The 232,124-nt window shown below is 39.3% G+C and overlaps 31 protein-coding genes, 1 long non-coding RNA gene, 1 other non-coding gene and 1 pseudogene across 43 annotated transcripts; 17 read left to right on the top strand and 17 right to left on the bottom strand.

Annotated features, from left to right (window-relative positions):
* Positions 1–1,841: 1,841 nt before the first annotated feature.
* On the bottom strand, positions 1,842–3,872 carry LOC137946130 (probable polyamine oxidase 5). The gene has a single exon (XM_068792329.1). The coding sequence runs from the start codon at positions 3,746–3,748 to the stop codon at positions 2,012–2,014; it is 1,737 nt and encodes a 578-aa protein (XP_068648430.1). The 5' UTR covers positions 3,749–3,872; the 3' UTR covers positions 1,842–2,011.
* A 3,409-nt stretch (positions 3,873–7,281) lies between these two features.
* On the top strand, positions 7,282–9,192 carry LOC137946407 (NDR1/HIN1-like protein 6). The gene is made up of 2 exons (XM_068792686.1): positions 7,282–7,527; positions 7,658–9,192. Exon 2 carries the CDS (start codon positions 7,679–7,681, stop codon positions 8,450–8,452), a length of 774 nt encoding a protein of 257 aa, XP_068648787.1. The 5' UTR covers positions 7,282–7,527; positions 7,658–7,678; the 3' UTR covers positions 8,453–9,192.
* A 375-nt stretch (positions 9,193–9,567) lies between these two features.
* Positions 9,568–9,639, top strand: TRNAM-CAU (transfer RNA methionine (anticodon CAU)). The gene has a single exon. It is a non-coding gene; the product is annotated as a tRNA-Met (tRNA).
* A 2,993-nt stretch (positions 9,640–12,632) lies between these two features.
* LOC137946974 (uncharacterized) lies at positions 12,633–15,636 on the bottom strand. Its single transcript, XM_068793263.1, has 4 exons — positions 15,467–15,636; positions 15,209–15,306; positions 12,913–12,991; positions 12,633–12,809 (listed from the first exon to the last, which is right to left on the bottom strand). Exons 1-4 carry the CDS (start codon positions 15,467–15,469, stop codon positions 12,762–12,764), a joined length of 228 nt encoding a protein of 75 aa, XP_068649364.1. The 5' UTR covers positions 15,470–15,636; the 3' UTR covers positions 12,633–12,761.
* A 506-nt stretch (positions 15,637–16,142) lies between these two features.
* Positions 16,143–25,923, bottom strand: LOC137945241 (WD-40 repeat-containing protein MSI4-like). The gene is made up of 15 exons (XM_068791022.1): positions 25,599–25,923; positions 25,090–25,153; positions 24,741–24,827; positions 24,023–24,085; positions 23,605–23,670; positions 23,448–23,522; positions 23,147–23,222; positions 22,711–22,921; positions 21,898–21,979; positions 20,745–20,818; positions 20,547–20,658; positions 20,268–20,342; positions 20,012–20,091; positions 16,952–17,051; positions 16,143–16,526 (listed from the first exon to the last, which is right to left on the bottom strand). The coding sequence occupies exons 1-15, from the start codon at positions 25,724–25,726 to the stop codon at positions 16,425–16,427; spliced, it is 1,395 nt and encodes a 464-aa protein (XP_068647123.1). The 5' UTR covers positions 25,727–25,923; the 3' UTR covers positions 16,143–16,424.
* Positions 25,924–26,055: 132 nt separating this feature from the next.
* Positions 26,056–32,764, bottom strand: LOC137945240 (ATP-dependent zinc metalloprotease FTSH 5, mitochondrial-like). The gene is made up of 7 exons (XM_068791021.1): positions 32,681–32,764; positions 31,154–31,223; positions 28,774–29,034; positions 28,359–28,595; positions 28,107–28,231; positions 27,373–27,849; positions 26,056–27,287 (listed from the first exon to the last, which is right to left on the bottom strand). Exons 1-7 carry the CDS (start codon positions 32,705–32,707, stop codon positions 26,358–26,360), a joined length of 2,127 nt encoding a protein of 708 aa, XP_068647122.1. The 5' UTR covers positions 32,708–32,764; the 3' UTR covers positions 26,056–26,357.
* Positions 32,765–33,493: 729 nt separating this feature from the next.
* LOC137947050 (probable mitochondrial adenine nucleotide transporter BTL3) lies at positions 33,494–35,266 on the top strand. The gene is made up of 4 exons (XM_068793342.1): positions 33,494–33,933; positions 34,169–34,472; positions 34,556–35,002; positions 35,089–35,266. The coding sequence occupies exons 1-4, from the start codon at positions 33,503–33,505 to the stop codon at positions 35,155–35,157; spliced, it is 1,251 nt and encodes a 416-aa protein (XP_068649443.1). The 5' UTR covers positions 33,494–33,502; the 3' UTR covers positions 35,158–35,266.
* Positions 35,267–37,635: 2,369 nt separating this feature from the next.
* Positions 37,636–38,541, bottom strand: LOC137946754 (protein LATERAL ORGAN BOUNDARIES-like). Its single transcript, XM_068793061.1, has one exon. The coding sequence runs from the start codon at positions 38,539–38,541 to the stop codon at positions 37,636–37,638; it is 906 nt and encodes a 301-aa protein (XP_068649162.1).
* An 8,630-nt stretch (positions 38,542–47,171) lies between these two features.
* Positions 47,172–50,105, top strand: LOC137945434 (zinc transporter 4, chloroplastic-like). The gene is made up of 5 exons (XM_068791327.1): positions 47,172–47,479; positions 47,612–47,669; positions 47,823–48,535; positions 48,637–48,786; positions 49,003–50,105. Exons 1-5 carry the CDS (start codon positions 47,465–47,467, stop codon positions 49,306–49,308), a joined length of 1,242 nt encoding a protein of 413 aa, XP_068647428.1. The 5' UTR covers positions 47,172–47,464; the 3' UTR covers positions 49,309–50,105.
* A 1,407-nt stretch (positions 50,106–51,512) lies between these two features.
* On the top strand, positions 51,513–59,623 carry LOC137945469 (receptor-like serine/threonine-protein kinase ALE2). The gene is made up of 14 exons (XM_068791366.1): positions 51,513–52,203; positions 53,335–53,445; positions 53,558–53,740; positions 53,912–53,970; positions 54,878–54,941; positions 55,087–55,308; positions 55,417–55,503; positions 55,598–55,681; positions 55,789–55,896; positions 56,329–56,700; positions 56,786–57,070; positions 57,244–57,636; positions 57,707–57,950; positions 58,436–59,623. The coding sequence occupies exons 1-14, from the start codon at positions 52,134–52,136 to the stop codon at positions 59,154–59,156; spliced, it is 3,003 nt and encodes a 1,000-aa protein (XP_068647467.1). The 5' UTR covers positions 51,513–52,133; the 3' UTR covers positions 59,157–59,623.
* A 2,255-nt stretch (positions 59,624–61,878) lies between these two features.
* On the top strand, positions 61,879–65,064 carry LOC137945967 (uncharacterized). Its single transcript, XM_068792087.1, has 5 exons — positions 61,879–62,181; positions 63,852–63,950; positions 64,050–64,158; positions 64,253–64,328; positions 64,601–65,064. Exons 1-5 carry the CDS (start codon positions 62,000–62,002, stop codon positions 64,735–64,737), a joined length of 603 nt encoding a protein of 200 aa, XP_068648188.1. The 5' UTR covers positions 61,879–61,999; the 3' UTR covers positions 64,738–65,064.
* Positions 65,065–67,441: 2,377 nt separating this feature from the next.
* On the top strand, positions 67,442–68,743 carry LOC137946964 (protein CURLY FLAG LEAF 1-like). 2 transcript variants are annotated; one of them, XM_068793253.1, is made up of 2 exons: positions 67,442–67,742; positions 68,308–68,743. In XM_068793253.1, the coding sequence occupies exons 1-2, from the start codon at positions 67,536–67,538 to the stop codon at positions 68,608–68,610; spliced, it is 510 nt and encodes a 169-aa protein (XP_068649354.1). In that variant the 5' UTR covers positions 67,442–67,535; the 3' UTR covers positions 68,611–68,743. The 2 variants fall into 2 exon arrangements, with proteins under 2 accessions (XP_068649354.1, XP_068649353.1); XM_068793252.1 differs by having other exon boundaries at positions 68,290–68,743.
* A 14,506-nt stretch (positions 68,744–83,249) lies between these two features.
* On the top strand, positions 83,250–87,032 carry LOC137945690 (protein HOTHEAD-like). Its single transcript, XM_068791667.1, has 6 exons — positions 83,250–83,459; positions 84,039–84,378; positions 85,068–85,378; positions 85,457–85,842; positions 85,996–86,564; positions 86,683–87,032. Exons 1-6 carry the CDS (start codon positions 83,402–83,404, stop codon positions 86,729–86,731), a joined length of 1,713 nt encoding a protein of 570 aa, XP_068647768.1. The 5' UTR covers positions 83,250–83,401; the 3' UTR covers positions 86,732–87,032.
* A 1,353-nt stretch (positions 87,033–88,385) lies between these two features.
* Positions 88,386–92,725, bottom strand: LOC137945715 (cysteine desulfurase, mitochondrial-like). Of its 2 annotated transcripts, XM_068791702.1 has the most exons (3): positions 92,530–92,725; positions 91,479–91,647; positions 88,386–90,143 (listed from the first exon to the last, which is right to left on the bottom strand). In XM_068791702.1, the coding sequence occupies exon 3, from the start codon at positions 90,051–90,053 to the stop codon at positions 88,650–88,652; it is 1,404 nt and encodes a 467-aa protein (XP_068647803.1). In that variant the 5' UTR covers positions 90,054–90,143; positions 91,479–91,647; positions 92,530–92,725; the 3' UTR covers positions 88,386–88,649. The 2 variants fall into 2 exon arrangements, with proteins under 2 accessions (XP_068647803.1, XP_068647802.1); XM_068791701.1 differs by lacking the exon at positions 91,479–91,647.
* Positions 92,726–95,874: 3,149 nt separating this feature from the next.
* Positions 95,875–97,720, top strand: LOC137947021 (thioredoxin-like protein YLS8). Its single transcript, XM_068793315.1, has 2 exons — positions 95,875–95,994; positions 97,412–97,720. Exons 1-2 carry the CDS (start codon positions 95,875–95,877, stop codon positions 97,718–97,720), a joined length of 429 nt encoding a protein of 142 aa, XP_068649416.1.
* A 6,895-nt stretch (positions 97,721–104,615) lies between these two features.
* Positions 104,616–110,817, top strand: LOC137946231 (uncharacterized). Its single transcript, XM_068792448.1, has 8 exons — positions 104,616–105,201; positions 105,294–105,387; positions 105,483–105,548; positions 108,763–108,936; positions 109,021–109,117; positions 110,155–110,284; positions 110,378–110,478; positions 110,600–110,817. The coding sequence occupies exons 1-6, from the start codon at positions 104,649–104,651 to the stop codon at positions 110,275–110,277; spliced, it is 1,107 nt and encodes a 368-aa protein (XP_068648549.1). The 5' UTR covers positions 104,616–104,648; the 3' UTR covers positions 110,278–110,284; positions 110,378–110,478; positions 110,600–110,817.
* Positions 110,818–114,350: 3,533 nt separating this feature from the next.
* On the bottom strand, positions 114,351–117,659 carry LOC137945888 (protein indeterminate-domain 7-like). The gene is made up of 3 exons (XM_068791962.1): positions 116,774–117,659; positions 116,224–116,620; positions 114,351–115,808 (listed from the first exon to the last, which is right to left on the bottom strand). Exons 1-3 carry the CDS (start codon positions 116,961–116,963, stop codon positions 114,827–114,829), a joined length of 1,569 nt encoding a protein of 522 aa, XP_068648063.1. The 5' UTR covers positions 116,964–117,659; the 3' UTR covers positions 114,351–114,826.
* A 3,087-nt stretch (positions 117,660–120,746) lies between these two features.
* Positions 120,747–123,084, bottom strand: LOC137947042 (uncharacterized; annotated as a pseudogene).
* An 8,829-nt stretch (positions 123,085–131,913) lies between these two features.
* Positions 131,914–138,326, bottom strand: LOC137945367 (probable phospholipid-transporting ATPase 4). 2 transcript variants are annotated; one of them, XM_068791232.1, is made up of 11 exons: positions 138,142–138,326; positions 135,480–137,448; positions 135,259–135,369; positions 134,869–135,145; positions 134,692–134,780; positions 134,511–134,598; positions 134,184–134,423; positions 133,915–134,040; positions 133,302–133,400; positions 132,946–133,137; positions 131,914–132,819 (listed from the first exon to the last, which is right to left on the bottom strand). In XM_068791232.1, exons 2-11 carry the CDS (start codon positions 137,306–137,308, stop codon positions 132,154–132,156), a joined length of 3,717 nt encoding a protein of 1,238 aa, XP_068647333.1. In that variant the 5' UTR covers positions 137,309–137,448; positions 138,142–138,326; the 3' UTR covers positions 131,914–132,153. The 2 variants fall into 2 exon arrangements, with proteins under 2 accessions (XP_068647333.1, XP_068647334.1); XM_068791233.1 differs by having other exon boundaries at positions 134,184–134,393.
* Positions 138,327–140,829: 2,503 nt separating this feature from the next.
* Positions 140,830–151,753, top strand: LOC137946024 (uncharacterized). Its single transcript, XM_068792171.1, has 10 exons — positions 140,830–141,438; positions 141,543–141,637; positions 141,842–141,909; positions 142,021–142,064; positions 142,211–142,288; positions 142,395–142,548; positions 150,164–150,316; positions 150,409–150,522; positions 151,252–151,317; positions 151,415–151,753. The coding sequence occupies exons 1-10, from the start codon at positions 141,152–141,154 to the stop codon at positions 151,511–151,513; spliced, it is 1,158 nt and encodes a 385-aa protein (XP_068648272.1). The 5' UTR covers positions 140,830–141,151; the 3' UTR covers positions 151,514–151,753.
* A 3,808-nt stretch (positions 151,754–155,561) lies between these two features.
* Positions 155,562–155,903, top strand: LOC137946753 (glutaredoxin-C6-like). Its single transcript, XM_068793060.1, has one exon. It carries the CDS (start codon positions 155,562–155,564, stop codon positions 155,901–155,903), a length of 342 nt encoding a protein of 113 aa, XP_068649161.1.
* Positions 155,904–157,977: 2,074 nt separating this feature from the next.
* LOC137945197 (uncharacterized) lies at positions 157,978–161,785 on the top strand. 2 transcript variants are annotated; one of them, XM_068790974.1, is made up of 3 exons: positions 157,978–158,345; positions 161,010–161,103; positions 161,436–161,785. In XM_068790974.1, the coding sequence occupies exons 1-3, from the start codon at positions 158,093–158,095 to the stop codon at positions 161,506–161,508; spliced, it is 420 nt and encodes a 139-aa protein (XP_068647075.1). In that variant the 5' UTR covers positions 157,978–158,092; the 3' UTR covers positions 161,509–161,785. The 2 variants fall into 2 exon arrangements, with proteins under 2 accessions (XP_068647075.1, XP_068647074.1); XM_068790973.1 differs by having other exon boundaries at positions 161,007–161,103.
* Positions 161,786–162,774: 989 nt separating this feature from the next.
* LOC137945196 (heat shock factor protein HSF30-like) lies at positions 162,775–165,593 on the top strand. 5 transcript variants are annotated; one of them, XR_011110962.1, is made up of 4 exons: positions 162,775–163,521; positions 164,147–165,036; positions 165,129–165,209; positions 165,314–165,593. XR_011110962.1 is itself a non-coding variant. In XM_068790972.1 (2 exons), the coding sequence occupies exons 1-2, from the start codon at positions 163,240–163,242 to the stop codon at positions 164,966–164,968; spliced, it is 1,104 nt and encodes a 367-aa protein (XP_068647073.1). In that variant the 5' UTR covers positions 162,775–163,239; the 3' UTR covers positions 164,969–165,593. The 5 variants fall into 5 exon arrangements, 1 of the variants encoding a protein (XP_068647073.1); XR_011110963.1 differs by lacking the exon at positions 165,129–165,209; XR_011110960.1 differs by having other exon boundaries at positions 165,129–165,593.
* Positions 165,594–165,779: 186 nt separating this feature from the next.
* Positions 165,780–168,631, bottom strand: LOC137945195 (BTB/POZ domain and ankyrin repeat-containing protein NPR1). The gene is made up of 4 exons (XM_068790971.1): positions 167,910–168,631; positions 166,822–167,569; positions 166,312–166,512; positions 165,780–166,202 (listed from the first exon to the last, which is right to left on the bottom strand). Exons 1-4 carry the CDS (start codon positions 168,438–168,440, stop codon positions 165,949–165,951), a joined length of 1,734 nt encoding a protein of 577 aa, XP_068647072.1. The 5' UTR covers positions 168,441–168,631; the 3' UTR covers positions 165,780–165,948.
* An 862-nt stretch (positions 168,632–169,493) lies between these two features.
* Positions 169,494–173,247, top strand: LOC137946987 (uncharacterized). Of its 3 annotated transcripts, none has more exons than XR_011111098.1 (4): positions 169,494–169,621; positions 170,287–170,389; positions 172,630–172,877; positions 172,992–173,247. XR_011111098.1 is itself a non-coding variant. In XM_068793281.1 (3 exons), exons 1-3 carry the CDS (start codon positions 169,544–169,546, stop codon positions 172,803–172,805), a joined length of 357 nt encoding a protein of 118 aa, XP_068649382.1. In that variant the 5' UTR covers positions 169,494–169,543; the 3' UTR covers positions 172,806–173,247. The 3 variants fall into 3 exon arrangements, 1 of the variants encoding a protein (XP_068649382.1); XR_011111097.1 differs by having other exon boundaries at positions 172,630–172,896; XM_068793281.1 differs by having other exon boundaries at positions 172,630–173,247.
* A 1,676-nt stretch (positions 173,248–174,923) lies between these two features.
* Positions 174,924–176,621, bottom strand: LOC137946499 (myb-related protein 308-like). The gene is made up of 3 exons (XM_068792821.1): positions 176,310–176,621; positions 175,947–176,076; positions 174,924–175,860 (listed from the first exon to the last, which is right to left on the bottom strand). Exons 1-3 carry the CDS (start codon positions 176,440–176,442, stop codon positions 175,125–175,127), a joined length of 999 nt encoding a protein of 332 aa, XP_068648922.1. The 5' UTR covers positions 176,443–176,621; the 3' UTR covers positions 174,924–175,124.
* Positions 176,622–180,566: 3,945 nt separating this feature from the next.
* LOC137946979 (uncharacterized) lies at positions 180,567–184,205 on the bottom strand. The gene is made up of 3 exons (XM_068793268.1): positions 184,065–184,205; positions 183,131–183,404; positions 180,567–181,178 (listed from the first exon to the last, which is right to left on the bottom strand). Exons 1-3 carry the CDS (start codon positions 184,102–184,104, stop codon positions 181,121–181,123), a joined length of 372 nt encoding a protein of 123 aa, XP_068649369.1. The 5' UTR covers positions 184,105–184,205; the 3' UTR covers positions 180,567–181,120.
* A 270-nt stretch (positions 184,206–184,475) lies between these two features.
* LOC137946999 (uncharacterized) lies at positions 184,476–186,402 on the bottom strand. Its single transcript, XR_011111100.1, has 3 exons — positions 185,349–186,402; positions 185,090–185,133; positions 184,476–184,972 (listed from the first exon to the last, which is right to left on the bottom strand). It is a non-coding gene; the product is annotated as an uncharacterized lncRNA (long non-coding RNA).
* Positions 186,403–187,101: 699 nt separating this feature from the next.
* LOC137945707 (mitochondrial carrier protein CoAc1-like) lies at positions 187,102–190,986 on the bottom strand. The gene is made up of 7 exons (XM_068791692.1): positions 190,372–190,986; positions 189,057–189,142; positions 188,740–188,947; positions 188,382–188,514; positions 187,790–187,974; positions 187,573–187,707; positions 187,102–187,363 (listed from the first exon to the last, which is right to left on the bottom strand). The coding sequence occupies exons 1-7, from the start codon at positions 190,549–190,551 to the stop codon at positions 187,265–187,267; spliced, it is 1,026 nt and encodes a 341-aa protein (XP_068647793.1). The 5' UTR covers positions 190,552–190,986; the 3' UTR covers positions 187,102–187,264.
* Positions 190,987–195,906: 4,920 nt separating this feature from the next.
* On the top strand, positions 195,907–199,728 carry LOC137945542 (IQ domain-containing protein IQM1-like). The gene is made up of 10 exons (XM_068791477.1): positions 195,907–196,285; positions 196,890–197,417; positions 197,518–197,632; positions 197,804–197,869; positions 197,977–198,065; positions 198,169–198,256; positions 198,355–198,492; positions 198,636–198,728; positions 198,842–198,943; positions 199,077–199,728. Exons 2-10 carry the CDS (start codon positions 196,915–196,917, stop codon positions 199,494–199,496), a joined length of 1,614 nt encoding a protein of 537 aa, XP_068647578.1. The 5' UTR covers positions 195,907–196,285; positions 196,890–196,914; the 3' UTR covers positions 199,497–199,728.
* A 632-nt stretch (positions 199,729–200,360) lies between these two features.
* LOC137945589 (protein IQ-DOMAIN 6) lies at positions 200,361–202,827 on the top strand. Its single transcript, XM_068791529.1, has 5 exons — positions 200,361–200,564; positions 200,665–200,910; positions 201,345–201,572; positions 201,671–201,784; positions 201,925–202,827. Exons 1-5 carry the CDS (start codon positions 200,499–200,501, stop codon positions 202,603–202,605), a joined length of 1,335 nt encoding a protein of 444 aa, XP_068647630.1. The 5' UTR covers positions 200,361–200,498; the 3' UTR covers positions 202,606–202,827.
* Positions 202,784–205,291, bottom strand: LOC137945588 (cytochrome P450 711A1). The gene is made up of 5 exons (XM_068791528.1): positions 205,037–205,291; positions 204,794–204,946; positions 203,857–204,646; positions 203,537–203,632; positions 202,784–203,398 (listed from the first exon to the last, which is right to left on the bottom strand). Exons 1-5 carry the CDS (start codon positions 205,267–205,269, stop codon positions 203,063–203,065), a joined length of 1,608 nt encoding a protein of 535 aa, XP_068647629.1. The 5' UTR covers positions 205,270–205,291; the 3' UTR covers positions 202,784–203,062.
* Positions 205,292–208,401: 3,110 nt separating this feature from the next.
* LOC137945201 (probable cytokinin riboside 5'-monophosphate phosphoribohydrolase LOGL1) lies at positions 208,402–211,043 on the bottom strand. Its single transcript, XM_068790977.1, has 7 exons — positions 210,502–211,043; positions 210,160–210,257; positions 210,010–210,040; positions 209,175–209,274; positions 209,027–209,097; positions 208,788–208,931; positions 208,402–208,686 (listed from the first exon to the last, which is right to left on the bottom strand). The coding sequence occupies exons 1-7, from the start codon at positions 210,610–210,612 to the stop codon at positions 208,597–208,599; spliced, it is 645 nt and encodes a 214-aa protein (XP_068647078.1). The 5' UTR covers positions 210,613–211,043; the 3' UTR covers positions 208,402–208,596.
* An 11,024-nt stretch (positions 211,044–222,067) lies between these two features.
* On the bottom strand, positions 222,068–229,672 carry LOC137947032 (casein kinase 1-like protein 2). The gene is made up of 14 exons (XM_068793323.1): positions 229,226–229,672; positions 229,073–229,113; positions 228,589–228,658; positions 228,327–228,475; positions 228,129–228,224; positions 227,982–228,052; positions 226,045–226,106; positions 225,789–225,852; positions 225,596–225,680; positions 225,381–225,507; positions 224,364–224,446; positions 224,163–224,226; positions 223,806–223,948; positions 222,068–222,837 (listed from the first exon to the last, which is right to left on the bottom strand). The coding sequence occupies exons 1-14, from the start codon at positions 229,299–229,301 to the stop codon at positions 222,532–222,534; spliced, it is 1,437 nt and encodes a 478-aa protein (XP_068649424.1). The 5' UTR covers positions 229,302–229,672; the 3' UTR covers positions 222,068–222,531.
* Positions 229,673–232,124: the final 2,452 nt, after the last annotated feature.

The following is a 232,124-nucleotide window of genomic DNA, read 5'->3' as shown; positions in this document are numbered from 1 at the left end:
GGACGCAGTGGACCATTACATTGCAAGATCTAGAAAGATGTAAATCTTAGGATCCCCAAGGCGAGCGAGTGGACAAATCCGATAGCAACTTGGCTCTGCTTGGACATTTCTGGTCGTCCAAATACCGACACCGCCCATAGCTATGACCTGTTGGCTCACCCGGCCTCATTCTCGCCACCCCATAGACTTGTCACTTTCTTAGTCCCCCTCCCTGCAAACTACAAGCATCATAGCCTGAACTAGAATGGGTCACTGAGAGTTGACTCTGTATTTTACCAACACAGCCGTGAGGTCCCTTATGACTGGTGCGACTAATTACTCCTCTCTCAGTGAGACATTCCATCATCCACTTGCATGACAGGTCTTTGATAAACCCTGTCTTCTTCCCTGGTCTGTTTTCAGTTAGGGTTTGTAGTTTAGTCCCCTTTTGTGGATCTCATTCTTCTTTCTACCATCTCTCTCATATTTTTGGTCACTTTTTAAGTAATTTCATGAGTAAGCAGGATGACTGATGTTCAAGTGATAATGGCCGAGACAAAGAGGGGTAGGCTGGTCCTCCTGGCAAAGGAAAAACCGGGGGGGAGTTCTCATGTCACGTTCAGGATGGGACTGCATGACAACCATTCACCCCAGTGAGCGAGAAGAAATAGGACGGGGTGAAAGTTAAACAAAGAAAGGAAAAGAAAGTACCCCTGTCATCGTCTCTTGATGAGGAAACGAGTGGGTGGGAGAGAAGGAAACGCTCCCTGGGGTTTTCTTTTTCTTTTTTCAATTGCTGAATCGGAACAAAGTAAAAGAACGTGGCGCCAGAGTGGCTTCTGATCTGCTCAATCATCAGAGTGTGATTGGAGGCCCATACCTGGCAGAAAAATTAGCAGAAAGTGGGAAGAAGCAAGAACAATCTATAGTAACTGCTCTCAGAATTCTGATTTAACTCATCATCCATATTGATATAATGAGACGGAACAGTGGATTTTCAGATTCTTTCAAGTTTCACCTCTTTGACTGCTGCTGCTGTCGCTCCTTCGTTTGTCATGGAGTTTCGGTAAGATTATTATTTGCAAATTTGACTCGAGCACCACACCAATGGAACAGCATCGTGATGTATGCAACTTACAAAACACTGGACGATGTTAAAAAGTGTCCCTACCGCAAGGAAAACAACCGCGAGCCGTGATAAGTCTGGTCCATGTCAGGGAGTGACCAAACTAATTTAAACGGGGTAGACAGCCCTGATTATGACACAGAGAGAACTGGAAGGGTTAACCAGATGGGTTGAACTGTTTATGTTTTTGGTAAGAGACTCAGATGAACAGGGCGGGCGCTTGGATTTTGATCATCGGTCCATGAGAAAATAAGTAGACTCGTCAAATAGAATCAACAAAAAAAAAACAGATGTGACATGGGTTTTGTTTCAAACACCTGATGAGTGGTGTTTGGTTTAAGAACAAGTAACGGAGGAAGGAAATCATTAACTATCCAAATGGTTTGAGATGCCAATAACAAGTGTTACTCTTGGAAGAGGAGTTGGAGATATATTCCAGGCTGGAAGAAAAGCCGTAGGTATCGGATTCTGTCAAGCGGCAGCAACAAACGACCATCTTTCGGATTTTGTTTGTCTGTTTTTAAGAGATGGAGATATCCAGAAGTCATCTTGCTCCCTCCCTTTCTCCTTTCTTTTCAATATACAATGCTCGGAACAAATCTCCAGCATTAGCTTTTACGATCCATAGAGAAGAGGGTAGAAAGAAGACAAAAAGAGAGGAACAAGTTAAGCAGAAAACATTAGTTAAGAAGATTTCTCTCACTGCGACTCGTAAAGCGAACCTCCATTTCTCTGTCAAACATGGAGGGGGAGAGAAATGGCGGGGACAGAATGTGTGGAAAAAATTACCTGCTGTGTGATTGGATGACCCAGGAAGAAGAAGTAAAATTGAAGTCTTCATCACAAAGTGGACATTAAAAAAAAAAAAAAAAAAAAGTGAAAAGAAAAACAAAACAAAAAACAAAGTTAACAGCAATAATGTTGGAGAAGCCTATTGGCTTCCCTTAAACCGCTGAGATAAGCTCCATGAGTGGTGGAATAATGCGTCCGGTCGGTCGCTTCACCCGCGAACAGAATCTGGAGTGGTGGGACTTGACCTTCTACTGAAGCTCTCGGCAATGGCTCCGCCAATGAGTCCAGGTCGTCGCTGCTCGATCCGACGGCTACGTAACTGTAAGAACCCAAGAACAAGGGATCCATGCCCCACCCGCTCTTCAGAACCCTGTCGAATTTCAGGCGAGACCCACCATCGATTCCGTTCGAAACCCCGTTACGGTTGTGGTAATTGTGAGAATCGTGGCGGTGGCGGAGCAGCAACCAGTCAGTAGCATCGAAGGCGGCGAGCGTCGTCGACACGCCTTTGCTGACGTCTTCTTCTTTCAGCGACTCCAGCTCGAGGGCTTCTTCTCCCGCGAACCAGGAGAGTAAAACTCTTGACTTCTTGTAGATTGGACACACAGAGACTGTACTTCTCATCCACAAAGGTATCTTTCCCTTTTTTAACGACTTTGAACTTTGATCGAATACTAGTTGCAAGAAGGGGAATTCGGGGGAGCTCGAAGTCTTTCCGTCTACTTCGTCTTTGTCGTCTTCTTCCTTTTCGTCCGCCAAATGTAGAAACAGCTTGTTAACAACCCCAAAGCCCAGCCTGGAAATGGCATCTCTTTTGAAGAAAGGCAGCTGGGGAGTAAACAAGCCGCCACCGGCCGCTTCCTCTCTAATCCCCGCCTTGAGGACTCCCAAGGAGACTGTGACGATCACGTGATCGGCGAAGATGAAGTACCCGTCTTCGAAATGGAGCTTGACGGGGCCGCCATCGGCTTCGACGGGCGGCCACCGTGGTTTCGTTCCGTCCTGCAGCCACTCGATCTTCTTTACCTTTTGTCCCAGTCGGATCACCCCCGGCGGGAGAACGGACGCGAGCGCCTCGATCACGCTGGAATAGCCTTTGGCTATTGTGATCTCTTCGTCAGGGAAGAGTTCGTACTCCCTCTCTGCATTGAAGCTGAGGTGGAATAGATCCCCGGCAGAAGTATAGGTCCTCTCCGTGTTCTCGTCCATAGCGAAGATGGCTTCTTCAAGAGACTCTCGACTCCACGTAGTACTGCTGCCATTGCCGCAAAAATCTGCGTTTCCGGTGTTGCTGCGCGAAGCCCAGTAAGCGTTAAGGCCACGACGGAGAAAAGAACCGACACTAATGTCTTCGACTTCAGTGGCGGCAGCAGCGGCCTCGTTTGCGATATCGTAAAGTTCTTGTCTGCAGCAGCGACCACTGACGTCTCCGTCGTCGTTGTCGGCCTGAAGGGGCTTCCCCTTTGCGAAATCCATCAAATTGAGGTAAAGCTCAGAGATGGATTCGACGAGGGAAGGGTCGAGTAGGACGCCGCCTTCGGCTACGGTGATGGGTTCCTCCGGGAAGCCGTCCATTCTCTCCCATGGCTTCGTAGAATGAAGGGCGCCGATTTCTTGGGCTATCCTGTACACCGGACTGCCACCAATACCGTGGATCCACGTGGCACCCATCTCGATTCGATCTCCCATCAATTCAGATGTGTGAATCCGTCCGCCGATCCGGTTTCCCCCCTCCACCACCACCACCTCGAACAGCTCCCCCGACCTGGCCGACGTGCAGAGCTTGTTCGCCGCCGTCAGCCCCGCCATTCCGGCCCCCACTATCACAATTCTCGCCTTCTTCGCCCCCATCTCTCTGGCGGGAACTCGGATAGTACTGTTCGAAGAAATGTCCACAGACGGAGATGCGAGCACGAGAGCTTGAGCTTTTTCCTTTCTGGGTCGGTGCTATAAACGAAGCATGGCTAGTGACCACTCTTATATACTATTGATCGACCAACAAGCGTAGCTATCAAGAAGGAATGAGGAAAAACAAAGGAGAGAGAGAGAGAGAGAGAGAGAGAGAGAGAAGACCACCAGTGGCGTAGTGTCTCTCCTCCGTGTGAGGTTAATAAGGGAGAGAGAGATGAGTGGAGTCTCGACTGACTCAGCAACCAATCCAAACAGTGCTGAATTGCCAATTGGACCTGGAAGAGGCGGTCAATTTTCGAATAAAGACGAGGCTCTCCTTTTCTTGAACTCTAACGTATAGGTGCCTATAAAATAATACAGCTCTCCTCCGTCTTTCTTCCCCACCAAGACGAAAAACCAGAAAGTGAAGGATTTGGGAACCACCCAGCTGTGCTTTCGATACGTAGTGTGTAGCTCGATAGTACGCTTTTCCTGGCCTTTTTTGGCTACTTGCCGCTTGATATTTAATTAGAACTGGTATAAATCCAAGTGTCGGTCAGCGAGGATCTGAGACAGAATCGTGTGCATTAATTTTTAAAAACTTCTGGCCAGTAAAAAAAGAATCGTGCCACTGCTACTGTAAGTATATCTCACGGTGTGACGCAATGCATCTGATCTGTAGTTATTATGACAAGATCATTGCCAGGACAAGATGAGATCAACCAATAGTTAGCGTATCGCAGCAAATTATTTCTTTAATGGTTGCTGTATCCAATGTGACAAACGGGATTCGATTGAGCATCACCGGTGAAATGCTGTTCTTTCCAGATTTAACCAGCACCAGCAAAAACAGTAGCAGAGGAAATGGTGGATAACCACAACCCCGATGGCGGCTCTGCAGATGCGATCGGGACCGTTTTTCTTTTTTAATCTTCCGAGGCTCTTAGAAAAAGGCCACGAACGATGGATCCGTTTATCTTTCCAGACTCGAAAAAGAAAATCAAATCATGTGCTGCTGTAATTGCGTATGTGATTCGACATCTGCTTTTTAAGTTCAAAGGCGAAAGCAGTCCCCCAATCAGTGAGAGATTTTCTGGGTTGTGTGAGGGGAGGACTGATTCATAGAAAGAAGGGTATGGCAGGGAGGAGGTGACTGCTAAGGTCAAACCCTAGTTCCAAACTTCGCTCCACATCGTCTCCCGAGAAATCTCCTTGAGCTCAGCCCCTTCTGTCTGTAAATTAATTTCAAGCTTTGTCTCTCTATCACCCTGTCTTGAAAGACGAAAGACCCTCCTCTGTCCTCGCTCTTCTCGGAGCGAGCACTGCAGCACCTCCCCCTCTTCCCTAAATCCAAGCTCCGTAGGATCACGTGCATGCATTGCCATCCTCGTCACATCAACATCCACAAAAGCTTCAGTTTCTCACCATTAACATATGGCATCAAATCCCCTCCATAACACCTCTACTTCATCGATCCCAGTAATCCCTGAGAAAGATTTTAAGAATAATTCGTATTGCTGTTATTAATACGTCCTTTCAGTGTTTGTAGGGACAGCTGCTCCTATCAGGTGATGAGCTTATTCTTGTAAAGTGTTTGTAATGAACTTATTTCAGTCTTCCCGCAACCCGGAGGAAGTCGTTTTTGTTTCCTTTCGTTTTCGTCGTAGATGGGTTAACCAGGGTTATGAGGAACTGTAAGGCAGCACCATTGTCGGAAAAGAGGAGATCCAGAAAAGAGGGTAAGTCAGCAATCTCACAGAACTCGATCCTGAATTCTGTAAGTAGCCGGCCACCACCCCCGACTTCAATCTTCACAATTATTGAAGTAAAGATAGCTTCGTAGTTCGAGGCCTGGGCCATGTCCATGTCCATTTACCAGATACTTTTTTCTTCTAACGTTTGCGTTCCTTGTCAAATCTGAAACCGCAGAAGGAATTATAGTGAAATGAGAGAGAGATTAGGTGTTGGGCTGTGATTTCTTTCACTGGTTGGAGATTGATGATTGATCGGATGTGCGAATCTCTTTAGCAGACGCACGGATGGGCAGTGCTGGAGAAAGAACCGGCCGGATTGCCCCATGACAACTCTTTTTCTTGTCTTTTGTGCCGTTCCTCTCCTCGCTGCAACCAGGCTCAAGTCGGGACAAAGTTTACGGCGTCCTCTCTTATTTCCTTTCTGACCTCGATCACCTCCGAACTTTTGTCTGCTTTACTGCCTTCTGGGGGAGACTGAGGCTTTCTACCAGCCCCATCTCTCCATTCGTGTGTGGCTCCAAAGATGCATATACCTAACGTGTTCTTATCAAATTGTTTCCATCTTTCCAACCAACCATTTAAATCTAGGTAAGTGTCTTAGATATACAAGAATCGGAAAATTTGAAGTATTTATAGAGTTTAACCGTAACGATTACAATTCTCTATGTGACATATTGTTGTAGTCTTGGGTTAAGTACATATATCTTCCGTTCGTAACAAATCGGTCTTTGGGCTAATATCAATTAGATACACAATACATATACAATACAAACGTGTTTCAACTTTTTTATTGGACTCTACCACATCGATCTGACCAACTACCACTTGTTTGTACCAGACTCTATGTCATGCCCATTTATATTCCAAAAAAGTCAGCAACATGGGCCTCTAAAGCCTACACTGAAAATAAGACTCATGGATAATAGAGCGCATGGTCGTGTGTGACGGAAGCACCTGGCCGGAGGTTCAACCTTCAAATCTAACCACCCTTGACTCGACCATATACCGGTGACCCTTCAACCGATCGCCCTTATCTCAGGGATCCGTCACGTCTTTCCGGCGACTCATCTTCGATTTGAAGGAGTAAAGAAACATCAAACACGTGGTTCTGGCTTTAAACCATGTGGAGAACCAGAGCATAAGGCATAAAAGGGAAAAAGAAAGAAGGTATGATTGTGCACTCTGTTTGCTTCAATTCTAATCAAAACACCCGCTTTGGTTCCCAATTCCCATTGAATGAGAGTGGATTAAACAGTTTTTATTCCTCAAAAACTTTAGTGGGGAGTGAATGATTTCATTTATGTGACACACCTGTAGCTTGAATTATTGAACAATTCTTCTGCTTAATTCGTTGGCTCCACGTTCTTCTGCAAGATTGCGACCATCGTTTCTTGGTGTTAACACCTCATCAAGAGTTCAAAAAGAGGAAATTATGTTAACGAATCGGCTCACGAACTTAACTGAGTCGGATTCGATTGGGAGCCGATTTGGGTTGGTGCCACACCTAGTTAAGGTATACCACACGCTCACTTGAATGACACCTAGGTTGCAACTACAGACCACTTGGCTGTATTCCACGACCACAACTACCGGCGTTAGGTATTTACCTAGAGCATACTAACAACTTGATTTCCCGCAAAAAGTCTCCTAACACCACGTCCATCTTTCCCGAGGATTCGAGTTTCCGTGCAAGAGCACTTACTTCGATCCCGACTCTTTGAGATAACGACTTTGTCGGCGGAGTTGGTAAAGAGTCTAAAATGGGACGAGTTCATCTGGGCTTCTGGTTTTCTGCTGCTCGACTCTGCTCCACCGCTCCGTCGTTGTTCGAAGGAGAGTCGAAATTCGGAAAGTAAATTTCATTTACTGGCGCGAGACTGCGATCCCCGCAATTAGACGAGTGGGGCTTCGATTTCCGAGGAGGAAGAGTATTCGCAAGCGTTGGAGACTAAAAAATCCGGAGTTCGGTGAAATTGAAACATCCCTGTGAGTTGAAGGGTCTTTCTCTTTCCCACCCTTCTTCCTTCTCCTCGCTCCCTTTTTCTTCTCTTCTCCTCTCCTCTTCTTCCCACGCACCTCTTTCTCTTATTGGTTTTCGTTTCCGTTTTCGCTACAGAGAGGAGAAGAGGGAAGAGGAATGACGGACAGAGTCTACCCGTCTGCCAAGCCCCAAAACATGAACGGCGGAGCCAACCCCACTTTCCCCGCCACCAAGGCTCAAATCTACGGCGCTACCCGTCCGCCTTACCGTCCTCAGCCGAAGCCTCCCCGTCACCGCCGCGGCTGCTGCTGCCGTTTCTGCTGCTGGTCTATTCTCTTCGTCCTGGCACTGATTCTCCTCATCGTTATCGCCGGCGGAATCGTTTGGGTGCTTTACCGTCCGCAGCGTCCGTCCTTCTTTGTCTCCTCGCTCAAGATATCCACTTTCAATGTCAGTTCGTCGCCGTCGTCCCCTCAGATCAATTCCCTCATCAGCCTTACTCTTACAGCCAGGAATCCGAACAAGAAGCTTGTCTACTACTACGATCCAATGTCCATCGCCGTCTCTTCCGCCGGCGTTGACATCGCCGACGGCACCGTGCCGGCGTTCGTCCACGGTACCAAGAACTCGACGACTCTGAGCGTGGCCATAAACAGCGGCGGACCGAGGAAGATCGACTCGGGGTCAGCGGGATCCCTGAGGTCGGATCTGAACAAGAAGGGGGAATTGCCGCTGGAGATAGCGGTGGAGACCAAGGTGAAGGTTAAGATGGGAGCGTTGAAGAGCAACAAGGTCGGGATCAAAGTCACCTGCGATGGCATCAATGCTGCTGTTCCCAAAGGCAAAGAGAAACCCAAGGACGCCGTCTCAGATTCTAATGTTAAATGCAAGGTGAAACTCCGCATAAAGATCTGGAAATGGCAGATTTAGACTGCAATCGATAAGAGACCGGAGCTCCGTCGTCAAGATGAAACTTCTACAATTTCGGTTTGTTTATTTCTTTCACATTTTCTTTTCCTTTTTTTGGTTGAAGAATTGGTAAGTTTGTAAATTTAGATAGAGACTACATATATTTGTTTAGCTTTTGTTTTCCAAAATGGTTTTTGAATCCGATTGTTGTTTCTGCTTCTGCTTCTGAAATCTGAATTCCTCCTTCAGCTTGTTTTTAATAAATTGCGTAATTGATTCCATGCACCTCAATAATCATCTATGAAATAGAAACTAGAATTCATAATTCATTTGATTCTGCTTCTTTTCTGGGTTCTTTGTGTTCGTTCATTTTCAAGAGAGATCTCGAATTCGAAAATCAGTTCTTGAATTTAAGATTTTTTTTTTTTATATAAAAATTGCTGGTGGAGATGAATAATATGCGAGGAAGCGCCGAGCACCGACAGTCACATGTTCTTCGCGTCATCTTATTATTGTAACTGACCTGCGGATTGAGTTATTTAATGTGAGAAGAGGGGAGGGAGAAGAAGTCCGAAGCTTGAGCCTGACGCGTCAATGGCGGTGCCTCCGTGGGTTCAACACGTATTACTTTCTTTTAGTCTGTAATCATTCGTGTGTTTGAGAACTGGACACGACCCAGAACTCTTTAACCCGAACTGAATCCTTGAAAAATATGTTTCAATTATGATCATGTAGACTGCCACAAAGTGGACATTAACCAACTCCACAGGTGTCATAATGGAGGGAGTGTGAGAATTGATTAGCAGAGAAATTAACAAAAAAAGTAGGAGGCATTGAATCGTTATATATATTGCTTAGAAAGTGGTTGATTAATTAATGAAGGTAGGGAGTTTAGTTGTGAAATCACTGTCATGACAGGAGGATGTCACCTTCTCATCTGGGCAGAAAAATCCAGAACCCTAAATTATCTGTTTTAGTAAACAATATCAACTGCCATTAAAATAACAAAAACCAAATGCTGATTTCTTGTGTCTGAACAGGTGAACAAAAGTTAAATCGGTTTTTTTATTCGTTTTCAGAAAGGCAGGGTTATTTTACAATATAAATATATATTTGGTAACTCATAGAGAACAAGAATCAGAGTGGCGCAGCGGAAGCGTGGTGGGCCCATAACCCACAGGTCCCAGGATCGAAACCTGGCTCTGATATTTTTTATTTTTTGCTCTTTTCATCGTTTGAGTAATAGTGAATTTTCTGTTGCAATCTGCTTCGCCGGCTCCTTTCGGATCATTCTGTGGCCTTCCCAACAAATTTCCCTCACTCTGCTTTCGAACCCGTCAAACCCTTCTTCTCGTTGTCTCTGCTCCAACTTGTGTCCCCAAGCCGCTTGAGGGCCATACCATCTCAATTATCTGCCATATCTTCATCTGAAACCAGCACTTGATGTGAAACATTAACAACGTAAATTCTTTAATGGCAGGATTTGAAACTTGCTATGAGTTTGGCTGTGACCAGGACTACTCAGCAGTCATTGAAGCGTCGAGAGCAAAATCGCAGCAGAGATTAGAATTAGCGGAAAGAAAGTGAACAACTTTAAAGCTGCAAACAGCACATAAAACACATAAGAACCCCTGAACAGGACGATGGTGTTAATGAGAAATCCATACACGCCTGTCCTAGTGTACATAATCCTTTTTTTTTTTTTTTAACCAATAATAATCCATTTCTTTCTCTGCGGCTTCTCCAAGGCACAGGCGATAAGACGGCTTGAGAATTCCACGCAGATGAATTCACAAGCAGGTTGCAGGCAAGCGGCAGCTACGATCCAAAATTACTTTATTCCTCATCCCACAATCGTCAGTGGATCAACATGGACTGCTGCAAAAGCAGTGTTGACTCTGTCCTAGCAACTGGCTACCACTACGTTCTGTCTCTTTCTCTCGACTCTCGACTCTCGACCTCTATTGGGTTCCAACCTCCAATGGCCCACCGAATCACCGCTCTTGTCACTGTCTGACATGATGAGGACGAGGAAGATGGTGGCTCGGACCCTTCTGCCTCCGAATGGGTCTCTCCATTCTCCCCTTTCTCCGTAATATCCGCTCATCTTTCTATTCTGATCTTCGCTCTCTAGTGCTCTTCTCCTTTTCGGCTGAACAGACCGGCGACAGCTACCAGGGTCACGGCGAGAGAACGGACAGGTGGGGGCAGCGTACATATTCCACGTTTCTGAAGAAGGGTTGCTGCTCCGACATCCACCAACTTGGCCGCCAAACGATAGCGAGTCTATCCCTCCTCCCGGCGAGAGGCGAATGCTCCTCTTCCTTCTTCCCTATCCCTAACGTGTCCCTCCATTTATCTTAAATGACTAATTTGACACTGTACATGCCATAATCCTACTTTTAGGCTCTCATTAATCTGATAATAATGAGGGTACCCTTGTCCACCCAAAAATAAAAAAAATTGACTTTCTCGAGAAAGCTCTATTTCGCAAAGCAGCCTGCCGACACACAAACGGTCTGTCGCTCTCCACTTGGGTCCGATACGTGTTCCCGCCTTTTCTGCCTCCGTGACGGTCCTCTCTTGCCACGTCGTTCATGTCACCAACTCAGCCGTTTCATTCACTTCACGACACGTGGAAAGCCTCGCGTCCAACGTGGCGAAGCCCCTTAAGAGACCGGACCACGAGGACGCTCCCTCCCTCTATAACTAGCAACCCATTCCCCCTCCCCAGCTGCTTGCTTCTTTGTTCTACGGGCATGGAGGCTCAGGAGAGTAAGAACTCGCCGGAACGTGACGTCGCCACGGCGGCGGCGGGGGGTTACGTCGACGATGACGGTGAGACATTTCTGATAAAGGAAGAAGTGCTGGATGAAGTGATGGGAATACTGGAGATGGAGGAAGACTGTAGCAAAAGCCCTAGCTCCGTACTGTGGGTTTCTCCTTTTGTTACCATAAACGGAAACGAGGAAAGCTGCGGGCCCTCGTTTTCCGACACTTCGACGACTGTGATGGCGAGTTTGGACATTGGAGGATTCAGCATTCCGTATCTGATGGGACTGTTGGCCTCTGACAATGTGTTGCCCGCCGGCGTACTCGCGTCGTCCTCCGTGGCCGCATCTGGCGGTGCCTTCGCTATAGAAGCTGCCACCGCCGAGTCTTCATCCTCTGCGTCGAAGCCTGGATATGAGGGCTCGGTTTCGACGGAGGAGGTTGTAGGATCTACAGATGAGCTGGTCTGCGATGCGGAGAGTGACGAAGGCTGGCTCGCTCGTGTCCTCGGTAGTACCATGTAATGCAACTCCTGACTATACAGTCTTTTTGATAATTTGTTAGGGGAAAGAGAGAGGGGATTACAATGAAATATTATACAGAAGCCAACGCGTTATACGATGTGAATGGTGATTTTCCTTTTTTTGGCGAAATCTCTTCGAAACAAAGTCAGCTAGGTTACATCAAACAATGACACAGAAGCGAACACTGTAGACGACACGAATGGTGGTTTATAGATATAGAAATTGTGAAGTTTCTTTCATTTCAGCTTTCGTTTTCTCTATTTCCTTCCATCTACCTGTGTTTGGCATTAAACGAGAAATCGAAAACAGTTCGTAAATATTAATGGGATGGCAATGGAGATGAGACGAGCCGAAAGTAGACGAAGAAGACGAAACTGCCATTAATCGAGGCAGCTGATCGTACGGGAAATTCGGAATCCGGAAGAAAGTCACACGAGGACGGTTGGCAATTTGGCAGAAAAAAACGCGGTGGGCAATAGTGGAAAGTGATGGGGATGTTTTGGGTAATAAAAATTCCGAGAGGAGAAGAGACTAGAGAGCGCTCTCTGTCGGAACCCGAACGTACTACGGGGTACGGAGACTTGTGATATCTGTCAGTCTTTCTGGTCTGGGGCGGTTGAGCGATTTAAATGGTTCGGGGACATTATTGTAAAAAATATTTGAGGAAGCTATGCCTAAAACGGTCCTTCCCCTGGTCACTGGCGGCGAGGAACCCAAAGGCTCTACAATGATGTGAAATATTAGATAAATTTAGGACAGGCGAAAGATAATAAAATCCAATCACGTACCATTCGTTTCAGCTTTCAGTTAATATGCATTAAAACTAATATCAGATTCGGGTGCAACAATTTCCCAATTAAGGTCTTATTAAGAGAGAGCGTTCCAGATAGTTCTCGAGAGGACGATTGAAGCTAGAAAATTGATCATTCCATTACCAATCCTAAGCTCTACAAATACGTAGTCTCGAAACCGTTGTTCGACTCAGTTAAAATTATAGCTTCTGATTCTTACACCCCAAACACACCGCATAAGGATTAAACATAAACACCACTAGATAGTAGCAAGAATAATGACCCAAAACCCTGCAACAAAAAAAAACCAAAAAAAAAAAAACAAGTTCAGCACCATATTTTTATTTTAGAACCAGATCCATAAAAAAAAATGACATAAACACCCCCCACGTACCAAGAAAATAGAAGCTACAATTGCAGACGAAAACTCAGTAGATAATTTGCGGCTTTTCCTGGTTGAAGTAGCTTCATAACTGCAAATACAAACACCTTGTTATCACTCTCAAAACCAAAACTGGACAACAGCGGAATAAGTGAATACTAATCAATAATAGCACCATTATAATTAAATAAAAATATATAATAAAAGGAGAGACATCAAAAAATGAAAATCTACAGCAAGAACTCGAGCAAAATCCAGAAGAACCAGCACCAAAAAAAAAAAAAAAAAAGTGGCTTCTGAAACAAAGGGTCTGCTACCAGCCACAGAACCAGAAAAGTGCACATCCAGGAGATAACCAAAGATCAGTAAAATTTCAATTGCATCAAATAACTGTTAAGAATCATGTCAAAAACCAATTACATACTACAGAAGATTTTCTATCAAATCAAATTAAATTAAGCTGCAATAGAACTTTTCTGGAATTCACATAATTTTCTTTTCTCTTCAATATTTATCAATGTTAACACATAAAAGACATTTATTAAAGCATTTTTGTGTCACACTTGTTCTGTACATTTACATAAATAACTGTAACAGGTGCTAAAAAACAATGGTAGTGAAACTAATGAAGGGAGAAAAGAAAAAAAGGTAAAAAATAAGAATAATTAAGCATGACCGTTCACATTAACAATTATCACATTGTCCTCTTTTTGCTGCATCATTGCACACTGCTCCTTACTCAGATAATTGCTTTAAGGTCAACATCAAAACTTCCTTCATCAAATTGCATTTTTATCTTCATTTTGGTTTCTACATCTTCAACTGATCTTTTATAGAGTTCTTCTAAACATCCCCTTTGTCTGTTTTAAGATGAGCAGTGAAATCTGACATGCATCAACTGCCTTCAGTTCTATGATCAACAAAAGGCAGAGTCAAGGTATTTCCTAGGAATTATCCAAGAAAACAAACAACTTTCCTTCAAGTAAAAACAATATAGGACATGCTAAAATCCTTGACAACAAAAGACAATTTTCCTCTCCCAACTCTAAATGCCTTGGCAAAAAGAAGACAGTCACTGGGAAGTAGCATGCTATGGTCTCCCAAATACTGAACTAATGCTCCTCCATTTGTCAAACTACAATTTATTACCCCTGATAGCTGATTTAAACTTTCAATTAGAATGGTTTGCACTCTTCTATGCCCACAGTTGCTTTCCAAGATCAAGTGCCTTCTATTCAAGACTTCCATATAAAAGGTAAACTTTGCGGTTCCAGTTATCTCATCAATGTTATCAGAGCATCTCTTTCTTCAAGTTATTGCAACATGCAAAAAGACCACAATATGTAGGACGCTTTTTCCTCTTAGCAATTATACTGAAAGCATCACCATCTTTTTTAATATAAATGTCAAGTCCAATCTGCATGCACTTAAGTCACCTTAATTTCTACTGGGTTGATAGGAGAACACACTAATAATACAAATAATTACCTAGAACTCTGCAGATGCTAATCTGATTCTAGTATAAGTAATGCTTGTTATACATTCTACCAACAGAAAGATGTGCCTTTGAGAATTCTAGTCCACTTGTCCTTTTAAGTAGATTTGTTGGACTCCTTGCCAAATAAAACAAGCTACTACCTTATACAAATAAATCATTATAGAGGTAGAGTCAAACTGTCAACTGAAATGAACAATGTCCCACTCTAAATCCTTTTAGATAACTAGGCCAAAGAAATTAAAGTAAATCCTCTCACATATATTGTCTTGCTACTTGCTAGTAAATACAGTTGCAAATGAAGTTCAACCTTCAAAAAAGTCAGATAGCTTTTAAAATGAAGTTCTTCATCTAATGTAAAAAATAAGTGGTGTTTGTTCAAGGTCCAGTGAATCAGGATATCTCATCTATAAAAAATACAAGAAGGCACATAAATCCTATAACAAAAATTGGTGCGTTTCTCATTTTCAGTTAAACCCATTGCGGGCCACTATGACTCACTGTTGAGAAATAAAAGCAGAACAAAGTGGGGGGAGAAAAAGTACATTACCATGATTGCTAACTTCAGATCATTCAAGCCATTGAAACGTATTTCATGTATGCATCGAAAATTAAGAGGATAGATGAAAGAAAGAACCAAAACATTAAATGGCAAACTACACCTATAGAGATCACCCAAAAACAAGGAACGAAACATTCTTCTTCCCATTACGTCGAGGGTTACAGAACCCACCCCACTCTGATGAGGAACCCAGGATCACATCATAATCCCACGCCGAATGCGAAAATAATTGAAATATTTATAGGTCTTACATGAAGAAGTAAGCGGTGACAGCAAGGCCTAGAGCGATCAGGAAAAATGCATAGACAGGATACCACTCAACGGAGACCGGGCTCGAGATTGCTGTAGCCTGCGAGATAAAAAAACAAAAAATAGAAGTAAAAGAGACAAAAAAACCGAATGGATCACAAAACTTGATTGGCAACGCAGCGGATTTTGCCTGAAACCCTAACGGAAAGTCAAAATCGTCAAATAGAAGGAGAAGATGGGCAAGAATTAAGTATCGGTACCATTTGGAAACAAGATGTTGGAGCCCTTGTAGAAGAGGAGAGCTCTCGCAGCTCCCAGATTTTCTCTCGAAGATCAGTTTTCTCAAAGTGTTTATGAGTAACTTGGAACTTCGTATCAAACACCGGAAGAGCTGAGATGTCAAAAACTCGCCGAGAATTTGGTGAGTCAAGACTTGTGACCTGCACGACTCGCTGACTTTACTGAAAAACCAGTCAATCCGAGTCTAATGACTAGTCCGTTGCAGCTCAGGCCTTACTCAGTGGTGAGTTGCATATAGCACGAGTCAAGTGGTTGGGCAAAGCAACACTTATGAGGAAGGGCACTGCTTCTACCTCCAGCCCGCTATAGGGGAGGTGACAGGAGCGAGGCTCTGTCCGCTTATCTACACCTTGCCTACTAGAGAGACGCCCCCGTTAAAGCTCAAGGCCTTTCTTGATCTCAAATTCTTAATCCGGAAAATCAGTTTCGGTTTTCATATGAATTAGATTTTCAGGAATATGAAATCATTTTATTTGAGGAATGAACAAGGTTGTATTCCTACTGGATCTGCTCACCTTATGACACATCAGAACACAAACAACACAGCTAACATTTCAAGAACTCCCTAGGCCTCGTTTTGCCACATCTATGCCAGCTGCTTCAAAAACTAATACGATATATTGGAACAAAAACACATGATCAATCAACAGATACCTTCGCATCCCAGTCTGTTACTACCTGGTGAGGAGCTCAAACTGAATCTGACAACAATTTCCGCCAAACACATTGGTTAACTGCTATCAAACAATCGCTGGTGAAAAATACAGCAAATCCCTACTCTAATGTTTGACTATGTTAAAAAACATCTAACAGTTACAGATCTCATCAGCAACGTGCACACTACCTTCCTCAAAACTGCTATCAAACAAGCGCTGGCACAAATGTTCACTGTTTATACACTACCCTGTTATACATCGTTCAAGACTTCGACGAGCATGTAAGTATATGTGACTTGAACTTTTCAAGTTCGGCAAGAACCTCTTCTTCTGGACGGTAGATTAAATCACTCATACGCCAAATCTGCAGTGAAAGGTAGCAATACAAACCACTCAGAGAGGCAGATCAGCAGCAAATATATGTGACCATCCAAATAGATTCTATGCTATGCTATGCTACACAAAATGCCGTTGAAAAGACCTTCCAAAATTTGGCCTTAGCAAGAAAACAATGGGCTTTATAATGCTACTGTTCCACACTTGCTCCTAGGGGTGGAAAAACAACCTAACATCGCTTAAAATCCACAACCTCTTGGATTTTGAGTTACACCCCAAAGGTAAATGTGGGCAGTCTGATATGGATGACTCACCACTGCTTGCTCCTACTTGTTGAAATTTTAAGATAATATTAACTTGCATAGAAGAGCTTAAGCAACAAGTAAGGCAACACAAAATCAGCAGAATTGGGTTGAAAGTACAAGATTCTTAGACTAGCTAGTGGCTGTTTACCTGTAAAGTGCCGCCACCACCTGTGCTCTCACAGTCGTCAGATACGCTAACAAGTGTCCATGGATCAGATGCATTCCAATGGAAATCAACAACTTTATCCCTATATGCATCCAAGGGTGTACAAAAAGTATCAGTTATACAGTGTAATACAGCAAATCATATCCCATATAGGCCCAATCACAATTTAAAGCATGAATCCACCACTTGGAAATTGGTAGACAGCATGTCTGAGAGTTTCTGTCCATATCTTTTACTATCAACCATACTACTAATCCCACTTAATAATACCAAAAAGAAATAAAAAGAAGAAACAAACATCAAGCAAAATAATATGTAGAAAACGAAGAGCATAGTTTGACAAGGATTAACAGCAACAACTTATTGCTTCCTCCCCATACAAGCCACAAAAAATAAGTAAAAAAAAAAAAAAGTAAAAACACCTCAGAAATGAAAGTACATAGATCCCAATTAAAGAACATCCTCAACCTCAACACCACTATGATCTCCACTAACTGTATTCACGAAAATAAAGAACTTCTGAATCACATTTTCCATGCATGCTAAGACAACAAAAGGTTCTGTTAGGTAGAGAAAATTACATACAATAGTTCATTTAGACACAGGGATATAACACTAGTTGTTTCGGGAGCCTGCATAAGTTTCAAAGACAAAGACAATAGAAAAGTTTTGCAAGCACGGCAAACCTGCCTATGTTCGAGCCGAAACTCATCTCGAGCCTAAAATTGTTATCAAGCTCGAGCCCAAAAATTTTCACCGAGTTCGAGCCGAACTCGAGCTTCAACATACATTTAAAAATTTTCAAAAAATATATATATAATTATGCATATATTTTACATAAAATTGGGTATAACTTATATATATAATACATGTATAAGATTGGGTATGACCTCTACTTAAAATTGAGTATAATCTATGTATATAATACATATAAAATTTGGTATAACCTCTACTTAAAATTGGGCATAATCTATATACATAATACTTGCATAAACACTCCATAAAATTGTCTATATATTCCATAAACGCTCCATGAAATTATTTATACACTCCATAAAATAGTCTAAATACTCCATACATTGCATAACATTATGAATAAATTTCATACAATAATCAAACACAACAAAATTAAATGAAATATCACTATCAATTTATAATCACCCAAATAAAACTATAAATCATTTAAATAAAATTTTATTACTATTAGAGACTTACTAGAAAATTACAAGAAATATTTTAAATTTTTCTTAGGAAAGTTAAATGGACCTCTTATTGCCTTTTCTAAGGAAATAAATAAAAAGTAATAATTAATCTAATATATTATTATACTTATCGATAAAATTTTAATCAAATAAAATGTTAAACATAAAATTGTTATGAAAATTACCTCATGTTGAAAGTATTATATCATCAACTGTCAGATACTTATTCAAAAATTTTCTAAACGGTTTTCTAGCCCATCTTGGCAAGAAAATCTTACTTAGAAAATTATATGATTTTTTAACAAAAATATATAATTAGAAAAATATTTTCAAAAAACATGAGGCACTAATGGTCCCTATATTTCTACTAAAAATGTATTTTCAACATTTATTAAAAAAACACTAATAGTCTATAGAAACGTATTTCTACTAAAATATATTTTCAACTTCTTCAAGAGTCATGAGGAAGAGACAAAAAGTTTTTTTTTTCCTTGTTTATGATCTCGCACGTAGGGGAGGTTTCGAATAAATTATGCATACATTTAAAAAAAAAAAAAATGATAGGGAAAGTTCAGAATTGAATTTCAATAATGGATTAAAATGCACCAATATTAATCTTTTTTACTCACAATTGTTGTCTAGCTTGTTTTGTAATTTTTGAATCTGGCCATAAACTTACTATGGCCTCCTTAGTGCCCCTAGATGAAAATTTATATTATAGGAAAAACTAGAAATATTTTTCTTATGATACATATTCCCAAAAAAAACTTTAAATAAAATCCTATTACTTTTAGTGACTTATTAGAAAATTACAAAAAATATTTTAAATTTTTCTTAGGAAAGTTAAATGGACCTTTTATTGCATCTTATAGGGAAATAAATAAAAATTAATAATCAATCTAATATATTATTATACTTATCGATAAATTTTTAATCAAATAAAATGTCAAACACAAAATTGCAATGAAAATTGCTTCATGCTAAAAGTATTACAGCATAAATATTTATTCAAAAAGTTTTTATACAGTTTTCTACTCCATCTTGGTAAGAAAATCTTAGTTAGAAAATTATATGATTTTTAATAAGAATTTTTAATTAGAAAAATATTTAAAAACAACATGAGACATTAATAGTTCATAGAAACTTATTTCTATAAAATGTATTTTTAATTTTTTTTCAAAAGCTAAGAGGAAGGAGAGTTTAAGGAATTTTTATTTTATTTTTTTACTTTATGATCTCGCACGTGCGAAATCATTTTTGCACGGGGAGGGGAGATTATTTCTCCCCTGGTTCTAGTTTTCCGCCGAGACGACGAGGAGGGAAGGGGGTTACGGCATCGGGGAGGACCTGTCGTCGGGGATGACGATTGCGACAGAGGCGGCGACGACAAAAACATAGGCGACGGCGAGGAGGAAGAAATAGAACGGACGACCACAGAGGCTGCCGACGAACAGCTGTCGATGGCGGTAGAGGCGGTGACAACAGCCGACGGGAGGGGCTCGACGGTGACCCCCCCGCTCTCGCTCATGCTCCCCAACCCGATACAGATCCCGACTCACCTCGAGCGGGCTGTCGAGCCGACGAACCGAACCTGGCTTCGATCGAGCTCGGCTCGATAGATAACGAATCGAACCGAGCCGAACTCGAGTCGCTCGCTAGCCAGCTCGGTTTGAAGCCACCCCTATCTATATATGTTTTATGGGTAATTCCACATTTTACAGTTTTTGATAAGAAATGAGTAACCAGATGAATAGGCTCACAAAAACTACCAAAATGAAATCTGCATGTTAAACAATTTTATAGCACGTGTCAAATCCAGAAGAAGCACAATGTATCATACCGGTGCCCAGCATGTTGAAAGAACAAGCCTGGAGGAGAGTTTGGCATCCTGGTTCCCACACTATCTTTCTTTTTACCAATCTGAAATAATAATATAATTTATCACTTTCACTAAAAAATGAACTTAAACTGCTTCTTGTTTTGCTCTAATTTCACAAGACAACATTTAAGAGTCCTTGCCATTAAAAAAAAACAAACAAACAAACAGCTACACTTAAGATGCCTCAAATGCTTGGAAAAAGACAGTAATGGCATACCTTTTCATAATCCCAGACATTTAAAAAGCCATCCTCAGCAGAACTACCAAAAACAGATGACTTATCCGGTGACCACTGAAACACAAGCCAAACTAATTATTCATAAGTTCCAGAGAATCAAGAACATAGACACTTTTATATAATTTTCAAAAAGGTAACATTTTTACAAGTAAAAGAAATTAATGCAGCATCCTTACCAAGAAAAAAAATTATTTGTTACAAATAGGATAAAAGGTAACCATTTAAACATAGGTATAAAGATGCTAACACATGACTTACCTGCACACAGAGAACAGCAGCCTTGTGACCTTCAAATTTATGAACAGGGGATCCAACACCACCAGAAATGAGATTCCGCCGGTCAAACATTCGAACAGAGTTATCAGCCGAACTGAAGCGAAAAATAGAGAGATAGGTTAATTACCTTCCAATGAACAAAAATGGAAAAAATAAAAAGAAAACTCAAGAAACACATACCCAGTCAAAATAAGATTTTCATCATTAGGGTTCCAATCAAGACAATGAAGATCTGCATTATGAGCCTTCTCAACCTGAGCACCAAAAAACAAGGCAATATGAGTAATAACACAGTAAAATGCAGAGCCTTTAATGCACAAACAAACCCATGAGCAGTTAAAATCCAACCAACTTTACTTCTCCATAGTACTGACAGGGACAAAACACATAGCCCATGATGAAGCTTCATCAACTTACCCCAATGAAAATTACTCCACAAATTGAAAATTTGTATGTATCATCAAAAGCACCACAGAAGCTCAAACCTGGCCCAGTAACAATAGCACCAGCAGCAGGTAGGGTGCCTGAGTGCAGCTCAACACTAGTGCCAAGGGGGGCACATGCAGGGTGCATGTGCACGGGGGGCCACAACATGGCCAAGCCCACACATGGAGCAGGCCAAACACATGCAGCAGAGTTTGCTGCACCCACCCAGCGATCCAACACCCAGGAGCATGGGTAGGTGTGCACATGGTACAGAGGGCTGGGCTTAGGGCCTAGAGCCAGGCTTGGTAGGCAAGCAGCCCGGCTGCTACCTTCCAACCAAAGGGCCAACAAGGAAGTTTCAAGTATGGGTGAAGGATCACCCACTCCATTTCAGGGGCCATCTCCCACCTTTACATAGGTGAGCTGTTCATGCTCATTTAACAAATTCTGTTTCTAGAGAAGAAAGAATTCTGCATGCCTAGTCTATGTGCATGTGTGTGTGTGTGCTGTTGTGCGCGGAAGTGACCCAAAAGACGTAGGCTGACTAGGGTGACTCGACCAAATGGCAGAGACTAGGGTGCAATTTTAGTAGACCGCATGTGGGTTTCTTGGCCAAGGTAAGAGCTTTGATTATCTGCATGATAATAAGGCTCATAACCATCAATACGCAATAAGAGTATCAAATCCAGGAAACAAAATTTTTATCCAGAAAACCCAAGTTTTTTTTAGCGCTAGCAAAACATTTTTATTAGAAGATGAACAAAAAATGCATAGGTTATGAGCCTAGTTTGCTTTTAAGACAGACAGTAGAGCTAATTACAAAAAAAAGAAAAAAAATCCATAAGAACAATAAAGAAACTATAATCAGCCTTCAACATCGAAAATCCAAGAATGGTAAAAAATTTACCTTCATAGAAGGAGAATTACCAGCACGAGCATCCCAGAGAATAAGGCAAGAGTCATCACCTACGCTACAGAATACCTGTGCACTTCAGCACATTAAAATGTAGGGTTAGTAACAGCAATAATGACATCAGAACCGTGGTTCACCATATTGAGATCAGGTACCCAAAAATCTAAGCTGATGCAAAAAACTGAACCAACTGTATCAGACCATGCCATTTAGTCACAAATGCATTAAACATGAACAGCAGTGTCAATGTCAACAGTTCAGGTAAGAAGCAGTTAACCATTTGAGGGGCTGATTTGACCAGCATTAGTTGCTAAGCCAGCACAACCAATAAAGTTCACCAGTTGTACTCTTTCACATTTACTTCCCCCCAAAAATTCTGAGTCTGTTCACCCTTTCACAAGCAGGTTCAAACAGAACAATTCACAGACTCTATAACCATTTATAATGACATATAGAAGAACAAGACAGCTTAAACATTGTGTAGTTGCATTTCCAGCTTTTACTTAATTATTCTAAAAACATTCCTTCTCCTAAGTTTTCACTTGCATCAAATGATACACTTGAATTCATTAAAGAAGAAAAGCCTCCATATATGTGGCATATGATGACCAAATATCAAAGTAAAGAATCAAATTTATAAGGACCTTATGAAATCGAATTACAGAAAAAACTCTTAAGAATCGTAAAAGAGACATAATTAAAATGAGGGTAGTACATGATGGTTCAAGACTATAAATGTTTCTATATTCTAACATAGCCATTGTTGTTGAGATCATGTATATCAACATGTATTGTAGTACAATTTACCTTGAAGGGCAGAACTGCACATCTTCAACAGTATCCTCATGACCCTGAAATGTACCTCTTGGTGCGATAGTTGGACTTTTAGCTGACTTATCAGACTTTGATGTTTGTTTAACTATTGAGCCCTCAGATGGAGATTTAGTGGATGACGGGTCCGCTGCAGCATTTGATATATGGTCTTGTATGCTCCACAAAACAACTAGCTTGTCTTTCCCTGTTATAACAAACATCAACTTTTTTTTTTTGAGAAAGGCAAATTTTATTGCAAAGCCCGAAGACAAAGAAAAACATAACAAACATCAATTTCACATCACTGTTTCAAGAAAACAAAAACCTACATCTAAAATAGTATAAAAAACAATTACATAAAGGAGAATGGTTCAGTTGGTTAGGAGTAAAGAAACCAACTCAGAAATCCAGTAAGAGAAAAGCTTATAACCTCCAGAGAGTACATATGGTTCAGTGGGGCACATAGCAAGGGCGAATTCTGCATTGTCTTGGTGCCCCGTCAATATCTGCAGATCAATAATTTTGCATTGAGAACATTTAGCCATGTGACTTCAATCAATGCTTCTAACTAGAAATAATATAAAAAGCTCTATGAACCATACTCTTTTTTATGAAGAGTTACTCTGTATAACATGAGTGCATATCTTGAGGCACATAACCTTTCTATAAACTATAGTGCAAAACCAAAGCCAAAATAAAGTAAAAAGTAGAAATTTCTTTAAACAAACAACCAGATCAGGACGTGAGTCCCCTGCTCCCAGCACAGCATGTCGATTAGGTTGTGTTTCAACATCCCAGATGAGAACCTGAAGACCAGAACACCCTCAGCTGCAAAAAGAATTTACAAACAGGAAGGAACTGCAAAAGACAACCTATTGTTCCACTTACGTCTGGACTATCTGTGTGTGTGGCCACTATCTTACTGTTTTGAGGCAACTCCCTTATTCTGTTGACCTGCAAAATTCAAATTCGTAGTGATGTAGACAGTAAAATATGCTAAATTTCTATTCCAGTTGTGTGCTTGGCAAATGAAAAAATCCGACTTTTGCCTTGAAAAAAAAATCACTTTCTCAACAAAAAAAAAAAAAAAAAATGCTTGCTAAATGAAAAATGGCTATAATGGTGAAAGATTATATCAACTGCCATAATTAGCTAAAGTATCCAATTCAAGATAATGGTGAAAGATCATTCACCACTTCTCAGTCCTTGTTGGCAGTCTCAAATACTCAGTTGAATAATAAGTTCTCAAATGTTGATATGCAGCACTTTGTAAAAATAAATGATAGTATAAAACTGTCAGCCAAACCTCTCCAGGATGTATTATGGTTTTGTACTTTTTGACAAAGGGAGAACGTGCTTCTTCATTGAACTGCAAAATCAATTAAGAAAACCCAATCAGTAATAACAACCAACTTTTTTATCCAAGTAAATGCTCAAAATGTTCCAGTCAGGATGACAAACACCATCTTCTTTATCCAAACACAAAAAAGTTCAAACATGGAAGTGCATCCTCAAATGTTCAAGAAAGGGAAACAACTTAAGTATTTGAGAATCATAAAATTCTAAGGGCACTACCATCATTAGTTCCAATAAATACATATATTTTAAAGATCACATTCTGCATGCACCATTTTTTGTTAAATATCACTTTACACAGAAGGCTCCTAGAATGCACTTCCAGGAAGTGAAAAAAACTTCTCAATCAGTCTAAACCATTATAACTAACTTTTAAGTAATTCCACAAAGTCTAAAAATTCAACTCTCAGCTAATTTTCAGAAAATTTCTGTCTGTACGCGGAGATTATTCTTCAGTATAGATGTTATTGACCTTGAAAGGATGACATTTAGGTAACTTTACCATCAGCTCCATCAAGTATGAGAAGTGTGAACTAATTCCTCAGCCATAAGTAATTGTCATTTTAAAACAAATTAACTTACCGTGTTAACTCAATGAACAAAACTTTAAAAAAAAAAAAAAAAAACAATGCCATGCAGCAATGGATAATATGAGACTTATATGTTACCTGTGAAATGTGTTCTGCAGCAGCTACCCTGGGTTTCACAACTTCACAGTTTGCTATCACAAGGGTATTAGGAACACTGCCATCGGTCTGGAAAAATTTGCAAGAAGCTGTCAAATGTAATTCTCTCATTTTATTCATTCGAAGTCTTTCGGCAAGTTGTTTCTAGATAATATAATCCAGGCAATCCTTTTTCAAAAGAGTACAGACATGCATATGGTGCTCATGTTCTCCGCATTAGAACGCATTTCAAGGTTATAGAACTAAAATCATAAACTTAGATAAGCTCAACTAACTAAACCATGGGAGGACATGGAAAGACATGTGCCAAGAGAATGCTGAGACCATTCACCTGTTCAGATAGGTAAAGCCGTTGTCGATTCTTGTAAGTTGCTTGCTCTAGCTGCGGTCCCCACCTGAGATAACAAACAACAGTGTCGAGCCAAAATTCAACCCATAGGCGCTCAGCAAGAGTGGCCTCAAAGAATAAAAAAAAGAAAAGGATAACATGAAACCAAAGTGCTCCCAACTATCAGCTCATTTTCGACTAACGCAAAGCACCAGAAGGCCTAAGTTATGTTCCCAGCTAAACAAGATAGAGAGGTCCTACAGAAGAGAGAGTAGGCAGTAAGAAGACTTGGAATTAAGGGTGTCTCCATACTCCATACAAAAACATGTTATTATTACTTTGTTTTTGGCAAGAATAACTCATTGAAAAACATGTTATCACCAACACCTAAAAGCGGGAGCAAGCAGCAATGATCGAGCGCAAAAGACCAAAAATTACATGAAAGAAAAAAAAAAAAGTAGAACAAAAACTTAAAGAGAAAAACAGAGATGAAGAGAGGAAGAGAGGACGACCGGCAAGAGAGAGACGGCCAGACGAGGTTGTGGTTAGCGAGCCAATCGTAGAGGACAGGAACAAGCGACTTCCACTGAGTGTATCGTTCGTCGACGGTGGGGTGTCCGGCTTTTCCATGGTCCCTCATGCCTTCCTTTGTCCTCTGTTCCCGCTCAATCCGAAGAGAAATCCGTCACAGAGAAACGTGAAATTGAAGTGCAAAGCGCCTGAGCCCTATTTAGTAGAGCCAGTTGGGCTGAGAGTCTGAGAGGACGGTACTTGAGCAAGGCACTTGTGATGTCTGTAGCGTAAGGGCGGGAAAGCGGTCGTTTCGACTTTCGTGCAAGAATGGAAGATTTTTGGGGAAATTTAAAGAAAACTAGATCGTATTAACCCCCTTGAGAGTTGCAATAATTTAGAATTTAAGACATGGAAATTCATTTTTCTCGGAAGAATGATCCAGACGATTTCCTAATGTTAGAAACAAAGTAACCATCACGGTTGCCATTCTTAAGATCATTGTCGTGGACTTTAATAGCAAAATTTCTGCATAAACATTACATGATATAAATTAAACTAATGCCTGTCCTAAATTCTCTACATCCTGGGTTCGACGTTACAAACCCAGGGCATCAACTCTGGGACGTGCTAACATGACCAACGAGGGTCCTCCATCAAAGGGGATTCTGTTTCATTCCCCACCTCAAAGACAACAAGGCAGACCTGTGTAGCAGGATAATTTACTCTATACATCGACCAAATAATGGTGACACTCTCGATCAAGATCCTACGGGTTGAGGTACCCCTTTAGCCTTCGCTGCTGCCGTGGCTGCGGCGGCAGCTGCTGCTGCTGCTGCTGCGGCTGCAGCTGCAGAAGGGCCTGACGGTGCACCTGGAACAGCTGGTGAGCTCACCTGCGATGCAACTGTCTGACTCTGATCCCTTTGTTGCTGTTGTGAGTTCACTTGAGCTAGTAGACTCCTTATTTGAGCACCTGTTAGGGTTTCCTGCTCAAGAAGAGCGTTGGCAAGCGCATGGTGCTCTTTATTGTGGGTGGTCAGAATGGTCTTAGCATTGTTGTAAGCTCGCTCCAAGAAATTCTTCACCTCGTTTTCGATTAACAGCCTTGTCTCAGTGCTCATACTCTTCCCATTATCGTCATAGTCATGGGCAACAAGCCCAACCAGGTCACTCATACCGTACTTGGTTACCATTGCTCTTGCCAAACTAGTGGCCTGCTGGAGATCAGATGACGCACCAGATGTAACCTCGTTCTCTCCAAATATGAGCTCTTCTGCAACACGTCCCCCCATACAAACGTCTAACCGTGCAAGCATCTGTTTCCTAGAGATACTCGTCTCATCCTTGTCAGGTAATTGGGCAACCATGCCTAGAGACATTCCTCGTGGAATGATCGTTGCCTTATGGACCGGGAGCGCCCCCTCAGTATGGATGGCTACCAGGGCATGCCCACCTTCATGAAAAGCTGTTAATCGCCGTGATTCCTCAGATATCACAGCTGATTTTCTCTCACTTCCCATCATGATTTTATCCTTTGCGTACTCCAAATCTGCCATTGTCACTGCCTTGGCACCATCCATGGCAGCCTTCAGAGCAGCAATATTGACCAAGTTTGCAAGATCAGCCCCTGAAAATCCAGGCGTTCCTCTAGCTATGATCATAAGATCCACATCATCAGCCTTTAAAACCTGTAGAAAGGAATTATGAGATGAAATGGTCTTGCTGAGAAATTTGAACAGGCCAAAACAAAAAAGGAATAAGGATGATATTTACCTTCGACATGTGCGACTCCATTATCTGCCTTCGACCTTCAACATCAGGGTTTGGCACAACTATGTGGCGATCAAACCGTCCAGGTCTGACCAAAGCTTTATCCAGTGATTCAGGAAAATTAGTTGCAGCAATGACAATTATACCTTCATTCTGCTTGAAACCATCCAGCTCCACAAGTAACTGATTCAAAGTCATCTTCATATACTGTTGGTCTTTTGGGTTACGGCTTCCTCCAATTGCATCAATCTCATCAATAAAGATAATACAAGGAGAGCGCTTCTTTGCTGCAGTAAACAGGTCTCTCACTCTACGAGCCCCTACACCCACAAACATCTCCTCAAACTCACTACCACTGCATGAAAAGAATGGCACACCAGCTTCTCCAGCTATGGCTCTTGCTAGCATTGTCTTGCCTGTGCCTGGTGGACCCACAAGCAAGACACCTTTGGGGAGCTTTCCTCCCAGACGGGTAAAACGCTGTGACATCCAAAAAAAGGAACTGTCGTCAGATAAACCTGTTAACATAATTCTACAGACTGAATCATTCACTCAATCTTGTCCTTGCCAACTTTAAATTAGTACTTCAGCATATTTATGAGAAATAAAGAAAAATAGATCACAACAGATGCACATCATGCCTAAACTCATTTCCAGCTCAGCAAGATGGCCAAGGAGGTGTTTATTTGAAAGTGAAAGCCTTCTCATCAATAATATAATTCAAACTTCTTTTATACCTTTGGATCTCGAAGATAATGCACAATCTCTTCTAACTCAGCTTTGGCTTCATCAACACCCTTTACATCATTAAATTTGGTGTTAGATTCTATACTAGGCTGCACCTCTTCATTAAAACCAAGCCCTGTGAAGTTAAAAAGAACAGAATGCTTCATTTCAATCAGTTTGAAGACATTACTCTAAATTTTAATACCCCCCCCAACCAACCAAAAAAAGAAAAAAGTCTTCTTCTTCACAACAAAGAAAGCTACCTTTACTGAGAGATCTATCTTCAATGAGCGTCGCAGCACCAGATAGCAGCACAAACCCCAATGCAATAGTACGGAATGTTCGCCAGAGCTGCTCTTTGAAGTGTGCACCTTCAGATGTCACCATATGAATAGGAGCACTGGCAGTTCCTAGGATGCCTTCCTTAGTATGCTTTCCCACATTTCTAAACGCTGAAAGACTAGCAATACTTTCTTCATCCGCTGGTGAATTTGAGACTCCTGCACAAAACTTTCATATTTTTGTAAGCCACAGTAATTGAAGCTTGAACAAAATTTTAAAGCACAAGAGATAGAAGCAGTAAAAAATGCTAACAGCAATAGCAAATATGGTCCAAAGCACAAGAACAATTGATAGTGATTCGATTATCCTGACTATGTAAATTACACAACTTGATACCTCTCTGCAGAGTCTTGAGCAAAGTACTGTCATCCAACCGATCAAGAACCACTAATGCCTTCACATATTCAGCAAGGGCTGAAGGGTGAGAGTGCAGTGAGGGTTGTGTTTCAAAAAGTCTTATGACCCCTTCAGCATCACTCCGATATAGCTCTCTCAGAAGTGACACATCATTTGCTCCATCCATATCACGAACTCTGCGAGAAAGGTTGCCAACATAACTTGACTGGAACCGTTCTTGAAGCCTCATTAGTCTAGCCCCTGCAAAAAACAGTTTTTTCTTGACTAAACAGCTATAGGCACTCAAAACTGAACCTTCTAGAAATACAGAGCAAGCAGATTCAAATGGATGAAACGCACGACATTTTGACTAAGAAATTCACCAGAACAAGCATCACTTGCACTTGTTAAAGTGACATTTGACCTTACTAATTTGAGAATGGTGATGGGGCGAATTGGCTCTAGTGGTACATGATTCTTTTGGTGTTAGATTTTTTTTTTTTTTTTTTTTTTTTTTTTTTTTTTGAGAAAGAGTTTTGGTGTTAGGAGTTACTACCACATTTCACTACTTTCTTCATATCAGAGTGTAAGAAGTGTGCTACAGTAAATACTTTCATCATATAAGATGTGGCATATTAGTGAATCTAATATAATTGAATCAACAGTTTCCCAGGAAGATGCTCAACTAGCTCTAGTCATCTCCTTTTCCTCTTTAAAATCTGCATGCACATTAATCTTCTTGTCACTGAGTGAAATGAAAGAATTTTCCAAACTAGTCCAGATCTTTAGGAGGAATTATTGAGAACATTCTGCATTTCATCTTGCCTGTGAACAGTCTCACCAAGGATTTCAAGGCAACCATGGAACAACCACTTGAAAAAATTCAAGTACTAAAGCAGACAGCACACCAACCTGCACTTCAGTAGCCTATGGGTTGGGAACCCTCTCCACAGGGTAACATCTAGCTTAACTTCAAAGACAGCCATAGAGAGTATCTCACATGGCAGGATTCAGTGGTTTTCTCTGTCATGGAAACCCGAATTTCATGTTGGAGACAATGGTTCTGCTTCATGGGCTACAATGTAAGGCATCCCAGTGACAGACACTTGGTATTGGAGGGTGACTTCAAAAACGTAATTAGCTAACCAAAGATTTTTCATCAGCATCCATAGTGACTTCATCAATCTCAGGAGGAAATTCACGATATAACAAGTTCATAAATATCAATTGGATACTACACACTCTGGTGCTATAACTCAAGGCTACTATTCACCAAAGGGACCGTGCAACTCGTGACAGCAAGAATTTTAAGATCCCAAACCATTGCAGTGGATGCTGCAGCAGTTATAGAATCTCCGCTGCTCCTGAAATTAACATCTTTACTAGAAGGAAGAAACAGCAGCACACATAAATAATGAAGAGATCGTTCAGTCTCTTCCATTTTTCCAATGTCAACAATACATGAGTGCTGTTCATATGACAAAATGATGTTTCTTTATTTCCACCCAAATTATTCTCTGATCTTTTTGTAACACCCTATGTAGCACTTGCGGTTCATGCAATCCGTTCTCCTTTCTGACTTCTTTCCTACAGATTGGTATTAAGCACCAGAGCCTCATTCACAGCTTCGATGTGGGCATAACCAAACTGAAAAAGGGGAAAAGAGAGAACTGCGCAAGGGCTAAAAAGGCCTCTATAACCTATCAAATATTTCTTGTCTATTCTGCTTTTGATCAACTTCATATCTTCTTTAATAGCAGTTCCTTTGTGTTAATTCTCTTTCTCATGGATAATGTTCACAATTCTGGGAAAAAAAAGATCATTTCAGTTATACCAGGAACAACAGAAAGCCACCTCACCAACATATTGTCTTCAAACTAGCTGACTAGGATCAGTAATCCATTGTTAAAGTTAAGCAAGATAATGAGAGACCAACGCATGATATCAAACTCACTTTGCCCACTATTAGACATAGACAACCAAGACAACTCTAGTATCCAGACCAAAATCTAAATTCCAGGTTCCAAACGAGTTTGCAAAAGAGAATCAGTACAGAGATTAGGAACTTTTGTTCAATCATCAAATCTGGCTCCTTTTGCCCTTGGATCTTTCGAAACATCTTAGTCAATTGTGGAAAACATGGATCTAATTAATGCCAGAATTTCCAATCCCATTACTGAGTCAATCACACGTGGATAAATAGAGAAACTATCCAGAGCAGTCCAACTTATAAAATACAAAGCAATAGGCCTTTTCTAAGTATCGATTATAGAGGAGGGGCCACCTCAAAGAAAGTCATACTTAGACACTGACATAGAATAAGAAACTAAGAAGACCTTGTAGAAAACATATATATCAAGATTGTAATAAAGGAACATACCCTTTGTATCTAGGAACTTGCACACAGAAAGCTGTGGTCTGCATGTTGAATCGAGTCCCTGCCTTGCAACCTGTAAGATAGAAAAACAATGCTTGAAAGGATTTCAAAGAAGCAAAGGAATTAAAAAAAGGGAAGCAGGAGAAGAAGAAAAGAGAAAGAGAAGCCAAGTTGAGCCTATAAATAAAATCAAAGGGCTTGAACAACTCAAACTCTACATATCAAAAATAGTTCCACATAGCCCTCATGTCTAGGTTATCTGGTATACTTCATTTTCTTCCCAGCCTAGCCTACAAAGTCAATAATTTTGAGCATATCTATTGCTATACGATTTCAAAAGAAGATGGTGAAAAATTGAAATCTCCTGTCTTGATATATATATCACAATTGAGCCAAACAATAGCCCCTCCCTCAAAATAACCTGGTCACCTGATCAGTAATTTGGTTGGCTGAAAACATTGCAGGGAAGGGGGTTTCAAGTCTTACCAGGACATGCATTTCAGAATTTTCTTTTAGCATGTTTAGACATTGTGTTCCTAGTCAGATAGAGAATCTTTCACTCGTGTCTCATAACATAACCAATCAGGATTATCTTCTGTTGTTCATTCCAGAACAAAAAGAAAATAGTAGCAATGAAATTATCATCCTGGTTTCACCTCACTTTCTCTTGCACTCTTCACCTACATGCCAAACACATTAAGCATATATTTGGCACACTACTTACTTACCTACCAAAAAAATACAATAAAAAATGCCCAAAAAACCAAGGTACATCAACTGAACTAGCCAAATTGGCAAACATGCTTCAGCTAAAAACCATCACCCGTTTCAAAAGCCCCATCCATCTTTATTCTTTCTAACGTCGACAGATAAAGATAACCACAACACTCTTTGTTTCCTTGGCATAAACACGACTGAATGGTAAAGGAAAAGCATCCAACCAGTATAAGTACTTGTAATATAAACTGAATAAGCAACACTGTTTAGCTCTAGAAGCCATCACTGGTTTTAAACCTCTATCCATATTAATTCTTTCCAAGGTCGAACGACAAGGAGAATAACAACACTCTTTGTTTCCTACTGCCCTCTCCTCAAACATTATCCAAGAGGTGAGAATATGTTCTCTTTTTTTTTGGAAGAAGTAAAGATATGGTTTTTAAGCATCCAACGACGAACCCATAATCGAATTAGCTCGCCCCCTCCCAAAACACCAACAAATCACACACTGTATGATAAATACAAGTTCAAAGGGTTCACCGATTAGAGCCACCGCCACAGAGAAGAAAAAATGAGAAGCCGCATTGAAAGGCATACACATAAGAAACAAATCCAAAAATTTCAATAGGAAAAGAATTTCAGAAACCCTACGCGCAAATTGTTCGAATCGGTAAGGATATGAAGCGGAGAAAAAAAAATCAGCACTGAACGTGGACTCGATCAAATCCAAGAAGTTGCCCATTACCACAGACGGTATCAACGAATTCCTAATCCATTAAAACAGGCGGGATGTCAAAAGAAAACCGCACTAACCTGCGTAAGAAGGCGCCTCCAGGCCATCCCACTGTACTCCGACGGGCGAGGGGAAACAGGAAAAAAACACAGAAATCGGCAGGACGGGTATCGGCTTTTAATTTTTCCGTTCCATCGTCAAAAATTATTATATACGCTTGTACGGGTCTCGCCGCCGAGACCCATGAAGTCATTCTATCGAGATCTAGGGACAAATGAGAAAGAAGGGCCCACTGCTAGAACCAATAGGCAAGCGGATTTTCCAGGAGGCAGTGTTAGTGTGGCCAGCGATTTTGGTTGGATCAATCGTCCATTGTGCTGAATCTGATCGTCATTTTGCAATATTAGGCTCGGCATAAAACGGAGGGTGATGATTGTTGCATTGACGAGATTTGAGGAATTTCAGCAATTCGATTATCTTCTGTAGCAAGGCTTCCAAAATCCGATACGTATCGATTGTATCAACTGAAACATTGTCTTGTGTCGGCCTCTAATGGCAGATTCACCCATAGGGTGAATAGAGGCTCTGTGGGGTTTCTCAACTCAAGACTGTTGCCGACTATCGAAATTAAGGGAGACGCACATTTCACAGACTTTCTGGCTCTTATGCGTCCTCTGTTTCACACCGGACATTTCCTTATCTTTCCTCAAATAAAACTGGAGGTCACCATTTCTCGCTTTCCTTCCCTTATTACCTCCGCCACAAAAGAAATCTCCTCTGTGTCACTACCAGACATATAGACTGGGCTAATCACATATAATCATCTCCTTTCATTTTCTCTCTCTCTCTCTCTTTTGATCCAAATCCGTATTTTTTTTCCTTTTTAATCTCAACTGGGTTCCATGACACAATCCTCTTCTTCCTCCACATTGATACAGAAGTATTTCCCGAAGGTTCAGCTGTCATACGAAGCGAGTGATGATTTCCTCTTCACCCCAATCTCGGGTTCTGCTTTCTCGTCAGCGGTTCTCCAGTCTTGCCTTGTCGAGAAATCTCGCAACTCTTTGGCTTTCAATGTGCTATCGGAGCTCCAGAGAATGATTCTCAATGTTGGGTTCATAAAAAGAAATGGCCCTGTACAGGAGAAAACACGGTTGCCATCATCTGCGACCTGTTTAGCCCTTAGAATCAAGGAGGGGGAGGAGGAAGAAGAAAAAAGGAAGAAGTTTGAAGGGAGAGGACCTGCGGTTGCAGGGAATTCAGTTGGAAAGAGCTCTTGGGATGATATGCCCAAGTTCCTTCTCGCTGGTGCCATTTCCACCATTTTTTCAAGGTTCGTCTCCTCCTCATTCCTCAGTCAGTCAATAGTGGGAAGCTCTGACGTTTTCCTCCATTTACCTTTTTCTGTATCTAAAAGCCATTAGACTTTCGTTTTGAATCTCTTGATTAATAAATTCTAGAAACTACATTTTGTTTTAAGAGCCCAAGACGATTACAAAGCAGAGAAATAGTATGAACTTGCTCAGTGACGCATTTGATCGGACACTTTGGTTTTTCTCTGCACACAGGACATGCGTGGCGCCTCTGGAGAGACTGAAGCTGGAATGCATCATCCAAGGATCGAGATTAACATGGCTGAAAACCATCCAGTGGATCTGGGTGTCGGAGGGCATATTGGGGTTCTGGAAGGGTAACCTTCTCAACCTCTTCCGCATGGTACCCTTCAAATCCATCAACTTCGTCTGTTACGACATGTACTGCGATCGCCTCGTACACTCCCGCGGCAGCAAAGAGATCACCAGTCACGACCGGCTCATCGGTGGCGGTATTTCCGGTATTGTCGCCACCGTTGTCTGCCTTCCTCTCGACACGGTGAGGTTCTTCTGTCGCCTCACTCTCTTGTTCTGAAAAAGACGAAGTTTTTACATCGACCGTACCGGCCCGTTGAGTTGCAGATTAGGACGAGGCTTGTGGCACCGGGAGGCGAAGCTCTGGGAGGGGTGGTGGGTTGCTTCATCAACATGGTCCAAAACGAAGGTCTTCTCTCGCTTTACAAGGGCCTGACTCCGGCGTTGATTAGTATGGGACCCGCTAGTGCCGTCTTTTATGCGGTCTACGACGTGCTCAAGGCGTCTTACCTCTCCAAACAAATGAAGAAAATCAGATACGAAAAGGGCGAGAAGAAAACAAAAGAGGGGGAACTGGGAGCGGCGAGGACTCTCATCTACGGTGCCATCGCCGGGGCGATAGCCGAAACTGTAACGTACCCACTGGAAGTTATGCGCAGGCAGCAGCAGCTGCAACGGGTCAGGCGACTTGGCTTGGTCGCTGCATTCGTCAATCTGATTGAGAAACAAGGAGTAGGCTCCCTCTTCGCGGGTCTGGTTCCCAGCGCCCTTCAGGTCTAACACTTCTTCCCTTTCAGTCTTGCTTTCTTCGACGGCAAAGCATTTGTTAGCTCTAACATTGGCATAAATGGGACTTGCAGGTGTTACCATCAGCAGCTCTAAGCTATCTCTTCTATGAGATGATGAAATCAAATATGAAGATTAACTGAATTGTTGTTGACTGTTGAGATATTCTTTGTAGAAGCTAGTCTGCTTGATTTATCATGAAATTTTGAAAGTCGTGTTTGGGATGAAATCTGTAAATAAGTTGAAGGAGCATTGAAGATTAATAAAGGGATTACTCCAGGTTATGGAAATACCAAATCCCAGTCTCTTCTGGGTCTGTACTTGTTTCATTTGCTCAACTTGGGTAGAACACAGCCAAAGCAAAAAGGCATTTCTCTCTCAAATGCAACCATCAGCACAGAGAAAGCAACATTGGAAAGAAAACATAATTTACAACGGGAAAATATTAGAGAGAAAGAGTTCGATGTTAACTTAGACTAGTTGCTCTCTTAAAACCATTTTCCATTCCAACCCCATGAGAGTCCGCACTGTTAACCTCTGATCAGATCCACGGACCAGATGGGTCCAGCAGAAAAGTACTTGTTCAACACCACTGCAACATCATATCTGAACTATCCTTGCCTTCTACCTTGATCTTCAATATATTTTGTGGCCAAGTTTTCAAAATATGGTTTTGGCTAAGAACATTTTTCTTCGTTTTTTACTACATAACATGTATTACAAGGTTCACATGATGGGGAGAAAGGATTGCTTCATAATTTCAATCTCCCTACACTCCCCATATTGGATCAGATACACTATTCAACAGCACAGACTAAAGAAACTTTTGGCATCAGACATCAAATCATACACCAGAATTGTTACAGTTTTGAAGGGTAAATAGAGATGCTGCACCCTTTAAATCATGCTCTTGCACATCGTCAATGTTGGCTGCACTCTCTCCTATGGGAGATCTATTGCTGCTGCTGCTGCTAACACAAAAACATGATTTGGTTTTTATCAAAAGAAATTCAATCCAAGGGAACAATTAAAGTGGCTTTAGAAGACTAATTTATACTTGTTGCTAACATTTTTCTTCTTTGAAGTAAAAAAAAGAAAAGATCTTTTCAATGTAGACAGATAGTTATGGCAGAAGTATATTCAGTGGATGGTATTGTTTGAAGATAAAACAGAACTGAACCTTTACTAGGGTATTTGAACCTTGTGACATAAGAGTGAAGCTTGATTACTATATCTCTATCTATCTATAGTATATGTTTTTATTAATTGAAACACACATATCAGTGGATAAAACAAGGAAATACGGATGATCATAACAACGAAAAAATCGTAGAATATGAGGAGGTTTCTGGTATGAAGTTTTGGTAGAATAAACACAAATGGTAACAGTAAAAGACATCCATAATCTCAGACAGTCATAGTTAACACTACCATAAACAAACAATGACTTCAGTATCTTGTTTAAAAGAAGAAAAAAGAAAGAGAAAGAGAAAGAGAAAGAGAAGAGAAAAGGAAAGGAAAATGGTTTCTTTTCTTTTGTTTGGATGCCCAAGAAAATTGAAAGAGAAATATAGTTTTCTTGTTTGGATACACGTGAAAAAAGGAAAAGAAAAGAAAAGTAGTAATATTTTAATTTTTTTATAATTAAAATTTTCTCTCAAGTTTCTATTTATTTTATTTTCTTTCCAAATTCCATCATTTTGTGAGAGAAAATTTGTTAACTAAGAGAGAAAGTGACTTTCCCTCTTTTTTTTTTTTTTTCTGTCAATGATTTTTTGCTACCAAACAATAGAAAATAGTTTTCTATTCTATTTTATTTTATTTTATTTTCTTTTATGTGGGTTTCAAACCGACCTTTAAGATCATTTTATAATGAAATTAGTGTTTCTAAACAAAAAGTCAGATTAAAGGTCAAAAAGATCACTTATATGGTAGCTTGTTTATACAAGACATTAACATTTCTTACATCATTTAACTCTTCCATTATCCCCATTATATTCTTTAATATGTAAAAATAGAAAATTTAAAATTGGTATCAAAAGATCTAATTTCATTCAGTTTTCCAATATTTTGGATGAAGCTTAAAGTTCAAGAAAGAAGAACAAGGAGTTCCATTGCCTCCTAAACAATTTGATCAAATACACAGAAAGAAGCATGACTTGACATGGCATATCAGAATCTGACTTAAACATATAGAGAAGAACAAGGAGTGCATTGCCTACTGATGGATTGTGAAGATGTTTCATTTTCTAGCAAATCTAAAAGATTTGGATTGAATTTGACAAGTTATTGTTGAAAACTCAGAGCTGCTTAAACAGAAAGAGTTTACAGGGACGGCACTGAATGGATTTTGATTCAATTTTCTTATCTGTACCTACACAGAGCTTATCGTCTTATCTTTTGTTAGAACAGCAAAATCTTCAGCAGAAAAACAAAATAAAGTATTTTACGTTTTTATAGAAGATTAAATTCCAGTTTTTGAATTCGGAGGGTTCTGGGGTATGTTGAGGTTATTATTATACGTTAATTCGAAGGATCGTCAATCGTCTGGCCTCCATTTTGCCGTGGAGAGAGATCAGTTTGAGGAGTTTTTCATTCGTTTTGTTATGTAATTTTATGTGTCAAAGAACAAAGATTAACGGGGGGATTGAAGATCGAAATCCGAACCTGCATGGAAATGATTCGTTCGGATTCCCCAGCAAAGGTGGAGTAGCATCCAACATCCCAAGCAAGTGCGGCTTCACATCGTCGTCGTACTCGTTTTCAAAATTATCTGTTCCTGAATTATCCAAGAAGCTACTGTCTTCGCCATTGACATTGCTGTTATAATCGGCCGTTTGGGTGTTGTTGTTGTCTTCGTTGCTTTGCATGATCTCCTCATGGGTCTGAGTCTCGTCGGCGGGGAAGGGGAAATGGAAATGGTTAGTCTGCAATTGTTGCAGCTGCTGCGGAAGGTAGGAGGAATAATTGGGCAGCTGTTGTTGCGGCGGCAGCATCTGCTGGTTGTTGTAAGGGATCATCGTCGGCGGGGGCGGAGGAGGGGATGCTACCGCTGTCGGCAGCTGTAAAAGCTGAAGCATGGGGTCCACCTGAGGGTTCTGAGCGGGGATGATCGCCGGCGGCGGCAATCCCTGAGTTTGAGCAGTTCGAACGAACTGGTCTCGGTAGACGGCGAGGTAGCGCATAACGCTGTCGAGTTCGGCGGTGTCACGTTGTATCTGGCGCCAGAGATCGATGATGATGGCGTAGCAGCCACCGACAGGATCCCTAGCCCGGGCGTCGGCCTGGAAGATGATGGACCTCATGGCCTCCGATCGCTGGACGGCGTCGAGATTCTTGATGATCTTGAGAATGTTGCTGACCCCAAAGAGGCGGTGAGCGTTGAGAAATTGTGGCTGGTTCTCGGGAGGGAAATAAGGCGCAAGAATGCAGTCGGGTGTACATTTTCTCCGCTGGTACTTACACGCAGCGCAGGCCTGGATGCCGCTGCCGTTGCTCGCCCTAGAAGAAGACGAGGTGGAGCTCATTTCTTGGGGGGAAGAAGAAGGAGGTAAATGTTGTCGGCCGCGGTTCCGGCGGAGGAGCCTGCTCTTTTTTCTCCCCTCTCCGCCTTTTTTTCCCCGGATTTCTCCCAGAAAGATGAGAAGTCACCAACCCAAAAAAAGGAAGAGGGAGAGGTGGGAGTGAAAAGGGAAAGAACTCCAACAGATTCACTCTCAGGGAAGGAAATCTGAACGGATTTTATCGCCTCGGGTATTTCGGGCGTGGAATCCGGGGACTCATGACCCTCACAGAAACAGCTTCGCCTCTGTTTTCGATTCGATTCGCTCCATTCTACCCTTTTTTTTTTCTGTTACTCTTGCATCTCTGCTTCCGCCTGTTGTTTTCATGACATCCCAGAAAGATTAGCGAATTTGCAAGAAAAATGTCTGTGCATGCACCGCCCGGATTTCTCTGTTGGAATGGAATAAATGCTCCACTCTGCTGCAGATAAATTTTGCTGGATTTCTCTTCTGCTAATTAATTACGGGCTTCCATTATGTTCTCATTCATGCAACCGCGTTAAAAGCCTTTTCATGCATGAAGAGATTTTCAATCAATACGTGGGATGAAACATGGTAACCTGTGGCTGCCTCTTCATGCCAGATGCCATTTCGACCTTGCCATTGACTCTTGATATTCTGAGATTTTTTTTTTCTGTCCACTTATATCTCTCTATCATGGATTCACAATCCAATAGCGTGAAAGTTCTTTAAATAAGTTAAATATTAGTATTTTCTTTTTACATATTATAATTTGAGAAAACGGTGAATGAATATTTATAAAGCTAGTTAGGGACTTGAGTTTGGAAAAAAGAAAATTGTAGGAGTGAATTTTTATTTTTGATTATTAGCCTTTCAATATATTTAGGGCTCCCTCTAAACTCCACACTCACACTAATAGTGGACTGAATTTATGATTATGTCTTTGTTTATGAAATGAGATTCGATCTTCTCAACAAAATTCTTGGACTTTGTTTGATTCGATATTGTTTGCGAAATTCTTGGATTGCGTTTGATTCGATCTTATCTACAAAATTCTCTGACTTTGTTTGATTCGATATTGTCTTCGAAATTGTTGGATCACATTTGATTCAATATTGTCTCCAAAATTCTTGGACTTCGATAAAGGACAAAATAATTATGACTCAAAATTAAGTATCAAAAGTCATCGAGCACTAGTAATCTTCTATTAGTCACTAATAAAATTATGTTATAGTAGATTTTATTTATAAATGATTCATGATTTTTTCATTATATGAGGGTTTTAAGAAATAGTCCCATATGGATTAGTGGATACAAAAATTTTGAATTTATTAGCTGGGAAAAAAAGGTTTCCTAAGTGGCTACTCATTTTGGGAGAGAGCCTTCAACCCAATTTAACATTAGAAAAATGGTAAATGAGTCGTGAAAATAGTTTGATTGAAGAAAATGTAAATTATAATTTTCTTGAAATAGTTGGCCTTTAAATATATCAAGAAATATTAAAGAATACATGATTAATTATTATTGGCTCTGACTTGTTCTCAATGAACTTCAAATATTTTGTGAAGCTTCAGGTAATACATGAAGATCCTATATGGAGTCAACTTAATTTAGTGCACAAAGGATTTATAAATACATAAAATATTTTATTTGTATAAACTAAAGTTTTTTTTTTTTTTTCTCACCCAATAGAAGGTGCTAGCTACTTAAGCCAATTTAATATGAAATATAGAAAGCAAGACAATGTTTCCTTAAAGTTTTTGTTGTAATCGATTTATTTTTTTATATAAATTTATTTTATTTGTGAGCAAATGCTAACAGGAAACTAAGAATCCAAATTAACTATTGATTTTATGACCTAATATCAACTAATTCCTTGTTTTTAAAATTCAACATTTTTCTTAATTCTCATTTTTAATAATAACAAGCAACAATGGCTAGAATGTCTTGAAGATAATGAAGTCAAATAAATTTTTGGCTAAGACAAGTACAATACATTAAAACTTAGGTTTTGATTTATTTTATGAATTTATTTTTAAAGAATGTTTGTTTTTTCATGACAAAATAAAATAAAGAAGATATATTATTCCTTTAAACAAATGCAAGAATTGATGTTTCATTAATATTATCAAATATTTTGGCTAGCTATTGTTAAAACAATTGAATTTCTAAATACAACATGAATTTCCTTCTGTCATGGGTGACCAATTTCTAGAATAACAGATATTCGCTCGTCTATTCAGGGATTCCTTGATGGAGAACACATGCTCTATTTTAGACCTGATTTGTAACCCTTAAACTCTTTTTTCCCCATCAAAGTAAGAGAGGTTGTAACTGTTGGCCAATTTACAACTATCTATTACGTCTTACATCCAAGGGAAACCACTTCCTCGATAATGGTTCATATTTGAACGTGTCTAACATTCTCTCACTTGACCCATTCACATACTTAATATGTATCATTAAATATTGATATATCTTCAAAAATGTTTCTCATGAATAAAATGTCCTTATACCCAAACAAAAGAATATTAAATTATATGAATCGTGACGGTAAGTCCTTTAGAGCAAACATTACCTTCCACGTATTAAAATACAATTATCTCCTTTAAATGAGAACCATATGTCGTGCATATCTTTATGAATGAACTTTCCAATGCTCATTCTGGATAACTTATATTGTCATTCTCTAAACTGTATATATACTATTAAATAAGAAAAGACAAATATGAAATTAATGGAGTTTTTTAATTGAAAATTGTGATACAAACATAAAAAGAATCACAATTACTTAAAATTACATAATAAAATTGAGTCTCATATGTTCAACATGTCCCTTATAAGCAATGGGTGGTAGATTTTTTCTCAACAGATCAACAATCATTAATCCAGTAATGATGTGTTCCACAACCACTTTGTTTGTTTTGAAATGTTCTCGAATAATTAAGAAATTTATGTCAATATTTTTACTACGACTTACACTCTTATTGTTTTTAGCCAAAAACACTATTATGAAATTATCACAGTAAATCCTCAATGGCTTAGAAATTGTGTCAAATTTGTTTAACCCTAAAATAAAATTCCTCAACCATATAACGTGTGATGTCATTTTAAAACACGCTACAAATTTTGCTTCTGTGATAGAAATAGCAATCAAGGATTGTTTTGCACTTCTCCAAGAAATAACCTCTCTAGTTAATTAGAAGACGTATCCCGATATCGACTTTCTCGAGTCAAGGCAACCAGCAAAATCAAAGTCTGAAGATCCAATCACTTCCAAATGATCAGATCGATTATACATAAGTTTGTAATCTTTAGTCCCTTGAAGGCATCACATGACTTTCTTTGCAACTTTCCAATTGTCCAAACCGGGGTTACCAACATTCCTACTGCATTTGCTATGTCAGGTTTTTCGTAAACCTTAACATACATTAAACTCCCAACTACAGAAACATATGAAATATTTTTCATTTGTTCCCTCTCTAAATTATTTCGTGGACCTTGTTCCAAACTTAATTTGTCACATTTGACAATAGGTGCAACACCAGATGAGCAATTTTTCATTCAAAATATTTCTAAAATTTTATTGATATAGGTTTCTTGAGATAATCCTAATGTCCCTTGGTATCTATCTCTATCAATCTTTATGCCTATGACATAAGAATCTCCGCCCATCTATTTCATATATAATTTCATCAAGATAAATCGTTTAACCTCATGAAGTAATCCTAATCACTTGAAGCAAGTAGAATATCATTTACATATATGACAACGAAAATTATTTTGCTCTCACTGAACTTATTGTATATACATTGATTAATGATATTTTCCATAAAACCAAATGAAGAAATAAATCATGGAATTTTAAATACCACTGACAGGAGGCTTGTTTCAGTCCACATATAGATTTTTAAGTCTACAAACCAAGTGATCATTCTCCTCACGTTCAGATTATTTCGTGTAAATTTATTTTTCTAAGTCTCCACTAAGGAAAATCGTTTTCACATCCATTTGATATAACTCAATATCAAAATGAGTTACTAATGTCATAATTATCCAAAATGAATTCTTTTTTGAAAGAGGAGATAAGTTATCGTGATAATCAATTCCTTCTTGTTGATTAAATCATTTAGCTACAAATCTAACCTTATACCTTTCAATACTGAGTAAAAAGTTTATTTTGGTTTTAAAAACCCGCTTACACCAATGGCCTTTTCCCTTTTAGGCAATTCAACAAGATCCCATATTTGGTTTTTAGCCATTGAATTCAACTCTTACTTCATGGCATCATTTCATAATGTGGATTTATGTCCACCCATTGTCAGTGAAAACGAAATAGGATCATCTCCAACACCAATATTCATGTCAGATTCTTAAAGGTACACTTCATACTTTAAAGAAATTACAAGTTTCCAACTCTTGAAGATCTTTTTAATTCTTGATGGTACTTCAAAAATTTCAGGTTAAGAATGTTAAGTAATGGATCTATAGGAATATCCTCATGATGAGATGGTTCTTTATGAGTAATTGAATCCTCATGATTTTCCTAAATGACAATTAATCTATGTGAAGTTGTTGGAGCAAGTTGAGAACCCGTATGCTCCTCAAAAACTAAGATTCGAGTTTGGCTATTCCCACAAATCTCATAGTTATTAAGGAACCTTGCATTCTTAGATTCAATAATTCTCGTCGAACGAGATGGACAGTAAAATCTTTATCCATTAAGATTTTTTTTTCGCATAGCCAATGAAATGTCCATTGACAATTCTAGAGTTTAACTTTGTCTCATGTGGATTGTAAATTCAAACTTCATATGGGCAGCCCCAAATATACACATGCCTTAAACTAGGTTTTTAACCTTTCCATCAGTCAAATGATATTTTATGAACCGCATTGGTTGGAACCCTATCAAGTATAGGGTAAAGTTTTGAGAGTTTTACTCCACAAAGACAAAGAGCGATCAGAGTTACTAATCATACTCCTTACCATGTCCATTAATGTTCGATTTATTCTTTTAGCCACTCCATTTTTAGACGGTGAGCCAGGCATTGTGTATTGTGGCACAACAACTTGTTCCTCAAGAAACCTTGCAAAAGGATCAGGCAATTGTCCTCTTTCAGTGTACCTACCATTATAATCACTACCTCTATATGACCTTATGATTTTGATTTGTTTACCTAATTATTCCTCTACTTATGAAACCTTAAAAATATTTATTGTTTCACTTCTATTATAAAGCAGATAGAGATACATATATCGTGTATAGTCATCAATAAAAATAATAAAATATTTTTAACCATTAATACATGGATCATAAGGACATGAAATATCAATGTGTATTATTTCTAAAACATCGGAAGTCCCCTTGACACCTTTCTTGTACTTGTTGATTTGTTTTCGTTTAATGCAATCCACACATGTACTAAAAATCAGTAAAATCAAGAGTCTCAAGGACTCCATCATTAACCAATCTTTTAATTCTATTAATGGATATATGGCCTAATTTCCTATGCCACAATATGGAGGATTTATCGTTTAAAACACTATGCTTAATGCCAACATTAGTACCATACACAGTAATAAGACTGAAATCAAAGGTAGGGTTTAAAAAAAGTTTAAACAATCCTTCATCTAAAATTTTATTTCCAACAAGAACATGGTCTTTATACAATTGAAGGGAATTTCCAAGGAAATTAAGACCAAATCCAAAAGGTGAAACTCTAGAAATTGAGATAAGGTTTCTAAAAAATGATGAAACATAAAAACTCTTTTCAACTTCAAAAACAAAACCAGTGTTGAGGACGAGTTAAGTTCCAACTGCCTCCACATGTGAACCCATTTTGTTTACTAAATAGATGGAACATTCACTTTGAGTTGGTTTTTGTTGGTTCAAAAAACCCTCTATGGTGTTGGCAACATGGATTGTAGTATCAGAATCATTCCACTAAGTGCTATAAGAAATATAAATCTTATTAGAATCAGAACACACTAAGGATATGCGATTACCTTTTCTTTTCAAGCTATGTGCAAATGGGGCATTTTATGCCCCCCCCCCCCCATCGCTAGCGCACCCCGCGCAAGCCAACGCCTCTCTATTCAGCGAAGAGCTATAAAACGTGATGAACGAAGGGAGTCGTCAATCATGTGCTTACCGCCAGCCTTTGTCACAACCTCGACACCGTTGACACATCCCAAACCGACCGGCGCAACCCAACATGTAAATATTGGTGCATCTCATGCCACCCAATGTGTACCCACTGCCGGCCTACACTCACAAATGCCGGTCCGACTTCCTCCGATGAATGCACAACTCTGGTGCAAGAACTAGATGTTGGGCGATGCCATTGCACCTTCTTTGACGCACGGTATTGGGTCATGAACCGCCGACTGACGTGGACAAAGAGCATTATCGATGCTTTAGCGTGCAAACAACACAGTTGAGATTGCTAGATAATGTAAAAATCGATGCTCCCGACCTGGCTTCGCCCTTATGAGAGCCTTCCTAATGCTGGCATTGTCGGCTTCGTAACGTCGACGCGCACAAACACCGATGAGCCTCCAACGAATGCGATTGTGCCATTTTTTTTTCTTAGGCGCAAATGTGTGACATGTGTGTATCTTAAGCGCAACCAGTGGTGCACTGGGCATCTCCTTCTGGCGAGGCCGACTGGTGCGGCAAATAGCCACACACAGTGCCCAAAAGAGTGTCACGCACAGAGAATTTGTGCTCGCTAAAAAAAAAATTAAACTAAAATGAAGTCAGATCAGTGGTATCTAGCTCTGATACCAAATATCCAAACAAAGGAATTTCTAAACACAACATGAAATTCATAATCTATAAACGAAAAGTCTTACCTCCAATCATGGCAATCAATTTCCAGAAGAACAAAGATCAATTTGTTTATTCAGAGATTCCTTGATGGAAAACATAGGGTCCTAGACCAGATCCGTAACTCTTAAACTCCTCTTTTCCCATCAAAAGAGGAGAAATTGTAGCTGTTGGGCAGTTACAATTATCAACTACAGCCTACATCCAAAGAAAATGACTTCCTCAATAATGGGTCATATTTAAACGTGTTTAACCGCTATATCTTTCCACCAATGAGTAACCGAATATTTATATACGTGTATTTATGTGTGTGTGTATATATATATTACTCACTCACACAAGAAAATAGGTGGTTGATCTACTAGCAAATTATATATATATACTTACAAGAAAACTCCGTTTAAGAATTCGCTAACACATTTTTACTACTTTAGCTTCCGCCAGTGAATTCCCTAATTCGCTACTAAATGTTAAAAATATACTAATAAATTTCCATTTCACTAGTATAAAATTTAATACTATACCAACAAAACTCAATTTCGTTGGTGGAGAATTTAAAAACTCTAGTAGTGAATTTTATTAGTGTAGTCCCAACCCTCTTCCAATGAAAAAGATAAAAAATCTTTGGAAGAAGGTTCTAAAAAAAAAATTACGAATAAATCTTCTGACAATGAATCTAAGCTTTGGATGATAAAACCTGTTGAAAACTAAATTTTTAAACGTTCTTCATCGGATTTGTCATTTTCATTAGCAGATGCTCCTATTAAAAATTTTAAATAATTTTTATATGTTTAACTACTTTAAATAAAAATAAAGTAATGATAAAATAAAATTTTAAATATACACAATTAAATTAGTACACATGTGTGTATATATAAAGAATATACACAAAATATAAAAAATATATTTTATAAGTTATATAAAAAAAAATGAAAAATAAATCAGCCTGAGCTAGGGAGGATTCGAAGAATGAGAACTCTGACGTTCTTCTTGCATCTCATCTTGGAGATGGGAACTACGTACTTCGCTCGCAGAAACCACAACCACTTATCGGTTACACTTGGAGACAGCCCACAAATGCTCTCGAGTCAGGTTAAATTGGGCCGTTGTAACCGAGCTGGATAGGTGAGTGAGTCAAAAACTGAATTTGGTCTCTTATTAATGCCATAAACAATGGTAGGAATACCTTAAAAACAGACGCAACACTTACCGGCCGCTGCCCAAACACGTTTCGCCACAATGTCGACATTCCGTGCGCTCTCCCCCACAAGAATCGGATCCCAAACTAGATTGTAGCTAAACTGTTTTCGCCTTGTAGGAGATGCCCAAAATCTATTAAAAAAAGATTACGGAGAAACTGAAAAGCGTAATTAATTAAGCAAATTAAAATATGATTATTAGGTCATCACCTACTAAAATTAGTTATATTACTATTATAACTATAATTTAAATATTAGTTTTAAAGTATGATTAAAATGCATATAATGGATCAGATCTTGAAGTGTAACAGGAGGTAATGGCGGATGTATATCTTCAACCTTGTCGTATTGATGTTGTTTGGACTTCGCCATTCATGGTGGCTTTCTATTCCCAGAAGCGGTGGCGGCGTGCAGAGACAATTTACTAAATTAAGACACGAGATTCCAAAACTTCCCTCTATGCCTTCACGATTGTCTCTGCGATCGACACATGTAATTACTTTTAAAAAAATGGAGTAAAGGTCGACGGAAAAGTACAGTAAGTATAAAAATAGGGGCGAAAATCTCCATCATGTCGACATTCTCCTGCTCGTCCGTTTGGTATGAATCGCTCTTAAAGTCTTTCCTGTAAGTCTCTTGCCTGCCCTAGAGCTCCACCCTTTAAAAATGTCGACATCTTCCTCGCTCTATATTTGCTGCCTCCGAAGAACAGAGTCATAGCCCTGGTGTGTGCGTGGGATAACGCAAACCGTGCCGCACCCGGAACTTGGGTTCTGCTTCTCCTGATTTTCGTCTCTTTTCTGATTTCTCTCTTCCGTTTTGGTTTCCGCCAGGGAGAGTATTAGGATTTGAGAGTTGCGAGTTGCGAGCTCTGGTTTTGAGGAAAAGAAAAACACCGATGTCGTTTTTCGAGGTATATGGAGCAGTAATTATTTCGGGGCTTTTGCGTACGAATGAGGCACAGAGGCTTGAAAAATTGAAACTGTTATTTTTTCGGATTTGGTAGTCTGATTCAATTCCATTTGGTGTTTTTTCGTTGTTGTAGGATTTAGAGCCCTTGGTCTACTTTACAAGCGTGAGGAATAAAACGCAATTTTTTTCAGGTAAGAGATCTCTTTTATAATATACAAAAGATCTTGTCTGAGGTGTTTGAAATTTGGTTTTTTCTTCTTCTTTTTTCCTGTATCAGTATCTGGCTTGGCCTTATATTTTACATGGTGATGCAATTCATTCGAATATGTTTTCTTTTCGCTCAGATGCTTTAACGAATTTAGTATCAGAATCGCTGTCTGCTAAGAGTTGCAGCGGCACGGACATTGACGAATGCCGCGACGATTTCGCCGCGTTTTCCCTCAAGTTAATCGCAATCGCGGCAATTCTTATCGCCGGAGTTGCCGGTGTCGCACTTCCTCTCCTCGGAGGAAAGCAGCGGTTCTTGCAAACCGATGGCAACATTTTCGTCGCAGCTAAGGCTTTCGCGGCCGGCGTGATACTCGCCACCGGCTTCGTTCACATGCTACCCGACGGCGGCGAGGCGCTGACTAGCAAGTGCCTTCCACGAGTGCCTTGGTCGCGATTCCCCTTCTCGCCTTTCATCGCAATGTTGGCGTCGCTCAGCACCCTGTTGGTCGATTTTGTCGCGACCCAGTTTTATGAGCGGAAGCTGGAAAAGCGTCCCCTGCTGCCCTCCGCTCCGGAGGTAGCGATTGAATCCGGAATCGTTCCGGCAGAAATCGGTAGAGATCGGAACGGGAACGTTTTCGCGGAGGAGGCGGGGGGCATGCACATTGTGGGAATGCATGCGCACGCCGCCGCGCATCGGCACAGCCACCCGCACGGGCAACGTTCGTGCGAGGTGGCGCCAGGGAAGCAGGTGGGACACGTGCACGTCGGACACTGTCACGGTGGCGCAGACGACGATGACGACGAGGGACTCTCCGAGCACGGCCGCCATGTCGTCGTATCGCAGGTAACTTCGAAACAGTATTCGCATTTGTCGCTACTGAACCGAAAGCGCGCAGGAACTCGCAATTGTTGTAATATTGGCTTCATTTTGTTGTGGATCTGCAGATACTAGAGCTAGGGATAGTGTCGCATTCGGTGATTATTGGTTTGTCACTGGGAGTATCGCAGAGCCCATGCACAATACGTCCTCTGATTGCTGCTCTCTCTTTTCATCAGTTCTTCGAAGGGTTTGCATTGGGGGGATGTATCTCTCAGGTACTACGGTTTCTTTATCATCTTTACCGCTCCAGAATTACCTGATATGTGAGAGTTCTTGGCGAGACGCTCACTCCTGAAAATGTAATAAAACAATAAGCCATGATTGTGCTCGTGCCATCTTGAACTTTGTTACAGTGGTTTCAGATGAATTTTCAGGGGTTCTCAATTCTGTTTATGACTCTCACATTTTGATATAAAACATGGTGGATGCAGGCCCAGTTTAAGACAGTTTCAGCTACTCTAATGGCATGCTTTTTCGCCATCACAACCCCATTTGGGACGGCTGTAGGAATGGGAATATCGTCCTACTACAACCCAGATAGTCCCAGAGCACTAGTGGTGGAAGGCATATTGGACTCAATATCTGCAGGTATTCTTGTGTACATGGCCTTGGTTGATCTCATAGCTGCTGATTTCCTCAGCAAGCGGATGAGCTGTAATCCTCGGCTCCAGGTAGCCTCATACTTTGCCCTTTTTCTCGGCGCTGGTCTCATGTCTTCTCTGGCCATCTGGGCTTAACAATGGTAGTCCAGTCCTCCCTTCATCCTCTGTAATTTTGCCATGTTCAATTGGGTTGGATGTAGTGAGCTGTGAATTGTATTTATAATTCTTTTGAGAATAGAATCATTTAGTTCAAAATCATCTTTTGTTCTTCTCCATTTTTACACCCATGATCGGTTTTTAGGGTTTTAGATTTACAGGAAATCGATTGTGTTCTTTCCCGTACATTTACAGCTGAAGGTCTTTTTAGAAGCCACTTTTTCCGTGCAACTTAAAGCGCAGTGTTGGGTAGCGAATTCATCATTGATGTGGCATTGGATGGGTAAATGGTTCCAAGTGACAGCGTACTGTAACAATAATCAAATCCATTGAATGTTATTATAGAGATTGCTTGGAAGTGAATGCATGTGAATGGAATAATCGCAGTGCAAGGTTGCAAGGATATCGTCCCCTCAGCCTTACTGAAAGTGGTTTACGGACCCAATATCTGCAAAAAGCCCTTTACTTCCATACAACTGGAGAGGAGGGGTGCCCTTTGCACGTGGCCGAACCAGCCTTTTCTTCTTGCTTTCGTTTTCTCTATTTTAGGGCCAATGAAAAGGAAATGATCCTGGAGAGACGTTGAAGATTGGGAGGTTGATTGGGTTGGAGGGGTTTCTTAGTTGTCATTTTTTTTTTTTTTTTTTTGGAACAAACCATGTGCAGCATTTGGCAAACAAAGAACTCTCAAGAGGGTCGGAATTTCTGTCTATTGTAAGAGTACTGTAAAATTGTAAAACGGATAAATAGTCAAACGCGATACGGTATATCTGAAAGCAGAGCTGTGTGTCTTTTCTGGAACTTGACGCAAATGGCAACGCTCTGAAGGGCGCTGGCAGTAGGCCCCTGCGAGAATGCCACAAGCTGCCTATATCCTTGCAAGATCTGTCCATTCCTATCAATGGTAGTCAAGCTTTGCCAAATCAACAAAACCCAGTTTGTCTGGTCAAATATGAGTGCTTGCCCTGTGCTCGCCCATGTAGATTCACATGAATTACCATCAATTAAAACTTTTATCTTTTCGTCCTTTTGATTCAACTCTTTAAGCAAACTTACCTACTCTACACACGGACTGCTTTCACCCCTTGCGGGCCCCTGCACGACTGGTGTAACTCCCCCTTTAAACCATCATTATTTGCCGGAAAAGGCACTGAAGCAGCAGACACTGGGACCTAGAGTTCTCAACCGGACATGGCCAGCCAAAACTGTCCAAACGGGGGCGGTACCCATCTGAATCCTTTAATCTAAATAGACTGCTTTGGCCGTTACGTCTCCCCCCAAGTGACAAAAATGTGCCCGTAAACCTCCTGACAGTCGGCTAAAGCCAATGTGTCCGCCATTAAAAGAGTTCTGGGGTTGCGGTAGATGTTGGTTCAGAAAGTCACAAAGGCTGTGTAGAGCAGGTGGGCTTCCGTCACCCTCCGTGGTATATCTTTTTGTATTACTGCCGCTTCAGCTGCCGACGCCTTCTGTTACTACCTGACATCTGCAGGTTCTTACTGATGGCTTTTTCGTAATTTAGTTCAAGTCAGGCTAACAAGATGGATTATGAGGCTGATTCTTATGTATGAGAAGTCGATGATATGATGAGAAGCTTCTGAATGCCAAGAATCCGTAATGAAAGCAGGTGTGAGCAAGAATGAGCCATCAGCTTTCCGGCCTTCTGGTTATGGTTTATTTTACTATTTTGTTTGTTTGGAATGTGGAAACCTTTTTACACTGGTAAGAATTGAACTCAAAATCTTACATTAGAAATCTCTACGTGGCCATTGAGTAAATAAGTAGTCCATTTTTTTAACTGAAATTTTATATTGAAATTTTTTAAGGAGCATTGATGGCTCCAAGTTCTACTATTAGGCATCTGGAACTCTCAATTTATAGTATTTTTACAGTCTACAAGAATTGACAAGATCCATATCTAATATCAATACATGACATCTTCAAGGCAGTATCACTGGTTGTTGTAATTATTGTTGTTACTGTTAGAAACATTGCCTACAAGTTAGTTCAATGCAATGAGCGATAGTTCTTATTTGCCTCTCACCATATAGGAGAAGCTTAAATTGTAGAACTTCAGTAATGATGTTCCTTAAAAGGATGCTCGGCTGAATTATCTAGAAGTAATGAGCCTTTACAAAAGGCTAGCCAGTGGAAATGAGATGAAATGCTGTTGACTCTAACCATACTCGGTAGACTTTAATGCAGACAAGGAGAAAACAGTGACAGAGAAGAAGGTCAAGCTATCAGCTTTAACAAACCAGAAGTTTTCAACCGGAGCCTGTAATCACACCCACCATGATTATTTGTTATGGAATTGTGTTAGTAAATATTTTTTCTTTGGACTGAAGAGAATCTTTTTCTCACTGGATCACTGGATCACTTGCTCTCTTTCCTTCTTCCCATCAACATCTCTCCACTTTTATGTTCTCTCTCTCTCTTCTGTTCTCTTTTTAAAGAGCATTCTCTCTCTTTCTCAAAGCCTTGTGTGTTAATTCCCTTTATTCAGTCATGAGGGGAGAAACCGTCGCTTGCATGGGAATCTCAAGCAATTGCTATTACCCGCTCTCAAAAGAAATTTTTAGGGTGCACAAATCCCTATCTGGGTTTATTGTCCTATTATGCCATGTTCGTGGGGTTTCTTTTGTTTAGCTGTAGCTGCTATGTCTGAGAATGGGTTTTGCGAGGAGTGTTTGTGGATACTGCCGCCTTTAGTTCAGATGGGTTACTATAGATTGCTCTTTTCCTGTTCTTGGTGGTTGGTTGGGATCAGAGGCTTGTGTTTTTCAAGGTAGAAATTAAAGAGAATGAGGCGACGAGTTTTTCTTTCGGTGTTCTTCTGGGCTTTCATTGTCTCTGTATTCCATGGATCTCGAGGTAAAAGAATGACTCCAGTATCTATTGTATGGATTCCTTTTGTGCTCGTGCCATCTTTTACTTTCTGAGATTCAGTGACTGACGGCTGTTCGAAATGATGTGATCATCTGTCTGAATCGATTTGTTTCTCTTTCTTCATGTCATTGAGTGTATGCGACTCTTTCTGTTTTTCCATGGTAAAAAAACTATACATACTGGATCCGATCTCCTCTTTATATTTCTCTTGTAATAGTCTTACTCTGATCATTTGCTTAGCAACTAGTGTCGAAACCCGTAATTTTGCTATTCGGTTCTGTTAATCTTTGTTATTCTTACATCAGTTCGTTCAGTAATCTTTTGTAATGGGGCTGAATTGTTTAGAGCAGTGTCTGGTTGTAAATTCTCAAAATCTTGCGAGGTTATAACTTCGTTCTGACTTAACATGCAATATCTGTTGTTTACCTGTATATCATGATCAAATTCATGAGTAATGCCGTGTGAACTCAAAAGTTTCCTAAGTCTGTTTCTGGATAGCCTGTTCTATCCTCATCCATCCCCAATTTTGATTCTTTTCGAGTGATTTGCTCAATTTGGCTGAGCCCTTCCATTAAATAGTTAAAATCATCTAATTCCTTCACTTTTTCCGATGTCCTTCTGTTCCTAACCTCCCAAGAATCTGTTTTTACCGGCTATTCATAAGTCTAAGTTAATTTGTTGTTCAAAAGAAATAAGTAAAAGTCAATTTCGTTAGTAAGATTGAGAAACCAAATGTGTGCCAATTTATAGTTTGCTTTGTACCAAATGAGATACTAGATTAGTTTTTATAGCATCTTTTTACATGGCAAGGAAGTTTGCTTCCAATCTGCCTTACATGTTCCTACTTTCCTAATGAATGATGAACTCAGTTGCATCTGCAGTCACATGCCTTGTGGAATTTCAGTTACTTGTTTCTTAGCTTCAAAATATTGTGAATAGGAAAAACTACATATTTTAAAAAAAAATTGAAAATAGTTGTGCATTCTGTTCACTTTGTTACCTTTTTCTACATTTGTATGAAGTTTTCATTTATGTAACATTTTGTCATTAAGATTGACTTATTCTTGGAGATTATTCTCAGTACTCTTTTTATTTTTGTTTGGAGCTGTCTTGCAGGGTCTTTATCACCGATCGGTGTTTTGATTCTTTCAAGGGAAATAGCACCTACATATCAAGCCAAGTCACCAATGGGCAATGCACCACTATCAATGCCAATACACAAGAGTAGTAATGATTGATTAATATGCTTTTTATGATTGCTTTTGTTTCCTCTTTTTGATTATTTTCACGTCATCCCAGAGGCATAGCTGGATTTAATGTGGTTTTATATTCAACACAGGATCAGTTTTACCGTCTCCTAGAGCATCGCCTCCAACTACAGCTGCTGATCCCCCATTTGTCCAAGGGACAATAAAGCCCTTGCCTGAAAATGCTCCTTTTCATCATTTAACAGGGCATAGGCAATCAAGGCTGATATCTCCTTCTTCTGGAAATCAAGAATCTCGTAGACATGTTGTGACAGGTATATTCCAATATATGTCTATTAACTACTTAATCTGTTGAAGTTTACTACTGCATATCCTTTTTCATGATGGTTAAGTTTGATCTTACAACCTATATAAGAAAGAAAATAAATAGTGATCAATTTCTAATTTGATATGATTTTGACACACTTTTTGTTCTAAAATTACAGCACCATATCCATCTCTGCCAAGAGAACTGCTACACACGCCACCTGTTAAACACCAAGGCCTGTACTTTAAGTCTTCTTCTCTTATCCTTCTCAACTATTGTGCGTCTGTGATGTCAACGTTATAAACTGGCATGCAAATATATCTTTAGATTGGTATATGATATAGAATAGAACTGCTCTTTTACATCCTCGTTGTACGGTGGTATGCTAAAGTTGGTTGCGTGCAGTTTCGTTTTAAATGTCTACTTCATTGTGTAACAGAAGAAGTTTCAATTGGTAGGTATCTGTGTGGGAAATAAATGCAGCTTGGCGAACTTTTGGTGCCTCTTAAATGACATGACCAGTGTGAGGAAATTGATTTTGGCCCACTGGTTTTTGTTTTGTTCCTTTCTGCTCACAAAAGTGGATACTTGTTAGTCAAATCTAATTGAATTCATGACAAAAAAGTTAATATAAGGAGTGAGGAGAAAATGTGAGAAAAGAAAAGTAATCTATCCAGTTGTCAGTTGACAAGCAGACCTCCTTAAATAAATTATTTATTTACAAAAAAAATTGTACAATAAGGAGCACTAAAGCACATAAACAATAAGCTAATATTCTTTGACTTTCTAAATATAAAACTTAAACCTAGAATGAAAACAATATGACATTCTGAATTCTACCCAATAAAAAACTGATTGCAAACAGCTTTCTCTAAACAGACTAAAGCTTCTCTTTCAACTGTAGTTCATGGGCACAACTATTCTGCTATAAATCTAGTAATTTTTTTTTTTTTTGGAGAAAATCTAAGAATATGTTTGACTGTCTGAAACTACTAAACTTACATTTGCTTGAATTATATGCATTTGGATGTGGCTGTCCTAGTGTTGAAGTTCATCTTCCCTAATTCTGACTATTCTTAACTCCTTTTTACTATAGATTATGTTTTGTTTCTGATAATTTTAGCTTTACCTCTTAATTGCAGACCTTTCTTCTCCTCCAATGTTGGAATCCGGACCCTCTTATCACCATGGGCAACATGTTGTACCAGGTGCTGCACCTTCGAAACCAATATTCAACCACTTGTCACCTTCCAAAAGATCCCCGACTCGAGCCCCCCTCTATCCCTCCTTTTTGTTGTTTTGATTTTTTTTCCGCACAAAAGGTTTATAAAAACTTTTTCCTGTCTCTTGCAGGGTTATCACCTGTAGTGACTATTGCACCTGAAACCAATGAACCACATGTTCATGTGTCTGCACCTTCTAGTCAACTTCCTCATCTTCCACATAGGAAAGTGTTTCATCGTCCTGCCTCTGCTCCTACATCATCAGTGCCATTGCACAAGCATCCAAGGATGAGAGCCATAAGTCCTGTTTCAGCACATTCGGACTCCATTCCTCCATCTTACCACACACATGGTTGGTTTTAGCTGAAATAGCTGCTAATCAAATTATATTTTCTAAGTCATACTAATTTGAATGTCCAATTAACATTTTTTTTTCATTTTTTTTTCTTTGATGTTTCAGCAACAACTCCAGTTCATTCACACCCTCAGATGGTTTCACCTAGGAAGCATAGGCAAAGTCCCCAAGGTCCTCCACCAGCAAATGAAGGTGTTTTAATGCTCTGATAGCCCAAAATTAAACAACACTGATTTGAGTTCTGTACTATATTACGTTAACTTTTGATTGAACTGCTGAATTTCAGGTCCTCTCTCACCCATGTGGTCTCCTGTTTCTCCACAGATTGAGAAAAGAATCCCTGCACCTTCACCTGTTCCATCCAGGCTAAGTATACGAGACTGGCTTCTCCTTTTTAAAAAAAAAATTATTACTAGTGTTTTTTTGTCTTTTTGTTCTGCAACTGAAGCGGTTTAACTGCATTTCTTATTTATATAGGACCCCTTAACTCTCGAACAATATCTCCTCCAGGTTCTGACCTGAAGAAGCCAAAAATACCAGTTTCACCACCTGTTCATACATTACCACCACCACCACCTAATGAAGGTAGCCCAATACCTACTTTGTGTTTGTGTTATTAGCGTAGTCACTGGTACTTGAGGAATTCCAGAGTTTCTGTAGTTTCTTTTTTTTTCTTTTCTTATGAAATCTGGAAAGATGAAGTGGCAAAAATACCTCATAATATTCTATTAAGTTGTCTATCATATCTTTGAGCTTTTTTTCATATTCATCTCCATATCTTACAAAAAGTGAAATGAAGAATACATCTATAAAGGCCATCAAGCTTAATATTTTTTTGCCTCTTTTTTTTACTTATAATGATAATCTTGCTTACATATCTGGAGATTGTCTAAATATTGAAAGGTTAGCAAGAATGATTTGAAATAGACACCATGAAATCATCTCCCAAATCCCTCCATTTATGTGATTGGTATCTGTTATTGGTGATTTTAACAGATTGATTCATTTGAGTTGCAGACTGTGCAGCTTTGACATGTTCTGATCCTCTAACGAATACCCTTCCTGGGTCACCCTGTGGCTGTGTATGGCCCATGCAAGTTGGGCTTCGCCTTAGCGTTCCGCTCTACACATTCTTCCCCTTAGTTTCTGAACTTTCCCAGGAGATTGCAGCTGGCGCTTTCATGAAACAGAGTCAGGTTAGAATAATGGGAGCAAATGCTGCTAGTCAACAGCCAGATAAGACCATTGTTCTCATCGATCTGGTTCCTCTTGGACAAATGTTTGATAACACTACAGCATTCTTGACCTATCAGAAATTCTGGCACAAGCAAGTTGCTATCAAAACCAATTTCTTTGGCAACTACGATGTGTTATATGTTCGTTATCCAGGTTAGACTTAATAGATATGTTACACACACACACACACACCCAAAGATGCTGAATCCTCTCATCTTGGTACTTTTATCCTGGACAGGACTTCCTCCTCCTCCTCCTGTGGCACCCTCAAACATTGGTATTGATGACAGTCCATACAGTGACAATGAAAATGGAAGGGCAATAAAGCCTCTAGGAGTTGACGTGAGAAAGCAAAAGAAAGGCAAACTTGCTGGTAGCCTAATTGCGATTATAGTTCTGTCATCTGCTATCATCTTTGTCTTATTCCTTGGGGCTGCTTGGCTTTTGTTTTTAAAACGTGGGCGCTCGAGCAGCCAGCCTTCACCAACTCCACGGAATTTAGTTGCTCCAGGAAAAGCACCAGGTAAGAAATATGGGGATATCTAGTAAAGCATGTAATTGTGGGCTGAGCCTGTGTCTCAGCTGCTGATTGTCCCTTGAAACCATGCACAAGGTCTCTGGTGCATATTTGATATAGCAAATGATTAAATTTTGCATTATTTTAATAATAATTCATTACTGTTTTTTTTACAATAGGTGGGGTTGGATCTACGGTTTTGGGCAGTGGACCTAGTTCTGCATCGTTTTCTTTTGGCTCTAGTATTGCCCCATATACAGGATCAGCTAAAGCATTTAGCCTGGTGGAGATTGAGAGGGCCACAGACAATTTCAATGACTCAAGAATACTTGGTGAAGGTGGTTTTGGTCTTGTTTACAGAGGAATTCTTGAAGATGGAACAAGTGTGGCTGTTAAGGTTCTCAAGAGAGATGATCAGCAGGGTAGCCGAGAGTTCTTGGCTGAGGTTGAGATGCTTGGCCGTTTGCATCATAGGAATTTGGTTAAGTTGATTGGTATTTGCACAGAAGAGCATAGCCGATGTCTGGTCTATGAACTCATCCCAAATGGCAGTGTGGAATCGCATTTGCATGGTACTGTTTTTTTTTCTTCTACTTACTAATTTTTTGTAGGAAGTTAATCTCAGTATAAATTTGTGGTCAGGTGTTGACAAGGAAACTGCACCACTGGATTGGGTGGCTCGAATGAAAATTGCTCTTGGATCAGCTCGTGGTCTGGCATACCTTCATGAGGACTCAAGTCCTCGAGTGATTCATCGGGATTTCAAGTCCAGTAATATCTTGTTAGAGTATGATTTTACTCCAAAAGTTTCTGATTTTGGATTGGCAAGAACAGCTTTGGATGAAGGGCACGAGCACATATCAACTCGTGTTATGGGAACTTTTGGGTATGAAAAGTTACTGCCTTTTTTGTCCTTCTTTAGATCCTTAGGAAAGCCAATGGTTATCTTCTAACCTGGACCACCATGTTTTCTTGAATGATAATCAAATTGTTGTTAAACTTAGGGCAACTTTCTTTGAACTAAATAACTTAGGGCTTGTCACAATGCCAGAAATAAGGTTTTTACATCCAATGGGTTTCATATTGAGAGAGAGTTTATTATTTTTAGCTCTGGATGTTGGAAAACCTTGTTGGTGGTGAAATCTGGTGAACTTTCAATCAAACCTAAATCTAGTTAACTGTTTAGTAACTGTCTACTCGTTGGATATGAAGAGGCCTTGAAGTGGCTGAGTTTTGGGCTTATAAATCCTTCCCATGTTTTCTAGTCATCTCGATTATAAGGATAAAGTCATATTGGTTTCTAGATTTTTACTTCTTTTCTAATCATGTTGGTGATGGAGCATAAAGTCATATTGGTTTCTTGGTTTTCAGCTACGTAGCTCCAGAGTATGCAATGACAGGCCATCTTCTAGTGAAGAGTGATGTTTACAGTTATGGTGTTGTCCTTCTTGAACTCCTAACAGGAAGAAAACCAGTGGACATGTCACAACCTCCAGGTCAAGAGAATCTAGTGACATGGGCCCGCCCTCTTCTCACAAGCAAGGAAGGCTTGGAGGTTATTATAGATCCAGCTCTTGGGACTGCTCTGCCATTTGATAGTGTGGCTAAAGTGGCTGCAATTGCTTCCATGTGTGTCCAACCCGAGGTTTCTCATCGTCCATTTATGGGTGAGGTTGTTCAGGCCTTAAAGCTCGTATGTAATGAGAATGAAGAGAAGAAAGAAGGATTTGACCATAGTAGCCAAGCGGATCTGTCTGGTCAAAGTGCAGAGACTGTTATTAGTAGAGGTCCAGGTCAGATTCCAGAGACTCGTTCATTTATTTTTGCAAATGATGAGTCAAGGCCCGAGGCTGAGAGGGCGCTATCAGCATCAGACATATTTAGCACCTCAACGAAATTAGTGAGACAGGGGTCAGAGTCATTTAGGAGGCATTCTAGCTCTGCCCCGTTGAGAACAGAGAGAAGCAAGCCTTGGTGGAGAAGCTTTCCAAGGGGGAGTGTGAGTGAACATGGGCTTCCCCTCAAGTTGTGGAGGAGAGGGTCAGATGGAGGGCAAAGGTGGCCGTTAGGAGTTTTCTCTTCTGACTCATGAGTTCAAGATCTCAACCATGTCTGTTTTTGGGCATGCAAGATAGGAAAGCAAGTGAACTTTTTGGATCCACAGTGCTCGCGATCGGTAAACACACATTTGTCTGTTTGAGACCAGGGAGCTAATAAAAAGACCACTGATGATATCCAACATGTTTGAGATCTCAGAACTGCCAACTCTATGATCCGGATTTTGTGTGTATAGTAGCTGGAATAACAACAGCAACTGTTGGATCATCTCAAGGCCTCATCCGTAATATTGAAGGAACATTTGGTGGGCGATCAATCAGTCTTCCTTGTTTAGTTGAAGGCAGATTTGCCACTATCAAATTCTGAGTACAGCCCTCGTTTTTTTGGTTCTCTTTTGTTCTTTTTCATTTCTCTGCAGGCATTACTAAGTTGAAGCACATTTGAACTTAATTTACGGAAATGAATCACAGTTTTAATTGAAAATGGCTTCTTTTTGCAGCACTGTTCTATTCTTCAGTGTGACATTGGATCACTAGTGTGGAATAGCTAAATTTTAAGTTATTCATTTCATGTTTAATTAATTGGGTGCAATAAAGCTTAGATGGACTCAGGTTCATATTTAATTTTTCCTATTTTAAAATATAATAAAATTGTAGATAATTAAGTGTTATGTCACATATGTAAGGTATATGCATAATCACGGAGCACGCAAATGGTCCAAACTGAAAACTGTCACAGTTTGCGTGCTCAAAATTGAATTAACATGAACAAGTAATAATAATTGTCCTATGTAATTTCTAAGCGTCAATATGTCCGAGTGGTTAAGGAGACAAGACTCGAAATCTGTTGGGCTCTGCCTGCGCCTGCGCAGGTTCGACGATTAGTAAATCACCTTTTTGGCTTAAACATCCTCGACCTTTCTGCGTCATGATTATGGACGGCAACCTGTGTCTCTCTGCTGCTCGTTCTCAGTTGATTTTAGACTTTTTAGCTTTGTTTACTATTAACTAACTGAACAGTATGAGTAAGCAGGTGACTAAGCTCATGCATCTACTGGTGCTAAGAGTGCTTGTTACATGGATTTTCCTCGTCAAGAGGATGCTAAAAGCAGAAACAGTGAGGGACGCAGGCCGGGATGCGGAGTTGGTGCAGGAGACTAATCCTTGGATTGAGAAGCAATCATTATCTGGTCAGAGCTTGCGCCATGACAAGAGGCCTTCATGGACTTCTGCAAGCAGGTGTGTTGCCCTTCGATGAGTATACCTACGATCACCTTGTATGGGACCAAGGTGGGTGGTACTACCTTCGATAAGAAGGGGCTTCGGAACACTGCTGCCAATCTTCTCTTCTCTGGCAATCCTGCTAACCTCCGTACGTTTTATTCAGGCTTCAGTGGTTCAGTTTGGGACAAGAGGTAAAACTCTTATGGAGTGATCACCAAGTGAGGTGATACTCTCATCAGGTGCAATTGGAACCCCACAGCAGCTGATGCTGAGTGGGATTGGGTCGTTGTCAGAACTCGGCAAAATGAAGATCCCAGTGGTTCTCCAGAACGAATTTGTCGGGAAGGGAATGTCAGATAATCCCATGAACTCCGTCTTCTTCCCTACCAAGAAGCCTATAGTACAGTCGCTCATCCAGGTCGTCGGAGACCAAAGCTAGGGTCCTACTCCGAAGCCTGCAGGATTCGGCCAATCTTCCGACAGCATTCAACGCAACCATGGAATCAAGTCGGCTGAGGTTAATCACTAATTGGCATTAGGACGAGGGATGTGAGGGGGGCAATCAATCAAGAAAATGTTGTCCTTGAGATTTTTTAAAGATAAGGATAGATAACTTTGATTACCCTCCATTACTTTAGTCAATATAACAGGCATTCTGGTCAAGTAATTCAACTGAAATGGCCAAACACTCTTTAACGAGACTCTTGAACTGCAAGGAATAATAAGTTGCAAAAGAGAGAAACAGGATGAATATCGATGCGAGTATCGTTTAGAATTTATTCCTTGTGCGCAAGAGAAGGTCAAAGACTAAAAACATTCCCAAGAGTGGGCACTAATGGCAAATTCCAACCTCTCTTGCTTCTATAAATAGATCTCATTTGTTCAAAGTTTCTCATGGCGGTAACAGTAGCAGCTGCTGCAAGAGCGGAGTATAATGAAAAGGAGAAGAGGGATCTTACGTGAAGAAGAGAGTCGTCACCTTTAGGTAGCCAAGGATGAATTGCCTATACCCTCTGCATGTACTTCTGGCCTGCTCCTTCTTTTTATCTCAAAGAAGTCCTGCTGTGGCTCATAGCAAGTCTCCTTGGCTAATCTAACAGGCTCTTTTCTTTCATGTAAGATCTTCTTTTCTTTTCTAGTTTTAAAATGGCTCCAGAAAATTCCTCCAGAACAAATACGAAAGCTTCTTCTCAGACTTTATCATATTTTGATCATGCCATTTACCTTCATTTAATCACTAAAAATTGATTAAAACAAGAAAGATCTCAAATAAAATTAATATGATATAAGAAGTGATGTTGTAATTTTTAAATTGAGGGCCTGAACATATTCCAAATTACCGGAATACCCTAACAAGATTCCCGAGTCTACCCGAGTCCGCGTACCTTGAATCTTGATGAGCACAGGGTATAGCCCCATAATCCAACGATCGTGAGTGGCAAAATACAGACGGCTAAGATAAATCAACGAAAATCACCACGTGGGGTCCTTTATCTCAACGGAGTTGATCGCCACAATAGGCGTGAGCATGTCTCAGCTTTGATTCATCTCATTCTCGTCTCTGTTCGCCATTGTCTTCCAAACTCTCCCCTATTTAAAACCCTAGCCCTCTTCCCCTCTTCCGTCTCCAGATTCGAATTATCGAAGATCTACCATGGCGACTTTGAAAATGGAGGTTATTTTTAGCATTTTCGTTTTCGGCCTCTATGTTTCCGCAGCCTTTGCGAGCGGCGACGCCCCTTTCATAGTCGCGAACAAGAAAGTCAGTCCCACCAGGCTCAAATCTGGAGCTGAAAAGGTCGAAGTCTCGGTCGATATCTACAATAAAGGATCGGAGTGAGTCCTCTTGAGCCTTAATTTTGTCTGAATTCCATCTAGGCGGTAGTGCTCTGATTCTCTTATGTTTATTAACCCTTGTTCTGCATTCAATTTTGGTAGTTGCTGTCAACTTTTTAATATTTTCGCCGTAAATTATTTTATTTTATACTCTCGGCTTTCTATTTGTTGCCGATAATTTATAGATTTGAATTGTGATGGAGTTGTCATGTTGGTTGCATTTCATACTAGTCTGGGTTCCATTAATCTCCTATCCCTATCTAGCTATGCTTTCAATGAACGGTTTACTCGACTCGTTCTAATTAACTGCCCAACCCGATCCCAATTATATGAGGGGTTATATCGTATTAATGACCGAAGTGAGTTTTTTTTTTTCTAGAACTTAACTCATGAATCAGTGTCAGATGTTTATTCAGTATACTAGCACTCATCCTTGTTAAGAAGTGAACCCTGGCATAAAGCAAATGGGAGAGCTGAATTGAGGATTGTTGTAGCTGTACTTAACGTAGGGGGGATAAGGTCCTGATAATTGTGATGGATCATCTACTTTGGTCGTGCTGAAGACACTTAGAGACTTTCACCTTTTTCAATAAAGGTTATGGACATGCATAATACCCCAGCCCCTTGTCATACTTGGCCCCAAGACCTCATAATAAGAAACCTCATACATGTGACCACTGAGCCAAAGGCTAGTCCTCTTTGATCTTCAAGGATCTGAAGCTGTTCTCTCTCTTTGCATTATCATTTGCTTATCGTAATATTGTTGAAGTTTCTTGTTTTCTAAGCATTTGAATTTTCGTCATTGTTTAGCAGTTTTCGGTTATGTTCTTGCAGTTATGCTCACCAATTGACATATATGTGAGTTCAGAACAATCGGATATCCTGTAGGAATTGCATAGTTGTTTTTAACAGCTTTGCAGGACTCAGTAAAAACACCTATATCACCTTTAGCTCTCATGGTTGTTTCTTCGATAGCTTGCATTGTTAAGACTGCTGACAGCATTTGGTATCTGACCTCATCAAGCTTACATGTATGACTTGAAATCCACACTCTTCCAGAGTAATATTTTTTCTTTTTCCTTATCCATTCCTCCTAGGATGTTCAATGTCCTGACTGGAATCACGAAAGGTTGTCCCTATCTCTGTCTTTTGAGCTGTCAACATCAAGATCAGTTACTTCAGCCCTGGTGGATTTTTTTGTACATGAGAGTAAAATGCTATCCATGTAAAAAAACCCATGAGTTGAGGTAGGATAAGGATAGCATTTGGCGTAGATCATTGTTGCCTTCAGTTGTAAGGACAGTAGCAATGCCAATGAAGCCTTGTACCCAATTTTTGTTGGCACTTCATTATTTTCTTGCTGGCCTGTAACTTGGGTTGTTGAACGGCAGGCCTTTCTCTGGTGACTTGGCTGAGGTAGCTTACTTCTCCAATTGAGAACCTGGTAAATGGTGAAAGGTGAAACTAATCTTTGGCTGGAAGGGTTAAAAGGTCATGTTCTACCATCATTAGGGACTTTCCATGATCTTGCTATTGGGATGCTGGAAGTGACAATGTTATTGGCATTAAAGATTTTTGTCTTGTATTTTGAGATACTTACAGCTTCTTTCTATTCTTGTTGGCACTATCACCAAGTTATGAATGGGCATATCATTGCTATGTTTTTCCAGGACTGCATATGATGTAAGCCTCAGTGATGATAGTTGGGCTCCAGATGTATTTGATGTTCTCAGTGGTAACACTTCTAAATCATGGGAAAGGCTGGATGTGTAAGTGTATCTGTACATTTTCTGTTTAAATTTTCAAAAGAAAATGATGTAGGACATTGATATTATTATTTCTGTTTGAACAATCTGTATGGTCTTCAGGGAGTCAAAGGTATCTCATTCATTCGTTCTGGAGTCAAAAGTGAAAGGTCTGTTCTATGGTGCACCTGCTGTTATCAAGTACCGGGTTCCTTCAAAGGCAGCACTCCAGGTCTCTCGATATTCTTGCTGAAATTCTTTTCCTAATTTTTTCTTTTACAAACTCTTGTTCAGATTTTTAAATCGTTGTGATTTTCATGTTTTAGGAGGCCTATTCAACTCCCATATTGCCATTAGATATCCTGGCAGAGAGATCACCAGAGAAGAAGTTTGAGATTGTAAGTTTCTTTTCTCTTTTTTTTTGAGAATCTGGTAAATCTTCTTTCTTGGTTTCTAGGAAATTTGCTAGTGCTTTTCCTGTTAGATATTTGCCTCCCAGATCTGTTTTTAAGCAATATCTGACTTCAAACTATTTTCTTGTTTCATGGGATTACAATCTGTTGCCCCACCAAACGTCTCTAGGTTAAGGTAAGCATTGCATAAATAACATTTTTTCTCAATCCAGGTTTTCTTTTTACGTCTTTATTGTTTACATGAAAAATACTCATACATAGCACCTTTGTACTTGCAGAGGCTGCTTGCAAAATATGGATCACTTGTCTCTGTGCTTTCAATTGTAACGATGTTTGTTTTCATGATCACAAGGCCACCAAAGTCTGGTGCTTTTAAAGGCAGCAAAAAGAGGCGTTGATTGTTCTACACTCAGGCAGCGACTTGCAGAACACAGGCAAAAAAAATTTTCAGTTTAGGATAGGTTTCATTTGGTAGTTGCTAGGCTCAGCGAGGCTCAATTTTTCCCTTTAATAGCAGAGTGAGTTTCCTTTGTTTTTTAACCCTGACCTCTTGATGACTCACGATGACGAAGATGTCAAAACCCTAAGAGTCACCTATTTGCAGCATCAAATTGCCCTGCCTGTTTTGAGTAATTTAATTGGCTCAATTTGCCTTATAATTCGTGAAGAATGATTGTGGATTAATGCAAGCAACGAGGGATCGGATTGTTTTTTAGTTGTTAAAATTGTCTGTCTTGTTTCTCTTTTGGTTTCCGTCTTCCGCAGGACCTTGTCATTGATATGGCTTTGAAGCGTGGCGTAACTTGCAGCTATTGAATCGAACCAGTATTTCTGAATTTGAATTTGAAGAAGCATTATCAGAATGAAATGATGTATTTGAGAGAACTGAAATGATGAAGCCTTTTTCGAATATTTTGACTAGCAGAGTCGTGTGCATACCAAAAATTTCTTCTCGAGCTCCATCGAAAGTCAATCAAAATTGGTATTGATCCCAGCCGTCCAGTTCCCGGATGGTTAGGCCCGAGGGAATAGCGATCAGTTGGGAAGATATGCCACTTGTTCGGCTAGGAAGTGGGTGCCAGACTGGCGGGTGAAATTTTGAAAAAGCAGAAAAAGGATAATGAAAAGGAGGTGTAAAGGGAATGTTTTGGACACAGAGAAAAGCTGGCAGGAGCAGATTCCTGAGCCTTAGCGCAGAGCGCCCCAAGTCTGGAGTGTGGAGAGAGTCAGGAGTGGAAGAAGCCGAGCCGCATGCGCCGTGGCAGGCTGTGCCTCTCTGTTCACGGAGAAAGGAATATGATCGTGTTCTCTTTCCTCCTTCCCTTTTCCCCAAACATCTCGTGACCACTCCCCACACTCCTCGCGTTTCGCCCGTAACCTCCGACTTGTTCCCACCCCGTCGTGGCCTGAACCATCCTGACCCAACCCACTTGGCGCTTGTCACGGGTTCATGCTCAAGGAAAATAAACAAGGACATACAATAATAGTTGCTCTGTTCATAACCTATAATATGAGGATAATTAAGAAAAAATTTAGCTCAGAAGAATTATTATTCTCTTTATGTAAATAATAAAAAAACCTTCTAAAGGCATTCGGGAAATAATGCCTTCAGGCCATCACAAGGTAACAGAAGGACTATTATATTGAAAACCCTTGATAGAATAGAATAGAACAGAACAGATCGATCTTTCGTTTATTTTGGTGTTATATCAAGTGTGAAACGTATAAAATAGATAATAAAAATAAAATTTGATACGTAATTATATCAATTATCTAATACATAACATTATTAAGAGTCTTCTTTTCCACTCTGTTCCGGTTCGTGGTCCAAGTCGGGCCTCCACATCCATTCTCTTTTTAAATTGCAAATAGGGTCCGGTCCAGTTCGGTTCAGCTACTATGGGTTAATGGGTATATAAAATACCCTTTTTAGTAAGCACAAAGGAAAGTGTTTTGTGGGTCCCATTATGGATAGGCGAAAAAAAATAAAAAATAAAAATAAATTTAAAAGGTACCGGAAAAGAAGAAGTCCTCGCTCTTTGTGGAATGCCACGAACATGTCGGAATGTTCCCCCAGTGGCTCAACCACTCTCTTCCGCCTGTGAGGAAGTTGACAACCCACTTTCCGTTTCCACGTGTAAGGGCATTTTCGTTATTTCCCTACTCTTTATAGGGATCTTTGAGAGGAATTCAAAGTTCTAGACTATCTATTCATTTAAAAGCTTTGTCCACTTCATCGTATAAGTATTACAATGGGTTTTTAGTTTATACATTAGGAGGCAAAGTATTTATTTTTAAAATGAAAAAGAATTTCTTCAATATAATCAATAATATATCCTATAATTAAATAACATATGTATTTTAAAAAATAAGCAAAAAATTCAACCGGCCACTCGCTTTTATAGTTACGAGTAATCGAAAACTAGTATTAATTCTTTCGAAATTAATGGGAGCCAAAACGGATTCAATGTATTAAGAAAATAAAAAAATACGGATTTTTAGCTCTTAAGTATAATTAGTTATTCATGTTAGATGTTTTTAAACTATGATTAACTGAACTGTAATTTTATTTTGCTTTTCAGTGGTAATTTGTCTCTTGATGTGAATTAATCCAAGTGGAGGATGGCCTAACCCCAACAGAGTCCAACTGCTCCACGTTTGTTTATATCAGATGGGTAGTTTAGTTATTTCACTTCACAAAATTTGGGTACTTGACAAAGCATCTCCTTTCACGAAAAGGTACAAGTGCAAGTTTTTCTCCTCGGCCTAAAAAGAAGATATTCATTTGTCATCTTCTCATCAACAGAATCACCCATTTGGACCAAAGTACCCTTCTAAGGATCTCATACTGAAAAATCGGGATAGTATAGTAATTTAACGCCCTTTAAATGGCAGACCAGAAAGATTAAATCCAAGTCTTTCAAACTCTTTGCGTTATCTTCTCTGCGCCTTTACACATTTATTCTCCTTTTTACCCCTGCATTTAGTAATATTCCGTCCGGGTGTCCTAAAAGGGTGCCGGCTTCTCTTCTCAGTGCTTTAAAACCAGAAGTTCTCTCTGTCTCTTTCTCTTTCTCTGTCTCTGTCTCTCTCTCTCTCTCTCTCTCTCTCTCTCTCTCTCTTTCTCTCTGCACCTCTCGGTTCCTTTTGGTTTCCATTTTGTTCGCCGCGGTTTTTCTCATTTGTTTTCTTAAGAATGACAGCGCCGAACATGGATACGATCGCTGCTTCGTTGGAGAGATCCATGCAGAACTGTTCTCTCGGCGGCGGTGACGCCGCGGACGACGAAGGAGACGGACATACCGAAGCTTTTCTGGCGGACCGGCCGAGCGCCGAGTCGACCTTGGAGCTGAATTCTCATGTCTCCCTTCCCTATCAATGGGAGCAATGCCTCGATTTAAAGGTTAACGAAAAAAGCTCTCTTTCTCCATTGCATTCCTTCTTGCAGAAGTAAGCGAAGATGTTTCTTTGGGGATTTTTATGGGTTTTTTCTTTGATTTTTTTCCATGCTTTTATTTCATAACGGTTCTATTTTTGTCTGTTTGATTGCTTGGTCTAAAGAAGGCGAAGGCTTTCATGAAAGATAAGATCTTTGCGATTTTTGGGTAATCTTCTTTTTTCTGAGAAAGTTACGGCTTTCTACAAACCTTTTTTTTTTTTCTCGGTTCCTTTGTTTAGACTCTCTTCTTGCTGGATTCTGAAATATTATAGGCAGCCATTGCTGCTGTTTCCTTTCGACGATTGCGATGATTATTGGTGGCCGCTGAGAACTTTGATCACTTTCCACGACGCCGGCGTAGTTCTTCTTTGCTTTCCTCTATTTTATGTATCGGTCTTTCTTTCCAATCATCTTGTTTTTATTTCCTTGTTTTCATCTTCCGAACTTTTCTGCTTCACTGAGTTTGGTCTCTGGATTTTATCTGATGTTGTGACCTTCTTTTCTCATTCAGAAGGTTTCTTCCTTGCAGACGGGAGAAATTTATTACATAAATTGGAGGACGGGAATCAAAGCGAAAGATGATCCGCGTACAACGGCAAACTTTGATGGCGATTATTTCACAGAAGAAGACAGTTCGGACGAGAGCGAGGACTCTTCCTTCGTTTCATCTCCGTCTTCGAGAGAAGACTACCGCTACGAAGATCAGGTTCTGGTGGTCGCCGGGTGTAAGAGCTGCTTAATGTATTTCATGCTCCCCAAAAGGGTCGAAGACTGCCCGAAATGCAATGGCTTGCTCCTGCATTTCGATCGGCCCGAAAATGGGTATTTATGAAAAGAATTTTCATTTATTCATTATATTTTTCTCTATTTGAAATCCCCCAATGAAAATGATATCATGTGTTTTCGCCATTAAAAAACCAAATGGGTTATCTGTCTTTATACTTTTTCTATCCCATCAACCATTTTCGTCCTCTCTTCCTCTCATTTTCTAAGGACGCCATTACCGCTTCAAACGAAGAGCTGTCCAAGGTCAATGAGACGGAAACCAATAAAATTGATCATGTTTACGACGTGTGTTGCGTCTGTTTAATTCTTTGTGGATTTATGCTGATTTCCACACGCATGTTGGTTTGTTAAACTGCTGGTATCGCAGAAAGAATCGTTGTTTAATCGCGTATATATTTTGTTTAAACTAAGTACACGATTCCTGCGACCAAGCTCTCTTTGACTCATTTATTATTTGCCCTGCTGATCTTTTTTAAGGAAATAAAAATGAAAATTCAAACAAGTAGTTGCAGGCTTGTAGCATGCCTTAGCTCTCAAAGAACATGCATATCAACTTGCCAGTACGTGGTCATGCCTTAGCTCTGGGAAATATCCTATTCCTACCATCGCTCAAATCCATCAACGGGATGGATCACATTATAGGCACGTTTGTGGGATTTGTTTTCGCTTTGGTTTTTATGTTTAAGATCGTGGAGAGTCTCTCTCTGTGAAAGGATTAAAAAATAAAAATTAGCAGCAGTGTGTCAGGGGTAATTTGTCTGCTCCTTCCATGGATGGCAAGCCAAGAAGGGTCTGTGGCATGTGAGGCCTGTGCAGGCCGTTTCTCCACGAGGTTCCGCGCTTTCCACTGATAAAACCAGGGCTTCATTTAGTGAAATGGAGAGCCAATTTGGGGAACAGAAGCATTCGGTATTGATAAGTAACAACCTTTTTTTAAACTACAAACGAGAAACTGAAATGAGAAGGTTTTGCCTTGATTTCAGGTGAAGTGTAAATGAAAAGTTCTCAGTTTGATCTTCTTAGTGTTTACGGTTGAGTAATTAAGGTCTGAATAATAATAAAAAAAACTGGGGGTCTGATGCAATGATTTTTCTGTTCTTTTGTATTTTTTGCTTCTGGAGAAGAAGAATAGAAGAAAGAAATAGCATTTGCTTATATGTGAGAAGGGTTGAAGGAGGAGAAAGGAGAGAAGAAAGAAATACCCTCAACAGAAACAAAAATAGGATTATTTGGATTGGATGGTTAGCAAATAGAGCGAAAAGTTGGAGGAGAGGCAGGAGAAGGCGACGTAAAAAACGAAAGATAAATGGAAAAGCAAGGAAGTCGGGTTCATCTGCTCTGGGCTGGAATATTGGAATAGCAAGAAACAGCCGGGAGAGCTGGAATTTGTGGGTGGACCCCTTAAGCGTCCGGAAATATTCGTTTCGAATTTTATCATCTGGGGGAAGAAGCTGGAAGCTCCGCTCCCGGCTACTGTGACAGGTACAAAAGGTTGCTGCTTGCAGCGGTCCCGCTGTGGGCAACCTGGAGCAGACAAAGGAACCTTTCCTTGATTGGCAGAGAGGAATCTCAGCAGAGTAGCACAGGGACGGGGAGAGAAAGGTAAGTAACACGGAGAACGAGACTCGGTTTTCCTTTCTTTTATTCCATCGCTTCTCTCTCTCTCACGTTCCGGTTTCAGAAATCAGAAATCAGAAATCGATTCTCTCTTGGCTGTTCGTCGGTTGGAGTACTTGCTTTCTGAATAGTCTCAAAGACAGGGCTTTGATCCGCCCATGGCTGACTGCACGCATGTCGAAGCTTTTATATTCCCTCTGAGAGAGAGAGAGAGAGAGAGTCTTATATATTAGTCCTTTGAATTCAAATCCTCATCATCTCCACCGTCTATTTTTTCAAGTTTCATTTTTAATTTTTTTAATTTATAATTATCATATATTCTAATTCAACATAAAACTAGAAACGCCGTAATATAAGACAAGGGTTTTCAATTTCTTTTGGAATCTACCAATGAAGTGAGAATCTTTTTAACTCTATTTTTATTCCTACCCGACCCGAAAATCCTAGGGACAAGTTCCATTTTCCACCCTGTGGGTCGAGGATGGGGTTCGAAAAAACCCCATCAGATTTCGGGTCACGTTCTTATTTTGTCAAACCCGATCCGCAGGGTTTTATTCCCATACAGTCCCTAATTTAAATTTAAACGATATATTGTTAATTAACAAAATGACGTGATTTAATATCTGGGCATTTATAGAAATGTTTTAACATCCGAGAATCCCCTCTCTCTCGCCTTCTTTCTGACAGCCGCATTTACCTTTCGGTTTTGGTTATTCCTCAGGTTTATTATACCTGTAACCGTGAAGCTTTAGCGGTCTAAACTAGCTCTATTTCAATTTGTCTTTTATATGAAAATAAAACACCAATATCCGGCATTTTTGTCTTCTCTTCCATATCGGACTTGAACTGTCGTCTGCCTCAGGTTGGCATGTCTTAGTCTAAGTTGTTGAACTAGCCGTGGTTTTGAATCTGTTATTTTGGTTGGAAAAAATTGTCTCAAAATGTCTCCCGTATGTTTGAAAGCTTCTCTAGTGAATCAGTTGCCTTGTGAAACTTTAAGGATCTTACTCTCGTTGTTTACTGAAATTTATTTATGTTCGTTTCATTTTGATTTGGTTGAAAAAGGGTGAAGAATGTTTATGATTTTTTTTGGGTTTTTGGTGCCTCTATTGAATTACATTTGTCAGTTAGTTTAGAACACTCTTTTACAATGGGAAGAATCTGTTTTTATTCCAGATTTTTTTCTTATGGGCTGTTCCGTGCTCTCTTTCATCTCTGCTACTTGTGGCAATAAGTGTGCATGCTGGGTAGTAATCAACACCGAATGTTCCCAAACCCCTGAAGGTTCAATAGTTGCTGTTTTTGGATGCGACCAGTGGTTCTTGCAGCCAGTTTCCCCTTTCATTTCTTCAATCTGTAACAATTCATATTTCACCCAATTATGGGGGCGACTCTTGTAAAGAGTTTCATGTCCTTTCCGTTTTTTCTTTCCCTGTTCGTTGAAAGACTTTCATGCCAAATTTTAGGCTTATGGGGAAGCAAAGATTGCAGGAGCTTCATGAATTACAGGAGTTGATTTGAACTCTAAACATATTTGAAGCAGGTACACAATGATAACCCACCTACGAGGACAGGGGAGTGTGTTGAATTAGAATTTAATAATTTATCCACCATACATCATCGATTAACTAACTTCATTGGAAATAGTGTCTTATGATCTTTATGTTTCTCTCATTTACATGCATTCATCCAGGAACTTCATTCTACTTCCTTAATATTAATTATTTTCTGAGGTCTTCTATTTGATTATCTCTAATTTTGTCACAAAAAAGGTCTAATGTCCATTTTGCCTCTCCCATTTGATTTTTTGGAACCGGGTTAGTGGGGTTCTTCTCTTTCGTTATTCCTTATATTGATTATCCTTCACCAGTTATACCAGTTATATGCACTTGGAGTGTATGTATGTATATGTATGTATGTATATATGTATGAATGTTTGTGTGTATATAAGTGATGTTTTTATTTTGTTTTCAGATTCTTTTATTAATACTATCCAAGTTTTTTTATAATTTACGAATTGAATTGTAATCTTTCCTGTTTTGACAGCTATACTGGTGTGTTTTTAGTTGTCTACGCTATATTATCTATAGATTGGATGGTAGATACCATCAATAGACTCCTCTTTGAGGAAACACACGAAATTTTATGGATTCAGCATAACAATTTTACTGAAATTCTTCATCTTTATTTTTTTGAATTCCATGTTTTTTTTTTCAATTCTTTGCTTTATCTGGTTAGAACCACACTTAACCATTATAATGTTTAGGGATGATACAATGTCTATGAAGCTTAGAGCTCTTATTTGTTACGCAATGTATCCATTTGGGTTGGTGGAGGGATTGTTGAGAGTAACTGTAAACAAACTCTATGATGCCCTTTTCTGCTGCTCCCATCTCTTTTTGTCTTTGCTATTTTTTTTTAAAGTTAGATTGAATCATTTTATCATTAGAGGAGTATTATAAAACCCCAGACCGGCTGGTTCAACTGGCCCCAATCCCCTGTCCGCCACTGGTAGAAAGGGAGGGGAAGGACGGCAGGCTTTCTCTTATGGTAGAAAGGGAGTAAGCCTGAAAATAAGAGTGCATCCTGTCCAAATCCAGCTGACTCGCTTCCTCTTTTTAGCAGGCTTGAAGATGCTCTGCATTGTCTAGAAAGGGTTTAACCTATTGAAAATTTATCTGGACAGGACCTAGACATTTTTTTTTGACAAGATGTATTTATATTAACAAGAGAAGAATTACAAAGGAGGAGGGAGTAGATCCCTAACAACAAGTGAGTGCAGGGTTGCTCCCTGCTTGGCAAGCACATCTGCTGCCGAATTTGCGGATCTTGGAATGTGAGACCAAATACAAGAAAATAGGGAGGCAATTTCTAGAATTTCCCGAAAGATATCCCAATGGCTCCACGGGGGAGGGGATACACATTCACACTAAACAATGACCACCTTCGAGTCCCCTTCAATGTGAAGGGGACCACTGCACTTGTCTCTGAAAACACGAAGCCTGTTGAGGAGGCCATGTAGCTTCGTTGACCTAGAATCGGAGATGCCTAAAGGGTCAACATACGAGAAATGCTGATAACCGGAAGGATCTGAAATAACACCTCCTAAGCCAGCAATCCCAGGATTACCAAGAGAAGAATCATCAAAGTTCAACTTAAGGTAACCTGGTTCAGGAGGGGTCCATTCTTGCATGACTTGGACCTTTGTCCCAATGTGCATCATTGCCCAAGTTTCTCCAGTTTTCACGGATAGAGGCATCCACAAAGGAGGAGAAGGACTTCTGAAGTCAGAAGCCAAGAGGAGATATGGCCCGCCACTCGGTTCGCGACTCTTACCGCTGATTCACTTTTTGCATCGAAACGCCGTCGGTTGTGTTAATTCCAAAGCCCCCACGGGATGAAACTAGCACAAACGAAGATCATCACTTTTTCGAGACCAGGAAGGGGAGTACCTATGAGCGGCTTGCTGAAAGACATCAGATCAGCCGTCATACAGAATTGTAGCCCCAACATACAAAGAATGGAAGTCCACACATTCCACTAGAAAGTGCATTGTAGCAGAATGTGACTTGTGGTTTCAGCTTTAGTGTTGCAAAAAGGGCACAATGGGTCGATAGAGTGGTGACCTCTTCTTCTAAGCATGTCTGTCGTGAGAATCTTACTTTGACAAGCGCTCCACATGAAGATTGTTATCTTTGGAGGTGCACAGAGACACCATACAAAGTAGACCTCATGCTCCTTTGAGTCGAAACTCAACCATTAATGTATCCGTATGCAGATGATACAGAGAAAGTACCTCGTTTATCCGACTACCAGATGAGCTTGTCAGCCTCCTAAGGTCTAATTCTGATCGAATTTAAAGAATCCATCAACCGGCTGACTTTCAAAGCTTATGTGTCGTAACGATCCCTTCTGGGAAGTAGGCTCAAACTACCCCCTATTAAGCTGTGGAGCCTAATTAACGCCTTACACTGAGTTGGTCGCGGATCGACTTTCTCGGTAAGGTCGCCGTGGAGATTGGAAGGGGGGTGGGAAGTCCCCCTCCTGGGGGTGCGGGGGCGGGTGTTCGATCCATGATATATTGGCTGATGTTTCATTAAGGGCAGTTTGGGAATTTCATTCTTGTAATGCGATTACCCTTGCTTTCTCTTTAAATTGGGGGGCGCCGCTAGTAGGGTTTTTAATGATCTTAATCCGAGGAGCATCTCGAGTTGTAGCCCGAGAGGTTAGAGAGAAAAACCTGTAAGTGTGCGATTTCTCTTGTAAACTATTTCATTTTCATAGTGGATTACTACAGCGTCGGAAGATTGGACATAGTCGTAGTCTCACCTTGAGGCGAACCTGTATAAATCTTGTTATGCTTTTCCGTGCTTGTTTTTGCCTTCTTCTGCTTTTATTATTATTGCTCTCGTTAGTTTGGAATTAGGGTGTCTAATTCCTAACAAGTGGTATCAGAGCTTTGGTTCGTGGTTGAGAGCAATGGCTGTTGGAGAAGGATCGGCACTTGGAATCAACAAGTTCGATGATATGGATTTTACGTTTTGGAGGATGCAGATCGAAGATTATCTGTACAGTAAAAAGTTGCACGCACCACTTCTGGATATGAGACCAGAAGGTATGAATTATGGTGAATTGGATCTCCTCGATAGACAGGTGTTGGGAGTAATCCGGTTAACACTGTCGAAGAACATTACTCACAACGTGGCGTCGGAGAAAACCACAACGGGGATGATGAAGATTCTGTCCAATATGTATGAGAAGCCTTCTGCAAATAATAAGGTACATCTCATGAAAAAACTCTTAAATTTAAAGAAGACAAAAAATACATCAATGTCATCGTATTTGAATGAGTTTAGCACAATTGTCAATCAATTGACCTCCATTTAAATTAAATTTGATGATGAGATTCGTGTTTTAATTCTTTTGGCGTCTCTGCCAAATTATTGGGAGCCGATGAGGGCTGCGGTTAGCAACTTTGTAGGCAACGGGAAATTGATTTTTAATGATATTCGGGATACCATTTTTGCGGAGAAAGTTCGTAGAAAGGACTCTGGAGAATCGTTGACATCTAATTCTGCCCTAAGTGTTGATAGTAGGGGCAAGAATTTCGAGAGGAATTCCAACAAGGGCAATAGTAGAGGGAAGTCAAGGAAATGGTAGAAACAAGTCCAAATTCGGAAGGAATGTGGAGTGCTGGAATTGTGGCAAGTCTGGTCACATAAAGAAGAACTGTAGAGCACCGAAGAAGGATGAAAAGAAAAAAGATGTTGCAAATGCAGTGACTGAAGAGGTACAAGATGCTCTACTCTTATCGGTTGATAGCCCTATTGACTCTTGGGTGTTAGATTCAAGAGTTTCTTTTCACACCACCACACATCGGGAGATCATGGAGAACTATGTTGTTGGAGATCATGGGAAGGTGTATCTTGCTAATGGATAACCTTCGAATATTGTCAGTATTGGTGATGTCAGTTTGAGGATGTCAAACGGGACAATGAGAAAAATTCACAAGGTGAGACATTTACCAAAACTGATCCGTAATCTGATCTCAGTAGGGCGGCTTGATGATGAAGCTCATAATGTGACTTTTAATGGTGCTGCCTGGAAAATCACTAAGGGAGCCATGGTTGTTGCACGAGGAGTTAAAATTGGAACTCTTACATCACTTCCAGTTGCAGAGACGGTTGCAGTTGTTGATGTTGTTACTGATTCTGACTTGTGGCATTATAGGCCTAGTCACATGAGTGAGAAGGGAATGAAAACTGTAAACAACAGTTTGTGGGAAAGCTGTATTTTCGGTAAGTAGAAAAGGGTTAGCTTTTCTAAGGCTGGAAAGGAGCAAAAGACAGCAAAATTGGAGACAGTTCACACAGATGTGTGGGGGCCTTCAACTGTTACTTCCCTTGGTGGTTCAAACTACTATGTGACATTTATTGATGATGCAAGTAGAAAGGTATGGGTTTATTTCTTGAAAAAGAAATCTGATGTCTTTGATACCTTCCAGAGATGGAGATCAATGGTTGAGAATGAGACAGATTTGAAGGTGAAGTGTCTGCGGTTAGATAACGGGGGAGAATACATAGATGATGATTCCAATGAGATGTAACCTAGTAATAATGTGTGGACGGGAGAAAAGGCAATTACAAGAATTGGTAGGGGGGTTTGGGTTGGGAGGATTCCTGGTATTCATGGTTCTCGAGGTGTCGAGACACGGGAGCTGGCACTCTCGGTTGGGCTTCTTCGGGGCATCGAGATGAAAAATGGATGAGGGACTCGCCTCGTGATTTGGGCTGATAGATTTACTTTCTCGAGGCAGTCAAAGCGCTGGAGGCCAGAGTACAATTGCTGTGAATCCCAAGACCTCGGGCCCAATGGAAATGTTTCTTGGGACGAGGGGGAAAAGGGGGAGGTGAATGGACTTTTCTGGACGAGGGGATTAGTCAAAAGGTTTGTGACAAGACTGGGGCTTTTTTAGAAGTTTGAGAAAGAGGAGGACGTTGGAGAGGGTGGGGTTTCGGGATTTGAGGTCTGATCTGGATTTGACCCGATTGTTGGCCTTATGACGATGTCTGCTCACCTTTTTGTTTTATTTAAGTGTTTTATGCTTTCGGGATTTAGGAATACCTTGGTAGTTTTTATAGTCTTGAAGTGCTGGTTGTTTCTAGGGAGCTTGAAAAAATCCTCAGCCCAAGAACTTGGGCAAAGAATCTTCTTAGATAAAGGTTAGAACCCAAGTTAGATCCTAAACTTAGGGAAGAATGTATGACAACTACTTTTCAACTCTCATTCTAAATGTAGTGAAAATCTACCTTTTAACTTGGCTCTTGAACTTTAGCACAGTAGATCACCCAGGGAAAGAGAAAGCGAATATATTCTAAGGTAATCTGCTTTCTCCATTGGATGTGGTTTTTAATTTGTATTTTTTGAGAGCGATGTGAAGATAGAACTCATTCAGAGAGCCCAAACTCAGGGGGCAAATAAGTCCATAAGGGGGTGAATATAAAAGAAAAAGCTTAAGGAGCTAGAACCACAAGAAAAGGAAATGTGGGTTTTTATTTTAGTGTTTGTAAATGGAAAGAGCAATGGTAAGGGTGGTGACTTCTTCTTTTTTTCAAATCCAAGGTTGAAATGAGTGGTGAATTCAAAAGAAAAAACTCAAGGAGCTAGAACCACAAGAAAAGGAAACGTGGATTTTTATTTTAGAACTTGTAAATGGAAAGTGCAATGGTAAGGGTGGCGACTTCTTTTTTTCAAATCCAAGGTTGAAATGAGTGATTGCTACTTCTCCCCTGATTGTTATCTAGGGAAAGTCAGATTCCACCCATTAGGTGGAAACTTCCTTTCTTACATTTTATATCTAAAACATAGTTAAAGTGATTTACTGAGCCAACCTGGATTTTGGGAGGGTCAATGGATTGGACTTGGCCCAAGTCCAACTTCTGGACCTGAGAAAATTTACTTGACTCATGTGGCTCGACATGGATTTCTCTAGGGCTGAAGTCAAGTCGCATAATAATATTTAAATAAGGTGATTTACTTTCTGTAGATAATGTAGATTTCATCTGAATTTTTAATTTACTCTTAACACATTTTGCACACATTCTCTAGAGGTTCATTCTTCCCAATGTTTCATTTTGCACTATTAGCTACCAAAAACTACCTCTTGCCGGACTTTAGTAACTGTAGTGAGATGCGTTCTTAAGTTGAACTGTTGGCTGTGCCCATGAGTCCCTTTGTTCATGCCATTTCATCATTAGAATAGCAGGCAATATTTCTGATTTTCTTTTTTATTCCTTTAATTGTGTTCATTTTTTATTTTTTTAAATGTTGAATTGGTATTTGTTGGGATCTGTCCTTGTTTAATTATTATTTCAAGCCCCATAATTATTTCCTGGTTAATCAACTAATTGAACGTCAAAAGAATGTCTTTTACTCGAATGAATTAAAAAAGGTCATGGAATTGGTTTAGGGTAAACTGGTACACAAATAAAGTAACTACATAACCTTTGGTCTTTCCTTTTTATCTGTTTAGATTGTTAAGTTTAATTCTTCGGTTAGTACAGCTTCAAAAGAGCTATCCTCAATTTCTTTTGCTGTTCCTTTTTTATCTGGTTCTGGTTTTATATTCTCTTTGTACAGCGACTTTCTGGTAGGTTAACTTGCATGGAGCAAAAATTGGCTAATAGCTGGCATATGACAATTAACGAGAAGAAGTTCATTGAGCATGCATTACTTTCTGATCTCAGAGTAGATGGTCAGCGCCCTATTGACTACCACTGCTTGACCATTAACTTTGGAAGGCATGTATGTCTTCACAGAATTTTCTGCAAATTGTCTACTCTAATATTAAGATGTCAAACAGATGCTTTAGAGGCAGTGGGTGTTCTGAAGAATTTTAGCTGCTTAAATGATGTTATGATTGTGGTTTTAAAACGAGCTTATAGCAGTCTTCAGCAATTTAATCTTATAACATTTTGGATTACTTGTTACTTTCTGTAATTATTTACTTATTTATATGGTACACGCTGAGAAGATATTGATTTTTGTCTTGTGTGGTTGCTTGGAGGAACTTGTGGCACATAGAGATATTGATTGGTCATTCTTTTTATTTGCACTAGGAGGTGCAGGTCTAATAATTATTTGTTAGAATTCACTTGCCTTGCACATGGTCATCCTTCGCCTCTTTTGAAGGATGCAACAGTTACCTTGTATCACTAATTGGTGTTCATGATCTACACCAGTGAGTTACATTTTACATCCTTCATGATTTTCAACCAAATCCTGTTGAAGAATGTGTGGATGAAAGGAACCTTTCCAACTGTTTCGTTGCAGGGGATTTAAATATGAAATCCCTGCTAAATTGTCTTGTACTGGATGGACATTACTTGAATAATAGTTATCAGGAAATGTATTGTTTCTTTGATTGTATGCTGGAATGCAATACATTTGAGTTAGACTGTGGAAAGTACATGTGTGTTTTGGTTCCTAGTGTTTGTGCTTGTGAAAGCTGCTGTATTTTGGTGTAGCATAGCTGATATATGCTTAACTGCATGGGAATCGCTTTTGTTGGGTGTAGCAAATGCCTGCTTTACAAGCTTGCCTGCGCTTGAAGCATTTTACCTCCATAAAGCTCTTGATCCAATAGGACTGAACCACCTATTGCTCTATTGGTCGAGTGCAATGTTGTAGTGCGCACAGGAAGCAAGTGACCTAGGACTTGTGTATAGTGCCTATTAGTATGGGCTTATAAGGGCTTTTGTATTCTTTGCCTTTTATTTTATAATTAGAAGCAATGATCTGTGAAGTTCACTTTCTCTTCATTTGCCACATCTTTTGTTTTTGCAATTATCCTGAGCAATGATTTCCATGAAAGAGAACTGGAAAGCTATGGGAAGTATTTAGTTATTCTGGGTGCATGCAGGACTCATTCCATCCAAACCACAAAACCGTGCACTTTGAGCTTGATGAAATTTTTTGAGTTAAATGACCATTTATCACCTAATTGAAAAACCTTGCAAACCAGCTTGACACATGTATCTCATGTTTTAGTTGAATTTACATATATTGAGGCTGATCTCATATATATAATATATATAATATCTATAGCTTCTTTTCACTTTTTAGTTGGAATTTATGAGACTGGGACAGGTTTGCCGTGGCTCCCAAGAAGCTGTTCTTTGCTGGAGGATAATGCCAGCGGCTTACACTTCAGTATTTTCTTCTTACCTTCAAAAGAGGCTCTGGTTTCTCCAATAGAGCAGAATAGAGAGCAGAGTAACAAACCTGCATTAAACTGAAAAAGTATCTTGAATACAGATATAAAGTAGGCAGGCAATACAGATGTTCTTAACCATATAAGCACAATTTAGTAATACTGGTTCATCGAGAGAAAGCAGCTCAGCAAAGTAAGATTATACTCAAATTATAACATTTGAATGTGATTGACTTCAGTCTGTACATTTATTCATTAATCTGTGAATGGTACTAATTGAAATTTTCTGGGTTTTGATATGCTCCTCTTTCTATTATCCTGACAGATTTGGTCATGTTTGCAGTGATTCGTTCTTCGTCGTGTTTGTGGCCGCATTTGGGACTGCCCCTGTAAAATCAGCGCTTTTAAAAGAGACAAGTTAGGAGAAGTGAGGGACATTCAACAACTAACCACTTTAACTGAAAATTTTAATCAATCTCAATCATGAAAGAATGATGCTGACGCATATAGTTAAAAAAACAATTTTTTTACAAGATTTACATTAAAGACAATCAACTGAATCAAGTTAATTAAAAGCTTTTTATAGGTGAACTTCCAACTAAATCTTTTGTTCATTTATATTGTTAGGAAGACAGCTTTAATAATTTGCCTTTGTAGATAGACTAGGTTGACCAAATTAATCATTTGATTGGGTTTGAGTATGATTTGGTGTCCTCATTTATCCTATTTTACTTGCACAAAATAGTATGAACTAACACAAAGTGGTCCAATTCGATATATTTGAATTAGGTGTTTAGAACTCATAGAAAGTGTTGAATTTCTGGAAAAGAGAAAAACTTCACTAACTTAATGTAATCTCAGTACGTGAGTCCTTATTTATAATAGAGGAAAATAATAGAGTTAAATTACAATTAAATTACCCTTATCCTATTTATACTTAAATTTTAACACTTTAAGATAAGTTTTAGCATAATTAAATTACTGAACATAAATAGAAGACTAATATAACTAAAACTCATTAAAACTGAAACTTTTTTGTGATACCTCTTTCTGTGAGACTACGATAAGATTCCACTATATTAATTTTGGCTCTATAAGACTTTTTACTGTGAGAGTCATGTAAGAGTCTTTCATATATTTTATGTTATTTGATAACAAAGAATCATCGAGAGAAGAAAATAAGAGAGAGAAGAGAGAAAACCACTTTCTGTCTTAATTAATAATTTTTCTCACATAAAATGATGAAATATTTTCATCAAAATTTTAAAATATTATTAATTTTCTTTTCTTTTTCATTTTTCACGTGTATCCAAATAAAAAGATCCATATTTTCTCTTTTTTTTTTTTTTTTTTAATGTAGGCGGTGCAATGGCGAGTGAGTTCTTGTTGGTTTTACCATGAAAAAAATGAAGCCAGCCAAGGAAGTAAAAAACGGTTACATACCCACAAAAGAAACCAAAGGGGGCAATTGCATATTTCTTTGATCTGTATTCATTAGTTATAATTAAGTTGTTCACAGCTTCAATAAATATTTTGGAGGTGCAACTTGCAAGAAACCCATTTTCAAAAGGAAACAGAAGGAACGCATTTGCACACTCAGCTCCAGTATTTTCATGTCAGATGCATCGCTGGCCGCCATAGATTGTTCACCAAACCTGGTACCAGAAATTTAAATCTCAGTCGCACCTCTCGATGAATCAATAGGATGATAATTGATAATTCTGTCCCGACACATATTTTGGTATGTTAAAGTTAGGTCTACGCTTATTCAAGTTAGGGCAATTATATAGCTTCTTTATGTTGGGTGCAGGCTCATCTATGGTGCTAGGTGCCTGCTTTGATCCAGAATTTTTCTAATCTTTGCTACTGTTTTTGAGTTCCATTTCATGAATCAGAATCAGTACTTTGAGATCCAATCAAATCTTTGTTAGAACAATGGAGATTTTAGTTTTTGTACACGCTTATCCATCTCCAACGGGTTGTTCTGAAACTCAACCACTTTAACTGCACAACCAACTCAGATTACCGTTCTGGGTTGTACAGAATTCAACTACTCGTTCCAGAGAATTTATGTTCTGCCTGGAATTTATGAGGCCGAATTACTTGCTCCGTGTATTCAACTGAACCACCTGTATTGAGGTATTCTCTCTCTTCCTCTCATCTTCCCCAGTTTGAGCTATTGTCTGTTTTCATGATTTGAAAGACCTGGTTGTGTATTTCTTCTAGCAGACCACATTCCTCTGCGTCGAACCTCGTCCACCAATCCATTGCTGCCTGGAAACGAATCTCAACTGCCCACCAATCTCTTTTTCTCCATTCTCAGTTGCAAGCTCGGATTCCCATGCTTACAGGGATGAGATGACTAATGACAATTGACAATGCCCGTTCAGCTCTGGACAACTCTGATACTTTCACTTAAACAAATCCGAAAAAATAAAGAGACATTATTGCGATTTTGGCTTTTCCCACTCTTTAGTCACCTTCTTGTTTCTTCTGCTCCATGAAATAAAACTCACTGAAAGGCGTTTTGTAGACTGAAATCTGAGTTGACTGAGTTAACACATTCGTCGTATGGTGGGTCTGGAATCATTATTTTCTACTCTTTCTTTGTTTTTATTGCTCCAGTGTAATGGATTCAAAACGGAACAAATGATTTTGAAACAGATTCACGGGACGCCATCCATGTGCACATTGAAAGTGTCATCAGAGAGGTAGGAGAAGCTTTGGTCCCAAGTTGTTATCATATGAGAACTACAGCAACAGATTTCGATTTTTAGCGTTTTTTTTTTCCCTCAAAACCATCTCCATTTACGGTTGTTGTAATTGAAGGCTAATAAATTTTTTATGGAGTCTTCGGATTTTAAAGAGAGGCTTTAAACTGCTATTGAATTTCATACCTGACTATTTTGCTGATAATTGACGCGTTCTCCCGCTTAAAAGGAGTTAAAAGCAGCATTGATAGACCTCGCAATCTGCTTCCATGTCTTTTCTACAGTCATCACAAAAACAGATGAAGCCTTCAAATAAAAAAGGAACAACCATGAGAGCACCATTTACTTCTCGACCTAACAAGACCCAGAAGCAGTCGAAAGCATCTGGGTTTCTCTTGCCATTTCTGCATCTTATATCCACATAAAGCCATTAACGAGTTTTAGTTCTATACCAATAAAATATAGGAAAAGCAGGTCGAGAGGAGAAGGGAAGGCGTTACTAGAATTGCTTGGACTAGTATTTATCTGTCTCAGTCCCTTCGTCATTTACTGGAACTGGGAAACGACTAAAAGGAGATCTGCAGGGTGCATATACGCTAGCAGGATGAGCACCGGTTCCACTCCAACCTTGCATTCATGACCTCAATAAATGATTTACCAGCTGTGTGTTCGTTCGTCCCTTTAATAAGGTGAAGAAGGGTTGATTATTTAAGTTCATTTGCATGTTCTTGTGTTCAAGGTCAAGTGGAGCAGAACAGAGGTGACTTGGGCTGTGACCAAGTTTTCATGTCTGGAAGATGACAAAGCTTTTGCTCAAGATCTTGTTGTGCCTTTGCTTATCGAGAGTAACCCAAGGTTCTTTCTTCTTTACTCTTTTCCTCTTGTGTTTTGGAGAACCGGTTTGGAGAGATTATGTAGGACTAGAGAGGCGATTGAGTCATGTATTCTCGCGGTTGTTTCTGCTGTTCTCGCTTTCCAAGTTTCCCTTGTCGCTTTGGTGACCATTTCCTGCATTTTTCTCCTGGTTATCAATAACAAATTTCCTTTTTGATGGTCTTTGGAATCGGCTATCTAGTCTCCATTTGCAGTACTTGCTTACGACCCATCCCAATGAAGTAAAAAAGAAATGAAGAAAAGATGGAACTTCCTCTTTCAAATTCTTTTATGCTTGCACACTCAATGTCATCTATTGTTCAGAGATTGTGCCAACACTCCGTATCATCCTTTTCATTCAGTGCTGTTCTCTGTGCCATCCTCTGTTTTCCGCGTTGTCGTATTAGTCCAATACAAGACAAAAACAAAGCAGTGAACGAAATTGCAAAAATGGTTTTCTTCCTTTTATTCTTCTGTCGAAAATCATGACCAGGGTTTCTTCTTTTCTCTTTGTCCCTCACAATGCTCTTACTTAGCCAGGTTCATGTGACAATGCTGCAGGGAGAGGTTTCAAGCATCCATTCCTGGAGAGGGCAAGCTCGTTCGGTGGCGATGAAAAGGCGTATGACTACATAATCGTTGGCGGAGGAACTGCCGGGTGTCCTCTGGCAGCCACTCTCTCTCAGAAATTCCGTGTGTTGTTGCTGGAGAGAGGGGGGTCGCCATATGGAAACCGCAACGTCTCGTATATGCAGAACTTCCACATCTCTCTGGCGGACACCGCCGAGCAGTCGCCGGCTCAGACCTTCATTTCCACCGACGGGGTCATAAATGCGAGAGCTCGAGTCTTGGGAGGTGGCACATGTATAAATGCTGGCTTCTACACAAGGGCTAGCTCAAGGTCTGTTCTCTCCTTTGTTTCAATCCATTGGTTACTTTACTTTTTCCTAGAACAAGAATAGGCGGCACATGGTTCAAGATGAAGCGGGTTAGTTCTTGGTGGAGACAAAGTTTGCAATCTGGGAGTTTTGAATTTTGGAGATTCTGCTAGACAAGTTTCTAACGCAGAAGAAAGAAGATTAGGTGGTGAGGAAAAAGCAAGCTTTCACAGGAAAATGCTAATTCTGGTGAAGGATAGGGTAATAAATACCATTAATCAGCTGAATAGACTATCGGCATTTTTCTTTCGTCTCGCTTGATAAACAAATTATTCACGAGTAGATGTTACATCTCATTGATGGCTCATCTAGTTTGCCGTAGATTAAGCCTATTATGGCTGAAAGTTGGTTGTTGTTAGGGGCACCTCGTTTTCTTGTTTCCAGTTGTGGAAAAGCAGAGAGCAGATTGCCAACTACCAGGTTTTAGTGTTTTCTATGTCAGCTTACAATTACATATTCCTTAGATTTGTTTAACAGACAGAGAGCTGCATCAATTTCAGCTTTTTTATTTGGCTGTGGTGAACAGAAATTACTAGATCTGTAATAAGTTCAATATGGGCGCATCCGTAGGACCCAAGAATGGCAGCCATAGAAGTCAAGCTCCAGTAATTTCCATTTCATCTCATCTTGATCTTGTCAAGTGCTCCCGCAGGTACGTAAGGGACGCGGGCTGGAACGCCGAGTTGGTAAACGAGTCTTACCCCTGGGTTGAGAAGCAAATAGTTCATTGGCCTGACCTCGCGCCTTGGCAACAGGCTTTCAAAGATGGCCTTCTCCAAGCAGGGATCTCGCCCTTCAATGGTTACACCTATGATCATTTGTATGGAACTAAGGTCGGGGGCACCATCTTCGGTAAACATGGGTTTCGGAACACTGCCGCCGACCTCCTCTCTGCTGGGAATCCTGCAAATCTTCAAGTCTTACTTCATGCCTCTGTCCAGAAAATCTTGTTTGATAAAAGAGGTAGAATCTGGTTTCCAGTTCATATGGGTGCGGGGTTTTAATCGAGAATTAACCTGATAAAATAAAGTGTATTTGCAGGGAGGAAGCCAGCGGCCATTGGAGTTGTTTTCAAGGACGAAAATGGGAAGTTGCACAAAGTTTTCTTGTCAAATCGGTTTAAGAGTGAGGTGATTCTTTCATCAGGTGCCATTGGAACACCGCAGCTGTTGATGCTAAGTGGCGTCGGGCCTGAGACGGAATTGAGGAGGATGAAGATTCCAGTCGTCCTAGAAAACAATTTTGTGGGGAAGGGGATGTCTGATAATCCCATGAACACCATCTTCATCCCCACTAAGAAACCAGTGGTACAGTCGCTTATCCAGACGGTTGGGATCACAAAATTGGGTTCCTATATAGAAGCCAGCAGCGGATTCGGCCAATCGCCAGACAGCATTCAGCGGAACCATGGGATCATGTCTGCTGAGGTTTGTCTCTATTGCTCTCCTACATGCGTCGAAATGTTCATCATTCATAACTCAAAAAATTCACGAATCCAAGATGGGTTTGTAAGAATGATTCTGTTTCGGCATCTGCTACCATGTTTTTGCCTGATGTGAGAAATAATTTTGATGTATCAGATTGGTCAGCTGTCTACTGTTCCTCCAAAGCAGAGGACCCGAGAAGCCATTGATGCTTACAAGGAACTCAAAAAAGATATTCCATACGAGTTGTTCAGAGGGGGTTTTATCTTGTCAAAAGTAGTTGGTCCGCTTTCAACTGGCCATCTTAGCCTCAACTCCACCAAGGTTGATGACAACCCTTCAGTCACCTTCAACTACTTCAGCCATCCAGAAGATCTGAGACGCTGTGTCAAAGGCATCAAGACAATGGAGAAGGTTGCACAGAGCAAACCCATCAAGGCGCTGATGGAAGACGATGAGTACACGATTTCCATGCTCCTTAACATGAGCGTTAAGGCCAATGTGAACTTCATCCCAAAGCACACCAACGATACTCAATCACTGGAACAGTTCTGCAAAGACACACTGATCACCATATGGCACTACCATGGCGGTTGCCATGTGGGGAAGGTGGTTGACAGCAATTATCGGGTCCTTGGTGTCAATAATCTTCGTGTAGTTGATGGATCGGTCTTTGTTGAATCACCTGGGACAAATCCTCAGGCCACTGTCATGATGTTAGGCAGGTAAGAGCATGCACTCCATTTCTTCTTCCTTGGCTCTGCACTGATGATGCATCTGGAGTTCCCAAATCAAATAAAACAAGTTGGACCTAATCTGAACTGCTGTGATTGGAATTTGCAGGTACATGGGATTGAAGTTGCTGAGAGAAAGACTAGGAAAAGCAGCTTGAGTGTAGTATAAGAAGCTGAATGGTTGTGTTCGTGTCAACTTGTCAGTCGGAGCATTACTAAGCCTTGGGCCAAAGCTTTGCAGAAAATACAAATATAAATAAGCCACTATATTGTCATGATTATTCATTAATTGGACCTTTCCTTTGTCCTCTTAACATTTTCTCTTGTAACAGTCTCTGTAGAGGGGGATCATTATCTTTTTGTCAGTCAAAATCTCGTTGGTTCTGATATTTGTCATGCTGTCTGTAAACCTGTGTAGAGAAATAGAATTATGAATAAGCCATTCTATTCTTCTGTATTTATCACCAACTTTTTGCAATTTGTTTTTCATTTGAACATAGAGGTGGCTGATGCCGGCACAACTGCAAAGCTGGGTACAAAGTTCATCCTCCCTAAATGATTAACCAATTTAGGAAGTTTTTTTTTTCCGACTAATAAATTCAAGATCTTTGTATTGTAACTATAAAAAGAAAGGAGACAAAAAGAAGTGGGTCGGTGGCATTCTTCGAGAGGTCAATATTCACCTCCGACACATCTTCCTGTGCTGTTGGCGAAAATAAAAGGTAACCCATGTTATGATGCTTTCTCTCAACTGCCTCTTTTCATTCAAAATATTAACTCTTACACCAAACTCAAGGTGAACACCGATGGTCAATTGTATCATCTTGCATCATCGTCCTATTAAGTAACTTCAGAATTGAACCGGTGGGAAGTGGGCTATACTTAATGAAGATGTCCGTTTACCGTTTAAACAATTGTCCGGTCCAGTTTCTGTTATACTGTTTGCAGTTTGCACTTGGCTCATTGTTGTGCAGTTGTCTCCATTGTCCCGACGAAAGCTCGCTGATTTCTCACCTTTGATAATTCGCTTCCCAATCTCATCGACTCAGATTTTCCTCAAGCTCGACAGCAGGCTGTTCTTCTATTGTAGAGGCTTCAATACGTGACAATGGAGCGAAACGTCCTCCCATGTACATGACAAGGTAAATCAAATACACGTAAAGAGGGAGAAGCGCGCGAGTTTATCGTAAAAGAGGTAGGGAGGGAGGAGAGGCCTATCCTTCTCTTCCCTTCTTTCTTCAAAGAATGTGTTGCATGGCTCCAATACATTAGAAAAACGATGGAAAGTTGTTAGTGTTTCGAAGTGTTGGACTTGGTGGGTCTTACAAGAATACAAAACACTGCTAGTTGGTAAGCACCTCTTTATATGTTCTGCATATGTTGTTTTCATCTTAAGATCCCTTAATTATCTAGCAAACCCCAAACACTAATTTGATCGTAAAACACCTTCTTTGTAAGGAGAGTTATGAAGTCATGAATCACTGGAAAGAACACCTGCCTGACTTACGGAGATGAGCACCTCTAACGGGATCCTGGTACGGAGAGAGATTCTCAAATCAACTTTCTTGCCTGGAAGAGCCAACCATGCCATTCATAGGATGCTCTTGGCTTCAGAAAATTTCTACAATTCGAAGATGGTGGGAGTTGGGTGGACAGGGTGGAGGGGATCAATCAAACGGAATTATCCAACCCTTTGCAAGTAAAAAACCGGCAGCAGCAATCATGTATCTGAGATTACCCCATGGAATATTGATGCAGACAATGCAAGACCAGCTTTTTAGTTCTCTCCGCTTTGACAGACCATGTTATCACTTCTTTTTGCAGGAACAGGAAGATCGAGTGTAAATAGACTTTTTTACATTAGATGACCGCATAGTTGCCATTTACATATACACCCACATAGAATAGAACAGTATTAAAGCTGCAAGCCTTATCCACAATCTGTTTTACTCTGCAGTCTTCCTCATTTAAAAAGCAAAAGAGATCTAATCAATCACTAAAAAGAAAAAAGAAAAAAAGGTGCATACCAACCACAAACTGGAGAAACCGGCATAAAATATCCCGAGATATCCTCCCTTAGTGCTGTGCCCATTGGATTGTCTTAGGATCAATTCCTTCCTTCACCAACTCATACAATGGGCTCATGTCCCTCAGCCTCTCCACATTCTTCACCGTCAGGTCTACAGCTAGGTCAACCTCACGTTCAGTTGTGAACCGTCCCATCCCGTATCTGATGGACGTGTGGGCCATATCCTCTTCCACACCTAAGGCCCGCAACACATAAGATGGCTCCAAGCTGGCACTAGTACATGCACTTCCACTGGAAACTGCCACCTCTTTCAAGCCCATCAACAAACTCTCCCCCTCCACATAGGCATATGACAAATTCAGATTCCCCGGATACCTGTGTTCCATTGAGCCGTTGACTACAACCCCATCAAGCTTAGAACAGATGCCATTAAGAAGGCGTTCCTGCAACTTGGAAATTCTTCTTGTATCATATTCCATCTCCTCCATTGCCAATTCACATGCAGCTCCCATTCCAACAACCAATGGTGTGGGTACAGTGCCACTTCGAATACCACGCTCCTGCCCACCACCACTCATCTGTGGTTCAACACGCACCCTGGGCCGTCGCCGAATGTAAAGTGCTCCAATCCCTTTGGGACCATAAATTTTGTGACCAGAAAGGGACATTAAGCTTATATTCATCTTCTCTACATCAAGCAGAATTTTCCCCAGAGCTTGTGCTGCATCTGTATGGAAAGGCACATTACGTGCTTTGCAAATTTGACCTATCTCTTCCAACGGCTGAATTACACCAATCTCATTATTAACAGCCATGATAGAAACCAAGCCTGTGTCGGGTCGGAAGGCTGCATTTAGCTGATCAAGATCAATAAGTCCATCTTTCTTGACAGGAAGGTATGTCACGTCAAAGCCCTCTTGTTGGAGTCTGCGGCACGAATCAAGTACACACTTGTGCTCAGTCTGGGATGTGATGACATGCCGTTTTTTGTCCTTGTAGAAGTGCATGACTCCCTTGACTGAGATATTGTTTGACTCGGTTGCACCAGAAGTGAATATAATCTCCTTGGGGGAAGCATTTATGAGGGAGGCAACATGGCTTCGTGCTTCATCTACAGCAAGATCAGATTCCCAACCAAAGAGGTGGTTGCGTGAATGAGGATTACCATAACGGTGGCAGAAGTAGGGGAGCATGGCATCAAAGACACGTGGATCAACAGGAGTTGTAGCCTGCATGTCGAGGTAGATGGGTCGAGCAGAAATCTCCACACCTTTCATGAAGATAGTGGTGCCATCATCAGGAGGTAAAGTGTTGACTTCAGGAGAAAAGGGAGATGGTGGAGTTGGTGAAGGAGTTGCATATGATGCAGCAATGGAGAAAGAACGAAGGAAGCGAGATCGCAGACATGGTGCAATAAGTTTTGATACAAGAAGCTTTGTGGTGGCCATCATGGACTAAGGATTCAAATTTGTATGACGCTGATGTTTCGAAGTCCTACTAAACCAAATTTTTTTTATAAATATAGCCTGGCTTGTTTAATCCTGCCACAGAAAATAGTTGGAACATTATCAAAACATTCAGTGATAGTTTACAGAACAGTTAAGAATCTACATAAATGATGTGCTATCAACAGAATCGCTGACTACATAATTATTACATAGTTTAAGAAATCGAGCAGGAAGAAAAGAACAAACTACATCCCCGGAACACTCCCACCAACATAATCATAAAAAAAAAAAAATACTCACAATAAACAAGCATCACCAAAACAAACTCAACCAATTACTAATTGATTAGCGTTATGTTACCTAATCAATAATCTCCTCACAATTACTCCATTTGATGAAACATACCAAAATCCCCTTACATGTGTATCCAAACACATACCAGCAGTGGCAGCACGAAAAAGATAATTCTCAATCCATACCATTAATATTATGCAAACCTTCATGAATGAGGTTGTGGCTCATTAATTGTTTCATGTTCAACTTCATGTCCTTATGACATTTGTTGTTTTTCCCGGTGCCAAAGAGTCCCAACGATGACCAGAAGCAGACCATATGTCAAACATACTTTGTGGCAGTAAATGACAGCTACTTTGATTTTCCACGAAAAACACATGAACCCAGGAAGGGAAGTTTGTCATAGTTCATGAAGGTTGTGGTTCATTAAACGTTCCATGTTCACTTTCATGCCATATGGAAATTGTTGTTTTTCCCTGTGCCACAAAGTTCCCAAATATGGCTTGAATAGACCATATGTTGGCCATTGAGCCAAGCCAAACTCGAACCTGCATATGTTCAAGTTTGGCTTGATCTAAATACTTCGAACTCGAACTCAGCCTTGAGCCTAAAATTAGAATCGAGCACGAGCCGGGTTCGAACTCCAACCTACATTTAAAACTACAAAAATAAAAAATTATAAAAATAAATAAAGAAAATATTGTAATGAACTTAGTACCATTGAAATGTAAACTATCACAGAGGAGTCCAAGACTTTGCAATGGAGTATACTAATGTATAATAATCAACTTAATAGACCTAGAAGAAAAAACAAATTGAGCCGAGCTCAAGTAAAAACAGAACTGAGCCAAGCTCAAACGGTTTGCGAACCGGTTTGCCTTGGTGTCACCTCTACATATGTTGAACATACATTGGCGGAAATAAATGGCAGCTAGCTTGTTTTTCCATATGAAAACAAGAATAAAGTTGAGTTTTCTATTAATAACTTACATTTTATATTAATATATTACATGTAGAATTCATCCCATTCCATGTCAGTAACAATGACCATTTTGGTATCCAACCCAAACCCCTACTGTCTATACTTTTGAAAACTGTCCTATATTTCCACTTCCATGTTCTCGTATGACTTACCATGTGATCCTTTGTATTAGTTGGAACCCTATTTACTCCAGCCGCCAGAATTTTATTTCCTTTCAGCACTACATCATACAGAAGATCCAACATCACCTAATCTTCCTCATCCATCCTGCATATAACTGCCTTTGACTGTCCAGTTTCAACTCATTTACAATTCAACCATCTGTAATAATTTGTATGCAATATTAAAATTAAAAGGGTTCTCGATAAAGATAAATCATGACATGAACATGGTAGGGCCTTAATAATAATAATCCAGGATCCAACAAAAAAATACTATGATAAGAGGTAATGCGATAAACAGAATCCAACACCTTAACTTACATTTCCTTCTATTAGTCAAAGTTACTACCCACCAGTTCCATGTCAGGGTTTAACCTTCATGGAGGCAAATTGACTTGCATTTCTGCACAAAGACTACTACTACTTTGCTGGGTGGAAAGCCTCATTGCCCGTTTTACAATATAAGTATAAGACTTTTCAGAAAGCATAAAAAAACAGTAAAAGGAAGAAAACAAGTAAGACGGTCTCCATTCTTTTAGAGCAATCTAAGAGCCCGAGAATGGCACGATCCACAGAATGTCAATTCTCGTATTTAGAGGTTACCCAATCATTCAAGTAAAGAAGAAGATCAAAGAGGAATATATTCCACCTGTAAGAATTAAACTTTAGAAACTCAAATAAGTTTTTAAAGTAATCGGCTCTGCCTTGTTTTTAATTCCCATCCATTTGCTACTTTCTTTAGGAAGTTCAACTGAAGAGCCTAAACTCCACAAAGAGCACATAAAAGCTATAGAAGTCTTAATATGAAGCGTCATTTTTATTTGAAAATCTATTGATAATTCCATAGAGACATTAAAATTCCACACAAACATCAAAATTCCAGAAAACATCAAACATCAAACAGAGCCGACAAAAAATATTGCGAATAAAAAAAATAGACTTTTTTTTGTGAGTCCCCCGGCCAGTCATTCATTTCCGAACCAACATAATAATAATAACAAAATAAAAAGAAAGACAGGAACGGGGGTGGAAAGAAGCTTACCTAGAGATGAAGAAGAGACTGCTCAAGGAGAAATTTTAGGGTAGCTTGATACAAGAGACTGATGGTCGATTTTGATGATTTTACGGGTTGAAGGCAGACAGCGCCTGTGAACAGGCCATGTAAGGTTCCTAAAAACTGATCTTTCGAACCTGGAGTCTCTCTTGTGCTCGCAAGGGCACCGCCCTGGATAGGCCAGTTCCACCTTTGCCACGTGTGAATATCTAACAAAACCCTTAGTGGACAGCAATACTTCAGGGAGACGTACCCTGTGAGACTTCTCTACACCAGGAGTTATTTGCCAGCATAGTTTCTACCAGAGAATGCTGTTACGGTGAGACGCACCCGAGCAGCTCCAAACTGTTCTAAAATTCATTAGTTACATATAGATATATAACATTATATTGTTGTTTACTAGCAAAGAAAGCCGGATGGATGGGTAATAAAAATTAATTGAACAATAAACTAATCAAATTGGTAATGAATTTTTTAAATAAAAATAAAACATAAAATTAAATACCATTTTTATAAATTATAATTAAGAAATAAATAAATAAAATTATCGTGCATACAGGTTAAGTATTTAGATGAGTAAATAAAAGGATTAGCTGATTGATCCGTGGATGCTCGAGGAGTAATCATAATCAAATGTAACGTCTATATTTCTTCAAATACTTTTAGTCCTTTACTATCTGGGCAGTCGGAAGGATATTCATTAGTTTGTCTGCTAAAAAATAAGTAATAATAAAATTTAATAATTGAAGAACATATTCAATTTTTAATTTTAATAACCTAGAATTGACATGGGTAGATAATAACTACTAATAATAATAATTTTAGCAGGACGAGCATAATAAATATATAAATAAAATGTGGTGTACATTGCTTGTTAAATATGGGAAGTGGAGAAAAAAGAAGAAGCATATTGACACAATTGATTCCAAAAAGATATTGATGTTAGTACAAGCTTTAGATAAATAGATGAAAAATTAAACGTATTAAATGAAGAGAAAACATTTATGCCCTGTTAGTGGCCTTTATTGGAAATTTATATCCATAAAAAACTATAAATATTTTTCCTAGGATATACATTTTCAATAAACCTTCAAATAAAATTCTATTAGTGCCTTACTATGAAATTACATGAAAATTTTTAAAATTTTCCAAGGAAAATTAAATGGACCGATTAGAGTATTTTTAAGGGAAATAAATAGAAATTAATAATCAGTATTGTCCATTACCATACATATTCAAAAAAACATTAGTAAAATAAAAAGTCAAACACAAAATTTTAATTTTTTTTACCTAAAAACAAATTGATCTCGTTGAACTCAAATCGGATCACTAATAAAAAAAATAGAGTCAATGGAATAGAAAAAGTTAAAGACACATACAACAAAAAAGAGTCCCTACAAAATCAGTATGACTTAGTAGGCATTAACCCAAACAAAATTTGTTCCATACTCTTCTAAAATATAAAATAAAAAATAAAAACTATTGTACTCATATCAAACTAGTAACTCAAAGCATTATTTATGTCAATGTAATCCAATCATACTCATATCAAACATTTATTGGAAGCCGGTAGGAGAATAACACCATTGTAAAAGTAGGGTTGTCTTAGGATAGTGAGTTATTTTTTGTCAATGTTGGTTTAGTTAAGGGTTCACTAAGTCATTATGGGTGTTTCTCCCTATAGTAGTTCATTAACTAACTTAGGGGGGTTAGTCAACTTGATGTAGGAGATGAACTTTAGCTGCATTACTCAGTTCATCTCCTGACGTCGTTAGTGGAGTGCCAGACTTCATGTCATCTCGATGACTAAGATGAAGCAGAACATCATCTCCACGTTATAATTTATGGAATCTAGTTTTCGACCATTTTTGCCAATCATCCAGATGAAGTAAACGCCGGGGTTCGAACTCTCAATGTTTTTTTTTTCCTCTCTCTCCCCGCACCCCCGCACCCCGCACCCCCCTCTCTTGCTCTCTTCTCATTTTCATGTTTTTCTCCCTCTCTCCTGCACCCCCTCTCTCGTCTCCCTGTGCCCCCAACGTCTCTGCTCCCTCTCTTCTCTCATACTCGCTCTCCAGCCTCCATCTCTCGGTCTTCTCCTCTTCATTTTGTTTGCCTTCCCTCCCGCACCCCCTCTCTGGTCTCCGTGCTTCCCTCTCTTCTCTCGAACTCGCTCTCTGGTCTCTGTCTCTCGGTTCTCCCTCTCTCTTATCCCTCTCGGTCTCCATCTCTTCTCTCTCTCTCTTCTCCCTTTCGGTCTCCCACTTCCTTCTCCCTCTCGCTATTATCTTTTCTCCCAAAATACCTTCTGATTTCGTTCTATTTCCCCCATTTCGATTTCCATTTTTTTTTATTTCGACATTTGAGCATCAATTGCTTAATTTCTACTTCGATTAGGCATCGATTTCCCCATTCGGCTTTGATTTCACCTTTCGGCTTCGGTTTTCTCCAAATTTCAGAAGGTATAACTAAACCCTAATTTTTTTCCCGATTAAATTAGTGTTGTATTTGATTTAATTTTAGTTTCAATGCCTAATTTGGGTTATTTGGATGTGCCGACTATGAGAGTGTCACTGATCAGGAAGCATTGGAAGGTAATCTGAAACTAAATGCTCAATTATTGACTATTGATTTCAATTGGTCAGAGAATTTTGAAACAATATCGTTGATGTTGCCTATAGTGAAAGAGAAGGGACAATGAATGGATGGGGAATAGTGAATTTAACGCTTAAATGGACATTTTTTATTATTTTTTTTAAACTGGGTTTGAGAACAGTGAATTTAACAATTGTGTTTTGTTCGTTGCAGTAAGTTCCACTCGGCTATTACGACCACAAATCTAAAAGTTGAAGCAGAACGGCTTACACTAGAGCGAAAGTTGTAATTGCGAAATAAAAACAATTGTAAAAAAAAAAAAATGTTCTGTAAGCGGATCATGTCGACTGTTGGGTGTCAAAAATCTTGTGGAACCAAAACTAAATCTGATGAAACTTAAAATTTCAGTTTTGAAAATATACCTCAATAAAATTAATTATTTGTGTAGTAATAATGTTTGTTTTACCTAATTTAATGTTTAAGTATTATATTTTAATTAAGAATACTATTACAAGTTACTAATTCTCTTATTTTCCATATTTTTCTCATTTGGGGGCACTAACACTGGAAACTGTTTTCAAGTGCACATGAACTCGTCCACACTAACACCCAGTTTGAAGATGAAGTTTATGTCCATGAATGAAATGAAGATGAAGATGAACTTTATATTTTGTGTTTGTTGACTAACCCCCTCAGAGTGCGCTCTAGCGTAAGCCTTTCATGGAAGGTGAGGGAAAGATGTCTTACCTTTTGCCTCATCTGCACACCGGTTGGGCCGTGGACCAGGCCGTCCTCGCCGGGGAAGAACGCCTGGTCATTAATCGCTTCGGTCATGACTGGGATGAAACCTGTATGCAGGTAGTTATTACCATCCTTTTTCTCCATTCCTTTTTTAATGTTTTGGTTTTGAAAGGAGTAAATACCTTGGCAGAGATATTTTTAAAATCTTTCAAATTTCTTAATCCTAGGTTCTTGGTTTCCTATGTATAGTTGTTGTAACCCTGAGCAATTTGTTGACGTAAACCCTTGAAATTCAACGACCAGAACCCCTGATAGATGGTCCTTGATTGTGGTCTTTTAGATAGGTTATTAGACTGGATGTGGAAAACGTTGTGAAATTTCACCGTCAGTTAACGAGTTTACAAGTTATGTATTGCCTTTAATTGATCAATAATTAATGATGTCCAACTTAGTTATTCTTCTTGTTATTATATTTTTGGATTGTTAGTTTTTTTATTTGCTTGAATATGAGGCAAGTTTTGATTCAATATTTGTACCGATGAATTTGACCAGTTGCTGTTGCTAGCTGTTCTCTTTCTCTTCACACTTTAGTTGGTCTCACATTGTTAAAACAAGTAAGGACATTTGGTATTACTGATGCCAGTGTCAATTGAGTGCATGATGCTGTGTAAATCAAAGGCTAACAAATATCTATGGAATGTTCTTTGACCAAATATCTTTGTCAATTTCCTTCTGTTTGAGTCCTATGGCATTTGTCTATGAGAATCCTACATCACAAGAAAGAGCAACATGAATTTTCAGTCAAACTTCTTCTGACCTTTTGACCTTTTTGTGGGTGAGCTATTCCACAGCGGATATGGTAATGTGTGTGTGCTTTGGTAATTCTAGAAAATATATGTCTATAATTTCTAAAATTTAGGCTAGAAATGATTTTGTTGCTTGCTTGCCAATCTAATTGGCATTAATTGTGGGTTTGGGCATCTTTGATTGCGAGTTTGGAACTATCTAACTTGGGTTACCTCTGTAGTAATATGTTTGTCATAGTGAAATTTCTCCTTTCTTCTTCTCGTGTTGATTAGGTTATTTTGCAAAATAGTGTTATAATTTTGTGTTCGTTTTGTTTCCCCCTGTTCCAATTTGATTTTTGCATATATGATGTCGATGGAATTATAATGCCTTTATTGATTTCCATAAGATAGGCACTAGGTTGTAATTTTGTTCTTGGATTTTGTTCATGTGTTCACTTCCAAGGGGCACAAGAACAGGTGTTTCCTGCATCTCTGCTACAACTTTTCATACATTTGTACATTGCCCTTACTTTCCATAAATTATTTCTTGGGTAACAAGTAACTTCTTCATCAATGTAGTCATTATGAAGAGAATGCTTACTCTTGTGCATAACTACTCGGGGGAGTCAACGTGCATGTATATATATATGTCTCATTTTAGTTGATGTTTTGTTACTATTTTGCTTGAAAGTATCTGTTAAGGGTTTTGGTTCAGATGTGATTTCCTTGTTTATTATTTTCTGTAGATGGATGAAGTTTTAGCTTCAGTTGCAGAGACAATCAAGAACTTTGCAGTGATTTATTTAGTTGATATAACCGAGGTACTTGACTTCAACACTATGTATGAGCTGTATGACCCCTCGACAATCATGTTCTTCTTCCGGAACAAGCATATTATGATTGATCTGGGCACCGAAAACAACAATAAAATCAACTGGGCTCTCAAAGATAAGCAAGAGTTCATAGATATTGTTGAGACTGTCTACAGTGGAGCAAGGAAAGGTCATGGTCTGGTCATTGCTCCCAAAGATTACTCAACCAAGTACCGTTACTGATTCTGTTGCTAGGAATCTAGTCCCTCTAATGGCTGAACTAGACCCCAAAACATTTTATGTTCATATATTTCTGAAAGGTTTGAATCACTACTAGACTATTATAGTACGAGATTTCTAGAACTGCACAAACTGAATTTATTATTGACTTGTTACTGTCCTCCGACTCAGAATGTCAATAGTGTGATCGTTTGCTAGCACCGAAATGTGGGATGGCTGCTGGGCTCATTTTACTTAGGTTTAGTTCTCCTGAATTAAGACTGTTGCTAGGCACAAACAAGTGGTATTATTAGGTACTTTGCTTGAGGCTCATAAAACCTCAGATTTCGCAAGAGAGTAGTTTGAAAGCAGACTAACATGCAGAAAACTGGCAAAGCTACGGCTGCATAAGATTTCCTGTTTTTGAAATTTGTAGTCGAGCTGCTATTTCACAGATTTTTAAATTTTTAGAAGATAATGCTAAAAACATCTTAAAAATATATTTTAGAAGATACTTTGCTTGAGGCTCATAAAACCTCGGATCTCGAAAGAGAGTAGTTTGAAAGCATACTAACATGCAGAAAACTGGCAAAGCTACAACTGCATATGATTTCCTACTTTTGAAATTTGTAGTCGAGCTATGATTTCACAAATTTTTAAATTTTTAGAATAAATTACTAAAAACATCTAAAAAATATATTGCCCTAAGCGTTATCAACTATTGAGATATATTGCTTCCTTATGCAACAATTAGTTGTTGGTTTACAAGGAAGTGATTATAAGTTTTCAACGTTCATATGCCTTTGATCCAAAAGCTAGTAAATTGAGGTGGGTTAGTTCAAAATGAATTAGACATGAATTACTCTCGCATTACTTAGTTCATTTGATTAGGTCCTTCGTCCAAGATGATCTCCTCTACATTTGAATAATGTCAGGCAATCTGCCCAGGCAAAAACAGGGGAATTAGGTTTTATACCTATTTTGCGAATCATCCACATGAATCGCGCGTGGGACCCCCCACCCCCCCCCCCCCCCCCCTCCTGTGAAGGAAAAAATTTCCTTTCAATTTTTTTTCCTTTCACTTGGCCTTCCTCTGCCGAATTTTTTCCCTTCTATCTTCTCCCTCTCTTCTCCTTCTTGACCTCCGTCGCAAAGCACAGGAGGCCGAGCCCTATTGCAAAGCCTCTCGGCTTCCCGACCTCTCCTCTCTCTAGGCCTCCCTCTCTTCTCCCTCTCGATGTACCGTTGGAGCGCCACCTCCATCGTCGTTGCCCGCTGGCTCGCAGTAGTCTCCCGCAATTATCGGCGTTGAGGAAGATGACGCACACCGTGAGGAAGACGAAGTGTTCAATTTTTCCTAAGTTAGGAAAAATTAAACCAGTGTCACAAAAAAAATCCATATTTTTTTTATAAAATATTTATTTTTTATTTATTTAGTATATTCATTTATAATTACTGCATTAGATTAATGATTAAATAGTCATAATTAAAATATTTTTAAAATAAATATTCGATAAATTGTTTCGGTTTAATTATCCCATTGCTATAATTAATTAAACCAATGGTTTTAAATTTTTTGACAATATATTATTAATTAATAATATGTAAAAATATATATTATCTTATTGATAAAATAATATATATATATATTTATTATATTAATTAATTTATTACTATATTAAGTTAGTTGTTTTTATGTTAAAATAAAGCTTATGTTATTAAAAAAATTATTTATTTATTATATTCATTTATATTATTTTTTACTTTTATTTATTATTTTATAATTTATTCTTATCACACTTAATTATTATATTAATTTATAATAAACTGTAATCATTAAGTAATATAATATATTTTTATTAGTTTATTAATATATTTTAATACTACACATTTTATCACCTATAAGTATAGTAACCATGCTTATTTTGGTTAATTATCTGTTTATGCATATGTTCTATTTAAGTATATTACAAAAAGTTATTCATTCTCTTGTTTATATCATATTTTTTATTTTGGGGTATTAACACTGTAATTTGTTTTCCAGTGCACTTGAACTTGTTTACACTAACACCCATGGATGAGTTGAAGTTGAATCAATTCATTTAAGATGAATTAAAATCTTCACTTCATTTCAAGTTCATTGTGGACTAACCCCCCCTAAGTAGAGTCATCTCTTTCCAAGAGAGGTTTCAACTTTGTATGCCTGACCCAATTAATCTGCCCAGACATGTAAATGGTCATAAAGGAAGAGATCTGAAAATTTGCCCATTTACCTAAACAAAATTTTGATTTATCTCTTGAGATGCTTTAAATTTCAATAAAATCTAATAAAATCAAGTTATTGACCCTCAGTTCCGTCATGCCAAACATGCAAATTTCTAAAAGGATTTGTAAACAACTTCATGTACACCAAGTTGATCCTCATACCAAAATAGTAGCTCAGACTTCCATTAAAATCTATTAACAAACCTTTTACACTTATCTTATGAAAGTCTCACTAATAGATAATGGAAGAAATATTGGACACCTCTTAAAAACTTAAATTGATATTGGAGATGAGAATAGCAGAAGAAAAATAAACAAATTCCTTACTCACTTTCCCACTTTTTTGTGCATTCCTCGTGTAACAGCAATTTAAAAGGGAGGGAAAGAAAGTGGTAGCAAGTTTTATTGTTTCACCTTAATTATAAACAATTAAACTAGAAAATAGGATACATGACTTTGCTTGAACACAAATCGAGTTGTTCTCCTAACACTGGCCTGCTTTTCTTATATTGTTTATGTCAAGACCCAACTCTATGACACTGTTAATAAAGACATTGTGTACCCAAAAAACAACATTTTTTTGTGTACCCAAAAAGCAACACTGTTAAATACTAAGAAGATATCTCCATGGATGTAGTCATTAACCACCAAGCTAACCAAGAAATAACTTCTTTGCACCTGTTGAAAAGAGTGTTTATTAATGAAATGGCGATAATAGAAAAAAAGAATAAAGATAGTGAACATGGAACAATAGATTAAAGTTCTAAACAAACAAAAAATTTAAACACAAATTCACATAACCAGTTATTGACCTGGAAATAAGCTTAAGTTTCACGACCAGGTTCACAGAAAAGTTCAAAACGTTACATGGTGTACACTTTTTTAGATCCAAATGGAAGAACCTCAAGGATCAGAGAGCTATATCTATAAAAAAAAATCATTTCTCTAACCTTTTGAGAGGCTAACCATTCAGTTCTTATGTTTCTTATATTTATACAAAATTCTGGCAACAACTCTTTTTTTATGAGGATGTCGAGCAGGTGTTAGGCAATAGTAGCAAGAACACCTAGGAAGATTCCACCCTTGGGCCCCTATAACGCAATCTTCCTTCTTATCAATCTCAAAAAGAATAACAACCACTAAGATCTCATCTAGCCAAAACGGCTTTCTTTAGTTTCAAATATTTTTAGAAACTTTTTATCGGACTATTGAACACTTGAAGATTGTTCTTCATCTTCCCGAAGGCCACAAAAGGAGCAAAGAAGTTGTGGAACATAAATATAATGAAATAATAAGAAGTGCACCTCTTCCAATAATTTCATTGAGGGATAATCTTCTGGGTACAACTTTGCCCAACCTCTTGTCCAAAGCTCAAATGCCTCATCCTTCCAAACCACAAAAATTGCATGGTCCACAACAGTTAGCTGAATATCTTTTGACAAGAAAAACACCCCATGTGTCAGGATTAACAACATTTGGGCCAATGTTTGTCATGCATTGGCCTTCTTTATTACAACCATGAAGGTGAGTTATGGTAGAACATTGCATTTATTGACCAACAAATATAACTTATCCCGGTAGCTGAAGAACTCCAAATAGGCCTTCTAATATACATAGCCTCTTGGCCCACCCTATCCTGTAGAAAGTATGTTAAATGAAATGAGTATATTATTGTTTCTTACACTAGTATGATCTCTTGAAAATCAACAAAAATATACAATTCATCTGCATGTTTCAATTACCTAATGTAGGAGAGTCAAATTTCTCCCCATTTTGGCAATTGTTAGTAAGGAAACTTTTTATAATATGTTCTAATTTATCATCAATGATCTTCCTCTCTGGGTGAAACCCATCTAACTCTGACAATGGACTTGTTTTGAGCTTCCCCAAGTGGATGTCATGAATCTCTTGCAAAACATAACTACACACTTTTCAAATATGCACCTCTAATGGTACTACACACTCCCATCCCTTCATAGGGAAGGAAAACACTAAAGGAGCAACAAAACACTAAAGTGTTTATAGACAATAAACACCAAGAATCCAAAATGGAGCAGAACTAGTACAAATCTATCAAATGGTATATGTCAATCTTAGTAGCATTTAATAAAAAAAATATTAAAATCTCAATCACAATCCGCTCAATAAATCTCCCAAAACAGAAAAGTTAAATGGCCTAAGCGACTGAGAAGAGAAGAGAAGAGAAGCAAAGCTAAAATGCTTTTGTTGCTACTATTGCCATGGTTGGACGTTGCTGCTACGAGTAATAATACTCATAACAACAGTAAGTATGCTCTAGAAAATGTGAAATTGCTTAAGTTACAACCAAATGAACTTTAAGAAAACTACACCAATATACGTAAGAAGTTTAGAGCTAACATGTATACTAGTAAACAAAAAGTCAAAAATGGTACCCCAAGAACTCAAAAAGAAATGAATAAATAGCAAACAACTCCTAGGATAATAATACATTAGGAAAACATGGAATAACATAGTAAAAGCAATGGATAAAAATCAACAAAGCATCAAAACGACTGATTCGTTGAAGGCTAAACGACAACAAAACAAATTCACACCAAATTTAGAATACTTATAAACAATGAGGGAGGGAAGGGAGAGGAGAGGGAGAGATTATTACCTATAAAACAAGGACGAGAAGAGAGTTTTGAGAGGAGGAGAGAGCATCATGAGAAGAGGTCGTCCAGGAGAAGAAGATGACATCACAACAAGAAAAATTAGGTCGATCAAGGCCGACCTAATGTTGAAGAGTAGATATGAAGGATTCTTACATAACTCTCACAATAAGAAGTCTCACAAAGCTATAATTATTATGGTGGAGTCTTACAAGAGTCTCACAGAAAAGTCTCAGTTAAATATGTTTTAGTTACATTAGTCTTCTATTTATGTTCAATTTTTTTAATTTCTCTAGGACTTATCTTTTAGTGTTTAAGTTTGGGTGTAAATGGGATAAGGATAATTTAATTGTAATTGGATTCTACTTATTTCCTCTATTAAAAATAGAGGCTCATTGTATTCAAATTACTACAAGTCAATGAAGTATTTCTCTTTTCCAAAAATTAAACATAAAGAAACATCCATAAAAAAATACAAAAACTATACCTTAGAAAGAAAAATTAGTCAATATTTAGAATCCCCTAGAGGCGTGAAATAGACCTACATGAAACATCCCTTATTATCATTCACTGAATGAGAAAAGGAAAAAAATGTTGAGATAATTATTTTGATGAGACTAACCTATAATGCTTTACGATATCACTAACAAATCCCAAACTCCAATCTCTCATTGCAGAACACCAATATTTTTAAGCTAATAAGCTAACTCAAAAAAGTGAATGTGTATAGATAAAATTGTGTTGACAACTTAGAAAAGAAGTTCACATTGATTAAAAAGGACACTTGCTCTTGGGAGCTTGGCACTACCAGCAACATGTTAGCAAATATTGTTCGTGCACATATGAAGTAGTTGTCACAAACACAATCACCTTCAAGTTTTAGTTTGTTTTATTATTCCTTTATTAAATTGCATGGCTAGTGAGAAAGAAAAATGAAAAATGGAATGACATATTCTTCACATACTTGAGGATCTATACAATTCCCTTGTTGTTCTAGGAAGGGCACTCATTAGTCTTCGCAATAAAATGGAAAAGATTTCTCTTAACTAATGTCTCGCAAACACAGAAACAATTAAATAATCTTCTAAGTTAGAAGAGAAAAATCAGTTCCTTTTAAATAAGATCATGATAGGATTAGAAGAACCGAACCAACCAAACATGGAAGCATTGGAGGAAAAAAAATGTCTTCAGAACTCATACCTAGTACAAATGCAAAAAAAAAAAAAAAAAACAAAAGTGACTTGAAAACTCGGAAAAAATATAGCTATGTAAACACACATTATTGTTGAATAAGTGAAAAATATCAAGAAATGAAATCAATACCTTCTAGGTAGTACCTGTTATGGTTTTAGGTTAAGCACCTATGTCTTCCGCAATATTAAGCACCTAGCCTGTTAAGAGCGGAAGACAGAGGTATTTAACCTAGGACCATAACAATACCTTTTCTCATATTTCTGAAGTTAAATACGATAGTCCTCAATTTTAGTCACACAAGCTAGATAAAAAAATTGTACAAATACAAAGGCAAAATAGACTGACATGGAATGAATAAATAAACAAACATGGAAGATTATTTTACATAGTACCCTGCATTGAGTTTGTTAATAACAATCTATAATGGGGATTTACATTATTCAATGAGATTGAAAACCAGAGTATCATGTAGCAAGGAAGAGTCAAAACAACATGCCATGCAAAATCCTTTGAAGATCCAACTCAACCATGTGCAAGCTCAAATTGTATACATAGAAGGCAAAAATGGACAAACGTGGAAATGCTTCAAGTAGACAGACATGCATAGTACCCTTTATTGAGTTTGTTAATGACATTCTATAGTACGGATTACATGCTAAAGGGACTAAAAACCAGAGGACAATATGATGCTTCACCAAAAAAGCATCATATTCCGTCTCCTTCTCCCCATCTGGCCGCGAAACGCAGCCCAAGACACCTTCATTTTCTATAAATTGAATCGATCTTCTTGTCTGCCTCCCCATCTCTCTCTGTATATATATATATTATAGAGCACCGCAGGACGAGCGTGGAGAAGAGACATGGGAAAGGGACCCGCGACCACCATTGCGTACGTTATCCTAGCTATCTTCTTCCTCCTCCTCATCTCCTTCTCCCCCAGGAAGCCCAGGGTTCACCCCCACCGCCGCCTCAGGCTCCGCTCCTCCTTCTCCTTCGACAAACACGAGCGGATCCCCTTCGATCCCCTCGTCGCCGAAATCGAGCGCCGTCGGGAGGACAAGGAATGGGAGAAGCAGTACTTCGCCGATCACCACAATGAGTTCGTGTCCGAGGCGGCCCCCACCGCTGAGTCCCAGTCCGAGTGGGAGGATTTCATGGATGCCGAGGATTACCTCAACGATGAGGATCGCTTCAATGTCACTCAGAGGATTATCATGCTTTTCCCCAAGGTCGATCTGGACCCTACCGACGGTTTCGTTAGCCTTGACGAGCTCACCGAATGGAACTTGATGAATGCTGAAAAAGAGGTGGTGCATAGGACGGAGAGGGACATGGACGCGCATGACAAGAACCACGATATGCTGATCTCCTTTCAGGAGTACGAGGCCCCCAGCTGGTCGCGTCGATCTCACGGTGGGATTCTAGGACCTTTATTCTTTCTTTCTTCCCTCGTACTCGTAGAATCTAAAAACGATTGCAAGTTATGATCCCTTGATGTCTGCCAGGTGATTCGGATGATATGGGATGGTGGAAAGAAGATCATTTCAATGCCTCAGATGTAGACGGGGATGGCTTCTTAAATAAGACAGAATTTAACGAGTAACTTCTTTTTCCTTGTCTTCCGCTCTTCTTTTTATCTGTATTCCCAATGTTTGCATGTTATCACTGACGTCCGGCCGCTGAAACTTTGTCAGCTTTCTGCACCCAGCTGACAGCAAAAACCCCAAGCTACTTAGCTGGTTGTCCAAAGAAGAAGTAAGGTGAGATAGCTAAGATTCCGAATTTCTTATGTTCACTACGCTCAGTTTCTTGCTTCATCTCTTTTTCTCTTTACCTAATTGGTTAAAAAAAAATTCTCTTGAAGTTAAGAGAATTTCTGTTCAAACCCATTGGTTTGCATCTTAGAAGTCTTACGTTTTTATTTTTTATTTTTAATCTTTTATTGGACAATGAATCTTGATTTTAACAGCACAGAAGTAGAGCAAAGAGATGAGAAACAGGATGAATTAATTGAGAGATCGGCTAATCAAGCAATTCTCAATCTCTCAAATCTTACAAGAACAAACTAAAAGGAATAGTAAAAAGGGGGAAAATGAAATCTGATTCTTCTCTATCTTTCTCTTCAAATGTCCACCTTATGTGGTTATAGTTCCCTGTTGATTGTCTGCCACCTATATGATTGATTAATGACTACGGTTGCTGCTAGAATAACCACTCTGACTCATACCTTCCTTCCAGAGAAGTGGTTATGATTTGATTCTAACAGATTCTTAAGAGATTTGGGAGGGTACTATATGTATCATTCCTTCCCTCTTCCAATGCACCATGTCGTCATGGTGCAAGATGTGAATGGAATTGGGAGGGAGCCATGGTGATGGAGGTGGCCAAGTGGGACCGGAAGGGTAGGCTTCTGCCAAACTTAGTGCATGGGAATGGATTTTGTGGGGGAATTGACATGCTACATGGAAGATACGTGTAGCTTGAAATAGGACTTGTAGTTCAATGAATGTTGACATCTTAGAGGCTGCTTCCTTATCCTTGACATGGGGGGTGGGAAAGCAGATGCAACATGTCCATAACTTGTAGAGATCAGCAAGAGTGTGACATTTGTAAGATCATAATTCCCAGGGCAGTATTGTGCAGGATCATGGACAGTTTTTCCTGCTACAGATTGCAAATCTGGTGTATGAAAGTAAGACTATGCATTTGCTGCCCTCTTGTGGAGCCCTGATTTCCAGAAGTTTTTGACGGGTGGGTGCAACAATGAACAGGAGATGGCAAAGAGGCCACTCATGGGAGAGAATGGAATAGGTGTTGATTGGTAGTTGAGAGCTTTTGTATGGCAGAGTGGGCGAAGATGGCTGGAGTTTGTCATTTGGTGGAGAGGAATAAGATCAGAGTTTGATCTCTAATTGCTGTTCTTCCTCTTCAACAACTGAGATGGATACCTGATCTGCAAAATTAGTGAAAAGTTGATGAAATCGATTGCAGGATTTCATGAAGATTGTTGCTTCTTTCTTTACTTTGTGATGACTCTTTTGTAGCTCTTGTACTAAAATTTCAGGGCAATTTTATCTTCTTTCACATCATTGTAGATCTAAGTTGACTAGGCATTGTAGCTCAATGCCAAGTGTGCCGAAAGTACAATTGATGTGATCTTGATTTTAATAGCACAGAAATAGAGCAAAGAGAAAAGAAACAGATAATGAAAAGATGAATCCATTGATTGACATGCTCTGGAATTCTGGAACGGTAAGAAGGGACAAGGATAAACAAAGAGCTTGGCTAATCAAGCTATTCTCATTCACTCAAATCTCTCTTACTAAGAACAAACTAAAAGGAAACATAAAAAGGGGGAAAACGAGATTTGATTCTTCTCTGTCTTTCTGTTCAAGATTTCATCTTATATAGTTGTGGTTCTCTGTTGATTGTCTGCCACCTGTATGCTTGATCAAGGACTGAGATTGCTACTAAAGTAACCACTCTAACTCATGTTTCCTTCCAGAGAAGTGGTTATGATTTGATTTTAACACATTCTTAAAAGACTTGGGAGGGTATTATACATATCGGACAACACCTGGATGAATGCTTGGGCTGTCAAATTAAAAATTAATTTATTTTGTTTCTCTGCAATCTGAATTGAAGTATTCTCTCTTTATGTTAAATGTAATGTGGCTTTTAAGTTTAAGCACCACTTTGCAGAAGAGCTTGTTGATTTCTTCATCGTTAGGAAACTTAAATTATATGCAATACTTATGCTACCTAAATACTGATGATACCTTAAAATTTATGTCTATTGATAAAATTTAAGCATGGGGCTTGGTATTAGAGGGAGTTCCATTCATGCTGCTTACAGGATGTTTTCGGTTCGCTTTATTATCTTCAATTTTGTTGGTTAAGAGGGCTTTTCAGTAAGAAAATTGGTACAATAATTGCAACTATGTCTAACATTGTAGCTGAACCATTGTCGTATGGCACAATTCTAATCTAACACTCATACTTTGTCTCACCTTCTTGAAAAAAAAGAAAATGAAATACATTAATTGTTAGAATAGACCCATGTAGATTCAGGATTAGAAAAATCCTGTGGTTATTACTCATGAAGAGGTTTTCTAATTTCTAGTATTTTAGGAAGGACTGTGACCCAAATTTAACATTATATCAAAGTGGGTGCTAGTATGTGGCCTCCACTCAAAGTTGTCCATGTGTAGGAGCTATAAAGAAGTCCCACACATAAGGAGTGTTAGAATAGTCCTAAATGGATCCAAGATTGGAGAAATCCTGTGCTTAATACTCAGGAAAAAGCTTCCTAATTTTGGCTAGTCATTTGGGATAGACCTACCCAACTTTAATTTTAACTTATTGCCAGTATGTGGAAACACATACTTCAACACTTATATAACGTTGCTGCAAGGCTTTTCTATAGGTCTTACTTCTCATGGACACACTCTTTGTAGAGGGAGCTGTGTAAAGAACATTCCATAAAAAACTGGATTCTCTTAGGTTCTTTTAGAAATCTCAGTTTCCCTCTGTTTTTGCCCAAGTTATCATATTTTTGTCTGATATTCTGTCAGTATCCAATTGACCTGCATGTTTGATCTATTTGCGTTTCTGATCATTTGACCATTTGGAATTGTTTTAGCATTAGGTTTTTGTACTTTGGGTTAGCGTTATAATATCTACACCGACAACATGCAGAATCATCGGCAAAATGAGATTGACTGCTTTTGATATGAACTGTCTTAATTATATATGACCTGCTGTTTTTAGAGACCTATTATATCATGTCTGCTGACCTTGCTTTGAAGCATTTTATAATTTTCATTGAAAAAAATTAAGAAATTTTTTCTGCAGTGAGACTGGTTGCTCACTTTTCATGGATTTCTTATTGTTCAAATAATCGCACAGACTGAATTTCTGTAACTTTATCATTGCATGTTAATTTCTAACCGGATGTTTGCTTTTTGTTCTCAGGGAAAGAGATTCTGACAACGATGGGAAATTGAACTTTCAAGAATTTTTTCATGGAATCTTTGATTTGATAAGCAGCTATGATCAAGAAGGTTATAATGCTTCACATCGATCTAGTGATTCATTGGAGTCACCAGCAAAAAAAATGTTTGCAGATCTTGACCATGACAAGGATGGGTATGTTACAAAATTAAAATTATGGTTATTGAGTTCCTTGTAGTTGTAACCTTTGCTTAGGTACCTTTCATTTTCTTTGATCAGGCATTTATCGCCAGAGGAACTTCTACCAGTTATTGATAAAATTCATCCAACAGAACGATACTATGCAAAACAGCAAGCAGATTATGTCATAATGCAGGTAAGTGTTTGTAGCACAAATTAGTCTATGTTCTCATTAACCTTGCAAGGGTGTTAAAACAGCTTGTGTTCTTTTGCAGAGAAAAGTAGAAGCCATCATCCTTGCATTTGAATGAGTTGTTATTTTTCTTTCACCATGCTCTTTCACTGTGTATATAGCATTTCCTATTCTTTTTTTTTTTTTTTTTTTTTTTTTACTTTCCTATTCTCCTTGGAAACCTATGAAAGGGAAAATGGTCGAAGAAGTATTGTGTGTGAGAGGGATGGTGTTAGCAGTTTAGTAGTATTATGTGTGACTTGGGGGTGGGAGTATCTGTTGAGGAAGTCACTGTTACAGGTGCATGTCCAGACATTCAGAGAATAGACTGATCAGTGGCTTCCCAATTACTCTGGCATGAAACTACTGTAATGTTCAAAAAGATCTACAGGAAGCGCGTGTTCAAGTTGGAGAATAGTTGGCTTATTCTACAATGAGTGAAGATTACATTTGCCATGGAGTGGTCAATGATTGCTTTCTCCATTTCCTTCGAAGTTTTAGGATTATGACTTGTTTTGGTGCTTTTGTGAAATATATTAGCACTGATCACCTTTATTGTGGAGCAGAGGTTAGGTAGTTAAGTATTTCTCTGATAATTTGATAATGTAAATATATGCTGCAGTATTCCTGCATAAATTGAGGCTGGGAAGGACATCTGCTGTACATGATATGATATCTTTGCTATTACACTACTTATTAGCATTTTTATTTCCCTGAATAATCATGGACTGATTTGATCCACTTCTGGCATGGCTTCTCGAAATTATCTAAAAGTGGCTACTTGCTTTAAATGCAAGAAGACACTTCCTATGAGTGGATAAACCGTGTACTCCTTTTAAACTTTTATTGTTATTTTATGGATGGATTATTAAATTGCTCTTTTTTGGACTGATTTTTGGAATTCATCAATTCATGAATTTTATGGCCTGTCGAGCATATCCAGCTTCATTTTCTGGCCGATTTGGTTTCAGATGCTTAATATGCTGTTTTACTATTTGCAGGCTGATGCAGACAAGGATGGGCGTTTAACCCTGGAGGAGATGATTGATCACCCATATGTATTTTATAGTGCTATATTCAACGACGATGAAAATGATGATTATTTTCATGATGAATTTCGTTAATGACAGGGTGCAAAACAGTGATCACCCTATCTATTTTTTTTACTTTTTTATATGTAAAACACCTCACAAATTGACATATCAGTTGCACAATCCCTCGCAGGTTATTGACATACCCATAAAATTTCAAATTCTTTTTAGAGGTAAATTATGTGCCATAGAAATATTTACACAGAGGGGGGTTTCTGCAGTATGATTTCCAAGGTAAGTGTTCACTGTACCATCTTATTAAAATTTTGAAGTGTAGATGTTGATGATCACAAACTGCTTTCTCCAATACAGTTGTGGGGGTAGTTCTGATATCATGATGCTCCTCTTAAAACAGGTTTTCAGTTTCATAAAAAGCCCGGGAGTAAACTTTACGCTGGCGTGGTGGCTGCCTCATCATTCAAGTTTTTGTAGGTTCTTTAGATTTTACCCTTTTGATGAATGATTTTGTTTACATACAACAAGAAGCTCATAAAGCATCAATTTTTGTAGTGTATGTAACAAAGAAAAGTGTCAGCAAGGTCGCCACGCATTTGAAAAATGCCATTATTCTTCTGTTACGTGTTTGTCTTTCTGGTGAGAGACTTCTATTCTGCTATCATTGTTATTCTCCATGCATAAGAACTATCCATGGCTGCAATGCAGTGACGGCTCAAATACAGTCAGATTACCTTGGTGGTACTAAATTTTTATACAAACATTGTCCAATCATTGTCAAGGGAGGACCTACCACCAAGTTGGGTTGTTGGCAGTTTCTTTAAGCTCAGATGTCATCAACCTTCAATTAGTAACCTTACCAGTGGGTTGAAACAAGGTTTTCATGGAACCTTTTCATTTGAACACGGAAAAAGCTTCATTCTGATCAACCAGATTTACGAGTTCCAAGAGTAATTTGAATTTCCATGCAACGGGGCTCTTATTCCTCCATGCAGCTATGGGCTCTCACGCTCGATTAGTTTGGTAAAGATGACGTGGAATAGAGAAGCGGTTAAATTTGGTCGATATGTTGATCTCAACTAGACCTTTCCCCACTCGCGTTTTCCATTCAGCAAGCACACTAGGTGAAAAACACTGAGATAGACTGAGGCGACTCGGACTCAGAATTTGATTTATGACTCGTCAATCAAGTGGTTAGATTTGGGGTAACTCGGCAGAAGGAATTTACATATCACCTGCTCGTTTTAATGGAATCTCGCACGTGATATGAGGGGACGATGAAAGATACTGAGTTGGGTCTAAAGTCAAAAATAAAGGAAACCTAATTCCGAGGCTTTTTGCATCGTGTCAACGGAGGACCCAAAACTGAACTTTACCCATGACTCCGCAGCCAAGCTCTCCTCTTTCTCTCTCTTCTTCCACCTCTGCTCTCTCTCATTTTTGGCAGCTTTTCTGAGATGCTCACAAGTTTTAAAGCTCACGAGACAAAAAGCACTGCAAATTAATAAAGAATGAGAGAGCTGAGTGTGGGACTGAGGGTTGCGCTGGCGTGTTTTGTCCACCAACCTCGTGATGGCTGCCTCCACATTCCACCATGAAAATAACAAAAAACTTTGTAAACTAGTACTCCAATGCCTTCTCTTCCCCGTATCCCGTATCTCTTCTTTCCTTTTCCTTTTCTTGTTTGTTTTTCCTTACGAACGAGTGATAATGAAAATTCTTAAACTCCTCCATTCTCTCTTCTTTTCTTCTTCCCTTTTTGTTTTTTTTATAAAAATTTCTAGTGACGAAGAAATGTCTAATTAATGTGGAGAGAAAAAGATCATCTACGCTGGCTTAGCTCTCATGACTTCCCGTCTCTTTCGCGATTTTCCTCTCCCTAATGCGATAACAGAGAAACGAATAAAGTGCCCGACCAGAGCAGGGTCATTGTCCGAGGGACGTTGACAATATAATTCAAAAAGGAGGAAAACCAGATAAAATAAGGAAACAGCCTTCAAAGTATCTCTCTCGTTTTCCCTTCTCAGAACCCTTAACAAAGACATCAACTCCGTCTTTATCTGTTTCTCTTGAAAAAATTGCTGCAAATTAAATCAAATCTCCCTTGAGATTCTTCTGCCTGGTTACGTACACGTTCATATCCTCTTGGACGGCGTGAATTGTATAACCCTTTGTGTTTCACCTTTCTGCTCTGATGATGATGACGACGATGATGATTTTTCTTGGCGTTTCTCTTTTAGTCATTCAGTTCAGGAATGTCTTTTGCTGCTTCTGTATTGTCTTTCTTCCCCCCGGTAGAAGAAGAAGACATGCACCCACTATCTGAACACAGTAAACTGATTTGAATATGGCCTCGCTCGTTTCTTTGGCTCTTTCCTAGCCAGTTCCAACTGGTTTTGAGTCTAGGCTCTATGCAACAACGCCTTCCTGGTAAAAAGGGCTGTAGCAAATGGACAGCAAAATCTGTCAATAATCCTGTAGATTCAAAAGTTTGGTGAAAATACGGAAGTTTAACAGAGAGGAAGAGACATAAGAACCGGCAGCATTACAAGTTGTCTTCCAGTGTCCAGGTTGCAAGCAAATGGCTTGCTTTTCTCTCATGTACTACACCCAGAAACAGTATAGGCATCTTTCTGTCAGGCTGATTGGACCAAACTGTTTGCGATTATATATAATAACACCATCCATTGAATTTGGCCAGTCACTTGACACTGCAAATTTTTTATTTTTCCTTTTAAGATGTATCTTATATTGCTTTCATGATCGTGCACAGCTTATTGGGGCAGGGGGGTCTCTTATGATTAGGAAGACTGTTCATAAATAGTAAGCTAGCCTGGAGAAAAGACTTGTTGTTCTTGTAGATGATGTGAAGTAAAAACCCAGAGCTAGCCAAATTAAACCCTAATTTACAAAGCAAGTATGAAAGAAGATTGTGGGTCTTCTCTCCATCTCCCCCACCCAAACTGCTGGTAACCTGGCAAGACAGGAGCAAAATCTGTCCAAGCAAGACAACTTATCCTGTCATTTGGTGGGCTCTTTATGGCCAGAACCTTCAACTGATGATGATTGTTTCTTTGGTGCAATCTAATCAGTAGCTGGGTGTATTTCTAAACTGTTTTTTCGAAGAAAATCGCAGATTCCTGACGTGATGGCAAAGTATGCATAATTTTTTAGAGAGTTTTTGTCATCTCTGATTGAGCCGAGAAATAACAAAAAAGAAAAAGAAAAAAAATCACCGGTACCATTATCAGTGCCTTTCAGAGTTAGGTAGAAGAAAAATGGTATATGGTGCGCCATAAAAGGCAGTTAAGTGAATCGGGGATTTCTGAGTCGTGTCTCAGCATAAGGTAGGATTAGGGTTGCGATGAGCAATGAATGTCACTTCAGTGACATTGGTTTTCTTGAGCCTTTTTTCAAATAAGTCATGGGCAATGAATGGCATTCTAACTGAAGAGATTACTTACCTTCAATGGGAGGAGAGGAAGCGTGTTTGAAAGACAGAAAACTCAGCAACAAAAAACGAGTAAATTGAATCTAAAGAATAATCATTTGAAGCATATTATGTCACAAAAAGAAGCCCAAAATAATCTACACCCATCTAATGCTACTTAAAGAGAGATGCTGGTGCAGCAAATAATTGTTTTAGTAGTAGAAGTGATTCGAATTGGCCGTGCAAAATGATGTGCATATCCAAACTTTTCAACTTTACAATGCCCATGGGATGCTTACGTCTCATCTTTCAAGAACAAAAAGTAAAGTCCGAAGCGGAAGACAGGAATATAGTAATATGCTGTTATGCACCTCACTGGTTTTGGGTTTTGACTTACAGCTGCTAAGATCGTGCCTACGAAGGACGATAACGCACTGTAAAAGGTGTTGCCAAACAGTACCCATCCGAAAAGAAAGAACAAAAGACGTTTTGGCTTTGACAATTATAGAGACAATCTGTTATTGAAGACGAGACACAGTCACAGATTGCTTAGAACCATTTCAAGTTTTCAATTCATCACATGCACAGAGTTTCATGTTTCTCTCTCTCTCTCTCTCTCTCTCTCTCTCTCTCTCTCTCCTTTTTCTGATTTTTGCTTTGCCGTCTTTTCCGTTTTCATCGTTTTTCTAACATTTGCAGAAAAGTCCAAAGGAGTGGCTGACGGAAAAATGAAAATTTTATGGGCTTCTCTGGTAACGGAAGGGAGAGATGCTTGCTTCTCCTTTGGCCATGTTCTATTCTGGGTTTCATTTCTTCGCCTTGAATAGTTTTTTGTAAAGAAATTATAACATTGGAAGGATGGGTTTTTGAGGATGAATTCTCAAGAACAGTTTGAGAGAAAATAGTACACTAAGAATATTAATACAAGAAAAAAAAAAAAAAAAAAAAAAGAGGGCATTGGAGCATCGAGTTTCTGAAAGGTAGAGGCAACGAAAAGCCAACCCTCCCTTTGGGAGAGGAAAAACGTCAACAAGCAGACAGTAGAAAAGGAACTTAGAGAGCTCCGCCAACCCTCCGAGAGAAGTAGAAAAGAAACTTAGAGAGCTCCACCAACCCTCCGTGAGAAGTAGAAAAGGAACTTAGCGAGCTCCGCCAACCCTCCGTGAGAAGATGAAGCACATACAGCCTCTCTTGCAGTTAACCCTGCCATGGCTTCTGATTTTGGGTCTGATCATACGAGGAGGACGAGTTCATGCAAGGGTCTAACCCGGCCATGTTGAGAATGTCCCTGTGAGAGAAAGCTCTGAGCCCCAAAAAATCTCTCGTCAACCCATCGTTTCCACCGCCTTCTTCGTTCCTGTAATGGCTCTTTGCGAGGTGTTCTATGGCATTTCCTTCTCTCTTTGACCCTAATATTCCTCCAAAGGCCTCCTGAAAGGCCCCATCAAAACCTGCACCTGAAGGTAGAGAACTAATCATGTTTTGCAGCAGCGAAGGAGCTGCTGCTCCCTGTGCGTGGTCTAGAAGCCCAGCACCTTTATTACCAAAAGTAGTCAGACCTTGAACAAAACCGTTCTCCATTTCTTCACGTGAAGAGAGGTTCAGTCCAAAACCAGTCGTGGAGGCTATAGAAACCGCAGCCGTGCTCATGTGACCTTGCCCCGGTCTTATTACCGGCGACGGTGCTGAAGGCTTGCTCATGGTTGCACCCATCTGAGCTGCTTTCTGAAGCAGAGCAGTTGCAGACATGTGGGGAGAGGCAGCGGAGTGGAAAAGAGCGTTGCTGTCATGGGGAAATTGAGCTGGGGATTGTGGGAATTCTTGGTCTAACCTTGCTGAAAAGATTGAACTTGGCAGATCAAGGTTGTTAACTGAAGTGGGATTTTGTACGGGCGGCCCCGGACCAGCTCCCATCACTGGCGGACATGCTAGCCATGGAGGTATTTCTGTTCTAAAGTTGAATTGCTGCGGCTGCCCTCTTTGGCTGTTGATGTTGTTGCTGCTGCTTTCTGTGCTTCTCAAGATGTGAGGGAACTGGGCTGAGAGATTTATATGGGTGGTCGATGAGCTAACTTGTGAGGACAGAAGAGGGCTCGTCAGAGGATTCACAGTAATGGCCCTCGCGCTCTCTTCCGCCAATGCATCGCAGAAGGCCCTGTGAGTGATAAAACTATCCCTCCTGCACGCACAAACCAGAAAGAAAACAAAACCAAAAAAAAAAAAGAACAAAAAGGAGCTATAATTCAAACTTGTCACAACAATCCAAAAAGAACAGCAATGAGAAGAAAGACTAAAGGGAGACTGGTTCCAATTCCATGAGCTTCGACTCCCAGCAGACATTCATTATGGAGTGCAGTTTACTATTCCCTTATCTTTCTTCTTTGGTGTTTTCCGTCTGGATATACACAGACATACGACATGACTGTGTATACCATAGATGGAATGAATCTGTTCGGAAGAATTTAATGTTTGATGGGAGGAAGCAGTACAGTAATGAATGAAGCTGCTGAGGCCTCCTGAGCAATTCCATTCGTATTCTTAAATGAAGTTGATTTACATTCTGTTTTATTCACTCATGATTTGGATTTGCTTACCGTGAAAAGAGGGTTCCACAATCGCATCTGTACTCCCTTGTGCCGCAAGTTTTGGAGTGAGCCTTCCAATCTGATTGAACTGCGTAACGCTTGGAACACTTGTCGCATTTCCACTTCTTCTCTCCATGCTTCCTGCAGAAGTGCTTCTTGATGCCAGTGAGGTCGCCGAGCGCCCTTGAGGGGTCATGATGCACGCACGAAGGCTCTGGGCATATGTAGACTCTCTTCTTCACCTCCTTGCTGGTTCTTTGCTTTAGCTTCCACGGAAGGTTGTGGCCTCTCCTGTGCAGCTGAAGGTTCTGATCTCTCTGAAATCCTTTGTTGCAGATCTCACAAACAAACCTATTTGTCGCCATGAGCGTCTTCGGAGACAAAGCTACAACCTCTGCATCTGGGTCTGTTACAAAAGTTTGAAAAAAAAAAAAAAAAAAAAAACCAATAACGTCACATTTTGTGAAAGTTTATAAGAGATACAGGAACGAAAGAACGGACTCTAGAGCTCATGGTAAAAAAAAAAGAAAAAAAAAAGAAAAAAGAAAAAAAGTGAGACCTGGATTTCCTGGCAGATTTCTCTTTTTCTTTGCTGGAGGTGGATTAGGAGAAGCGTAGGACTGTTGATAGCTATTGCCGTTTTCAGCTCTGTTACCTGAAGAAACACTTGCTTCGCCTGATGCAGAGGTCAAATTCGACATGTTCTCCTCCATGACCACTTGCTGCTGAATTACCATACCCTTCATCATCTGCAAAGGTGAGGCAGGTCTGAAGCGAGAAATTCTAGGGTTTCGATGAGCTCTCAGAAGAATTGGAGTAGATCAGGATATGGGAGCTACTGGTACAGGCGGTACTGTAATATTTCTGCTTCCACGACTTTAAACAGAAAGGGGAGCTAAAGCACCCACAGATCTAGTTCTCATAGGTTAAAGGAAACCCGTGAGATCAAAAGACATCAGAAGACCATCATTTCACATTATCCCAAGCAGTATAATAGTTTTTTTTCAGGAAAAAAAAAAGAAATACTGCGAAACCGATGATGGAATCAGCACTCGAGTCGCTGTCTCCTGCAACGTCTCTTGCAGTCTGTAATGAAAACCATCTCTCTTCCGAGTTCAGAGATCCATATCAATGATTCTTTCAGCTCTTTTCCACCAAAACAATAGAAGCCGAAGCGGAAAACAAATCAAATTGATTACTGCAAATCGAACCTAGCAGCAACTTGTGCTTCGAAAATACTTTTGCTTGCTTGTAGAAGAGACCGACGAATTAAAAATCCAGAAAACAATCGAAAAATAAACAAATAACGGAAGACCCATCACGTAGTAGATGATTGATTTAACAGAAAAAGGGGGAAAAAAGAGAAGAAAATATTTAAAAGCTGTTACGTTTCATATAAACAAAAAACAATGAGAGCACAAGGAAAAAGATGGGTATGGAGGGGAATTTTCTGCAAAGGCTGTAAGATGTGGAAGAGGAATCCTTTTGTAATCGTCCACCCATTCAATACCCACGCCCAAAAGACTCGTCTGACGTAGCACTTTCTGTCTTTTCCGTTGTTCCCTTCTCAAAGCTAGATTTCTCTCTTCCTCAAGTTTGTTAATTTATTTTTTTGTTATCTGCTGTCATTACTGTTCCATTACTGTAATGACTGATGACAATACCTTTCCCTGAAAGGTTAAAAAGTTTGAGTAAAGAAGTCTTTGATTTCAAGGGAATGATAACCCTGATTTATTTTACTTGGTTACAGTAAAAGCACCCTCTTCAGCTTTCTGCATTTACAGTAACATCATTGCTCCATTGATTGAGTTTCACTACAGACATGCTCATAGAAAACAGTTTTTTTTTTTTTTTTAACTAAAAGTTCCAGCTCTGTTCATTCATAAACCAGTATCAATTAATCTTGGTAATGACTCGGTGACATACAGGAATCGTCTGATGAACTCTGACCCAGTTCAAAATTTTGACAAATAATAAACATAAGCTGATCAGGTTTATCCAATCGTCTAAAACTTTCTTCATTCAATTGAAGAGTTCTGAGTATAGTAACCCTTCTTTCTCTTCAGTTTTCCAAAAGGTTAAAACTTGACTAGGTGAAAAACTGATCAAGAAACTTTTTTTTTTCTTTTATTTCGCCATCAACGAAGAGAACACTTCCTTGGCAAAAATAAATAAATAAATAAAAAGAAAAAAAAAAAAAACTTTTTCCAACATGAGGACCACTCAACCGCTGTTCGGAGTTGGAAAGTTGCTGCAAGTTAGCATATCTCGACGGTCACTGATGGAACTCTTACAGCAGGTGGACCCTTGTTAAGTTCCTCCTGACCAATTCTGTACCTTCGCTGCATCGCCAACAATGGAGAGAATATACATGGTTATGATCCGTCAAAGAATTGTTTTTGGCTGAAAGTAAAGACGGTGGAGTCGCTACTGTCAGCGAGCCCAGCCATCAAACAACCGATTCCGAGCTCGAGCTGAGCTTTGACATGACTCTCCCTTGGAAAAGCTTGATAACTGTACGCAGCAGAGGATGTCCGAGTAAAATAATGGTATGGACACGATTATCGAATTGAGTACTGCAAACGAATTACTATAGGGCAAGAGATTAAAAAGGAAGAGAGATGAGTCCTTGTGGAGGCTACGGCATTTCTGGGCAACAGTGTTTACGATGAATTTGTGATTTCGTGTTCCCTCGCTCAATATAAAAATATCATTAAAAAAGCATTTTTCTTTGTCCTTTTCTGCTACACCTTTTACATTGATTAATTCCTAAAAAGGCTCTGCAAGTATGCGCTCCCAGCTCATCACACTCCCCTCCAAGCCCCGTCAAAAATTACCAACGCAACTGTTTTAAAAATCCAGATTACAGGAAGATAAGTGTCTTCGTATAACCATGTGAAATTCCTGCTACTCCAGCACCGATTTACGAACAAAAATAGATGAAAATTCCATGCTTTTCGTCGGAAACCGGAAATGGGGTTGGTGATGAGAAACAGTAAATACCCATTTCTTATCAGTTTGATGATTCTGTAAGTAGCATCGGAAAAAGCATATCCATGGGAAGTCTTGTTGTCTTATTCTAGAATTCATTTCATGAGAGACGAATGCCTTGTGAAGGGAATAACTCTCACATCGAAATAGAGCGGAGGTTGCTTTCAATCCAACACATTCAAGTAATGAATTCAAGTTTAAGCTATTATTATAGTGTTTATGCAAATTTGTTTTACTCGGTCTTGAAATGGAGAGCTGATGGAGCTTGTTTTTCTGTCGGTGCAGAGGGGAGGGTTCCAAGGGGCAAATCGAGTGCAATTGTCTGACATATTTTACTGACAAATGGCATTGGTAATGGTGTTGGCATTTTTTGTTGATAAAATTGGAGGGAACATCTGTGGCAGAAACAGAAAGTAATTTCGACTGGAAATCAAATATGGGAACAGATGAGTGATCACTGATCGAAACCCCTTCCTCCTATAAATGCCCAAAAAGGTAGGGAAAAAACACTATAATAAAAAAAGCCTCTTTCATACATATATACTGATGCAATTGCTCACCTTTGCCTTGGCTGAAATGGGATTAGAGCTGGTTCTTTTTCAGAATTATTAGAGTTGAGATATCTTCAATTTCATTATTGCCTAATATTGTTAAAATTGGATTGAACTAGCCAAGCGAACTATTAGAGTTGAAATATCTTCAGCTGTGAACTTGACCAAGTTCAACCACCAATTCCCGGGCTACTCTATGGCTCGTGATTCATAACCTTAGATTCTTCTCCATTGCCTTGTCGTGGTAGCCAGGGTCTTTAGTGCCGAATATTCCTATTGTACTCTTCTGGGTCCATTTTGCCCGCAGTCATGGCTGTTTGCAGGGTTCACTGGTTTACAGAACTAAATATAGCAGCTGATACCCTTCTGGCAGATCATGACTTCAGTAGTGATGATAAATTGGCACTGATTATGTCCCTCGAGTTTTCACTTAAGGTATCCGGACCCTTAAAAACTACTATGCATTCCACTTCTATATAAATCGATAATTTCAATACCTCCAATATACGACTGGTATCGAGTGAGGATGATAGTAATAGCAATCCACAAGACATTTCAACATCTTCTATGGGGAAAGGGAAGCCATTCACATGCTTGTCACAGAACCCTGGACCAATCAAGAGGCTTATTCTCACGTTCAGGATTGGCCAAGGGAGCCACGGGCTGGCTGAAAGCTCCACATCAGGCATGCTGAGTTGGTCTTTTGAGCTGGTCATTTTCTCTGACCACAAATGTTTCCTCAGCCAGGGTGGAGTCTTAAGCTTCGAAGCAAAAACTAACAAAACTTACGCATTGTTGTCAGAATTAGCTGTTCTTGTCCTCATGTTTGGTCTATTAAGAACAAAAGAAACAAATCTGAAACAGCTCATTCAGAGGTGAAACCACCAATACCATTACCCTCCAGAGCAGATCAGTTTTTTTGCAACTGCAACCAGCAGTTGCACTGAACAGTACAAAGGATGTTCACTGGTTGACATCATAGCAATCATAAAACAAACAACACGGTACCTCTTCATGTTGGTTTTTTCAAGATTAAATGAGTTTCTCATATGTTAACAGAGAAACCCTAAACATGAAAATATGGAATAAACCCTAGAGATTTACAGATACATGAAGGCCATCATAGCTCGGTTGAACATCAAAGCCTTTCAAGTTTTTCATTAACTTTATCATGGTCCATTAGATGCATCAACCCTACATGCAAAAAAAAAAACTTAATTTTTAAAAGCAAGTAAATTAAATAACTTTAGTCATTGGTTTGGTTCCATGTACAATGATAATACTCAGTCTGGTTATCATGTCGAACAGATGGTCTTAAACATTAATCTTAGCCACTATCAGATATCTTCGATTATGAAAAAAAGATAATTATGATAGTGACAAAAATGAAAGGAATTTACCCATGAAAATTGTTACCCTGGGTTTAATTTTTTCAAACTTCCTCAAGGGCCTGAGAACCATTTGAAGGTGGAAAGATTTTAGAAATTGATAAAAGTTGTAACAAGACTAAAAATGTGAAAAGTATGAATAGTACCCTCGGTAGTCCAATATGTGTAGAAGAAGAATGATCTGGCCTTTGTGCATCCTAACAGAGTCCAATAAGAAACAAGCACAAACAGATATATGATGTATAAATCAGAAAACGACTTGATAAGTGGCGATGTCTTACAGTTTTAAAGAAGAATAAGTAACAGACTTACTAAAATCACAAGTTCACAGTCCTTGAGTAATGAATGAGTCTTTTCAGGTATCTCAAACATAAAGTGGATAAATAGCAGAAACAATGATACTGCTACCATAATAATTAGGAACTCAAGTCCAAATTGGAAGCCTGACAAATTTAACAGCCACCAAGGGAAACAAGTAGTTGAATGTATTGCCTTATGTAGCACCCATTGCTAGAGCGAAAGCCAAGGGAATGGTAACCTCGTCCATGCCATACAGGCAAAGGAATGACCTAAAGCAGTGGATGCCTGCATTTGTTTATATATATTGGTTGAAAGAACAATGAATTCATTTATGGTATCTCAAATGTCTCACAAAGTCTCACCTTTAGAAATCCATTTAACTGGGAATCAAAGAAGTATTTAAACAGTGCCCAATCTGGAACTGTTTAAAAATACTTCCAAGTGTTTCAAAATATCATATTACACTACTGAGTTCAAGTTTATGAACAGGTAAACTGGTGAAAAGCAAAGAAGCTTCCGAAATAGGTCCTAACCAAAGTTCAAAAGTAATTCCTGAAATTCCTTACCTTCAGATCATGAGCAATGAAAGGTTCCTCCTCTATAATATTGAACTGCAGCTCAGAAACAGCAGCCACAGGTGTGACCACACTCATATCCACTAAATAATAATGATTTTTCTTCATCACCTGAAACCATTTCAAATAGACTTAAGAATGAGTTCTCTGCTGGGCCAGGAAAATGGTAATACAAATCCTTGAGTTTCAACCTCGAAATCAGGCTTTGCCACATAAATTGGGATGTTGGGCTGGACATTGTAGGTCCAGTAATGTAGATCATCAAGACCTGGATCATAGACACAACCATGGTTACTCCTATTAATAACTGCTCGAAGCATTGATACTGCTATATCTACTCTTTTTTTATTATTATTGTCCTCTTTCTTGCTGCAAAGAAAGAATAGAAAGTGATATGAGCAACTCGTTTATTATTTTTCAACCAGATCAAATTTTGCTTTCAAGTTTCAAGATATCAGATACAATTTTTAATATCTCTATCCTAATTACAAGGACTCAAGCTACTTTATATTAAAAGAAACTCAGACCCCATAAGCTCCAGATACTTTACCAACCATACGATATCCTCAAAGGGAAAGGTTGGTATCTCCTCCATGTTTAGCTACTAGTTAAATTTGACCCTAAGATGTGTACTTTGTCCAATAAATAAAGAAACAGGCAGCACTGTTCTCTTCACCAATTTTATATCTAGTTATGCTCTTAAATGCAGAATGAGAAGTCCATAGTATAACCCTTCAGAATGCACAGATCACAGAGTCAGGGGACGATATATGCACTGCACTTTGTAAAGCTACTCAAAACAAACATTTTACTTATGATCCAACAAGAAGACATAGCAAAAGGAACAGAAGTTTCCAATCTCCAACATTGGCTTGGAGAGAAAACTGGAACTAGCTTTGACATTTGCAAACTCATGCCTCTGAATTAGCTAAACTGAAATCAACTGCAGTTAGAGTGATAAGGTAGCATGAAGAAGGATGTGATAAATACCTTTAGTGCAAAGGAAGTTATCAGACAATCCATCCGTGATGCAACAGTCAAGCATTTTTATCTAATGCAGAGCTCAGAATCCTTTGCCGAAAATAACCTAAAAGAGTACCATTTAGAAGACATTCTTAAAATAGCATAACCAATTTAAAATGCTAGTTCTTAATCACTATTACTGGTTCCATTACATTTGAATTAGGACTTGCACATTAAAGCACCCCCATAATGAGCTCAGCCCCCCTCTCCCTTCTATCTGCAGGCATGGCCCAACCTAGTCAGCCAGTTTGTTGCACTCACTTGGGTCTTTTAATTTCAACCTGGATAGGAGACCGGCTAGTTGGTCCAGCTAGGTTTGACAGTACTAAGATGTACAATAGATTTTTTCACAAATAGTGTGTTTGTACCAATAAGAAACCATAGGAAAAAAGTGCAAACGGAATAATTCCAGTTTAGGCAATGGAAAAATTTTCATCTCAATCCTTATTGCCCCACAAAAAAGTTATAAGGGATAGACAAATAATGTGTTTGTACCAATAAGAAACCATAGGAAAAAAGTGCAAACGGAATAATTCCAGTTTAGGCAATGGAAAAATTTTCATCTCAATCCTTATTGCCCCACAAAAAAGTTATAAGGGATAGAAAAACGGGTTTCCTAAAACTCCAACACAAAACAATGGGAGATGCAAGAAAGCTAGTCGAAGGAAGTTTACTTTCATAGGAAAATTGGTCAAAGGAAAATAATTTTTCTTTATTTAGTTTTCCTGTGATGGCCCAAACGGTCCCTAAATGTCAATTTTTTTCCTCATGTCTATTAAACAGTGCCTAAATGTGAAAGGTATGTAGAAGTTCATAAGCCTCAGACAAGTCCTTACACTGTTAAAATATATCATTTCAGAAGATTTAATGAAGAAAATACTTATCCAAATAAAGGAAACCATTAAGGACCAGTATGGTAGAAAAACCTACAGAATGCCCATTAGCAAATAAGTTTTTTTCCCACTTCAGGAATTTGATATGGAAGCATTAAAAAGACCAAAATCAAACAACAAAATATGTAACATAAAAAATAAAATGGTCAGATGTTCAAAATTAGTAATTTCTTTGCATAAATATGTAATTACAAGCAAAAACAACTTTCTTTGCCCGAGAAACCATGATTCTGACACTCCACCGAAGAGTACTCAATTCAAAAGGTATGGAACACTAATTAACAATCTCCAGCTTGATTCATATTAAAATCTAAATTTTTTCTTTTGACCATCATTAAAACGAGATTTGGTTAAGGTGGAAGGAAAGTAGAAAGATGAAAGATACAACCCCAGAGGGAGAAAACAATGAATTAAAGGATCACAATCTTGCTAAGCAGCAGGTACATGTGATCAGATTCAACAGAGAATCAAATTTTGGTTTACTCTACTCTTTGGTAGTCCCACTAAGAATACATTTTAGCTTCGACCCCCACCATATACCCACATTTAAGCAGCTGTGCTGTACTTCTAAGTACGAATAACATTTGTTTTTCTCATCAGTAGAGGCTACCATATGTTATAGACTACACTATAAATGAAGTATGATTTTCTTTTTCCTTTCTTGTTCTTTCCTTTGATAATGCACCTTGCATATACTTTATACAGCAGAAACTAAGAAATACAAACGATACTGCATTTCAGCTGATAGGGGAAACACGAAAAAGGCAAAAGAAGATGAAGATGGAGGGAAGACAGCAACTTGGACTATTTGAGACTTTGCAAGTTTAAGGAAGGTGTTAGAAAATCTTTTGAGGGGTAGTTTCATCTTTTCCCATCTGCAGTAGTTTCGAGAGTTTACACTGTCTTGTTCTGCATGTTTAGATAAGTCTCTAGACTTATTTTTATATAATTTGATTATATATATTGGGAAATATAAGGTTTTAAGTTATTTTAAATGTATAGGTGCATTTCTGTAAATTGTCTTATTTTTTACTCAATAAAAGAGAGGGGGTGAATGAGAGTCAATTCTGAACTCTCTTTTCAATTCCTTCTCTCCTCTTCTCCCTCTCAACTCCTCTCTCTCTACTCTTCTATTTGTTTTTTATCATGGTATCAGAGCAATGAATCCTAGTTCGGGAGTCTTCATTATTCATCTTGTCACTCCACAGAAGGCTGAGGCTTCTTAGAAAGGGTTCCTCGAGATTTGTGCCCTACTGGTTGACAAAAAGTTACTTTTTTTCTTGTCTTTTCTGCCATAACCCTAAGGTTGTTGGCTACTACTGCATTTAGTGCAGTTTGTTGATGAGATAAGAGCCCTAGAAGGACTTCTTGATTGGGGAAACTCACCTCTTGCCTAGTGTGCAGCCCAATACTGGGCTCTTTGACTGTGTCATGCTCTGGAAAGGTGACATCAGCCCTTTTTCTTGGTAATCTGGTATTTTTTAGTGTACAATCACTCTCTATCGGTGGAATTAGATTAATTTGGGTTTAAGCGCAGATTGCATAAAGACCCTAATTTTCTGTAAAAGGGCCCTACCTATCTTGCGCACCTATCTTGTTGCCCGAAGTTCTAATTGCTGAATTGTGACTGTTTTGTGATAATTATGGCTGATTCCGGTGAGGTATACACCCCCTCAAAAGAGGTAAGGAATTCTAATGGAAAAGATTCGATTGTGACAACGACTAAGAAATTCAATGGGTAGAATTATCTTAACTAGGCTAAATCAACTCAGATACACTTAAAAGCCAAGCGGAAATCAAAGCATATAAGAGATGAAACTCCAGTACCTATGAATGATGACTAGGAGGTAGAAGACTGTCAGGTTATGACCTGGATAATGAACAACATCGATTCCAAAGTTAAGGAATCAAGTTATGAATTACAAGACTGCAAAAGAAATGTGGATGTCTATGAAATCTCTATGGATGGCTCTGGTAGAGGTCGAGGCCAAGGTGATGGTCAATCAATGAAAAAGTGTATTCATTGTGGTCACTCCAACCACTTCTCTGATAAGTGTTGGGCTAAATATAGAAAGCCAACATGGCAAATTTCTAGTGTTCATGAGCACACTAAGCCTCCCACTGGAGTAGTCTGCAATATTACACCAAGGCTACCTGATGAGATGAGCTAGCTAGCTCAATGTATGGTTCAATTGACTGTTGCTTCTTCCTTAGCATCAACGACTCAGACTTCCATTTTTACAACTACTTTGGCTAGTTCTGGTATGCCCGCTCTTAATGTGCGTCTATCATCTACTTGGGTTCTTGACTCAGGAGCTACTACCTATATGTTAGGCATGTCATCTTTATTATCGGACTTAAAAGAGTCTTCTAATATTAAGCATGTTACCTTAGTTGATGGTTTTGTTTCATCAGTTCAAGGGATTGGTACATTGGTCTCAACCTTATTCATGTCTCCTGTCTGTATTATTTGGTCTCAACTTTCCCCTAAATCTGTCTTTTAGTCAGTTGACTAAGTCTATGAATTGCTCATTAACATTTTTCCAACCCATTGTCCTTTAAGGATCTCATGACGAGGAGGATGATTAGTTTTGCACGTGAGAGAGCCAAATTGTATTATTTGGAGAGTCACTCACCGGACTCTATAGCCTCACCTCTACAGTGGCATTTATGGTTACGTCATTCTTCTCCAGCAAAATAGGTTCAGTTTTTTCCTACATTTCCTTCTAGTTTTAGTGAGAATTGTGCCTGATAGGGAAGCATTAAAAAAATTCTTCTTTTGCACTTGGGGATAAAATACCCATACAGGTTTTGACGCCCTCAGTCACGTTATTTCCATTATCTCCTTGTGTATTTGGATGTGTCTGCTTCGCACATATATTTGGTCCATCCAGAGATAAAATGTCCCCTCGTGCAGTAAAGTGTATTTTCTTGGATTTTCTTGTGCACAAAAGGGATACAAATGCTTTTGTCATTCTACAAAGAAGACATTTGTGTCTACCAATGTGACATTTTTTTAGGACACTCTCTTCTTTGCTTCATTGATTATAGATATATTTCCTTGTACTGCTACAAGTCCAAAGATAGTTGCTCCTACACCTGTAGTGGATGTTCCTGACCCTTCACGTAGTGATACTATTGAGAAACCATTGCATGTATTTCGTAGAAGACAAGTGACTCCGCATCAGGGTTCAATTCCCTCTCTTAAATCGGATTATGACCCTATTGCTTTTTGAAAGAGTGTTCAGATAAGTATTGGTTATCCTTTGTCAAATTTGTTTCCTTTGATTCACTGTCTAACCAATACAAACAATTTGTTTGTCCTTGTCTTCTTGTACTATTCCTCCTTCTGTGCAGGATGATCTCTCCTCTCCTTAATGGAAGCAAGTCATGGATATTGAGATGGAAGCACTACTAAACAAAGACACCTGGCAATTGTGTGATCTGCCACCAGGTGATACAGTTGTTGGATGTAGATGGGTATATACTGTAAAGTATAAGGTTGATGGTGTTGAGTGGTGGAGTCTGGTCCACAACACTCGAGTAGATGGGCCACTGTAAGAGAGGTGGGCCCAAGGGACACGGAGGCTTATTTTGTTTTTCTGTGTTGCGTACGCTGCACTCTATCAAAGAAATGAAGGGGCTTTCATTTCTGTTGATTAATATTTCTCCCTCGGAACTTACATAGACACAGTGGAAAAACAGGGTAAGTCACGGGACTCACAGATAGCGTTCGGAAGAAGCTCGAGACTCTCGGTGCCGGGGGAAAAACAGAGGAAGCTCGGCACCAGGAGAAGAACAGAGGAGCTTGAGGGACTCGGTACCGAGAAGCAGCGAGAAGGCTTGAGAAGCCTTGAGCGATGCCGACGTTGTTGCCGGAGAAGAGAGAGTCGTGGAGGCTCGGGACTTTGGATCTCTACGTCGGTGTGTACGACAAGTGGGAGAAAGCTCGGGACTCAGATACAGAGGAGCTTTCTCGTTGTCGCGAGGTTCGGTGGTGTCACCGGAAGAGATTGGCTCGAGGTCTCGGCGTTGTCGCCAGAAGAGACTGGTTTGGGTCTCGGTGCTGTCTCCGGAAGAGACTGGCTCGGGTTTCGGCGTTGTTGCCGGAAGAGACTGGCTCGGGTCTCGGCATTGTCGCAGGAACAGGGAGGCGTCCCGGTGCTGCTGGTAGAGGCAGCAGGGAGGCGTTCCGGTGCTACTGCTAGTAGAGGCAGCAGGGAGGCGTTCCGGTGCTGCTGGTAGAGGCAGTAGGGAGGCGTTCCAGTGATGCTGCTAGTATAGGCAACAGGGAGGCATTCCGTTGATGCTGCTAGTAAAGGCAGTAGGGAGGCGTTCCGGTGATGCTGCTGGTAGAGGCAGCAGGGAGGCGTTCCGGTGATGCTGTTGGTAGAGGCAACAGGGAGGCATTCCGGTGCTACTGGTAGAGGCAGCAGGAAGAGGTGATTTTGTGTCGTTCTGGAAGAGAGGCTCTCGGCACCCGTCACTACTGTTACAGATAACTCTCTGGGCTTGTTGTAACGGTGAGGTTGTGTACTGTTGTGAGTAACAACCTTATTGAGATTCCTCGAGTAATAAAATCTTCTGCAGCTCCCGTGGACGTAGGCAATTTGCCGAACCACGTAAATCTTTGTGTCGTGTGTGATTACTTGTACCTTTGTTGTCATCGATTTTTCATAACAGATGGATCAATACAAGGCTCAATCGGTAGCCAATGGCTACACATAGGCATATGGAGTAGATGTGTTTGAGACTTTCTCTCTAGTTGTTTGACTATTTTCTGTCCGAATTTTTATATCTGTAGTTGTAAACCAAGTATGGCCATTGTGTTAGCTCGATATTTAAAATGCTCTATTGTACAATGATCTGGAGGAGGAAATCTACATGAAGCAACTTCCTGAGTATGTTGCCCAAAGGGAGATTGATAAATTATGCAGACTCAAGAAAGCTATAAATGGTTTCAAATAAAGCCCACATGCATTGTTTGGGAAATTTAGCCAAGTCATCATGTTTATTGGATTATCCAGAAGTCACTGTGACCATTCACTCTTTGTCAAAATCGTCTAGTATTTCGGTGTTGTTAATATATGTGGATGACATCATCTTATCTGGTAGTGATGTGACAAGTATTGAAGAAGTAAAGGCACATCTGGCCAAACAATTAGACTAAAGACCTTATTTTTATTAAAGTATTTCATGGGCAGGTCTTGTGCCGGCACAGAGGAAGTATGTCACAAATATATTGCAAGCATATGGATTGTTGGGTGCCAAGCCAATTGAAATTTTCATGAAAGTTAGGCATGATATCCATGATGGACAAAGTGTTGAACTCAATGATAAGACATCATCGACTAGTTGGCAAACTCATATATGCTACAATTACTCGTCTTGACATATCTTTTGTTGTTAGTGTAATTAGCCAATTCCTGGAATGCTCTAGCAAAATTCATCTAGAGGTTATACAAAGAATTTTGAGATATTTGAAAGGATTACCTAGAAAGGATCTATTATTTAAACCCCATGATCACCTAAAAATAGAAGCAGTTTCAGTTGCAAACCATTGCAGATTCAAAATTGGACAGGAAGTCTACCACAAGTTATTGTGTGTTCTTAGGAAACAATTTGATAAGCTGGAAGAGCAAAATTCATCTAGAGGTTATACAAAGAATTTTGAGATATTTGAAAGGATTACCTAGAAAGGATCTATTATTTAAACCCCATGATCACCTAAAAATAGAAGCAGTTTCAGTTGCAAACCATTGCAGGTTCAAAATTGGATAGGAAGTCTACCACAAGTTATTGTGTGTTCTTAGGAAACAATTTGATAAGCTGGAAGAGCAAGAAACAAAATGTTGTATAGAGCATTTTGATAAGCTCGGTCTAGTGCTGAAACTGAGTATAGAGTCAAGGCTCATACTTAGTGAATTAATATGGGTAAGTCCTGGTAACATAATGGATCTACAAAGGGTACTAAATATATTGAGGTGGAGTACTACATAATGGATCTACCCATGACTATGTACTACAACAATCAGGCAGCTATACTCATTGCAAGGAATCCAGTATTCCATGAGAGAACTAAATATATTGAGGTGGAGTACTTTATTCGAACCACGGTAATGAGAAAGGAAGTCATCACTCCCTATGTGCGATTTGGTAATCCAACTAGAGATGTGTTTACCAAACCTTTGGGTAAACACGAGTTTGGGATATTCCATAACAAGTTGAGCCTTATGGACATACATGTTTCAACTTGAGGGGATGTGTTAGAAAATCTATTGAGAGGTTGTTTCGTCTTTTCCCATTTGTTGCAGTTTTTGGAGTTTACATTATCTTGTTCTGCATGCTTAGATATATCTCTAGACTTATTTTTATATAACTTTATTATGAATATTGGGAGATATAAGGGTTTAAGTGACTTTAAGTGTATAGGGGCATTTTTGTAAATTGCCTTATTCTCATTTAATAAAATTAGTTGGGGGTCGAGCACGACTCCCAACGATAGTCAATTCTGAAGTCTCGCTTCTCAATTCCTTTCTCTCCTCTTCTCTCTCGACTCCTCTCTCTCTATTCTTCTATTTGCTTTTTATCAGAAGGAATAGAAACGTAAACCATTTTTGCAAGCAATTGATCGACAACCGGTACTTGAAACAAGTATAGACATAAGATGGCATTCCACTGGATAAAAATAACACAAGATGAGAAAGAAAAGGCCGCATTAGATAGAATCGTGAGAACATCATTGCCAGCACAAACCAATTTGGAGAAGGAAATGGCATGAAACGCTCCGATCAAAATACAGAGGAACAAAAAAGAAAAAAAGAAAAAAGAAGAAGCACATGTTAGAACTATTTCGCCTCGAAGAGGAATTCTTGCTGCTTCCTAGCATGCAGGTATGTTCATATATAACAAAAGGAATGTTAAAAGAAAAAGCTAAACAAAGCAAAATACCATGATGGGTACCATCCAAGATTACGTACTAGACTGAAGGCGTGCTTGGAAATTCTGTTTGAAGGGCGAGAAAAAAAAATCTTTTCAAGGCAAAAGCATGAGCAGGTCGAACTGGAGCTTTGCATAGTACGCGGTTTAAAGTACAAAACGCAGGGACAGATAACGCAGCAGGCGACAGCGGCAGCACCATAGAAGCAGAGCATGCAGATTGCAGAAAGTAGAGTCGAACTTGAAGGGATTTTTGTTTCATCGGAAAACGAGCAATTCGCTCCCCGGGACGAGGTCGAGAGGTCCACACCAACCAGAAACAGAAAGGGAAGAAAAGGCCCATCGGACAAGTATACGGTTGATTCTTACGATAGATCACCCTTTCACTCTTAAGATGAAAATAAAATAAAATAAAAACAAAACTTCATTTCGCTCGTAACTGATCGAAGGGTCTTACATTCGGGAAATGGAGAATTTTGGAAGCGATGAATGGAATAAAAAATCGCTTGAAATCCGTCAAATTTCATTTCTTGCATCCCGCTCAGTTTTTACTTCATTGCTCACTGGAAATCCGTTCATGGCCATTTAGACATCCTGCACTATGGCTGTCCAGCATAGATTAAATGAAGGGTTAAATCACTCGCTGTTACCGGGAAGGCAATGTACTGGATACGTAGAGAATATCCAGAAATCCAAAATATATCGTATCTGCAGATAAACTCTGGAGCTCGGGAAAGTTTGTAATGCACTTGAACTCATCGGTGAACCAGATAACATAAGTATATAATTAACTCTCTTTTAATAAAATGTTTTTTTTATTAATGTTGCTCAACCCTAAATGGTACCTACTCTTCAATTGTGGATCATCATCTCGCCTCAACCACAAAAGATTAAACACGTCGCTCTTTCTATTCTGCTTTCTATCTCTCATTTTCTTGATTCTTAGGCGAACATATTAAAAGTTAAAATACTCGGTCCATTAAAATGCCAGGTTCTAATAAAAGTTGTTCAGAGACGTTTTAGCTGCACAAGAGAAAAATGGGTGTGAAATTAATATACATATCAACTATTTCCATTTGCTTCGTCCGAACAAATAATAGTGTACAGACAACAAACCCTCAACACTATGATTGGATAGGAAACCCACCCAACTTAATGCAACGAAAATTGCTGAGGAATGAATAATGTGAAAAGGAAAAGGAAAGAAAGAGAAGAAAAGAATATATATAGACCCTCTACCCAAAAACACAAAGAAGAAGAAGAAGTAAACTAGCCATTTTTATTGTGAACCTGTATGCGTCCCTAATGATGAATATTTCTTGTGCAGCTTCCCTTTAATTTGTCTAATCTTTGCTTCCACTCTGACTGTGAACCCAATCTTTGTTTCCTGCCTTGCCTTAGACCTCTCTCTGGTCCACATGAATCGATCCTCCACATCTTTCCTATAATACTTGATTTCTTGGATGACATGGTGATCCATGGGGTTGAAGGATCTCTGAAACGAGATGTAGGTCAAATAGGGAAGATTGCAAGCGAAGGTTATCAGAAGCGTGACCCACCAATAAATTGGTGCCGGGGCCAGAGCTTCTACAAGGATCTGGAAGGCATTGCCGGATATGATTGGAGAGACCATTCCATAGAGGACTAGGAAGAGATACCAAGTCGCTATGCTGCCCCACACAAAGAGGTGCTGGATCCATGTGAAGTGGCTCATTGTGAGGGCAATTTGACAATTGACGGTCCAGATGATGCAGGTGAACATGGTAGTCCCTACAGATGACATATCTGATGTCTGCCCATCAGCACGGAATGCTTGGTCGTAAAAGATGTTGATGTTCAGGAAGAAAATGATTAGTGATGCATATAGACCATTGGCCATCCAACCCAGGATCCTGTACCAGTCAAAGAATACATTCCTCGGTCCTTGCCGGTACAGAGCTGGAAACTGCAAATGGTAGATTTTTAGTTACAAAATGTAAAGATGAAAGCAATTAAATTATCACTAATACCATTCAATGCCAAATTAAGCACAAGAAAAATAATATTTACAACAGCAATGTCGACAGCTAACCTGTAAGCAGACATCAGAAGAGACATCTTGTTCAAAGACACCCAAAGATATGACCGGCAAGGATGTGAGAATGACATTGAAGAGAAGCATGTACCAGTCGTCATAGACAGATTGCCCAGAAAAGCTAGTGTACGCCTCAAAGTAGAATAGGGTAAGACCAAATGCTATATTCTTGTAAAAGAAATAGCAAACCTGAACACAATTAAACTTCAAGATTAAACATATAACAAGAAAAGACTTCAACAATAGATTGCCTCAATTACATAAAAAAAAATATAAAAAAATAATACATTGCCTCACAAAGATAATGAAAATAAGAAAGACAAAAAAAAAAAAAAAAAAGAGGCATTTCTTACCATCTGGGCAATTCTCCTATAGCACCAGTGCCCATGAACTACAAGAAGTCGCTCCAGAAACCGAAATTGTGCAATGGAGAAGTCACTAGCCATTACAGCCTGCAAGCAGCTGAAAGCTTCTGAGATAGCCAGAATAGATACATAGCATGCTTTGATGGGGTTGAAAGAAATCCAGATGCGAGACCATCTTTCCACAACATTGAATCTAGGCTTTATTTTCAAAACCACTGATGGCACTAAATTTCTCATGTGCTCAAATAAACAGTTAACATTGAAGAAGTAACTCCCGAAGTTCAAAATTACCACAAATTCCTTATCATGCTACTATCAGGAATGCTGTTGCTTCTGCTTCAGAGCAGGAATTGCTAACAAATACAATGGGGACAAGATACCCCACACAAGAGGCAAAAAAATACACTAGAATAGAGAATTCCAACTCAGTTCCATGATATATTGATGTTATAAAATAAGCAGGAATGAAGCAGTAGCTTAACAACAAAAAGTAACCATAATTATAGGTAAAATTTAATTGAACTCCAAGGAATGATCAAATGCATCTGGAAAGCCAAGCAAAGCTTTTGAAGAAATAAGAGTAAAACTGTGCAATACCAACCTGCATTCCTTCCACTCCACTAATACCAACCCCAATGTCAGCCTCTTGAATCATACCAACATCGTTGGCACCATCACCTATTGCCAAAGTGGTCTTCCCAGTCCCCTCTTTAACCAACCTTGTGACCTGGTCAAGGAAATTTATAAGGTAGATGAGACAATAAAAGACAATAGCAATCTTAACAAAAGCTGCTTATATGTGATGACTGCCAAAACTAACAACTCAGTAGAGGTTGAGCAAGATATTAGTAGACAATAAGTTAAACCTACCAAAGCCTTTTGCTTAGGTGAGACCCGACAACATATTACAGATGCACAATCAACTGCCAAAGCCAAAAACAGGTGCTTGATGTCTTCCTCTAATGCATAAGAAAGACTCTTCCCATCAATAATGAGAGCAAATGCAGCATGTGGGTCTTTTTCGAGCTTCACCATTTGGGAGGCATTGGTTATTTGCATCAAAATATTCTCTTTGACAGCCTGACCAGTCATCAAACAGAGCAACAAAGCCTAACATGAAATCAACTTCCTGCAGGTTGTGTAAGGTATTGTGGCAAACTATAACAAGCATGGATGATACAACAAAACAATCCATACCTTCTTGTTATCTTGGGTTAGAAGCTCTGTATTTGGGGTTGTTATGGTTATCTGTTTCATGCCCTGTCGAAGAAGACTGCACGCAAATCTGCAACACAGGTAGCAGAGGTTAAATAACCTAACTGTCTGCCTAATGCCAGTGAGAAGCAGAGACATGGTTTTCAATAGAGAAAGGGCCTACCCTATGTTGATTGCAGTTTCCATCTTGTCACCAGTCAGCACCCAGATCTTAAGACCAGCTTGGGCTAGTTTATCGATGCACTGAGGAACCTTTCATGAGGAAAAAAACGATAGTGGAGAAAAGTCATTGGGGTTAATAAAAATCCTTGTTAGACAGTCACATTAAGCAAAAACTTACCCCCTTCTGTAATTTGTCCTCCACAGCTGTTGCACCCACAAGAACTAAGTCTTTCTCCATCAAGTCAGCAACACGGTCAAGGAATGCCTCTCTTTCAGGGCCTATTGTTGTCTTTGCTTTCAGAAACTCACTGTTCCAAGCAGAGTACTCCAATTCCTCAAGTTTCCTGTATGCGAGTACCAAGGTGCGTAATCCTGCTTCGCCATACTCAGTTAAATGCCGACTGGTTTCTTCCTCATATGCTCTTCCATTTTTTGACAACCGCTCAAATATAATGCTGCATGAGCCAGAGTTGCTTATTGAAATATTGAATGCCAGATGAAGGCTTCAATGAGTTTAATAAATAATTTGAGGATGAGGAAGAAGAAACAGAGAACAAGCAAATCAGACCTGTCTGCACCTTTGCAGAGGAGAAGAATCTGCCCGTCTTCATCACGCACAATTACAGACATTCGCTTACGTTTACTACTGAACTCCAACAAATTGAGAATTTTGAACTCCCTGATGAAGATGTAAATGAATTAGAAAAAAAAAGTGTGAATGTAATTGATTATTAATCCCTTTCTAATGTAGATTTTTTAGGTTATCTAATTCAAACTTTATTATCAAACCTTTCAACTGGCTGTCCAGTGGAAGAATATCTTTCTCGGACGAAGACACTCGACTGCGTCCTCTTACAAAACTCAAACCCAAATTCTCTTGCTGCAACAAGGAAAGCTGCTTCATCAGGTGATTCCGCTTCATAGTTGAAGCTTCCTGTTTCCTCATTAACCTCAGGAATGGCTGTGTGACAAAGTGCAAGAATCCGACAGAATAACAAAATAACCTCCGAGTTGACTTCTCTTAACCACTTTCCGCCCATGAGTCGATCATCCTCAAAGCTGAACCCTTTAATCTGAGGCTTCTGTGACTTCTCTACCTTTGGGCTCAATCCACTATCCAATGCAATCTCTGTAAGATTAGTGCCAGTCCCTGCCCACGAATCCCCATCCCTGGGGCTTTCAACAGGAACAGAAACTTGTTGATTCTGCCCATTAAGATCAGCTGCCATAAGCTTTGCTGCAGCAATTTCAACCTCACTTGAACGCAAACCATATGAAACCCCAGAAATAGAACACTTAAGGAAGTCCATTTGGTTGCATGTCAAAGTGCCAGTTTTGTCTGAAAGAATGGTATCAACCTGGCCAAGCTCCTCATTTAAGTTGGACGTTCGAGCTAGTGCAGTATCCCCAGTTTCCTCATCATACATTTGAATGTCTTGGTTAATGAACATTGCTTGCAAGACCTTCACAACCTCAATAGAGACATAAAGAGAGATTGGTATTAAGTAACCATAAAGTATGAGAGCTGTGACTAGATGAAAAACACCCGATAAAGCGGGCCTCTGTGGATCATATAAATTTGAGGTGTTCTGTGGTTGCAAGTACCACCAATTAGGCATATGAAACTTTGTTTTAACAGCAAAACCAATGGAGCTGATTAAGGAAATCAGTACAAGAAGAGTAAAAAGGATGTATATGATTTGGTCCATTTTCCTCTCAATTGTACTCCTCTTAGACGGAGACTTGGTTGAATTCTGCATGACTTTGCTATCATGACCAGTAAATATCACCACTCCATAAACAAATGAGGTGTTCCTGAGCTTTGAATCTCTGAGGAGTATCTGACTAGGATCAAGAGCATAAACCTGTCTTTCATACTCAAAATTACCCACAAAACTGTAAAGGTGAGGGTTTGGATCTTCACATCTGATTGTTCCAACGAAATCCTTAAAAGTCACATTTTCATCCAGAGGCAGCGTTACTTCCAAGGATCTCTTTACTTTTAAGTTTGTCTCTCCATCCAAATTCATGGTCTCCACGTAGCATATTCCATCATCATAGCTTGAAGACAGCAAAAGCAAATCAGCCGGGAAGAACTGATCCTTTTCCACTTTGACGACATCTCCCACCCTAATCTTTTGCCAAGTTTTGTTAATAAACTGTCCACCCCCTTTATGGATGCTGACTTTTCGACTATTGACCTTCATATCTTGCATAAACCTGCGCCAATCTTCCAAAGCTTCTTTGGCCATACTTAGCCCAACAACAAAAGCCAAAGGAGCAATCACACTAACAGCAGAGAACGGAGCAAGTGGGGTAAGTGAGAGAATAGCCGTCAAGAGGAAGTAAAGATTGGCAACTCGTCGGAACTGTTCAAATATGGCCTTGGGAAGGAAAGTCACTACATTATATTTGGTGGTCGATATGTAGTTGGATGGGTACTTGAGGGGTTTCTTTCGGTGCATTCGAGGCTGATTGCAGTACACTACACGAGAAAATCCAGGTCCTCGAAGGGTATGCCCTCCACCTTCTGACTCTAAGACAGTTGGCCTGATGCAAGAGAAAGTATAGAGATTGCTCCATCGGAGCTTCTCCTTTATCCTCGATGCTCGAGGCATCTTCTTTTATTGTTTCCTCTCAGACAGTATCAAACTTGACATTGAACTATCTTTGGAGTTGGCCCTTGCTAGTTCCTCCCATCAAGAAAGAACTCCATAGGCGTGAGATATTCAAATTATAGGTGACCATGGAGAATCATCTGAAAAATAAAGTAAAAAAAATCACAATTAATGAATGTGAAAGAAAAACCCCTCGAGAGGCACCAATTTAGCCACAGCAGGATTTGTAAACAGAGCTTTCAGGCAGAAAATCAAATAGGTAAAACAGGGACATGGCAGCTTCGATACACTTTTTACGCTTTCAGTCACCTCTAACACCAAATTAATCCTTCATCTTCCATTCAAATATACACAACTAACGGTTCATCGAACATTCCGCTTTAAATGCCTCTAATCATAATTTCTACTGAGCCATAACAAAAAAAAAGTGGTAAATCTGCAAACTCTCACTTTAGATCAACAAACTCCTCCCCATTTCCATGGTGAGAAAAAATAACTCAATAAAGGAAAGGTACAACCAAACTCCGGAACTGGAAACACCAAATGTCTCCACGCATCAGGCTCATGAGCCTACTACATCAATTCTCCCACTAAAAGCAACTAAGTTCACGAAAAGAGAAACCTAACCACGACCAAAGACGATGCGACGAAAATTTAGCTGAATTAGAACCTTCGACCGCCGGCAAACAGGCCGAATTGCAAGAAACCGAAATGCACATTAAGCCTCTCAAACAAAACTTCAATCAAAGGTAAGAAATAGAGAAACAACCTGCATGAGAACCTCCAGCTGAAGAGAAAAGAAACTCGAAACGCAAAAGCAAAAGCGACAGTACCTGGAACCATGAGGAAGAAAAGCAAGAAAACCACGGCCGATGTCCAACAAGTCACGAACAAAACCAGATCGACAAGAATGGCATTCCCCAGCGGTCGACCAGGCGCTGAAGGAGAGGCCGAGATGGCGAGCAGCGACAGAGAAAAAAGAGGGGAAAAAACAAGAAAATGGGGAGCGCTTCCCAGTCTCCTCGTTCGAACCGAAACCAGGAATTTTCGGCCCCGTCGTCGGTTATAATCTTTAGGTATCTATTTTTGTATTTGGCTTAATTAAATCTTAAAATTAAAAGTTAAATCATAATAATAAACAATTAGTTCGTCGTCTTCTTGCTATTTGACCCTCCGATGCTGAACTGGCGACACACCTGGACTAGTCGTTATTTGACAACGTGGTTGCAACTTATCCTACATGGCATTCCTGGACTCTCCTTTCCGAGTCTCAACTTTCAACCGTATCTGTCATTTTTTTACTTAATAATAAAATATTTATAATTATTTTTTAAATTATGATAAAATATTTTTAATTATGACTGATACATCTTCACTAGGTATACGTGGAGAAAAGAACTGGGTTAAGGGTTTAGAGAGGGCTCGCCGGCTCGGGCCGGGCGTGGACCGAGTTAATATCTCTTATCTTTTATCGTACGCAATGAGAGAGGAGGGTCCCACCCTAATGGAACACGCGTAGGCGCCAGGCGGGGAAGGGAATTGACTCACAGAAGGATACTGGGTTTTTCCAACCAACGCGTTGTGAGTTGGTTATCTACTGCAGACCAGCATGAAAGTGGGGGCCCGTCTCTCACCTAAATCAAACCCCCTCCACTTCCCAAAGATTCTTTTTCCTTTTTTTGTTTTCTAGTAACTTAGCTGTTAACAAAATCAAGCCCATATCTCAAATGATTTATTTTTTTAATTAAAATTATTAAAAAACAAATTTCAACAAATAAAAAATAAAAAAATTGACGGCCCTTGTTGAAGAAATCAAAGAAAAGACATTCTCTCTCTAGAAGTGGAAATATGATGAGGATGGAGATTTGTCTAATCAGTTTGACAAACTTCTTTTGACGCGTGGTACCGTGGTCCTTAAGCCAGCTTAAAGCGTAAGGAATTCCTTTGCCTATAATATCCCAATGTGGCAGGGAGGGACTGGAAAAAAAATTAAACCCTGTGAGAGTTGTCTAATCAGCAGCTTTGTATTAACTATATTTACTGTAATGGCTCCAAACACTGAAAACCCTTTGTCCTATCTTGAGACTGTACAAGGATCCTAGATTCCTAAGATTTGTCCAGAATGAGACTAAAGACTGCACGACATTCTAACTTCTCTTACAAAGATTCTGATGCTAAAGAAGGTAGCGGAATCGAGATGACTCCCTACATGGAAGTAATGCTTTGGTTGAAGAAATTTCCAAGAATTTCTTAGCTTGTGTTTGATATTTTCTTTGCTTGAGACTTCTTTAGATGTCTTTGATAGTACTTTTCAATTTCTAGTGGGTTGGTTAAGAGTAATGACTTCAGACATCAGAGAGCTCTCTGAATAGAGTAACAAATGCACCATTAAATGACGCTTAAATGCCACAGCAGAATCTGTTAAATATCCAGAGTACACACTACTCTGCAAGCTTCGTTCTTCATTCTCTCCGCTAACACCCTACTGCAAACGAGATATCATCATTAAAAGACCACGTAAATGGGGGACCCAGATTCACCCAACTACCATCCTCCATTTTTACACAGAGCTTCGAGACCTTAGATGAGAACCACATATGTCCACCCTCTACAGCAATTCGAAATGGAGAAACCAGACGCATAGCTTTTGCAATCGCAGGCCAAAAGCACGTCTACGACGTGGGGAAAGGCTCGTTCGTGGGTCCGCCCCTGCACCCCCTGCTCTGTGTTTCGTTTTTATCCAAACGAAAAATATTCATGAGCGACTTTTTGCATGGAAAGACTAACGCCAGGTTAATCATATGATTTGGGAAGAATCCAGTCAAAATTTCTGGATACAGAGTATGTCTTGAGACTTTTGACATTCTCATCGGCATTTCACCGAACACCTTTGGGGCGCGTTTCTTTTCGACAGGACCCTTGGCTTTTTATCTTTCCGTTTCGAGATTGGAGTATAAACTCTCATGGGAAGAAAAGAAATTCAAACTACGATGTGCTTTCGCCATTTTTAATATCGAGCCAGTTCATTTCAGCACCGAACAAGACATTGGTGCTGCAACTGAGGTTTAGAAATTGGTGGCGGATCCAATCGAGTACTCAGGTGAAGAAGCGGATCCGGATGGGTGATCAGACCAAGAAGCGGATCCAATTTTATTTTAATTTTTTTGTAGTAAACTAATGATAATATTATTATATTTGTTTTTATAATTTTATTTATTTATCTATCGATTATGTTCTATTGTTCGATAAATAATAAAAAAAGACAACTTATTTAATATTATCGATATGCGATAATACTGATTTGTAAGATATATGATAGGTTAATCGGGTCTTAGTCGGGTAGGAATTGGGAAAGTTCGGAACTCGGTTTGTCACAAGTATTGAGATCTAAATGGTCCAGTATTCGGACGAAAACGATGTTAATAATAATAAAGAGAATACGGAAAATGCATCAGCACAATTATATCCCCTCTTTCGCTCTCTTCTAGGCATCGTCTTCTATAAATCCAAACGATTCGTTCTTCATTTCCTCCTTTCCGCCTCTTCGTTGCGCCAGTGCCGCCTGTCTAATCGCTTCTCGGCTACTGTTTGTTTTCCTTTTTCTGCTGATTATTCGAGAGATTTGACTGGGGTGGGTCTCACCGTTTTTCAGCAAGGCCATTCGATTCGGGAGACCTCTCACTTTTCTGGATTTCTCGTTTTTGGGTTTATCTTCTCGCCTCTAGAGTGCAATCTCTCTGTACCTCTGTGATTTTGTGATCTTTAGCCTTTCTGTGTGTCCATCTGGTGTTCAATCAAGAATCTTGGACTCTTTTTTTTTTTTCTGGATTGCTGTATTTGGTGATGACTTCTGTTAAGAACAACTTCTTGCCCCCTTCTCTTGTTTCCAATTTGCAAGAAGCTCTCGTGAGTAGGAAAGGTAATGACGAGGAGGACCGGCCGAAATCCGGAGAATCAGAGCCTTCTTCGTCGGATGCTGGCCCGGCGTCAGCTGAGACAAATGTAGGCAGTTCAAAGCCCGTCGTGCTTGTGACAAACGGGGACGGGATACAGGCACCCGGTCTGACGTTCCTGGTCGATGCTTTGGTCCGTGATGGACAGTGCGATGTTCACGTTTGTGCTCCTGAATCGTACGGTCTCTACTTCTCTGGATAATTCTAATTTTTATTCATTTGCATTGTTGTGTATTTTTCCCTGTTTTTATTTTTATTTGTTTTGTGCTTTTTGAACGAAGAGATAAATCTGTATCTGGACACTCGGTGACAATCCGCGAAACACTTGCCGTTAGCTCTATTGATATCCATGGCGCGACGGCTTTTGAAGTTGCCGGTAAAATCCCTCCTGATTTGATTTTTCTCTAAGATAGAATTTACCGTTTTTAAACTACGAGAGTCACAGTGAGAATATCATACTTGTTTAATCGGTTCTTGAAGATCTCTCCTATAACTGTATCTTTGCGACATTGGAACCTTTAGCCAGATTGTTATTGCTTAAAATCCGGATAGGTGTTTAAAAATGAATTGCTGTTGTTAGGGACTCCTGCCGATTGCGTCTCTTTAGCTTTATCGGGGGCATTGTTTTCATGGTCGAGGCCTGCCCTGGTATGAATAAAATAAGTGAAATTTCTGTAATGCTTGATACCGTCATTCTGGGGAATTGTTTGTGATTTCTTTTTTATTACCATCAATTACACATTTAACTTGACAATTCAGGTAATTAGTGGAGTTAATAAGGGAGCAAGTTGTGGTCACCAAATGTATGTACATGGAATTTATTTCCCCATTTTTATGAATTTGCTTCTATTATTTCATTTATGTTGTAGCCAACCATTCATGAACAAAAACAAAATCTTACTTGAAAGTCTCTTTGTGTTCCATTTCTCTTAACAAAATACCCGTACAGATTCTACTCAGGTGCAGTTGCTGGAGCTAGAGAGGCTTTAATTGCAGGTGTTCCTTCTCTAATAATTTCCTTGAACTGGTAAGTGAGATTGTCTTTTGGTCTCACCAAAGTATTATCTTATGTTATGGTTTTCCATTTATCTTCGTCTTTTGCATGATGAGGTTTTGTTAAATCTTTTTGGTAGGAAGAAGGATGAAAGCAGTGATAATGACTTTAAGGGTGCTGTTGATGTTTGTTTGCCATTAATTTATTCAGCCCTTAGGGATATTGAAAAAGGAGTTTTCCCTAAAAGCTGTTCACTAAACATAGATGTTCCAACAAGCCCTTCTACAAACAAGGTTTGTGATATTGAGTGTTATCATTCTTCTTTCTTTTTAAAGTTCCATCAGAAAATAGAACAAGTTCAGTACGTAAGTACTTATTACTCTGCTTTGCTTCTTGGATCTTATAGTTTAATTCTTGTAATGATGTCTTATGGTTGTTGTATACTGTTCCAATGCATTTAGCAATGAACTTTTTCTAGCTGTAGTTCATTGACTTTGTTTGTGTAAATTCACATGCAATCACTCTTAAATTTATGCTTTCCGTAATATTTCAAACGCTAAAAAAGTAGTCCAATCTATTACAATCAAATAATATACTATCCCTTGTTCATAAAACTTTTCTTAAATGAAAGCCAAAGCTAGTTCTTAATATGTGGTTGACGTTTTGCTCAGTTTTCCTTTATTTGTCATATTGGTTTTGTGATTTGTATCAAAACTGCATCGACTAACTTGTTTTGTTAGAGTATGAAAGAATTCCTTATCTAGTTTGAGGAGGTTTGTCTAAGTGTGGCTAATTTTCTTGTGTTGTTCAGAACCTAGTTATTTTTGTTAGGAATTAGACACCCTAATTCCAAACTAACGACAACAATAATAATAAACGCAAAAGAAGGAAAAAACAAGCACAAAAAAAATAACAAGATTTATATAGGTTTGCCTCAAGGTGAGATTACGTCTCGTTTTTCGCACCAATGCAATAATCCACTAGATGAAATAGTTTACAAGAGAAATCGCCCGATTTACCAGTGTCTTTCTCTAACCTCTTGGGGGCTGTAACTCAAAGTTCTTTTCCGTGATGATAAAACCCTAATAGTGGCGCCCCTCAATTATAAAGGAAAAATTAAGGCAACCCCGATACAAGAGTTAAATTTCCAAACTGTCCTTAATGAAACAGCAATTAATATATCGTGGACCAGGCAGGGGCTTCCTGCCCCCCTTCCAACCCACACGGCTACCATACCACGAAGGTCGATCCGCGTACCGACTCAGCGTAGGGCATTGATTAGGCTCCACAACTTAACAATTTTGTTCCTAATAATGTCATTTTCCCCCAAAAAATTCATTACCCTTTTACTTTTTCTTGTTGGAAAGAGCCTTTCTCTTGATGGATTGGGCCTTTGGCTTTTAGTGTGAGGTCTTGGGTTCAATTCTCACCAGTGTATGGCTGCGGTATGTGTGTATCAACATTCACAAAAATAACATCATAAAGACCCTCCAAATGGTTTATATCTTCCTTAGACCAAATAATAAATTGAACTCTTCAATGCCATACTAGTCAGATCCCATCATTTGAAAGATTTCCAGTACTGTTATGTTTTTTCTGAATTATGGTAATTTATTTAACTAAGTTATTTCGGTTAACAATTGTGAAAACGTTACATTACATATATGGAGGCATACCTTAAATTAAAAACTGAAGAGAGCAGAGTGCTACTATGTGTTTTTTTGTATGATGTGTAACTAATTGATCGAAATTGAGAAAGGCTAAGAGTTAGCCTTCCTAATCCGGAGAGGAGAGGGAAAACTAAAAGGAAGATTACAACAGAAGAGTGCAATAATCAAACAAAAAAAAAGCCATCAAGTTCAACAAACAAGAAGCTCATGTTGCTCTGTTGTACCTGTAGCTGAAAAAATTGCAGCATGATTGGCTAAGGAGGGTCGTCCATACTAGAGCACCAACAAATGATCTCTGTGGAGTCTCCTTACAGTGGAAGGGGCAAGCTGAAATTGCTTTCGAAAAGTTAAACCATGCACCAAGGAGAAGCATGTCTTTGGAGTCTTTGGATTATGCGGCCCACTTGAACATGTCCAGAATTTTTGTCAAAAATTGAGCTTCAAGAAACATGGGGAAGGGGGACCTTGGTAGGAGACAAAATTGCCAGAAAAGCTATATCATTCTAGTTGAAATGAATCATAGTTCTAGGCTAGTCATTAAACTCAGGGAGGAAGACTCAGGCAAGCGTGTGATGGATGGTCTTCGCAGCAACTCCAACTGATTTGGGATTTCTTATGTAATGTATACCTCTTGTTCTGTCTGTATACACCAAAAAAAAGCAGATAGGATAGATATCCTTAACAACTTCCCTTTGACAGGCACCCTTATACATCTTGAAGAATGCAAATCCAAGTCAAATTTTTAGCTTCAAAATGTTTTCAAGTGCTAGACTGCAAAAATTGAAATTCTAACCATTAACCACTTTGATATGTGGGTTAGACATATTAAGCATTGAGATTACAACTTTTTTTATGAGGAAGCAATCTGCTGGCCTGTTGTCTTTACTGATCTAGGGTCCCTTTTTTGGTAATCAGGATTATAACTTCTTCCCTCCCTTCACCTCCTTGAGTGGCTCTTGGCTTCTCCCATGTTAGGTTGGTTTTAATCTTTGACAGCTACCCTTTTGTGGCTATCTCTTTGGTGTGTTTAGAAGGAACACAATACTATGTCTTTGATGGCTAGAGCAAGATGACTGAGGTTCTGCAAAGTTAATGCATCAGGTGAGTAAATATGTTGAAGCTAGGCTAGTTCCTCCCAAATAACAAGCCAAAGTTAGGTGACCTCTTCCCAACTAATACAGGCAAGATTTTTCCAAGCTCACATAGGACAGCTATCCAACTGCTTCATTTACTCTTAGACAACTAGCCTGAGATGTGGTGAGACGTGGTGCACATGAATAGCCACAGAGTGGTGGAATTTTTTACCCACCAACACTCACCTTTATGTCTAAAGCTTGAATAGACAACTTGGCCCCAAGATGTGGAGAACATATACCCAAATGAAAAATCCATACATGGACCACTAGGGGTAGCATCGAGTCGAGTCGAGCTCGAACCTACATATGTTCGAGCTAGGCTTGATTTAAATACTTCGAACTCAAACTCGAGCTCAACCCAGCCTCGAGCCTAAAATTGGAATCAAGTTTGAGCCCAATAATTTTAACCGAGTTCGAGTTTGAGTTGGGGCTCGAGCCTGTTCGAACTCCAACCTACATTTAAAATTTTGCATAAAATACACGTCAAATAAATTGTATATAAAATTATGCATAAGTTTTACTTAAAATTGGATACACTTTTAAAAAGATTCTCCCAAAACAAAAGTCTTTCTTTCGTTGTCTCGATTTTTTTGAAATAATTTATAACTTAATAAATAATAAATTAATAACTTATTTAATAATTTTTCAATTTATTATATTACTTGATTGATATTAAATTATTAAGTACTAGCTTAATTACTAATAATTTTCTCTTGGTCCGCCATTGTCAAACAATATCAAAAGAATCAAAATATGTATTAAACAACTAATTATGCATTAAAAGAAACAACCAAACAACTGACACTAATAAATGCCATAAATTTAATAATAAATATAATTTATTTGTTAATCAAATAATACCTAAGTTTAACTCAAAGAAGATAAAGAAAATAAAAAAAAGCTTCACAAACAAAGAAGAATGAACGGTTAGGGTAGATTGAGGGAAGGGAAGCGAGATCCAATGGAATCTCGACCAGGCGACTATCATCCAACACAAAAACAGTCGAAGAGGGGAAGAAGAGCAAAAATAGCTCTCAAAGGGGAGAAGAAAAGAGCAACGATGAAGGAGATGGGAATTCGTTGGAAATAACATAGAATGGCTCTGAAATGGTGCAAAAACTGTCGAAAATGGGACAAGCACAATAAATGGCGAGAAATTAGGGTTTGGGGGTGGAAGGGTGGGAGGTGACGAATTCAGCATTCGTCTTTCCTCCTTTGGTCACAAGTCTCGAGCCGGTTCCCATACTGATGGCTAATTATATGTTAGGTTTAAGTAAGCGAGCCGGTTTGCGAGCTCATGAACCGTACCGAGCCTCGTTCAAGTTCGACTCGTTTACTTAAACGAGCCGGAAACCCGATCTCGAATATTTCAAACTGAACCAAGCCAGAATTGAGCCGAGCTCAAGCTACTCACGAACCGGCTCGGTTCAATGCCAGCCCTATGGGCCACTACACACAAGCAGGTGGGCTTGGTGTCACTTTGATGCCATGTTGAAGTTGGAATAGTTCCTCTTTTTACTCACCTGATTTGCTGAAAAATCTCCTCCTTATATGGTAAGCACGGTATCTTTCCTAGTCTATGCTAATGTAACCCCTCTTTTTTCGGTATTCTAATATCCTTGGTTACAATCATCTCATAGGGACATTGAGGTTGATTGAGAATTCGTTCATTGTCTTTCTGGGTTAAGATTTCGGAAGAGAAATCTCTCATTTCGAGACATGGATTGTCCTTTGGCAACTATTTCACCTACCTTAGATAGCTAGCTTGGGACATGGAACCCCTTTATAATGATGGAATGGTAAGACCTATTTCCAACCATCAAATTAGAGAAAGGTGGCTTCCTTTATTGAGTTCAGAGGTGGAGGAATCTCCTCCAATAGGCACCTCTGGAGATTAGTTGGTGGTTCATTCTTAACGTCAGCTCTCAAATTAGCATTACATATGTTTCCTTTCAGCCATTTCAACTCTATTGAGCCTGAGTTGCAGTCTCTTCTTTCCAGGCCTAGGCACCCCCCCTGATCCTCTCTTTGCATGGTGCTTCCTCCATGTTTTTTATGAATTTCTGTATCTCCAGGCCCCTCCTTGCGTAACCAATCACCTAGCTGATTTCTTGGGTGGGAGCAGTATTACACTGCATTATATTCTTGAAGGAGACTCATCTGAAGAATTTACTTGTTTCCTTTCTGTTTTGTTGTCTGTGTATCTTTGCCAATCTTTTTTGTTGTATCTTTGCCTTTTCTTCGTTACTTTTTTTTGAGTCTTTAATTAGTTTTGTGTTTTTCTCTCATCAATATAATATCTTTCTGTTTGTCTTCAAAAAAAAGTTGTCTAGCTTTAAAAAGGCAAATTTAAGTCCGATTTGGTACTCCTTGGGCCTTTGTAGACCAAAGACCTTCTTATCTTTCTTTTAAATAGAATTCTTTGATTAGTTAAGTTAACAGTAAAAAAGGATGGGTTGGCTTTCTTGTTCATGATATTTGATGGGAAGGGAGAGATATTGGATGCTTGTGAGCGTTTATGTTGTTCTTATTCTCATTCTTGTTTTTGGTTGCAATTATGGAAAGGTGTTTCTTTTGAAAATGGAAGGTTTTTTTTTTTGGAAAGGGAAGGCATTATTACTCTTGAGGTACTTTGTGATGGTTTCATTCCACACTCATTTCTCAAATTTTCTTCTTTGGATTGCCTCACATCCCTTCAAACATTTTCATCTAAATTTCTTATTCTTTATAAATAGTTAGCATGATTTGTCTATTAGCTGTCATGTAGAACTTACTTTCACTATTTTTGGCATGCGTGTACATCTATTAACCTAGAGGCTAATTCCCACTTCAGCTATGTTACATTTTCCAGGTTCTCTATCAACACTTTTTAATATTCTTTGCTACAGATTTTTCACCTACCACTAAACTTGAGTAGAGTTAAAGGGAGAATTTTCCTAGTGCCTTGAGTAGCTACATGAGAGAAGAAAGTCAACTTTTTGAAGGCTATGTTGATGGGATTAAACAATGTTAGAGAATGCCCCTCATATGTTGGTTGATTATTGTGTGCCTTAGACTTGGCCAAATTAAGTACAACTAAGTGCATTACAATTTTTTGTGTAAAAAATCTTGGAATGCATGACTAATAAGATATTGAGGACCGTGGAAAGTGGTAAAGTGCCGAACTGATGTAGTAGAAAGGAGAAAATGATGGAGGCTGGAGTTTCTTTTTCAAGTTTGAAAAGCATACTAAAAATTTATAAGTTAGAAGCTGATCTTTTAAGACCCTCAAATCTCAAAGTTGGGCATTCTCTACTAAATCGAACAGTTGACAGTTGCCCTATCCCCGTTGCTTCCACTATTGCAATAAGTTTTTCCTTGATTGCTCTTGTATTTGCTCTATGAAAGTAGCCCCCGGTTTCCCTCTTGTTTGGTTACCTCCGTGAAGTCAAAAGTAATACTCTAGTGGCATGTTGTCGACTATTTGGAGTGAGATTGGGTTATTATTAGAGAACTCAAGATCTTTGTACTCACTAATCCTATTAATTATTGAATAATTATGTTATATTTGTGAAGTTGGGTACAAGGCCCATCCCAAAATGACTAACCAACTTAGGAAACCTCTTTCCCAACTAATAAACTTAAGATCTTTGTACTCACTAATCCATGTCGAACTATTCCCTAACACTCCCCCCTCACATGTAGGCCCTCTTTTGTGGCTCTACAAGTGGATAGTTTAGGTGCAAGCCCACATATGAGTACCTGCTCTGATACCATGTGAAGTTGGGTCCAAGGCCCCATCCCAAAATTACTAGCCAACTTAGGAAACCTCTTTCCCAACTAATAAACTCAGGATCTTTGTACTCACTAATCCATGTGGAACTATTCCTTAACAATATTCTTATTAAATATTTGGGGTGAGATTGGGTTATCATTAGAGAAATCAATCCCACAGTTTGTATTAATTGTTAATGATTATGTTATCACGTTATAAAATTTAAAGCTGACTCTAAAATAAATTCTGGAAACACCCCTATTTACTTTCACGACATTTTGTTACTACTGTTTTTTCAGAATAAATAGCAGATCCAAACATCATCTGGATGGGTGTATATAGCTCTGTCAAGTAACATTGCCTGATACTTTCTTACTGTTAGTGCACTATCTGAATATCATCACTCAAAAGCAAAAGATAAAAATATGAATCCTTCCCAGTTGATCTAACCTTTGAATTATACATTGCACAGCCCATCAAGCCCCTGTAATTTGTAATGAGATTGAGGAGTTCTGTTTCCCTAGCTTTGAAGATTTTTTTTTTCAAATGACTTTGAAGAAGTTCATGCTTCTGAATGCAGATCCAGTCTCACTTTCCACCCCCCCCCCCTGTCTCTATTTATATATTTATTTATCTCTCTTGTGTATGCATGAGCAGATAAGCAGCTTAATTTGGGTTGTGTGGATCAGTTTGTGTTTTTAAACTTCTTATGGTTAGAATTCAAAAGATACTCTTCTAATTCTTCTTCACAATTGATTGTGATTAGATGTAATGGAAGTCGATTCATAGAGATTTGTTGGTTTAAGTCTCGAGGGATCTGGAATTTTTTCACTCTTATGTTTTTTTTTCTCTTATCCTTCTTTGTTGCTCTCATTTCCTGTGTATTGCTGCCAAACCATGCTTTCTTTGTGTGTGTGTCTCTCTCTCTCTCTCAGGCACATGTACAGATATATTTCTTCTACTGATACTGGTGACTATCCCTGTTTATTTAAATGTTGATGTTGCATGTCCCAAGTCTTATATCAAGAAAAAGAAAGCTTTGATTTTTCATTATCTCCACCAATGTGTAATAATTGCTCCTTGGGTAGTTCCTTTTACTTTCTCCTCTTCAATCGGTTTCTTGCATGTAAAAATAGAAAAGTGTCTAACAGAATATTTGGCATAGCATTTCATGTTGTGGAGAGGCAGTGACTTGGTAGTCTGGAATTCTTAATTTAAATTGTAAATATTTATTGCTGATGTACATTTAGTCAGCTTTTCAGTTTCATGCTGGTGTTGTAATTTGTTGTACTTTGCTGAAGAGTTTTGTTATAATACTGTGTTCTTGATGGACTTATGATCTTAACAGGGATTCAAAGTAACAAGAAGAAGTTTGTGGAGATCCACACCAAGCTGGCAAGCAGTGTCAGGAACTCGTTATGCAGGTGCTGGTAATTTCATGTCAAAGCAACAGAGTCTTGGCATTCAGCTCGCTCAGCTCAGTCGAGATGCCTCTGCTGCTGTGAGTGCCAATGTTTTTGCAACATTCCGTTGTTTACTCAAGTTTAACCTTTTTAATGATGAGAGGAATCTAAAAAGGAATTTGTGATGCAGGGTGCCGCACGTCGAATCACTGCACAGAAGAAGACAGTGGTGATAGAGTCAGTTGCAGAAGCAGGGAAACCTGAACCGAAGAAAGGAGCAGTTAAGAAGTACTTTCGTCTAGAGGTACATAATTGGAGCTCTTGCAACATTGATATCATCTACTTTAAACCCTATCTTGGAAACTGTGAATTCCTATTTGTTTGAATGAGATATGATTTCCATTTTAATTAGTGCATCAATGGCAATTTGGGTGTTTGCCTATGGAAAGATTTACTGAATTGCTAATGCAAAGTGTTGATCTAACATGATAACATCATACAAGAAGAGAACGTCTGTACTTACAATAACAAAACCATCCAATCATCTAGGAACTACAAGTAAGGTACCCAGATTGGCAAACTTGGATCTGGAAGCACAGTTATCCATTTCTTCATGTGTGCTGTTGCTTGAAAGTGACTGTATCCACACAAACTGCGCCATTGATTATTTATTGAGGATATTTTAGGAGTAAAGTTGAAAGACGAAGAATTGGAAAATCTTTAGGCTTTAGAATAGAGCTGGAATCAACCATCTATACTCTTTCATTGTTGTGGCCCAGTCGATTGACATTTCAGATCAATCTACAGATGCACCATATGTATGGTAAACATCTGTTTGATGGATGAAAAGCCAAAGTATCATGGTGGTTGCAATCACTAGGAGTTTTCTATAATTCTGAAAAACATTGTGGAAGAATAAGAAACAAGAATGTCTCTTCATTGTCAGCAGCCAGTGTTATGCATAACCATTATCTGCAAATATAGTTTCAAACGTGTTCTGAAGTAGTGGAAGCACTGCTTCATTGTATGACAGTTTTTGCACCAAGAGCAAGAAGACACTGATGAGGATCTTGACTGCAGGGCACTAGAGAGTGGCTTTGTGAGTCACCTGTCAATTAATTATTTTTTTCATTCAGCTTCTGGTTCCAATGATAATCGCTAGTTTGTGGCTGATTCTTCTTGTCAATAATTTGCAGGTTACGGTCACGCCTCTGTGTTTGTCTTCGTATACAGAGATAGAAATGCATACTTCTGCATCTGACTGGCTTACAACAGCTCTTGCCATTGAGGAATAAAGCTTCAACACCAGGGGAAAATTTGTATACAATAGGAGGTGGATCTCATTTAATGCTCATTTTTAGAGTGCATTAGATTCTTGTCGACAGTGATATTTATTTCTTTATTTTTTTGGTTCTTCTTCTTTTTGCTTTTTTTTTGCTTCCTTTGTTTCTCTTTGTAATTTAACTCCATTCAAGTATTTCTTCCCTGCTAATGTAATTTTTGAATGTGCAAGTGTTAGAGGATCTATTTGTTCTCATGTTTGGCATTACTGGTTCTGCCTGTCTTGTTGCAGTCCATAGGGGACTAATGTTATTTCATGACTTTTGAATTTTTTTATGATGGGAATACTCAACAGCTTAGAGAGATCTCATGTACCGAGTGGTGTTTGGTTGATTGTCCATTATCCACAATGGGTGGTGCCTTACTGGGCAGTGGTGCAATTGACACGGACAAGGCGTAGCCATGCTTGTTCAGGTGAGAAGCAAGCTGTAGTGAGAATTTGCCAATGGCTTTATATTCTTTTTCTCTAGCTGAGAAGGATGATAATAGAAATGAACAAGGTGAAGACCCAACTTAAAAAGCAGTGTTTGAGACCAGGTTTTAAAATTCAGGCACAGGAAAAGAATATCATCGTGTGCTATCCAGTTGAAACCGTTGGTTAAGCAAGTTTCTGGATCAACTCATGACACAGGTGGGTTAACTCCCCTCTTCCCAGTATTCGACCGAACCAACTTGGGTGGTTGACCTGGATTTCACAGGGTCAAGTCTGGTATTGGTTAAAACCATTGGTTCCTCCACAAGCCCTGGGTCTTGCTCGAGAAGACGAGGGAACCTTGAAACGCATTAGGCTGGTTGAGGACATGAACTCCATTTCCTTCTTACCGACTTGTTAGGCCAATTTACTGAGACGAATAATGTAGTCATATAAGTTGAGGGCTTCGACTAGCTGGCGAAGGTTCGAAAGATCGTAAGGAAGAAGGTTAAAAATTTTAAAACCTAAAATATTGAAATATTTCATGAAATTTTATTTTAGTCAGGACATAAATATATGTTTTTTTATTAGAATATATAAATGACACATAATTTTCAATGCTTTATAATAAACCACTGATATATACACATTAATAACTAACATAGATCAATACGAATTATGTATTTCCAACAATCTTGTGGAAACATAAGTTAGCACTACTGAGACGGGGGGGGGCTTCTTTCGTCATATGGGTCACGAAAACAAAACAAAGCTGAAGGAGAGGCGGATTGAATTCCATCGTCGTGTCCATACATCAATGACCTCATCCCTGACATCTCTATTTCCCCTGCTGTTCTCTCCGCATTGATTCTCTCCTTTCTGATTTTTCTGATTTTTCCCTTTTCTCCCGTCGCGATCCGTGTCCGATCATTTACGAATTACGGTATTATGAATTCAGGAAATGCGAAATCCGCCAGGTTTCGTGTTTGGGATAATGCGAAATCCGGAAATCGGGGCTCTGCCGAAAAATTATCCAAAACGGAGCCGACAAAGATTCAGAGGCTCTCGTCACGTGACGCCCGGCCTCCTGTCCGACTTGTCCTCTCCGTTGCGTCATCGACACGTCATCCCTTCTTTAGTCAACTGAGACGGACGTAAACCCGTCAGCTCCCGAACAACCGACACGTCGTTCTCCCCTTCCCCCGGCTCTCGTGACTCTCTTCCTAGTACGTGCTAAACGCCACGCGATAAAACTCCCCGTCGACTGCTTCTTCTTCTTTACACTAAATTAGTCTCAATTTTGCGCTCTCTCTCACTCTTAAATGAATGCGTTTACTAGAATATAATCATGCATCCAGGGCGGGATTTGAGGTCTGATGACGGGATTAAAGCGAGCAGTTTGTTCTCTTGGGTTTCTGCGGTTTCCTCATTACGTTGCTTGTCTGAGATAGGTTGCTTATTGGCTTTAAATGTGATGAAATGAATAAATATAACTTATTATCATAATTAATTACAGATGACCGAATTGAAGGAGACGCACTGATCATGAACGAGAGAGAAAGCCGGAAAAACAAATTGGAGGGCATTATGTATGTCATCGTTTGTATGGTTTTGGCGATCCAAAGAAGTGGTTGGGTTGTTGATGTTTTGGGAACATCTGCTTGTCTTGGTTGATGTTATAATCGATAAACGACGAAGGTGATCACTCTTGCAGGTTTTCAATGAAAAACAGAAGTCTGGATCGATTTATGTGACAGCCATTCTTGGAAGCATTGAAGCTTTTCCACAAACGAGATCATGATTTGAAACTTCTTACGGGGTTAAAAAAATGAATTCACTTTAGGATTACTGCATGCATGCATTGGATCAGTGTCTATCATTATCTGAGCTGCAGGTATGCTCACGCCCGCGTCATACTAGACTGCTGGTTGAGTGGTTGGTTTCTGCTGAAAGGAGCTATACGAGACTCTGAATAGAAGACAGCAGACAGCGTCCGTATCGAATGACCTTTACGAACACTCAAGTTTCTTCATTAGTCACGAATTTACGAAGAACATTCTTACCACCACAAACTCCTCCGGTGCAGAATGTACGTCTACAATCCACAATCCAGTCACTGTGAAAATTTTACACGATTCAAAACATTTTACCAACTCAGATATATTAATGGCAGTGGAGCTGAGAACAGACACTGCACTTTCTGCCAACTGACAAAGGGAAAAAAAATGAGATAAGACGTTGTACAGCAGCTTTCTGTTTTCTTGTCGTCGTCCGTTCTTCGTTAAAATCAACGTTAGCGATAAGACCAGTAGCAGAGATTAAAATTGCGGGTTCTGAACTGGTTCCATTTCCTGGCTTGAATTCATCATTTCCCATTATCCTAGTGACTTCTCGCTTGGAGTTGGTCACAAGAACTTCAATCAACGAAGCGCCTCCGCAGGGCCAAGATGGTGGGCAGTATGATGAGAAGAGACTTTTTTTTATAGTCAACGGCTTATCGTCCACCGGAGTTCCAACCACTTCCTTCCACTTTCCATCTATTTAGTGACGCACGCCAAAAATCTCCACTCATGGCGAAAACCCATAAATAATATTTTTTCTCCACTCAGACCTTCTCCATCGTTTTCTGTTACGGTTTCCTTAACCCTAGGTAGCTTCTGCAACCAAACTCATTCGTTCTTTCTCTTTGCCCACATTAATCCGTCACGGTGCCATGCTTCTTTACGAGGTAGAAGACGATGAACCCATGTTCGACAGGTGAAAAACATTCAAGAAAAATCTCCGCCTCACAGACAAGTCAAGAAACACCAATCCCACGTCATTCATAGCCTGATGCACCAAATGGGCGGTCGATAACCTGATGGCACCCACCGCTAAGAGCAACTTATCATCATCCACTCATCGGTATATTTCAATGTAATTTTCCTAAAAAAAAAAAGAAGCTTAAAAAAAAAAAAAAAAAAAAAAAAGAAGCGATTTTCACGTAAACTGATTAAAAAAAGGGAGAGAATGGGGGCATTGGCAGACAGGGCTTTCGGCTTTCCCCACTAAAGCGAATTTCTACTTTTAAAAATTGTGATTTATAAAATAAAAAATATACCTAAGCCGTGGTGGATGGGCTGAGTGCACCTCCAGCATGGCAGGCTACCTCTGCAACCAAAGTCGTTGAAGATACGCAACAACGGTGATAGAGATTCATCGTGGTTTTCACGAGTACTCCTCCCATTGGGTACGACGGAATCTCCTCCGGAATCTCTCCTTTACAGGCAAGAGAAGACTGACTTGGAAGGCAGATAAGGCGCCACGTTTAAAGCCTACTTGACTGACGTCACAGGAACTTGCACGTGATGGTAGCTTTTTTGTTGACGTCAAAGGATTGATGGTGGATTTATGACGTGTCGCTGAGGTCATTGTCCCATGTGACCGGCCGGCTTTTATAGGACCCTGGAGCGGCTCCTCTTCATCGGCTTCTCTTGGTAATCGTCGTTCTAAGTTCTGCGTCTGCAGTCCCGACAGCGTGGGTGGATTTTTGTGATTTTTTCTCTGAAATCGCTACCGAGGGAAGAGGAAAGGAGATGCAAGAGGTGCTGATGACGAAATCACCGCTGACCATCGACGCCGGGGAGACGACGGAGCGGAGGATCCAGCGACTAATCTCGGAGAATCCGGTGATTATCTTCAGCCGTTCCTCCTGCTGCATGTGCCACGTCATGAAGCGCTTGCTCACCACGATCGGAGTCCACCCGACGGTGATCGAGCTGGACGAGGTCGAGATGGAGAAGGCAAGGCCAGACCTCGGCGCGGCTGACCCATTCTATCCGGCGGTCTTCTTTGGAGGCGCGCACGTCGGCGGACTGGAGAGTCTCATGGCGCTCCACCTCAGTGGCAAGCTCATCCCCAAACTCAGAGAGGTCGGTGCCACCTGGTTATGAAATTCGCTTTGTGTTACTGTTTTCTCGGTAATGGATCCTGTTTCCTACCTATCCCCTCCATGGATGATAGATTTGCCGCAGCTTGCTTCGAAATTTTAGCCATTTAGACTCTATACATGACGATAAGTATGTATCTATAAATGCAAGTACTCTTGTCTGTCTGGAATCTAAGAGAGTACTGAGAGTAGCTAGACTGAAGAAGAAGAAGAAGAAGAAGAAGATTTAAGAATTAAGATCCTACTGCAATAACAGTTTGCAAAAGATCGATGTAACTGTAGTTACAGAAAACTCAGGTCGGGTTCTGGTGATTTTTCTTCCCATCCTTCTCTGTTTAAGTTTGGGAAGAGAAAGTGTGAGTTATTGGATCGATCACAATAATGCGAGTGGACGTCATGTCATGTTGTTGCGTTTGGAAGATGGAAAGGATAGCCGACGAACCCTACCTCGACAAGTGCGCCTTTTCCTTTTCTTCTTTTTCTTGTAATTATAAATCAAAGTTATATTAATTTCTCGGTGTTTGATTATAATTCACGTCTGCAACTCGGGAGAAACGGGGAAGACGATGAGAGCAGAAAACTAATTTACAATAATTACAGTAAGAAGTAAGAACGTAAGTCCTGTGAAAGAAGAAAGTAAGAATTGATCCACCTACCCCCAACCGTTGGATCTTTGAGATCCGCCTCTCCAGGTATGATGCCGTGGTAAACATTTACTACGAGAGGAACAATAGGACGTCTTAGCATGACAAATACGCTGTGGGTCCAGGGATCCTGGGAGCCCGGAAGAAGCATCACAGTAACATCTGAGCTCCCGGTGGGTCCCTTCTCCTCACTGAGCTCAGATGCTTCCACTTCCCAGGGTGGGTCGTCTCGTCACTTTTCACAGATTAAGCTTTAGTTTAAACTCAATGGCAGAACATAGAACTCTGGAGGAAATTATAATAAAGGGTTAGGTTCAAGTTTGACGAAGCTCCCGGCGAGTTTGGAATGATTTGATGAACTGTTATGATACTTCAGCGCTAAGGATGCGTGTCATCTCTCTCGTCTTCTTTAATCCAAAAGTTGCAGCTTGAATCCAGATTTCTGCTCCCATCTCCTTGTTTTTTGCTCTTTTTCTGCTTTTCTGCTCTTTGTTTGCTCTCTGGGGAGGTAGATCTGTTATTGCTTTTTCTGGGTTGCCCACATCGGATCGCCGGCTTCTGAGGAACCAATAAGGCCGCTGGAGAATTAAATCTGCGCACCCATAAAAGGGAGACTCTAGCTCGACCTTTTTCTGTCTTTAATTTTTTATGACGTGGAGATCATGAACTCCGCTGTTCGTTTTGGCGTCAATTCAAGTGGGAAATGATGATCGGAAAGCAACCAGTGAAAGGGAAAAATACCGAACTGAGAAAAGAAGAAAAGGGAGGAGGATCCTCTGCATGCATAACGTGGGTAGTTGCATCGTAGCAGGCTTGAAAGGGGACAGAAAGAACACTCTTGTTTTTACGTATCAAAGCTTAAGAAGGAATACATACCCGTCGTACCAGTCATTGACCATTACTTCTGGAAAAAGGTTATTGATAGTTCGTTTAGAGTTCTGCCGTGTTATCGTAATAAGTTATTACGACCTTCTGGTGGAAAAAACTGGATCATGATTCTAGGTTTACGAAGATGACTCGTGATCAAGCGGAAGAAATTTTGTTCTCTTGACGCTCTGCTAATCCTTTTCTGGGTGGCATTCGACAGGATTGTGAAAGCAGAATATATCACAGTTGGGTTTGATTTTAACAAATCAAGAACTGTCACAGGTTGAAGGCTTCGCTGTTGTTATTTTTTCTTTTGGTCAGATTCTGCTTAGTAAACTTCAACTGAAAGCGATCGAAATCTGCTAAGACTCACCCAGCTCCGCTGTGATTAGTAAAAAAAAAAAAAAAAGGCTTTTTATACTTGGATGGGCTCCCTAATCACTAGATGGACTATCTTGATGGGCCTCAGTCCTTCCGATGGCATTTTTCGTGTAAAGTGTGCATAATGGATTTCTCTATAAGTGGACTGGTGGATCGTGCGAACCAGATTACGCTGGAAGAGGAAAAACAATCAAACAAAAAATGTCATACAGCCACGACCTGGTGACGTTCCTCTGTCTCGCGTGACAAGGAGTACTGCCGTCTCTCAGAGTAGGGTTTTACACAAATCTCGAAACCGGAAATGGCGTCTAAAACCCTTTTCCGGTCCGGCGCTTCTCTTTTTAATCGCTTTATCAATGCAACTAGTTTCCAGAATGCGAACGCGAATCTCTTCGTAAAAACCTCCGCCCGTCCTCCGCTACCATTTTTTGCGTCGAAGATCGAACCTCGTCGCTCTTCACAGGAAGATGAATCCAAAGCCCTCGAAAGAGCCGCACTCGATGGATTTAATTATCCTTTTGGTCTTCCTTCTTTTCGATTCTTCATCCAAGACGGTGCATACTTGATCTTTAGTCTATTCATTTTTTTATTGAAGATTTTCCATGATTTAGGTTCAATTTTTTTTTTTTGTGAATAATAAGATTTGTATTTTTAGATTTTCTTTTGAATTGGTTTTGATAACTTTTCCGTTAGATTGAGAAGTTTGATCTACTTTCCAAAATCTGAAGGATTAGCTATGGAGATGTGTCTTGGTACTTTTTTAATTGGAAGTTGGAAATTTACTTATGCATTTAAAAAGTGAAAGAGTTTCACTCTGAGCAACTGTTGGATCCTTTCATTGAGAATCTCTGTATTTGAATCAACACAGTGAAGGACATTTAGGGTGCAAACTTTCGCTACCTTACATGTAATTAAACAGTAAGACTCACAGAAGGAATAGACTTTTCCGTTTTCTTTTTTCTTTTTTCTTTTTTCCTATCGTTGTCGTTGAACGCGTTCGTAGTTGAACCTCGTTTAACGCTTCATCTTTGTGGACTCATGGTAGTCTTGTTTGTAAGCACAACTGAATGGCGGAGTCTCTTGTTGATTCATTCATTTTCCATCTCGGATAAAATATATATACCTTTAATTACCTCAACTCACTATCATTAATCACTTTCTGACTCAATGCTTAGTGTTGCGTGGAAAGTCTTGAATGCAAGGTGGTGCATATCTTCAAGTGCTCTTAGATAATTAGATGGATTGTGGATCCCTTTTCTTTATATTGACGAGAGATGAATGTTATCAAGAGAACAGAGAAACTAAAAAGAGGCTCGATGGTGTACAAGTGGATTAGTTCTAGATCGTGCCTCATTATTTTGAAGACATTGAGACTATCCTAATCCGTTTAATATTTTTGCAAGTTACGCAGTTTTTCAGTCTATTTTCTCTGCATAGTATGTCATCCTATGATATTTTTGTCTTCATCTGTTTCTGTTTATGTAGGGGAATGTGTTATACTGTTTCCTAGTTTAACATCCTTCAACCTAGTTCATATCTCTTTTGGGGAATTACCAAATCTCCCTACTTTACTATCTGCTACTTTATAGTTTTGGTGTAGTTACTTCCTGAGTTCGAATTGTCATGGTTCTCTGTTATTTAGAAATCATTGAAAGTGTTATGGTTCTTTATGAGGATGTAGAAAAGTCCTATCATTTTTTTTTTTTTAATGTTTCTGGAAGTGTAACATGTTCCATTAGAAGCTTATCGATGTCTCCACCTGACTGTGATTGACGGAAGTGTTCAGGTTATGTATTTTTATGTGGATGCTTAGAATTTCTTTCATGAGATGAACTGAGAATTGTGAATAGTTATTGGTAGTGATTGAACAGAGTCTAAAACTGTTTTACACATCCAGACTTCTATTAACTTCTTTGAAATGAAAAATAATGAAGATTTTAAATATGAAACTCAAAAGAGAAAAGGTTGGATAATAGAAGCTTCCTTTTTCCAACTATGTATCAGTTTGAAAAGGAACTGATGGAAGCTGAGATCTCAAATTCAATTTTAGGAAATATAGTTTTTGATTAGAGAAACTGACTTTTTTTGTAACTTCAGGAAGCAAATCAGAAGAACCAGTATCAAAATGAATGTTTTTGTAACAGAGAAGCCAAGTTCAAACTCTAGGGAACTCATTTAAATCTCTCTGCTTGACCAGATTAGCTTCAAATTTGATTTCGTTGAGTCTGAACGGTGACTCATGCATGCCTTTTCCGCATGTTCCTGGATCTATATTCTGTTTTGGGCAGTTCTATGTTATTATTTGGCAAAGAGAACATTCAGTGAGCATTCAATCTGTCCTCCTGAAAGAGAACAAGGGACTTTATTTGGCAAAGAAGAACTTGCTAACCATTTGAATATTGTTTTCTGCAGGACTCATAATTAACCCCTGCAAGTAGAAAACTATTCGTGCATCAATATTCCTAATTATACTTAATCTGTCCCTTTAAGAATGTATATAATCTCTCTCCCTTGCTCCTTCTCTCTATCTGTCTATCATGCACACAAACACAGACACCTCTTTACGCGCATGCATTTATGCAGTTTGTAACTCTAAAACCCCAAACCTCATACTATCTTTGTCAGAACCCTATTGATGAACGAAGAAAGCTTATTGAGTCATTGAGGAACTTTAACTGAGATTGGTGAGACGTCTAAACATTGTTCCGTAGCCTTATCATATGGAAAATATGTAGTTGTTAGTGTTGTTTTATAGTTTTTTTATTATTGTTAGTTAAAATTATATATTATAACTAGTCTGTAGTTATAGCTAAAAAAACTTGTTTCTAATTATTTTTAATGCACAGAATAATATCATATGATCTCTGTTTGAATTGGGAATCGAGTTGCATAATTCATAAAAAAATTCTATGGTTATGATGAAACTTTTTTTAAGAACCGAATCTGCTGATTCATTGGTGGACTCAGCACACCAGTAAGATTTCTGCATTAAGACCATGAGGTATTCATAGAAGCATTGTCCAAAATGGATATGAAATTAATTTTTTCCTAAATAAGAAATACTGTCTTTGACACATTTCTCATGATCCCTTTCCAACTGATTATGTTGGGCTTTATGCTTACTGACATGGTTTGTTCAATATGGTGGTTGTTTCTTCTTATTTTGTTTGGTCATGAATGTCCTGCTTTATAACATTTTTTACTTTTTCCTTCAGAAGATAATGTGCCAGAGAATTCAATGCTCTTGCTCCCAAAAAGAACATACCAGCCTAGCGTTATAAGGCGGAAGCGAAACCATGGTTTTTTTGCTCGGTAACTCCTTTTATACTTTACTGAATTTTAGAAAAAAAAAGAAGAAAATGTTTTGTTCCACTTGCTTTTTAGCTGGATTTTATACATGTGCACAGTAAGGACTACTTCTGTGTAGAAACTTTGGTTAGTTTATAGAGGCTTTGTAATCTGCATTTGTGACAAAATCTAAGCAAAGGTCTTGGATTTCTGGAAGATAAGCACTGCCTTTTTGGCTGCTTTTAAATCCGTTGCAAATGTCTGCTTACCATTTCTGCTATTGATTTGGGCATGACATGATGCCTTCTCTTCACTACATTTGTGTGCTAACACTGGTTTCTCCTTGTGCAATGCAGTAAAGAGACCAAAGGTGGGAGAAGGGTGATCGCCAGAAGAGTGGCCAAGGGCCGGTATAGGATAACACCTTAGCAGCGTCAGTTTGCTGCACCAAAGGCAACAACGAGCAGCCTTAGACTGAGATACGATAACATAAACGACCAAATTACTGATGGCATAACCGTTGCTTATATGTGCTCAGTGAGTTCCAATCGTTTGACAAAATCTTTTTCGATGATGAATGGAGATTAGCTTCTCTTGAAGACGCGGTGTACAAGTTATTCTCATATTGCTGATCTGTAATCTGGACTGTAATTTTGGGTCGAATATTTCATTCCTGTCCCAAGGAATTAAGGCTTTTTTTTTGCTTTCTAACATAGTCATTAGTTACTATTAATGACTTAATCATCATGCTTTGACCACAAATAATCACTCTGGGTGTATCTGCTCTTTATCCATGAAAAGAGAAGGATCCAGAGCTTTCCAAGCATGGAAGCATTTGGGGCCGTTCAGTGTTTAGGTTTAGGTATGAAGTCGTTTTTTTCTTCAGAGTGAAAAGGTCAGTATATTTGTCTCTTTATCTCAATTATAAAAAATTTCCTGCATTCTTCGCTATCATATTACAGTACTTTGATGGCTTTCTGTCATTTTCTATATCTCTATTTGACCATTTATCAATTTTTGCCTACACTCTGTAAAAAAATAAAAATTATAATTTTAAATTGGGTATAAATTTATTCATATCATCTAGGAGCTTCGCTATCATCATAAAATTATAAATAAATAAATAAAAAGATTTCACTTTTCTCTTGGTTTGCAGATCAGGAAGCATGGCGATCCATCCAGCTTTTCCCTTTCAGATTCCAGTGTCATGTCCTTAATGAGAACGACGTGACGTCGCACCACGTGTCGACTTATGGCATAGAGTCAGTGAATACTGCGGGACATTTTATTCAGTGTCGACCGCTTTACATTTGTTTTTCATGAAGATGAGTCCACGTGTCGATGCCAAGAGCACGGAGCAGCGGTGTAGTGGTGGAGGGAAGTCCTCTAGAGATTAGTAATTAATATGTACCTTCTTTGCCAAATAAAAGAAAGTGTGCAGTTTATTTTTCAAGCCGCAGTTAAATTGAGAATTAAAAAAGAATATCTCAATATTTTTATAAACTTTAGCATGTGTATAAAAATGGACGCTGTGCGGTCTCAAATTACAGTGGAAGTTTCTAGAAACTCGAATTTGTGAAGGCCAAATTCGAACGAAAAAAAAGATTGGGGAAGAACCATTTTCTCCAGAACTTTCGAATCCTCTCCTATATATACTCTCCCCCGGTCACTGCCACCTGCTATTTTCTCACGTCTCCACTTGTTCTTGACCATGCTGGCTTTCCCACTGCAAATTGAACTTTCCCTCTGTTCCGATTAACCTTGCGACTCGAGGTCTCGAATCGGTCGCCCCAAGTGTAGTTCTTTTTGCGATTTTGTTCCCACACCGCGACTGTTGTCTGAAGCTACCTTGCTAGTTTGGTTTTTCAACTGTCGAGACCTAGTATCTTATTTAGTTTCTTTCTGACACTCAGATAGTTTGAGACGAAATTGAGTTTCCGAGGGATTTAGAATCTGGTTGGGAGCGCGGGGTTCTGGATGAAATTCGACTTGTTTTGCAGTTTCGGTGTTGGGTATCTTCGCTTCGACGGTGAAGGTTGTTTGCCTGTTTGTAGGGTAAACGTTGCCCAAGTTCTGGTGCTTCGTTTGGGAGTTATTTGGCGGAGCTGTTGACATAATTAATTCTCGGTGTGCTGCGTTCCGGGGTTTGCAGGTGAAGACATGGATGATGTTAGGGTGAAGGTAGAAGATATCGGCATTGGTCCTTCTCCTTTGGCTCCGCCGCCGCAGCCCATGGAAGGGCTGCATGACTCAGGGCCGCCTCCTTTCCTCACTAAGACATTTGATATGGTTGAAGACACGGCTACCGATGCGGTTGTTTCATGGAGCCAAGGTCGAAATAGTTTCGTTGTCTGGGATGTTCATAGATTTGCCACCAATCTCCTTCCTAAGTATTTCAAGCACAGCAATTTCTCCAGCTTTATTCGGCAGCTCAATACATATGTAGGTATCTGCGCTCTTTGTTCTGCAATTCATTTCTATTTTCGTTATACATCTTTTGGTTTTAGCGTTGACGTACTTAGTGCCGTTGCTCAGCTGACTTGTGTGATACGCGGAGATCAAATATTTGATGTTGAAAATACGAAGTTTTCGGCATTGTCGCCGCTCTATAGTAGTTGCAATATCGCAGATCAGAATAGGATACTGTTTTCTTTTTTATCTGGCCCTTCCTTGCTCCATCTTTGTGGTGAATTTTGCTGTCCATGACAAACAAACACGAAGATTCGTATTTTTATTGTTATTTTTTTTTTTTTGCTTTGTTTATCATATGGCTCTAAATAAGATTTTCGAAAACTGATTTCAGTAAATCTTCTGGAAAATTGTAGAATCTTTATTTCGAAAGTCTGTCGTCTTCTTCCGTGAAGGGGTAGCTAATTCCAATTCGAGAACTATCGCTGATGGCTTTGAACGAGAAGCTTTCATTCTTCTGTTTGATGAAATTGCAAAGTGGAGACTCACTCCCGCCATCTTTTTTTTTTTTTATGGTTTGTAAGATCTCATTTGTTTATATGGTTGCCATGTCTCAATGAAGCTTCTCACCCATTTTCCTTGGAAATGTTGGTTACAGGGTTTCAGAAAGGTCGATCCAGATAGATGGGAATTTGCAAATGAAGGTTTCTTGGGAGGACAAAGACATCTGTTGAAGGACATCAAGAGAAGAAGGCATCTTTCTCAGAACCTGCAGCATCAGGATATAGGTGCGTGCGTGGAATTGGGAAAATTGGGACTTGAAGGGGAAATCGAGAAACTTAGAAGAGACCGAAGCATACTGATGGTTGAAATCGTTAAGCTCAGACAGCAGCAGCAACACTCACGGACCCGGCTTCTTGCCATGGAAGACCGATTGCAAAGCACGGAACGGAAGCAGCAACAGATGATGGCCTTTCTGGCAAGAGGTCTTAAAAATCATACCTTTTTTCAGCAATTGATGCAGAACCGTGAACGGCGCAAGGAACTGCGAGGCAGCGTCGGAAAGAAACGAAGACTGCCTGCAAGCGGGAGTTCGGAAGATATACACCAATTGCGTGAAGCGGTCGTTATGGGTCCCGACATGGCATCATTCACTGATTCGGTCGAGGAAGAAATTGTGGAGGACCCAGAGATTGACAATCTATTTTCGGCTATGGAAGGTGAGACGGGGAGCTCTAGTTACGTTGGAAAGGTGGAAGCTGTTCCTGGTCCTCCTGATCCCATCTTGGCTGCTGAGATACTGTGGGAGGATTTTCTGATTGAAGAGCTAATCACCAGAGAAGGAGAAGACGGGGGTGGGGAACAGAATGAGATTGACGTGGAAGTCGAGGTCCTGGCTGAGAAACAGCCTGAATGGGGTGATGACGACGATGTACAGGTGTTGGTGGAGCAGATGGGCTTTTCGGGTTCGAAGCCATAGGCCTGGAGTATAGACATGGTGTGGTGTCCATAGTCAGCTTCTAATTCGTCCTCTGTGCCCTGTGATGAGTATGTTCAACGTTGATCTTTCTGGTGTTTTTGAAATGTTTATTTTATGTGCACATTATAACGAACAAAAATATGTGCTGTAACTGAAGCAGACGGCATAAGAGCGATTATACAGCAGGGAGAAGAGGCGCAGAGGATGAAGATGATTGTATTTCTATATCCGACATATATATGTTTTCACAAATCTCCCTCTTTCTGTTCCAGTCTTCTTTTTTATCTTCGAATTCTATGATGGAATGCATATTCGTTTTTAAGCTGATGGCGTCTGTTTTTGTAGGCTTTCTTTGAGTTGTTCGAGAAGATGACTGAGCACAAACAAGGAGCATAGCTGTCTGCTGTTTTCTTCTGCTCTTCGTTGGGGACCTGAAGTAGTTTTGGAACTTTTTTTTTTTTTTTTTTTTTTTTTTTAACTGAGGGCCTGAGCTTTTTATACCAAGGCAGTACCGCCATGTCTCTCTTCTGGTCAGCAGATGGAAAACTAGTTCTCATGAAACCGAAAACTTGCGTTTGATGAATACTGTCAGCTGCTTAAGTTTAATAAAATTCTTTTGGTACCATGAGTTGAGAATTAGATTTTGATTACCGCAAGAGTATACGATCTTCATTCGTTTTGTTGATCTTATCCCGAAAATCAGGTTCTGTTCGTAATCTTGCTAGAGGAAGAATATCTCAAAGGACCGAATGAAAATGCCCAGCAGCCCAAACTGTCACTTCTACTAAAATTTCTACAGGATTTCTCCGAGTGAAAATAGGAAATAGATTTACTAGTGTATGTTCCATGAGGAGAAGAGTAGAGAAGATACAATACAGGGGAGGGGGACACAAACAGTGGACAAGCATCTGAAAACCTTCACAGGTATCATTGTGTCAAATGATGTATGTATACAACAATTCATAATATGCCACACAATGCTATCTTATGCCAAACGTGGTTGTGAATCCTTCGAGGGAAGGAGAAGAAGAGGACGAGGACATGACAGATCTTTTATTCTCTTCCTTGTCCGCGCTGAATGCTTTAGCGAGGGCATCTTGGATTTCCATAAATCTCTGCCTTTTCTGTTGCTGCTCTTCTGAATTCTCAAATGCAAGGTTCGCAAGGTCGTCATTGTCCATGATAGTGTTGAGTACCGCCGAGCATCGAGGAAAGTAACACTTCCCAAACTCCACTGAGTTTGATAAAAATAGTATTAGGTGAGAGTGTATTTGGCGAGGATTCCCAATTAAAAAGAAGAAAAAGTAAAAAACAAAAAGAACAACAGAGTATAACTATCATACCAGTTCTAGAGAGAGCCTTAAACCTAGCGAGATGCTCCTCCTTCATCCTGAAAGGTGCATCGTTCAAGTCAACTGAAGCACCCTGATTTCCACCCGTTAAACTGGATCTGGTAGCAACTGGTACCTCACAGGTGTGATCCACTTTAGCAAGCTCCATAGCAACTTTTGCTTCCGTGGGGAACAATAACTTAGCTAAGCCAACTGTATTAAGACATCCAAAGTATAAAACATCTAAAACATCAAAAGCCAGAGACTGTTCCTGTTTCTCTAACCTATAAGAAGCTATCGTGTAGGCCATGTCAATCTTTTTCTGATCAATTTACAGAAAAAAAAACGGATGATTTAGCACAAGTGAATATGGTTTTACATAGTATCATATCCTGGAATGATCAGTAAAGAGGTGTGCAACTGTCTTAAGTTATTGAGCCGCTTAGGAGTAATACAGGAAGACATGATGCTCAAAAGGAAGAAAGAAAAAAAAAAAAAAAAGAGATAAAGATACACAAATACCTCTATTTTCAAGGTATAACAACTTATTGCGCAAATCATCCCCAGCAAGAGCAAGAGAGACAGAAGCTTCTCCAACCAGCGGATCTCGGCTTTCTGCTTGCTCCAGTATCTCTATGCATAATCTATCATTTCGAGAAGCTTTCCCTTCTTCCATTGACTTGAAGTAATCTGTAGATTTGGTAAGCCTCTTAGCAATCTGAAGTGCCTTCCTTCCATCCAAAGTCCGATCAGAGGGATGGGCACCCTTGGTCAAAAGAGATATAATTATTTTCGGATCCTTACGTATGGCAGCTACATGGAGTACAGTGTAACCTCTCATGTTCCGGTGGTTTACATCAGCAAGCCCAAGCTCAAGAAGCTCTATTGTGATTTTTGAGTCACAGAAAGACACAGTATAGTGTAGGGCTCTTGCATCATCCAGGGTAGTGTGTCCTTCCTTGAGTAACATCCTGACTAATTCAACATCATCAGAATCAAGAGCCCTGTGAATTCTCTTCACATGTTTGCTTGGAAATTCCAAGCCATCAGGCATATCTAGGCTTGAATTTGATTGTGAACCGACAATTTTTTTAGCAATTTCTACAGGCAAAGCCTTCTCTAGAGTTACAGCATCGAGATCAGAGTTTTTAACAACCTCAATGCATTTGGCAAGCAATCTACTACAAGCTTTGTCACAGATATAAGCAACAGACAAAATTACAGGAATGTCATCTATTGCCACTTTGTCAAGGATGTCAAGAAGGTGCCTCTGAGAAAAGAAAAAAAAAAAAAAAACAGTTATTTTAGTGCCCTTCTAACAAGCAGGCTACAAGCCAAGAACTTTTCCCGCAAACAGTGGCAGGTAGCAGATTAACAAGCAAACAACAGTGGATTTCATTTCCTTTTCAGGCAGAGCTATGGTTAATCATAGCTTTGAGTACGATTCCCCAATTTACTAAATCAAGTGTAATCACTAGAACAAAAAAAAAAAAAAAAAAAAAGTACCAAAAGAGAACAACCTTAACAACATAGTTAGAAATGCCCCGAGAAATAAAAATCACATGGCCAGGGAGAAACCAAGAAAATAAAGAAATAAGAAAACTACCAACCTGATACAAGCCAACCAACTCCGCAATCTGGAAAGTGAAAGACGCATACAAAACCTCCACCATGAAATCCACCTTCGGCCGACACGCCAAGTGATAGCAATCTTCGTCCACACAGACGCACACCCCCTCCGGCGGCGGCCTCACCCTCCCAGTGTACAAATAAGACAAAACCGAAACGAGAGCATCGTACCCCACATCGAAATCCTTAGCCAAATCCTCCAATTTGAACTTGGAAATCCTATCCTTGGCGGCGGCGGCAAACACCGAACGGAAGAAAGGGCTCCTTGCTGCGAGGATGCAACGGTGGATGGGCACCTCTCGGGAACCCAAAACCAGGATCCGGGCATCCGAGCAGAAAACATACTCAGGGGACTGGAAGATCGCCTCGAAATTCTCAGACAATCGGCGGAGCGCGGCGATGTCGGCCGTGGGGATGTCGGAAGAGGAGGAGAAAGTCTCCGCGTTGGAGACGCAGCAGATACTGCTGCTGTGGTTATCGTTGGAATCGGAGAAGGCGGGGGGAGTGGCCATGTGAGGGAGAAACCCTAAGGGAGAGAAAACCAGAACTCCATGAACATGGGTTCGATTTGGGCGAGCAAACGAGCAAGTCAAAGGAGTGAGAGCAGGGATCGATCATTGGGAAGATTACGAATACATGAAGCGAGCGACAGAGCAACTTGGGAGAGAGAAGCAACGACTTGGGGCGTCGACCAACTGACACGAAAATCTATTTCCCGGACTCTCATTTTCTTATCCGATTTTTTAAGTTTTTAACTTTCCTTTATTTCAGACGTGTTTTTTTATTCTTTTTCGGAGTAATTCTAAAAACGAGTGGACTAGGTGGAGTAAATAATTTTCCTTTCCTGTGATCTACCTGGAGTATAATCTGCCACATCGGCTTACGCCTGTCATTCTTTCTTCTTCGAGCTACCCCAGAGGATAGATCAACCTTTGCCTTCCCCACTGGCCATTCAACCATCGCCCTTTCTTCCTACAAAGCCATTGGTGGAGCGCTACCATATGAAAGAAGGGGAAAGAGCTGGAGAAGAAAGGATAGGAAGAAATCAAAGAGGAAGGGAAACACAAGACCAGAGCTGATTCGATGGCGAAGTGGGATCAGAAAGCCTGTTACTTTTCAGAAGTTAATGAAAAGTTCAGTCTTTTCGAATGAATTGAAGTAAACAAATTTTTTGTATTTTATTACCATTTGTTAAACTTCAATTCCTTTTTTCTCATTCATATTTGTACGAAAATCTCATAGGGGAAAATGGTTGCAGATTATTCCCATTTTTTTCTGTAAAACATCTCATTCTCCTGTTGGGATGGGTCAATTTTGGAAGGGAAGATACAGTCTCCCTAGCGAGAAACCGGAAATCACGGGTATACTTTTACCTTTGACGTTGAAAGTGTAGTTATCAACTTGGCATGGTTCTTTACGAGTGACATGTGGGTACGTTTATGGTCATCGTCAACGGACGGAGACTGCTGAGATGTGATATCTGCCGTTGATCTTGCAGGACCACACGACAAAAACTCTTTACCTTAAATTTCTCTTTTTCGTTTTCTGTCGGGCAAAAAGAGGAGTCACTGTTGAGGCTTCGTTTTCTGAACAGATAGTCGTTGTTTTTTGTTTGATGGATCACAGGGAAGAAATCGGGAATTGTCGACCGGAAGATGCGGCTTGGCTTTCCACTCTCTCTGAGTCAGAAATTGTAAGTTTAAATCTTCCTTATATCGGTTTAAATATTACGTTTTTGTTTGATTATGGGAGAAAATATCTAATTGAGTGACATAGTTGCTAAATTTAAAACAGAGAATATGCAATTGGTGTATCAGAAAGGATTTTATTGTCTGTCGAGAACCTCAGAAAAGGATTAATGGGTGGGTTGCTTTGTTGAATCCTGACTAATCAGACGATTTTGAGGATTTTAGATTTGCTAAATTATCTATTCATGTTCTTACTTCTTTAGGAGACCAAGCAAAACCCTTTTATTGGGTTCAATCAATTTGCAATTGAAAACCCTCTCTTATTTTCATGTACCAAAACTCTCTTGATTTTAATTGCGAAGGTTTTGTTTGTTTTGCATCTTGATTGTTTACACATCAAATTTTATGAAATCGCGTGAAATTTGCGATAGCCAGAGTTTGGCCTATGATCGTTTGGATGAACTATGTTCTTTGGTTTCTTGTTGTTAGTCTTTATTCTTCACATGTTATTGATTCAACTTAATAAAAGTTGTTCCAGCTAAAAAGAGTTCATCCTTTCATGGGTTGTCGATCCAAGTTTATCGTTTTAAACATAACTCCAATAGTGGACCTTCTTCCTAGGTTTTATTATTTGAAATTTGCTCGGTATCTCATATAAAGTTCTTTGCAGGACTTGCTGGTTAGCTTGAAAAAGCTGGTGATTCAGCGTGCAAGTGTGATTGGCGAAGAGAAACTAATAGAAAATTTTGATTTGAGGATGCTTCGTTCTCTTGGTATGTTGTAAGTACTTGAAAGTTTTGTTTGTCCAGTTTCTATAAGAATTTGTCGATGGAGGTAGTTGATGGGAGATGATTTAAGATGACAGTATCCATGCGTTAGGAAGTATTTGCAGTGGCAAACTTCATTCTTGACTTCAATACCGAGTTTCTTTGCCATATAAACTGCTGTCAATCATACATCTCCAAAGAATATATGTAGACAACATGGTAACTATTTGGTTAACATTGTAATACTTGTCTTCATTCTAAAACGAAAAAAGATAATGATAAGAGTTGAATGTAAGTATTTGTCAGTTGGAAAAACTTTCCTTCAATGTTTGTGTGTATATATCTGTGTTTTCTGTGTTTCTGGAAGAAGGGGTCCTACATAGATTTCTAGCATGTAGGTGGAAATGGCTTAGATGAGAATTATGAGTGTCACCAATCTCCTAAAAGCTAATAGAGTTAGTTTTGTATTGCTGTTAAGTATTGGCAATGATGTTATCTACTCGTGCTTTTACTATTGTTACTTGTCAGCAGGCATCATGCTGCTTGTACGAATATTATATGGACTCTGCTTATTTCTACCAAAATAGATGGTAAATTTAGTCTGAATGAGCTTGGACGTTGTGGAAATAAATTGTTCAACTACTTTATATGTGAAGGTTTGGATGTTTCTTATAGAAGAGAGTAGGTTGTAGACTGTCCATTTGCTTCCATTGGTTAGAATTATGAGGAGACACTTGATTGAATTGTTTTTGTTCTTAATCTCACCAATAACACTACGGATCCCTCACCAGATATAGTAAGAATTCCAATGTGGCCAAACTTATTGAGGTGGATTGTATAGATAGCTGTTATCAAGCAGATAGCGACCTTCTTTTTGATGTATCTAACAAAGATTTAAATGATTAGACTCCAAAAAAACTAAGATCTAAAATTTTAGACTCCAAAAACCTAATTCCTCCATAAGTGAGCAGAATATGAAATATGCCTTAAATGTTTTCAGAAAAATGGCTTTAAATATGGTAAAAACCCAAGATTGTGTGGTGAAGCAACAATCCTCGTCCCTCTGGAGATCTGAGACCAGAATTCTTCTTGTCTAAAGAAATGCTCCTTTTGGAAATTCCATACCGAATTGAAGTGTATTATCCAGGAGAAAAAGGAAAGAAAGTCTGTAGTCTTGAATGCCTCATTTCACTTGACTGATGAAAGAGTCCATTTGGTTTGTGAAAGAAGATCTTACCTGTATGGCCTTATTGCATGAGTTTTCAAACTTGTTTTTGTATTGTTTGTGCATTGACCATGATCAAAGGTGGAGGGGGAAGGGAAATAAGGACAAGAAATCTTATGGATTGTACATCTCCTAGAGAGGGAAGGGGTGCACAGTGGTCCTTGCACAATACAAAGTCAAGCTTTCACAGTCACTATGGAAGGAATAAAATGTCCTCTTACTGTCAAATTATTTGTATGAAATAAGTATGCATAAATATCTTAATTTAATATTATATCCGACCTGGTCTTTCTCGTTGTGACCTCATGCTGATGCATCCAAAGGATATCCTATTGATTATTAGGTTTAATAAACCTAACATAGCTCATCTGACGTATTGCAAATAGATTTTCTTGTGATAACATAAAAGGCTATACCTTTGTATGACATAGAATAGATTAATTAATTATTCTTTAAGTTTAGGTTAACTAATGTTTATAGGTAAGTTGACTCAGTACCTCTTACCCGAGTGAAGCTTAAATAATGTCAACCATGGACTTTTTCTTATTGAAAATCCGTGCATGTTACTGATTTACCTACAGAGCCAGTTACGGTTATCTATATTATATTTCTCAATGTGGTCAAAGAGAAGATAGTGCACATAATGGAATGCAATGTGTATTGATTTCTAAATGCTCTCAGTGTCGTTGACTCCACATCTCTCACCTGAATGAAAAACTTAAATAATGTCACCCATGGACTTTTCCTTATTGAAAATCCGTGCACGTTACTTGATTGGGCTATAGAGCCAATTGTGATTATCTATCTTATATTTATCAGCACTTAATCCCAATCCAATGTGTGTTGATTTCAAAATGCTGTGGACGACCTTGATTATTTAGGGATATTCACGAGTGATCCTAGTCATGAATACCAAGGGATAGCTAATATTTGGTTCATGCCTTTACCTCTTAAGGTTCTCTTTTGCAGGTTATGTTAATGTATGGTTATTCACCTAATGGCTTTGAAAACATGACTGCAGGAATTGTTTTGATCGAAGTTCTAAAAGAGCGTCTTGAGAGTAAGTCATTGGTAAGTTCCATGGAGGCTTCAAGACTGCTAAACCAGTTAAATTTAGTTGCTTCAACGCCTCAAGGTGGCTTTGGCTCTACAAGTGCGGCACAGAATCAGAAGGGGAATAGTGCAGAGGAAAGTTGAGCAATAAAGACTTTACAGTGTCTGCCAGTCTTTCAAAAAAATTTAGAAGTACAAACTCCATCGTATAGTCCAGTACGTTACTGAAGTTCCCGTATGTAAAATTTTGCATTTGGGTTTTCTTTTCTCCCCTCTTTCTTCTCATCAAATATGGCCTTTCTACTTGAGCTTATTAGAAGAGATTTTCAGTGATGCACAGCACGGAGCTTCTTCAAGTGGGGTAGAAGCAAAGGAAGATAACAAAGATTTTTAAATTACAGCAGGGTGAGACAGCATCAGTTCCTGTTTACTACAGCAGGGTGAGACAGCATCAGTTCCTGCAGTAAACACAGCGACTAACGATGTTGACTGGGTACACGTTGCGTCTGTAATAGCTTAAAGGTGAGATAAATGAAGGTTCTTTCGGTGGAAATACTATAGACAGAGAATATAGTGTTATTTAATAAAATGGTATCAAATCTTTATGATTTAGTGCTTCCACTTAAGTAGAAACTTTGGTATACAAGAGCTCTAATCTTAAACTCTCAAGAATTAGGGGGAAGCATGCAGTAGGCTCATCAAAACTTGTTCAAGAGTCCAATATCTTACATTTGAAAAGAATTAAGTTCCATTCATCACTTTGATAAGAAGAATAAGGTCTCTTTTTATGAAAGATTTGTTGGTATCGATTAAGGTCATTGTAAAATTTTATTTTAAAGTGCATTAAACTAGTGAAATTTATCGATTACAAGGTGATTACCTCAGATTTTGGAGTGTCAATTTTATCCCATTATTTGATTTTCTTTTATTGGTTATTAAATAGAATGCATTGACAGCGACTAACCAATACACCCAAAAGACAGATCTGTTAGGTGCAGAAAGTTATCGCCTACAAGAGTGGACAGAACTACTTTGACACCCACTCTCTACCCATTCTTAACCACCTCTCACGGGATTCGAACGTGAGACGTGGCATGTCCAGCAGCTAGCCAATATACCCAACAGACCGATCTATTAGGTGCGGAAAGTTACCGCCTACAAGAGTGGACAGAACCACTCTGACACCCACCCCGCCCATTCTCTATCGGATACCATGACAGCAGCTAGCCAATACAACCCAACAAACCGGTTTGTTAGGTGCGGAGAGCTACCGCCTACAAGAGTGGACGGAACCACTCTGACATGCATATAGAACAAAAAATCTTACCAACATATGTAATTGGGTAATATACTTATTTATCTGTTTATCCATTTATTAAACGGAACTTAATCGTATAATACCTATTTTAAAGACGTTTACCTAACTACTCATTATGTAAGGGTATTTTGTACTTTATATATGAAGGACCTTATTATTGTGCATGTTATGACTTTTAGACATTGTTAACATGTTGTAATGTTTTTCATTTTGTTATAGTTATTTTCATTATTTTTCATTTAGTTAACTGTTTACCTGTTAATCTTGCCAGTAATCAGGTAAATAAACGGAATCGGAATACCTTAGAAAAATAATCAAACGAAACAGATATGGAAATACCAGAATGATTATGGGAATAGTATACAGAATAACCTTCCTGTAGGTAATTTCGTGTTTACACGAGTACATAGGTGCTGTTCATTTTTTTTTCCAGTAGATTAAACTAATATAATTACAATTAGAAGAGGGGTCCGAACGTAAAGGAAGGCAGCTCGGACGTTCAGATGCGATCGAGACTCTTCATATAAAACCTACATAAATGGACATCCTTGATTACCATTTCATGCTGAATAGCAAAAAATCCTAAGTGAAGGAAGCTCTATGAGCACAGACAAATGATACCGGAGCAAGAGGATGAAGATGTGATCGGTCTGTTCAGAAAACATACGAACGAGTAAGAAAAAAATTGAAAAGGAATTACGCTAGAACTGAAGTGAAGAACTACTACTGAAAAGAGTTCCAAAGTGAAACTCGGCTACGTATAATATAAGATTCAGAAAGAAACAAAATGGAGTTAAATTTCCTGTAAATTGAACTATATACGGTCGATTCTTTCCATGGAAACGAAAAGGAAAACACCAAAAGAAGAAGTAAAAGAAAAGAATATCCAGAACTCATGGCTACAAACATCACCATCCGAGCATTCACACAAATACCAAGGAGAAGTATATTAAAAACTGGTTGATTATTGTTTCATTCAATCCTTCAGATGTATACCATCTACATAAATATGTTTCCTCATATAGCTCAGAAATAATGCATCAAAAAACCTATTAACTGGAGAAACTCCCACGTGAAATCCGTCAGCTGTTTAATGCGCGGACTCTCTCTGTGAATGCCAGTTTAACATCGCGTCTAACTCAAGCTTAAGTTTCCCAGTACGGGACCAGGCCAGGGTTCATGGAACCAGTTTCACTTGAAAGAGTCGAGGACCAAGATGACCCCAAGACGACGTCTATGGCTTCCATGTGGCTCATGGGTACGGGAGGATCAAACTGGTAAGACCCATCTAAAAAGAATGGGAGTTGTAAACTTGAAGCAACTTCTTGTGACGAAGAAGAAGATGGGACTGAAGTCTCATCCATGTCTACTGTCTCATGGGGTACTCTTGGCATGGTGGATCCTACCAGAGAATCGGAGAGCATCCTGAAATTTCCTTCAGGAAAATGATGAGCTTGCAAATGATGGGACGGGGTGGCTGCAATGTCGCTTACATCAAAACTGGAACTCTCCAGTTGGTTATCACTGTGATGTTGTTGACGAAATGCCCATGTCGAGTGCTCGTAGAGAGTTTTCTCAAATGGGGGAGCTGGTGCTGCCGCTGCATAGGAATCCAGACTGTAGCCAATAACATCTGTTTTGAGATCTTCATATGCAAAATCTTGTGGAGCAGTTGCACCTGGAAGGTAAACATCTAGAGAGGAAGTGATGATTTGATTGAAGTCCACATTTGTCAATGCTGGGCCTTGTTTGGAGCTGTCGAGAATTGTTGTCTCTGCAAAAGTTCCCTGAGAGATGAGCTTCTTCTTTATGCTTGAGTTCCAGTAGTTCTTCACTTCATTATCTGTTCTTCCAGGAAGGTGCTTGACAATCTGCGCCCATCTGCATTCATGAAAATCAGACATCTTACTGTTATTGCACTCTTTTGAAAATGATCCATCCAAACCAAATCAGAAACGTATTATAACCTGTTTCCAAGCATTCTGTGGAGTTCAATGATGAGGGCCTCTTCTTGGATAGAGAAGCTCCCACGTTTAAGATCTGGTCTCAGGTAATTGATCCATCTTAGCCTGCAACTTTTGCCACATCTTTGTAGACCTGCACTAGAAACCTTACTTTGCAATGAACATCGTAACAGATGAAAGTGGGAACATTTTTTATACGGAAAAATCTTGTCATCACATGGCTAGCAGGAAAATATTTCTTTTTAAGTCTGGTTAACAAAAATACAACGAATGGATGCCTCGAAAGCAACTTTGAAAGTTCACAGAAGAAATAAAGTGACCAGAAACTAAACTTTATTTTTCTCCCTGCATCTTCTAAAAGTGCACCTGCAAGTCTTGGAACTGAGCTCCAGCAGCCATGACCGTAGGTGGAAATGTAGTTGATGAGTTTCTCGTCCTCCTCAGGTGACCAGAGCCCTCGCCTGACCTTCTGTTTGTTGCAGCAAGAATGGTGGCCCATGCCTCTCTTTCTCTCCTTCTCCCTCCCTTCCCTTCTCTCTCTCTCTCAAAAACCAGTTACAGCGCCCTCCACTTCCTCTTGTTCTCATCTATCAAAACCTGCACACATCTGCCCCATGAAATCACTAGAAAACAACAAACCAGGAGCACAGTCAATAAACATAAACCAAATCCATGAAATCGAAACAACAGAGCTGCATTGTTGGTGTCCGACTGAATACCCTGGTTGTAAATTTAATGAAGACAGTATCCTGTAACAAGCCTACGACTTGCAGAAAAAAGTTGCACCCTTAAAAGCATCTTACCCATTTTATGAGTTTCTTCTGGTTGGTCTTCTATGGCAACACATGATGCACATTTTATCAAGAAATCCTCAAGGGTGATTTCATTCTGCTCCCTTTTTTTGAAATCAAAGCAAAATGGGTCCCACAATTCCGTCATCCTTCACTGGGTGTAATTTATTTATTGGCCTCTGATTGTAGAATTTACAGGAGAAAATCTGCTCTTCATGAGTTGATATTTACTGAAATCAAATTCAACGGAAATAATTTAAAGCGCGAATTTACACTGTGCTATGAATAAGACAACTTTTCCACGAATTTAATTTCAGAAAATCCAGTCTCTTTAACAAGAAAGACTGTTGGGATTTCTTGTGATATTCGCGATAGTAATACAGCTTGAGAAATTGAGGTAGTGATGTCTATCTGGGTTGAATTGGGTTTAAAGTAAGCTACGGTAAGGTGGTGACGCCATATTTTCTTTTCATTCGTTCAACTGCATGGAAATGGAAAAGAAAAAGAAACAGGTTCCGGATTCAGCACCAGCTACGTGGGTTTTAAAAGAGAGTACGTGTTATGGTATTCAATTCTTGGGGCCGTAAGCCTCTGAAAAGCAACCCAAATTTAGTTCTTCGTGAGTTTTGGGTACTTGCTCTTCAACTGCAAGTTTCCTTTCCCTCACTTTTCCATTTATGTAAATTTTCTATTTCTTTCTTTCTGTCACCTTCTACATCCTACACAGGTTTCTTTCCTTTCTCCATTTCCCATTCAATCAAACTAAACATGATAGCTGCGTTATTTGTTCTGACTTCTGACGAAGGGTTTCCTTTTGTGTCTTTATCCGATGGGTTAGCAATTGTAGGCAGTTGTCTGGTCTATCCTTTTACCCCTTCGTTTACGTTAAGCTCTAATTTGATCAAGCAAAAAATAGAATTTACTTTTATCCAGTTAAAAATACTGTATGAAAAATAGGGAGATCTTGATAGAAGGCCGGCTAATTGACAATTCAGCTCTTATTAGCAATAACAAGGTTAATGACAACAACACTGCTAATGTAGAAGCTTTCCCTTAAGTGTTAAGAATAGGAAACCAGTAACATTTTTCCTCGGAAGCTTACCGATTTGGAGAGAGCTGTCAGAAATTGATTTTGCCATTATCATTAAAACCAGTGTTGCTGTTTCCTATTAAACCCATTTCTAGGTCTCCAGAGAATTCTATGGAATGAGCCAAGATGGAGTAAGGTTGCCAGTTACTTGCTTTGGAATGCAGAAACTACTACAAGTAAGGGACATGTAATGTAGATAAAAAAAAAATAGCAAATACCCACCATTCGGTTTTTGCTCCACCACTGAAACAAGAAAGTGGAGAAAGCATTGGAATGGTATAAAATAAGGTTTTGCTCACTGAAGCAAAGTATCATGAAGCATCTTAATCAGGCATGGAGGAGATGGGGAGAGAGAGATTTTCAAGGTCTCCAATGAGACACGGCATCTTCTGCAAGGGTCCCAGGTGTTCCCTTAAAAGATGTCATAGGTGAAAAATTATGGCTTAAACAAGTCAAAAAGAAGTTAGCTTTCCATTTGTATTGGAGGAATTATGGCTTAAAAGATGTCAAAAATATTCAATTTCCTTTTCTTTTCCCCAAGTTCTTACGCTTATGTCATGTAAGATATCGATTTGCATTATGAAAGGGTTAATATGTCTGGAATTGCATAACTGGGACATTTCCAAGTTGATGAACTCTTTACACAGCTCATGAGAGAATGAGAGAGAAAAGTTCCTTTCTCCTCAATAATGGAAAGAGAATGTAACTTTCAACAATTACAGCTACTTCACTCTCACTAATATTGGACCTGCACTTATTATAACAACTGCGGCTATTTCACTCACATTGACTGATGTAATTCAACAGCCCTTGTTAGTAATAAACCAGAGTTGGAAAGGATAATCTACAAGTATGCAAGAACTGCCAAAAAAAAGTGAAATCTAATAGTGGCTTGAACACACTTTGGTAGCCACAAAACTATCTATTTATCAATCTTACACAAAGATGGGAGGCATGCTTATGATAGAAGATAAAAGCAAAAGATGTTGAGTTCACTAAAGTCAGTTGATTGCAAGCATCCCTTCTATACTTGCCTAGCAATCAATGATACCATCCACAGTCTTTGTTTATTTCCTTGGAAACATGGAAGAATCAAAATAACTCTTGAGGCCCTCTCCTGAGTTGAGGTATTGAATCATTTTCGAATGGTTAAGACGACAGATAGTCCTAATCTTTTCTACAAAAAATAAAACCCACAGGTAAGAAGAAGTGTTGATTACAATAACAAATAACAAAGGAGGAAAGACAGGAAAGAAAGTAAGGAAGCTTAAAAGGAGTAAGTTGATATAACTGACAACTATACCATATCCCTTATAACCCCTTTGAAGGTTTCGGAAAACAGATGTGAAAGCAGCCAAGCTACCCCATATCCTCTGTCCTCTTGTCACACAAGGATACCATCAAGGCAAGAATTCCATAGTTAACACTGTGGATCTTCCAGGCAATGTCTCTGTGGAGGAAGTCCCCCCCACCTACTCTGAAAAGGTCTCCATCCCCGTTTTGCTGACATTAAAGTTGGCCTATCCTTATACAGGTTACTACCCGATGGCTTTTAGTTGCAGCTTGTTTCACTTGCCTTTTACTTTCATGAAATGCATGTGCCCATGCATCCTAGAACTCAGGTCAGAATCGAAGTCTCTTCCATACCTAGCCATGCAGTAAAATGAAAGTCAAACCATAACGAATTCACGATTCCATTTCTCTAAATCCCCCTTTCATCAGCCAACCTGTCTTGATCTCCTGAACCGATGTTGAGCAAACCTTACAGGATGAATTGGTTTTACTATGGTCCTCCATCTTTAATTTTGTTTCAACTTCTTTAGTGTTACTTGTTGCTTAGAATTTCTTTGAGTAAAGCTGTGAGATACTTTTGAGGAAAGACGCATTTAGATTTTTCAGAGATAATATTGCACAAAAAAGTAGCCAAACGAAAAGAGTAGATTAACAAATCAATTAAGAGAGAGCAACAGTAGAAGATCACAAATGGGTCCTCTTTAGGTGGTGACACCATCGGAGTGATGGTAACAGCGCAACCATCACTTTACCTAAAACACACAATTGATTGAGAGATCTCACTAGGAGGATTGTATCAAAGATAAAAGATGATCAGGCAAAAAATAGTCATGGACACAAAGACCCCTTGTGCAAATTCAAATTTAGTAAATCGTCAACAAGGTACATAAAGAAAATCTTCACCTTTAACAGGATTGATCTGCATAAGGAGGTTTAAGGTCTATCCCATGATGACTAGCCAACTTAAGAAGCCTCTTTCCCCTACTAAAAAATTCAAGATCTTTGTATTCACTTATCTATGTGGGACTATTCCTTAACATGCCACCCCCTTACTACTTCCTCCTGCCTTCTATCATCCACCTCCCTCTATGAAATAATGAAAAAAACGGGAATAATTGGGTCCCCATTGGTCTAAAAAGGGAAGGAAGCTCCATCCCCTCCTACCTCTCTCCTCGTGCCATAATGAGAAAACAAAAATAACATAAGAAAAGCAATCCCTCCCTTCTAACGGGGAAGAAGGGTCTCCTGTGACACACTGCATGAGTTGCCATATCATAGGCAAAATGGTTTATTTGACATTTAAACATCACTTTTATTAACATCTCATAAAGTTTGAGCAAAAACATAAAAAATATAAAAACCAAAATAGAAATAAATTAAAAAATATTTAAAATTTTAAAAAGATAATATTTACATACCAGTCTCAAAGTACAAATTGCGTTTCCAACATAATCCGAAAAGGTCTAATTGGCTTTCATAAGAGATTTGACCAACAAATTAGTACAACACAAGGAAAATAAATGGACTGAATTTACTTGATCTGTTCATCTTAGATGATTCATTTTAAGGTAATAAAAGAACGGGAAATGGATTTTAACTAGGAAAACAAGCAACAGAATAAAGCCTAGTATTTTCCAAGCCTAGCAACAGAATAAGGGAGCACTGCAAAGTAGAAAATCTGTAACATTCACTAGCATTTTCCAAGTCGGGGCAGCAGAGATTCAAGATACGCCACTAAAATAGATCATCTATAGGTGATTATCTGTCTTATCTTTTCTTTTGGTGACTGCTATATTTTTCCCCTCCACCCATATGAGAGCAAAGTTTTCTTCGGCATTCTTCCGGGGCCCAGAATTCATACACCCTTTCCCTCTTGGAAGATGAACTGTCGTCTGCTCTATCTGCATGTTTCATTACTGATGAGATTCGACCCCTTCCTTGGCTTGTTTAATATTTGGAGCTATGAGTTCCACTAGGGATTTTCCATCTGCGATTGCACTGGTTTAATGAGACTCCCTTTTGTGGGACTCAGCAGCTTCTTTGGCGTCTTCAACATTTTCACTGCAATCACATCACTCTTTATCAGTTGAAAGAAGACATAAAAGCATTAGATTGCATGGTTTGCTTCCCGTCCGTTTGGTGGATTATCATTGAACCTCAGTCCCATTCTATATGATCAACTAATTCAAAGTTTCTGAGGCTCTAGGAGAACAGCCAGAAGTCCCATTGTAAACCACAAGATTAAAGCCTACTGGCCACAGAGAGAGAGCTAGACCACGTCAAACTTCCAGATAAAACTATCACGAACAGTTTAGATAAAGGAATGTTGGTTGAGACAAATATAACGGATATGGAAAAACCATTTCAGAAGGTGCACTTCCCATTCAACAGAAAGAACATGATAGGCTGTGAAGTAGAATTTCTGAAACTGTGAAAACTAGACTTATTTTCTCAATTCTACATTTAAAGAGAGAAATAAACACAAAGTTACAAACACAATACAGTATAAAATTTTGGTGACAGATTTAGACCCCCTTCCTCAACAGCATTCAAAAGTTTCAATTGTATCTGAGGTTGTTTTTAGCTAAAGTCCTAGACAGTGGGCAAACTTCTAAAGACTCTGAAATAATTACAAAGGCAGCAACTATTGTTCTCACTCTAACAATACAAGATATTTTTAGGAAAGATTATTATATATAGACCACCGTATGCAAAAATGAGTGAATGGATCAGAGACACAAATGCCTTCTCATCAGAAGAGAACCAAGAAGACCTCATTTACCAATAATGCTGAGAGAGTCATCTAGAAGAACAGCTGAAGGGAATTTCAACCACAGTACTTGGTGTAAGAGCATAAAACTCATTTACCAACCATAGATCCCTGCATACATAATTGATGATACTACGAAACTGTTAAAAGGATTCCATGAAGAACAGGAAACTAGACAAACTACACCTATGCAGTTGATCAAGAACGGCTCTACCATAAAACAAATGTAAAGCCAAAGCACTACACCTTTGCAGTTGATCTAGTTTAGTATTCAGTTATATGCCCAGCAGTCTGAGAGCAAAAATTTCTCATTCTATAACAACTCTGGAATATTTTGAGTGTTCAACAAATGTAAAGCCAAAGCACTTGAAACCACGGTAATTTATTTATTACCTAAAATAGGTATGAGTCGAGTGCCTAGAGTTTATCCTGGTATTCTGAGCAAAAATACAATCCTCCCCTAGTGTTCGAGAAATCAAGGATCCCTAATCTACCTCATTATATTCCAGATGAGAAGGGGATCATGCTTGTGATAACCTACTAATCCGACTATATGAGCTTCAAATAAGATACAGAAGCAATCTCAGTTTCCTCTTTCACTTAACCATATAGAGTGACTGGCTACAGATTATTCACACGGTTTCACACTCACACCAATGGAGTTGTGGCTTCTAAAATGCAAGAGCAAAAATTTGGTCACCATAAGCAAGTGCTTAATGGTTCACACAGTTGATTTTTAACTCTGGCATATGACAAAAAATTCATGTGCATTGGTTTTTTACTTTAACAGTAAACATCCAATATGCTCCAACGTGATTGAGTACTAAAGAATTTCTTTAGTGCATGTCCTCACTTAGAGAGGAATTTCAGAATAAAGGCCATGCTCATATTCCTACACAAAGCTAAACCACCTTTACTACTTCTTTGGAGAGGGTGAAAGCCTTTCATTCACATAACAGAATAGATGTACATGAGATTCTCAGTAGCAGTAATGTGAAAAAAAAAAAAAAAAGATTTAGAAAGGAAACGAATTATTTTTTAATTAGCATAGCTCAGAGGCCACGTTACATTCTCCACTTGAGAAGAGCAAATCTGAAACTGTCATTTTCAAGAAAAGAAGCCAGATGAACAAGAGAGAAGACACATAAGATCAAATCAATTGAAAGGTAAAAATCTTGTCTTTCTTTTCCTCAGCCAACATTATCTTGTCTTTCTATCCCAAGGGGAGCAGAATTTCTCAAACCTTCTTGCAAAGAAGCCCCAGAATCCCCCCTCATTGGAAGATGAACTGTTATCAGACTCTTGCTTTGGATGAATTGCTTCAACAAGAGCTTCAACCTCTTCTTTGGTTCGCCCAAAAATGTTGGGGGCTTTGACTTCATCAACAGGAGTGTTTTCATCAATTTCCGGGCTGGTTCCATGGGTTTCCCCATGGTGGTGCAGTTTCCCAGAGTGCATATTAGCTTCGATTTCTTCCTTGGCCCTTTCAAATATATTTGGTGCCTTTACATCACTCTCTGTCAAAAACATGAAAAGCGTAAGAATTTTCTTTGTGGCCGCTAAACATTTCTGTTCACCATTTATCAAATAAAAAAATCTATATGTTACGAACGAGTATCAAGAAACAAACAGATAGAAGGAACAGAATAGACCAAAAGAAAAAAGAAAAAAAAACAGTTTTCCGCGGATGCATCGATTGACAACCAGTAGACAAGTCTTGATGAGATCGAGATTATCCAAGAAGCAGTAAATAATAATATTGCAACTAGAACTAGCATACTAAAAAATCCTTGATACGATTTGACCAGATTTAACAGAAATTTGCAATCAATGAAACAGCTACACAACTGGTGGAAGATAGATAAAGAATAAGTAAAAAAAAAATTAATCTTCTAAATAGAATGTTTCAACCTTTTTCTGCATTTCACGATAAATGAAGGTGAAAACAGAACAAAAGCAGACAAATTTGACATCCAATCAAAAACGAAAAACATCGAGCGGAATGATGTTAATATAAATAGATAAAACAAAGAAAACAAAGTCTAAAACGATATATGAAATCTACCAAAACAAAATGCAAGAGATGAACACCAAGCAAAGATGAAAACAAAGGAAACTGTGAACGCAACCAGAAGAGAAAATTGAACTAAGTTAAAAAGAAAGGGATTAAACCAAACCTAATACATGGTGGTTATGATCAGGTTCTGCGCGAGCCATCGGCGATTCGACTTCCGGGGAGCGAAGAGAAGCCCCACGTCAGTCAGCGAAACTTCTCCTCCCCTACCTGCCAACCCGAGTGCTTTTTTGTTTTTCCTCCTCTTAGCCTTCTCGTAACCGTTAGGGGTCCCGTGGGCAGGGGTTGAGTTAAACGGGGAATCCGAACCGGCCCAAGTCGTTATTGCGAGAATGAGTGGGTGGGAGGTAATAATATATAGCGGAAAAACCAAACATTAAAGAAAATTTATATGATATTCTTATTGAGAGTACAAAAGAGGGCTGATTGTTGGAGAAGAGAGAGGATGGAGGTCTCTCCCGTCTCCACTCTTTCTTTTATGCTTACTGACATTAGCTCGTAACGATAGCTCGTGTCTAAGCTTTCTTTCTCTTGATATCCCTAGAATCCTGGCCGATTGTGTTTGAACATGAGTATTTTATATCAAAATAATTGAAATTGTTATCAAACCAAATGATCCCTTAAGCCAAGAACATCGCGCAAAACCATGGCTCCCTCCAAAATAATCTTTTCCAGCAAAATTACTAAAAATAAGCTAACCAAAAAGAAACTGTTGCCTGTCATGCCCGTAGAGGAAAATGAATCGCAATCTGGTACAGAGGAAACAGAGAAGAACACAAAACTGCGGCTTTCATTGTTCTTTCATCATGGGTTATATAGAGAAGTTCCGCACTTGCATTTCCATCCCTCTGGCTCGTAGTTTGAATACTGGACGCCGAAATGATCGGAATTTGTGGGAACTTGCGTGGGTTCGCAAGGGACACAGCCCCCACATTTGTGATCACAGCTTGGTGGCCTCGACCCAAGAGCATCCACCCCTCTGAAACCTTCTTTTCCAATTTCTTCTTCCAACTTGCAGAGGAAAAACAAACTGACCGAATCAGAAGCTACCCAGAAAACATGTAACTTGCTATAACCAGTTTAGGATTTACAGAAACTGAAGAAAAACTAAGAGGAAACAGCAGGTACCTGTTTCGATTCCCATCTGGAATGCAAGATGTCTGCGGATGAGCCTGCGTTTTGGAGACTCAAAGGTCAGTATAGTTCCATCCGTTTGAGATGGACGCATCCACCTCTCGTCTCTTTTTTGAAAGAGACAAGCGTAATAGAATAATTAGCATCCAAGAGCTTTTGTGGATGTTAATTTCAATGCAAAATGGACAACCAATTATGAACAGAAGTAAAAGAAGAGGCAAGAGGAGGGGTTTGCGTTAAAATGGACCCATACCTTGCTTATCAACTGGAACAGGTGGAACAGGTCTACTTGCTGCAGCTACCCAGAACCTTATTAGCAGAAGGAAGATTAGCATAAGGCAAAAACTGAGCTTTTGAGCAGCACACATGGTAGTTCGAAGGAGTGATGACTGGTGATACTGAAATGACTGTAGGAGAATCAGAGGAGAAGACTGTAAAGAGACTTGAGTTGATGAAAATTGTAACGTGGTTGGCTCAATTTATGCTTGTCAGCTTCTGAAAATCCGAATGCCCCTGATCGTTTCGTGTCTTTGTTTTCGCTTGTTTTCTTCAGTATCAGATCTTGCTTGCTTCATAAACAAGTGATCCTTCCTGCCATCCAAGACACAAAATTCCAACCTTTTGTGTGTTTGACAACTCACTTCAAGGCCGTATAATCAAACCGTTCTCCCTCGGCAAGAATCTCTCTGCTCTCTTCGAGGGTCTCTACAGTGATTTCACCGTTTGACCCAAAAAGAAAAAGCAGAGGAAACTGCATTAAAGCCTCATTAAATCTCTTATCCAATCTGCCGTAGGTCTAGTTTCAAGTTTCCGCAGTGTGCTTTGAGGCACTGAGGGAACCTCCCCACCTATGCTGGAAACTAAGAGTACTCAAGACTTCCTTGACTGCAGACCGACTGATCCTTCCAATAACAGAAAGGAATTAAATAACCCCATCACGAGCTCAGTGATTCATTTTCACGTTTCAAAAGATACCAAAAATTAGAAACAGAATACAACTACGGAGTGCAATCAATGCTGTAGTTGATATCACTGTGAAAGAGCAGAGCAGATTTAAAATTTAACCGAAAAAACTAAAAACTATTCTTCATTTTTGTGTTGTTTTTTCAGGAGAGACAGGATAAAAGGCGATTGCCGCCAACGCTATTGTCAGCAACTCAGCATCGGTCATCACGGAATCTCTGCAAGATAGACACACATATCCAAGCGCAAGCAAGGCCCCTATAGCTATCGAAAGAATGAAAAAGCAACAGAAAAGAAAATTTCTTGGAAGACAGGAGACTTTTTCTCCTGAAGCAAAACAGATCTTTGACGATTGTTGTGCTGAATTGCAGGCGGCCTATCCTGCTTTATATTTCGTTCGTTTAATTGAGTCAGCAGCACTGTAGACAAGATGGGTTTTCGGTCTTTGCCTTCGTACCTCTCTCCCAGCTGCTCTGTAACTCTACGAAGTAGTCGCAGACTATTCATGACGTGCAGAGAGGAATGGTGTCTGTTGGGCACATTTCTAGCAGAAAAATCATGGCTGCTATTATGTTTTCATAATGAACAGGTAAAAGGCAATAATGAAGTCCATTTGATATGTTATTTAGGAGGTTTACATAACATATTTAGTTTAGTCAAATCAGATTTGTTTGTCGTACCACCATTGAAAGACCTCCCTGCTGTTATGGAGCCTTCTCCAAGTTAAATCAAGAAAAAACAGCATTCAGAGAGAGATTTGGCTTTTTGTGTGATGGTTAGTGAGATATGATATATCACTGAACTCTAATAGCAGATAAGCATGGCGCGTGCAGGAAGATTACTTTCAGTTTCCCCTTCCCAGTTCCCAAATCACCGGCATCGCAGGCGTCGCTTGAGAAAAACTATGAAAGAGAGAGAAAGACGTGCAAGGCCGAGAAATGGGCAGTCGATACTCTCGCTTTGTACTAGTGCTGGAACAAATTTACTGCATCAACTAATTATATTTGATGAAATAGGTCAGACTGACATTTACCAAACACCAATTGCTTAAATCTCTTTTGCCCACAAGTCATTACTTCCAAAAGGTCACGAGATAAAATATCTTGAAACATAAAATGTAAATCTTGAACAGGCTTGATGAGATTCCAAAATGAGTTTTCCCTCCATCACTTAAAAAGACTCTTCAAGTGATGTTTGTTATCACCATCATGAAGACACATTTCTAGACTTCTCCCGAGGTGGCACCTTTAGCCAAGACTTCATCACGTCATATGCAGTGAAACCAATGGCCACAGAGGGAACAATCTACAACATTAAGATGCCCATCAGAACTTTCTCCCTGATAAACCCATTCATAGAAAATAGGTGCAGCTATGCACTATCATACTATAAATTTCTTCTCAGTGTTTCACAATATCCCATGATAAAAATTTCTAGCCTATGCTTGGTTAAAAGAGAGAAGACAAATAATTTGCTCACAAAGTGTTAAACCTAAAGGGATTTTCTTCCATTACCTTGACATAATTGATGCTCAATCCAGCAAACAATTGTTGCCACCCTTGATTACGAACAATTGTGGCAAGCCCTTGGATTGTGCCTCTAACTCTATTAGGATCAGCTTGTTGCGCAGGCGGTTGTAGAGCTTGAACCTGAATACAGAAGCTCATAATTAGAACAAGTGCATTTGTAGACAAAGTGAATGTAATACACATCAACCTTAGGGCATAATACCTGCATTTGTCGTCTGACAACATCTAATGGATAAGTAAAGGTTTGTCCAAAGAGACCAGCCAAAGCTCCACAAGAGAGACGCATTACAATGGACTTTTGATGCTCTTCTGGTACACGAGTCTTGAGCTCCTCATAGATATAGAATTTGAGGCCGGCGTAAGGGAGTATGCCAATGAGTGTGGGCCCTGACAAAAAAAAATAGAATAATCTATCATTACTAGAGTGCCAAAACAATCTAATAATGGCCCTGCATGATTTGACAAACAAATATGGAATCCTAGTTTGACCATTATGACACATATCCTACACAATTAACTTCCAATTTTCCAAGTCTTTACAGAAAGAAAAAATTTAGTGAAAACAAAAATATGAGTCATGGGAAAATGCCACTCTCAATGTCAAAGATAAACACCTAAGGCCGTTTGGTCTAGTGGTATTCTCTTGACATCAGGTGCGTCAGGTCGCGAGTTCGAATCGCGCCACGCCCCTCTCAAAAAAAAAAAATGTCAAAGATAAACAAATGTGAGTAAAACACTAACATAGAACTCACATCACAACAGTGAAAATATTTCTCTTGGAATCTGATACATACCTACTCCTCTATATAAAGCACGCATACCACCTTCACTATAAACACTCTTAAAGACATCTTTAATCCCATGATATACAGGCTGTGCATGTAAGCTCCTCATACTGTTCCCAAAACTGGCACCTGTGCCCTTCACCTATATTATAGCACAAATACAAACAAAGTTCAGAACCATTGAAGCGGCAACTTATGGTCAAATCCCAGAAAAAATAACTTCTTTCTTTAAGCAACCTTGCAAACAGAACGGGTTATTAAGCCATATGACCTTTTTCGTTTTCCTAGCAATATTCAAAACAATATCATTGCCACATGATATGACAATGGACAAAAACGTATATAGCTCTGCAGCATCAAACACTACCTGATAAGCAAGTTTAGTACGAGCCAAATCTAATGGATAAGTGCATAAAACAGCTGTTCCCCCAGCAGCTGAGCCAGCAAGAAGATCGATAAGAGGCCCTGTTCCCAAGCTTGAATAGTTATTCAATATCCAACATCGATATTGTTCATATGTCATGAAGTGGAGAGCTGCGTAAGGAACTATCCGAAGAATACTAGCACCGTTTCCTCTGAATCACCAAAAAAAAAAAAAGACACACACACACACACCCCTTAAGATACAGCAAAAAGCTTCACTTATCAACAAGCCAAATAGACATTACCAATTGTTGAACTTACTTATAGAATCCAAGAACTCCCTCGTGCTTCATCAGCTTTCTTAAGGATTGGAACACCCCTAGAGAATGAAATCCCTCAGTTCTTGTCTGCACATAGGAAGGCAAAGAGAAATATAAAATAAATAGAATACAAAAATGAAGAATGGAGGATACAGATATACACGTGCCCGTGTCAGATACTTCATATAAAGAGGTAAGCATTTCCATTACTGTCCAACACTTTTTCCAATTCTGTCAAGGTAGAATCCTTTCCCTTCATTTTGATCTATAATCAAATCTCTTGCTACAGTCTTTTCAAGTTCTGATGAGAAAAATAAAGATCAATATACCACTCCAAATATATAACCAAAAAAATTGGTATCTGTGGGAAACAATATCAATCTTGCTTCTGCTTCTACTGCATATCACTGAAATGATTGCACTTAATTGCACTTTATAGGAGAAATCCAATTTTTTGAGAGTAAAAAGAGTGAAGTAGAGAAAAGCCAGGGACTTATGGGATTTCTAGCAAGGTTATAATTCTATCTTGAGGTCTTAATAACTAACGTTTTTATTTTCTTTTCCCTCTTGTCATTATTTTTTTTTTCGCATTTTAAAGATCCACTTTGGGCATTCAAATGAACCATCTAATGAGGATAAAATCCTGTTGCTCTCCCTCAAAGTCAACAACGAATAAGGAGGCAAGGCGATAAGCTGGGATAAAGCAGGGATTGGGGCCAGAATCAGCAAACCTGACGATGCCCCACGCCTGCATGGTTTGGAAACCTATCCTTGTCCTCTTTAATGTGCCTTTTCCAGCTTAAGTGAATTATTACGTGAAGTACCCAAACTAACAGAATATGCCGCAAAATGTCTTTTCAAAGGAATAACATTCAAAGCTCAAACTTGTTCATTGTGGTTTAATCAACCCAAAAGGCCATTAAAGTAAATTGGCAGCTTCTTAGCAGCTTCACAGATGATGTTCTATTTCACAAGAGATCATTTCAGGGCATTATTGATGTACATCAAAGTCAATCAGTAAGCTGAAGACACCGTCTTCACCAAAACCTTCCTTAGGAAACAGATGCAGGGGGGAAACTGATCAATAAAGACAATTAACGGTTCTAATGCCATATCATTGTGGAGATGAGTCCAATGTCTTACTTCAGAACTGACAAATAAAACACAACTATCAACCTGACTCAATCCCTTCTATCCCGATGATAATTAACGTTTCTCATAGTTCTGTTTTTTTTTAGAGCCTAACGTTTCTCACAGTAAACCAAGGAATAAAACCAACCAAGTAGAGATCACAAGAAAATAAAAAGATAACTTACTTGCAAGAGGATCTTTATCCGCTCTAACGGCGCCACGGCCGTTTTGGCGAATGCTCCGGCGGCACCGCCAGCAATCAATTCTTTAACATACACAGGCAAGCAATCAACGAAAGACGCAGAAGAGCCATCGACGAGCTCCACCACATTCGCCTTAAGAGTGGACCCTTGCGAAGGATCCATCTCAACTGGCCCACAAAAAATAAAAATTCCGAACCCAAAAAAACCTAACGAACTAACAAATCAAAATCTCAATTAGCCGGCCTGTAATTTGGCGAACTCCTTATCCCATCGATCCCTCGGAAGGCAAAAGGAGAAATCTTTATGCTGAAGCAGCAAAAGAATCCGGTTCATCAACACCTTCATAAACTGGTAAGAACAAAGACACATGAAACGGAGTTTGGCAGGATTCCAACGAGAAAGAAAAAGCGGATCAAAGCCTGGATTGTTCCCATGGATCTAGAACGATTTCGAAGATGCTCATCCGGATTAATCGAGTAAAAAAAATAAGAAGGATATATGGAGGGAGAGAATGAAAGGCAGGGATGAAGAAAGACGAGGAGAGGGAGTGAGAGTCCTTGAAGGAAACGGCAATGTAGAAGCCTCCCGTGACCCGCGTCCTCCGTCCCAAACGCCAACATCTCCTCGTGAGTAGGCCATGGAAAAAACAAGAAAAGAGAAACTGCTAGGATGCCTCGCGCTCTGCCGGTTGGACTGTCGCCCGAATTGGGCGGAATCTGTCAACTGAACCCGGTTCAATCGAAACTACTCAAGAAGCACCACGTGATCCATGTTAAAGTGGAATATATTGCCGATTTGTTTCCAGAAGAATACAATGGTACCCATGATGTAACTGAAGGTGATATGTAATGCCAAATGGCACTATGGGGTTGGCCCTCTTCGCGCTTTCTCGGACGAGATACATTAGATTTTCGAAAGTGCCCCTTAAGTGATTAGGCAGCAGCCAGGTGGCCGAATCACGTTTGTTTTGCCTTGAGGAGAGAAACGTGGAAACCGAATCAGGGATGACTGATGATTCGAAATCCACTTTGGATAACGTAACAGCGCAGGGGGAAGCTGTGTTGCTTTTTCAGATTTCAGACACCTGTGAATCTCGAATAAAGCGGTCAGGGAATGGAAATTCCTATCAACCAGAGATGGGCAGCATCATTCCTAGAACATCTTGTAAGACTTATGGGTCACACGACGAATAATAAAATTTAAAGACTCTCTGGGTTGCTCAAACTTGGCCCAATTGCTGTTATTATTATTCAGTTTTCGTGTTCAGCACACAATTGGTATAGGTTACAACTCCAAAAGGAATATCACCAAATATGACCTACTAAGGTTGCAAAGTCTTCAACAAACTTATATCAACTTAAACCCAATTAAAATATTAATCTAAAAAGTGCAATTTCCAAAACCTTAGGGATCACTTTGAGCTAATTATATAACTTAAACGTAAGTACTAACCATGAGTTTAAGAACTCCACTCTGGTAAGCGGTAACTTTTCACACATAACAGATCGGTCTATTTGGGTGTATTAGTTAGCTACTGTCATGTTATCAGAGTTGGGTACGCCACGTTCTGCATTCAAATCGCGTAAGAGGAGGTCAAAAATGGGCAGGGTGGGTATCAGAGTAGTTCTGTCCACACTTGTAAGTGGTAGCTTTCCGCATTTAACAAATCGGTCTGTTGGGTTGTATTAGCTAGCCGTTGTCATGGTATCAGAGCTGGGCACGCCACGTCCAGCGTTCAAATCCTTTGAGAGACGGCTCTATAATGGGTTAAATAAATTGTAAGATATTTAGCTTTGAATTTTATGAAATATAAATGTATGCACTAGCATTGGGAGGGTAGAAAATTTAGGCAGGGACAAAGTTGGATTCCAAAACTTATCACAAGTTTTTGCTATATGGCTAGAATTAATATATGGGCAGATTTTTTTTTTAAAATCATATCTGTTTATTTCCTAATTTTCCTCATTCATATGGAAACATGAAGATAATTTGCTTATTATGTAAGCTAAGCATGATTACCATGTTAAGAAAGGCTATTGGAATACTTAAGACTAGGAACTACATGCGGCTCATGGCTTTGCACTTGGTATAGCCTCCTCTCAAGGCCACCTACACAAGTCCCTAGTGGGGTTTGAACTCACGATGTGAAAGTCAGCGACCCAGATGCGTGTGCTGTCACGCCCGTGTATGTGGGCCTTGTATGTCACGTGTGACATGTTTGAGATTCGATCCTCGTCCCGTGAGAAGAGAGCAGCTATACTGTGCCGGTGACGGGTGGCAAAATGTCCTCATCTCAGCCATTTGAATCCAATAATGTCGCTAAAGCATGAGTTACGTGTGAAATTACAAATTCTTTAGGTTCCCTGTTGAAATCAGTTTCACTCTAACCTTCCAAGGGCATTAACGCGGCCTTCGTCTTCTCATCTGAATTGTCCAGGTTGATCTCATTGAAAGCCAGAGTGAGAATTTTCTCCGGTCCAGCTAGCGCAATGAAAACGCAGAAAGGTCGCGCAATTACTGTCGGAAATTCGTCTGCAGACCTCGAGTCGCTTGACCCATTCACGAGGATGCCAAGAGTCTTCATTTCAACGCGCGATTTTGTTTCAACGTGCAGTACTGGGTGGTTGAGCTGAGACCGGAAGAGCTGTGTGACCGTCTTCTTCTTCCACAGGTAAACAGCCTGCAGTCCTTCCCCTAACAAAAGTACAGAAGCCTCGTCCGTCGTGAACGGCGAGTGGCTTTGAATGGGTCGTGAAAAAAGGGAAACATGACGGCTCCTCGTGTGCTTTGGATGGTCTAGTGTGGCGCACACACAACGATATTGAATTTAATTGATGAGGGATTAATTCCCTGAGTCAACTGCACTTACAGAACGACACGTTAAAAAAACTTTTTATGTTTCTGGTGATAAGCCAAGGTGACAGAGATAGCTGTCGTTCCCACCGCTGGTTCACTCGCACGGGCTTCGTGCACCTTGACGATGATAGTTTCAGACGATTTCAACAGATGGAACCGACCGTCGCAGAGAAAGCAGTTGGGAGGCCGATCGCCAATCAAGTTCATAAATAAATATCTTTCCAGAGACAAATAGATTTTTGGTTTTTATGCTGTCAATGGAGGTAAAAAACCCAGAAACCATTGACCGGAATCCATGTCTTGAGATTAGAGGAGAACTCCCATATAATATAAAAAATAATATTTTACTAAACTACTCATTTTTTAATATTAACAAAAATAACCAAAACACAAACTTAATTTTAAAAATTACCCATTTGACCGACCAACTGCAAACAGTTTTAACCACTTGGTGGCACATCATTGGAAGACATTAATGCCCTGTCACCAACCACGCCATCCAATTACAATATCAATAATATAAGATATTTTTTTAATTTAATAAAATATTTTGAAAAAAATTAATTTAGTTTTTCATAATCTTATTTGTTGGTAAATATTTTATTACATTATTTTTTTAAAATAATAAAATATAAAATTGTATATTAATTTAACCTATTTAACACACCTTCCATTATCGCTTTTAAAATATTTTTAATTAAAATAATAATAAAAAGTAGTTTTTAAAAATCTTATTTATGGGTCATGTTACCTCTATTTATTGTAATAAAATATCAAATTATTAAATTCATTAATTAAAATTTTATTTGATAATTTATTTAACACCTTTTATTATCGATTTAATATATTTTTTAATAATTAAAATTTTTAAAAAATATATTTTAGTTTTTAAAAATCTTTAATTTGATTAACAACTTTCATTATCAAATTAAGATATTTTATAATATAAAATGAATTATTTAAGTTTTTAAATCTTTTTTATTGACACGTATTTCTTTACCTTCTATTTATTGAAATAAAATAAAAAATTATAAATTAATCAGTAAAAAAATTAATTTAATTTTATTATTACCTTTCATTATCAATAGAACATATTTTTTTAATAAAAATAATTAAAAAATTATTTTAGTGTTAAAAATCTTATTTGTCGGTACATATTTCATTTCCTTATATTTATTGTAATAAAATATAAAATATGAATATTAATTATTTAAAAAAAAATCTTAGGTAATTAATGCATTTTATTATCGATTTAAGACATTTTCAAACTGAAAAAATACATGATAAAAAATTATTTTAGTTTAAAAAAATCATATTTGTGGGTGCACTTTTTTTTACCTTCTATTTACAATAATATAATATAAATTTTATACGTTAATTAATTAAAAAATCTTCTTCTAATTTGGGGTGTACGTCAAAATTGGGTATTTTAATATTAAGTTTGGAAATTGGTTATTTTTGTTAATATTTAGTAAAAAATAGGCAATTTAGTAAAATTTCCTAAAAAAACAAACAGATGACGCCAAGGTGACTTAAGATTGGAGGGTCAAACATAAGTTTTATAAATTTTCGTAGAATCACGTCCGTTAGAGAAGAATACTGTTAATGCTTGCGGAATCAGTGACATACGAACAACTGGAAATCTTTGAATTGAGTTCCATCTTCAATCCAGAATTCGGGGAAACTGTTTGACCCCGTAGAAATACTGAGAAACCCAGAAACAAAAGGAAAACTGCGCACCAGAGTTGGTTTTTTTTTAATCGTTCAAACTATGACATTCTCGCATTCATTCTCAGAATTGCATCTTCCTTTAAACGATTTACAGTTGTTACATTCATTAACGATTAGCAACAAGTCGCCGAAAGATCAAGATTATAATGGGAATTTTCTGGGCAAGGTCAACTGATTCTTCCTGCACGTTGCTTGCTACATGAATTTTTCCGGGAATAAGAAAATGGAGAAGAAGCAGAAAGGTACAGTGAAGTATTAATGAGGAGTGGGTGAAAGGGATAAGAACAGCTCCCAGGCGGCCGGCGAGCAAACGCAGAGCAATAACTGACATTAAATAATACTGCTCGGATTTACTAAAAATATCCTTCGTGATTGAATCTGTGAATGTGACCCTTCTCCCGTTCACCTTTCAACATTAAAAAGAATCCCGTTATAGGCGTTAAGATTAAGAGAGATTGTGTAAGGAAAACATGCATGGATGCTCAGTTTTAAGGATTTAATCCACCTCATAAATTAAGAGATGTTGTAAAAGAAGACATGCATGCATGGACAATTTCGTTATTTTAACCAATTCATACACCGACCCTCCCTAAAACTAAATTGAATTGATAATTAGAAGTCAGATATGGATTAAGTTACAGCTGGAGTTTTCTCTAATATAAAATAAATGGCGTTCCAAGACGAAAATTACCTTTCAAAACCAAAGACTCGAAAACGTTTCAAAGTCGAGTCCATTCCTTGGCAGCAGCAGCAGAGAATTGACTAGGAGGACGGGGATTGAGATTTGGATCCGTGCCATGGAAAAACGGAAAGGAAGCAACGAACTGCTTCGTCTAACCTAGCTTTTTTGACTGCAAATATTTCCTCAAAAGACACTTCCAGCGTCTCTCTTCTTTTTTTTGTTTTGAATTTCCCGTTCAAATATCTCCCTTTTAGAAACCTTCAAACTCCTCGTGTTTCGACCGCGCGCAGAACGAGAGGAAAAAACCTACACTGTTTAAAAAATCCAGAGCCCTTCCAAATTCTCCTCCTCCCTTGTAGGTCATACGTAAGCATTGTTTCCTGGTAGTTGCTCCCGGGCCGAAGACTACCCCTGAGTGTCAAACGTTTCTGCTCTTGACTTTTTTGCTTTCATTTCTCTGCTACCCTCGCCCTCTCTCCAATCCCATAAAACCCAGCCTAGGGATTTCATTCGGTATTTATACACCAGCGAAAGGGTACATCAATTACCAAGTTGTTTAGTATCAGTTGGATTTTGTTGAGTGTGCCCACAGAGAGGAAGAGAGGATTGTTGGTTTTGGATTTGCAGGTGGGTGAGCACCCTTTATTTTTCTTCTTCTCTCCTTTGTTACTTCAAAGCCATCAATGATTCCTGGGTTTTATTTCGATTTTCTTGTGCTGCCAAGGTCTTCGCTTTTGCTCCGCTGCTTTTATCAGTGGCTTGAAAATTTTCATTGTTTTCTCGTTTTTTTTGTAACTGCATCGTTGTGCTTAATCTGTTTTTCTTCCTTCGGGGCTCAGATGGGTGCTTTAGTCTTGAACCATATTGGCTTCGATTGATATGTTTCATAGATGCTAGTAATCTTCCAAAGTGAGAACTTTGTCTCACTTGCTATAGCTATATTTAGACTTGCTCTATCATCCCTGATTAGTGAAACTATTAGACTATTTCTGGGGATTTAATCCTAGAATGACTCTCCACTTGGGTCTTTGGTTTTCTTTTCTTTTCCCTGATTGTAAAGTGGTAGAAGAGAGAGAATCTCTCTAATTGCAGAAGAAAGATGACTGCCTCTTTCCTCATTAGCTGTTTGTGAAAGCAGTGATTTCTTTTGCTCTTCAAATCATATACTTGTATGAATTTCATTCAACTTTGCCTAATCTTTGGCTTACGATCTCCTTATGCTGCTTTGCAGTCGACCGGAGTCTGCTGTTTTTTGAATGGGTTTATCTACATCTCTACTTTTGGGACCCCCGCAAAACTGTTCGAAGGAAACTGCTTTGGGATCCAAGGATGAGATTGAGACCATCCTAGTGCGATCCATCAGCTTCAATGATAAGGATGTGAAGACAACGTTGAGATCAGTCAGTTTCAAGAGAAAGGATTCTGAAACAAAAGTAGCACCTGATGGTTCCGGTCAAATGGTTATTGGAGAGTCCCTGAGCTTCAGGAAGTGGGAACCTGAGACGATTAAACTTGAAACTACTGTTTCCTTTAAGAGAAAAGAGATGGAGAAAGATGAGGCACAAGCGCCTTCAACTCCTTCAACTCGGGACAACTATGGAGCCCTCAGATTGAAGTCTCCCAGGTGTTACCCTGAATTGACTTCACCAAGGCCCATGAGTGAACTTGATGCAGCTGCAGTTAAGCTACAGAAAGTCTATAAGAGTTACCGAACCAGAAGAAACCTTGCAGATTGTGCAGTCGTGGTTGAGGAGCTTTGGTTAGTCTCTCACTCTTAGACTCTTAACCTTAATCTAATTGTGCTTGGTAAATTATTTAGCCGGTGAAAGCGTTTTAACATAAATTTATTTCCAATGAAGGTGGAAGGCTTTGGATTTTGCAGCACTAAAGAGGAGCTCTGTCTCGTATTACAACATTGAAAAAACAGAGACGGCAGTTTCACGGTGGGCGCGAGCAAGAACAAAGGCTGCCAAGGTATATTATCGTATTAAAAAGCAACTGCTACAAAAAAAAAAAAAAAAAAGAACAATTGAACCAGGATGAGCAATTTAACATTAGATCCCTCAGTCATCATGCCTGAGATATGCAAAGTTCTCTACATTGAACCAGTATTGAGGAAGTTGTTTCTTTCTTATGTTCATTTAGGTTGGAAAGGGTCTCAGCAAGGACGACAAAGCTCAAAAGCTAGCTCTACAACACTGGCTTGAAGCTGTATGCTCCTTCCGCAAAGTTACCATGTTTCAGTTTCCAATTAGAACGTATTGTAGTTGTTCTTACAGTTCCACACTCTAATCATTCTACTCTTTGGAATTTTACAGATTGACCCCCGCCACCGCTATGGACATAACTTACATTTGTATTACGAGGTTTGGTTTGACAGCGAGAGTTCTCAGCCTTTCTTCTACTGGTAAACCCAAGTGTCCATCTCCTAACTAGAAGAGATTACAGATCTTGATATTTATAAATATCTCTTGAAGTAACTTATACCTCTTTACTGTTTCTTAATAAAGGTTGGACATTGGAGATGGCAAAGAAATCAATCTTGAGAAGTGCCCAAGAAATATTCTTCAACGGCAATGCATTCAATATCTTGGACCAGTAAGTATAATCAATTTGGTTGTTTATAAACATTACAAGACACGATGTTCTTGAGTACGGCGATGTGCTTATTATGTTGTTCATCTGATTCTTTCCAGAATGAGAGGGAAGCGTATGAAGTCATTGTGGAAAATGGGAAATTGGTCTATAGGCACAGCGGGGTGTTTCTCAATACAGTAAAAGGATCAAAGTGGATATTTGTCTTAAGCACATCCAGGAAGCTGTATGTGGGGCAGGTGAATATCACACCCTGGTCGCTTGATTCTACCTTTTTGTTCTTTGTGTGTCAATATGTGCACTTGTTTCTTGGATTAGTTGTCATAGTGAAAATATTGAAATTAACAGCATTTCATTGATGGTGTTGTGTCTCTGTTCGCAGAAGAGAAAGGGTACATTTCAACACTCGAGTTTTCTTTGTGGAGGAGCTACTACGTCATCCGGAAGATTGGTTACAGAATATGGGGTCCTAAAGGTACTTTTAAAGAATGTTAATGTGGATAAAAAGTTTCAGATAAGAAAATGACTGGTAGTTTCCTCTTTTATAGACTGCTTTTATTTATGTTTTTTTCACTGTTTCTGTAACAGGCAATATGGCCTTACAGCGGTCACTACCACCCAACAGAAGAGCATTTCAGGGAGTTTCTGAGCTTCCTGGAGGAGCACCAAGTCGACCTGACAAATGTAAAGGTAGTAATCTTCCCCCCTCTTCATTTCGTTTAGAAGCACAGACCTGTAAACTTCGTGGGTATTCAAGGAAATTCCTCATCCTATTCGAACATCATTTTGAGTTTTGACTGAATGAGACCATGTTGCTTTCCAGATGCGTGCGATCGATGATGATTGCCCCTCTTTCAAGTGCACTGAGGAAGAAGCCCAGGAAGTTGTGGAGCAACCCACTTCAACCGAAGTGGCAGACTCGAAGAACCCTGCCGCAGAGGAGACGCAACACCCAGCAGACGAGACCAGGAAAGCACCAAAATTCCAAATGGGGAGACCATTATCGTGCAAATGGACGACCGGCGCCGGGCCTCGTATTGGGTGTGTTAGAGACTACCCCACGGAGCTTCAATTCAGGGCACTCGAGAAAGTCAACCTCTCCCCGAGGGTCACTCCGTCCCCCTTCGGCACTCACGGTCCCATTCCATCCCCACGGCCATGCCCTCAGGTCAGGCTTTCCCCAAGGCTCGCCTACATGGGGCTGCCAAGCCCCAGAGTGGTGCAGCTCCAGAGCGCCAAATAGGGCTCCTCTCTTTAACATTTTTAGACACCCGTTCTCTGAAGCAGCCAGCAACAGAGACTCCTTTTCTAACCACCGATAACATCTCCGACTCTATTCATTTCATTCATTTAACTCTAGCTCAGATGGTTCATTTTAGGTAGAGAGTAGCATAATGTGTAGTTCATTTTTTTTTTCTCTCTTCTGTAAAGAAGTGTAACAGAATTCAAATATTGAATAAGGAATGAAAGAAGAGAAAGCCCTTCTTTGTTTATAGCAGCAGTAACTGTTCATTCTGATTCGTCGCGAATCTGAGAGATCTGCAAGCGTCTGGTCACTGGTGGGAGAGAGCGCTTGGCCTCGAGGAAAGGGAAAAGCGTTCCGTAAGCAAATCACACGCGATCACGGTACTGGGTCTGCTACTGCGGAGTAGAATCCAAACGCGAGAAGGTCTGAAAAGTCGTGTCAAGGCTAGTCTTTTGTCTCCATTTGATGTCCCCCCCCCCCCCCCCCTTCTCGGTCTTATCGTCTCGTCCGGTTCGCTTGCACAAGAGGCATCATCTTTTAAGCTTATTACCATATTGACATGACAGTCAACGATTTGACCCTTCAAAAAACCAATTTGTACATTTTAATGGTAAAATATTGGGTGCCTTTTAATCCGTCCATATTACTTTTAGTGCAAGAGCCCGAAGTGGTAAGTTTGTAAATTTAGCAAGAAAGAGGTGCAAAAGTAGAAAGAGAGAATCGCCTCTCTCGATGTCTGTTTATTCGAGCGGGATTCTCTTGTTCCCGTTGTGTTTGAAATTCAAAACAGGAAACAACGGCTAAGCAATTAAGCCAGAAAAACAGGCCTCTATTCCCAATAACTGGCTTCTTCTCCACTTCCCCTGAACTTGCTTTCTCTCTCATCTCTTATTCATCTGAAAAGTTTTCCTGTATTTGATTGCCTCTCTGTTTCTTTCTTCAAATCATAATCTTTCTTTCATATTCTTCACTTCTCATTAAAGAAGCGCTTTTTGGAAGATGGGTGCTTCAGGAAAATGGTTGAAATCCTTGGTAGGACTCAGGAAACCAGAAAAAGAAGACCCGGTAAGCTTGTTTCACTTTAGAGTATTGATATTTATTTTTCTCCTCTGTTTTCGTAGATTCGTTGATGAGTTATGTTTTTTGTTATCGTGTATTTTTGCAGGAAAAGACTTCTAGCAAGGGGAAAAAGTGGAAGCTGTGGAGGAGTTCATCGGGGGACCTCGGATCAGGATGTAAAGGTTCGAAATCGGGGCAGAGAGCTGCTTCTGAGACTTCCGAATGTTCTTCGCTTGCCGATGCTTTTAATGCTGCTGTAGCTACTGTAGTGCGTGCACCTCCTAAGGATTTTCGAGCTGTTCGGCAAGAGTGGGCTGCCATTCGCATCCAGACGGCATTCCGTGGCTTCTTGGTATATATTTGCTTGTTTTCTTACTCTCTTCCAGTTTGATTGTTCTTCTGCTATTTCTGCTTGAACTGTTTTTGTCAGGTGTAGACCTTCCCTCGTCACGGAAATAGGAAACCGAAGGATTGGTTTGTAAAGAGTAATCTCTCCATTTCTTATCTAGGGGTTATGGCATTTGGAATGCGTTTCATACTTCCATTCGATCCTAATGCTGTATTTTATCAGATCTCGTGCTTACTTTCATTTTTTCAAATTTGGCTGCTTTATTTTTCTTTCTTTCTTTTCCTTACTTCTAGATACTTTGCGTGATCAATCTGATCTATGTTTTGACGTCCTTTCACGAAAAATCCCGTCTGTATTTTCAAAGGCATGTGTCCAAATTTTGAATCTTCCGACCAAATAAGTCAATAGTTTGCTCATTTCTATGCCCTAAATTGCAGGCAAGAAGGGCGTTAAAAGCTCTAAAAGGAGTTGTCAGGCTTCAAGCCATAGTTCGGGGACGACAAGTTCGGAAACAAGCTGCTGTAACATTGAGATGCATGCAAGCCCTAGTTCGAGTTCAGGCTCGAGTTCGGGCACGCCGGGTTAGAATGTCTGCCGAGGGCCAGGCCGTCCAGAAGCTGCTTGAGATTCATCGCAGCAAAGATGAAATCTTGAAAGAAGCTGAGGTATACAGACCATGTTGGAGTTTTGATTTTCTCTTGGTTTATCATGATTCAAAGTTTATCTTGCAAGATTTGATGTGGGTCTGTTATATTGAGTTCAGGAAGGATGGTGTGACAGCCAAGGGACACTGGAAGAAGTAAGAGCGAAGCTTCAAATGAGGCAAGAAGGAGCAATCAAGAGAGAACGGGCCGTGGCTTATTCACTTTCTCAGCAGGTTGTGCGATAATTTTTTTAACTTTATTTCCCAAATAAAAATTTCCATAGTTGGGCTTGTCTGTTTGCCTTTCATTCTTCCTCACGCCGTAGAAATCTGTTCAGTGGTGTTATTTTATCTTCTTTCTCTTCATCATTCAGCAATGGAGATCAAACTCCAATCCAAGACCGAATGTCCCCTTGGCATCTTTTAAACGTCATGAACCTGATAAAAACAGCTGGGGATGGAGTTGGCTAGAGCGCTGGATGGCAGCCAAGCCATGGGAGAACAGGCTGATGGAACAAGCTCACTCAGATCCCTCTGAGACCCCCCCCGTCTCCAAAAACTTCGATGAGTTCTACGGATCCCGCACAAAAGCCTCTGAACTAAGCTCCGTTAAAATCAGAAAGAACAATGTTACTACAAGAATTTCAGCAAAACCCCCTTTGATGAACCTATGCAGCTATCGTTCTTCATCAAATCCAAGTTCCGAATTCCACTGCGAGGAGAGCTCGCCTTCATCTTCTTCAATTGGTACGTCAACTCCCATGTCAGGTCCCACTCTTGTGGCATCAGAAAGAACAGAAAGAACTGAAGGGAGCAACTATTGCAAACCCAGTTACATGAACTTAACAGAGTCTGTCAAAGCAAAGCAAAGGGTCTGCAATTTGAATAGATTGCAGAGGCAGTCATTAGATGATTTCCATTTTAGCAAGAAGGTGAATCTCAATTATGGGGATACAAAGAGCAGCACAGGTTCCGATCCATCAGTTAATCTCTCCAAACCATTCTTAAGAATGGATAAGATTTCCACGAGAATCAGGGAGAAGGGATGTTACTGAAGAGGTGAGAGGCAAGCTACTACTTAATCGTAGCTGTAATGTAACTATGTAACTGCTTATGTTTATTTCTTTTTAAGTTCAACAGCTTGTTGCATTGTGTCACTTGGATAATCTATGCATTTCAATGCCGAAAGAGAGTTTTGGATGTGCCTTGGGTAATCCTTCTCCTGTAAAATAGTTGTGTTAATGAGGAATTGTTCTAATAAAAAATGGTTTTTTTTCTGCCCTGTGTACACGGAAACGGTAAGCCTGCTTCTATTCCATTTCCATCTGCTTGTTCACCATTTTTATGTCCGTGCAGATGGTTACTGATGCTGAATTCGAATTCAAATTCAAATCAACAGCTCCTAGTCTCTCTTTCGTCTTTTATTCCTGGTTACAGTACAATATGCAAAAGAGAACCCTCTGGCAGAATAGAATACTTAGTAGCACTCCCACCATGTATTTGTTGAGAAGATTAACTTGCAGAGCGCCGAATCACTTGGAGTTTGACACCGTACTTGTAGTTGAGGACAATGCCATAATCGAGCTCAAGTGGGCATTCCATCTTTGGAGAATGTCGAAAGACGTAGTTGCGGTAGAGATGAATGAGCGTAAGTTTGAGCTCTTGAAGTGCAAAGCGCTGTCCGATGCATGCCCGTGGTCCTATTCCGAATGGAATGTGCGCGTATGGATGCCTCTGTTTTTCTTCCTCGCAGTTTGGATCAAATCTCTCTGGTCGGAACTTCTCTGGTTCGGGGAAGTGTTTGGGATCTTTCGCAAGAACTCCCAAGGCCAGCCACACCCATGTCCCCTGCTCATTGGTTTCACAAAAGACCACTTGCTTAAGTATATATTTAGTTTTTAATTTAACTATTAGATTTGAATTGAATGACTTTTAAATTCATTATATTTAATTTTTTATATTCATTTCATGATTCAAATTCCATACCTTTGGAAGTGCGTAGCCACCTATCTGTACTTGTCGAGATGTCTCCCTTGCCACCAATGGAGAGACTGTGTAGACCCGCATCGATTCTTTGATCACCTGCAACAATCCACCACCTTCCAGACATTTATTATTATTCTATTATGAAGCAGATGAAAAGAAATCACCAGCAGCTGAAGAATATGCCAAAATGCAAGACAAGACACTACTTTGCCGGGGTGCAGCCGATTTGTTTGCTTACTGTTCGTGACACGTTTCCTGCTGCAGTCATGTCAACGCAGATGGGGGGGTTGAATCACTAATTCAGCTTGTCGTTTAATTACCTGATCGAGGTAAGGGAAGTTGTGTTGAAGATCCTCCGCAGTTGGAAGAAGATGGCGGGGTCCAAATCGGTCGATTTCTTCGACTAAGTTCTTCTCGACTTCGGGATGCCCGGAAACGAGGTAGAGGATCGATGACAGTGTGAAGGAGGTTGTGGCTGAGCCCGCCAAGAGGTGTTCGTATGTCAGCGCGCTGATGTATTCGGAGGTGAAGATATCTTTGGATATCCCCTCCGAGTCCCTGGCGTTCAATATTGCTGACAGGAAATCCTTGGACCCTCGGTCTTTCTCTTTCATTCTCTTTGTAACGATTTCATCCAATCGGCAGCTCAGGTTCTTGTTCGTTTGGTCGATCTTCCGATCAGTGGTGCCCGGTATCAATCTGAGAATTTGCCTCAGAGGCTCCTGAAGGACGGGGAGGAGTAAACCTAGGATGATGGAGAGAGAACCGGAAAGGTCCATTTTCAAGGAGGTGGTGGAGTAGATGTGTTGCTTGATGAAGCCCGAAACTTCGTCATCTTCGGCTTCCTTGATGTTTGTGGAAATGTCACTGTTCTCCGGTAATGGACCTTTGGAAAGGCCGAAGTCCACACCGAAGGCGGCCTGACCGATGATGTCTGTAGCCATCTTTAAGGAGAAGTGTGAGAAGACGACGTCTTCTTGATCTTCTGCTGTGGATAGGCTCTGGGTTGCCGATTCGATGAAGGATTGCATGTTTGGGATGAGATTAGAGAGATGTGAAGGTCGGTAGAGGGAAATGAAAGTGTTCCTCATGGTAGACCACCTTGACCCTCTGAAACTCAACACACTTTGGTAAGTAAATAGCTCCTCCAGTTGCATCATGGAGAGAGGAATTTGTCACCCAACACTACTCCAACTGGTTTCCCTTGACATGGCTTAATTTGCTAAGCTTAAAGCTGTTTTGTAAACAAAACAGTACCTTGTGAAGAAGAGTCCTCTCTGATGAAGAGGGGAAGCAGAAATAGGAGAAGGAATGCTTCTATTGCCAACGTCCTTGAATTTCCTGATGCCCACCTCTCTGCAAAGCTCGGGGTCTGCTATTATTATCAGAGGCTGCCTCCCCATATGGAATCTGAGTGCACCACCATATCAATTTGCAGTGAAAGAAGATAAAAAGTAAGGAGGGAAAACTGAAAGGAGGAGGGGATCCATATAAACTTACCTATAAACAGGTCCATATCTCTTGGCAAGAACACTGAAAACATCAGGTCCGTACTTGGTGAGCAAGAGAAGGTGCCCTAAAAGAGGTGTAGTAGGAGGACCGGGCACCTTCCTTACCCCCCAATAGGGTGCATAGAAATACACTACCAGAGCAGCTAGCAAAGCAAGAGAGGTGAACACGTAAGGGGCGGCTGCCTTCACCAGGGGAAACCCAACTTCGATCAGAGACTCCATTAAAGAGAAGTAATCTCCGAGGATCTCTATAAGGGAGGAGAGCGATGAGCTGGAAGCAAGCAGTGGGGGAGGTAAACTTATACGACCGAGAAAGATCATGGCAATACGAATTGATGGGACGGGCACCTTAAGGAATCTTGTCCATGGCTGAACTTTTTAAAATTTTCGTCCTTGGAATCATTTTATGGCGTTGTCAAGATCCTTTTTTAATAGTCTTTGGAGGGGCCTCATGATCTTGACATAAAAAAAACATACCAGTATCTTCAGGCGGCCATCTGGTGCAGGGCATAGCATCTTAGCAAATGCTGTACTGATTTGCGACAGATCGATCTCCAACTCTTTCCTTTATGAAAAGAAAGTATCTTTTTCTTCTGTGTTTCTTAGCTCGGCTACATATTTCATAAAGAGCTTTGGAAGTGGGAAGCTTACAGTCATAGGACATCTTAACATACGAAATGTATCACATAATAATATACATTACATAACCATACGTTATACAGATGTAATAATACCCGATTAACCTGCGAATCGAGACGTATCAAATGTAACATGGATACATGGAACACCTGTGTTCGTGAGCTCGACTTGCTGTCATGGATTCCATGATTACGAGACAGTCCGGAGCCACCATGGTAGTAGCTTCTCCTTTATGATCTACAAGCATGATGAAGAAGAGAGTGGAACCCTTTCCCGTAGCTTCGATCCTTATTTTAGTTTGCAAGAAGGGAGGGAGAGAAGGGACAGAGGCTAACACAGTTTAATTCCGACAATGATGATTAGTACATGATTAGATGTCATTCTACTCTCTCTCTTTTTATCATATTTTCAATTTTCTTTTAAAAAAATGATCTTCATTTTGTATATTTTTTTTTGTTTCAATTTGACTTTCTTAGCACGGATGGCTCATTAATTTATTAATAATAGATCAATGAAGTAGCACAGCAGAAAAATTATTGTTGTTAAATCAGTACCCTAAAAGGAGTTCAACAATGGACATTACACGGATCTAACCTAGTTTGGATAGTTTGGAGATTTTACACTTGTATTACGGTTGCCCTAGTTTTCTCTTTATATTTGGGAGTGTTGTTGTTGGGGTTTATCATCGAGGAGGATCATCAGTTGCAACCAAGAGAGGTTAGAAAAAAACATGAGTGTGTGTAATTTCTCTTGTAAACTATTTTATCTTTATTGTAAATTACTACAGCGACGGAAGATAGGACCTAGTCTCACTTTGAGGCGAACTTGTATAAAACTTGTATTTTTCGTACTTGCTTTTCTTTTTCTCGTTAATTTTGAATTAAGACATCTAATTCTTAACGCCCTCGTACGAAAGCTAACAAAGAGAGAGAACAAGATAAGGGAGAAGAGGCCAGTTGTCAATCAAGTCAGCCTATGGCAAGACAAATTACATACTAGTTTTTGAAAACAAGAAAGGCCTTTTTCTACTAAATTCTGTGATTGAAAGATGAGAAGGGGAAAAGGGGGAGATGGATTGAACCGACCACGGCTTTGCTTTGCCTGTAAATTTTCCAGAATATAGGAGCAATCAAGAAGTAGAAGAGGCAGGACAGATGATCTCATTCTTAAGCAAGCCTTACTAGGCAAAGCCATTATTGACAAACTGCAATGCGTGACGCTCCATAAGAAACGGAAACATTTTAAAGACGAGGGAGCTTTTAGTAGTCTTATTCTGTCGAGGCCATTTTCCTCCTCTCACCTCTCTTCTCCACTGCTTTTATGTTTAGTAATTCGGTAGCAAGAGCAGGTGCAGGAAAAAAAGAGATGCATTAGTTCTGTTTTCTGCACCAAGGAAAGCTGGTAAGCCCAGACCAGAAGAGTACAATTGTCCGACCCAAAATTGCCAGAGCCTTTCACATTCATTCCTTGACATGTGACAGAGAAACAGTGACCTGGCTATTGGATGCAACTAGGAAGCATTCCTCTGAGAATGGGTCCAGCAATGGTGAACCACACAAACCCTGCCCACCTTTGCTTTTTGTGCTCTAGTGCTCCCAGACCCACTGCACTATATGAGCTACGCTCATCCAAAAACTGCCTGACACATGGTCCCAATTTCTGAATTCTAAAGAATACTCAAACACCTTGGAAATTACTTTCTGAATTCTGAACAATACTCAATGACCTCGAAAATTACTGTATAGAATATCACGTTTTCATCTGCTGCCAGTTTCATGTTTCACGTTGCATCTTTCTCAGCTAGCACTCTTCAGAACTCACTCCTGGTGAGACAATTGAAGTGGAATTTGATGACGGGTTATCGAACTTGATCTAAATTACAGCAATGCTCAATTTAGACATAGGTTCATTAATTTATCCAAGACATGAATAGCATCTCTCTGTTCTCAAGGCCCCTCACACCATTTAAAGCAGGGACATGACTAGGGCCCCTCACAAGGACATGACTAAGGCTTGTAGAAACAGCTGGAGGACATTGCTCTCAGCTTGTCATAGATACTTGTATGAGAGTTCTTTTAACCTCATCCTATGAGAGAAAGAGTTGAAACCAAAACACAATGACACCATCTGCTTCCCAAATTAAAAAAAAAAAACACCATCTTTAACAGAAAATCGCTACATGCTGAGAAAGAAATCTGTAGCAACCCAACCAAACAAAATGTAGTAACATCGAATTATGGGATCATCTCAAACTTAGCCTAAAAGTGCCCAATAAACTCAAAAAAATGGTTCAGCCTCGTGGGAACCCACTCTTTGTAGGATACAGCTCAATGACTTCAGCTGTCCAAAACATTGGGTACTAAAAAGGAGCACACAACAATAAAAACCAGTCTCCCTAACAATAATGGTCGTTGGTTTTGGCTGAACAAGAGCTCGGAACAACACATTATGAGTCAGGCATATGGCCCTTATTCGGATGAACTGACCAAGCACAGCCAAAGAAAAGTAAGACCCAAGTAAAGGGAAAGAATGGCAGATCAGTTAAACTCCTAAATTTGTCTAAGAGTACCTACAAGTTCAAGAAAGGAAGATATTTCCATCACTATAATGGTTTGGTGACATCTGCTTGGACCTTCGATGTGGACATATTCTTAAGGTTCAAACCATTAATCCAGCAGTAAATAAAAAAAAGAAAAAGCAAGAGAGAAATAAATATAGGTCACTGACAGTCTTGTCCTTTGTTCAATAAGATCATACCGTTTGTCAAGAAGACAATCGTGGAAAGCATGGATTATTTACGAAAATCCAATTAGCTGGAGAAGAACACCTGATGGGAAGTTGTTCCCACATGCATATACAAATTGAAGAGAAAGAATCATCACCTCCTAACTATTTGAAAAAAATCCAGTCTCAAGTAGAATGTGGCACTTTTGGGTAACCAAGCTGCTCAGTCTCCCAGTTTTCACGCGGAGCGACTGATTTATGCAAAGGAGTGTATTGCTGCAAAATTAGGTTTTTAATCAGGTTCAGAAATGGGAAATGAAATAGGGCTGATTGTTCTTACTTCAGAATCATCAGCTGGGCAGATAATGAAAGCTTACCTCCATTTTTAAGATGAGTTCTTTAGCAGTTGGGGCAGAGAGAACAATGTCTCGAGCAGGTGGCTTGATGAAACCTAGCTCAACCCCGTTATCAAATAACGCAAGCAATGGATCATAGTAGCCATCAACGTTCAGTAGACCAACCTGTGCAAGTTAAAAGTTTTATACCAGTCATCTCTTTTTTTTGGTACATTTTAAAGATCGAATGTTTTAGGTGGAAAAAACTACCCAAAATTTACCGGTTTGCTGTGAATTCCCAGCTGTGCCCATGTTATCATCTCCAGCATCTCTTCCATCGTTCCATATCCTCCTAAAATGTCCATAATTTATCATCAAAATAATTGCAAGAAATAAGAAGAAAATGTCTCTACACGCTACTGAAGTTACCAGGAAGAGCTATGAAAGCATCTGATTGTTTAGCCATTAAGGCTTTGCGCTCGTGCATGTCAGCAACTGTTATCACTTCACCCACAGTTTCTCCAGAAATCTGTCAGTGCCAAAATAATTATGCATTAAAAGGGGGAAAAAAGCACTGCATCTCTTTCGCAGCTAGATTAGATTGAAGCAAGAAAGAGAGTAACACAACTCCTGTCTTGTTTTCTCACCGAAGGCACAGCCATTTTCTGAAAAAAGAAAATCATTTTGATTCAATGGCAATTCAGCCAAACCTGCCTTCACCTTTACCATTTGAAGCAATTTCTGCAGGCACTTGAGGATCTGATTCTCAGAGTATACAAAACAAAATTTCATTCATAACACAATTATTTTTAAGCAAGGCCTCTATTTCAATCAATACAGGAGATGTGACTGTCAAATTTTGATAATGCTATATGAGAACACATCCAGCAACAGAACCAAAGGTTATATTAAGAGATTTCTTAAGGTTTGGCAGAAACAGAGTTGATAAGGATGGAATTTTTTTTTCTATTTCCCTTGTATAAATGAAAGACTATATAAGTGATGTTTTTTTGAAGACCACATCACATATGATTTTGAGGAAGATTTCCAAAGATATGATCCTCAAGTATAAGTTTGAGTTGAACAATGGGGTAGGGAGAAAAAGAAAGGGACATTAACATGTCTCTGATTCAATCTTCAAGCTGCAATAAGTCCAATTTTAGCTTCAACAGGTTAATTTTTATGAAAGACCAGAAAGTAATACACAGATGCTTTCAAATGTGTAATTCACAAGAAGGTAAGCGAAACACCAGGCAATACATACCTCGTATGGCATAAGAGCAGTTGGGATGATCCTGATATAAAAGGATGTGGAAGAAGGTCGATAAGAATCTCAAAAATCAAAAGTTGTATAGGCAAGTGTCCAGATAATCGTATAAAACAGAAAGAAAGTGCATAAGGAGTTCATCTGTACCCAAGAACATTGCAGCCTCCATCATAAACCGTCTTAGAGATTAAGCCCATTAATCCCACACTTCCGCCACCATAGACCAAATCTATCCCCTTCTTCACCTGCAGTTACGCACAGAAAAAAGAGTAGAAGCCAACGAAATCACGGATTAAACAACTTTGAACATTCCATACTCTCTAGTGTAGGTCCCGAATAGAAGAAATGTCAAATTTTATGAAAACCGAAATGAACCAAAGCAATATGTTTCAACAGTCTTAACATGTAATTTGGAAACCAAATAACTGAATATCCACATTCAAGAAATACGAAAGAAATCCAGAGAAGAAACCCAGAAAGGACAACTACCAGTTCTCTCCCCAAGTCAAGAGCAGCATCGCCGAAGACTTCCCTGTTGCCAGAACTGCTGCCACAGAAGACACAAACTCTTCTGAACCTGCTCTGAGGCTTACCGTCCATTAAGACTGGATTCGAATATGAAACCTTCAATACCAAAAGAAATTTCCGACTGTTCTTAGCTCGTTATGGTCGTTTGATACGTGAGATTTCAAATGATGACGGAAGAAGGGAAGATGAAGGCATTTAAGAGCAAACAATCTTCTCACAATCAGTACGAGAGACCAACACGACAACAACAACTGGGAACTTCAAATTATTTATCGCTTGAGACTCGAGTGAAGCCCGCACTCTCCGTTCCCGTTCTGATCAACATCCCTCTGTGGGCTTTTAACATAAAATTATTAACAAAATTGAAACAAAGAAAAAACTCTGAAAAAGCAAATATTCTTTTTTACTGCAACCGAGCAACCATTTGCAGCTCCGATGGTTGAACTGCGGACGGCTCTCAGATTGCGACTCCCTCTAGTCCCCTCCTCTCAGGGGTCCCATTCCTGAGTCACATCGCATCCACCTGTCACAACACAAAAAAATGAAGAATTGCTCTGTAAGTCCATGTCAACCTGAAGCTTCAAAGATCGATTACGCGTACGAAGATCACATTATACTAGTTATGGTACAATAATTGAAACCAATAAACAGATTAGAAATAGAAAATCTTAGCCTAGGTAACAGAATATGGGTTTTATTTAATCTGTCCGGACTTGGTAGCCTTCGACGGCTGCTCGACCTCTCATCTTCTCCACACGGAAGCATTTCTGAAACTCATTAATCTTCATTTTGCTCTGAAGCCCAGGATTAGTTACAGTTTTCAAACGAAAGGCTTCGAATTTTTACAAGTTCATAAGATATATAAAAAATATTAGATAATCCAAGATTGCTTGTATAAACGAAAGGCATTTCCATTTTTCCCTATGTAATTTGAATTCACCAACTAAATTGAAGCGTTTTGGTGATGTTGATGTATTTAATCAGGATTGCTCATAAAAATGAATCAGTTATTGGAGGAAATCACAGCAGAATATCAATTAAAGATTGAAGAACATATTAATATTCCATAAGACATAACGGTAGACTATCCAAGCTTTACAAATATATGTAAAAAAATACACCCTGCCTGAGACTAATCTGACTAAACAACAATAATCATCATCATTATAGCTTTCTCATGACTAAATTGGAATCTGTTAGATACCTGTCTTTCTTTGCTCAGCCGCCACCTAAAGAAACGTTTTAATGTTTTGGCAACGATTTTACTAAAAAAAAGTTCTTTTTTAAGAAAAAATCAACAAGTCCTATTAAGAAACTAACCATCGATTAGTTAACACTTTGGCATAATTAAAACCATTGAAGAACTTCGTTTTGAAAAAAAAAAAAAAAAAAAAAAAAACTCAAAGTGACGCTAACTTTTAATTTTGCAACTGGTTTTCTTTTTGTCTTTTAGTACCAAAAGAAAAAAGGCACGATTCGATAGTAACATTGAGGCCGACAACTTTTTCCAATTATCTGTTTAATCTTTCCACTTTTATGACAGGTAAAAATCGACTTTCTTGTGAAAGCCGATTTGCAGGGACGAGGCAGAGATGAGGTAGAAACGAATCAAGTTTGATTCGGGTTTATGTGGATGGGTGAAGATGAGTCGAGTTTAAATCGGTTTATTTCAGGGATGGTTATTCGGATTTTTATCAGGTTTGGCTCTGACCCGACCGTGTCCACCCCCTAGATTACAGAATACAGCCGCTTACCAGTTTTAATTGAAATGAAAATACGTAACAAACAAGTAGAATAGGTTCAATGAAAGAAGAAATGCCACGAGTCTCCATTAAAGTGACTTTTGAGCTTTGACTGATCATTACTTCTTTCAGAAGCTCAAATCACTGGTAACAAACAATTTGTCACTCTCAGACGTCATAGCCATCTGCATATCCTTGCAAATTCCAACTAAAAAACAGGATTTCATTCGTTCTCCATTGACAAAAGATTCATGCTATATCATCATCGATCTTACCTTCTGACCTGACTCATCCGGCCACGGCATGAACTTTCTCCCTGGGCCTCATGGAAACAATTCTCCCAATTCATGACGACAAATGCAGCTGGCATCTCAACATGGGTCAGTCTCCGTGTGGCCTCGGAAGCGAATTTTCACACTCACCCAGATGCCCGAACTGACAATACAATTCCCCCTACGAAAGGTCAGAGGAAAATGCTCGTAGACATGCATTGAATCTTCCACCTTAAAAACAAGGTGAAGTGGAGGGGGAGAGGCTCCAGCTGCTGCTTCTCTGAACATGTCAACCAGGTTAGTTGCTCCTCTGGAGATGCTTCCGGGCATCACCAAAATGGTCCTATTCGGGAAACAAACGCAGACTCGGGATTGTTCCCAGTCCTCTTGGGCTCCTTCTCCGCCACTAGCTAGCTGCCATCATGCCTTTCTATTCCCACCTAAACTGTCCCATTTCAGTCTTTGTTCCGACTCTTTCGCAGTGGGAATTTTGGGTTTGTGAAAAGCCATCTGACTTTTCCTCATTCCATGTCTTTCCTTTAGCTTTACGTGGGAGTTGTACATAAAACTGATGGAGACCCTTACGATCATTCTCCCACTAAAAGAGAAAAAGATAAGGCATCTCCCCCCCCCTCGAATGGGTTTAATGGAGTGGAGCTCATTGGCACTCGGTCCCCCACTCTCCCTCTTTCTCTATTCCATGCCCATCACCTACCCTAGATAGTAACAATTAGGCTCTACCACCTCACTTTTATGGGGGTTCCCCCCCTCTTTCCAAACCGCAGGCATGGCCTTGTGTGAGCTCTTTGAGAGTGATTGATGGCTCCCGGCAACAAACTCCTTCAGTGTCATCTGCTAATCTTTCTTCCTGTTAAGTCTATTTATTATCAATTGGATTCTGGGTTTGTGACTTGTGAGTGCCCCTTATCTTATTTGTTAAAGAGGTCAAGTGAGGAAATCCTGGACCCATCTTTATCATATCCTAATCTCTGTCCCATGGGGGGAGCATGATTAAGTCCACTTTGAGACGGGATTAGCACTAAAAATTAAACATGTCTCCATTGAATAAAATATTTTAAAAGCTTAGTCAGTGAGTGAAAGGGCCACCAAATATGAGAGCCAGCTCTCTGATTAGGAGAGTTAATTATTTGATTAGGTATTTAAGATGGGAAAACTTCTCCGTCTGGTTTTTTGAGTCCAAATATATTTAATGGGTTTAGTGATGGAGAGTCATCTTCTCTTTCTCTCCATCTTCCATGCCAGACTACCACATTTTGCTAAGCATCGAGTGTAATGAGGCTAGTAGCTTTTATATTTGTGTAAGAAACTGATAGAGATTAATCCATTTCCATACTGTCCTCTCAAGTTTTCGAGTTCTTTTCTATCAAGATTTCCCCATTAGTACAAGTCTTGAAGAACCATTGATCATATTTATTATTAAACTCATAAGAGCATAGGTAAAATATAAGATCTGCATTAAAAATGAAGAAAACAAAGACATCATTAAATTCATAAAGCAAAACCCAGTAAGCAACGAATCAAGAGACTTAGTTAACCGGGGATAATTAAAATTCTTGATTCTTTTTTTTTTCTTTTCTGGTAAAGTAGAGGCTTTTCAAAAGACCCACTTCCCCATCAATGTCAAAGAACACCTGAAGCATCTTAATTAATGGCTAACCTTTGATGGAACTTGTCTCTTGTTCAGCTCATTGGAGTTTTAGCTTTTACTCAAGTCTGATCGAAACAAGATTCCCCATTGCACGTCTGGAACTGGAAGAGACATTGGGGGCGTTCCGGCCGCCTGAGACGAATGAGGGAGCTAACTCGTTCAAGTAAAAGAAAAGAGGCAGGATGCAAATAAATCAAGCAAAATTTCCAACGTTATGTGTACTTTTTTGGTAATGAAAAGTTGAGACTTCATATGGGAGGTTTATAGCAGAGGCTTGAGAAGAATCCGGTTAATGGGTGTGCATGCCATAACCAAATCACCCACGACACCACATCATTCCCCATTTGCAGACACAATCCCCTTCTTTCCTGCAACTTTCTCTCTCCGTCTTCCATTCCTCAGATTCATTTTTCAACTCCAAACACTTCTTCCCTCTTCCATTCATCAGAGTCATCCTCAACTCCAAACAGAAATCGATCAAATCCAAAAAAACTAAAACTAAAAATAAAATAATGGGAAGGAGGCTCCCGACCCATTACTTCACACTGCAGTACTTTCTCTCTCTCTTCACGTTGTCTGAATGGCAGCCGTCGTCGCCGTCGTAGCATCCCTCTGCGGGAACCGCGGTAAGAAATCTTCGAACACAGCCGAAGGCGGTATTGCGGAAACAATACCCGTTACGACAGCAACAGTATGCGGCACCGGAGGAGAACGCCCAGGAACAAGAATCACAGACTGATCCTCCGACGGATGAATACTCGAAAATAATGATTGACATTCAATCTTAATTTCTCATTCACATCATCGGCTTAAATAGCCGTTATACAAAATATTCATGGAAGAATTTGAGTGATTAACGGGATTACCCTAATCACCGGATTTACAGAATATTACATGATTTCTCCTTAAGGAAAGAAATCTCTGAGTAAATTTTAACACTCCCCCTCAAGTTGGTGCATAGATATCATTTATGCCCAACTTGTTAAGACATTTGTTAAAAGCTCGGTAAGACACTGCCTTGGTTAGCACATCGGCAAGCTGATCCTTAGATCGAACATGAGGGACTTCAATGATTCTTGCTTCTAACTTTTCTTTAATAAAGTGTCTATCAACTTCAACATGTTTAGTTCTATCATGCTGGACTGGGTTGTGGGCAATATCACATGCGGCCTTATTGTCACAATATAATTTCATAGGACTCGTCTGCTCAATATGTAGTTCTTGTATCAGATTTTTGATCCATAATAATTCACATATTACCTTGGTCATTCCCTTGTATTCGGCTTCAGCTGAAGATCTAGCCACCACCTCTTGTTTCTTACTTCTCCAAGTGAACAAATTTCCACCTACAAATGTAAAGTATCCAAAGGTAGATCGTCGATCTTCTATTGACCCAGCCCAATCGGCATCGGTATAACCTTCAATTTTCAAGTCACCTCCCTTTTTAAATAAAATTCCTTTCCCTGGAGATGATTTCAGGTAGCGTAGGATACGGTTGACGACATTCATATGTTCTTCACTTGGAGAGTGCATAAATTGACTAACCACACTTAGTACATAAGCTAAGTCTGGTTGGGTATGTGCAAAATACATTAACCTCCCAACTAGTCTCTGATAACGCTCCTTGTTAGCAGGAACTTGATCTGAATGTATTCCAAGTTTCAGATTTTCTTCCATAGGAGTACTGACTGGACTACATGCTGTCATACCAATTTCCTTCAATAAATCCAAAGCATATTTTCGTTGAGATAGAAAAATTTCTTCCTTAGATCTAGACACTTCAATGCCAAAAAAATATTTTAAGTAACCAAGATCCTTCATTTCAAATTCTCTAGCAAGACGATTTTGCAATGATTTTTTTTCTTCTGGATCATTCCCAGTTACTATCATATCATCAACATATACAATAAGAGTTGTGATGCCCTCCTTGTTATATTTGATGAAGAGAGTATGATCTGAGTTGCTTTGCTTGTATCCGATAGATTTCATAAAATTCGTGAACCTTCCAAACCACGCCCTCGGGGACTGCTTCAAACCATATAGGGATTTCCTCAGTTTACATACTTGTTTGCCTCCTTTGTTTTGCATAATGCATCCAGGAGGTAATTCTATATATACTTCTTCTTGGAGTTCTCCGTGTAAAAATGCATTTTTTACATCAAACTGATATAAGGGCCAATCAAGATTCATAGCCAAAGATAGTAGAATCCGAACGGTGTTGATTTTGGCCATTGGTGCGAATGTCTTCATATAATCGATCCCTAGGTTTGAGTATATCCTTTGGCGACAAGCCTTGTTTTGAACCTTTCAATGGTGCTATCGGCTTTATATTTAATGGTAAATACCCACCTGCATCCAACTGGTGTCTTTCCGACAGGTAGGTCAACCACTTCCCATGTTGAATTCTTCTGAAGAGACCTCATTTCTTCATTCATGGCTTCTTTCCATTTAGAATCTTTCAAGGCTTCCTGCACACTATTAGGAATAGATATAGCAGATAATTGATTCACAAATACCTCATTTGCCTTTGACAATCTATGATAAGACACAAAATTATGCATGGGATACTGAGATTTAGAGGTGAGAAAAGGGTCATAATTGACTCTAGGTTTTCCTCATGTGGTTCGATGAGGTAGCACTCTTAGTTGAGTTTCGGAACTTACCTGAGGTTCAGACATGGACTCGGACTCAGAAGGCAATTGATCCATTGGTACATTATGAAGGGGGGAGGATGGCGGCTGAGACTCTGGTTGCATCACTTCCATATGGTCTTGTCTTTCTCCATCCTGTGAATCATTTTGATGTCCACAGTTGTAATCGGAATATTGACCACTTGTAGTATCCAAAATATCCAAATGATGATAAAGGGTCTTTAATTCAATCCTGTTCTCCTCCTGTATTGAAGACTCGGGAGTAGAATAATACATGTTTTCTTCGTGAAATACCACATCAAGAGTGACATACAATTTGCGAGATGGAGGATGATAACAATGATAACCTTTCTGATGTTGAGCATAACCAACAAAAACACACTTGAGAGCTCGGGGTTCCAATTTATGTCTCAATGACTTATGGAGGTGAACAAAGGCTACACACCCAAAAACTTTAGGTGGTAGATTCGGCACAGCAGGTGAACTTATGGTTTTATGAAGAACACTCAAGGGAGTCTGAAATTGTAGCACACTTGAGGGTATTCGATTGATAAGGTAAGCTGCAGTTGTGATTGCTTTCACCCCAGTAAGTTGCCGACATATGAGCTTCAAACAAGGAAGCACGAACAACCTCAAGAAGGTGGCGGTTCTTTCGCTCTGCAACTCCATTTTGCTGAGGGGTGTACGGACAAGTAGTTTGATGAGTAATACCATGATCATCTAGATATTCTTTGAAACTTTGATTCACAAATTCTTCCCCATTGTCACTTCGAAGAGTTCGTATTGTAGAATGATACTGAGTGACTATCATTTTGTGAAATTGTTAGAACAACGAACTAACTTCACTTTTTGACTTCATTAAACAAATTCAAGTCATACGGGTGTGATCATCAATAAAAGAAACAAACCACCGTTTATCACTAAGAGAGGTTATATTTGCTGAACCCCACACATCAGAGTGAATAATCATAAACGGTTCTGAGCTCCTATTTATGCTTAATGGGAATGGAACACGATAGCTTTTCGCCAATTCACATACATCACACTTAAAATCTGAAATAGATAGTTTTTCAAAAAGTGTAGGAAACAATTTCATTAAATAACCAAAGGATGAATGACCCAACCGTTTATGCCATAACCAAATGTCAGAATCTGCAGATTTATTCTTCATGGAGAACGCTTGGGCTAACTGATGAAAATTTTCTGGCTGCAGATCAAGGTAATAGAGTTTTCCCCTTCTAGTACCATACCCAATTGTCTTCTGAGTTCGGATGTCCTTAAAAACACAAAGGTTAGGCCAAAAAATCACAATACAATGTAGAGTACGAGTTATTTGAGCAACCGATAATAGATTATGATTGAGGGTTGGAACAACTAATATAGAATCAAGACTCAGATTTTCAGTGAGAGTAATAGAACCTTCTCCAATAACGTGAGATGGAGTACCATTTGTTGTAGATACGATATGTTGTTCAGATGGTTTTATACTTTTAACATGAAGATTGTCAAAGGTCATATGATCGGTAGCACCAGAATCAATTATCCATTCACTATTTCTACTAGGAGTAGAAGTATTAAGAACCTTACCAGATGTAGCGATTAAGACTGATGCATCCTCAGTTGTGTGAGAGGTGGAAGGTTCTGCTACTACAACGGAAGCATGATTATTTGATTTAGAGTTCTGTTTGCGAGGTGTTTTTGTAGGGTCCCACCATTCTAGATACCCGATAAGTTCATAACATCGTTCCTTTGTATGCCCAGTCTCACCACAGTGAGTACAAATGCGTTATGGTTTGGTTGTTCCAACCTCATAGCTACGATTCTGAGATCCTGATGTTCGATTTTGATAACTGTTAAGACCAGTTGGTCGAGCTGTTTTAGGCTTAGCTCGATGTGCTACCATTGCAGATGTCTCAACACGGTCAACTTCACTATTTAAAGTGGTTCTATGAACAGAGTCACGACGTACATAAGCATAGGCTTCTTCAAGATCCAATATCAGGTCTTTCTGAGAATTTCGCCACGGACTTGTTCGAATTCTGCATCCAATCCGTTTAAGAAAATATGAACACGCAATCTTTCAACGGATTTCCTAAAAGCGATAACATCATCAGGATCTTTCATTATAGTCCTGTCACGATTATCAAGTTCTTGAAAAATTTCCACAAGATCACCATAATACGTTGATAAAGGACGACTAGTCTGTTTGGTGGAGAAAGCTCTCTGATTCAATGAAAATAATTGTGATTCATCTGACCCATTATAGAAAGCTTTTTCTAGAGCATTCCATATTTCGCGTGCGATACGCAGCCGAATATAGCGCTTCATAATATCTGGTGACATAGAGGTTAACAACCACCCCTTGACTTTTTGATTTTCAGCATACCATTTCGCATAGGAGGCATCCATTTCTTGTGGGAATGGTGTTTTTCCCATAATATATTCAAGTTTTTCTCATCCTGCAATTTGCATCTCCATGATCTGGGACCATACATCATAGTTGACTTCGGTAAGAGTGACACTGGTTGTAAAATTAGAGTGTTCGGATTGCACATGAATAATCGGTGTTAATTCCTTCGACATGATGAAAAGAAGGTCCGTAGAGTGGTCCGCTCTGGTCTGGTTCACAAAAAATAATATTGATCTGGTCCGGTCCGTATACTGATTCGGTATGGTCCGATTCCCTTTCTGAAAATAATAATCTTGGACCGGTCCGATCCCGGTTCGCTTATGCTGGGCCGATCTTGGTCTGTCCGAGACCAGATCGCTCGGGCAGAAATACGATAACCACCTAAGTTCAAAAAAAATAAAAATTTATACTGGACCAGTTACTGTACCTCTTCTTCGTCGAGACGACGAATTTTTCGTGTCTCGACAGTGCGTCTCCCCCTTCGCCGGCGTCAGCTCTGATGATATTCTGGAATATTGTCGTCGGTGAAGGTTCTGTTGAGGTCCGAGCAGTGGCTCAGCTACGATCGTCGGCGGCCTACAGAACGTCCGAACAGCGCTGTTTCGTGGCGAGTCGTCGGTCGGCGAAGCTTTCGGATGGAAAGGCTGAGTAGTGGCTCGGATACGGTCGTCGGCGGCTTGCGGAGCATCTCGACGAAGTTTTCTGATGGAAGATCGTTGGCGGCGGCCTGCGGAGCTTCCGAACAACTCTGTTTCGCAGCGAAACAGAGTTTAGATTACGGAACAGAGATTTTTCACTCTGTTCTTCGGCTACAACTACGGAACAGAGCTTTCGCTCTGCTCTTCGGCAACGAGAAGGAGAAGGAAATGATTCTCCTGCTCTGATACCAACTCGAAAATAATGATTCACATTCAATCTTAATTTCTCATTCACATCATCGGCTTAAATAGCCGTTATACAAAATATACATGGAAGAATTTGAGTGATTAACGGGATTACCCCAATCACCTGATTTACGGAATATTACATGATTTATCGGAAAGAAATCTCTAAGTAAATCTTAACATGAATTCCCCTTATACCCACTGCCGTTACCGCAAAGCCTCCTTCCGTAACCGGAAGGCCACAGAGTACTCGCAATCAAGTCAGCGTCGACGCGCCACCTTAAGGCCAGCCTAAGCATGAAGGTGCCCTCAAAGCTATCCAGAATACGAACAACTGCCCACAAAAACAAGAAGGCGGAGGAGTGCCGAGTGGCGGAGAAAAGGAAGAAATTATATGCGATGACAAGGTCAACAAAGCCGTGCCTTACACTCCCTGGACGCCGAGGTCACTTTGATCGACCAAGCAGCAGTTCCAGTGAAGAACTCATAGTAGCAGGAAAACAATGGCGTTCTCGATTTTTATTTTTCGTTTTCTTGCTGAGCTGGTCCATATTTGAACACAGAAATGGGTTGTCGAGGAAACTGTTCTTACACGAAACCGACGACAATTTTTAGCTGTAAAATGTAAATTCTACTTCTTCTCTGCTGATGATATGAGATGAACTGCTGATAAAACATTGTTCTCGTTCAATTCATTTTCTGACAGATTTGTTGGATCTTGCAGTTAAAGGTTGATTTAAGGAATTCAATCCTTTCTTTAATAATGAATTCAGCCGATTCCATTATCTAATGTTCCAGATTTTATTTAATGCGTGATATCCAGTTTTTGACAAGCCCATACGTTTTTTTTGAAACGCGCACCCACCATTGTAGGTAACCTGCATACTGAGAAGTGAGAAATAACGTTGAAGATAGTTTTCATAGCAATTTGTTAATTTGCAGTAAGAACGGAATTGGATTAAAAAAAACTCCTTGATATGCTACCAAAGATTAGCCGGAGTGTTGTTGTGCGTTAAATGATTGAACGGGAACCCTCCCAAGCCATCCCATTGATAGCCTCATTGGAGACCAGCTTCTCCAAATGTTCTCAAGAAATTTCTTGAGCTACATTTCAATGTTTGAGAGAATTCAAAGACTCCAAAGAAAATGCCAAATTTGAGCTTATAAAAAGCGGGGGAAAATTAGGCACCACTGTTGAAGAACAATCAAACACAAATGGTCACGAATGTGCCCCACTAAAAAATTTACACCAAAACGCACGCGGTTTTTAGATACAACCCTCCATGATATCCCATTTTCGCCTCAACGAACATGTACATAAACCTGATTGTCCTATGAGCCCTTCCCTGACTAAAATTTTCTTGACACAGAAATGTTGTGGCTTTCCTTCCTCCCCGTTGCAAGATAATAGGGGATTGAGATGGATCACTCAAATGCAATTTTAGTTTTGAAGATTTTACTTGATGGTGTTAAGAGATATTTAAAAGTACATTAAGCTAATGTAAATCTACGAGATCTTAGATTACCCATATTAATACATATAACATCGAAACTACCAGGACGCCAGGTCGTAAATCCAAGGTTAACTTTTGACGAATCTGTTTGGCCACATTTACCAGGCTATTCGCTTAACCATATACTCCGACAAATTAAACCTTACAAGCACAAAGATTTGGGTTCTTCAATAATTGACATAATTTAGTTCGTATAGTAAGAACGAAAGTAAAAGTCCCCACAGGATGAAGACGAAGACACATTTTATGACTACAATGAGAGAATCATCAAGCAACTATATTTGCTGAAACGGCCTCAAATGTTGTCTTCAAGAGACGCGGTGCTATTTTTTCTTCCGCCAACCCAGGTAATGTCACTACCCAAGCGATCAGATTTTAGATACTATCCCAGTAAAAAAAAGGATATAATAAAATGTCAGATTCCAGTGTGGTACACACAGACGTTGAGTTGCTCTCAACGAAAACATATATCTATAATATGGAAAGAAATCTTTATAGGCCAGATGCGAATCATAACGAAAATGAGAGAGAAAATAGGTGGTCAGAAAAGAGAAGTAACAGAGCCTCAACAAGAACTGCTTATAGACACAGAGCATTACCTTAATGTTAGACTCAAGTTCCGACCCCTTCGTCCTCCTTATTGTCCGTAGTAGTCTTCCAAGAGAGCCTTCACCCACCAGCACAGCAACAATAGTGTGTTCTAAGCAACCCATCTTTCTCCCCCAAGCACAACTCAAATGAAACAATAGTTCCAATCCAACTCTATTAGTACGGAGCCTTACATCATGATTTACAAGAACGAGAGGCCAACTGATCACGAGAAAACTCGAAGCGTGCAAATAGCCACAGCTAATATTGCAGCCTCTCATCAGCATCGAAATTGAGGCACTCAATACCCTTGAGTGTGGACTCATAGTTCTTTATGTTAGAAGTGTTTCTACCAGAGGATGTACGCTTCGGCTCTAATGAAGTAATTGGAGAACTTCTTTGTGTACTGCTCACAACTTTACGGAATGTTCCAGGGCTGGCCTCTGCTGTGCGAGTAGTGGGACGGGATGAGTCACCATCAGTCCCAAGTGTCAATTCACGGCTGCTAGAAACAGCGGCTCGCCTAGATGATCCGCCAGACCGTCCCAAGAAAGTAGAACTGGACAACTGCACAGTTCAATAGATGCATTTGAGACTTCCCATTGCAAATAAATAAATAAAGGAGAAAAAACAAATAGATTAGCAGTTTTACTTAATAAGACTAACAGCCTCATGATCAATACAACGTGTTTATTAATTATGCACATGGTTTCCACTGCAAACAATAACCGCATAAAAACCCTCACAAAATCCAACTGACATTCTATTAAATTGGGTCCCAGGACTTATCCTAAAATGACTAGCCACTTAAGAAACCTCTTATGCCAACTAATAAACTCAAAATCTTTTTTATCTCACTAATCCATGTAGGACTATTCCTTAACACATTCGGAACTAGTTTGTTGAGAAAGCTCAGAATTTGAAAGTCACCAAATAAGAAAAATCATTTGGACAACCACTAGATTGATTTGACACTACCCACACATTCCAACCACGTCGAAAGCACTGAAAATATAAACACCAATACAAAACAGAGTAAAAAGTAGATCATTGATAGCTATACTAAAACAAAAAAAAATTAAGAAAGAAAGTTTGTAGAAGACTTCAAAAAGGAAAGTTAGCAGTCAGCAGCCTCCCATTCCAAGTATGCAATGTCTATGCCTCCCAGAACTTAATCAAGTCCCTAGAAGTAATCATCAGGCACATTCAAGAGAAAATCCATTCCCATTTTGGAAGAAAAAATAGTAAAGAAGATGCTTCACCAATAGTACCAAAAAATTTATACAACAAGGAGTATAACAGAAAAATGAATCCTCAAGACCTCCTACTGCAATAGATAAAGCAACATATGACTGAACACCATGCAGACTGCTCAAAGTTATAAGAAACTAAACAATCCAAATCTGAAACACCCAGAAAGTAATTTTTAACAGAAAGCAAGGGCTCAAAGATCTATCAAAAACATCCAAATCTATACACTAAATTGCACCATTCTAACTTGCCATAACTATTGTCGTAACCAAAAGAGCACATACCATAGCCTCCTTAGGTGCAGAAGACTCATTCATAACCGGACTCTTTTGCTTTGACAAGCTCCCTGCATTTATGGCTTGTCCAGATATCCTCCGTCGGGAAGGATCTATTGCAGACCAACCAGGAGCTCTTCCATCGTCACCACCTGGAATACAAGTCATTTAAACACAATGTCACCCTCTAGCTCGTGAAAGAAGATACCTTACATAATTGGCTCTCAAAAAAAACCAAAGGAATACAAAACCAAAAAATAAAGAAACTCCAATTTTTGACAAAAATGACAATAAAGGCACTGAACAGTAAAAAATGATATTTGGTGCACTGAACACTAAGAAAATGAAAATGAAGCAGATAACTGCCTGACTGCCGATCAGCATTGCCAACAGCTGGAGGCATTCCTGAGCTTGTTCCAACTGCAGGGGCCTGCACAAAAAACAAAAAACAAAAAACACAAAAAAAAAAGAAGAAGAAGAAGAAGAAAGAAAGATAGTTGGTAAAAGTTATGATCAGTAAAATATGCAAATAATACAAGCAAAAGAAGCTATGTTCCATGCACTTACAACAGCACGAGGAGGACCACTGGCAATTTGTGACTGCTGATACTTCAAAATTGTCCAGTCAAAAACATAATCAAACTGAAAACCTGAGAGACAAAGAAAATAAGTAAACATGTTGCAAGAATTAGCACTACAAATCTTCATTTTTATAATTTAGTAATGGCCACAAAAGTTAATGCAAATGATTCCTTTTTCCATTGCCTGGAGCTATTATCCAAGAGCATAGTCGTCGCTTCTTCTCATTTTACTCAGCCTTAAAAGAATCCTTCACACCAATTGGACAACAAAAAGGTAGCAGCACGTACCAATAGTAGCCCCACATTGTCCACCAATCCCAGCTACACAAGGATTGCCCAAGGAACGGCCATTGAAATTAAATTTGGAGCAGCCACTTTTGTGTCACTAATCGGGCATCTCATCCATTGTCTCCTCGATGGAGCCTACTACAGTTCTTTGATGGAATAAAGGGTATCTAATGGAATTACAATTACTTGAATGCATATCCAAGGAGAAGCCAATCCTTCAGTGATTCTCTTATGCAGGATGAGATTTTGCATCAACAGTTGCAATAGGAGACTCCATCCCTCAGGTGGACTGACCTTGCTGGCTTTTATTGAGGGATAGAACATATTTTTTGTTGTACTTCAGCATTTTCTTATTTACTATTTTTATGTTTTTCATTATTTACTGTATTTTGTATCCTTGCCTACTTGTATTTTCTTATACAATCTTTTACACTTAAGGGCCTCACCACTAAATTTTTTCATCACCACTTAAAAGTTAATATACATGCTCTATACCTGACTGTAAATATGTCTACAATCAAGAAGTACGGTAAGCATATATTCAACTTTTTTGACGTCATTCTTTGCCTATTTCTCAGAATTAGTTTATATTCAAGAAAATGCACTAAATAACATAATAAAGCGGAAAATAGTAAAAAAGACACACATTAGACCTGAGCTATAGGTATTAATTAATTTCCAACCAGAGAATTCAATAACAATGTCAGAAAAGAACCTTCACGGATAAAAAGGTCGCGGAATATTCTTTTAAGGTATGCATAATCTGGCTTGTCATCAAAACGTAGTGATCTGCAGTAGTGGAAGTAAGATGCAAATTCTGTAGGATAGCCCCGACACAAGGCCTGATAAAGAATCATCAGATATTAAAGATGTTAGCAAACATAAGTGAAGCACCTCAATAACATAATAGTTCTTTTCTCGGAAATCTACCTCAATGGATGTTGAAACCTTTCGTTCACTAATTTTTTCATACTTCTGCTTCTTAGTTCCCGCTTTTAGACCCTGCCAAGGAAGACTACAAAAAAACGACATACATCAAACACTCTGGACAGGACAAACTTTCAAGAAAGGTGAATAGAGAATTAACTAAAACTTAGTAAAATGTGATAACAAGTAACCACACCTTCCTCTCAAGAAATACATAAGGACATATCCAAGTGACTCCAGATCATCCCTCCGACTTTGTTCTAGATCAAGAAAAATTGACAGAAATTTTGTAAGTTATAAGAACACTGAGACACGATTGCAATATTTCTTTCTCTTCACAAAGGCAGGAAATCTGCTAAAAAATATATGAGAGAAGATCTCAGGGAGAAAGGAGGCCCACTAAGATCACATTATTAACACAAAAAAGCAAAATTATTGGCGATATTACATACCAATACCAAGATGTGTATTCATGCTTGCATATCTGGCAGTCCCAGTCAGGTTCTTATTCTCTCTACAGAAATTTTAAATTGATAAGCAACTTGCTAAGAAAAGAAGATGCTACTGATGTGATAAAAAATTAAACTGAAAGGAAGATACATAGCAACAAAGATGACAACAATATTGCCAATACAATACTATTGTCATTAAATAAATCTCAATGGTGAAGATTATCCCAATACAAGGAGCACAAAAATGAAATTTGTACATAACAAGGAAGAAAGCTAGCTCATACTGCCATAAAAACAAAGAAATTAATAATTTCGGTACATTAAGTATCATTTTAATAGGACATTCTAGAATGATGCAGCCATCGAAATGGTAGATATCATAGCCTAATCAGGCAGACAACTTTTCAACAAACTGCCCATAATTAGTATTACAGATTTATCACATATCAGATTTTCAATGTACAGCCTTATATGGAGCTAATAAAATTTTACCGCGAAGGTGTATCTGTAACATAAAAGCATATGGAAATTCCAGGTAATTAATATGCTCTAGATGCCTAATATGTCAATACCAAGGAACCGAAGATTCTCTTTCTGTCCATAATTTTTCAGTGGTTTATGGAACACTTCTCCATATCAAATCAACATCCATGAATAACACAATATTTTTAAGCATCTTCAAAAGAAATGGGCAACCACTTCCAATTTTCACAAAGAAAAATACATTGAGATGAGTCTCAACTCTGAAGAAACTCTTTAATTTTATATTTCACAATATTCTAAAATTTTGAGAAAAATTAAATTATATGGAATCAAGAAAATAGTATCCACAATTTCCACAGCATAAATACATTGAGATGAATCTCAGCTCTAAAGAAATTCTCTAAATTTAATATTTCAGAAAATATAAATTTTTGAATAAAAAAAGAAACATGTATGGAATCAAGATAATGGTGTCCATCTTACTACTATATGTATGCACGTGAACCCCCTCAATGCAGAGAAACACAATCGGTTTGGCAACAGGGTTCAGAACTTCAGATACTTTACGAATCAACAGATTAATGGCAAGACTTGATAAACCACAGAAAATATAAGTTTTTCATCTCATTAATTCCATTCGGATATTTAATTGGTCTTTTTCTTAAAAATATTACTAAATAAGCACCAAACGACAACCACCATCATCAGTCTCATCATGCCTCACTCAACTAGACTGGAGTCAGTTACAGTTATTTTCTTGTCTACTCTCAGTTCATCGCATACTACTTCCATTAAATTATGTTGCCTTTGACAAGTTATTTTTCATAGCTTCCATCCACATCCTCGTCAGCTGTCCCTCACTTCATAATGGCCTATCAATCAAAATCAATAGAAATTTTCGCAGTAGAACATCAGTCTACATTAAATATAGCCAAACCATCCCCAGTGGCCATCCACTATGTTCTTATATAATAGTGTCACTCCTAAGTTATTTCCAACATATTCATTTGTAAATTTATCTTCCCTAGTTATGCCACATGCATATTTTAAGATTATCCATCTGTACCACACACATCTTCTGTATATCCTGTTTTTGCACTTGTCAACCGCTTTGTACCACAAAAGCACAGTTGGTCAAAGAATTGACTTCTAGAATTAAAATATAAATAAATAAATAAACAGTTGACCATTTCTTCTCCTCAATGAAAATTTCATCTGAAAAGAAAATTAATAGTAATAATAAGTAAACATATCAAACAACAATCTGTAAGGTCAATAGATGGCAAAAGAATTAGGAAGAATAACCTATAAAGAATAACAAGAAGATTACTCTTCAAAAAAATGCAAATAATATTTTGATCTTTTTTTGGAACTGAATGTTGTGATGGTTTCCTCCATCCAAAGAATAAGAATAACAAAAATAGATTGAAGTCATAGAGTAAAGAATTCCTAACCTGTAAGGAATATGTTGGTGAGTAGAAGTATCTCTGTATTTCTTAGCAAGACCAAAGTCAATAATGTAAACCTGCATGTAATTTCAATAAATCAGATCGAATGCCAAAAATATCCTGGAGAATTTATTTTCAACTCTGAAATCAAACCTGATTTGCACGCCTTCCTAAGCCCATGAGGAAATTGTCTGGCTTGATGTCTCGATGTAGAAAAGATTTGGCATGAACAAATTCCACTCGATTGATCTAATGAATATCTCATGGTCAACTAAAACGCATAAAAACTTTAAAAAAAAAGTACAAAATAAAAGCAGTAAACTAGCACATGTAGAGTAAATGAAACCGTACCATCTGATCAGCAAGCATGAGAACAGACTTCAACGACAACTTCCTACTGCAAAAGTTGAAAAGATCTTCCAAACTAGGACCCAGTAAGTCCATGACAAGCACATTATAGTCACCTTCAACACCGAACCATCTCACATTTGGAATGCCGGCTGCCAAAAAAAAAAAATAGCAAAACATGAATAACCATATAAACAGATGACAGAAAACAAGAATGTCTTGAAACTGGTCACTTGACAACAGAAGAAAAAGTAGTTATCATTACTTCCTCCTTGTAGTATCCTGTACAACTTGGACTCATAAAGCAACTGTGGATGCTTTGTCTTCACATTCTCCTGTGTATGATTTCCACAAATAATGTCAGAACTAGAAGCAAGACACAAAATGATGAGACATAGTTACATTTACAGTAGCAATGTTTGAAAAAGTTGAACATACAAAGCTTATCCAAAAACCAGCAGACTGCAAGAAAACCTTTACCTATATATATATATTTATAGTTCTCCACCATCTAGCATAGAGGATATCAAACAGAAGTTTATTCGTTCGAATTTCTTTTATACATTTACACGAAATAGGAAATGCTTGCACGCACAGGATAATCCAGAAGACAACCGCATGAAAATCCAACCAACCAAAGTACGCGAAAAAACTGAGAAGCACGGAGCTGCATGCCCAACGACCAAGAAAGCTACAAATGCAAGTACTTCGTTCATATTTCAACAACAGAAAAAGGCAAAATCACTTACAAGCTTAATCGCAACCTCCTCATTCGTCTGAATATTGGTACCTGAAGACCAAAACTAACACAGTCAACCAATCCGGAGCCACCAATGAGAAACGCATACACATAGCGACACAACCTTTTTTAAAACTAAAAAATAAAATAAAAAAAAACGAACCTAAATAGATTTCTCCAAAAGAACCGCTCCCGATCTTACGACCGAGACGGAACTTGTTCCCCACCCGAGGCTCCATTACCAAACCTGCCGGCTTACAACCGAAACCCTAGCTTAGAATTCACCACCGACCTCGAACAAAAAACTCGAGTCTAGACCCAAATCGGTGACAGAAACACGACAAAACAGCCAATTACGCGGAATCCTTTCCAAATTCACCGTCGCCGATCCAGGACCGGCAACGGATTCCGATCAACGCTCATCACCTCAACGAACCGCGAGCAAACGCCGGTAGAACACAAAATCCGATAGAATGATCAGAGATCTAGAGTTCCACCAAATGGTAAATTAGGACAGGAGTGTGCGAGGGGAGGAGTTTCAGGAGAGGAGAGAAAGAGCGGAAAGGGGGGAGAAAAGGGAGGGTGAGTCATTTCATCATCTCATATCATTTGTTTCATCACGCTTTGATCCAATCGAAGCGGAGTAATTTCCCTTGAGCCGGACAGTATAGGGTTTTCGCCTTTCGCCTTTCCCTTTGCTCGCTCAACGGGTTCTTTAGGTTGGGACCGGTCCGGTTCAAGACTTCGTTTTTGACGATTGAGCTGTACGGGCGGTTGGCGAACAGCGACAAGAGTCGCATCCGATGTACCTACACCAGCTAGGGTGGGCCTGTCGGGAGCGTCGTGGGCCCGGAGGTTGGACGGTTGAAACGAACGTTAGGCTCTAAAAGCAAAGGCGGAGATCGAGGGGTTTGTAGAAAAGACACGGGATGTCCAATTATACTCGTCTCCCTCATTATTATTTTTTTACCTCATCCTCCTCGAAAAGTTCCTATTTATAGTCAATAAGAGATGTGAAATTGTTGAGACATGAATGACTACGGCTGGTAAGGGTGTTTTCTCAAGTCTCGTTAGGCGAAGGGGTACCCCCAGAAAATAACCAAAATTGTGGGACTTTAACATGCATGTACCTTAGTTTGGTACCTAATGGAAAAAAGGATACTCTTTCAATTCTTGGAATGTGCCTTGAAGGCTTAAACCACGGAATCATTTTTGTATTCAATGTTATATTCACCTAAGGAGCTCTATGTTAGAACAATGTGTCTCACCTATCTTATTAATATATCCTTTGGTCAGTAATCTTTCTTTTATAAATTATTTGTCTCATTATTACAAGCTTAAACAAATAATAGATTAGTGTCTCTAATAAGTATTAAATGCCACCACCAAATGTAGTTGCCTTAGTAGGGGCCGGCAGTGGGTCAGGTTTAGGTTACATTTTGGTCTCAATCCTACTTCATTATGAGTGATGAAGTAATATAAATATGGATTTGACTTGTGTTAAGCTTCCTAAATTCAAAGAGAAATATTATAAGAAAACTTTAGTTATAAAAAGTAAAACATTTGGTTCAAAAGTGTAGAGAGAATGGCATTATTGTAAGTAATTACCTTTTGTTATTTTTATTTCCAATGTAGCTTCTCTAAAGATTATCTAAAGTCACTTATTTTATTTTGTAAGCTTAGGGGTCTTTTAGACTATATACATTAATTATTGAAGTTTGTAGTTCACGCTACATAAAATATTCAGAGCAACCAGTGTAAGATGCGAGGTATTGTAACATAGTAGATGAATTCACTATTTTGGCTACTAGACCAATAGTTTACTCCATCTCCCCTTGTTTCTGGAAAGTAGACACTATTTGAACTACGAAAAGTGCTTTTTGATCAATAGTTATATAAACACCATTACATTTTGTCCTTTTTTATTAAGAATAATATTTGTGGCTACTACAGCTGTACCTGTCTACTTGTCCTCAATAATTCATTCCCATTGACCATGTCCTATAGGGATCATTGAATCAATAACAATAAGCCTCGTTTGAAGAGGCTCATACTCGGTGAGCTTTTGCCCTAATACTATATTAATAAGATTGACATGCACAATAACTAGATTCTACAATTGTTACTCTTTCTCCAAAACTTCTATTTTCCACTTCTAAATGGTATCAAAACTCCAAAAGATCAATTAAGGTACAATCTTTAACACTCCTTGTAATTTTCTCTTCTTCCCCAACCTTTTTTTTTTTTTTTTTTTTATCTATAATGGATAACCCTCTCTTTTTGTGACTGAAATAGTTGATAGGTTTATCCTATGGTAATCCATTACTTTATGGCAATTGTTTACGTGCTTAAATTTTCTATATATCAATCTCCATCTATTTGCCCACTTTATAAATATTGAAAGCGTTTAAGAGGGCTATTTTGAATCCTTGCCTATTAATACATGTTGTTTTGCCTAATTATCCATTTTCTGTCTTGAAAAACTCAAATTTTCTAATTGCCTCTTAATTCTAGGTTTGTTTGGGTATAAAATTTTGCTACTATATTTTATTTTTGGTGTTCAAGAAAATCTTATATAGTGTAACTCTTCCTTGGTTAGTTCTTTGTTATTGAGATGGTAATTCTGGTATTACTAGCATCACTCTTTGTTGTCACGTGAAAAGTCTTATAATTGAATCTAACAAAACATAAATTACAATAGAGGGTGAGTTAGCTTTAAATTGCAGTCGTGTATTCACTGTGATCCAACTAATCACACGTAAAAAAATGTCGGGATAAATTTTCAAATGTATCATCTTTCTCAGATTTTGAGTCCTAAACAAATTCCTAGGATCAATTTCATTGGCTAATAGTTCTATGTCCAGTGTTTTGTGTACGAGTAGTTCCCAGTAACTTTTCTATGTTGTTAAAATTAATTCCATATGAGTCAAACTTTTTTGTTAGTCTATTATTGGTGAGTCAATTAACATAATTTTAAGTTGTTCAATAACTTTTTCTTCTTTCATGTGTCTCTTGCAGAACTTTTAGACGAAAAAGATGATTGGTATAGGACATTAGAAGAA

The sequence above is a fragment of the Aristolochia californica genome, unplaced genomic scaffold, assembly GCF_029961685.1.
Source record: "Aristolochia californica isolate CCGP_79_NKW_82.1479 unplaced genomic scaffold, dmAriCali1.0.hap1 SCAF_12, whole genome shotgun sequence".
Lineage (NCBI taxonomy): Eukaryota > Viridiplantae > Streptophyta > Magnoliopsida > Piperales > Aristolochiaceae > Aristolochia > Aristolochia californica.
This window is presented reverse-complemented; position numbering and strand designations above follow the sequence as displayed.

Coding starts and splice junctions, on each gene's coding strand:
- LOC137946130 (XM_068792329.1), bottom strand. CDS start 3,748: ATGGGGGCGAAGAAGGCGAGAATTGTGATAGTGGGGGCCGGAATGGCG.
- LOC137946407 (XM_068792686.1), top strand. CDS start 7,679: ATGACGGACAGAGTCTACCCGTCTGCCAAGCCCCAAAACATGAACGGC.
- LOC137946974 (XM_068793263.1), bottom strand. Junction 12,992..15,208: donor GTCACCGCTTACTTCTTCAT/GTAAGACCTATA, acceptor TTGTATTTGCAG/TTATGAAGCTACTTCAACCA. Junction 12,810..12,912: donor TTGTAGCTTCTATTTTCTTG/GTACGTGGGGGG, acceptor TTTTTGTTGCAG/GGTTTTGGGTCATTATTCTT.
- LOC137945241 (XM_068791022.1), bottom strand. CDS start 25,726: ATGAGGGACCATGGAAAAGCCGGACACCCCACCGTCGACGAACGATAC. Junction 23,223..23,447: donor GGGACTCACGTCCTGATCTG/GTTGTTTGTTTA, acceptor ATTGATCTGCAG/ATATTGACGGGGCACCAAGA. Junction 16,527..16,951: donor GTGGTGGCGGCACTTTACAG/GTAAACAGCCAC, acceptor CTTTCACTGCAG/ATTTGGCGTATGAGTGATTT.
- LOC137945240 (XM_068791021.1), bottom strand. CDS start 32,707: ATGGCCTGGAGGCGCCTTCTTACGCAG. Junction 29,035..31,153: donor CAAGTTCCTAGATACAAAGG/GTATGTTCCTTT, acceptor TGTTTTTTGCAG/GGGCTAGACTAATGAGGCTT. Junction 27,850..28,106: donor ATTATCTTCGAGATCCAAAG/GTATAAAAGAAG, acceptor TGGATGTCACAG/CGTTTTACCCGTCTGGGAGG.
- LOC137947050 (XM_068793342.1), top strand. CDS start 33,503: ATGACACAATCCTCTTCTTCCTCCACATTGATACAGAAGTATTTCCCG. Junction 33,934..34,168: donor ATTTCCACCATTTTTTCAAG/GTTCGTCTCCTC, acceptor CTCTGCACACAG/GACATGCGTGGCGCCTCTGG. Junction 35,003..35,088: donor TGGTTCCCAGCGCCCTTCAG/GTCTAACACTTC, acceptor TGGGACTTGCAG/GTGTTACCATCAGCAGCTCT.
- LOC137946754 (XM_068793061.1), bottom strand. CDS start 38,541: ATGAGCTCCACCTCGTCTTCTTCTAGGGCGAGCAACGGCAGCGGCATC.
- LOC137945434 (XM_068791327.1), top strand. Junction 47,670..47,822: donor TAAAACGCAATTTTTTTCAG/GTAAGAGATCTC, acceptor CTTTTCGCTCAG/ATGCTTTAACGAATTTAGTA. Junction 48,536..48,636: donor GCCATGTCGTCGTATCGCAG/GTAACTTCGAAA, acceptor GTGGATCTGCAG/ATACTAGAGCTAGGGATAGT.
- LOC137945469 (XM_068791366.1), top strand. CDS start 52,134: ATGAGGCGACGAGTTTTTCTTTCGGTGTTCTTCTGGGCTTTCATTGTC. Junction 53,741..53,911: donor TCGTAGACATGTTGTGACAG/GTATATTCCAAT, acceptor CTAAAATTACAG/CACCATATCCATCTCTGCCA. Junction 53,971..54,877: donor CACCTGTTAAACACCAAGGC/CTGTACTTTAAG, acceptor TTAATTGCAGAC/CTTTCTTCTCCTCCAATGTT.
- LOC137945967 (XM_068792087.1), top strand. CDS start 62,000: ATGGCGACTTTGAAAATGGAGGTTATTTTTAGCATTTTCGTTTTCGGC. Junction 64,159..64,252: donor CTTCAAAGGCAGCACTCCAG/GTCTCTCGATAT, acceptor TTCATGTTTTAG/GAGGCCTATTCAACTCCCAT. Junction 64,329..64,600: donor GAAGAAGTTTGAGATTGTAA/GTTTCTTTTCTC, acceptor ACTCATACATAG/CACCTTTGTACTTGCAGAGG.
- LOC137946964 (XM_068793252.1), top strand. CDS start 67,536: ATGACAGCGCCGAACATGGATACGATCGCTGCTTCGTTGGAGAGATCC. Junction 67,743..68,289: donor AGCAATGCCTCGATTTAAAG/GTTAACGAAAAA, acceptor TTTCTCATTCAG/AAGGTTTCTTCCTTGCAGAC.
- LOC137945690 (XM_068791667.1), top strand. CDS start 83,402: ATGACAAAGCTTTTGCTCAAGATCTTGTTGTGCCTTTGCTTATCGAGA. Junction 83,460..84,038: donor CTTATCGAGAGTAACCCAAG/GTTCTTTCTTCT, acceptor ACAATGCTGCAG/GGAGAGGTTTCAAGCATCCA. Junction 85,379..85,456: donor AATCTTGTTTGATAAAAGAG/GTAGAATCTGGT, acceptor GTGTATTTGCAG/GGAGGAAGCCAGCGGCCATT.
- LOC137945715 (XM_068791702.1), bottom strand. CDS start 90,053: ATGATGGCCACCACAAAGCTTCTTGTATCAAAACTTATTGCACCATGT.
- LOC137947021 (XM_068793315.1), top strand. CDS start 95,875: ATGTCTTACCTTTTGCCTCATCTGCACACCGGTTGGGCCGTGGACCAG. Junction 95,995..97,411: donor GGGATGAAACCTGTATGCAG/GTAGTTATTACC, acceptor TATTTTCTGTAG/ATGGATGAAGTTTTAGCTTC.
- LOC137946231 (XM_068792448.1), top strand. CDS start 104,649: ATGGGAAAGGGACCCGCGACCACCATTGCGTACGTTATCCTAGCTATC. Junction 105,549..108,762: donor TTGTCCAAAGAAGAAGTAAG/GTGAGATAGCTA, acceptor TTTTGTTCTCAG/GGAAAGAGATTCTGACAACG. Junction 109,118..110,154: donor CAGATTATGTCATAATGCAG/GTAAGTGTTTGT, acceptor TACTATTTGCAG/GCTGATGCAGACAAGGATGG.
- LOC137945888 (XM_068791962.1), bottom strand. CDS start 116,963: ATGATGAAGGGTATGGTAATTCAGCAGCAAGTGGTCATGGAGGAGAAC. Junction 116,621..116,773: donor AAATCTGCCAGGAAATCCAG/GTCTCACTTTTT, acceptor CTTTTGTAACAG/ACCCAGATGCAGAGGTTGTA. Junction 115,809..116,223: donor TGTGGAACCCTCTTTTCACG/GTAAGCAAATCC, acceptor TTGTGCGTGCAG/GAGGGATAGTTTTATCACTC.
- LOC137945367 (XM_068791232.1), bottom strand. CDS start 137,308: ATGCCTCGAGCATCGAGGATAAAGGAGAAGCTCCGATGGAGCAATCTC. Junction 134,781..134,868: donor AGGACAAATTACAGAAGGGG/GTAAGTTTTTGC, acceptor TCCTCATGAAAG/GTTCCTCAGTGCATCGATAA. Junction 133,401..133,914: donor GTGGAGTGGAAGGAATGCAG/GTTGGTATTGCA, acceptor AGCTGCTTGCAG/GCTGTAATGGCTAGTGACTT.
- LOC137946024 (XM_068792171.1), top strand. CDS start 141,152: ATGACTTCTGTTAAGAACAACTTCTTGCCCCCTTCTCTTGTTTCCAAT. Junction 141,439..141,542: donor CACGTTTGTGCTCCTGAATC/GTACGGTCTCTA, acceptor TTTTGAACGAAG/AGATAAATCTGTATCTGGAC. Junction 151,318..151,414: donor GGGCACTAGAGAGTGGCTTT/GTGAGTCACCTG, acceptor AATAATTTGCAG/GTTACGGTCACGCCTCTGTG.
- LOC137946753 (XM_068793060.1), top strand. CDS start 155,562: ATGACGAAATCACCGCTGACCATCGACGCCGGGGAGACGACGGAGCGG.
- LOC137945197 (XM_068790973.1), top strand. CDS start 158,093: ATGGCGTCTAAAACCCTTTTCCGGTCCGGCGCTTCTCTTTTTAATCGC. Junction 158,346..161,006: donor TCGATTCTTCATCCAAGACG/GTGCATACTTGA, acceptor TTTTTCCTTCAG/AAGATAATGTGCCAGAGAAT. Junction 161,104..161,435: donor AACCATGGTTTTTTTGCTCG/GTAACTCCTTTT, acceptor TGTGCAATGCAG/TAAAGAGACCAAAGGTGGGA.
- LOC137945196 (XM_068790972.1), top strand. CDS start 163,240: ATGGATGATGTTAGGGTGAAGGTAGAAGATATCGGCATTGGTCCTTCT. Junction 163,522..164,146: donor TTCGGCAGCTCAATACATAT/GTAGGTATCTGC, acceptor TGTTGGTTACAG/GGTTTCAGAAAGGTCGATCC.
- LOC137945195 (XM_068790971.1), bottom strand. CDS start 168,440: ATGGCCACTCCCCCCGCCTTCTCCGATTCCAACGATAACCACAGCAGC. Junction 167,570..167,909: donor AGTTGGTTGGCTTGTATCAG/GTTGGTAGTTTT, acceptor TTCTTTTCTCAG/AGGCACCTTCTTGACATCCT. Junction 166,203..166,311: donor TAAGGCTCTCTCTAGAACTG/GTATGATAGTTA, acceptor TATCAAACTCAG/TGGAGTTTGGGAAGTGTTAC.
- LOC137946987 (XM_068793281.1), top strand. CDS start 169,544: ATGGATCACAGGGAAGAAATCGGGAATTGTCGACCGGAAGATGCGGCT. Junction 169,622..170,286: donor CTCTCTCTGAGTCAGAAATT/GTAAGTTTAAAT, acceptor AGTTCTTTGCAG/GACTTGCTGGTTAGCTTGAA. Junction 170,390..172,629: donor GAGGATGCTTCGTTCTCTTG/GTATGTTGTAAG, acceptor ACATGACTGCAG/GAATTGTTTTGATCGAAGTT.
- LOC137946499 (XM_068792821.1), bottom strand. CDS start 176,442: ATGGGCCACCATTCTTGCTGCAACAAACAGAAGGTCAGGCGAGGGCTC. Junction 176,077..176,309: donor CTCAGTTCCAAGACTTGCAG/GTGCACTTTTAG, acceptor TTTCTAGTGCAG/GTCTACAAAGATGTGGCAAA. Junction 175,861..175,946: donor CACAGAATGCTTGGAAACAG/GTTATAATACGT, acceptor TCATGAATGCAG/ATGGGCGCAGATTGTCAAGC.
- LOC137946979 (XM_068793268.1), bottom strand. CDS start 184,104: ATGGCTCGCGCAGAACCTGATCATAACCACCATGTATTAG. Junction 183,405..184,064: donor TCATAACCACCATGTATTAG/GTTTGGTTTAAT, acceptor TGTTTTTGACAG/AGAGTGATGTAAAGGCACCA. Junction 181,179..183,130: donor TGGGGCTTCTTTGCAAGAAG/GTTTGAGAAATT, acceptor ATGTGATTGCAG/TGAAAATGTTGAAGACGCCA.
- LOC137945707 (XM_068791692.1), bottom strand. CDS start 190,551: ATGGATCCTTCGCAAGGGTCCACTCTTAAGGCGAATGTGGTGGAGCTC. Junction 188,948..189,056: donor GGAGTTCTTGGATTCTATAA/GTAAGTTCAACA, acceptor TTGGTGATTCAG/AGGAAACGGTGCTAGTATTC. Junction 188,515..188,739: donor GTACTAAACTTGCTTATCAG/GTAGTGTTTGAT, acceptor GCTATAATATAG/GTGAAGGGCACAGGTGCCAG.
- LOC137945542 (XM_068791477.1), top strand. CDS start 196,915: ATGGGTTTATCTACATCTCTACTTTTGGGACCCCCGCAAAACTGTTCG. Junction 197,418..197,517: donor GTCGTGGTTGAGGAGCTTTG/GTTAGTCTCTCA, acceptor TTTCCAATGAAG/GTGGAAGGCTTTGGATTTTG. Junction 198,257..198,354: donor GCATTCAATATCTTGGACCA/GTAAGTATAATC, acceptor GATTCTTTCCAG/AATGAGAGGGAAGCGTATGA.
- LOC137945589 (XM_068791529.1), top strand. CDS start 200,499: ATGGGTGCTTCAGGAAAATGGTTGAAATCCTTGGTAGGACTCAGGAAA. Junction 200,565..200,664: donor AACCAGAAAAAGAAGACCCG/GTAAGCTTGTTT, acceptor GTATTTTTGCAG/GAAAAGACTTCTAGCAAGGG. Junction 200,911..201,344: donor CGGCATTCCGTGGCTTCTTG/GTATATATTTGC, acceptor CCTAAATTGCAG/GCAAGAAGGGCGTTAAAAGC.
- LOC137945588 (XM_068791528.1), bottom strand. CDS start 205,269: ATGGAGTCTCTGATCGAAGTTGGGTTTCCCCTGGTGAAGGCAGCCGCC. Junction 204,947..205,036: donor AGATATGGACCTGTTTATAG/GTAAGTTTATAT, acceptor TGGTGCACTCAG/ATTCCATATGGGGAGGCAGC. Junction 204,647..204,793: donor AGAGGACTCTTCTTCACAAG/GTACTGTTTTGT, acceptor GTTGAGTTTCAG/AGGGTCAAGGTGGTCTACCA.
- LOC137945201 (XM_068790977.1), bottom strand. CDS start 210,612: ATGGACGGTAAGCCTCAGAGCAGGTTCAGAAGAGTTTGTGTCTTCTGT. Junction 209,275..210,009: donor CTGCTCTTATGCCATACGAG/GTATGTATTGCC, acceptor TGGCACTGACAG/ATTTCTGGAGAAACTGTGGG. Junction 209,098..209,174: donor TGCTTTCATAGCTCTTCCTG/GTAACTTCAGTA, acceptor TGGACATTTTAG/GAGGATATGGAACGATGGAA.
- LOC137947032 (XM_068793323.1), bottom strand. CDS start 229,301: ATGGAGCCTCGGGTGGGGAACAAGTTCCGTCTCGGTCGTAAGATCGGG. Junction 228,053..228,128: donor TAGGAAGGCGTGCAAATCAG/GTTTGATTTCAG, acceptor AATTACATGCAG/GTTTACATTATTGACTTTGG. Junction 222,838..223,805: donor CTGCACCTAAGGAGGCTATG/GTATGTGCTCTT, acceptor TGAACTGTGCAG/TTGTCCAGTTCTACTTTCTT.